Source organism: Drosophila subpulchrella, chromosome 3L, assembly GCF_014743375.2.
Source record: "Drosophila subpulchrella strain 33 F10 #4 breed RU33 chromosome 3L, RU_Dsub_v1.1 Primary Assembly, whole genome shotgun sequence".
NCBI classification, from domain to species: Eukaryota; Metazoa; Arthropoda; class Insecta; order Diptera; family Drosophilidae; genus Drosophila; species Drosophila subpulchrella.
This window is the reverse complement of record NC_050612.1, coordinates 27909768-28198125: the sequence shown is the minus strand read 5'-3', so window position 1 is coordinate 28198125 and position 288358 is coordinate 27909768. Positions and strand designations below refer to the sequence as shown.

The following is a 288358-nucleotide window of genomic DNA, read 5'->3' as shown; positions in this document are numbered from 1 at the left end:
GACGAGGGCAAGGCGTCAGTTCAGCTCAAGTTCCAGCTGCATTATAATGACGTAGGGCCACGAAAGCGGGGGCGCCGCATCGAGACTTTAGTCCGCAAACAAATCGCTGGCAAGACAAACAAACAAACAAACAAACAAGCAAACAAACGAACAAACAGACTGAGGACCCGGGCAGACAGTGATTGAAAGAAGTCTGCACACGTGCGCACAGGTGCCCATCGCCGGTGCTCATTAAAATGCAACTGTGTGCGGTAATGGCCAAAAAGGGAAACGTGCAATAAAAGCAGCCCCAGAAAAAACAGCAGTGGAAATGCTGGAAGAGCGTAGAACATAGCATAGAAATACATTTCGCTTTATGCAAATGCATAAAAAATACCACAGACCAAGTGGAGGCAAATAAACGAGGCGGCAGCAGCGCCAAAAACAAAAAACCGAAAAATAAAAAGAAAACCCAGCCAAATGGAGCAATGCGGGAGTATATCAAAAATCCATGTCGGCATCTATCTGCTCCTGCTTTCAGTGGCGTCTGCCTGGAATGGAAATCGCAGGATCTGCTGCTGATTTTGCTCCTGCTGCGCGTGTTTTTTCAGTAAAAACGCGCCAAATAAATCTAAAAAGTTTTAAAACCAAAATCACAAGGAGAGATATTTGCGTAAAAAGTGGAAGAAACCGTGAATACCTCTTATTTTTCTAAAGAAAACTATTTAAACTTTTCATCTTCCTTTTAAGGAAAATATGTTTTGGCAAAATCAACAAAATCTATATTTAGACTCAAGATGTTAGTTAGTTTTCATTTTATACCCCACTTTCTCTCCTGAGTAAGAAGAGCCTCCCCTAATTATCTAATTAAAAGTTATTCTTACCTTTCCCCACAAATGTCCCCAAAAATATTAATTTAGACAAGGAAACACGCTTTAAAGAACATATATTTAAATAATCATAACTCCCAGACGTTTAGCCTGCAGGTATTGCAAAATACATAATCCAAATACACAACGATAATTATCAATGCCCTTTGATAGACTTAATATGAAGTGCTGAAAAGGGGTTTCCGTTAATCTGAATATCTCAAAGGGCCCCGGGCTAAAATGAGAATATTTTTCGTTGTTTTTCAAATTTTACGCTCGACCGAGGAAGTCCAACGAATTGGAGTCTCAAAAGTGCCAAAGGCACAAATTAAACAAGTATTTCTGGAACAAAGTTGGGGTGAGACTTTCCCCGAACGAAGTTAGTTGTTCAGACTTAAATTGGTTTGAAATTAGAAGCGTGTTCGTTTGCTTAAGTGCCCCTCGTCGTTTCCATTTGCTCGATGAAATGCTGGGCTAATCAGGAGAACAGCTGATGGCCAAGGGGTCGGGCCAAAACGCCTTGGGTCAGACAAACATCAATAAATTAGAAAATGAATAAATAAATAAGCTTCGAGCTGGGCCCCTAACGCATTGCAGTGTGGGGGCGGTAAATAAATCACCACAATAAATCTTTGGCACGCAGTTGGAAGCGTTTTGCGGGTGACCCACCTCGTCTACAAACTTTACATCCCATGGCCATGGCACATTTTTCCGCTTGTAACTATAAATATATTTATGCATGCATGGCATAAGTTTGTCCGGAGTGGATGAGCTGCTCCTCCGGATGCGCCTCCATTGAAATCCTCGCAAGCTGCAGAGTGGCAAACTTTAAGCAACTTTGGGGCAACCGCAGCACCGCACTCAATAGACGACAACTGCCACTGGGACAATGTTGGGGCGGGAAAATCGCATTAATTTCACAAATTTGACTGGCAAAAGTTTGAGCCGGCATCAGGCACTTGAAGTTAAACGCCATTTAAAGACAAAAGGATACACTTCAGAGGCGGAACAGAAGGCTCAATAGTCAACATTTGATACGGGGTGATTTGCCTTTGTCGCCAGTGACGTTAAAAGTTTTAAATGGATCCTTTATACCAGGATTCAGGACTTGGTGTGAAGGGTTTTTGAAAGAAATAGGTTTTTTGCAAGCTCTTAAATACTTTCATCCGAGTCGGGGTTATCCTTCATTATATATGTAGACTCTTTCTTAAGCGAGACATTGGAGTTATTATAAATTCCTTAAAAATACTCTAATAATAAAGAAATAAAAAAAATTAAATGGGCTAATAATAATTTATAATTTTTTTTAATTTCAATACCCAAAGAAAGTTATGTAATCCCCTTACTTAAATATATTTAATTACTTTAAATTTCTGACATTAAATTTCTGTATTTAGTGATTTCGAAGTTCTACAAAATGATGTTTTAATAATTTATTTAAACCCAACCCCACAACATCTTAAACAAGTTTGAAGCCTCTTAAAAAAAATAAGCTGAAGTTAAAAATTCAAAGGCTAGGCTTTAGTTGAGCAGGAATCTTCTCATTCAATTCATGTCCATACTTATATTCTTATACCCATTTACCTCCGCCACACTTTGTACGGACTTTAAAAATAGAAAATGAAAAGAGCTCGCAATTTATGAAATAAATTCCAGTTGGACTTAAGAAATTTGCGGCTGCTATTTTTAAATCTCAAAGCCAAATTAGCTTTCTTGTTGCCTGTCAATAAAAAGCCATGTTCAATTTATTTTGCTAACAATTTATTCATATTTCTAATGGATCTTTCAAGCCTTCTGGCCCCAAGCAAGAGCAAATAAATATACTGCACCGACTTGCTTTTAAATGTTCTTGTAGTTTTTTCTTCTTCTATTTATTTTCTTTTTTCTTATAAATTTACACTTTTGGTACGGATTTTCTTTTCTGTTAAATCATGCTGCTTGAAGAGTTTTTCCTTGGCAACGACAAGGCTTTTTGTTGGCAGCAGTCAAGCCGCAGCCATTAGCTTAATTTGTTTAATTAATGAATTTGCTGAAACTTGTTCCCTGATTTTAGCCTTCCCTTTTTTATCTTTTTTCCCACTCAACGTGTGTGTGTGAGTATTTGCAAAGGCGTTTAAAGGGGAATTCGTCTTCTCAAGTAGGCGCACACATACCCAAAATTAAGGAAATTAATCATACGCACTGTGTGCCCATAGGAGAGCGAGGGAGAGGGAGCCAACTCCCAGTCGACTGCACAGTAAATTTTGTATTTTCCACATTTACTCGTTGAATATGCACTCAATTGGAATTTATGTGATTTGTGTGCTCAAGGACCTGTTTGGGTTATCAACAACACGGCAGGCTGTGCTCCTCCTGCTCTGGAAATCCTTTTGCCTGGTCCATGACTTTGGACTTTTGGCTTATACGCTCATAGATACTATATATATTTAGATATATGTATGTATGCATAAAGTCTGTTCTCGGTCTTTTAATTAGCAGAACTCTGAATGTCTGGGTGTGTGCGCAAAGTTTTGGGGCATTTTAATATTGTCATCATCATCATAATTGAAATAAAGCAACATAGCTCCTCCAGGCATAAAGAGCTCCCTGCTCTGCTTCTTCTAAGGGCGTGACCCAAACTCTTTTCGGTTTCTCGTTTATACATTTTGTGTGCTACTTTTTCACAACTTGTTGGGTGTTTCACCGCTTTTTTTTTGTTTTTGGGTGAGTCGGGGTTTTTGGTTTTTCGTTTTTATTTTTACGCCACTTTGTGTGCTACTTTTTGGCCCAGAAAGTGTGTTGCCCTGCGTTTACCTTTATAAGCGGCTTTTGGCCAATTTACAGGGGTACGAGGACGGCGGTTACAACGTGCGTGGGAGCTTCCCACCCTTTTGGCGGCAATTTTCGGTCGGTTGTCGTCGGTTACGGTTGCCGGTTATCATTTATGGCTTACACATTTGCCTAGACTTTGTTTTGTTATTGCAATTAGTCAGCAGGCATAATGAAGTTGGCTAATTGTAGGGCCGCCGATATGGGCAAGGGGCCCTAATATCTTTTACGGTTAGCCATAAAGCAATTAACCAAAGCGCCTTTAAAACCGGAAAAACAAATGTGCATGTGGAACAATGTATGGCCAAAACGTAATCCGGGTTTTGGGTAGGGGTATTTAAATTATAGAGGTATTAGGGGACAGGTTCCCATTTTGAAAACCATTAAATATTCGAGAAATTTGAACATGAAAATGAAAAAAATGTTGACCCTCTTAAAAAAAATTTTTATTGTAGATTGTTAGAAAATTCAACTACAAATTCATAGAGGTATCCCGCTTTAAAATAAAATATTGCTCTAACTCAAGTTATGGAATCTAAAAGTGCAGTTTTTTGGTTTCCATTGTGAAGACCATTTAAAAATACTGGAAGTTCGAGCATGAAAATGAGCTAAAATCTTGACCCTCTTTAAAAAGGAATATTTGAATGCAGAATATTAGAGAATTCAACCACGAGTTCATAGAGGTATCCCGCTTTAAAATCGAGTTGCTATAACTCAAGTTATGGAATCTAGAAGGGCAGATTTTTGGTTCCCATTCTGAAGGCCACTAAATAAACTGGAAATTGGACATGAAAATGGGCTAAAATTTCGACCCTCTTTAAAAAAGAATATTTGAATGTAGAATATTAGAGAATACAACCACAAACTCATAGAGGTATCCCACTTCGAAATCGGTTTTATATAACTCAAGTTATGGAATCTGGAAGTGCATTTTTGGGGTCCCATTCTGGAAGCCATTGGAATTACGGAAAAATCGCACATGAAAAGGGGCTAAAATTTTGACCCTCTTTTAAAAGGAATATTTAATGGTAGAATGTAAGAGAATTTAACCACAAACTCATAGAGGTATCCCACTTCGAAATCTGACTTATATTACTCAAGATATGAAATCTGGAAGTGCAGTTTTGGGGTCCCATTCTGGAAGCCATTGGAATTACGGAAAAATCGCACATGAAAAGGGGCTAAAACTTGGACCCTCTTTTAAGAGGAATATTTAAGTGTAGAATGTTAGAGAATACAACCACAAACTCATAAAGGTATCCCACTTCGAAATCTGACTTATATTACTCAAGATATGAAATCTGGAAGTGCAGTTTTGGGGTCCCATTCTGGAAGCCATTGGAATTACGGAAAAATCGCACATGAAAAGGGGCTAAAATTTGGACCCTCTTTTAAGACGAATATTTAAATGTAGAATGTTAGAGAATACAACCACAAACTCATAGAGGTATCCCACTTAGAAATCGTTTTTATATAACTCAAGTTATGGAATCTGGAAGTGCAGTTTTGGGGTCTGAAAGCCATTGGAATTACGGAAAAATCGATCATGAAAAGGGGCTAAAATTTTGACCCTATTTTAAAGGAAATATGTTAATGTAGAATGTTAGATAATTCGAACTCAAACTCATAGAGGTATCAAACTTCGAAATCGGGTTGCTATAACTCAAGTTATGGAATCTGGAAGTGCAGTATATGTATATTTTTTTCTGTGTAACGAAACCGGAAGCAAAGTAAGCCATTCCATTGGTTTATTCTAATGAAACATTTCAGTTTCACCAATGACAGACAATTTAAATGCCTGTAGATGTCATTATTTATGCGCTAATGTTTTTGGCCCAGCAAATGCCAAATTCGATTTGACCCGGCGGCGGGAGGAATAACAACAATAATGGCCGGGAATCACTATCAAACCGAGCGGACAAACGTGCGGACCACCAAAAAGTTTTTACGAGCGCTCAACCAAAACAAAACTTGGATTTGCATAATATACAAATATACCCACACAGTGGCAGCGAAACTCAGCGGTCCGAAATAGTATCCCTGTGTATCCTGTGTGTCCTGTGTGTCCTGTGTGAATTTAATGGCTGCAACGACAAGCGACAAAACTCAAACTGCGGTTATTTAGTACGCAAAGCTTTTGATGTACTTTATGCGCAAGCAATGAACTTTTAATGTGAGCATTGCCAAAAGCAACAAGGCCGCCAAAAATGGTAGGAGGAAGTGCCAGTGCCGTTAGTGATATATCAGAGCTAAGCACTCCCGCGAAGCCATTGTACGCCCACAAAACTGGCGAATCGGCAAAGGGAGCAGGAACCATACGAAATTCACTTGCGACGTTCCTTGCCCAAATTTTGCGCTTCCATATTTTTGGGTGCACCTAGATAAATCACTTAAAATTGTGAAATTGATAAAAAGTGTTGTAAAACTGATCAAGACGCAAAATTGTGTTGTAAGCTTGAAAAGCTGATAGAGTGTTGCCAACTTAAATATAAAATATGCCAGAGTTGGAAAATTAGTAAAAGGTTTTTTAGTATATTTATCCCGACATTTCATTCCATGTTTCACAAAAAATGTATTAACCAGTGTTGTAAAATTTAAGAATATCCTAAAAAGATAAGTAAATATGGTATCCAACACATTCCTGTGATAATTTCTCTCAGTGCCAAAAGCGAAATAGGAATAAATAGCAGAAGCTGAAGGTAAGGAGACTCGGCAACTTCCATTCAGCTCATGGCGACATAAATAACATGGAATACCAGCAACGAAACCAAACAACCAACAACCAAAAAGCTTCGCCCAGACATGACTGCTTCACACGACTTACGAGCTTTGTACGCGGTTTCCTTTTCTTCTGGTGGTTATGTTTTTATTCCCCTTTCTTTACCAACTGAATGATCGCTGAGCTTTGGTTTTGGGTGCAGTTAGCTTGTGTAAGCTGGAAAAGAAACGGTTTTTTAAAGGTATTCTCTTAAATGATGTATGAAACAATAGCAACTATTATAAAACCCTATGTCTAATCAATATGTAGCATTTAATCAGCATTTGGTATTTTCACTTGCTTTCATAACATAAAACATATTCTGGCAAAGAAAAAAATTTGACCAAGAAATTGAGATAATTGATTTTGTAAATAAAAATAAATTGCCGTCCTGATCTGCTGCTTCATAACTTTCGCCTGACTTATTCTCGGTTCTTTTTATCTCCCCCGGCAGCCACTTCCATTATCAAAGAGCTCCCTAACCGCAGCTAATAGCATCCATTTATCCTGTACATATCCCAGCCCCGACTAAGTATGAGTTAAAAAGTGGCTGCCATAATCGCAGGGGGTGGTACCACCCACTTCTCAGCCCCACTTCTTTAACCCCCGATTTTCCCGCATTTTCCTCTCGAACGCCACATGTGCACAGTCTCCATTTGCATCTGTGTGTGTGTGGAGGCCGCCTAGTTAATTGCCACCGCGTTGAAAATATTATTTTTAATTGTGTGTTTATGCACAGAGCCAAGCAGAAATAAGGAGAGGTGTTTAAAAACGGAAGCCATCCGGAGTCAGGTTGCTTGGTTGCTAGCCAAAAACCGCTCAGCTGCTGCTCCATTTTTCCACTTTTCCGCTTTTCCGCTGGCAACCAGCCTCCAGAAATACTACATATAAACACAAACAGACACAGGCACACTTAGCCACATGGCTCGAATATTTATGAAAATTATCCTTTCGCTGTGGCTTTTTAAGATGCTCATAATTTATATTTAAGTTGAGTTTAGTATGTCGCCAAGTGAGCAAAAGCAACAACGCGATGTTTTATGGGTTAAGCACCAATACTGGCAAGCATACATTTAGGTCATAAATTATGTGAACAGCAAAGGAATTTTTTTAAATCTAACAATTTTTATTTTGAGAAATATTACTGAAATGTAAGAATTTATATTCGTAACATACCTATATCAAATATTTTCATAGACCATTTAAAATAATTTAAACTTACTATAAACTCTTATTAAAATTAATAATTATTTAAAATTTTAAATGTAAATATACTGAATAAATTGTCATTTTAATAATAAATAATAAAATAAATTATTAAAAAATTCAACCATTTTAATTTGTTAGAAAGCCTTGTCTTTGCCTAACAAATTTACAAGTTCATATTCCTGGAAGTGTAATAATTAAAGTGGTTTCTATAATTTCCGTCGGCACTGTGCCTCGAAGCAGATTTTCCTATATGGAAGTCGTGTTCGTGTTTAATGGCGGAAGCTGTTTAGTGTCACGGCTTGCATCATAAATCTCGGTCTCTGGCCCACTCTGTCTTCCGATCGCCCCTCTCGCTCCCTCCCACTTTACTGCCTGGGTAAAGTGTCAAAGGGTGTTGGGGCAGCAGACTGTGATGCTGCTTTTAATTGGTTATCAAAGGCGGCCAAATAAACCTGGGCGCTCAAATATTTACCCAACGCCCAGCAAGATTTTTGGCAACGAGAGCTGCCAGTTGACCAGGCCAAAGTCAGTCGATGGTTTTTTGGCGGAGGAGTGGTAAATTGGTGGGTTGCTGTGTGGCTGGATGGCAGGGGGTTGTGCAAGGCCATTAAATAAACGCAACGCAGCGCAGCGTTTCGAGTGGTTTTCCCAAAGTAATTTCCACTTTGAGCCAGCCAGAAGAGACGATGGAGGCGTTTGCATCTTTAGTCAGCCACCAGCTGCGCAGGCACTGCAAAAAACTGGTAGCAATAAGTCGCTGAAAGTTGGAAATGATGTAGAAAAGTTAATTTCACACATTTTTAAAATGGTATATTATTTTTATGGCAAAGGGTATTGCTTATTAAAAAGCAATTTTAATTTTCAAGATTTTATTCTGATGATATATGTAGGTGTATTTTTATTGATCCCTTGGTTAAAATTTTATATAGTTTATAATATACTTATAAAATTTAAGTATTTAGGGGTGAAAATATAAAATATTTTAATGCAAATAAAATTGAAAAACAAACACAAATAATTAAATAAAACAATTAAAGACTATTAGAATTAAAATTTTGTTATCAAAAAATGAAAATAAAGGATTAATATAGGTAAATTAATCTTTTGAGTCCTTTTTGAATAGTATTTATATTAAGAAAGGTTTAAAAAAATGTTTTATATGAGGATGTTTAAATATAAATTGTTTTAAATTAAAGAAGATATTCCAAAGGACTCCTACCATTCTGAGTGCACTGAAAGCCAGGGGCTTAACTTGGGTCTGATGAGCAGAGGGACCCGAAGAGGGGGTTACCATAGGTGTGTTTGCGGGTAGGTGAGCTCTTATCGCCTGCACCTCGTCCTGACAGGATATGAGTATTTAAATTTATCGCAGTTGTCGTTCAACGTTTGTGGCAGTTTGTGTACATAAATTAGGGCCAGCACCCATTCGCCCTCTGGTATTTTCCCATATGGCCCCGGTCTAAATCAAAGCCGATGGCAAATCGAAGCCAATAATTGAGTGCCATGTGTGGTTAAAGGCAAATGGCAACTTGAATTGCAGTTAACAAACATTTACTTGGCTGAAACCAAGGTGAATGGGGTGCGGGGGCTTCAGTGGGTTAAAACCCTCGGACACATCAAACAAAATCGAATCCAAATCCTGCGTTATTTTTCTACCTTAAATGAAATTCAAGCAATCAACGCTAATCGGATCAATTCGTGAATAGTTCGAGTGTGTGTACTTCCATTTGAATAGGGGTTTCTTGTTTTTATTGGTGTTTTGTCTGTGCTTCGCTGCGCTTTTTGCTTTTCCTCTTTTGTCTACGGCTTTCCCTTTGTTTTGGTATTGTTCTTTTCCTTTAATTTGCATTTGCGCAAAACTTTTGCCTAATGAAATAAGCAGTGTAATCGATGTGACGCCGTTGTTGTTCTTTTTGTTGTAACTTAAGCTCAGCGGCCACGCCACCTTTTGGCCCCCTCCGCCTCTTTTGTGTGTGTATTTGTTCAAGTGTCGTATCGGTTGCGGCTGTGGCTTGGCTGAATGCCTTCGTATTGGTGAGTGTGAGGCTGTATGGGTGCGAAAGGAAATGGCTGTGTAAATGTGTGTGTGTGTGTATGTGTGTGCGGTTGAAAAACGGCAATTCAATTAATTTCCGCTGCTGCTTAAAGCCGTAATGAGCATTTAAATTGCTTTTGAATGAGGTTTGCGGTGCCAGCAATTGTCCATAAAGGCATCGGCTATATATACCATTCGACTCCTCCGTTTGAGTACGAAGTGCACTAAGCGCAGCCATTAACAAATTAACTTCGCTTTCGGTTTTCCTTGAGATATGACCAGAAGATCAATACCAGTTAACCAGCCGTAAAGTCAATTTCTTGGAATTAAATGGGTTAGTGGACTAGTATCGCTTTCGTTTTAATTTATTTTATCGTTTTATTTAAGAAGGCAGGGAGATTAAATATGTGGAATTGGTCTTAACTGTCGTATTTTGATATAGCAACATAGGTAACCTCCGTGGCTTAGAAATGAATATTAATAAACAAGCCAAGAAGATTTAATCTAAGGTAAAATTTAAAGTATTTCCATCAATTTATTGCAAACATATAAAAATTATTTTTAATTTTTAAAAAGATCTTCATTCTTATTTTAAAACACATTGGGCAATTATTATTACTAAGCAGTATAAGATTTTAATGATCTTCTTTGTGGGAAATATTATTCAAAACATCAAATAAATGAAAAAGTTATATGAAATATATAGTGTTCCATTTTATTTTTAACGGTTTTAATACTTCAAATGTGTTCATAAATGGCATTATACTGGTTCAAACAGTGTTAATGATTTTTGGTATTGATTTCATTTCCAAAGTGTTTAATGTTACCGAACAAAGAGTAAACACCTTATGTTTTCAGGGCTTCTTTGCCGTTTTGCAAAAGGCGATTTCGACCCTCGAGCTGGCCCAGAGCCGATGATAAATGTCCGAGAGGTCCTTGTTGAATTAATCCCTGCCACAAATCAGATGGCGCCGCAACCAGTTGACCAATCGAGCCATAATTGTCAGGGAGGCAAACTGTTGATCAGCATAATCCCGCATCGGGTGACACCTGTCAGCAGGGGAACCGAAAGTTGCCTCGTCCCGAGATTTATGTGCCTCGATGCGGCGTCCATTAACTCAGAGTCCTGGTCCCCACATTTTCGGGATGCGTACATAACCTTTTACCATTTATTGAAGTTTATTGAGGTCCGAAGCGATTTGGTATGCGTGGGATGGGCTCACACCCATTACTCAATGGCCATTCGGTTGTGAATGTGTGTGTTTGTGCCTGAGTGTGCGGATTGTCAACAAATTAATCAATGTTTATTTGCTAAGTAAGTTCGCCCTCGAGGCGGACAACCGGTTATCCTGGCCGGGGGGCCGATGCCATGCCGGTTGTCCTGTCCGCCCAATGTTTTGTTTCCTTTCGCCATTTCCTACTTCCGGCCATGCGTGTCTGTGAGCGAGCGCCGGGCGTGTGTGTGCGTGAGCTCGCCCTTTGTGCCTTTGTATTTGTGTAACTAATCGCGTTAATAGAGTGGATAATGTGCCGCAGGTATGTTGGCCAGCGCAGCGCCTCCGAATGCCAACGGTAAACGGTGAGCGGCGCATTGAAAGTGTTTCGCTTTGAGTCACTTCGAAGGACCCCCTGGATCCCCTTCAACACCGCCCATGTCCTCCCATTTGATTTTGTGTCTCCTTCACAGAGTGTGTGTGCATGTGCGTCTGATTAGGCCCTGTTTAACGCCTTCGCTGTTGTCGCACTTTGCCCATCTTGTTGGGTTTTAAGTGTCGTTTGATTGGTTAACGGGGCGTATGCGTAATATTCAATTTGCCCAAATTACAGGCCCCGAAATCCTCGGATTTTTTCTGCCTATGTGTGTGTTCGCCTGGTATTTAAGCTACTTGATTGCCATCGCTTTGTGGGCGTTGGCTGGAAAAATTACACAGATTGAATCAACGATGCGGAATGAAAAATAGTTAATTTAATAATAAAGTCAAAGGTGAGGTCATTAAACATTTATGGAATTTGGTAATTAGTGTGGATATCTCAAAATGTTAAATAGTTAATGCGGGGATTATATAAAGCTATGTGCAATGCAAAAATAGTTGGTGCTGTTAGGGTTTCAATAAAATATTATTTTTACTTTCAAGTTTTGCTAATGCTTTGAATTGTATGTTGTTTGTACTTGAAATATGCTAAGCATTATAATGGTATTTCTGTTTATACCCATTTTCCCGGCAGCTTCAATTACAATGCCCATTTGCTTGCACAAGTCCTTTGTTTGTTATCCCAGTTGAAAAAGCAAATCTCAGCACGGAATATGCAAAATCCGCAATCCACTTGAGCCAAAGCACACACAAACACCCCCACACATTTTACTGGGGAATCCCAAACCCGAACCGGAACCCAATACCTATCGAATAACGTTGCGTATGTGTGATGTTGCCGTGCTCAAGCGAGCGCAGCAAATGGGCATCAAATGACGCAGCAACATTGTCAAAGCAATCGTAACAAATGAAGTCAACAGTCTGGCTTGGTCGGGCTTTTTGCTGATTTTTTAAAGGCATTCGTTGCATGGTGAGTTGAAATGCAACGCCCACGCAGAGGCCACAGAGGATCCGGGACAACCAGGACAACGAGGACAGCCAGGGCTGCCAGGACACCGCCAACACATTACTAATATGAGTTGGCTACGCCTTGCTGTCATCGCACCAACACGACTCACATGAGCTCCGGTGGCAACCGCGATACCACACTGGGCAAAAATTTTAGCCCTTTAGTGCAAATCTATATCAATTTTCTTAAAAAAATTATATGTTTTAAAAATATTGAGCTGTCGAACCTAAAACCATTGAAAAAACACTAATAAACTAGTCAATAATTATCTGTAAGCATCTTATAAGCATACCATAATTGAAATAATATGTAAGGCTGTCTAAAAGTATGCAGTGTTTTTGAATCATTCAGTATTATAGTTTCTTGTTTTAAGATTTTATGAGATTTAAAAGCATTCTATAAATGAATGTAGTACTTTTAAAGTATGCAGTATTATTTATGCACACATAAAAGTATGCAGTATTTTTTAAGTATGCAGTATTATTGTTGCCTACTTTTAGATACCTTTAAATGGGACAGCATCCATTATAAAATATGCGTTTTGAAATACAATTTCAGCTTCTCCTTATTTTCAAGTGAGGGATTCATTCTAAGTTCAAGCTGGTATTTTCCACACCACATTGAAGTGATTTTCAGATTTTGACATGAACAAGTACTTTTTCTTGACCCATTTCGGCCAGATTTTTTCGCAGTGTAGCCAGGACAACGACAGCGACCACCGACAGCTCTAGTTGCCTTCAAGTGGCAACGCTTGGGATGTGAATTTATGGCAAACACGGAAATGCGAGCCGGATGACGGCGTCAATTGCAGAGGCCATGCACACGCGCTGATTATGAAATGCGTCTCATTAAAAGGAGAGACCTCAGCCAGAGACCAACTTGGATCCGTTGGATCCTGCGGATCCCCTATCCTGGCTGCTCCCCCAGTGCCTGACCTAATTCCACTCCCACACAGGATGGTGTCAGATTCAGAGGCAGCCCCAGAAAGTTTCAAACTCTGGCCATGGACAGCTGTCACAGGAATCCACAAATATTTTGATATGCAACTGGCTGGATGGCTGGCTGTTAGCAAAAACCCCAAGCTCAAATTGACAACACACTTTTGCCACAATATTTTTACAACTGCGCACAGATGCGAACGGATGACACTCCAAATATTTGGTTGGCCCATATAATTGTGGCCATGCGGTTTATGGCTAATTTCGTGGGTTTTTGTGGGGATTTGTGATGACACAGAGGCAGGGGCACAAAGTTTGCAATTAAAATTCATGGGTTCCCAGATTTTCGTATGCGGCTTGTTTTGGTCGACAAATTTTACGCATTCATACATACTTGGAACTGGGCGAAAAAAATGCTGTAAATAAATGTAGTGCCACTAAAGCTCTTTTAAGTTGCCATGTGTACTGAATTAAACTGATTTTTTCTGTGCTCCCTTTATCCTCCACGTTTGGCTGCCCCCAAGACTGCTTTGCATGTTAATCTCTAGCCATGGCTTGTGGGCGCTCGCAGGCAATGACCTAATTCTGTCAACAAAATATCATAGACACCAGTCAAAGATATGAGCTCACTGCTAGCACACGGAAGCACAGAGAAAAAATTAGGGGAGCTAAGGAGAATCAGAAGGTTTTAGAATTCTTAGGGAATATTTGTGAAAATTTAAGGTTTACAATTACACAAAAATTGTTTGAGACAAAAAAGGTATAGCAGGTATAACATAATCATTAATCATCAATTGTGATTAAAGGGCTTAAGACGTATAGAAATTTCTGGTACTGGTATTTCTGATACACATTAAACATTGTTCTTTCAGACTCCTGGCTTTTTCTTATGTATATAAAATAACGTATTTTTTTCTATTTTGGCCCTTCATGCTTGGTTTTTCGTAGACTAGGGGTTTTTTAATCTAGGAAGTCTATCCCTAAGCATATGGCTTAGTTTTCTCTCAGTGCTGGCTTACAAAAAACCCCTGGCAGTGGCAGTGGCAACAGTCGGCAGGCTAAGGGCATAATGCTAGTCACAAGCCATCCCCACATGACTCACTCCCCTGGCAATTTAACACTTTCATATTTCGTCCTCGTCCTCGTCGCAGGTTGTTTACCGCCTCGGGGCCAGACTTTTACTTTGCATATAGTATGGCAGTGGCTGTTGGGGATCGGGAATGGTCTGGCATCCCTGGGAGCCCGCACGTTTATACACTTTTGCCGGGCCGCTGCCATATTTGTGTCTCCCCGGGCGCCCATTCCTCGGGTCGCCCATTCCTTTTTGTTTCGACCCGGCGAACGTGGCCAACAATTTATCAAACAAAATATGCACTTGAAATACACGTAGCTACACAACATCTTGCCTTTTGCTCCTGCACGCCGAGTGCATTTTTATTCAATTTTTTTGAGGATCTGTGCCCCCAGAACGACCCTCTCATCGCCACCGAAAAACATTCCCAGTTTTTGGTGATAAAGTGCGGCAGTGAAATGAATTCGTAAGTGGCAGGGACGGGAATGTTCGCTGGTTCCCATTTGGGCCAAGGAATTTATGGCCAACGATTCCTTGAATGAGGACAGAGAACTATGTTAGTTTTTAAAGTGGTGGGATCAAAAGCCGGGCAGAGGGATGTCCTTAAGCCCAACTCTTTTTGCTCCAACTTGACTTCCAATTTCGGCCCAGACATTTTGCCATATTTACATATAACAAGAACGTGAACTTTCAGCTCCTGGCCAATTAAAAGTTAAATTATTCTATTTTGATTTTGTCAAATGAGCGTTTGACATGCAAGGTGTGCCACGCCCTCCGTCTTTTGCGGCATTTATAGGTTCTTCGCTTTATGGAGTTGTAAGAAGGAAAGTACCTCGATTCCCTTTCAGCAATATTTAAAGTTATGATAGTGACACAGTTGTCAAATATCAAGTTAATAAATTGTTTCTAAAATTAATAAAAACACTATTTGAACTGCATTTTCAATTTAAATTTACTATTTTAGTTGTATTGAAATTTGAACATATTTAAATTGGAAATTAATAATGAAAATATTTAAATTTTAATTTAATAATGAACATATTTAAATTACATTTTAATAATGAAGCATAATTAAAATGCATTTTAATAATGAAACATATTTCAATTGCATTTTGATAATGAAATATATTTAAATTGCATTTAATAATGAAACGAATTTAAATCTAAATATGAACATATTAAGCGTGTCGAATGAGAAAAACACTTATATATTTAATTGCGGCGTGCCAAATGTAAAACATTTAGGAAGTGTATATACATAGTAGATCGTATAATAGATTTTCGTCACAAGAGTTGATATCAGAACTTTTGTTTGTTGATGGTGCGATCTTCACTAGATTTTTACCTCGTTTAGAGGTGTTTTTTATTGATATATTATTTCTTGTCATTTCTTGAAGATAAGATACGATTGCTACAAATATTTTATTGTAAGGTATTTCATAAGGATGTCTTAGGAACTGGTATACCCTTTTCTATTACCGTCACAAGCTTTAATGTCAGACCGTTTGTACCTCAAACTTTCACTTTAAGTCCGGAATCCTTTGGCGGTGCCCCACTTATCCCTCATTGAGCGCTCATTAATCCCCAGCGGTGCTTTATCGATTTCCTTTGCCGCTAATGCAAACAGATAAATCTGCCGAATGAGTCGATTTGTAGGTATATGCCATACAACAGCACTCCCCAAAGGGTGCGCAGGATATGTGGCAGTATTAAAGTGGAGTGGATCGGGGGTCCTGGGAGCCACTCGGCTGCCAAATGGGGCCTAATGTGGAGCACAGACAGCAGTAATGAGCTGTTGCTATGGTTTGTTATTAGTTTTTATGGCTGGTGCTGTTGTTATTGCCCCTGCCTCGGCCCCGCCCACAATTATCCGCCTGTGCCCCCCCTATTTTTTGGGGCCAAATGTAATTTGTCTCCATTTTTATCATTAAAATAACAATTAAAGCTTTTGTGTGCGTGGTGGTGGTGCCGGCACGCTCGGCCCGTAAATGTGTGCAGCATTTGCGGTCTATATATCATTATGAGTGCCGCTGGGTTGTACGGGTAGTTTTATTGCTTGTAAACATTCGTACTTATTGTTACGGCAAATTACATGCCTCCCTGGCCAGCGAACCGTGTAGAAAAACACGATGGACTCTTATGGGTCAATAGTCCGAGTGGCAATAGTCAATCAGTATTAGTTAATATGATTATAGCCGGGCAACTAATGTTAATGAAGTTAATCAAGTCGATGGCAGAAAAAATGTCACAGGATTCATAGAGATGGGAAAAGTGCGTGTCACATAAAATAAATTCTGTGTTATTGTTTCCACTATATAAAACATTTGGGTTGCATAGCATAACGCCCAGTAAAATTATGCCCATAGACGACACAAATGATATTAGGCCCAATATGGGCGTTATTGCACTGGGTGTTATTGCATGCACCTAAACATTTTTAGGAATACAACTGGCATTTTCGAGTAGTCCAAAAGTAAGTTAATACGCAAAATATTGGTAGCCTAATTGGTTGATTGCATTTAAGATCATTTGTTATGCCAATGTGCTCTACATACCCCTTCTTCCCATCTCTAAGCACACATTCCATCACATCCATCAGTTTTACGGCCCTCAAGAGATGGTTTTAATTACGGGCAAATCACCAATCCAAGTTACAACTTGCTTTGCAGCTATTAGCTCGCATGTTCACAATGCATAAGCCAACGGACAGGTGTACGTATGCAGGTACACAGAAAAGAAAGAGACAGGTGGTGTTGGATGAAAGAGATGGAGATAGAGCATGAAGGACAGTGGACAGGCTTTTAGCAACATGAAAATGCTTTATGGCAATTAAAAAGGTAATACATCAAATGCAAAATATACAAGCCAGAGCATGTAGCAAGTTTTCTCTATTTTTTATAACTAGCTGCAGAAAAGGATAGAGACAGATTGATAGAAAAAGATAGAGAGAGACGAGGAGAGATTGAAACAAATTGCAATGACATGAATGCAATTGTCTGATATGTTCCGTAAATCGAAACCTCTGAAATTTTCTCTCAAAAACGCTGGCAACGCTTCATTTATAATTCTACCTTTAAGGCCAAATTGATTTCGGGAACATGGGTTGAAAATATATTGCCAGCCATTTTGTATGTAGCATGAAATGTCAATTTGCAGGTAAAAGCAATTGGAATTAAATGTCAAACACCTGCACACATATTCGTATGTGCCATACGAACAAAATAAAATCCGGGGGAAAGGGGGATGTTCGTTAGGCGGCACTTAAATGCCGTCAAATTTGCAATGTCCGATGGACAAAAGTATTTGTGTAAAACAGACGATAAGCTCACTTATTGATCCACTTGCAAGTGTAGTGGTCGCTGTTTTTGTGTTGCCCCAGCCAAATATTCAGTTTTCCCCCTCCGCCATTTGGACATTTGGCCATTTTGGCCAACTTTCAACGCGACGCCATGTTGGTACATTTTCATAGACGATTGGACACCGTCTAAACAAATGGATTGGGAGTGGTATGTGGTATGGTGTGTCTGTGGGTGTCTGAGCACTAAACAAATACGGAAAATGCAAACACAAGGAAAGGACACTCAGACAGGCTGACAAATCGAATGTAGAGTCTACGCAAACACATACTTAGCATAATTTGGGCAATAATTGGAGCGGAAAAGGAATTCAGAGTTCATTAAGGAATTTTTTATTTAATTTTAGGAAAGCACTAATAATATATATATCTTATATACCTTATTTCGGAAACATATTTAAATGAATTTTCATTTTGAATCTTAACTATCTTTTCCTTTATGTACATATCTCCTTTACTTCACAGTCCAGTAATATTTGCTACAAGGTTTTTGCATAATTTTCATTGCAGATTTCGACAAGACACAGACACACAACAATTTGCGGTAAGTTCTTTTTGTCATTTGGAATATTCATTCGAGTTTGATTGCAATTTGGCAATATCAATATGCATTCCCATAAATCACTTTCAAGTCGAGCCCCTTTGTTGGCCCCCATTTTTCCCATCTATGAATATTCCTTTGTGTGCGTTTTCATGTGGGTACGGGTGTGTTGATGAATATTCTGCCTGCTTGGATTGCAGTTTCAATTGATTTTACAAATTGCAAACAAATTTAGTAAGCAACAAACCCATGCAAAGCGAAATAACCCAGTCAAAGGGGTTTTATAATCATTGTTCTCATTTCGTTTTCATATCGATATTATGTTCTCAGTTGAGTTAGATTTCATATAATTCTTATTTTTATTTGGTCTGTTTAAAAAGCTTCAAGAACCTTATAACTTGTGTTAGCCTTTTCCCTGGCTTATGGAAATTGTGATGCAAGTCGATTTCCCTTTTCAACCCGAAGGCACTTAACCAACTTAAGCCGTTAGCAAAGATTAGAAATGTTTGCTAATTAGTCCACTTGAGATGAGTGTGCCCGAGTAGATATTTTATGCAGGTTGCGACGGGAAAAAAAGAGTACAACTCTTTGTAATGCAAATCGTACGCAAATGATGCCCGGGTAAAATATGAAATGGAGTCGTCCCCGCTCTATTACTTTGAGCAGCCTGTATCCCAATTGGGGACTCGGCGACTGCTCACAAAAAAGGGGTTATGCAAAGTCAAGCAACCTGAAAAAGACACATTTGTGATGCAAATTCGTTGGCTGCTCTTCGCCATGGCGACGTGTAAATCAGGCTAAGTACGTGGTCTTTTGGTCTTTTACCTGCCGCTTCTGCCATTTCTGGGTGGCTTTTCCGTGCCCCAAAAAATATGCAACAATTTCTGCCTGCTCAACGCTGTTTGCCCAACTTTTGCTCCATGGATTTACTACCTTTTACTACCCCAAGCCCAAACCCAAGCCCACGTTTCATTTTTTATATTTTTAATATGGCAGCGACTGAAAAGGGGGCGTGGCAGTGGCGCCCCCGAGTGGGGCTCTCTCAAAGCTTGTTTGCTTGGCCCAAACATTTGCCGTGCGAATCGTTTTGCTTGCTATGAAATAATTACATATGCATGACAGCCCAGTCAAAGTGTGGGCGTTTTCAATCGCTCGCAATATGCACACACTACAGATATATATATATGCATATACCTATAGATATATATGGCTATATACACGTTTATATCTGCATGGAAGTCAGGTTCGCTTTGCCTCTGTGGGTACTATTGAAATTACGCATACGACCTGTGGGCCGGCTGCCCTTTTTCCGCCCCATTCTCCAGGATATCGGGCAATTGTTGTTTTAAATTAATTAATTTCGTTTTCATTAGCAACAGTAGCGTCCGAGAGGCTTTTGTTTTTTAATTTTATGTTTTTATTCGCCATTATTTGTGCGCTATTTGCCAATTTGCGCGAGCTTCGATTCATCGAAAGCGATTTTCGCGCCACTAATTATTATTTAAATTTAAATTTTGATACGCTGCCGCCGCCGCCGCCATGATGGTACAATGCCCAAACAAATGGGATTATTTAAATAAATAAATTCATGGTAAAAATCAAGAAGTTAGCTACGACGCGTATTGCGCATTAAAAAAGGCACAACATACACGTTTCACACCGAATAACCAGCAGCAGAAATTTACATTTCCAAATAGGGATAATATAATTGCATCAGGCAAACAAAAGAGAAGCCCGAATAAATTGCGGAATCAAAATGAAATTTAAAGCAAATATTGTTGACAGATCTTATGGTTAGGCGAAGTTCAAAATATATACATGCATTTGCTGTTATTTATTTTACTTTGTTATTCCTAACGAAGGTAATTTTGATAATTGGCTGGAAAATATTCATTGTAGGTACTTTTTAATTTAATAAAAATATATTTAAGTGGAATAGATACGGTTAGACGAAGTTTAAAATAAATATTTACATTTGCCATGTTATTTTGTCTGAATATTTATAAATGTAATTTGTATAATTGGCTAATTTATATAAAAAATATCAGTTAAATTGAACGTATTTTAGTTAAATAATATTTTCGCTATTAGAACATGGTTAAAATAATAACACCTAAAATATTGAAATATAGAATTCAATGATTAAGAATGTTTGCAATGCATTTAAGAGGCAGTGCCTGGAAAATCTTTGAATGCAAGGGGAGATTTATAGTTCATAGCAATTCCCAATCATAGAGGCTTTCCTTCCGCCCCGGCAATTGCAATTATTTTTTATCTGTGCGGTCTGACTGGGGCTTGTTTATAAACTCATTTCTGCGTTGTAATCCGCCTATTTGGCAAGCGAGTGCATGCGTGCTTACTAAGCGAAATGCCACGCCCCCTTCCCCGGCCGCCCACTTTATGGATCCAGCGCAATGGGCCGGATCGAGCATTACAATGTAATTACAGCAAATGCAACTTTGTCTGGAAAACCGGGGAAAATTGATGTAAAAGCCGGAGTTGCGGGAAACACTCGCTTGCTGTGTTGGCGAAAATGCTGAGCCAACCCACCGCCAACCCGTTTTCCGCCGCGTTTTTGGCATCGACACTCTGGCATGGCAGTTTTTAAAGGCGGCAGGCAACAAAGTGAAATTTTAATGCAAACTAATGCAAAATCTTTCGATACGAAACACGGCAACGCAACGCAGCAGCGACGCGAACAACAGCAGCACAGAAACATCAACAAAATAAATTGAAAAGCAAAATGCAAAGTGAACGGGGCGCAGGACGCAGGACGAGGCATCCTGGCTGCTTCGTCCTTGGCGCAGCAAGACAAATGAGTCTGCATCAATCTTAATTAATTATTTAAACGCAGCGGGCATGGAAATGGCGTCGTCGCCCGGAATTAAAGCGGCAACGAAGGCAACTGACAAATGCACCGAGAGAAACACAACAGATTTGATAAACATAACTAATTAGATAGACTTTTGAATGATGACAAAGTGGCTCTCTTATACAGGAAAATATTTCAGACATCTTTGGAAGAATTTTCGAGGTCTTAAACATGTTTAGTTAAGTAATGTTTCAATGTATGTAATTACTTGGCTTGTTTAAATAGAAGTTAAAAAAATTAAAAATATATTTTAAAATCAGTATTTTTTTCTACAACACTGTTATAAGTGTGTTAAGAAATATTCCAAATAGTATTGGTATACTAAATTAGGAATATATTGTAATGCCTTTACGTAAACTATTTTATAACTTTCATTTTGCAGTTTAAAACATTTAAGAATCTTAAAAGGAATAGTTTTGGCTATCATGTAGGTTTTTAAAGACTGACAATCATTCTCTAAAATCTCCCAAAATAATATCCAAAGATGACAATTTTCGGTGTAAAAAAGGGAGGAAGTATTGGGAGTGGAGCTGGGGTCGAGCCCAAACTACTGAGCACCGACGCTTCCTTTTTGGTTCCGACTTCGCCTCTTGGCTTTTGTCTTGCGCGTAATTAAAACGAAAGCCTTTTGATATTTAAATTATTTTTCATAAATTGCATTGCAGTCAGCAGCAGGAACAGAAACAGAAACAGCAGCCAAGAAGCCAACTTAAAAGGCAGCCAGCTCTTGTGCCACGGGCCATGGGGCTAAGGATTCAATTGGTAGTTTTTCCACACACTCCCGATGGAAAAGGAGTGTATATAGTATATATATATAGCTCATTACAGGGCATGCCACTCACTTGGCTGCCACTTGATGGTGGTGGCAGCCTTATTTTAATGCAAATGCCAGGAGCCGCGACTGGCATTAGGTTAATTTGCTGCGGCTTGTGTTTAAATTAACCCACGCTGCACTCGGGGCAAATAACCGGGCTAAAGGTGGGCTCAAGCCGGCCACAGGGGCTTACACATGGGAAAACCACAGCCAGCTGCTGTCAATCAGTGTCATCAGCATCGTCATAGTCCTTCGTCCTTCGTCCTTCGTCCTTCGTCCTTCGTCCTGGTGGCAGTCACTCTTAGCTCTGACCGCAGCCAAGGCAAACTGCCATAAAAACCAAGTCTCTGCAGCCAAAGCCACTTAATAGCACCCATAGACCGACTCCCATCCACTTCGGTTTGGTTCGTGTCTTGTAATTATGATTAATCTCATTTAAATTAAATGGCTTAATTGTGTAGACGGGCGCGTCTTGTCATTAAATGATTTTTATCAGAGATACAAAATATAATTTGCTGAGAGTCGAGCCACATGCCACCCTAATTTACATACCCCTGCGTACTAATGATTACACGGAGAAAATCTTTGCACTGCTACTTTGGTGCCTACGACTTTATAATTGTTCAAAAAAATTAATAGTAAATAAAATGGTGTAAGACAAAATATTTCATAGCTAATATTTTTATGCCTAAAAAAATAAGGACATGAGAACTAAAAATTTGTATTTCAAAGAATTTTGTTGACAAGGACTGGAATTAATAAATTGCCTCAAAGAGTGTATGAAATCATTATTTATTGATTCCGAAAAATAAAGAAAAATTATACTTTACAAAAGGCTTGTTGATTAGACCTAGGATTAATACATTGTAATCAAACTGATAACCATAATGGTCGAGCTTTTATGTTGCCGTTAAAAATAATTAGTTCCCTTACCCTTGAACCTTTTTTTTCCAAAGTAACCAAGGTAACCGATTTTAATAACAAATTCTGTTAAGATTTACATGCATGCTTTTGTTTTATTAAAGTTATGATTACTACCTTATGGCCATATGGTGGAGTGGAGTCATTTTAGTCCAAGGAGTGTTTAAAAATTTGATAAAAAGCAACAGCTCGCAGCTCATTGTTGGGAATCTCAGCTTAAGGGGCGAAGTAGAAAATGATACGATATATCCATGTGTCTCAGCTCCTTTTCATCTATACGGCATCTGTCCAATCATTGAAGTGTAAACATTTTCTATGGATCCACTTTTAGCAAGTTTCTCGTGGCAGTTTTCCCTGCTATCTCACCTCATCAGCTCGCACAGATTCCATTTCGTTTGCATTTTCCCGAGTGCCACGCCCCGGCCCTCCGACCCGCCCACATTTCACCTGGCAGCTGGAAAAGCGCATGCCATTTATTAAGAGCCAACTATCAGTTTCTCCCTGCAACGGCGACCGTGTAAAATACTTTCCGAAACTTTTCCTAAGCCAACGAAACAGGCGGCGAGGTTGAGAAAAAAGGGGGCCTTCGAAGGGGTCACCCAGTGAGGGTCAGTTGGCGTCTTGTGCTCAACTTTCGCTTGCATGCACTTTGCTCACTTTCCACTTTTCGCTCCGCCGTTTGACGGTCAAAAGTCAACTCGAAGTCGAGTTCACTTCAAGTTGAATTTGTTTGCAGGGGCAAGTGGGGCCAACTGGGCGTCGGGAAGGGGGGTCGGCAATGGGGGTTACGAGCAGCTATACTATATAGCTGGAGTGATTCATTACTTTGATTCTTTGACTTCTATTCACTTAGTTGTCCTAGTTGCGTGCCATTTTGTGTGCTTTCATTTTCAGCCACCAGAGTTTTCCGCTCTGGTTTTCCCATTTCCTGCTTTCCCCAACCAGTTTTAAACTGGCTCAGACAAATAATGACTCAATCTTTTGCTATTTATACCCGTTACTCGTAGAGTAAAAGGGTATACTAGATTCGTCGGAAAGTATGTAACAGGCAGGAGGAAGCGTTTCCGACCCCATAAAGTATATATATTCTTGATCAGGATCACTAGCCGAGTCGATCTAGCCATGTCCGTCTGTCCGTCTGTCCGTCTGTCCGTCTGTCCGTCTGTCCGTCTGTCCGTCTGTCCGTCTGTCCGTCTGTCTGTCCGTCCGGATGAACGCTGAGATCTCGGAAACTATGAGAGCTAGGCTATTGAGATTTGGCGGGCAGATTCCTGAGCTTCTTACGCAGCGCAAGTTTGTTTCAGTAGAGTGCCACGCCCACTCTAACGCCCACAAACCGCCCAAAACTGTGGCTCCTACAGTTTTGATGTTAGATAGAAAATTTTAACTGAAATGTATTAGTCTTGTCCATACCTATCGATTGACCCAAAAAAAATTTTTCTACGCCCACTCTAACGCCCACAAACCTCCCAAGAAAAAAAGCTATGACGTCAGAGCCAGACAGTGCGAAATGTTTTTACGCGTGTATGTGTGTGTATGTAAATAGTTGCCGGCCGAACTTAGCGGCAAAGAGAAAAGCACTGCCGGCGCTCAGAGAGAGCAAAGTGCGCGGCTAACTTATTCTATTGAACAATGAATTTGTCACGCCTACCCTAACGCACACAACGCTTAAATCTGTCTTCCGCCGGTAGGTGGCGCATTTAAATCTCGCTTTGCTGCTTGCATATCTCCATTTCCCTTTGGTCGCTTAAGCTGAGTAACGGGTATCTGATAGTCGAGGTACTCGACTATAGCGTTCTCCCTTGTTTTATGCTCATTTCATACTTGCCAAATTTTAAGCACAACAATTGCTGCCGTCACGCACCACACAAAAATCTGCAAAAATATGTTTTAATATAAAGTTCGCCCCCGTTGTTGGTTGAAAACAAGGAATGCCAAACGACGACAGCGAAAAGTTTTCGGGCCAACTCTAATAAAATTAAGCGTATAGCATAAATATTTAAATTTCATTGTCACTCGCACTGAGGCGTCCCGCATTTTTATGCAAATACTCGGCAGCCAAATTTATTCGCCTTTGTCACGCCAAAAGCTGAAGCCCAAGCCAAAGATACACATGAGTCTGAGTCCCTAGTTGGCAACATGCGGTGGCGAACGGCAGGACACGGCCATCAACTGGGGCCAGTCGGAAATATTACCAGTTGTAATAATATTTGATACCCTCACTGCATTCGGCAATTATCGTAGGAGAAATCTACACGGAAATTTACTTTTTTGTCTGTATACTTTCAAAACCCTACTATTTTATAGTGTTGGTCAACACTGTTGTATGATAACTATTACTGAAAATATTTAAAGATATTTATTAAATTTTTGGGCTTTAAATAACTTTGGATACTAAATAGTTAAGGTGGAAACTATCTGGTTAATATGAGTCAGTGAGTTTAAGAAAATAAAAATAAATATTCTAAGGTACATTAAATTAAAAAAAAAAATCTGTAAAAGTACACTTTTGCAACACTCAACAAATAATAAACTTTGATGGACTTGACACACCAATATGAGCAACAAAGTCCTTATTTAAAAAATGGCTGTATTTGCCAGTCTAAATAAAACTTGAATTTGGTTTGCTTTTGCAACACTCAACACTTTGTACAGTTTTGCAACACTCAACAAATAACATATTCGGATTCTTGGATTTGAATAAGCATTGTACTAGCAAGTTTTAATCAAATTATTTAAATGAAAATAGTATATTGTTCTTGTCCAAGAGAATAAACTACTCGATTTATATTATCATTACTATCTTATCTGTGGTATACCACATTCCTGTGGGTGTGCCAACGACTTAAAAGGGTATTCAACCCAGGACCTGCCTTTTTGGACTCTCGGGGGCATAAAACAAAGGCTTCTGGCTCGGTGGTGGAGTCGAGTTAAGCGGTCGATGGGTGGCGGCCAAATGAAAACATCAAATGGCTTGTTTGCCTTGCCAGGTGGGTCGCAATCGTTGTCGTCTGGCTGATAACTTGGCAACTTCAACTGCTCAACTGTTCAACTGCTCAAATTATGCCGCCAGACGCGGGCCGAGGACGACGACCGCCAAATGACGGGCGGGACAAACAAAGTCCGCACGGATACAGATACAGATTCGGATTGGAACACAGACACAGATACAGACACAGACACGGACAATTGCCGAACGTGAGCGTCGCGACATGCCAAAATCGAAAGTAGGCAACATCAACATCAATAGTGGGCAAAGGAGCCACACCCACACCCACATCACACCCACTTTTCCACAGACCAAATGGCGGCAAAAAGAAATGAACTGAAATAAATTGTACGTTTCCTGAGCAATTTCCATGGCCTGGCTCTTTTTTCGCCCTGGCTGTTGCTGGCAGGGCATTAAATAAAACGTCAGCTCCAACAATGCTAAAAGTGCCGGCAATCAAATAAATTCAAACGTGACCAAAAATATCCACATATTCGTATTATCCACTTTGGTGAGGTTCGTGGACTGCCGACTGGACTGAGGACTTTGTGCGGTTGCATTGTGCAGATTTGCGTCGCGCCATAAATTTCTGAGAATGTCCACATTGACCAGCTTAGTCCAACATCATCAACAACAATCGGGCAGCGTCTAGACCGGCCAGCAACAATTCCACAGAATAGGTAATCATAATGGAGATATTGCTGCCAAAAACAGTAATACTGAATCACAGCTGGAATCGTTTGCTGAAGTGTGGCCACAATATGTGTAAGGGTTCCTTGAGATGCAAGACTGCTTGGAGGTAATTCGATGAGTTACAATGTTCGCTACACAGAAATAAAAATTATTGTCTCCATCAAAAATATGAAGAATATAAAATTTTTATTTTAAATTGAATTGGGAGTAAGATCTTAATTTATTAAAAATGGTTTCTATATTGAACTTTAAATGTTAAAATCTTAAATACAGTTACAGCTTTATCTTACAACCAATCCTACAATAGCCATTTTATGAATGATGCATACATTTTGTTTCACTTTACCAGATAATCCCCTGGTGACTACCATAAAAAGCCTTCATCAGGTTGAGCGCCTACCGATTAAAGTTCTTCTTTCTTTTTCGCCCTTCAAACGTTTTATTATTTAAATCTGAAAATGTAATTAACCATCAATATGCGATTGACAAAATTTATTTGGATTTTTTGCCCTTCAGTAGTGAACTCTATGGGCATTTTTTGTCCATCCGCGTGATGGCAAAATATGTTTTTACCGGGTCGAGAACAAAGCGATTGACATTAAATAAAGAACGACGTGGAAAATGGCAAAAAAGATGTGGTGAAAACGAGTAAAGAGAGCGTTGCACCATGACACATTTAATAGGTTTACTATATGTATATAGGTAAATGGCTTTATTAACACAGCCAGCAGATATTGATATTGTCCGTCGCAAAAGCCCAAAAATTCTGGTCGAAGGTAAAGTGCAAACACGGCGGCTACGTGACATGCAGCTGAATCCGTGCATTTTAATTGAATAAAATAATATTTACCCAGCTAATGGCTTCATTGCACCCGTCTAAAGCAACAGCTCCAGACAATTACCGCTTTTTAGTGGAAAACACTTCAAATCCGACTCATTCGTGCCGGTATTCACTCGACGCGGCTTTATCCGTTGCAATAACAACGGCCGTCGCCCCGGATTCGGATTCGGGCTCGGATCCGGAGCCAACCGCAGAGTACCGGACGAGGGAAAACCGTTGACCAAAAACCAGAAACCAAAACCGGACCCGTTCCGAGGTCCTGTCCCCTACAAGTCCCCTCGCCGCCGCCTAGTTGCCGCTGATAAAACGGATTAAGCGCTGAAAGCAAGGATTTAATCTCTATAAATGTCATTCCACTGGCACACGAAGACACGACTTGAACTGCACACAAAAGCCTTGGGATCCAAAGCTTACACAGTGAAAAAAGGATAGTACACGAGTTTATTCTGTTGCCAGGATCCTTAAACTATTTATTTGATACTTGCTTAACCCATAACATAATATCCAATGCATGCACCTTTAAAAATAGTAGTAAGTAGATTTATTTATATGTAAAATAATATATTAGCCTCAGTCTTAAACTATTTATTTAAAATCTTAAAATTTGAGAAATCCAAATATGTTGAGTTCAACATGTACATTATCTGTTCAATAGCATTTAAGATAATATTATATATATTATATACCTTTGATTTTAAAGACAGCTTGTCAAAGATAGAGAGAAACTTGAGCTTTGTTTAGATGATGATGATGCTGATTAGTATACGTTTTAAAAATGGTTATAGGCCTAAATATTTGTAGCTAGGTTTGCTCAACACTAGTTCAACTTCCAAAAAATTTCAAATCTTATCAGTTGTTTTGGGACTGAACTAATTCTATTCATCACTTCAATCAACTTACCCTTAACCACTTAAAATCGTTTCACTCGATTAAATTGTAAATGTTTCTATAGCCTTAGATAATATTGAAGATCCCAATACATAAATGCAAATGCAAGTCCTTGCACCATTTTATATCGTTTATTTGAGGCTGACAAATTCCAGTGCGTAAATTATAAGGAGTCAGACTTGAAGCCACAATTGGATAACTAATAATCCTTGATTTCCCCTGCAACCACATTTACTGCTGAGTTGTTAATTTAGACCATAATTGCAGCTGATGCTATCAATGTTGCAGCATTCGATGTTCTTGCCCTCTGGTAATTTCTATGCGTAAACCGCACAAATGAACAATATTCAATTAATTTAACAAACAATTATCATCAATTTTCATTAAATTAAATAAAGGCTTTAACAAAAAAAAAACAAAAAAACGCTGACCGGAATGACAAACTTTTTCCACGCATTGCCAGTCGCAATTAGTTGTTAATAAACGGCTTTGGGGAATTGCAGCCACCTTTTGGTTCTATGCCTCATAATTAACAGCGAAATAATAGCTATTAAATGGTTTAAATAACTGCGAATAATTAAAAAGGCAAAATAAATAGACTGAAATGGCTTGGAACAGAGGGGGAATTAAATTTGTACTTTCTGCAACAGCTGAAAAATAAAACGTAAATGTAAAATATGTAAAAGAAAAGGAAAGCTGAAAAACTATGCGAAAACTTTTGAGAGGGCAATGCAGGCTATTCACACTTAAACACAGGCACAAACACATTTCCACACACACCGATGCAGGCCGCAAAAAGTCACTAATACACACAGGCTCAACATAAAAATGCTTTTAAAATGTCAAAGCGGGTAAAGGAAAGGGGGAGTAAGTGAGAGGGGCTGAGGGAGCGAAAGAGAGGGGGGCAGGGGACTAAGGTTAGTCAAAGGATTGATGGCAGCGCTTAAATAAGCCAAGCTGGCAGGGGCAAAAGTTCACGTTGCGTATACGCCGTGTGCCAAAGTCAAAAAACGTAGCGCGCTTCAGAGCGTCGCCTAATCAAAAATGCTTTGCGTGCCGCCTACCCACACAAACACACAGGCTCTCTCTCACACACACACAAGCACATCGGGCTAAGCCCGTATCAAGTATACGCCGCTTTGTCCCCGCATTTACGGATTCAACCGCGCTTTGACAGAGTTTTTATTTGCGTTTTATTAATGCTAAACGATTTTCAGGGCGGCGGTGTGAACCACCGAAACTGATTCGCCCAAGATTGCCCCACCAAATTGCTGATTGACAAAAGAAGGTATTTTGCGAAGGGAAAGTGGGCAGAACAATATCGTTTGCATATTACCATTTTTATTTTCCAATTTACATTTTTGAGGATATTTTACTTTAACATGATGGGCTAAGTTGGCCATTTAATGGTTTCTGATCACATTTAACAACAAATAAAGTTAAAGATATACCTCTTTTCTCATAATAAGATGCATTTCAAGCCCATTTCACAGTCAAAAAAAGAGAATTGCTGGAGAAAAAGAAAGCGGGAACGCGGCTGCTTAACACTTTCCTTCACAATGTGGCGCGCCCTTTTGACGGCCGCTGTCACAAAAGTGCCCAGGAGTAAAAGTTGCGAAAAAAAAATGAAGAAGAAAAGAATAAAATAATTTATGCAACGCTGACGGCCCTGAAGTGGTCTCCCAGTCCAGTCCATGCCATCTCGCATCCCATTTTGCATCCCATCTCCTCGCCAGGACGTCCCTCTCATCATCATCGTCCTCATCGTGAATAATTTGGGTCACTTGGCGGCAGTTAGTCAGCTGCACTGTTGCTGTTTGCTGCTGCGGTCGCGTTTTTCATTGTCGGCATGCGGCAGCCGCATTTTTCAATCCCTTTCCCTGCTTTCCCTGCTTTTCCGCTTTTCCTCACGGCCCGTCTCGCTTTGGGCATCTTAAACGCCTTTAAACTGAAAGACGACATAATTAATTAAGCTCGGCGGCTTGACTGATGTCCTGGATGGCCTCCTGCTTTTGGCCAGACTTGCCAAGCTACTGTTGGCGCACTCATAGCACTGAGACAAATAGATTGATTTCAAGATATGAATCATGAAATTTCTTAAAGAATAAATTATTAAATTGGATGTTTGGATGATATACAAAAATTTTTATAATTTTATACCTCAGGAATCACTTGTTTCTATATTTAGAGACATGTCTAAAAGTATGCAATATAAAAGGAACGTTGTGTTCCGAAATTAAATGGAAATAAATTGTTGCATACTTTTAGCCACCTTTAAAATGGATTTTAAAGTTCTAGTGATTTTTCCATATTTTCTATTGTAGCCTTAAAATTGTAATAAATCTCCACCCTTAAATTTCAAAGAAATCATAATGACTCCTATTTAACGATAATTATTTTCAGTGCACTCCGCATTATAATGCGTGTCGCGAAAGGGCCACAAATTTAGTTGTGGCCTAAAGTGCTCCGACTGACCCCAAACTGGGCGACTGCGGCCGCTTGTGGCTCATTTGCAGTCTCCGGAAACGGAAATTTATGCGACCCAGCAGGCCAAACTAGGAGCAGCTCATAAAGCCTCAACTTTCAGTCTATGAATTTTCCCCAGCCATTCTATGTTCTGTGTGTGTATGTGTGTTCGCGTAATAATTTAATAAAACGCTCTAACAGCAAACGCTTGATGTATATGTAAAAAGTTTTCAAATGTTTGGCTGCAGCCCTCGGAGCGGAAGTGCTTCCAGCCAGCGCAGTGATTGCTCGCCTCTGTGTTGTTATGTGTTAATTTTTAAAAACTGCCCGAAAGCAGCCCGAAAACAAGGAGCACAAGCTTAGCTCAAAACTCCGCAGTCCGCAAATGGAAATAGCAGAAAACCCATTGCTGTGATTACTTTGCAGCTGCCGAGAGAGTGCTACCACAAAAAAGCTGTGATTTTCATATACATAGGTCCCTTTTTTCAACCGTTTTTCGGGGAATAGCCAGCGGTCAAACGGGAATAACTTTACTCGAAACTGTTGCACTTTTAATGCGTTTCGTTTCGGCTGCTTAGGTTCTGGCCGGGCTTTTGGGGCCCAATGAACCCGGCCACTCTGAAAATTTAGATGCGTTTATAAGCTGCTGTTCTAGAGATGGCTTTTTTGGTTACTCTTGTATTGTCCTTTACCTAATATCATTTAAATGGTGCTACACAAATTACATGGTGCCAAAAAGTATGCAACAATATTTTGTAAGCTCTGAAGGCCAACAAAATAGACAGCTTTAATTAAGAATAATTAATAATAATAATTTATAAAAATTTGTATGGCTTTCCATGAAGACTTTATTAAAAAAATCATCAAAATATATTATTGCATACTTTTAGACACCTTTTAAAGTGATTTCAAAACAGTGACTTTTGTAGTGCCCTTAATGGATTTAATGCTTAACAATTTTTAGATCAAGACGAAAGTTACACAGTTTTTGCCTTGGAAAGTTTGAGTGACTCCTGAAATTCCAGAAAATTTAAAAGCACTTTAAGCCTTTGTCTCGCAGGCAATTCATCTTGAAGCCTGCTCCATGATGTTTATTTATGCCACTGCATTATTCTTATTATTGTTGATGTGGCTGCTGTAGTTGCAGTTGCTGTTACTGTCAGCAGCAATATTGTCCCAGTTAATGTCGTTCGACTGGCCGGGTCAATGCGATTACGCTGCTGTTTGCATTGATTGCAGGACACACAGGACACGCAGGACACGCAGGACACAATCGAGTGACAGAGGTTGTCAGTGCAAGTTGATCGCCTTTTTCAACCCTTTCCATTCATTTGCCGGCCATAATAGGCGTTGAAGTAGGAAGGGAGTTGCATTTGACATGGCAGAGTGTAAATTAATTGCATAAATTAAGTGAAAATGCACGCACTGGGCAAAAACTTCGAGTGCAGGGCGCAGGGCCCACGTGGCGAATGCGTAATGTAATCTCCAGGTGATAATTGATTCTGGCAGACGAAGAGACAGGGGCCCTTTTCGATTCCCACCCGAACTGGCAGCCAGTAAGTGCGCAAATAATTATCTAAATAATTGAAAAGGGATTCCAAGAAAGGGACTGTCAACTCCCCTAATTTTTTCCTAGCCCTCACTTTTCATTCCACTTCCGAGCTCAGCAGTTCAGGCGTCAAGGATGCTGCTGTTTCACTTTTAATTATGTAGAACAACAGGTCTGGCAGCTGGACACTCCTTGCTTGTGTTTTCGGTGCTTCACGCCAACTTATTTGATTTTCCTTTGCGCTTTTCCACGCTTTTCCGCGCTTCACCCGGCACTCTTTTCTCCGCTTTCACTTCTGTGTGATCTGTGCGCTGCAGGAAAACTTTGGCCAAGAAGTTTAAAGTGAAGGCGCGCTACCTTTGGCATCAGCATCAGCCCTTTTAATGGCTGCTTTAGGTTGTGTAAGCCAATTAGTTCTTAATTTGCAATTTGTTTTGCTGCAGTCGCCACCGCCTGCTTTTCCAAAAATAGCAGAAAAAAGAAAATAAAGAAACCAACGGGGGGGAGTAAGCGGAGAAGCTGGAAAAACAAAGCGGCCAAAGGAGTTAAAGGCAAAGCCAACCAGCAGACGAGCATATTTAAAAACTTTTGTTTTTCAACTTTGCTACTCTTCCTTTTCAATTTTTTTTTTATTTTCCATTTTTATTGTTCTGCGAGTTTTTCCTCCAACCGATGGCAGCTCTTCCTTTAAAACGCTTCTCCCCTTCTTTTTATTTTGCTTTTAATGCGAAACTTTTAACTGAATTAATTCCTTTTACTGCGCTGCTCGCGCTCCTGCTACTTATCTATGGCTGAAAATGCTCAGCCAGGCGTTTAGTTTAATCTTTTAATTTTCCTTTATTTTTCGGGTGGTCCCCCGTTGCTGTAGCTCCAGTTTCGATGTTGATTAAAGACAATGGCAGCTTTTTGGCCATATGCTAAATTGAATTCCCGGGGGGGAAGCGAACCACCAACCCTTTAACCTCCTGTTGCACATTTCTTGCGAGCTCGAGATGGCCATAAATCAAGCGTGTACCAGCCATAAAAAAGGGAGTCGCGAAAGGGAGAAATTAATATTTTAGTTGGGCACAGAAAATGGAAAAACAGAAAGGCGGAAAAACAGCACACACGCACCAAACAGCTGTCATAAAGGTAAATGTCATAAAGGGATGTGGGATGTGGGACGTTCGAGGAATGCTGATCCCCTTCCTGCGGAGATGGCTGATTTGGGTGGTGACTGCGTGACTGGCGTCGGCTCGGCTGAGAACCACCCACCGCCTTCGTTTCGGGCCAAGTTTATCAGCCTCGCTGGCGGATGTCAGAGTAAGTGAAATATTTCCAAACAAATAAAATGAAATGTGCCGCAAAAACGCGCTTTCTGAGCAGACAAACAATACCAGAGTGAAATAAGGCGGGCAAACCAAGAAAAGAGTGGAGAAACAAGGAGCCAACGAAATGGTAACATGACATAAACATGACATTTGACTTTCGCCTAGTCCCGACTTCTGTCAGCCTCATGAAGGGATTTTCCTCTAGGGGTCTTCGGGCACTTTTCGGAAACCCTACGGCACGTGACTCGCCGCGTTTAGCGGCTAAGCAAATCATATGCACCTTTGTTAAGGAATTATGAACCACAAAATGGCACGCGAATCAAAAATGCACGGAAGGCAAATAAAAGGTACACCGGAAATACAAGCTACATCATCTTTCATTTTAAAAGGTATACATTATATCATATTAAAAATAATATTTCTATTTTATAACAAATACAAGTTCTCTGAAAGCTAAAATTGTATTCAAATATTGTCATTCAATTTTAAAGGTATTATGGTTTCTATAAAAGGAAAGCCGCAGAGTAAGCTTCTAAGCTTTCTAGTAAACCCCATTCGGGGTGAGTGTATTCAGGCTTTGCCCTGTCAAACTTTCTCTGGACCCCAAAAACGCCCTCACCGCCTTATTAATTTAAAAGCCTTTAGTCAGAAAAAATAATGCCAGGGCCAATTTGGCAAATTGTTTGGCATCTAAGCTAAATGTTACGACCCAGACATGTGGCCTGAAATTTATTTGCCCGACAATTGGGACCACACGATACCATCCTCCATTCCTCACACCCAGAGTGAAAAGTTTTCAATAAATGCAGTTTGGGCGGGGGGAAAGCCAAAGCCAAAGCCAATCAAGAGTGAAACCCGAGGCTCAAATCAATGGCCATTCAAGTTGAATGCATTTTAGCCAACTTATTTTCGGTGGCAGTGTGACTATGGGGGTCCAGTCAATTGTCAGCTGCCATAATAATTTGCCACATCATTAACGTCTTGGTTGACGACTTGGGGGAGCTGGCCAAGATCAAAGCGCTTAATAGACTCTGACAGGTCATTCGGCAATACCCTCTCACTCTCTCTTAGCCAAAAATTAGAAAGGCGTTTGGGGGCAAAGAAAGCCACAATGCCCAGCAGTGCGCCGCTCAAGACATTAGCATTTTTAATTTCCAATAAAAATTCAAAAAATCGCCGCACAAGTAGGCGATAAAAAATTAATAAAGCTGCGATTATACAGAGACCAAACCGGCAAGACAGCCGCGGCTCAATGTCAGTCAGTCGGAGGAGAAGTGGAAGTGGATGGGAATGGGAAGTGGATGGGAATGGGAAGTGGATGGGAATGGGAAGTGGAAGTGGAGCACCACTAGCCCAGAGAGCTGTGAAAATAATTTGAAATTCAATTTTCGACAATGGCACACAAAGGAATCGCGCCGCATCAGCAGACAGTCCAGGGTGGTTGAGGGGGTGGTTCTGGGTGGGGTGGTGTTTGAGTGGGTGGGTGGGTCACCCGGTGGGGGAGTGGGAAACCCGTGGTCGGGCCGCCTGGCCACGGCTCGTTAGGAGGCAAGCGAGCGTCGGCCGGAGTTCTGTCCTATAACGTACCTGGATATTTTCGTGTACACAGAGAAAAATTCCCAATCCCTTTTAAAACGTGGGTTTTCAATACCAAAACTTAAAAAGATTCTAAGAAAATAAAACCACAATCTCTTAAAGGCACAAGACATAGTAATCCTCTTTTATAAGTTCAATTTATGGGAAAAGAAAAAAATAATATTTAATATAATAATAATAATATAATACCTAACTAAAGATTTAAATCATAAGCTATAGAATATCCGAATTAATTGTTTATAAAATCATTTTTTAAAATAAACAAAAACCAATAAATAGTTGACTAGTCGTAAAAAAAAATTTTTTAGTAACCTTTTTGAATAGACATTAAATAATAAATAATGTATAATACAAAAATCTTAAAATATATTAAAAATATTTTAAGTATTTTAGTAAAGTTTACAAAACTAAACTTGTAGTGCTAGCTGTATACCAAAAATATATATTTGAAAAAAGGAAAAAACCTTCATGCTTTTTTTTTAAATTAATTATAAAATACTTTGATTTCTCATTCTCATTTGTAACAGTTAAAGAACCAACAGATATGTAAATAAGTAATTTCTCCGAGTGCATCTTTTGCAGGTTGTTCGTTGCGCGTTGCGCTTGTTGAATGTCCAGAAATTGCAGGGCCTGAGGGCTCTGGGGTTTGGGGGTTTATCGGGTCGAGGTGCCGGGATCGGGGCATTTCACTTGCAACACGGCGTGGAAAATTTACGATTTTATTACTCAATAAATGCAAAAACTCGCCACTCGTAAAGAAGAACCTATTGCCCGCCCCTCCACCGCTTTTCCTCCTTCGGATGCTGCACTTCCTGCGTCCTCTTTAAGTCTTTCGCAACTGGGTTTAAATTACATCGAGGGCGGGGCACTTTTGGGGGGCGGTTTGGGGTCCTCGCAGACACCCTCCACTCTTTCTGGGTTAATGTTGGCAGGTGGAAATTTTCGAAATCCCCGGCGGTTTGAGCTCCGCTCCGTTTCGCTTCGCTAGCAGGTCATGCATAATTTAAAATTAATTTCGTTCTATGTAAAATTTTCGCCATGGCTTAGATATTCGGGTGGGGCGAAGGTGAAAGGATGACTGTGAAATATTATATTTTGGCATTGTGTATTGTGCTGAATTAATAGGGCAAATTGAAATTTTATAGCCATCAAACATTTATGGCGGATCGTTTGATATTTGATTTGTGTGATTCCGGATTTCTGATTTGCCCGACTGACCCACCTCATGAATAGAAAGTGGGTGCGGTAATCATTCATCAAGTGTCTGGTTTTCGAGTTTGGCAAATAATCACAAAAGAACGGGCGGAAAGTTCGCACTCGAATTGCAATTGCTTGGGCGGTGTAATTGTTCTTTCGCAGCTTTCTCCCCCTCTTGGCAAACAAACCGTAAAAGCCCGGGCATAAATTGGGCAAATTTTCCTTTGGCAGTGTCAAGACTTTTAATTGCAACAAAATAATTATGGCGCCCTGGGGCAAATTGCAAATTGGAAATTGCAACACGAAGCGGCGCCAAAAAATAAAAGGATGCTAAGCAGACTCCAGCTGCACTAACCGAAACACTCGCAAAATTAAAAGCAAATGAAACAAAAGACAAACAATAGTTGTGAACAATAGAAAGTGGCAAGTTGGGATGGAAATAATGCGGATACCTTGGAACCAAATTTTTGGAGGAAAATCTCGAGGTATTGTGAATACAGAAAGAAACATTTCTATTTAAACTGTGTTTACATATTTTTTAAATATTTAAAAAATTAGAAACAATAGTATATTTGAAGGCAATTAGTTCGACTTATTTAATTTTTTTAAATGCTTAAAATACCTTAATACAAAATTGTTAAAAAATATTATTTCAAAAAAATAATTACTTAAACTAGAATTTGTTTGGATAAACTATAAGTTATGTTCTAGTCAAAGCTATTTTTTAAAACCATATTGTTTCCGTAACTATAAAAAATTCAGTGTTTTTTAACCTTTTACCATTTTCTTACTTTTCATAGTTATTTTCCGTGTGTCGAGGAAAGTGCTCTTTTAGTATCAAATAGCCTTAAACATCTTGTCGAAGTCTTAAAGGTCCTGCTGCTAAATAAAATGGCAATGACTGGACTTTACGAGCCAAGTTGCGTGCCCCGAAAAGTGTGCGGCAATTTTTAGAGCGCATTTGGGTAAAAAGTCCGCAGCAAACCATTTAGCAGTTAGTTTTGGGCTTTGGCCATTTGCAGTTGTTGCTCGGCTTGGTTTATGCCAGCCTTTGATACGGATTTTGTTGCCGTTAGAGAAGTCTTTTTATGACTGCACCAAGTGTGCCGAAAGTTTGGCCAGGACCAAGGATCCCCCACATCCGAACCGAAGCCCCCTTTATCCTAAAACAATGGGGCAAGTGCTCGGTTTCGTTTGTACCACCAGTGCGTGACGCATTCCGGCTGCACTTGAAACTTGAGATTTCCCCCCGAATTTTCACCCCTCAGTTTTCCTCTACCCCCCTTTCATTTTCCCTGCGGCAGCCTGTTCTGTATCTGGCCAAGCTGCAAAGTGTTAGATAAAGTTTCGGCGCCACTTTGTTGACTTGCCAGACCAAAATGTGTGCTTAACTCCCAGGCTCCTCATCCTTCGTCCTTGCCGCAGAAAAGTTATCGAAATGAAGATCGGTTGTGCTCGCAGCTGTATCGTGCCGAGTGGAACTTGATTTCGAGTGCATTTGATAAAGTTTATTAAACTCTAAAGTGCTGCGGATGGCCAACCAGTCTTCGGCCGGATAAAGTGCATTAAAGAGCACAACTCTAACTGGTTTAGTGACACAAATTGGTTAAGATAGAGTCATTGTTTTCAGATTTTCTTTTGCGATTTAATTTTTATTGGGAAGAAAAATGCAGGCTTAGTCATGCAACTTTAAAATAATTTATTTCAGGGGACTAGGCAAATGTTAAAAATCATAAATAACTAAGAGTTTCTTATTAAATAAGTAAATGTAATGTTCAAGCATTTGGTAATATAAATCCGTTAATGCCTACATATTATTGTCTTGCACCAAAAGGTTTCTTTCCCCAAAAATTAATTTTCCACTAAGCCATCCTTTCAAATCCATCTTAAAGAACTATGACAAAGCCCCTAATTATTCCAATAGAGCTTTTTCGTTTAATCCTATCCCCTATAACACCATTAATATCGCATGTATTGATCCACTTATTTCCCATATTCCCCATAAAAACAGCACACGAGAAGCGTCTCAAATTAAATAAATTACGTGATCTTATTAAACGCGTCTGGCTAGGCTGAATAGATGTCCTCTGGCCTCGACACAGTCCAAATGTGAGTTTATTTCCAGCCGACTAAACGTAACTAAGATTAACTGTTGCGCGGCAAACTCGAATGCCAAATGCTGCACCTGTGAATTGGAGGCAGGTGGCAAAAAGCTGCACGTGTCCAGGAGTCAGACACTGAATAGAGTTGGGAACTGGGAAATTTGTAGGCACTGGGTAATGGTAGTGGGTCCGGGACCCCATCCCAGATAGTGTAGAAGTAGGAGTCGGGGGCTGGAAAATTAAGTGCCGCACAAGCAGCTGGAAATTTATATCAAAAAGTTAACACAACGCGCAACCGCACCCAAAATCGAGACTAGTCCGAGTCCATTTAAAAGGAAGCCTTCTGTTGCCTGTTATTTCCTGGTACTACACGAAAAGAAAATCTGGCTGAGAGTAGTTAAAAACTTCTCTTGAAAATCGTTACTTTTCTTGTAGCTTTAATGATTAACCTTTGATGAATGTAAGAAGGTGTCTAAAAGTATGCAACAAAATATTTTGAGTGCAACAGTTAATGGACTTTATTGCATACTTTGAGACACCTTTTGAAGTGCTTTATTTGTAATATTTCCATATAATCTGTTCATAAAACTCCTGTAAGTCTTATGTATTTAGTTTTTTTACATATTTTCTGTATTATTTTTTGATACAAATTTTATATTAAAATTCGCATCTGCAGGTGTTTTTCCTTGTGCATAAAACACCCCCCTCCAGGAAGGATCCTTTCTTGGCGCGTGTATAAATCTTGCGCCGGTTTTATTTGGCTTAATGACCAGACGTGCACGGCTCCATAATTTACAGGGGGTGGGTGGCTCGCTTTCATGTAGATGAGCCACCGGCAGACAAAGTAGGCAAAGTCTGGGCTCCGCTTCTTGGCCCGGCCATTTGTATCCTTGTATCCTTGTATCCCGGTATCCCCGTTTCCGGAGCTGTGTCTGTGTGCTACTTGAGGCAACATGTTGCGCTTTTACTGCCCCGGACTTTTTCGCAGGAGGGGAAGTGTCTACGTTGTCTTACTTTGCGCTACTTTGTTGCGGCTTTTAATAGAAATCCTTTGCCCCCGATTCCGAGGCGAAGCTCTCGCTCACCTGAACGCCGCGCTGATTATCTCCATGGCCCCCAATGGTAATTACCCGGGGACAGAAGCGACTGTCCTGGGGAGAAATCATAAGAAATGCCCATTGCCCTGCTTTGAGTAAATCTCATAATTTATTTAATTGTATTTTAGTGTGTGCAATAAATTTATATTAGTGGCGCCCGCATATGGCCAACCGCAAAATAAGAGGAAGTGAAAGTGGATGGGGAAATGGAAGACACAATGAGGACACCAAGCGTAACAATATAATAGAGGCCAACCCCCGAGTCATGTGTGTGTGCGAGTGCGAACAATGACTGACCAAATATTGACATAAATGTCAAACTCAAATTAGAGCTCAGGGTCAAGGGTCGACCCTCCGCCGGCTCAGCCACCAGCAGTCCCTCGAACAAAAGATGCAAGTTGCCAAATCCAGCCGGTTTCGGGTTCGTGGCCGGGCTCTCTGCTCTAATCCTAAACAAACAGGGGAAACGGAACTCAACAGAACAGAACAGACACTTCACCCATTATGCAATAAAACAATATTGAGGGGGAGGGGAGGCATGAGTACACTGAAAGAACTATATTAAAATTGTTTCTTGATTATATTTTTTGTCATAATTTTTGAAGAACCTTTTCCCCTTTGTAAAAATATAACATGATCATCTTACACTTTATAAACATTTAAGTACACTCTGGTAAAAAATACAATTTTTTTTAACAATGATGGGTTTCCTAAGATAATAATGTAAAACATATATAGTTATAATGTCTTTTATGTATTTCGTAAAATATTTTTTCTTGTTGAATTCCATTCAGTAATTAAATAATTTGTATCTTACCACATTTTTGTAATATCCAAGTTTCACAATTTTATTTAATTCATATATATTAAAATGATTTGTTAGTTACAAGTCAAATAAAAAATCGGATCGCTCGTAAAACTGTCAGATATTTGTTTCAGTGCATAGCTCTCAAGAGATAAATTGAAGATTACGGTCCGCAGCATATTGGAATTGTTTGATAAACAAATGCCAGGCCGGGGAGTCATGGCACAGTGCATTGGATTAGCGTTAAGTACTCCTCTGCGGGGGCGACTGGGTGGCGGTCGTAAACTAGCTGACTGGAAATGAGCAAATTGCACGCTAATGCAAGGCATTATGCTTCTGGATCGTACGCAATATCCTTTTCCCCTTCTATTGGGCTTCGGTGGTGGCTTTTGTTCGGTTTTTGGCCCGAAGTCGTTTGGCTGGCGAGCTGCGTTATTTCACCTTTAATCCGCACTTAGTGCATAGCACACAGATGGCGGGGGCAGCACCAACACCGCCCAACCACCGAACCACCACCACCCCCACTTCAACCACCGCTGCAAATGCATTCCATTCATTATGCACCACATCGGAGCCGCTCCCTTTGAATCCGCTGCCACATTGCCATTGATGTGGATGCGAGATGGTGGACTTGTTTATTTCACGGCATGATGCCTCTTGTCCTCCTGCGTTTTTCAGGGGTGGCTAAAAGGTATCGGGTTCAAGGTTCAATACTGCCGCTTGAGCCGAGAACAATGGAATTTATCCCGCAGAAGTGACTGCTGTTCGAGGGGGTGTTCTGCGTATGGGCTTAATGGGATACCAGCTAAATGGGTTACAGAGTCGCTACTTATTTCCATCCCCTGCATCTGTATCACATTAATTGGTTGTACTTGTAGCTAGTATGTGTGATATATAATACTCGTTCTTAATTGATTTGTCTGTTTATGGAAATCTAAAATGTTGGTCATTTTATCTTATAGTTTATATTTGAATTTCTTTTTTTAAAACCTCCTCATATTTCTCTATTTCGTTAACAGTAAAACGGCGTCCGTCTTAAAATACCTAATATGAAATACAATTTCTGAGCTCTAATAAGCTCTGATAGTCCAAGATAAACTTATATTTCTCCCAACGGATGTTGCATTATTTCCATAGAAAAGATGACACTTCTGAAACATTTTGTTATACTTCTGACATAATTTGTGTGTTGATGTACTGATAATTTTACTTTTCACTCAAGTGCATAATGTGGAAGCAAAACAATCGCCCTTCAACTGGAGGTAAATATTTGATCAACGCAATAATTAGCAGAAATTACAGATTAATGAATATATAATCGCAAGTTCAGTAGTCACTGGCCGAAAATGTTGCAAAATAGACTAGAGATAAGCAAAATGGTTTGCGCCATTCAAAACAGAGTGAAAGGAGTTGGATAAAATTGACAGGTTGACTGCATGACTGCGGCCGAAATTCTTCGCCTGAGCTGCATATTTACTTGAAATATAAGCCAGGGCAAATTAATTGAGTTACATTATGCATTAGTGCGTTTCTCTGTGCGTGGACATAACGCAAAACCCCAAAACAGCAGCAACAATACAATGCATCAGTTGGCAAGTGAAGCCGAAATATTTCACAGCCATCCGAGCTGCTTGAATGGTCGAAATGCAATTGGAATTACAACGGTCGCCGCAGAGGGGACACACAGATACACACAGATACACACCCACACTCGGCCACTAACTGACATGCTAAATATTGCATACATCTTGTGCATTGTGTCCATGTGGCAAATAATTATGGCATTAATATTCCTATGCAAATATATGCACAGTGCTTTGTTAGCCGTATCTCGGCATCCGTGAGATGCAATCCGCCTGTTCGGTTTCGACGGTGGGGTTAGCAGGGTGAGCGGGTTGAGCAGGGCATGTGTTCATTAATACAATTATGACCGCAACAGGCGTGGGGCATAAACACACGACCAATCACCAGGCTCAAAGAGGAAGGGCACCGGGAAAATGTGTACTTAAAAAAATGATCTGAAAAATATCTGAAAATATATAAATTTAATATAGAAATACTCAACAAGTATAAAACTAGGTTCCTAGGGCTTCCTTACATTACTCTATATTTAATTTTGCACTTTAAAAGGTTAAAATTTCGGTGGTAAGTGGAAAGGGTGATACTATTGAAATATATGGGGTTTTGAAATCATTTACAAAGGTATCTAAAAGTATGCCACAATTAATTTTAAGTCTATTTTATATTGCCTACTATTATACACATTTATAATTTATTTCAAAACAAGTATATTTTCGGTTTAAAAAATTTAAAGGGAAGCAGTATGTTGCACAAGTTTATCAGTATTTTTTAACATTGGCTCTATCTTTAATGAAGCCTTAAGCATTAAATTTTAATCATTTATATTCATTCATCATTCATTTCTTCATTATTTTTTCTAGGCTATTTTAAATCGCTAGCTTACTTTGTTTTGTTCCTGTGCATGCATTAGATACCAGCTTGTTTCTTTCGCCACGGAAACAGTAAAGTAATCCCCATTAGTGAGTTTTGTTTAATCGCATCAGCCAGCCGAAAATCCAAATCAACGCCAGCTGCAGCTGCCGCCTCCTCCGGGCAGGCCGAACTGTATAATCAAGCAGGTACAGACTGTTAATGGATCTAATACCCCATAACCCCATATCCCGTGTTCCAGATCCCGATCCCCTTACCTTGCCACCCCACCTTGCCCCGTCGCGGCAAAGACCACCCAACTAAGCACAGATTTGGTTCGCTCTAATGAGCTCTGCGTGCAGCTTAAGGGCAACTCCAGCACGGCTGCTTCTATTTGCGGCACTTTGGCAATATGTGGCTAAAATTACTTGCAACTGCCGGCGGCGGGGTGCAGATACATCACCACCAGATGCATTTTAATTGGAATACCGAAGCGGCGAATAATAGCGGACTGCAAAAAATGTAATGGCACAAACAAAAAGGCGGCGACCGCCCAATTAGAAGCCTATTAGTGGTAACCACCACCCAAACACCACCCTCTTCCAATCGAAACTGCTCCATTGTTGCTGCAAATATTGCAACACGAATTGGCGAGCGCCCAAAGCTAGGCAACAAATTATGCCGAATGGCTAATGAATAAATATGTATCTGCAACTGGCACAGCACATCCCTTCGCCAGATAGTTTGGCATCCTTTGAGATGCACTGAAGCAAAATACATTTCGATTTCTTACAAAGGATAACTTTAAAAAAAAAGTTAAAGGGAAGGATTTCAATGATTACACATGTTTCTGAAGTAAAAACATGAGTAGCTTCACTCCTTACAGTTTAAGAATACATTTTTTTACATACACCCTAACAACAATTTTTTAAGTAGTAGTATAATATTATTATATTGTACAATGTAAATAAATATATTATACAATTGACTTATATAAATTTCCACGCATGTTTATGGTTCATAAACAATTTTTTCCCACATACATAGATCTCTCACATTTTCCATAAGCATCAAACTATAATATAATATTTTACATACAGTCTAAAAAGAATTTTTTTATGTGATCGATTAAAGTGAAAAATCGATATACATGTTTTTTGACCATAAGCTTCTTGTTCAAAAATTATGCTTTTCAAGATAGATATTTTATGCGCATACTTTCATAATTCCCTTTTTTAAAGTATTAATTTTTTTTAAATTTACATCGGAGTAAATAATATGGTTCTTTATTTTTTTTTCCTTTCTGCTTTTTAAAAAACATCCGCTTTTTAAAAAACGTATTTATCATTTGTATTTACTGCCGCGTTGTTGGCGTTGAAGCTGCACTTATGAGAGCGCAGCGAAAAGCGCAAACACGGGCAAAAACGCGGCAAATGCAGTTTTGTATCTCTGTATATCTCCGTATATCCGTGTGTACTTTGTGGCATGCCACATAAACTTGACGCCGCTGCGCTGTGTGATATTTTAGCATTGAGCAGCTCTCCATCCCACTCCATCGCCCTGTGGGATATTTAAATCCTTGTTCCTACGCAGGGATACTCGTAGCCGTGGCAAGGACTCGGCGCTGTTGGCTTTTGTATGCGCATTAATGCAACGACTCTCATGTTTATTCACACACAAATTTGCAGCGAATACAACGCACAGAAACAGTGCGGTGATAGCGGGATGCATTTGCACCCGGATCCGCCCCCGGAATCCCAGGATGCCGGGATCCCAGGACTCGGATACACTCGCACTTGGCTGGAGCAATCTGCTGGCAAATGCGCTTTACATTTTGCACACGCTAATACAATTTAATGGTCGCATTAATTTGGCGCATCTGTTGCATTTTAAAACACGCACACACACAGAGCTATCTGCGTGAGCACACCCCCGCACACAGATACACAAGTACAATGATACACAGTCACAGATACAGATACACGCTCGAGGAGCGGCAGGCAACCGCAGGATACTTTGCTCACTTTGTTGTCGGCGGGGGAGGTTAAAGCATTTGCCAACTGCAAATAAAGTTGCGCTCAGCTAAATATTAATTCTAACCAAGTTAGGGGAAACTACTTTAATGGCGGGGGCGTGGCAGCCGCACAACTGCTTAATCCTTAGCTGTAGTCGGAATGAAGATTGAGATACATGCGCTGCTCTGGCGCGGACAAAAAGGTCCTGATATATACCGCCAGCAGGCAATAACAGTTCCACATCTTCTTGTTTTCACCAATGAGCGCTTAAGTAGAGACTTTACAGTGCACTGAAAAGAAATGGTTACTTGTGGAAAATTATATAACAAAAGGTATTGATTTAAATATTGTAATAATTTGAATAACAAATAAGTGAACAATTTGGTTCTGCATTTGGTGAGATTTTATTTGTAAGCTTAAGGAATAACTATACTTTAATTCTAGAAACTATAATTTAGTATCTATCATAAAATACAAAACGCTTAGAAGTACAATAGAAATGAAGTATTATATTTTAAATAAACTAAACTATGTACGTTATGATTTATTAAATTATAACTATAGTAATATCAAAGTATTTATTAAAAATGATTGAGTGCTAACGCAATAAAATATTTTAGGCCTGGGATTTAAATACAAAATAATTCTTTTTTTGAGAAAAATGAAAATTACAATTTAAATTAGCAACTTGGCCGATTCCAAACACGTAATAGAGAATTCCCTCTCCATCGCAGTCGCTAATGCGAGGCAACTTTGTTATTGCTGCCAATTAGGTCGGCATTCTGTTTGTGCCAATGTTTGCATATTATTTCTGCCCAATTTGCATTGATGCAATATTGTCCATGTCCCGCGACACACTTCCCTCTTGTTCATGGCCGCGTCAAATGCAGCAAATGTCAAAATTTAAATATTGAAAGTGACGTTGGGGCAGCCGGGAAAACCCGGAAAAACCCCTCGCGTTGCGGGCGTGGCACTAAGCGGATAAGCGCTTGTTAAATTTTTAATGCGTTGCATAATTTTTAGTTCGTCGTGGATATTTTGCACAAAATATATACTACATGGTATGTGTTTGCTATATTTTAATTCGAGCGGCGGATGCGAAACGCAGCGTGAGTGCTGCTGGCTGCATTTGAAATGAGCCGCATGTGGCGATGGCCGATTAAGCCTGGCTTAGAAGCGGCACATTCCTCATTTCGCACTCGACAATGATCCATTTATTTGCACTGCCAGCGGGGGAGGTGATGCAAATTTATATTAATTATTATTTTCGCAGCCATGTCTTCTCATCAATTATCTGAGTTTGCCCGCCGGCTCACTTCGCTTTTCTGCTCTGCACTGCTCTACTCGGTACTGTTCTGTGCATTTAAATTTTTCCCCAGCAAAGTCCTTGATAAACATTTTTCAATTAATTTTTATTTGCTGCCGACGACATTTCTTTGTCCACACACGCGCATATATTTATGTATGTTGCTGCCGTGCAGCAACAGCAACAGCAGCAGCAGCAGCAACATCATCGCCTTTATGTGTTCCACGTATTTCTTTAACGGATTTCCACTTGTCTCACTTTTTGAGAAAAACTTGTCGAGATGGCACACGCATTGTCAAGCCCACTCACACACAGGCATGCGGAGATAAGGCGAGACAGGCAGAAACAGAAAGAAAATCCTACACGCCCGGGAATAAAAGAGAATGGGCAGCAGCGACGCGTAAAAAACTCGTCATGGAGAGAAGGAGCACTTGAGATGTGATAGTCGAAATTGCGGGTTTGATAAACGCATCAGATACTCAAAGAAAATTTTAAAATTGTCTTAGGATCCAGTACTTAAGATGCACTTAATGGATGATAACAACTAACTAAAAATTACTTTAAATTTATTTTTAATGTGAAAGTAAAAATAGATTCAAATTTGTTATCAACTTAACCCTGACAAAGCCAGCCCAGAAACTTATTTCATTATTATAATAGTATCGAACCAGCTCAGTGAACAAAACACATAAAAATGTTCTCCCGAATCCTGAAACCAAGTCTAGTCTTACGCAGAAGCGTGACCACTTCCGCATCCTTGCGTTACAAGGATCCCATCTACCATGTTTTTCTGGACAAGGTGCGTGAGTACCGGCTGAAGAGTCCCACCGGAAAGCCCATAGATCCTGGTCCGGAATACGAGGCGGAACTGAAGGAGTCCCTCGAGCGCCTGGCTCTTCAATACGGCGGCGGTGAGGGCGTTGATATGCTAGAGTTTCCCAAATTCAAGTTGCCCGATATAGATATTGATCCGATTTCGGTTTTGGAATTGTAAGTTTTATTTTATTTATTATTTAAATTGAAATTAAAATATATTTAATATTTCTGAAGACCTGAAAACCAACCCAAGCCGGAGAAAAAAGATTCCGAAACAGGGGATGACAAAAAGAAAGATCAGGAAGTTAAGGCCAAAGATGATAAGAACGCAAAGACCCGTGATAAAGATAAGAAAGACAAAGATGACAAGAAGGCGAGTGAAACAAAGGGCAAGGATGATAAGGACAAGAAGAAGTAGAGTATAAATAAGGAAATATTTAATGAAAATTATTACTGAAGATGTTTCAAATTTTGGATAGATTTTCATAAAGTTCATAGAGTTACAATTTCTTTTGAGATTTAGGAACTGTTTTCCTAAAAAAATAGATTTTATAATATAATATAATATAATATATTATAAAATATTTTTTTAATAGGAACTCATAAAAGACCTCAATTTCACGGCTATTTATCCCCAAATACCCGCCTTATTTGTGCTACCCATTTGTAACTGTTCCAGGATATAATCAAGAAAGGACGCGCCGAAATATTTATTAAGCACATACATGCATAAGCAGCACTCACACTCATGCACATGCTCTTACCATGTTAAGTAATTCCTTAAACAACACAACAGGTCGCCGCCATTGGCATGGCCTTGTCCCTCCCCTTGGTCCTTCGTCCTTTGCCCCCTCCCTCCTCGAATTTCCTGTAACTGACGCTGAGTGGCAGACACACAGATACTCACATAAGCAAATTGAATTTAATGCCTTCTGCCGTTGCTTTTGATAAAAGAAGAGAGAAAAGGAGGGGTGGCGCGAAAAGGACGAGAGCGGGAGCGAGACAAACAAATCAAGAGACGTCGCGAAGGAAATAAAAGCCAAACGCACAAATAAATACGCACAAGTACATAAATTTAAATTATTTTCGTGGCCTGGCCTCGCTTTCATTTATGCTTTTTTATTTTATTATGCCCTGTGCCGCTCGAAGGATCCAAGGATCCGAGGATCCGGCATTTGACTGCGGACCAGACGTCCTGGCACACTTTCTGAATGCCACAAGAGTACCTCGTACCAGATGTATCTGTATCTGCATCTGTATCTGGTACCGTTTGCTGTTAATCTGTATCTGTGTGACTGTGGCAGCGCATCTTCAGCTGTCTCTTAGCGAACTATGCGGCCGCATCGGGCAAACAACTACGCACAAACACGGCCAAGACGTCCTTGGTCCCTGTGTAAGGCATGTTAACTGGGATTTGACAGCTCGTAAATAATATTTCGCCTGTTTGTTGGCTCGGCACAACGAGAGCAACGTCTTGCAGAAGGCCGGAACAAAGACAGTGGGCTGAGATGGGGAACATCATTTTAAAGATTTTTATCTTGATGTTTTGCTGAACAATGTATGACTTCTAAACAATAAAAGATGTATTCATACCACCTATCGATATTTAAAAAAAAAGAATTTGTGTCTGGGATACTGAAGAAATCATAAAGAACTTTAAATATACCAACAACTTAAAATATGCTTTTTTAATGACTTAAGATCTATAAATCCAATAAAATATTTTGAAACTTTACATACAGTATTTTATATGCTGAATAACAACCAGTGAAATTTTTTGTTTTAAGTTTTAGGGATAATATCTTCTTTTAGTTGTAGATATTTTTTTAATTTGTAGAAAAAATCGCCATCGACTCATAATTTGTTCATAGCGAATACTTTTTGAGTGTGCTTTTTGAAACGTACAATAATTATAGTCAGAATATAGCTGTACTCCCCAAATTTCCTCCGCCAAAAATTAATTAGATTTCCAGCTTTTTCGCCCACTGTGACTCATTCGATGGCAGCCATGTGAAAACGAGAAACGCATTTAATTTTTAAGCTCTCTCCTCCTTGGCTCTGCTTGTTAAACAATCTTTTTACATGACATATGTGGGCGGGCGGTGGTTGGTTCATCCGAGGAGTCAGATGCGGATGAGATGCGGTGGCTGTCCCGGCATGTCCCGATTTTGGGGCCCAAGCTGCCACCGCCACACTCATTATGCGCACTCTCCTCGCTGCCGGCTTATTAAATTTTCATAGGGCACAGGGGCTCGTAAAAATAAGACTTGGCCGCTCTGAAGCGCAAGTGGATTAAATTTAAAGCGACTTCGAGGAGTGCCACTTCAAAGGCCGTCGCCATAATTAAAGCCATGAAAACTGTCCACAATTCGATTGCCAAAAACTGAATTAAGCCGGGAACTCGACCATCCAAGAAATAAGAGAAGTTGTGAAACCAGAAAGTTGCGAAGGTGGGTGGACGGGAAACCACAGTAGGGGCTTGGGGACTTCAGATGGAGGAGGATCCGCTCAACTGGAAGAAGATGATGGCGATGACGAGGCGGTGAGAGATAGCTAAGGTCGCTTTTCCGCTTTTCCGACCCACATACAGCTCTACATGTCTGTGGCTTAGATATTGGGATATATATATATCTTTATACCAGGCATGGCCGCTGGCTGTGCTGAAAGTGAAGCATCTTGTGCAATGTAAACGAAACGTAGCCGATAAAAATAATACGAGAGGCAATTTCGATTTATTGACAGGTGCTCGACTTTATTGAAACGTTTAACTGGAAAACCGATTCGAGTGCCGGCGGAGTGCGCTCACTCCATTCTAAATATATATGTAGAGATATATATATACTGCACATCACATGCAAAATTGTGCAAAACGATAAAAATTATGTGAATTTCGTTTTGATTTATCGCTGTGAGCCTGGGCGGTGCCTGGATTTTATGGGCCCAGATTTATGACTCCTTCGCACAGGAGCACAGGATGTGCTGCCGAGTTTTGGACAAATTTAATTACAGTTTTACCTTGTGTCTTGTGTGGATCAGCCACGCACTATTTGTCATTTGGCCGGGTCCCCCATAAATTCCGATGTGCATTTAATTTTGTCGAGCCGCACGTACGCATCAATGCCTGGGCATTATTTAATAATGAAAATTGAATAGTCCTAATTCAAGCCGATGACAAAGTGGGTCCAGGTGGATATGTGTATACATATAGTGTGTGTGTGTGTGCAGGACACGTGCCACTCAAAAACACACCCACACACGCATAGGACGCCCTCGAATTGTGGTTTTCCTTTTGTCGCTTCCGTTTCCGCATAATTTTTGCAAGCGGAAAACTCGAGGGCGGCGCGCTAACAAAACATTTGTTAAAACGGAAGCAGGCAAACGCAGACAAAGGCGACGGTTTACCGGCAAGATAGAGGCACTAAGACCCCCTTTAAGCTTACGTAATTTGGTGTCCCGAGCTGAGGTCCAAAATGCGGGCACGTACGAGACCGGTAGGGCGCCCAAAAAATGCCCCAAGTTCCACTTCATTTTCTCCGGAGGAGGCAAGTGGCAAGGGGGTCCGCAAAGGTTGCATGTGATTTGTGTCAGCGGCGGAGTCGCGCTCCAGGATATGTCCCAGACTATATATTATGCCGCCGGGCGACAGTTACAACAATAAAACATTTCGGATGCCTTCTTGTCTTGTCGCTCGTCTTCAGGCCCCCCATTCCCCCGGCCAGCTCTTGTTATCCTTCTGCTGGTCTCGTCCTGCCACATCCACATCTACATCTACAGCTACAGCCACATCCACGTCCACATCCACGCACCTGGCCAAAAGGGCTGAGCCTGAGCCCGGGCTCGTAATGAACGATGCCAGGCATTTTCTTGTTATTTTTTCATGCCGCAGCCGGCGGGCGGACGACGGGCGACATTATCCTTGTAGTTAATGTGGGCGAATGGCTTTTCCAGGCTGTGCACGCACTACCACCCCCTGCAGGCGGCACAGTGGAGCAAAGGTATTTGAAGGAAGGTTCAGGGTAAAATTAGCTCACTAATACCAGTTAAATATGGGGTGTTTTGGATTATAAATCGTAAAAATCATTTATGAAATTAATATGGTTAGGATATTAATTAATCATTCTATGGTTTTCCATAAACTCTTTTAAATGTTTAGGTTTATTTTCAAAGGATTCTGAAAATATAAATATTTGACTAGTTTTTTTGAAACTGTGGTACCCAAGTAAAATATTTTCGTACATTTAATAAGTACATAGTATTTTATTATTATTTTTTATAGATTTCCTTCAAAAGGAAATTTATATGCATATGTAGAAAAGGAAATATTTTTTTTACCGCATGTTAAAATAATTGTAGGTTTTGAGTAGGTTTCTAGTCTTTTAGTTTGACATGCTGACAAGAAAAGAGCCCTAAATTACACTATAAATTTTACCCATCTTTTATTAAACTAGCAACCCAATAAAGTGCTCTTTTAGACCAAGAATAATCTGCATTATGGTTTAATTTACTCTGTCTTGTTCCACTGTGCCATTCTCCTGCAGGCTGATATGGCAGTATGCCTCGTGGCAGAGATAATGGCGCCGCAGTGTCCTTTATCCTTCATCAGCCTCGTCTGGCCCCGCCTTGCCACGCCCTTTCCCGCCCTGCCACGCCCACCGACTTGGCTTCGTGGTTGACTTGCAAATAACGCATCACGCATACGCACCGTGCATTGTGGACTGCAGGTGCAGCCTCCTGCGTGCGGAAGTGACAATGAGAACGCATTTAAAATTCATTAATTGAACGCATTTCCTGCTGAACGAAGTCGATCTTCCAGCCTGCTGGCGCCTTATTACTCCATCCATTTGTATGCTGTAATTGAGGGCATTTGGGCATTCCTTTCCCTCGGGCGGCCCTTGAATGCAATTTTTAAGGCTTCTTCGAGCCGAAAACTTTGCTTCACACTGCATAAATTAATTGAGTCTTCAAACAACGGACTGTGTCTGCGGTTTGGCTTCTCTCCCGGAGCGAAAGTGTGTGCCATTTTCCCTGTGTGGGGGGGGGGATACCCACTGTCTCCGTGGGCAACCGCACCATCAAAAACTTTGGCTGCCGGCTCCTCGAGTCCTGGCTGCAGGACGAGCGTCTAATGCATTTTTCATGCCCAGTTTGAATGGCAGCCTCAGCGTCTGCTCTGATGCAATCGAATTAAAATTTATGACAAAACCATTAACAAAGTTGCCCCTTTCGGTATCCGTATCCCCGCGCTGCTTGAACGGGGTCACATGCAAAAACTTTCCCGACTTTTTATGCAGTGTCTTCAGATTTAAGAGACTCATTCGGTCTCGACGGCGGTTAAACTTTCCCAAATTAATCGATGACTGCAACGATTTAAGTGTTGAAAGCCATTAGTTGAAGAGTACTGAAAAGGTAATAAGTTATATTGGTATGGTAGATGGTTAGAGAAAAATACAGTTAGCCCCTGCTTACAGTTGCGCGTAAAAATCTTTTTGTGATAAATTCTTTAAGTTAGGTGTTAAAATATTTTACCACTTAAGGAACCAATGCACTGTAAAATATTTTGGGTTAAACCGAAGTTCATACATACAAGTTCACATACAATTTTCTCTTATCCAAGATAATAAACAGTATATTCAAGAAGCCTTTCATTATAAACTCTCCAAGTAAAGTGCTGAATGATTAAAAAGGCATAGCGAAATATGAGTTATAAAAAATGTAAATGAATTCAGATACAATTTCCATTTAGCCATTGCAGCAATTGGAACGCGTAGGTATTTGACTTGTTACATTTATTTGCAGACAATGAAATAACCAACGGCAGTGCCTCCTCCGCGTGGCCATAAATGTTTAATGGCTTTCGAGCCGGGCCCCGTTTTATGCCATGTTCTATTTGCGCATACCACAAATGTCTGGCCAAGTGGCCGACAATGGCCCCCGAGGTCCGAGTTCGAGTTGGAGTCCTAGTCCCGGTTCCAGTTCCCAGCTCCCAGCTCCCAACTCCCCATTTCCCAGTTCAAAGTCCAAAGCAAACGGCTCGAGTGTGTCGGCATCTCAGACATCTCACGATCTCAAGACGGCGGTGCTGCGTGGGCCTCTGTCCTTCGACTGCCGGCCTGTTATCCTTGCCATCCTGCGAGTCTGGACGGGACGATAAAACGCTTCAATGTTCACTTATTGGCTGGGCGTGAGGAATTTTTATATTAATTTATTGGTCTGACTCTGGCGAAAGTCAGTGGGTCGGCAATCGGCTGGCTTTTAAATTATGAATCGAATCGGAATCGGAACTGAAAGAAAACCTGTCCAACCAGCGACTTCCACGGTGCCAGATTTCTCTTTTGGCGTAAATTTTATTCAGCTTTTTATTTTATTTGTTTTTTTTTCTTTCAATTTTTCTCCCGCCGGATTCGGTTTTAATGGCTTTTTAAATGCCAACTGATAAATGGCCAGGCTGCATGACAAATGAGATTTCCGCTCCGGCTTGGGCGCAAAGTGTTCCTGTTAGTATTGGGGGAGCTCTTTGCATTTTTGTGCCCTGTGGATTATTAACTTATATGGCAAGAAGCTCATTAATAATTCGCTTATAAAGTGAGAGGGCAAAGGGCAGCACCCTCAATGTGCCAAAGATTAAACAAAGGTCTTTACCGACAAGCTTGTTTCGCCGTTGTGTTAAAATATTGCGCATACGCCACTTGGTCCCCCGAGGTCGTTGAAATTAAATGCAAAATAACAACAAGTTACACAGTCATCTTTCGCAGGCACTTAGCCTTTGCTGCTAAAGTTTTCTTGCGGGTTTTTCTTTCTTGTTTCCTTTTTTATTTTATTTTTTGGGTGGCATACAGAACACAGAACACAGGACAAGGACAGTTGGCAGGACACAAGCAGTCTGAAGTTTTCGCGTAATTTCACGTATTTTGTGCAAATACGCTCAAATATGCCACACAACAAGCGGGCAAGCAAACAAACAAAACTGTTTTCCTTCTCCCTGGCCTGCCAAGTTTCTGCACTTTCCCCCGTCGTATTTCCGCCCGAATTTATCCCCATTTCTGTCTGGGGACTGTTGTCAGTTTTTACGTAAAATTAAATTTTATTTATTCATACATTATTGTATTAATGCCTCTGTCAGCCGATTGGGAAATGCAATATCCTTCCAATGAACTATGAAATAAAATACCAGACGCAAATAAACCGAGTTCAATGCTATGTGACATTTCTACCATTCAATATGCGGAATTGATCTTATTATTTCGGTGAGTGCTTGTGAAGTTTTTCGAATGAAATGCGCACACGTATGGCTTATTATAGAAATTCCCCCGCTTATGGCAATACACTTAAAATCAACTAATTGGAATCACTCAATCACTTTTCTTTCCTCGACTTGTTTATCTTTTGCTTTGGCAAATACGAACGAAAAGTGCAACATCACTTCTGTTTCTATTTGTTTTTTGAGCACTGCTTGGGGGGCAAACAATGAGGCTGCATTTTCAATAAGTCGGATGGAGAAAGAGAGAAAGGATCTTAAATGGATTAAAAACCAATGGAAATTAAATTGAATTTACCCAGGCGGAAGTAGTTTTTCCCTCCTGCGTTGGCTTAGCATTTTACTATTCAGTTTGCGACTCCTTAAAGGCAATCAACAACATTGTCTTGGTCATTCGCTTTAAGCTCCAATTGTTTTTAAACGATGCCCATATGCTTTCATAGAAAAGTTGAAGCTAAAAAGTGATTTGGCGTAACGTTTTGTGGCTCTCGATTTAGTCGTAAAAATGTTGCCAGCCCCCCAAAAAAAAGCACACAAAATAGAAAAACACTGTGAAAGGCAACAAAAGGACTGTGGCATAAATCGAGGCGCTGTCGCAGGACTAAACTGATTTTTATGCCAGCGAAGCGAAGGGAAAGTCTAGGAAAAGCAAGACATCGTTCCGAGAATACAAAACAATAGTGCGTAAGGATGGGCAAATTGTCTATTTAGAAAAAAAGGAGGGAGAAAAAAGGGCTACAAGGTCAGCCATTGCTCCGTGGATCCTTGTTATGGCCAGCGGGTCAACGGAATGATGTCCTGTTTAGTGCCGGCTCAACGAAGCTCAACATTTTATAGACTATAGACAAACTCTGAATAATTTATGCGCCATAAAAATGAAATCGAATTGCGACTCCCGGGCCCTTTTCAAAGGAGTCATCAAGCGGCAATTTATGGCGTTTCGGACTCGGATCCTGTTGCTTTATAAGCAGGCTCCTCTCGCTCCTCCATTTGGCACATATGTGTCAGGTGGTTGGAGCCAAAACACTTGACGTTCGCTTTATGCAAATTAGTTTCGAATAACAAGGACACCAGCGGCAATGGCAGTGGCAGCCAGAAAGTTGTTACATAAATTACCCGAACTGCTGAAAAATAAATTAAATTAAATGAAGTTGAAAACTGCGACAAAGCGATGCGATGCATTGCTCTGCGTATCGTCCATGACCGACAAAATATTTGTTTATGGCGGGGAAAATTTATGTAAAAGAGCTTAAAATGATACGCGACAAGCGCAAAAATGCAATGAAAATATTTTCCTGCTCATCGCCCAGCATGGCGAAGCATGGCAATTTTGAAAATCAAATTAAGGTGGAAAACTCTCGGTTCTGCAATATTTTAGCAGTTATTATTGCCAAAGTTTGGGGCTGCAGGAGTGGGGGAAATTAGTTTTTTTGGTGCCGAATCGTGCCAGAATCCGCGATCGAAATGGAACTAGAACCGCAGAAGTAGAGGAATCCTGTGGAATTTAATTGAAAGATAGTTCCTCGATAGCAAGCCATAGGAAATTGCAAGAAATCTCGCACGGTCCCCAGACGTGATCTCGTTTCGGGATGCGTTCCCCTGCTGTCATTGTCTTGGCCCCGAGTCGCGGAGTTGGCTAGGTGACGTGACTTGGCCGGGACGTGCTCCACATTAGCGGTGCCGCAACGTAAACATAATCATCCCCTCCACCACCCAAAGGCACCACCCCTTACCAACCCAAAGCCACCCCCCACATACATCGTTGTCGCATGAAAAGTGGAAAATCGGGTTAACAGTGCCCAAAACGCAGACAATGGCAACGTTGACTGCGGTTCGCGATAAATCAGCAACAATACATTCCCAAACTCTCAGCTCCACCGCCATTCAGGTCGCTTTTCTGTGTGCGTCTGTGTGTGGGGGTGGCAAAATAGATTTAAAATTTATAAATTATGAGCATTTGTTGCAGCAAATTGAAATGTTACGCTTGCAGCGCGTGGAAAGATTCGCGCGATGGATGGCTGCAAATGGCGCACTTTAAAATGCGTCACATTCAATTTGGTGAACAAATAAATATTTGAAAATAACCGCGTATATATTTCATGCGATTAGGCTTAATTGCTGGGAATAAAGTATGATTTAGAAACGGGCTGAAAGGATAATCTAATTGGATTAGAAAATTAAGCCATAAGTTGTCCAATTTATTTTCGTTTTCCAAAATATAAACCAATGCTAATAAATATTTATGGTTATAAAATATTGAATAATACTAGAGTGTATCTTTTAAAGTTTGACTCTTGTTATTTAATGTTTAAAAACTACACAAAGTATATCTTTTGTATCTTAACCAAAATAACTTTCCAGCCATTTCATAACAGCATTCACATAACTTTTCTCAAAATTAAACACCCACTGAATTGGATGGTCTCAATAACTCACTCTCACTGAATAGAATATTTATCCGCACTTATTATGACCATCTTGTTTACGCCATTTAAAACCGCACTCTATTTAAAATTTCAGCTAATTGAGTAATCAAAATGAAGGCAAATATTTGCGCTGCTTTGCCATCTTAAAAAGTATTGACAATTTCATTTCGGCATAGAAAATTTGTTTGCTCGCCCGCTGCAAACTATAAATCATTGGCTTAGTTTATTTCAAGTTTTCGGCCCACCAACCGACCCACCGAAAATACTCGCACCATATTCAGATATTCAGCCGCCGCACTCATCCATTTGGGATGATTTTATGGCAACCATTTTCATATTCATGCTCGTATATCAAAAACCATTTCAAAATGGCTGTGCGTCGCTTTTGCGGTGGCAAAAGCATAATAAAATGCAGATAACGGCAATCAAATTTACTGGGCATGACGAGGAGGGGTTTTTTTGGAGGGGCTGGGGGGTTTTTGTTGTAGACAAGGGGTTTCAGAGAGAAATGGAGGACCACTCGGATGGAGGGAAAATATCGAATAAAAATATTTCAATAATTCCCAGGCAAACAACGAGGCAATTAATTAACCAAATATTTATATCTCTCTAACATCTCATATTTCTTTCGCTGTCCCCATGCCACTATTTCGATTCGGTTGATGGAATTTCCTGGAGTTTGGGACTCCTTCACGATGTTCCTCACCCACGTAATTAATTTTGCCAAACATTTAAAGGGACGAAATGTTCCCTTTTTCGGCGAGCATCCACTCATATTTATGCTAATCAAACACAATCCTGACCTCGGGCAGAAATCAGCAAGACAAACAAATCCGGGACGCAGTTAAGAAGAACTTCGACCACCGCAGAGTTTTCGGGTTGCTTTAAATTTTCGAGGACAAGGGCAAGGCTGCGCCACGCCCCTCGGGGCCAACTGGGCCCGCCTGCTTGTTTATAAAAATAATTAAGAAATATTTTCATGTTTTATAACTTTTGTGCAGCTCGAAACTTTTTAAATAGACAAACTTTTGTTGCCGCCGCTGCTTGTTTACTTACAAAATGTTCGTTCTGCCTGCCCCGCGTTCCGATGAGCGGCCCCGTATCTGATGGATACATTTGAAAATCTCGAAACAGCTAACAACATACTTCATTATAATATTTTCACTTTCAACTTGCCAGGCAGTGTCCGTCCCGGGCCTTGATAAGACTCTTTCACACCGGGGAAAATTATAGTTTAGTTTATAAATAGTAATTTCCAAAAAGTTGCTTAATATTTCTTTGATTAATAATGTATTACTATATATAATATATATACATTTTTGGGTAATTAGAGTTATTCTAGTAGAATATTACATTATCAAAATAGTTTTTAGTTAATAGAACAGAATGGAATAGAATTCAACCACTTATCATATAGTATTATAAATATAATTCAATTCTATAGGGTGTTGATTAACTTAATATATATTAAAGATTTTTTGAACTTAAAGATATATTTTTGAACATATAGTGGCTTCTTAAAATTATAATTCCTTTTTTTTGACATACCATTTCATCTACATTTTAAAACTTGAATAAGTATAATACCTAAAATGGAATCCCTAGGGAAATGACATCTACATATTTTATTTATACATTTTACTGTAAATGGCAGGCGAAACTTTTCCGAACAATGTATAATTTAATTTCTTCTTCCTAACCCACTTTTCTCAGAGTGCCGATTCCTGGCGGCTCTTCTGGGTTATTGTTCCTGGTATTGTTGTCCCCGCTTTTGGCCCGAGGGCGAAACATTCACCGTCTCTGCTCAAGAACGAGTGTTCCCTTGACAAAATGTCTAATTTCCGTGCAGGAAAGCAAGAAATTACTTTATGGTTTGTTAATAGCGGGCGGCCTCTTCAAAAGGCAGCCGCGATCCTTGGGCTTTGTGTCTGCCGACTTGGCCCAAATGTTGTGACATATTTTTTGGCTCGCATCCTGGCCAGCTTCCCGGCCGGCGGCCAACTGAGAGCCATTTGCCTAGGCCGAGTTTGGTTTAATGGGAATTTAAACGGTAACAATTACAGCTTCTGAGGAGGAGATGGGCATGGGGCAAATACCCACCTGTCAAGTCAATGAAACTTTCGCTGCGCTATTGAAATTTTTGGCGTGTGCGGCCATAACGACACCTGGTTTTGCCCCTGTCTCTGTTCTGTTGGCCAAAACTTTCCAGAAGCTAACGACTTGGGCAGCGGAAATGGCCAGGACACCCACGACATCCCTGGAATTTCATCATCTTGTTGAACTTGTTCCTTTTGTTGCCTCTTCGATGACTCCACGTGGGCTTTTATTGCGGGTTTTTTTGGGGTTCCAGTTTGGTTTCTGCTGTATTTATATTTATGCAAGTAAAAGCTATGATAACAGAGGCTAGACTCAGAAAAAACAAGGTTTTTCGACCATGGATTGATTTTCTATGGAATACAAGTAACTAAAATAGAAATTAGTGGAGATTCTCATTTTTTAGGAATACTTAAATCATTTTTTTGGCTCACTAACTTATATGTTTTGTGCTTTTGTAAACTACTACTAAACTTTTATACATTTAAGATAGGTAGATTTAAAAAATATTTCAATTTAACATTATATACGGGTTATTCTAAGCCTTTATATTTTAAATATTTTATTCGTAACGGTTAAGTAAGAAAAGTCGAGTTCTAAATATATCTCAGCTATCATAGATTAATAAGTTCAACATGGATCCTAGCATCACAAACATATTTCATGATATACAAAATTCCAAGTTCAGGGAAGTTGAAAACTATAAATCTTAGATAAGCTCCAAACAAACCACTGATATACAAATTGTATTTATAAACTTGGAAAGTTTTGCTGAAAGTATAAGTCTTTAAAATAAGAAAATGTTCTGTGACTCGATTAAATAGCTGTCGGGGCCACAAAAATCCAAATTATCTGTGGAGTGCCGTATCCCCCCTGCAGGAACTTACCCCCCGATCCTGTTGGCACCCACTTTGTGGGCTGTTCTCTGCGTTTGTCTGCGGCCTGCATTTTTCGCCCTTTGCGACGATACAAGTTTTTGCATTGGCAACATTTTTTTGTGTGTTTGTCACCGCTTTTCCCATTTCCCAGCGCCCCTCGGCCGTTGAGGAATTTTCCGCCCTTTGTTTTTGCGCCAGTGAAAAGCTCCTGTGGCCTAAGTCCGCTTGTATTTGCCAATTTTGTGTGCTGCCCACAACAAGGACATCAGTGGCAGCAGCAGCAGCGGCAGCAGCTAGGGAAACAGAAACAAACAGGAGGAGCAGAACTGCAAGGACCTCGGGGCTAGAGGGCAGGACGAAGGGAAACTAATTTCTTCCCGGGATTTGGGCTTCTTTTGTATCGCCTGGGTATTTCGGTTGTGTTTGTGTGTGCGTGGCTCGCGGCTGAGTTAAGTTTTTCCCATTGTTGTGAGGGCTTTACTCCAGTTTTTCCTTGTTTGCCATCGCTGTTGGCTAGCTTGTTAGCCAGCCAGTTGCCCAAATGCCTTTTCCTGCCGCCACCGCCCCTGTCCGCAGGGCAAAATATTTAAATTATTATTTTCGACTCTGCCGAAGAAAGGCAAATTTGATTAGGAAAATAAATGCTACCCGGGGGGACTTAACATGCCATTCCAATTTGAGCCAATTTACCCGTACATGTTTCCAACAGACACACTTTCACCTGAGCTGTGAGAAAATCGGAAATCGTTAGGGCCAAGAAATAATAAAAATGGATAAAAAACGATTTCGGGGATGTTGAGCTGCAGATGATGCATTTTCTTGTTAATTAGTTGCAGTCTGTTTATGCTGCGTAATTTATGGCTTCTGCTTTCGGGTCCACTACAAGCACTGAGAAAAAAGGAGCACATTTATTACAAAACCAACAAATTTATAATTTTTGTAAGCAGAACACTTAAGAAAATATATTTAATATATTAACATTTAATTAATATCAATAATTTGCAAAAATAAATTTTATTTTAACACGCAATCTTTGATATAAAGGACATAAAACAATTAAGACAACCAATTTTATAATTTTTCTATTGTCGTAATAATTTAAAAAAATTAACAAAAATGGTAAGGAATGGTTAAAAATTTTATTTAATAATAAAAATATAGTATTCCAAAAAATGTGATTTGTTGTATACATTTTTTGCTTAAACCTATTTTGCTTTCCCTCTTTGGCGAATTTATATATAGCTTTATGATTTATTTTGAGTTTTGACATAAGTAGTATTTAAATATTTTATACCAATAATTACTTCTAAGCAGGAATAAATACAATAATATATGTGATGTAGTTACAGTTTTAACATTTTTTCTCATGGTGCACTTAATTATCCACATTTTGTGTAAGGTTCAGAGAGGCGTGAGGTCAACGTCTCACTGTCTTGTGTCTGGATATCCGATATAATTCACATTCAATTTACATTTCCAATCTGCGGTCGCGGCACCCGAGGCACATGTGTGTGGGTCGCATCCCAGAACTCCAGATGCCGTCAGATGCAGTTGCCCCCGCCCCCACCTTCTCATCCTCCTCGCCCAATCAACCCCTTGTAAGGGAAGATACTATGTGGTATGGTATGCTGTGTTGCCCCTGTAAACAAAACATTCATCAAAATTTTATACATTCAACATGTGCCACGCCTGACTGCAGTTCAGTTCCCCCTCGATTTTCGCCGCGGGCTGACATTATTGTTTGTGTTTTCGGCTGCCCGCTTCGATTTTGACTGTTCTTTGAAAAATCACAACTAATTAACTTTGCCCATAGCTCCAAATTACGTGGGAGTTGGGGGGTTTTTCGGGGAGGTGCTATATGCCCTTTGGCATCGGGAAGCGTTTTTTTTTTTGGGTGGGCTGCCCTGCTCCTGGCGGCCAGATGTGGGCTGCGATGGTCTGGGAGCTGACTCCAAAAAGCGGTCTAAAAATAGAAAAAAACGTGTTCAGGCTGAGGTAGTTCGCCCCACATCCGGTGACTTGATAAGAAATCTGCGCTAAATGAGGCCCATCAGCGACAGAGGTGAGTTGCACCGAGATTTACTGATATGATTGGGGGAGCGCTGTGGTTCCCATAAAATGTTGAACTTTATCTGGAAGTTCAGCAGGCTGTGAAAGGGAAACTCGAAGGGAGATGATCTTGGCTCACATCGTTTTAAATATATCTGTGAATTTCACGGGAATGATTTAAAAATACCTTTAATTGGCATGCACTTGTTTTATAGATCATTTAAACGTTACAATTTTTAATAACATATGTTGGAAAGAATTTTAATTTTCAAGCTGTTAATGGTTCATCGAGAAACTCTATGGAATTAAAGGAACATTTTTGGTTGTTCCTTAAAAGATAACACCATTATTTTGTTTTTGAATAAATAAATGATGAATAATAAATATTAAATATAATTTAAGAAGAATGGTTTATTAAATTCCTTATAAATGCCTTGATGATGGTTTGATATAATGCAAAGTGGAAGCACCTTTCCAGGTAGAGACCATAAAAAGATGAAGAAATCATCTGCCAGTGAAAGCCACCGCAAACTGCAGTGCTATTGTCTACACACTCTTTTTTCAGCCACCACAATTCGCAGTTTGGTATCTTCTTTCACCACTTTCATTCCATCTTCTCAGCTTATTTCGAGAAGCAAACTTTGGTTAATTGCAACAATCGTGGCCGGGCTGTGAAAAAGTTCATAAAAATGAGTAATTTCGAGCAGCTCTCGTTTGCATTCGGCGTCTGTGATTGAGGCTGCTGGCAGAGCTGATTGTTTCCTGGCGACTGCCTCCATTGTGCGGCAACTTCTGGGCAACTGTCGATGAGCGGGTAAATTGTTGGCAACTTCGGATGCCCCGGAAAACCCCATCCAGCCAAGCTATCCCACCAGCCAACCAGCCAGCCAGCCAACCATCCAACCAGCAGGTGGCGGAGACAATGCAAAATGGAGGTATTTATTAAAACAAACTTGGGTCGAATGCGGCAGCCCCATTCTCATTTGGCCTTGGGCGAAAGTTTAGCGCAGTTTCCCAGCTGGGGGAGTTTTCCAGGATGCAAGTTGGCAGGCGCATAAATGTCACTTACGCGCTTCTTGACGCCACCAAGCCGGCATCATTGTGCTGTGCTCCAGTCAACTATTGGGGGAATTGCGAAAGTGACAATTTCGACAGGCGCCGGAGGGAGCGAGTCCTGCGGGATGGCAGGTCCTGAATGAGTCCTGATGCCCGAACCGAGGCGTCTGGCCAAAGTGTAAGTGCAAATTCAGTTTGGTTTAATTTCGACGGGCTGCGGTCGCGGTGCACTCCTTCATTCTCCATTGACCAAAAGCTGTCACCATCGTCCTGCCAATCCCCCCCCCCCCCCCCCTCCCATTCCCTAGAGTCCTTCGGCAGGACGAGGATCTTTATTAAGTTTTTCGCTTACTTCTCGCCAAGTGCAATGGAAAGTTTCTGCAGCGGCAAGTTTTCACTGTTTTTCCACATTTCGGCTTTTGTTTTCTGGTGCAGATTTCATCTAGCCATCCTTCGGCAAAACTTTCCCTCTGTCAAGTGTCCTCTGCAAATTTGTTGTCTATCGCCTGGCTTACAAAAAAAAAATAGGAAAAAAATTAAATAAATCGCCAGAAGTTTGCATTGGCAGCAAATTAATATTTTCCAAATATTTGACAAACTTTTCCTCCCTTTTAAAATGCCAAGTTAAAAAAATTATTTGCGGATTGCATTGATTTGGTGTTAGTCCTCTCTGCTGTGTTTTATGCCAGGGAAATTGAAAAAACTTTCTGTTGACAGTGCCTTAAAGTTTATGCAAAATTTTTGAGGTCACTGACAAATACGAGAGAGCTGTGTTCATTTGCGTAAGCCTAAAAATATACCAATTTATGGGAATTCTGAAAATATATGTTCGAGAATCTGCTCATTTGGCTGAAACTCTTGGTTTATTTGTACTCAACTGCAGCAGGAATGCTCGATTGCATTTGAGTTATTGCTCGGAAGCAGATGACAGGACCCGACCTCTGCACTCTGCTCCTTTTTCAAACACCTCCCGAATATTTGCTCCATGTCCTTGTGCATTCCCTCACATCCCATTGGTACATATTCAATATTTTGGTATTTATCTTGTCGGACAATAAAATAAAGCAGAATTCACATGTCGTTCCTGGGGGGGAGATTGGGAGCTGGGAGCAGGAGAGGTTGTGGGTCCAAGTGGGTCACTAAGGTCCTCCAGTTGCTGCTCCAGTTCCTCGGTAAATGCCACAGGAATTTACATGTTCGAATTCTCTTTAAGCATTTTGTAAGCCGCTCGGGTCTTGGCCATTGGAGAACAACGTAAGCCGCTTGGATCCCTATTTTTCTCAACTCAACTCCTTTGTAGCGGGATACTTGTGCACTCAAATAAACTTTTAAAGGGTCAATATAATATATTATGGACATCAACAATGTATTTTATAATTTTTATTTAAGAGATAAGATAATGCTTGACCAAACATATCAACTTGAATATTATGTATACTATATTATTGACAGTTCCATTTTTCTTTAAGTGTAACTATCAAATCTCAGCTGTCGTTTGTACATAACAACATATATATATTTTTCTACAATATTAAAGGGTAAGGAAATGCAGGAGGACCTGCGCCAGGAAGTCATAGCCCGCAATGTGCCGCAGTTGGTGGAAATGCTGTTGGGCTCCTCCGTCGAAGGCGGGTCAAGGGGCGATGGCAAGGTGGACCCCGCCACCTTTGAGAGTTGCCACAGGTATGCCATGAATCACTTGATGTTTCCTTATCAAGAGGAGTCCTCCCCGGAGGCCGTGTGGATCGACATGAACCACTTCTTGGAACGCTATCGCAGCGAAAAGCTGGTAGAATTCGGGGAAGCCTTTAGGCAGCTGGCCAGTGTGGTGCTACATCATCCGATCTATGCAAATCACAGGGTGAAAAACCTTCAGTGGCGACTAATGGACTTTTTGCTCTGTGTAAACTACAGAGCTTTTCGTACGGTCCATCACAATTTGGAGGAAATGGAGAAGAATCGAAAGGATATCCTGGACGCCCTCACTCAGGCCACCAATGATTCGAAGGGGGTTCGAGAGGACCAGGATTCAGAAACTATATCTGACACATCTAAGGCTGAAGACATTCTGTCTTCCCATAAAGAAAAGAAATCCAATACAGAGAGCCATAGTCCCAGTTCCAAGGAACATATTAGCTCAGATAGTGCTGATGGTCCTCCAACAAATAAATCACCGGATCCGAAACCCTTTGAATCGTTGAACACCTCGAAGTACAGGCGCATCCCCAGTCACAAACAAAAATATGTGCGCTTTGCTATAGAACAAGATAGGAAAGAAAAGGAGAAAGAAAAGGAGAAAGAAAAGGAGAAAGAAAAGGAGAAAGAAAATGAGAAAGAAAAGGGGAAAGAAAAGGAGAAAGAAATGGAGAAAGAAAAGGAGAAAGAAAAGGAGAAAGAAAAAACATCACCCGACCAGAAACCCATTGAATTTTTGGAAACCGTGGAGCACAGCTACATTACCGATGATAAACCCCAAGCTAACCAGATCTTTGTTAAGGAAAAGTTCGCCATGAAAGAGGCCAAAATGAAACTGAAATTGAATCTGACTCTGGATGAATCAACGGCGGAAAGACCCAAAATCGTAAAGTACTTCAAAGAATCGAATGACCTGTTCTCCAGAATTCAGACACCCTGGTGGCACGTGGATGTGCATGTCTTCCATCCGCTGCAAATCTTGGCCAGCAATTTTACCAGGGGTTACGGAGACTATTTGACCTATCGCCTCAGGGTAAATCGTCATTCGGGGCGAAAGATAAGCGAGGAGCACCAGTTGTTGACCGAACTGGTTGTCCTATTCTTCAAATCCATAAAGGGTGCAGACCTCCAGATGTTGGATGATAAGATGGAGTTGCGGACGGAGGAGCCAATCACTTTTGCGCTCAAACATGTACTAGAAGGTCCTCACTTGGGTCAGATTATCAGCTCCCTGAAGCAGATGCGCCACCTCTGGAAGTTTGTAGAGAGCCATGTTATGAAAATGATATCTAGTGTGGGCTTGGATACCCTGCATTTTTTCAGTGTAGCTCTGCGGCGACTGCTCCGACCTGTGATCGAGTTTCTGGTTTATTTTGAGAAGCGTTTGAACAGTGGCATTGAAATCCCTACCCTGCATCACTTTATAGATACTTCAAGATGTCATTTAGAAAGGATCCAGTTGTTGTATGATCTTTCGAAGGATACTATTGACGAACATGCATCCTTGAGAGCCCTAAGAGTTATAAGCACCCTATTCACACATAGTTCGAAGACTACTCAACCCAAGATGCTGCGGTCCTTGAGTGCATCCTTACTTCTCCACTCCTTGGAGGCCTACTGTCATTTTCTAGATAGCTGGTGGTCTACAGGGGATTTCGAGGACTGGCATGATGAGTTTCCCTACGAAAGAATCCTGATCGAAGGACGAACGGAGTACACATTGAGAAAGTTATGGGTGCCAATTGAAGAACTTCTAAGTAGCGGTTTGTTTAATATCATCCAGCGGCATATTTTTGGATCCAGTGAAGCAGTTGCCATACTATTTGATAGCCGGAAGATAAGTGACTTCAACTCTTTGCATCGAATCACTTCGCAGACATCCCTGCACGATTCACTAATATCTGGAGTTCTAGGGGAACTAGCTCCGTATCAGATAGAGAAAATAGAGGAGTTGAACTATGCCCCGGATATCCTAAAGCAGTTAGAGTCCTGTGAGCTGGATGCAGTACGTCGGTTGTTCTACTCCTTTCATATGGAAACGAGACCGGATCCAAAAAAACCCGTCTCATTTTCGATTGATGAGCTGCTGAGAAACTTCCAGGCCTGTGTTCATTATACTCCCATTTCGGATATAATTTCCCAGGAGTTGCAAAGACTACTGCATCGCAGATGTCTGTTGGCCAACTCTTATATTTCTGATGTGGTGAAGTATTTACAGATGGAGAACATTGTAAGACACGTTAGAACAGTTTATCTCCTCATAAACTATGATCTCATTCGGAGTGAGCTAGAGTTGTTTTTTGAGTTTCTCGGAAAAAATCAATTGATAGAGGCCTCTAATAAACTAAAAGATATAGTGGTTTCCCAGGATCCCCGGATGGGTTATCTGTTTCAAGTCTCTTTATCCAAACTACAACCTGAATTAATCTCTCTCATGGTCAGCCTTGATCCCTTACTTAATCGAGTGATCAGCCAGGAGCAATTCGAGCAGATGAACATCTGCTTTCTACTAAAGATGAACCTGCAATTGGCACTATATCAGCTAAAAAAGTTGCCTACCTTTAATAACTCCAAGCCAGAGCGATTGGTCAAGATTCTTCGATCACTCCAAAATTCCTTAGCTTCGGCACTTGAAGAGCATCTGTCTCATTTTGATAAAATTAACCAGCTTTTAAAGGAATTTTATGTCATTGAACCCGAAATGAATGAATCTTCGTTTTTAATTGAGCTGAGAATAAACCAAGAAATGTTTATGGTCCGTTTGAAGGAAAGAATGGGTGAAGAATTTGGGGGATTCCCATATAATAACAGCTTGCATGAGGTCCTTAGTCTAACCGGAGTTTTCAGGTATCAATGGCTAAGAGTTTCGGCCCTCATAAACGACTATCGTAGGCAGAAGGCCAGAAACATCTTTGAGATGAAGTACGATTGGTTGCGGAACAACTACCTGCAGTCCACTCTCAAAAAATGCAAGGCAATTGGTTGCGTCCTCAACCAAAAATGATATTATTGGTGAAATTTTATTATATTTATATTTTATTGTTATAAATTACTGTTATATTTTTTATTAAAAAAATTGACAGTGGAGATCTAATAACGAACTGCGCACAGCAAAATGGTTGTTATGTATATTAATATTTGTTTTTTTTTCGTATTACTCACTTATAAGTAGGCAATTAAGTATAGTATTTGTTGGCGTATAAATATTTGATATAATTATTTTGATATTTATTCATCGATTATTTTTTTAGCAATTCCAATAGTTTGAAAATATTTCAGTAAAATAATTTGAATGCCTTTGTTTAAGCTCAGGTCGTATCTTAAATATATGCTCTGTTGTGACAGCATTTATCTCTGATTTGTTGCTTAATCGTTTGTTTGTTGTCCACCTTTTTTTATCGGCAGCCCGTCCGCAAATAAGTTTTATCAATTTTCAATGGAAAATCGAGTGTGCGTCGTCTGTGACAGAAACCGCAAATTAAATCGTTTGGGTGCCGGGCAAAATTTATTTCTAGCGCGTGGCAAAAGCCGCAAGCTCCACACGCACTGCACACATGCTAGGATGCTTTTTTGCAAAAATAAAAATGGCCAAAAAAAGCGTGGAAAATTAGAGCAGGCTATATGGCCAGGCCAAATCCAAAGCCAAATCACAGCCAGCAACCGAAATTATTCTGTGGATTTTGCGGCCTCGGCGGTGGGACAGTGTGGATGGGTGGTGCAGCCGGGTGGTGCGGACACTCGTTCACACTCCGGGCCATAAATTGCACCGACGCCTTGTTGGCCAATAAATACTAGAGTCTTGATATGCAGCGGATCCGGCGCCAAGTGCCATAAACTTCCGTGTCCTGCGGCTAATTAAAGTTTGTGCCGCATTTTCAAATTAAAAATTGGTAATTTGTGTACAGTTTCCACCTTCAGTCCCCCAGTTTTTTATGTTTTTTATTGCGTGGGCGGTGATCTGGCAGGTTTATGCCCCTGACATCATCGGATGGGGCGAGTTCGAGAGAGGTCGTAAAATCTGCGCCATAGAGGGACAGGTTTATGTGCGGAACTAGACGTTTTACGGCCTGGCATTTATTTTTTCTCATTATCTCGTTTGGTCAGGCGAAAATCACGCCTAAAATTTGTTATTTCAAGTGCGGCACTTGAAGGGGATTTCCGTCACTCGACTGACTTATGCTATTTAGCATATTTAATAAATAATGCAAAACAATAGCTCTACTTTTTAATCTCCTCTGGAAGTCATATAGACAAACCGAGAGTGCGGGCGAACATTTTTCATTTCGCTGAAATATTTTCATTTACTTTGCCGGCCACACATTGAAACCACTGCAACCGCATTTGAAAAACATTTTAAATACCTTTTACATTTTTACCATTTGTTTTTATTTGACCATTTCCCATTTCCCAGTTCACATTTTCCATTTCTGGCAGCGGAAATGCTTGTGTGATTTTTGTGCGAATCCAACTTAGCAGAGCTTTATTTCATTTCGATTCCAATTTCACAGAGTCTCTGTTTCTGTTTCTGTGTCGGCTTGATTTCAAATTTTTCAATTTAGTGGCATTTCGCTCTTTGGTGGCATTTTATTTAATAACAGAAATTCTAATTAAATTTTTTATTATTTACCCTTTGAGTTAGTTTTTCCGCCCGATCGCACGCTATATTGATTTCGCTGTTTGTGTTTGCTTTTGGGCATGGAAAAGTGCTCTTCCCAGTCGGTTCTGATTTAATGATTTTCTCACAGCCATGCTAGAGTAAATAGTAAATATTTACCTATTCGCTATTGGCACCCCTCTCTGTCGATAAAAAAAAAACAGAAATCCCTTCGCCTCGTGCCACTTTTCAATAAAACAATCAGCTGTCAAAAAAATATATAAACAGAGTGGGAATTTTCTGGCGTAATTGGAGCGGGTATTTGTCGCAGGACCACCAAAGTTGATTTGCATGTCATTAACACAAATCGAATGGTGCTGCAGGCGGCTAAAAATAAATGAGGGTCGGGGTTCAACGGCTGCAACCCTGTAAACAAGCCGCCACTAACAATATCACATGTCATCCAAGGATGAGACGGAACCGGAGGCAACTAATTAGTGTCTGCCGAAGAAAATCCCACAATATTCTATTCTGTAGTATGTGGGCGAAACGCAGTCAATATTGATGTGGCAGCCCGAGGAAAATTACCAGACTCAGACAGCAGATATTTTCCCATGGAAATGCTCTGAAATATTGGAACCACATGGGAATTTATGTGGAGGAAACATTTGCACACTGGCAGGCCGAACTTCTTTAGTTCGCCAGTAAAATCAAAGTCCGACAACAGGTGCAAAACAGACCAAATTTTTGAAGCCTGTGCATTTTGCTGTCCTCTTTTTTTGGGTTTGCAAGGGAAGTGTAAACAAAACTGGATGGGTTGTAGGTATATTTTGTGGGGGGAATATGTGTAAGTAAGCTTTAATGGCCATGGTAACAGTTCGTATTCCGATCTGCCAGCTGCATCCAGCAAGTTGTTGCGGTCCCTTGAATGCCAAAAGTACAGAGGGCGGGGGTGGTGAGCCCACAGTCGGCATCGGATGTAGTTCAAATCCCAACAAAATTATTAATATGACTTTAGAGAGCGGGAACTGCTGCTGGGCTGCAGTGGTAGTACTATAGCCGAATACACCCCCTGCGGTTTCCAAGACAGCCGACGATGTATCTGCAGGATGCGTTTTCACTCCTGTCTGGGTCCAAATTATGCCTAAGCCCTGCCAACTGCTAGACGAAAAATTATCCCAAATGCAGAGAGAAACATTTCTTATTTATCAGTTAACTAGGAGGATTTTATATAATCCCTTTAGAATGGGTACTTTAAAATATTGAACAAAAACTATTCGCTTTTAAAAGACAAACAGGTTTTTGTAAGCCAAAAACTTTTTAATTAGGATCTCAAAAAATATTATAAAAATCCTGTTTTGATATTTTTGTGAAAGAATAGTGTCTTACAATTTTGTTTTGCTTTAAAAAGGTTTTTTAAATTTAAGACTAAAGAAGTAACAATTTGTTGAATCAAAATTGCATCTAGACAAAGTTTGCTTAGGTTCAAATGATTCTACTTATGAAATTCTTGCTTATACGAACATATATCTCTAATTATCGTTTTTTTAATAAAAATCTGGTTTTTAAAAAAAGAAAGGGTAATATTTTTAACAGTGCATATGTGTGTTTGAGATACTCGCACTGGGCTCTAAATTTGCTGCACATTATTTAGTTGTTTGAGGCGAGCGGCGTCTTTGTCTCCTCGCCCGACGATTCTGTTATCTGTTTGTGGTTACGGGATTACGGCTGCAAAGCCCACATCCAGGTGCATACTATATCTCTATAGCATAAGTACATATACAGAGCGGTGGTCTTGAGCACTGCCACGCCCACAACTCGGTAAACGAAACTGCCTCAGCCTTTCAGCTGTGTTTGAACTTCTGCCGAGAGTTCGGACCCTGACTCTGTGCTGAACTTCAAGGTGAGTTGGGGCTTTAGTTTAGTTTCAGATTCAGATTCAGCTGCATCTGCATCTGGAACATCGCCCAGCATTATCCCCACCTTGTTTACGCATTTGTGCTGCGATTTTTTACCGCTCCTGATGTTGTTCCCGGTGCTCCTCGCCCTCAACAAGTTTATCGCAGCAACTCGCTCCGACTCTAATTTACATAACCACGCAAATTAGTTTTGCGTCTGCTGCAGTTTTTATCTGCTCCCAACTTTGTCACAACCCTCGCAGTATGCCACGCCCCCTTGCTGAGACCGCCCACCGACAACGCAACTTAAATTTAGTTGCCAAAGTTATTTAAACTTTTCATACCCTTCTCGTTGGGGCTGTGCAATTATGAGCCGGAGTTTGCCAGGAAGGAAGTTAAGGTGAAATCTTCAGGTGTTAAATGTGAAAGCTTCAGTTTGGAATCTCCGCCTTGAAACTTCCTTTTTGAAGCTTTTAACTTTAATGACGAACTAAAAATAAAAAGATGAACTTCCAAAAAAGATATAAAGAAGAATATATTGCCATTAAATATATTAAAATTCAAATGTTGTTTAAAAATAGTCCTGCCTTGTTCCTAAATTCCTAAGTACTGAACTCTTTAACAATGTGATATATAGATACATAGAAATATAGATATACTTGTATATAGATATATGGAAATTCTACAATAAATGGCTTAAAAAAAAGGATAATGTTTTAATTTGAAATATTTTTCTTAGATATCCCCAACCACCATATTCTTGTATGGTATACTCTATGGATTCTATATTCTTTAAATAGAGTATAATCCTTCTAGCTAGAACTACCTTGTTTTTCTCCTTTTTTTCACTCTTTAGTAGATCCACAATTTTTATTTTATTTTTTTTTTACTTTTCGAAAACTGAATTTCATGAAACTTTTTTGGCTGCTGCACCGCGCCCGCAATTTTAATAGACACAGACCCCTTCACCTGTCGGCTGGGCTGCCAAGGGGGAGGGGGTCTTGTCTCGTAGTTAAGACAACAATTCATTTAACATAGAAGCAGACTTCCAGCCTCAAACTCCCCCGCCAAAACTTCACGGCCCCTGCTAACTCGCTCTTTTTTCGGAAAAGTTTGCTAATGGCCCCCTGGCAGGAGGCACAGTGGTTGGAAAAGCGTTTGCGAAGAGTGCTTATGGTAGATAAAAATGGCACTTGGTGGCTAAGCTCTGTCATTGTACTGCCTTGCAGAAGGAGTTGATTGCGGGCTGGCTTCACTGTACCGGTTGGCCATTGTGCCACAAGTTTTATATGGGTTTATTGTGGGCCTTCCAAAACAACTGATTGGCAGCCCAGCCAAGGAAAGTTTATATTATTAATGTGCTCCTGAGTTGGGGGCTGAAAAGGGGGGCTGTTCTGAAACGCGGGCTGCCTTCAGTCAGGCTTCAAATGATGCCTGTTTTCGACAGCCCAGCTAATTGCATTTTTCGCAAATTATAAACAAATAGATTTAGCAACCCAGATATGGAGACTGACGAGATATGATATTCTGCACAGGAAAATCAACAAGAATTTTATTTATTTTGGAAAATTGCTTTATTAAATTGATCAACAGACAGATAAAATTTCAAAATAATATTTCTGACATTTTAGGTAAGAGATTTGATATTTAAAAAAAATATTTTAAAATAGTAGTAGAGAATTTATCCCAAAAATGTACTTCTTTATCAAAATTTGAAATGTTTTTTAAGAATAAAACAAAGAAAGTTTTATTGTACATGATAAATTTAATATTATTTTAAATATTTTACGATTTAGTAGGTATTAAAATAATACAGAAGTAGTCATTAGGTTTTTTCTCTGTGTCGTGGCACATTTGCGGTCAGGGGATGCCATTAGCGGATCCAAAACCACTTTTGGGGGCGAAAGGGACTCGAATCGGGTGCAGACTTTAAATAGAAATGTTTCCTGCAATTTGGCAAAGGCGGATCCAAATCAGGTTGCAGGTTGCAGCGACGACGACCAGGCTGGCGGAAGTTATTTTTGGAACGTGCAACAGAAAATGTTGCAAATTGAAAGAAAAGTCAGAGGCGACCCCGCCCCCTCTGGCCTGACCCCCATTTTCCGTGGCCCAGTGCCCCGTTTTCCCCCCGATCCACACCCCCTGCTTCCCCCACAACCATATGCTTTTGTGTATTTCCTTCTCGTATTTGGCTGCTATTGCTAACATTTTTTTTCGGGCTCTGCGTTTTAAGCGATTTTCAGCGATTTTCTTTGCAAGTTTTTCCGAGAGTATGTATCCATGCGTGTACTTAAAGTTGTCTATTTGCTAGTTGTTGTTACTACTGTTAATGTTGTCTGGCTGTGTGTTTTGTGTGCCAAGAGCTGCATTGAAAATGAAAATGTTCGCACAGTTTTCCGCACAGTTGCATTTTCACTATGCAGCCGCTTGGCGCGGCTCAGTTACTTGATATGGGTTCTCCCACCCCCTGCCCCCTGGAAAATCCTGATTTTTTTCGCTGCCTGGAATTTTCTTTTGATTTTTTTCGCCGCCCCTTTCCTTTGTTTGTGTTGTGTGTGTGTGTCGCCCTCTGTTTTTCCTGCTGCTGCACCCATCTTTAGTATCTTGTTGTTTCTATGCTTATCTACTCAGTCGTGCGCTTTGTGCTCCTCAGGATTTTTCCCCCGATTTTCCCCCTGATTTTCCTTCTGATTTTCCCATTTTAAATGCGCTATCTGATTTTTTGTTCGGCTCATGCAGCATTCAAAAGCTTGTGACGGAGTTAAAAGTTGAGATTCGAAATGGGGCAGGTCGCACATGTGACTGGTTGTGTGGGGGGGGGGGATGCGAGTTGGTTTCTAAAAGGAGCCGGATGAATACTGAAGGACATCAATTTTTAATGCTCTCCATAGAGGCCAAAGGAAGATATATATATAGAGATTGCTGGCTGGCCGGGTGGGCGAAACATTTGGCAAATGAATCTTCCTAGTTGCTGGATAATTATGACAAATAACCAAGTAAACGGCATAAGTAAGTAATGCGATAAGAATTTCTGATAAGCTCTCGACTTTGCCCCCGCTGTGGCAATTAGCACACAAACATGAATCACCCGAGTACATGCATATATATAGAGTTGCATGGGTTCAGGACTCGCAGGACCTGCAGCTCCAGCTGCTCCTGCCACGCCCCCTTAATCCGTCCAGCACCATTCATGCAACTAATTTGATTTTTTTCCTCCTCTTAGCCTGAAAAGCAAGCTTACTCGAATGGCGGAGGGCAGCAGAAAAATATTTTCATTAGACATTTTGTAAATATGAGCAGCTTTCGTCGGGGATTTCAACTTAAAGCAATGGGAAATGGGAAATCATTTCGCATAGGAGCAGCTCCTCCGAATTCAACCCGTATAAAGCCAGCTGGAATGGGGCAAATAGATGGTGCATCTGCTGCCAGAAACGACGACGATGATTCGACGCTTTCCCGCGGCAGCAACAATTTCATCCAATTATGGCAAAGTCCAAATGCGCTTGTAGGAAAATCAGAAATTTAAACATATTTGCTTGGGGAACCAGACGACAAGAAGGAATGGAGATTTATTTCATAAGACAACATTAAACCAAATTAATGGAAGTTCCTTTTTAAGGAAATATTTGTCTTTTAAATATTTATGAAATATTATTAAATAATTGTGATCCCTTGCATTTATAATTTAATATTTATTGTCAATATTATTGTCAAAGTGGAAATATTTTCTTATATCTAATCTTATTTCGAAGCAGGAACTTAATAAGAATTAGAAACTTATTCGTAATATAATATTTGATAAAGGTTCTTAAAACTCGATTCTAAAATATCTGGTTTCAAAGCGGAAACTTATTTTATTACCACTCTTCTTGACCAATTTAATCATAAATCCAGTGGCGCAAATCGACTCTTGCCTTAGAAACTAACCCCTGCAAGACTCCAGCTGAAGCACCATAGACTCCAGCCCAACTACACTCCACTTGAAGCCGGCAATCTAATTTAAGTAAATGCTTTTCCACACTTCTCATTGCAGCTCCTCTAACGAGTCCCCGGCGATTGTCTCGTCCTCCGCACCAGCACACTCCGCATTTCCCAGCCGGTTTTCCAGCTCTGCCGCTTTGCCAGAGGCTTTCGGGTAAGTCCCCAGCTGAAAGATACATTTTTGATTACCCCCGAGCTGCAATTGTTCGTCGGCATCGACGGGATACAGATACACACCTTTTCCTTTCGCTTTTAATTACTGGGGCGAGGCGGTGGCGGTGGCAAGGTGCTCGCCCTGTTTTCCATCCCCAGTTCGAGGACTTTAACAGTTCATAATTAAATGAAAATTCTGCCGTATTATTTCGAGCGTAAATTTGAAGAGTGTGTGTGGGAAATTTTTCGAGATTTCGCACATGTTCGGCACTTGCCACTGGACGAGTCGTGGACTCGTAAATATTCATTACAGCTCCGTATGTTCCACGAATCGCAACTTTCTCGGCTATTTGCATAAAGTTGCCGAAAGTGAATTTGTTTTCCCTCTTTTTCCTCGGCTGCATTCTTAATTAGGCAGCATAGCCGCTGACCTTGGGGTGGGTTTTCCTCCCCAGTGGGTGGCTGGGCATTTGGCTTTCGTTTTTATGGAACCGCTGCAGCTGTTCCCAGGCCAAAACTACAGACAACACAAATCTGGGCTCAGCTCTTCCTTTGAGTGGCAGCGGAAATCGCATAAAAATGGTGGTATTATTAGGATAGGATGTGAGTCGGGGCGGGGCGGGGCGTGGCAAGGCTCATCAATGATATTAAGCGTCCTTAATCCTTTTACTCGCCGCGCTTCACTTCATTTGCCAAGGCGACGCAGACATCGAGTACGCCCTCTGGATAAAGGACATGGGCCCTGCACTTGTTGGAGCCCGTTAGAACTCTTTGTGGCGCCTCCAGTGGAGGCCGGATAAGCTGCACCCACTCTTCACATAGGAATAGCAGCCTTTGTCCGCCTTTCGGTGGGGGCACTGGGAGAAAATTCTGTATTTTGTAGGGCTTATTAAATAGAAATTGATAACGAGTTGGTTAAATAGTAAAATATGATTGTTTTTTTTTAATTATAAACCATTTTAATTAAATAATGTAATGTGACAAGTTAGCTTAAGACTTTATTATTACAATAGGTAGTTTAGATTGCTAAAGTAAAATGCTTATTTGTATACTCCCATTTTTGTATAATTTAAGTTAAATAATGTTTAAGATATTTTTAACTTGTAAGTAATAAATATTTGTATTTTAATAGTATTATATTTGATAAATTAGATTAATCCTTTGTTTATACAAATTGTATTATACAGGTTTTTTAACAATATTATTCATATTTTTAAAAAATATTACAATTATTCAAAATGTGTGTGTTTTATAGTATTTGTCTTAAAAAACTTGTACAACACCTTAAATATTTTTAATATTTGTAGGAACACGAAAAGAGCTGTCTTTATTTATACGGAAAGCTGATAAATCTGTTTATATACACTCCCATTATAATATAATCCCCAAGCTGTACATCATTTAATTATTTTGTAATTTTCGGATAGGCCAGTGATTGTGTTACTGTTTTCCTAGTGTGCCTGGGGAGGCACAGCTACAGGCACTCATAACTTTGGCGGCGCCTTTGGTGACGCGAATGCGTTTAGAAAAACTTTCTACAACTTTAAGCCGCTTAGCAGCTTTGTGCTCTCAGCACGCGCCCCTGACTTCGTCCTGCGATCCTTGCTCCGCATTTTCCTCCCAGGACTCAGCTCCATTTCCACTTCCACTCCCATCCAAAGCTCCGGGCTGCCCAGTTGCATCGGTCAGCGGCGTCGGCGGCGGTGGTGTAAAATTCCGACACTTTCCTGGACGAAAGTAAGGCCATTAATTTTATTAAACTGGGTGGAAAACTTTGTTTACTTGTTTTCCCATGCACGTGGCAGAAAAATGCAACATAAGTAAGAGTGTGTAAAACCAATTATGAACATGTTTTCCACAGACTAACAAAAAATCTCTTGATGAAATCCAAAGCTACCGAAAATTAAATAAACGAGTTATTTTCCAGAATGAAGTCACAAGTTTTGATGGCTGCACTTTGCGAGAATGACTAATGAATCGTTGTTGTCGAAAGTGAGAGTGCAGGTATTTACTTGGAATTTATATTTTATTTTAAAATATATTTTGACAGGGAAAAGATCTTAGAAATTTGAGTAACATTTCACAAAAAAATAGTTAAGGATAAATACTTTAAAATAATTTATTTATAATATATAGGGATGATATTCTCTCAAATAAGGCTGCCTATTTAATTTTCCCCAATAAGATTAAATTCCAAAGAAGTTGCTAACCGAAGGAGTATTTATTGCATTTCCGAAAAGCCTTTCGGATATCAAATTAAAGTTGTGAATTCCTGATGAATTCAGGAAGTTGAGAACTTAATTGCTCAAAAGTTAGACACCAGCCACCCGAACTCCACACCCCTCCCAAAAGTGTGCCTAACAAATACAACACTGAGGCACAACAAATAACAAACAACAAACAAGGAACAACATACACAAAACACACATCTGATGGGTATCCTTTTTGGTATATGAGGCAGAATTCTACAGATGCCGCGCATTGTTCGGGGGCAACCTTTTTTCGGGCCCTTTGATTTATTGGCATCCCCGGGCCAACGCCTTAAATATTTCGCCCTCATTCCCCCTCGCCAAATCACCGAGGGTTGGCTGAATGCTTTGACCAGTTGCTCGGATGATTCCATTCCTTGGCCCCATTCGATGCGGTTCTTCTGCCGTTTGGCTATCCAAATCACGCTTATTGAATTTCATTTTTATCCCGGCCTGCACCTTTTTTGTTGCGTTATTAATGGGCCGCCAACCCCACTCGTCGATTAAAGCAAAAAACTTTGGGTGAGCTGTCAAAAGAAATATTTTAAATCACTTGCGTACCCAGAAAATCCCATCGTGGCCCATATATAATAATTTTGCCACTCGAGGGGCAGATGTGTTTTATTAAACATTTTCCGATACGAAGGCTGCACACTGCAAAAGCAGCGATTTATTTTATGTCTTCTGGGTGATTTTCCTTTTAGGCCTTACTTTGATGTTTGCCGATCTGTGAAATATGAGTGGACCGCAGTTAAGCTTAAGCTTTCACCCATTTTGGAATGTATTTTTGTATTTTTGGTTGAATATGCATGTGTTCAACTTGTTTTGCAATTAAACGCGGTGCAAAACGGCGGCTGCAACAGGTGCATGGCACGCATCACGTATACGCCCCGTGGGCTGCGTGCGTGTTTTATTTATGGGGAATCCCCTTTAAACCCCCTCCCCCCTTAAATGCAATAAGCAAATGAGCGAACAACGAACGAGCCAAGCGGCAGCAGCCAAAAAAGCCTCAAGAAAATGACGTTGCACGCACACGACGTTGAAAAGTCATTAAGTACAAATGACGTTGCTCACTGCAAAAAGCCTTTTTCAAGGGGGGCGTGGCACTGGGCGGGAAAATTCGGAGGGGGGGGGGGGGGGGGGGGGTAGTGTGGTGCTCAGGTTGGAGCCGTAATTGCAGCACGTTTGAGCACAGCTAACTGCATATTGAGTAATGCCCGCGAGCAAACGACAACGATGGCAGCACCAGCAGCAGCGGCAGGATTGGTAGTAAAGGCGAAAAAGGGTTGAGAAATGGGTCCTCGAATTGGGTGGGGATTGGATTGCCGGGTGTCCTGGGCGAAGAGAAGGCTGTTGCAACGTTTGCCTTGCATTATTTATGACAAAGCGGGCACCAAATTAAGACCCACTGGAAACCAGGCAAGTCGAGCAGAAGTGCTCGATTCGGAAAATGGGCTCGCGACGGCGGTATACTCGTATCATTAATTTAAAGCTTGATTTATACATTTTTAGGGCAGTCTCTAATAAGGGTTTAGGCCTTTAAAAGGGCACTCTTCTATTGGAGTGTTATAAAAAAGGTAAAATATTATTGTAGGCTTGTAGTCCCTCTGTGGTAATAATGTATATATATTTTTTAAGGCTCTGCATGAATATATGTATATATTTTATATTACAAACAATTATCCCCAGTTTTATTTTCTAACAATTTATATAATACCTTTAAAAAGGGCACTTAGTTTTTTATCAATGAATAAAATATTTTTTAAGTTTATGGGGTCTTCTAAATTGGTTTTAACTTATTTTTATATATTAAGACATTTTTTTTGTGTATTGTCAAGGAACCCGTTAAGGACCTTTCATCTCCAGTTACCTTTTGTGCAGCCCTGAAATCGTAGCTGTGCCTATGCCGTCGACATCTCAGGATACCAGGATGCGAGGAGCCATGGGCCCTTGAGTGTGCGGTTGACTCCAGGTACGGAACCTGTGTGTTCGAGTGCCGGCTCTTATTTACTTCGCGTAATTTAATATTATGCCATGGCAACGATGACGACCATGTCGTGCATCCACTGAAGGCATAAATAATCTGTTGCACGGGGAAATGTCGTGAGTGGGTATCAGGACGTGGCTCCATTTGCTTTTTGATAGGCCCCGCTTAATTAATTCCAGCTTTAAGCAACACGGCCGCCAATCGCTTTTGGCCAAACGTCAACTGGCGAATTGGGCAGTTGACACTTGTCGATAAACCCGTCCATCCGTCCATTCCCCCCATTGTCCAAATCAATTAGGAACCTTTCACGTTAATCGCGCCATATATCAGGCTCGCTATCTCTCTCTATCCACCTCTGGCCATCCCGCTCTAATCCCAATCCCTCGAGGGCTGTAAACGATACCCAGATCTTGACAAAAGGGCCCGAAAAGGTCGATGACAGGCGGCGGAAGTCGGCAGGGGAAAAAAAGGACAAATCAGCACGCGACATTTTTCGCGCGTTGTTGCTGGTCCTGGATTTTTTTCCTTTTTTTTGTATTCCTGGGCTAATGAAGGACCCAAAAGGAGCAGAACAAAAGGCGTGAAAGTCAACGAAACCGAAGCCAAAGTGTTAAAGTACGATAAAAAGATTAAAGTGCACAAACAAACACACGCCACACACTGGAAGAAAAAAGTTAATGTAACATCCGCAGGCAAATTGAGATAACAAGCAGGAATGCCCCGAACAAAGACAAATAAGTATAAAAAGAGGGACATTTTCGGGGAGGAAATCTCAGCAGGACTAGGCAATTGCTAATAGAAAATCGGATCAGATTAGATTTAATGCGGCGACGGCTAATTTCTGGGTGATTTCTCATCGAAACGGGGAAGTGCCAGGACTAAGGACTCGGGACTCAACCCCCTTTTCGAATCTTTGGCGCCATCGCTCCAAAGCAACGGAGAGCTGTCAGCGGCAATACGCCGGCAATGACAGCTAAACAAATGACACAAATGCGGTGGATGTCAGTATGGGGTAGGGTTTTTGGGGCAGAAGGCTGGGGGTTGGGGTTGCTAGGCTGACAGAACCACACACACAGATGGATATATGAGAGCTGCCGAGTATCCGTTATCCACCAGCAAACTGCGAGCGCTGAACGGCGAGCGTCATCAACATTTCCGCTTCCGGCTGTTTATGCTAAAAGTATGGCGACGACAACGCCACTGATGGGTGGGTGGAGATGGGGTGCAGATCCGGGTGGAGATGGAAATGCCCTCCCGCTGAGCTGTCAGACGCCTTGGCTGCCACCGGATTTTCTGCTTTTTTGTTGCCTTCTAGATGAGCAGGCATCTATCATGTTGGGCCAACTTTCGCCCAGAGTTCGGCAGCTCCCTAGTGCTAAATAAGGCAGCCAAACTACAGGAAACTATTGATTAGGCGGCAATCTGGCAGAGCAGTCGCTGTGATTCTCGCCCTCGAATTATCCATCGGAACTGCTTTTTAAGATTTTATAACTTGAGTTATTGATACCACTATTAGTTTGTGTTCGACTTCTCTTATTTTCTGCATTCAATTATTTCTTTTGAGAGGGTGGCAAATTTTCAATCCATTTCCATCATCGATTTTTCCGTAGTTCCAATGGCTTTCAGAATGGAACCCAAAACTGCACTTCTAGATTCCAGAACTTTAATTATTTAAGGCCGATTTCGAAGTGGGCTACCTCTATGAGTTTGGGATTGATTTCTCTTACATTTTGCGTTCAAATATTCCTTTTAAAGGAGGGTCAAAATTTTAGCCCCTTTCATGTTCGATTTTTCCGTAATTCCAATGGCTTTTAGAATGGGACCCCAAAACTGCACTTCCAAATTTTATAACTTGAGTTATATAAGCCCGATTTCGAAGTGGGATACCTCTATGAATTTGTGGTTGAATTCCCTAACATTCTTCATTCAAATATTCCTTTTAAAAGAGGGTCAACATTTTAGGCCATTTTCATGTTCGATTTTTCCGTAATTCCAATGGCTTCCAGAATGGGACCCCAAAACTGCACTTCCAGATTCCATAACTTGAGTTATATAAAACCGATTTCGAAGTGGGATACCTCTATGAGTTTGTGGTTGTATTCTCTAACATTCTACATTCAAATATTCCTTTTAAGGGAGGTTCCAAATTTTAGCCTTTTTTCATGTGCGATTTTTCCGTAATTCCAATGGCTTCCAGAATGGGACCCCAAAACTGCACTTCCAGATTCCATAACTTGAGTTATATAAAACCGATTTCGAAGTGGGATACCTCTATGAGTTTGTGGTTGTATTCTCTAACATTCTACATTCAAATATTCCTTTTAAGGGAGGTTCCAAATTTTAGCCCTTTTTCATGTGCGATTTTTCCGTAATTCCAATGGCTTCCAGAATGGGACCCCAAAACTGCACTTCCAGATTTCATAACTTGAGTTATATAAAACCGATTTCGAAGTGGGATACCTCGATGAGTTTGTGGTTATATTCTCTAACATTCTACATTTAAATATTCCTCTTAAAAGAGGGTCCAAATTTTAGCCCCTTTTCATGTGCGATTTTTCCGTAATTCCAATGGCTTCCAGAAGGGGACCCCAAAACTGCACTTCCAGATTCCATATCTTGAGTAATATAAGTCAGATTTCGAAGTGGGATACCTCTATGAGTTTGTGTTTATATTCTCTAACATTCTACATTTAAATATTCCTCTTAAAAGAGGGTCCAAATTTTAGCCCCTTTTCATGTGCGATTTTTCCGTAATTCCAATGGCTTCCAGAATGGGACCCCAAAACTGCACTTCCAGATTTCATAACTTGAGTTATATAAAACCGATTTCGAAGTGGGATACCTCGATGAGTTTGTGGTCGAATTCTCAATTATCCTACATTAAAATATTCCCTTGAAAAGAGGGTCAAAATTTTGGTCCCTTTTCAAGTTCTATTTTTCCGTAATTCCAAGGGCTTTTAAAATGGGAACCCAAAACTGCACTTATAGATTCCATAACTGGAGTTCTTAGATATCGATTTAGACAAGGAATACCTCTAAGAATTTGTGATTGAGCTCTCTAATATTCTGTATTCAAATTTTTCTTTTTAACGAAGGTCCAATTTAAGACTCACCTTAATGTTTGATCTACTTGTTTTGGGCCTTGCCATATTTTTATTACCTTATCTCAATGGTTCAGTAACTAGATTCTAAATATAACGAACCTAAAAAGAGTCAAAAAATAAGACAAAACAGTCAAGCATCCATTAAAACAATCTTAATTAAATGCGAAACAAATAAATCAAGGAGGCACTTCAAAGCCATTGGTGGCAGGAACCTCGGTTCCGCTTTGGCTTTTGAAGCTGTAACCAAACGGCAAAGGACACGGCCTAGGAAGTCGCAGCTATCAATCACACTGTGCTCACACAGATACACTCACTCACTCACACACAGAGACAAACAGGGGGAAATGAAATAATTATGCTTAGCTGGCAATCCCGTTGCCATAGAGGTCCTTTCGGGGGTCCCGGGTCCTTGGAGCGTCCTTTGGCGCTCTGGTTTCATTTACATGATGATGACATCTCTGCTTATAAATAATTACACACACGCACTGCGATGCTGTCGCATACATTTTGATATTTAATTTTTATGTTTTTGTTATCTGCCAGGCAAAAGGTAAATATTCCTAGCTGGTTCCTTTGGTTCCTTTGGATTGCTGGCGGATTTTTACATATTTATGAGTGGCACAGACGACTGTTTCCCCGGGGGAATAAATGCAGGGGAGCGAGGGGTAGCGCTGCTGGCTTTTCCAACTAATTGAAAACTAAAATGTCAATGGCAATCTCATCATCCGCCAGCCAGGATCATTCTGTTCGACCAGACACGCCACTCACTCGCCGCCCGGGGTTATGAAATCTGCGCTTTAAATATGACAGGCAAAGAAAAAAGGAAATACTGGATAAAGGGCAGGCAAACAGCCCGATTTTTGCAACTCCAACGCGGCTAAGCACATAAAACGGCTTTTCATTTCGAGGGCCGGGAATTGTATCGCCATCGCTTCGGGCTCTAGTCTCCGAAACTCTATAAAGCTTCGACCATATAGCCTTAACTCCATCTCCCAGGCTCTGGGTTTTCGACCACGTTTGATCCTAATGTGCTGCTGTCAGGGCCTGTCGACGTCAGCCGGACTCTCGCCAGCTATTTCGGGGATTAATGTCAATGTGAAAGGATTTTTCCTATGCATTGGAACTCAACTAGCACCCTTCTCGCCCTGCTTTTAAGTAGCATTTCCATTCACATTCACTCAGAGAAAGCACTGGGGATTTTGGACATGAATTAAGAATACTATTTGGAGGAAGTAGGGGGACTCATTTCTTTGAGCAACTTTTTTTTAAATTGATATAGGTATGTAAAAAATTCAACTTATATTAAGTTTACCTTACTATGCTAAAATATAATTTATATTTTGAATTAATAATTTTATTAGGTCGAAGAGGGAATATTTTTTAAAACTAGGTAGTGTTCTTTGAATGGGAAAATTGCCTTAAGTTGTTTAAATTTAAATTATAACAAATAGATCTGTCTTGTACTAACTGAAAGCTCATTAGTGTAACAATATTTAAAAGGTACCACAAAGTAAAAATTATATAAATGAAATTTTTCCGAGTGCTTCCCCTTTCGGCACCCTAGTAGTCCCGTCCAAAAACGTTAACAAAATCCAGCAGAAAACTTCCACACCCGCAGACACAAGTACCTACACTCGCTAACACAGAACGGGAATATAAACCGGGGACCATGGCCAAAAAGGAGGAGCCCCTTATGGACGGGCCCAAGCGGATGAACCGCGAGTTGGCCCTGATGCTGGAGGACAAGCAGAACCTGCAGTTCCGCAACTTGTGGGTGGAGCCGAATAACATCTACAAGTGGTCAGGGCTGCTGATGCCGGTGGCTCCGCCTTATGACAAGGGCGCCTACAAAATGGAGATCGACTTTCCGCTGGACTATCCATTCAAGCCACCTCGCATCCACATAAACACGAAGATGTACCACCTGAATGTAAACGAACGTGGACAGATTTGTGTGCCTATTCTGGAGATCGAGCACTGGATCCCGACCACTCGGATCGACCAAGTCCTGCAGGTTCTGCTGGCCACCATCAACGATCCGCAGCCGGAAAATGCCTGGCATATGGAAATGGCCGGCGAGTATCGGAATGATCCGGTGAGGTTCTTCAAGATGGCAGATGCCTGGGTCCAGAAATACAGTGAACGACGGCCCACAGAGGAGGAAATAGCTAAGTTCGCCCGTAAACGCAAAAAGGCGATGTCGAAAGATTAGAGACTTAACGTCCGTAAGTTGTAGATGATGAAAATTGAATGGGTAAACTTACTATGCCAGACAGTAAATTAAGACGTACGAAAAAATAAATTATAATATATGAAGAGATGTGAAAACGAGCTTTTAGAATACTATTTTTAAGGACATATCATGTGATTACACTGAGCACACTGTTCGTGTGGGGGTAGTGAATAGGAAAAACTTTTTGACATAATCGCAGCCAAAAAGTATCAGACCGCTTCTCTGAAAATATGTCAAGGTATATTTTTTTACAGAATTTGTATTTTTTTATATGGGTGTTGTTTAAAAGCTTTTTTTTTTAAAGGAATTTTTAATTTTTAAGTGGATTAAGGGCTTTTGGTTTTATGAGAAATGTTAGTAATTGTAATTACATAAATCAAAAGGGTTCTGCGTATGCCTTATTCTGTAATCAATATTATAAACTTCCTAAGCACTCATTCCTCTGATAATGGACTCACTAAATGTTTATTCCCCAACATGAAATAATATACTTTATCGACTGTATTGAATGTAGAGGCTTAGCGCCTTTTATGCTCCATTCCCCGAACTCTATTAAAATCACATTTGAATCTGGTGTATTGCCCCAATCAACGCCCATTTATCGATATATTATATCCGCCGCCAATTGCTGGAAATGGAGTTGAGGGACTTTCTCGATTGAGTCTCCCATGGAGCTGCGTCTTAAATTGCCGGCGAAGCTTTGTTTTCCCCCGTTTGAGGCATCGTGCGTATGGTCATATGACCATCTAATTGGAAGCGTACAGTGAGCCCCCAGCGGAAGGCCGGCAGGACACTTCTGTGGCAGCCAGCTGCGAGATAAATCATCCGCCTCGGCGGCAAACAAGGATGCCCCACGCGGCGTCGCCCAGCGAGCGGGCGGCATTAGCTGCCAGTGTCATTGCCATTGTCAGCGGCATATCATCGTCGTCGTCATCGTCATCGTCCTCATCCGCATTCGTATTCGCATTCCCATCCAGATCCACATCATCCGCATCCGTGTTCCTATTCCTATCCGCATTTGGATCCGCATCAGCGTCAAAGTCCTGCTGCTGAACCGCTGAAAATCCGTGCTGCGTCCGGGGCATATAAATTTCAGCAATGAATGAATCAACTTTACGAACACCGAGGACACATGTGACTTGCTTTACGGCCCCCATCGCCATCCTTCACACTTCTGGCACTGAAAAAAAATGTATCCTGATTATAAAGAAAATATTAAAATGTGTGCAAGGGACTTAAAGTTACAGTTTGAAACGTTAAAATACAGTTTTGAGATTTTAGTAAAATGTATTTTAAAATATTTTATATATTTAGTTATTTTTAAAGTTTTTACTGGAACTACAAATGGAATATTAACCATTTCTTTGAAAAGGTTTTTAATAATGCTTAAGACTTTTGACTAGAAAATTAAACTAGTTCATCATCTTAAATTATATAAAGCTGGGTAGAAATAGGATCTTAAAAGTACAACATGTTAAGTAATCGTTATAATCTTTGTAAGACATTATATTATAAAAATTCATAAAAGTATTCAGGACTTCTGAGTAAAAATTGGTAAGGGGAATGACCTTGAGTCTATAATTTTCTAAATAATAATAAATTGCTAAAATAAAGTAGCTACAGAAAGTTATCTATGTTTTGTATAAGTACATCCCAAACATATTTATTTATTTTCAGTATTATTTTTAGGGAAATATCCTTAAGTCCCCACATTTTTTTCCCTGTGTAAATCCCTGTGTGTATGCGTTTAATGTGCCTGTGTGTTTTGGGCAGTTCACTTGATATGCTCACTCACTCCCTATCTGCGACCAAACTTGGACTTGTCAATGGCAGAAGGGGGAGTTGGGAGCTGGCTGCTCGGATCTGGGATCTGGAATATGGATCCAGGGAGCCGGGAGATGGGCGATGGGAATAAGCTGCCACTATAATTACAGCAAAGGCCAAAGGCACACACAGCCCGGCTAAAGATATTTGTATCTAGTTTCTTTACTGCTGGATTTACTGCCCAAACAGATAGAGGCTGGTGGAAGGGGAAGTGCTTCAAGGGAGTGGGGATGGGATGGGGATGGGGATGGGTCCAGATAACTGGTGTCCGGAGCAACCATTGTGAAGATGGATTACCATGGCGGCAGCGTCAACAGTTTTTCTATGTGCGAGCATGTTTGAGTGGGCGGGGAGGGGCGGTGAGGGGCGGGGAGGGGCTGTGAGGGGCGGGGCGGTCGAGGCGTGTGTCTTGTTAAAACTGCCAACTGATTATTATCACCTTCCAACTGGCAGGCCAGTCATTGACACCCATTGCTGCCGTCGTCCTTCAGCTCGGACATCGAGGATTCGCGATTGTACACTCAAAGAAACATAGTGAAATTAATTTTATATTAATTTTAATTGGATTTTTCTGTTAAACGAAATTCCCCCTCTTATTTTAAGCATTTTAAGCATTTCAATCTTTGAAAGGATATTTTTTCTTACTCCCCAAGTTGTAATAACCATAACAGCTCTTCTGTTCTTAAAAAAATTATAATTTTATATATTATTTGTTATATACATATTATAAATTTATTAAAATATATATATTATATTGGTTATACATATTAAGCTTTTTAGTTTAATGAGTTAGTCAGCTTGTGAACTGGGTTCCCTTACCTTACATTCAATTGCTTTTAATTTAATAATTTTGAAATAATATTACAGTCTGTTTGGGTATTTAAAAAAATTGTTATTTCAAATATTCCTTCAAAAATATTAAATTTAATTGCTTATTTTTTGAAAATAAATTTGTGGCACTTTTTTTTTCGGTATAGTCCCTGATGCTGGAGCTAAAACTTCTCGGACTCGAACTCGGCCACGCCCACCGCCCAAGTGGCGCCCTCTAGTGTCTGTCACTGGCAGAAGTCGTTTGCTGTTTGCTTTATTTCTCTTTCTCTTCCCCTTTCTCCATCTCAATCTCCATCCCCCTTCCCACTTTCTCCGCCCACTTCATCTTGCTCTGCGGCAATGAATCGCAGTTTTTGATTAGCTACAGACAGCCGAAAGGACGAAGGACGAATTATATAACCGTGGCAACCGCTCCGAAGTTTTTCTTTTGTTTTTTACATAATTCCAACGTTACTTAATTACTGTTGGCCAGAACGAAATTAAGATCCACAAAAACAGCAAAATTTGGGAATGAAATTGGTTTCTAATCCTAAAACCCAAAACAAATGTGTTTAAAATTCCATATCAGCTTTCACATTTTTGGCCTTCAATTAAACAATTTTAAAAGCACTATCAATTCGTATAGTTTAAAGTTAATTTGCTTAATTTGTGCAACAAAAATTGATTTAAGCCAAATGTAATAAAGCTGCATAAATGGTCGATCGATTTTGCATTCATTACCAAAAGACGGCGGGTGGGCGCTGTTTTATAACAATTTACGACCTGCGACCCATAAAATATGCGGCTTATAAACTGCATAATTTACCCAGGACCTCACACACACACACACACACGCAGATGGACAAACAAAGTCAGATTGAGATATGAAGCATTGTTAATTCATATATGAACTCGGTGGGTTGCTGGGCCAAAAGTGCTTACAAGTAAATAAATGGTAGATATAGTTCTCGCATTATACGGATATGGGGTGGAATGCCGGTGCAGTTACAGGTGCAGATGCAGATACTCAGATACTCGGATACTCGGATTCTCGGATAGCAACTGCTGCAAAAGAGAGCTTAAGCTGGCTGCGGGGATTTCTGCCTTTGTTTTCACTGCAGCGGTTTTCTGTCGTGCGCTCTGCTTGTAAAACCAATAAAATCAATTAAAAGGCACTCAACATGCAAACAATTATATGCAAATTTATTTATACACACACAGCCAACTAGAAGCACGCAATGCCAATGCAGTGAGAAAAGAAAGCAGTGTGCAGGTGGAGTGAAAGTCAAGCTAAAACGGTTTTATACCTGTCAAGTGCTCGCTAGTTGGGTATATTGCGCTCGGAAAAAGGCTGGAGATATCTAAGTCCTTAAAGAATAATTCTTGCAGAGGAAGTTCGGGTTTACTGTGTATACTTCTTGCAGAAAAAAAGTAAATGATATATGATATATAACATATGATATATGATAGAACAACTTTCCGAAGTTCCTTTTTGAATTTACAAATTTTACATTCTTATTTATGGTATGGTTCCAAAAACTACAGTAGTAGTTTTATGTAAAGTTAAATAAAGTTAAAGGTATTAATACATGGATTTATTCCATGAATAAATAAATATATGTGCACATATATGATAAATAAAAAGATAATAAACAATAGTAATAACTTCTAAAATAATACAAATTATACTTTCCATGATTAAAATAATATAACAAATAAAATACAAAAATAAGTATTTTTATTAGAATGTGCTATCTCTCATCCTTAAAAAATGCTTAAATTCAATAGTAAAATTATACAAAATTTAAAACATCTAGTCATCTTTATAAAATATTAAAAATCATTAATGAAACTGTACAAAATTTAAAGCGTCATATATTACAAAGTATCAAAAACTCGGAACACTTAAAAGTCAAAAATCCCCTAGTATTTGCATATGCCGTAGAAAAAGCCCGCAAATAAATATAAATATACAAGGACTTCTGGGCAGCAGGAAAAATAAAGCAAAATGGCAACAAGGAAAACAACAACAAAGCAGCTCAAAGCAAAGGCAATGAAAACACAGGAGGCGGGGAAAAGGGGGCGGGGCCAAAGGGACGAGACCTGTTGCGCACAACAACAACAATCCGCACGAAACAAACAACAAAGGCAGCAACAACAACAATGCCAGGAGAAAGGTCCTGTGAAAACTCACTGCTTTCGAAAGCAGGAACGGAATGGCATGGAAATGGAACAAAATCAGGGAGCAAGCAAGCAAAGAGAGCGGTTGAACAGACGATTGAAAGGCTGGTTGAAAGAAAGAGCGAGCGTAAAGAGCGCAACGATGAGCTGCGCCTGCGCTGAGCGAAAGTAGAGCAGCCAGCCAAGGAAACTGAAAGGGAAACGAGTGGAAGAGAGGGGAACGCCTGGGCAGCGGAACAGTTGATAGCTCAATTGGCGCTGCTCGCAAAAGGGAGAAATCGAGGGGTGGGGAAAGTGGGAAAATGGGAAATTGGGAAAAGAGAGCAAGCAGCCTCGTTAGCAGCGCGTTCCACTTGCCACTCCGTTCCCGTTTACCGTTGTCAGCCGTCGCGTGTGCGTGAAAATCATTATTCTTCGTTAGGCGGTCTTTGTGTCAACAACGTGTTGCCTCTTGCCTCCCAGTGAAAAATCGAAATCGCAATCCCACAATCGCCCCTCGCGATTTTCCGCTCGCGTTTTCCACAAGGACTGCCAAAGTGTTTGTGTGTTTTTCCGGGCTACCCCTATAAACGAGTGTGCGTGCCAAAGTGCAACAAGTCTTAGCCGTAATTTAATTGCAACAATTTCTGCGCTCTGCACTTTTCTCGATTTCCCTATTTTCCGACTTGAAGAAGTGAAAAACACGACTCGATCGTATCGGCCAAGAAGATATATCAGTGTCGCTGTGTTCGTGCAAAGTGGAGCATTCATCTCCCAAAAAAGAAAACCAGAAAACCAAGTAAGTTCCGTTTTTGGCGCAAGTAAAACAGAAGGAAAAGCAAAAGGACTATGAAAAGGATGAAAAGTCCTTATTTGTGCAGCTTGCATTTTGACGCAGTGCAATAAAAAAAATATGCTGGAAAATTGGACTAACGAAAAAATACTCAATGCGACTGAACAAGTTTTTTAATCATTATGTTGTATAAATTCTTTTTGTTAAGTTCTTATGATCATAAAATTCTTTAATAACATAACATAATTATTTAGTGATAACCAGAAAACTTAATACTTGTTTTAAAAATACTTTAATCAAATGTGTTGTTCAGAAAATGAAATAATTAATTTATAACAATTGAAAAAAAATTGTTCGATGATTGAAAAATAAAATAAATATATATTTTTTAATCTAAGTATTTTAATGTCTTTTAAGCCAGAAAATTCTTGTGAGATACAAATATCTAATATATCGTTTTAAGACTCGTTATTTCTTGAAGTCATAAGAAATATCAAAACTTTTTATTTTAGAAGTGGGAATACAAGACAATTCTAAGATTCTAAGAAGTGTTTTTTAAAACGAGTTAACCAAATAATTATTTACAACATAGCTAAAAACCCGAATGAACAACCCGAATGATTTTGTATTAAATTAAAAAGCAAATCGTTTTCTTCAAAAGTCTTATCAAAGAAAATTTCCATTATTTCGGGGCTTTGGCAACTTAAAGCGGATTTTCCCCCAAGATTGTAATGGCAGGTTTTTAGGACGAAACTCTTGACATTTTCCTCTGTGTTTGTGCCGACTTCCGAGGTGCTTTTTGTGGGTCAATGGTCGCTCAAACACTCGGAGGACTTGGAGAAGGGCTGCCGGCGAGGGAAAACTCACAATAAAAAGGAAAGAAACCATGTTTCTATGATGCATACTTATGCGTATTTATACATATTGCCCTGCTAAGTGGGCTAAACAAAGTCAGCGGATTCCTCGCAGTTGGAAAACTTTTGCCAGACAAACAGGCAAACAAACAAACAAACAAAACAGCAAACAAAGGCAAACAAATCCCTGGGACATTTCCCGGAATTTAATTCAATAAAACGAATTCCAGATCTCGGGCACCCGGGGTGTCCTTTTCCACTCTTGCTTTCAAAGTTGTTCTTCATTTTTTCTTATTCTCGGCTAAATGTCTGCAAATTAACTTTGCGAAAAGCAAAGAAAAACGCACTGCGAACGAGATTCCATTTGACAAATCGCAAACGTAAATAGATCCCCCAAAAAGTGTCTCCAAGTCGGGATTTTTAAATGCAATTTAAGTTTTGCGGAACTCTGACTTGGCCACTTCTGTCCCGACTGCTTTCCCCACTGATAAATGGCGAGGGCCAAAAGTTGCGAAATTTAACATTAACCTTGGGGTTGGTTGCAGCTCTTTCCAGCTCTTTGGGCCCACAAAAACCTCGTGTAATAGACTCACAGCCAAAAACTAAATCACTGTCATTGTGGTCGGAGATTCACAACCCGAAAAACGAACACATGCAGTGGGAAATTCACACAAGGGGTCGCAAAAATAGCAGCTATTTGCATATAAAACATTGTATTAAGCCATTGTTAAGATCGTTTATTTTTGGTATTTTTTATTCAACCAAGGGATGTACATTTAAATATTTGTTGATATTGATAGTGAATCTTGTGTAATATTACAATATGTTATTATATATACCATTTTATTATTATTTTTTTTCAAATATATGGTAACACTACCATAGGTTTTCCGGTTCTCTTAAAACTATTTTTTCCACCGCATTTGTTAATACACAGAGAAGAACCGAAGAGATAAAGTGAAGTGGGTTGGAATCAGACTAAAACGAGGCAGAGGCAACTATTGTTAGGCAATGATTTGCAATTTGTTTGAAAAATGCATTCGCAGCCACAAAAGACAAACAATCTGAGGGGGAGTTAAGCCGAGCACAAATAAAACCATAAACAAACGCACCGAGCCAAAGCCCAGATACAGATACAGCTGCAGTTGCAGATGCAGATACAAATAGCCGGTTGCACAGATGCGGATGCGGATGCGGCTGCAGTTTGCATTTTGCAGTTTGCGGACTGCTGGATTGCTTTGGCTTTCAGCTGGAAAAGCGAAAGCTGACAGGGAAATGGAAATCGAGGACCGCAGAGAAGCGGGAAATATATAAAATTGCAGCCACAACCGTCAATTGCTGGGCAACCAAGTGTCCACCCATTCGAAATCCCACCCAAAGTTCCCATCGGAAGTCCCGCATTCAGCCTCATCAGCAATCCGCGACAATTCTTGGCAAACTACTTCTCCGAACGCTCCACTTTCTACTCGAGCACTCCATCAACGGCTTAGGGGAAAAGCGGGAAAGCGGGAAAGCGGGAAAGTGGGGGAGGCAATTTCATATGCGGAACCCAACTGCATACAATTACAAGCAAGATGCAAAGTGTGCACCCAAGTATCTGCCAGATACTTAATAGCAGCACTGCAGCAGCAGCACGAAATGGCTCGGAATGCCAAACGAATTCATATTTGATGTATGAGCCAGCAGCTAGGATGTTCAAAGGAAATGCCAAATGAGATGTTTAAGCATATTTTGCGCAAAGAATTCTGGCAGCACAGTAAACTCCGTGTGAAAGCTGATTTGCAAAGAAGCAGGGAAAAGCCCGGAAAAGTTACGAAATTAAGAAGTGTTCAGCAAGAGGATAAAGGAAATGTGGAAAGATGTATTTTCTATTGATTACATTGGGGATTATTTGGGAAAATGGTATAAGGAAATAAGGGCGTATGTGCAAATTGAATACAAAGTGATTTGAAAATCACTGACAAGGTTCAAATAGGGGAAAACAATATAATATATATATACCATTCCCAAAAATATCTTAAGATAAAATATTGTACATTTAGAAACTAAGGCTTTCAGACATATTTAATGTTAAATATAATTTTTCCTGTGAACTCATAATGTTCATACAAATATAGGAATTACACTTAGAGTTCTCTTATAATTATGAACAACTTTCACTTGAGTTAACACCCCGCTTTTCCGACCTGAAACAGTTTTCCCGCGATGATTGCTCGCCTGCCTGCCAATTAACATGTCAAGTCAAGTGTCGGAAGTTGTTGGTTTTCGGCTCGCGAAAGGCTTTTCCTCTCCGGCCAGCAGCTTTTCCAACTTTTCCACGCGATTGGCCGCAACATTCCCCGACACGTGTTCCCCGGGCCAACTTTGTTTTAAATCAATTAAAGAGGCAAAGTTGCAGTGACCAATCCCGAGCAATTTGCGGCACATATCCTGGGAATCCCGGGCGGCGACTCAAATGAAATGTCACGCAAGCAAATGAAATGCGAGACAGGATCCGGACTCAGATGCCCAGATCCAGATCCTGGGTAGCCTCAGGAAGCTATTAAATCTACATAAAATTGTAGAAATGTGTGGCATGTTGAGCAATTACAACTCCGAGTTGGGGGAAAAGGCGAGGGCGGACGCACCTTTCGGCTGACATGCTCATCTGAATGCAAAGCCCGGCCATGTTTCAGTGGTTTTCCCCTATTTTCCCACCACCCCCTCATGTATAGTTTTATTCTCGTTGTTGTGCAGCTTAAGAGCCGTTAGGAAATTGCACTTGCCATTCCCGCCCAGCTTTTCCAGCCCCTTTTCGCCCCGCGAAGTGGGCGTGTGAAAAAAGAATTAAAGTCAAGTGAGCGCACTGAGACTGAATACATAAAACGGGGCAGGAAAATGGGAAAGCGGGGGCTGGGAAAACTCGGAGGCAGTGAAAGGGCATTCAGTGGGCGTGGCTGCATGCACAACAACAGAAGAAACCCACCAAACAGCCACCAACATCAACGTCAACGCCAAAGAAAAGCCGGAAAAATGCCTGGCCAACAACAAAAACCGGAGGAGATGGTGGAAAATATGGTACTCTGCATGGCTATTTGGCCATTTTTTTAGGTGGCTTTCCCGGGTGAGAAAGGTATAATTTTCGGCGCGACATTTGACGCGACCGGGGGCCAAAATGAAATGTACAAAAGTTTGCCCATTTTTGTTCCACCTGCACTTCGCTTTTCCAGGCCGAAAAGCTGAAGGCCAAGATCCTAATCGCGACTTAGCCTGAACGGGCAATTATTTGGGCATTTATCAAAGATTTTCTTTTGGAGACGGGTGACCTCAGGGGGAAAATCAGAAAAGGTGACAGCTTGCATGGGATTTATTCAAAATGGTACTGCAGGACTTACAAAATCATGCTTAACACAAAATTGTATTGTAAATTTAAATATTCTTTTGTGATATTAATATTTTAACTGTAGAACCAAAGCGACTGTGAGGAATCGAATATAAGTATGGTATACTAAAAAACATGTAAAGTCTGTATGTAAACATATACCATAAAAATCTTGATTTATTTTTAAATCTTCAATTCAATCATTTCCCCTTTTGGAACCCAAACCCAAACCCAAACCCATTACCATTCCAAGTCCCCAGTCAATTTCCCCACATAGAATTCTTTTCCAACATTTTATCTGTGAAAAATTAATTAGCATAAAATACACACCAAAATCAGTTTCGCAGCGAAAGGAAAAGTAAAAATGGCAAAGGAAAATTATGGGAAAGGGAAATAGAGAATGCGGGATAATGGGGAAGGGTCACGACACTGGGCAAGGGTCAGGATGGAAAATGGCAACAGACATTGATAAGAAATCTGATGATTCAACTTGTTAACCAAGGGCGTTGGAGGACCAGCAAAAAACCAGAAATTGATTGGTGCTAAGGGAGAGGAGGGACATTTTTCAGATGGAAATCTATATGAATGGAAAATTTTTTCGGTATAAAAAGATGGAAATCCCTGCTTTGGACCCTTATTTTTGTAAAAGAGATAGGAGGCATTTTGTATTTAAAACCTTAAAGTGAATTCCATTAGACACTTATAGTTTTCCTCCAACAGTTCAGAGTTATTCATAATTAATATATCGTATATAGCGTTGGATTGGTGCTAAAGGAAAGAAAAGACATTTTTCAGATGTAAATCATTTTCATGTAAAAAAATGGGAATCCTTTCTCTGGGCCTTAAATTTTTAAAAAGATACGAGCCATTTTGTGTTTAAATTCTTAAAGTGAATTCCTTTAGACACTTATAGTTTTCCTTCAAACAGTTCAGAGTTATTCATAATTCATATATCGATTTCCTCGAGACGCAGGCTTATTTTAAACTGTTTGCTGGACCGCAAAAGCCTTCGAATAATTTTAATAAACAACCGAAATTTCCCCGCACAAACACGGGCAACCCAAGCCTTTGCCAATTGAGAGATCATGCTGATTAAACTTTCAATTGGCAGTGTCAAGGCAACGCTTTTCCATTTCCCCGCCCACATGCACCGCAAGCCAGCCCACTGATCTAGTGGGTGGATGTCATACCCACTGCTCTGCCGGGGGGCTCGAAAAATCCTTTCAATTTCCGCTGCTCCACGAAAACCCACAGACATGCGAAACGGTTCCGGGCGGAAAAACCTTTGCCTGTGCGAGGACTCCCTAACCGTTAGTTTAATTTGTTAGATTAGTAAACAAATGAAAATTAATTGAAGCAAACGAAAAACTTGGCCCCGAGCGAAACGGTTGAGAGGTTTTCCAGGGGGGGACTGGGGGAAATGAGGAAAAACTTTTTCCTCGCCTGCCGTAGATAAAACGCCCGGCGAAAGGACCTCTCTCTGCGTGTGTGTGTGTGTATGGGAGAGGACTCACTACAACAAAGGTAGCTGCAAATTGTTTCTGCTCTTTAAGGACTTTGCAAAAAGGGTGGAGGTGGTCGCCTTGGTGAAAGTTTTGCTTTCACCCCGGCATAATGTCTTGATTTTCGTTTCATTGTGCGGATTTGATTAACTTAATTGTTCGGCCGTAATCTTCGATTTGCGGGTCGTCCTTTGGCGGCGGTAAACAATGATTAACGCCAGCTCAACCGGCAGGACGAGGGATCGCGCTAAGCCGCTTTTAATGGCATTCTAGCCGGCACTAAACAACAAAAAACTAGGAAGAAACAAAGGGGCCAAAGGGACGCGTGTCCTGGATTTGGCTGGCGTTTTTAGTTCCTGTCTGCGAGCAACAAAAGCGCAATGTCAGCGGGAAAAGCGGAAAAGCGGGTGGCAAAAAGGACACGTAAGGATGGGCGGGAAAATGGATTGCACGAGCACAAGGCACCAAAGCAAAACAATCGAAAATTATAAAATAACAAAGGCGAGAAAGGCGAAAGGGAATCGATTGGACGAAATCGTTTTATGCCGCCAAGGATCTGTGTCCTTTTTTATGCTGTGTTTTTATTTTGGTTGCTGTTTCTGCTGTACGCGTCACGTATTGTCAATAAAAAAATAATAATAAGATACAATAAATTTTTACCTTTAACGAGGGGCTGAGGGCTAAAGAGTGGGGGGAGCGGGTTAGAGCGGGACATGCGTGCTCTCGCTTTTCCCGCATTTTCCTCGCTTTTCCCGCCTTTGTGCGTATCGCGCGCCACGCACAAAATATATAAAAAGAAAATAAACACAAGAGGTCCTGCCAAAAAGGGGGGGGGGGGGGGCTGGGTATTGAGGGTCCTGCAAAAAGCAAACAAAGGCAATGACACGAAACGATGACGACGGTCCTAACAGCAACAACAACAGCAACAAACATCAGCAGAACAGCAGAAAGCAAACAAATAAAAGGCGCAACAATTGCAAAGAGGGAATGTGGAACTTTCACCCCAGACCACCCACTTTTCCCCTACGACCACCACCCACTTTCCTTTGGCTTTCGCCAAGTGCGTGTGTAATTGAAACTAGGCGCCTCAGCTGGCTATGCGTACATGTTTATGGGGCAGGATAACCAGGATACGAGTATATATCCCCGGGGAGGTGGAAAGGTGGAAAGGCCACTGAACTAATGCGGGGATTTCCTGGACTGGAACTATAACTAAAGCCATTCACGGCAGGTGAGTGGGGATAAGCCCCCGATGATGGAAACTATCGGTTTAAAATGCCAAAGGTGGGCCAACAAAGGGCAGGAAAATGGGAATAAGCTTTCAGTTCCCTGCTAAAGATACCATTTAGGCTGGGACTTATTAAAGACCCTCAGCGGATCACCTTTTCAGGCATTTATTATCCCACGAGAACCCTTTTTGTTCAAGGAAATTCTACTTTTTAATATAATAACTTACTATTAATATGTTAAGATCATAATATTAAAAATTCTGCTGACTTGAAAGATACATGCTGGGTCATATATTTTTAGAATCAATAAAATAACTAACAAAAATCTCCATAAAAAATGTTGTAAATGGATTCACATCAAATCCATTATTCTATATTTATATCATACTATATTCTCATTTTTAAGTAAATACACAAAACAAACTTTTTAAAATATATATTTTGAATTTAAATGTATCTTAATGGATTGGTTTTTAAGCAATGTTAATTTATGTGTCCGTTTTGGTAGTATCAAAAATGATGTCGAATAAATTATAGGCTTTCCATATTTTTAAAATTGTATAAATTATTATGCTGAGTAAATTATAGGCTCTCCACTTTTGTTCAAATTAATATTTTCCCAATTGCTTGGCCCCCGCTGCTCAGCGAAATATCTCCATCGCAATGCAATAAAGTACGCAAATGTCGATTGCACAGGTCAGTGGACTAAGCAGGGGTTCAAAATGCTTACTTAACCTGCTGTCCCTGGCCACGCCCCCTGCGAGCACCGCCCCCTTAACCCCAGCCCAAAGTTGGATGCATTTTTAGACGGCTATTTGACTGTGGGCCCTGCCCGATTGCAATTCCATTCCTCGGTGTCTAGACTCGAGCGCTACTTTTCAGCGAGTTTGTCTTTTCGCCGGGCAGTGGACAGCGGGAAAGCGGACAGGCGGAAAAGCGGAAAAGCGGAGTGGATGAGGCTAAGTCGGAGGATTTTGGGGGGATTTCCCGCAGAGGATCAGCAGTCCGCAACAACAACTTTCGGACGGCTGCAGCAGAAAGCGGCGGAAAAATATGCAAAAAGCTTGAGAGCTCAGAGGGGCAGGGGTCATTCAGCGAGGCGGAAGAGTGCGGCAAAAAATTCGCAATATTTGTAAAAAGGACTACAGACAATTTGCCTTTAAATAGAGCGTGGCACTTCAAACAAGTGAAGCCCTTCCCGTTTTCCCTGGGCAGGGGGCTTTTCCCACCCACCTTTATGCAGCAAACAAAACATGAAAGACGAAGGAAACAAAAATGAAAGAAAAACAGGTTGAATCTGCAGGAAGAAGCGGCGAAATATAAAAAAAAATGGGAATCAAGAAAATGAAAAGAAAATAATATAACGAGCGCATATTAAAGTGGCTTTATTTATTTTGCCCTCGACGCTGTTGCCACTTTGGCCAAAGGTACGGGACACGCAGCGGGGAAAATGCGGGGGAAATGCGCTGGAAATGGGCGGAAAATGGGGCCCTTGGAGTATCGGGATGAGCGGTTGTTCCCTTTGTAACTGTGTGTTTGCTGTCGTGTTTATTAAAAAATAATTTCCATGCTCAACTTGGCAATGCCGCCTAAGCCGTCAGGAAAACACCCACCCAACCACCACCCCCTGCTTGCGAGTGTGTGTGTGTGCTATCAACAGTTTGCATTCTCAAGTGTCCCAAGGAAAACATTTGAAACAATAAGCTCGCAGGACCTTCCACCCCCTGGATAACCACCCACCCTCCGCCGCCCACTCATGCAAATTCAATAATGCGACATCGACAACAACAACGACGACACTAAATTATTCAAGCCGGAAAACGAAGGAGAAAAAATGTAAATCTGTGATTTTAATGCGTTTGCCAACTGTAAACATAAACCGAAAATATTACAAAACTTGTGCAAACAGGCGAGGCAATAAAAAGTGAAGAAATGCCAAGGGAAAGTGGGGCGTCCTAAGAGAAGGAAAAGGGAAATGAATACGATTACGAATCCGAATGTGCGTATGTCAATTTAATGGGCGGAAACTGCTGGGAGTGGGCGTGGCACATGCCGAAGTGCTTTGGCAGCCACCACCGAAGGAAATATGAAATATTTATATGAACATTTTCATTTATTGAGCGTAACAAATGTGCACAAAACAAGGTGAAGTCCTGCGAGTAAAAAGGGGGGGGGGGGGTGATTCACGGCGAAAGGTGAAGGACGCAGGACGAGCAACCCAGAGAAGAGCTCACCTGTGCGGGTTTTTGTGCGTGCAGGATTGCCATCATCATAATCATTGGCAGATGGCCCTGTCCTTCACCCAGGCAACCCACTTTCACCACCCACTCTTCAGAGAGAGAGACAATCTGGCCCCACTTTCTCCCCGACCCACTCGAAACTTTCGTCATAAATATTGTGTCTACTGTTATGATACTCTAGCGCAGGAAATGCAGGGTATGCCAATGTTTTTAGTGGTATATGAGACACAAAAACAAGGAATACGATATAATTTTAGTCAGTTCTTAAAACTTAGATTTTCATAGATCTTAAAATTATAAGTTTCCTATTTTTGTTTATTTTTTTTCTCATCAATATCTATATGTTGTGATATAATCAAAATATTCTATTATCAAATATGTATTGGTATAATAGTTTCTAAAGTGCTCTTTAAGGTTATTTTCAAAATATACAAATATTTTACAAGTCTTTTTTGGATTATCCACATTTGCTGAAAAATAATTAAAAAATTCTGGACATTTTGAAAGCCAATACTTAGATCTTAAAAATAGTTAATATATAATATAGATAATAGATTTATTAATATATTGTAAAAAAAGTTCTACCCTAAAAATAATTTTTAAAAGAGAGGTTATTTGAAAAATCTTTTTAAATTTCTTAAAGTTTTCAAGCCAATCCTTGGTTCATGAAAGTAGTTTTATGTATGTTATAGATCATATGTTTTTTTTATTTTATAAAAATATTAACTGTACCTTACAAATAATTTTGCAAGTAAGGATATTGTATAGCTATAATAGTTTTGAAAACTAAAATATTTTAAGATATATGTTGATATATTAAGGACTTTATAGGGAATACAATGGATCTGTTTTCCACCCAAAGTTTCCCCCATTTTTTGTGTTTTTGTGTGCCTGCTCTGCTTTCCTTTGTTTTCGCTTTCGCTGCCTTGTGCTCTTGCTTTCACTGGGCCTCGTTCTTTTGTTTGTTTATTTGCTTGTTGCGGTATTCGGGGAAATTATTATATTTTAATTACACATGCGTTGGCTGCGCAGTCGCAGCGCTGCCGGCATCGGGGCAGAGCAAACAGCCGAGAATGGCCCAAAAAATATAACCGCAAAAATGTAAATGAAAATGGCGTGAAAAATCAGTTTCATGGTTTTTATATCCCTGTTTATTTGTTGTAAATGAGCACATTTCGTTGCCGATGTGGGCGGTGGGGGCGGAGGGGGCGTGGCCGTGGGTGCGGACATAACGGAAGTTGATTATGACCATTTAGCATGGCCATGGCCACGTCGAACGAGCCTCAAAACGTGGCCGAAATGTATGTGTTATTCGTCCTGTTGCCAACGCTTTCGCTGTTGTGTCGGCCTAATTAATTTTTGTCACTAATGTTTATATAGTTGGTAACGGTAACGCTAACGGTAATGGGACAGGTGCTGCTCAACACTCGGCCAAGCAGCTTTATTACCCAATTACATTAGCGGGAGTGGGTGTTGTTTTTTGTTCAGGGGTGTTGGGGGTGCTATAAGGAGGGGTTCGGTACAAGGTGAAGATTTTGGAATTTTCTACAAAAAATAATATTCAAGATGTACCGAAGAAAATATCATCTGAAAGGTTTAAGAATGTAAGAAAAAGCAGGGATCGAAAATAATGATTAATCTTGACTTTAAAAAAATCTGTCACTCATAATAGTCGGAAAAATAGAAAGTATTCCTTTTGATTATTATTTAGATAACCATGTCAAATCAGCAATGATCACTAATTTTTAAATCTTTTTATATCTTTGGTAAAACTCATTATTATTTTTGAGTTTTATAAATAATAATTTTAAATAATAAAAACAATTGTAAGCTTAAATACAAATTTATTTGAAGTTATGGTTAATGTACATTTATGTTTAATCAAAAAATGTTTACAATAATATAAAACCTATAGATATTTTAAAAAATACTTTATTGTGCATATGACTAAATCTTTTTTCTCTTGGTGTACTGAAAACCCCAACGACTGATGTTTTTGGATGGGAAAATGCCTGGCGCCCTCCAGCAACTGCTGTTTTTCCACTTGCCGCTCCCTATCATGCCGCCTATCATCCGCAGCTCTCAATATTAAGAAATAACAACTTGCCAAGGGCAAATGAGGACTCGAGGACCTCAAGGAGGAGGTGCCCCAGAAGAAGGGGCTCCAGGGGAGGGGCCCCAGGATCGGGAGTCGTGTGGCAACTTTGCTTTTGGGGTCTGGGATGTAAACAAGCGAGACAAATATTTAACTCGCAGGCACTCACAGCGGTGTCTCCTTCGTGTCCTTCGTGTGTGTGTGTGTGTTGTGCAAGTGTGTGTGTGGAGGCTGCCACAACACACACACACTCAGATATCCTTTGGCGCTCGCAAACTTTTCTGCTGCGAGGAGCTTGCGGCTCCGCTGTCGCTTATTTGTCGCAGCAGTTGAGCTCAAAGCTTTGGCTTGTTACACTTTATGAAATCAGCTGCAGTCCTGCCACGCCCCCTGACCCCTGACCCCAGCGCCCTTTGAAGCACAAGTGTTTATGTTTGTCTTGGCGAAGCGGCGGCTCATAAAGTCCCAGGCAAGCGAGCTGCCAGGACCTCAGCATCTCGCATCTCGGCATCTCAGCCCCTCCGCTGTCAAAAGTCACGTCGTGTCCTGCGTCCTGCGAATGTGATTCGCCTGCTTTCGTACCCTCCCCCGAGGAAAACCCCCATCCTTCTGGCATGTCTCTGCCATAAACTTCAACTGGAAATTGTGCGTAATTATATTAAATTTTTATTGCCTCACACATGAAATGGAAACGCTGCAGCAATTTTCGAAAGCGACTCGCCAAGATTATCCACATGCAAATTGTTCACATGGCATGGGGGTGTATAAAGAACTGGGAGTTTAAGTGAAGCAACGATTTGGTAAATTGATTTTAATCAAATCAGTAGAATGTTCTTGTTTTAGCTGGTATATGAAGCTGTCTGAAAAAGGGTTTTATTTAAATTACAGTGAAAAGTTACTTCACTTTACAAGCTTAACAAACAAATTAGTATACCACTGTGAATTTATGATTCACCATTTAATATTCTTTGAAAACTAAATTCAACTGTGCAGTTCAGAGTAAAACTGTAATAGGAATAAATACGAAAACTTTGGCAATATGAGCGCAAAACCCCCGAGGACCCTTAACGATCTAAGCAAATTGGATCGCTTTTTATGTTCCTGTATCGCATTACCGCCTAAACATGCTTGGGCACCTTGCTCACCTGCCCCGAAAAACCCCCCAATTGAACAATCAATGTCATTGGATCCAATTTTCCATATGTTTTTCCCCTCCCCGGGGACTTGGCATTTTCCTGATTTTTCCCGCCATTTGAACAACTGCTTTCTGGGGTTTCATTTGGTTGGTCGGTTGCCACTGGCAGCCGCCGTTTGAACTTGTTTGACATTCCGCCGACAATCAAATTTAGATGCCCCGATATGCCACGCCCCCACCTCCCGCCCCCGTCGAACTTAGGTGCCCCAGACAATTGTTCGGTTCGCCACAAAAGCACTTCCCCCGCCGCCTTTTTTTGGTGGATTCCGCCTGCGACTGCAATTATTCAATGCTTAATCATCAGAAGGCATCAGCGGCATGAATGGCATAAATCTTATTAAATATTCAAATAACACAAAAAGTGTATGGCGAACCAGAAATGCGGGCATAATTAACGGCAATGAGTAAAAAACAAGGGAAAATGACGATGAAAAACCACAAATGGTCAACGAACGTTTGGGGGAAGCGATTATGATTGCAGTAAACACGGGGCACCGGGGGAAAGCGGGTAAATTGGGGGGGCATGTTCTTCTTTAGGCGTAGCCAATGCAATTATTTCATTTCCATTTTCATACACACATGTGGGCGTGACGCCGCCCACGATGGGGAATTGCCTTGGGCTGTCGTCATCGTCGTTATCGTCTCCGCAGCGCCGGGCGGCCGAAACTATTTCAATAACGCGCCATCCACGCCCACGACCTGTGAGCCTCTGACCCCTGACCCCTGAACCTTCCACGCATCCCGCACACACATGTGCACCACCCAAGGACCCCACCCATGCTGTCCCCTTCGTGTTAATAGTTTTCCCTTTGTCCCAGGACTTTTTCTGCTGTTTACGTTATCGCATGTCCTGGCTGGAAGTGAACTTAGACGGACCACAATTACTGGAAAATTAACGCAATTAGATTTGCCCGGGCCAAGCCTTTGATCTTTGAAGCCTATAAAGTTGTATAAAAAGCAAGCATTGCAAGGGCCATAAAAAATATACATGGATAACGCTGAAAAGGTGGAGTCAGTAGAGCCCTTTGATAGAGCTAATTTTAGGAGCATGCAATACAGAAAACTATTTTCTAAAAATGTATGTATTCTGTAAAGCTAAATTAATTACAGAACAGAGATACGATTATTATAAGAAGTCATAAAATACAAAAAAACATTTTCTAATTCTAAATACATACTATATAGTCAAATATACTACAGAACTGGAATATCCTGATAAAGGATTACTTAGATATAGAGCCCCTATATAAGAAGTCCTTATACAAGACCTAAGATTTATAATATCCAAATAAATATACCTAAAAAGGGGAAGGTACAATTACTCCTTATAATTAGAGCTATGTAGAAAATGTTAGAGTACCTTCAATATCCCTACATTATTTCAATTGCTACTAGATTACAGTGCTTATTTCCCGATTCATATAATATTCTCGCTCTTATTTATTTAATACGTAATTTCCATTAGCATTTGAGGCCCTCCCAGGGGCTTATGAATAAAGTATATAGCAATTCCAGCAGCGCTATAATTTTGTGGCTGAAAAATAATGTCTGTAACGAGACCGAAACATGACAATATAATAAGTAATATCAAACTAATTCGTTTTCCCACTCTCTATATATTTGCAGAGACATTGCATTAGTCAGCAGATCGAGGACTACCGGTGTACGTGACTTGTCCTTTTCCAGCACTCAATCGAAAGGTAAGAAGGCCTTCTCAGGTCCTGAAATATATATATATAAGTGCGGTACATATGCAGGGGATACGACTTCTCCAGCGCCAGGAATCCCAACTAATTAAGTTGAGACCCCTATGAAACTCGCTTTAAAAGCGCTGAAACCAGGTGGATATAAAGCTATAAAAGGGGGTTGTCAGCTGGCTGGAATCTTGAAAATGTTTTATTCAAAAATTGCTAAAATATTTGGAGTGAGTTAAAAGTTTCCTCAGACGAGTCTGTCTCTGCTAAGTCTGTATTTATGTTTGTGTTTGTCTTTGTGGAGCATTTTTGCCTAACTGAGGGAATTTATTATATAATCTGGATTGGGGGAAGGGGAGAAGCTCAACGAGCATGACAAATTTTCACTTTGCGTCAGGGAAAAGTTGCAACAAACTTGCAACAGCGAAAATAATTTCGCTCCTCGTTGAAAGTCAAAACACACAGCCAGAAAAAAATGCTGTTAGGAAGAATAAGGGAAGGAAAAGAAAAGAAAAGCGGAGGGAAAAGCCCAGGACGACTACTTATCTGCCAGGACAGTCAGCCAACACTTTTGGCCAGGTGCTGCCAATTTGGGCGTTAAGCAGTTGCCAGGACTCTCCAAAGTCCTGGGATCCTTCGAGGCGGGGCGAGAACAACTTAAAGTAAAGCCCGAAAAGAGGCCACCAAAAAAATCGGGGACTGACGGCCAAAGTAATGTGGCAGCCAGCTCAAGTGCAGTGGGGCGTTGTCTGTCTGAATGCCGCAGGGGGCGTGGCAGGCATATGCATATAGCCCGGCTTTTTGCTTTCTGCATTTTGCCTTTCGCCTCTTGCCCAGAAATATGTGTCAACAGAGAGGCGAAGGCGAAAGTTTGCTCTGGCAACTAGTTTCCATTTTATTTAGCTGACAGGTATGCTAAAAGCTAAAAAACGACCGAGAATCGGAGACCAAGTTGAAAGTAGTCAAAAGTGCGAGAATGAGTCCTGCTGCATGAATACTTTTTGGCAATAAGGAATGGGAAAGTGGAAAGTGGTTGGGGAAGTTAGGAGGTGCCTCCTCCCAAGGACAATATGTGTGACAGCTGGCATTGACTGCCTCGCATGATAACAGAAATAACAATAACCGGGCCAAGAAACAAAAAAATATGAAATAGCAACAGCGGCAGCTGAAAGGGTTAACAAATGGCAGTCGAAACTTTGGCGCGACTGTCAAAATAAATGCGAAGCAATTTATGAAATATTTATGAAGTGTGACATGGCTGACAATAAATATATATGGGGCTAGGAGCCGCCCCTTAGCCACCCAAAAAAACCCCCAGATTTGATCGAAACAGACTCCAACTGGCGCTGACAAGTGACGCGAGCCAAGGACAAATCCGGATATTTGTGCGCCTTAATAAAAATGCGAATAAAACGTGCGGACGTCATAACTTGGCCAACTGATTGATGGCTGTGTTTCGTCTGCCGCTTTGCTCCTGCGTCATTTGTCAGACACGAAAAGGGGGTCTGGGGAGTTCATGGGTCAGGGAACTTGGAAGGAAAAAGATAGAAGATAGAAGACAGCAGACAGCCAACCTAAACCTAAGCCAAAACCAAAGACAGGAACTGCAGTTTGTCCAACTGACCAAGTTTTTGTAGCTGTCGCTTTATTTGCAGCTCAGCTAAATGGAAAGCGACTAACCCTTAGTGGCTCCATTCCTGGCCAGTCGACTCCAATCCCTTCCCACCTCGCCAGTCAGTCAGTCAGAGCCAGTCAGTCAAAGTCAAGCACGTCCGAGCTGCGTTCATGTCACAGCTTAAAGTTATATTCGCATGATATAGGAACTGAACAGGACTCGCACGTATATCTACCGTTTACCGCAAATATTACACAGGAGGAAAAAGAGCGGAAGCAATAGCTACTACTACTTCATGGGTGTAATGTTATATTTCGAAGAACATATTATCTGATAAATTTCCTGAATCAATTATTTAGAAAATGTTTTCTTATGGTCCTTTGACACTTAATGTATTTTAAACTAGCTAACATAGAGAAATAATATATTAAACATTTAAGAATTAAATTAAAGCATACATGCTTAGGTTGTCTTGACTTAAAAAAAAATCCAGTCAGGTACTCGGAGATGAGCAAGGGTCATAATACCCTAAAGCCTTAAAATGTCCACTAACTTACTGGATTTATTTACAGGAAAAATTTGAATTTATATAATAAATGAGAACATACATGATATGATATATGTACTTTGTTTTGATTTTTTTAAATATAGCCAGTGACATAAGGCTATAATAATTATATTGATTAAATGAGGTATATTAAAGTATATTTCCAAAATTTCCTTTGGTTTTATAATATTTGAAACAAACGATGAATTTAGGGTGATATTTTTGTGCATTTTGGAAATACAACCTTATGTTAATCGAAACATTGCGCTTAAAATAATAATCAGCAGATTTATCATGAATAAATCATCCAAAAGTAAGGTTCCCAAATTGAAATGTCTATATATGAACCACTAAGATATCCCTTTTTCCGCCGTGCACACAAACCCGCTGTGGGGCTGCTGATGATGATGATGATGCGGCTGGGCCCGAGGATGCTGCATCTGATGGGGGACTGCCATAAACAACTACGAGTCTTCCGGCATAAAAACTTATTGTTGACAAAACCTCATGACACACAGGCGTGGGCCGAGGGCTGGAAGGCTGAAAAGGGGGGCCTGGGGTATATGTACATATTGTTAAAGTCCTGGCCCGGCTGGTGATGATGCTGGTGTCCTGGCTGCCACAGCGGAAGTGTCACCATTTGTCAAATAACGAAAATTGAAAACAATTTCCACATAGCAGAGTTCCGACTCTGGGCTTTTGTCTTGATCAACCTCAGACAGACGGGGGGTTTCTCCCTGTGTGGGTGTATCTATGTGCTTGTCTTAAGTTTACCGATACGGCAAACAAGGCCATAACGAGGCGAGTTTCTTTTTAAAGCTAAGAATTTCCATTGCTGGAAAATATTATCTGGCTCCCTGGGAAATTGCTTGCGTGGCTGTCAGCTTAGCTGCGGCTTTGCTCCAATTTCCCACTGGGTCGCCGTCATCATTGTTGTTGCTGCGGTTGCTGGTGTTGCTGTTGCTGTTGTTGCTGTTGCTGCTGCCTCGCTCTTTGTCGACACTTCTGTCACACTTTCACACGCCTTTTCCCTCCGGCGAAAGGACTCGCCCCTCCCCCCCTTGGGCACAGCCCATTGTTTGCACGCACACCAGCACACCGAGCCGAGTTTCCCCGAGCAGCAACACACACAAACATATGCGTTTCTCGCTTCGAAAGTTTAATCGAAATTATAAACAACAAGACAAATTGCTTCTTGTTGCAATTTTCCCCCAACGAAACATTACTGAGAACCCGTATCCTGGCAGGCCATTGTTGCTGTTGCTCCTGTTGCTGTTGTCCTGAATGTTGCTGGTCATGTTATTATTGCAGTTGCTGCCCGGGCCCTCCTTTAAGTTGATGTTGCTGATTTTCCAGCAACTATTACTGTTGCTGAGGTTACTTGTAATGCTCGAAAGTTTTAACGTTGTTGCTCCGGTGTGCTAATGGCATTAGTTGCTGCTGCCGCGGTTCATGTTGCTGCTTTTATCTGAGCAACTGAGCTTAAGTTGGTCTAATGTTACCTCAGCAATTAATGTTGCACTGTTGTTTTTATTGAAGATGTTGCTCTTGTTCAAGTTGCACACACTGCCAATGTTGCTGGTTGTTATGGTGTTCCTTCTTTCCCTAAAGTTGCCGCTGCTGCTGCTCTTGCTTTCATTGATGTTGCTGTTGTTCATGTTACTTTTTCTGCTCTATGTTGCTACTGTTACCGAAACAGTATATGTTGCTGCTGTTACTGGGATGGCAAATATTGCTGCTGCCCCGCATTTTGATCATGTTGCTGCTAATGGTTGCCGTTGTCAATTCGGCTGATGTTGCTCCTGCAACAGCAACATTGGCCCAACTCCTTGTTATTGCTGCTGTCCAGGTTGCTCCTTGATGTTGCTGCTGGTGTCCTGATTGTCCCCGTTAAAGTTTCTGTCTTTAATTTAGCGATGAGTGTGCTGCAGACCCATTATCCCTGCTGTTTCTGCTGCCAACAATATTATAGTTGCTGCTGTTTTGCGTGTGTAGTGTTGCTAGATGCTGCTGCTGCTGCTGTTGCTCCCATTTTCCCTGGGGGAATAATTTCCTTGGTAATTGTTTGTCGTCAAGGTTTGCCGTAGCTGGTGTTTGCTTACTCTCCGAGATGAAGAACTTAAGCCAGGGAGATCAATTTGTACGCAGCTTGCATTTAATCTTGTGCCAAGATGCTCTATCTGCGTGTATATTCAAAGATTTGAAAGCTACTCGGTCTAGACGGTGTTATACATATATAATATTTAGTTCATCCCAAGATGAATGAAACATCTCGCCTGTTTTTACACTCCACTGAGGCTTTTTTGCCCCCATTGCCACTTCGATTTGCGATTCGCTTCGTCGCTCTCTGTTTTTGTGATTCTGACATGAAGGCAGAAAGGAGAAGTTTGCTCGTTTGATAAATGACTCATGAATGCTGAGTGAGGAGTCGCATAAATCTTATGATTTATGCATAATCAACAAATTGATTTTTCATTTGCTTGTAACGCTCTCTTTCAGCTTTTTTCCCACGCCACGCCCCAGTTTTCCCATTTGGCCTCCATTCAGGCCTTTTGAGTAATTGGCTGTCAGCGAGGCGTTGCATGTGTGAACAGAAAAAATGTGGGTTTATACTATACCTACATGGGAAAGCTTTAAAGATGTCGATTAAAGATATATTTTGTATAATGGAAAATTATAAAAAATGCTTTAAAACATTATGCGACTTTAACCTTTCATTTGTTAGTATAAAACGGATTCATTGTTTTTTTTTCTCTGTTAAAGAGCGTCGTTCAATTTTCCTCCTCTTGTGTAAAAATCTAATTACGCACATGTGCAGTGTATTTTTTGATTTGCTGCTTGACGACACACTTAAAAATTCCCAGAACATGTGAAATATCTCCCCAGACATCGTCACATATATTCAACCATATATATCCTGTGGTTTGCTTCTCTCAAGTGTGTTGTATGTGTTTTTCAGGACATTTTAGTTTCGACTTTGCTTTGATATTTAAATTGAAGCCATCAAGTCATCTTCAGCTGCCTTCGTCTGGCTGCGCCAAAGTTTTCATGTATATTTTGAGTACTTAATCCTGCGGTGTGAGCCACTTCTAATGCTCCTTGAGCCCTGAACTTTGGCCAGAACGATGAGATGGAGATGGGATGGAGATTGCGATTGAGATTGAGATGGTGATGGTAATGGGGGAAGAGACAGCTAAGCCGGCATAAGCATCGCATCATGCCACGCAGCACTTATCATCGTTTTATTTAAAATTTATAATCGAAATCAATGTAATGAAGCATGCCCGAGTCAATAACTCAAGTGACTTTCGGCTTTCCATCCGTCTAATCCCCCCGGTTTACCAACCCTCTTTCTCTCTGTTATTGCGACAATATTTTATGCAAATCACTGGGCTGGCTGTCGATAGCGACGATAACTCACTTGACAACTGACAATAACTTATTTACACTTCATTATGCCAGTCAAGCCGGCAGTCAGGAGCCAAAAAGCCAGCCCAAAATCCGAAATATGCCCAGTGCCAGTGTGACTTATTAATTTATTAAAAAATACGAGCATAATTAGAGAGCACTTTGGCCAATGACACTTGAAATGCAAAATTAAGGGGAGGCCAGCAAAAAGTGAAGCCGTTGCCGTTGAGCGAACAATCAGCGACAGTGTTGCAGTTATTTATGAGCTCGATAAATTTGTTTATGGGGGTAAAATGGAAAACCCAAGGGCCATGGCCAGGGAAAAGCCAAGTGACAAAGCAACCGAGCGTCAAATGAAGCCAGCAGGAGGCTTCGCAACGGGCCAATTCAATTTCCAGGGGGCCAAAAGGGGCAATAAAGTGGTGGGGTTCGGGATGAATCCACCGCGGAATCTCGTGAATTGGGCCAAATGAAATATGAGCAGAAGTGAGAAAGTTAACAACATTAATTAGCATTTTTATGGAGCACTTTCCACCAGCCCCGGGAACAATAAAGCCAACGAGTGGGCAAATAAACTTGAATGGGTTGGTTATCAACTTTGATTCCAGTTTCAATTTTTCGCCACCTCAAATAAGGCGGAGTTTATGACAGGGCCACAAAAAATCAAATCCATTTGTTGGGAACGGGTATATTTCGGGATATTTTGAAACACAAAATCAAGACCATGAAAATCGAATTTTTTCTGCGAGTCATTTCCAACCGGGCCTCTCTTTTACGATTACACTTTAATAAAGAGTTATACATAAGTTAAAAAAAAATAGGATCAATAGATTGGTGGGGAAAATAAAAAACATGTTACTAAGTTGTTAAATCATTTTAATATTTTGTTTATTACTTGAAATCCTTTTGGGGTTCAAATAAATATAAAGGTAGCTTTATATATGATGAATTCATCCTCCTAATGATAAAAAGACACCAAAAAATGATTTGAAACAATTTTGTAAAAATATTATATTGTTAATTCCAAACATATGTTTAATCTTACAGTTCGAATTAGTTAAATCATTTAATTTTATAGAATGATACATTTAATTTCCCTGAGTTTCTTTAAGTGCTGAATAAGATAAGCCAATTTTATTGACCACGTCATTCTGTTTTGTTCCGTATTTTGCAGAATCCGCTCTGCCGAGCGATAGGAATAAGCTCGCCATGTTGCCGCATCATCAGCGCCATAAAATGGCGGCTTCGGCGGACAGCGCCATCTGCATCCTGCTCCTGTCGCTCCTGCTAATTGGGGGGTGCCTGGTGGCGCCCACCGAAGGACGCGCCAAGGAGGACCGTCGCACCAGGGGGCGTGGCAGCAGCAGCGGCTCCCTGTCCTCCTCCTCCTCCTCCTCCTCCAGCAACAATGCCTATAACTATGGTGGCTCCTCCTCCACAGCAGGCTCCTCCTCCGGCGGCTATGTCTTCACCAGCAGTAGTGCCGTGAACTCCGGCAGCACTGGCTACAGTGGACCCATGGACAGCACTGGATTCTGCACAAGACGGCGGGACATGAAGTTGATGTGCTACTGTACCCCGGATGAGAACCATGTGCCGGTGCAGAAGGCCGAATGCTGGGTTTTCTCGGAGGGATTGCATCAGAACGACACCACCTGGACGCGATTCTACCAGCAGAAGCGTTTGAGGGAGCTCAAGTTTGTGATCCAAAACAATGCCCGATTGGACTATATACCCACCATGATCATTGAACCTTTGAAGAACCTGAGCAGCATTGTCATTGAGTACTCGCAGGTGGAGATTGTCAAGAGCTATGCCTTCGCCAATCTGCCCTTCCTCGAGAAGATCATCCTGAATAACAACCACATTATGGCTTTGGATCAGGATGCCTTTGCCAATCACATCAGGCTGAGGGACTTGAACTTGGAGCACAACCAGATCTTCGAAATGGATCGCTATGCATTCCGTAATCTCCCGCTTTGCGAAAGGCTTCATTTGAATAACAATAACATCAGCACTCTTCACGAGGGTCTTTTCGCCGATATGGCCAGGCTGACCTCCCTTAACTTGGCCAACAACCAGATAAATGTGCTGACCAGCGAGATTTTCCGGGGATTAGGGAATCTGAATGTGCTTAAATTGACCCGGAACAATCTGAACTTCATCGGGGATACTGTCTTTGCGGAATTGTGGAGTCTGAGTGAACTGGAACTGGATGATAATCGTATTGAGGTGAGTTCATCTTAAATTGAAGTAGCCATATAAGATATATTACAGAAAATATCAGATGGGTAAAATCAATAAACATCAAAGAACTTTGAGTAACTTCGGAAAAACAATCATATGTGTCCTCATAAATGACCCTAGGTAACTGAATCTCTTGTAGTTTCCCCCACAAAAAACCCATTTAAGATAAAACATTAATTTCCAGATTGATTGGGTTTTTCAAGTGCGCATTTATAGCATTCGGAATAGTTGTTTGAGTGCTCTTATTTATGGCACCTCTATACAGCAATGCAATCTGCGAGCACCGAAACTTCTCAATCAACTCTAATGCAAGTGGATTAAAAAGATTTGTCTGCCTGGGCCACTTGGTCAACTTGGAGGAGCTGACTTAAGAGGCCATAAATTGCCGAGTGGCCATAAGAAACAGAAGGGACGAGGGCAGGCCACCATAAATGGCACATCCTTGGGGCAGGGACACACGGACATGCAGACAACTTTTTGCTGGTGTCATAAATTCAATTCGAATGTCTATTCTTGTGGTGATTTAAGTGGTCACTCAGCATCGCTGGACCCGTGGCCATTGGGGGTGCAAATATGATAAATAGATGGCTAAATTATGTTTTCGTGTGGACAAGGTCCGTCGTCCTGGCTCGTCCTGGCTTAATTCGCACATTTACCCACTGGACAGTCGCCTTTCGGCGCTCTGGGGCAAACAAATGTGAGCCGCAAGTTAATCTACTTACAAAATATTGAATAACAAATCATGGGAATAATGGATTTATGGCGCTCCCTTCCTCGGCCATCTGATACGGGCACCAGGACCCTTCTGCGTCCTGGCGGCCATAAAAATGGCCAGCGTGTGTGGGTAAATAGAAAAATGTCGCCTAACACTCACGGAAGCGAAGTTATGCCAGGCAGCCGTATGAGCGTAAATCCTGAATATCCATATCCTGGGCCAACACTGTTCCTTCCTGCCGCTCCTCCTTAGTTTTTCCCATTTTACAAAGTGCTCGCATATCATGTCACACTCAGACGACTCGCATATGTGTCAGGCCACTAGGACAGGACTTTAGCAAAGGACACTGGGCCACTCGAGAGCAGCCGCTCAAGTGGGGTCCTGTTCGGCTCGGCCTGGCTTGGCTCGTCTCGGATCCTTTGCCGCATTGTCATAGCCATAATGATTGGGCTTGTTATCGCCCACGTTGCGCTTTGTTTCGAGACCCGGATTCCAGATTCCAGATTCCGGGATTTGCCTGCTCCCAAAAAATTCCCTTTCTAAGCGAAAGCGACTTTGTTAGGTGTCCGTGTCGTTGTCGCCTTCGATAAAAGCAAATTGTGTTGCATGTTTGGCTGGGGCTTCCCCGTCAGCTTTTCCTTTCCCTTTTTTTTTTTGCTCACTTCATAAATCATTTGCCGTTGAAAGGTTCAGGTCCCACACAACATAAAACGCTGCATGTGCGGGCGGTCCAGGGATGAAGATAAACAGATAATCGGGTTAAGGGGCTAAGGGGCTAACCGAGTGCATTAAGGTGAAAGTGTGTGGGAGAAATTAACAGCTTTAAGCAGCTTTCGCTCTGCTTTGTAGATTAGAATAGTTGACAAAGCCATTACTGCACTAAGAAGCTAAGAATGTGGAAAAGCGACCACAGAGTAGGTGAAAAGTATGTCTCTTAGAAAAAGATAGTGGCTTAATTTTCCTATAAAATATACATTTTGGCCTTTGGTATTGAAATATATATAAATATATGAAAAAAAAGAAAGAGATTTTTAAATACCACACACTTTACTGGTTTTTGAATTACCTTTTAAAATTAAAGTTCGGTGTCTAAAAGAATGCAATGAATAAATTCAATGTTTTTCTGAGCTTAAAATATATTGCTGCATACTTTTAGACACCTAAAAGTACACCCCAATTATATTTACTCCATTTTTATTTGTAAATTCCATCGAATCCCTGCCCACCCATTAATTCCGTTGTCATAACTTTGTTTACCCAATCCGCACATAAATCGCTCGTAAATTATATTTGTTCGCCGTTGCCAGGCTAATAAATTGGACGCGTAGGCATCGAAGGATCGCCCATCAAACTAACAAAATATCGCAATAAAATATGAGCACATTCTTTTATATGTCAATCATCTGGGCAAATAAACAAACATGAGCCGAGATTGCTGGGTTATTTTTCAATGCCACATCACCGGGGCAGGGAACTTTGGCACATGCTCCTCCGCCTTGGCGGCCAACATTTAATATGCATAATTTTTCCATTTCCCCAGACAAAGCATATTGAATATTAAATAATGGCTGAATACGCCGCCTTCACTTTCGTTGTTCGGCCGAACAAAACAGAAACCAGAAATGAAATAATATAAAGGAAAACACACTTTTTTCCGTATAATAAAATTCAAGACAAACGAATTGGGACATACAAGTTAAAAAACAAAAAAACCAGAGCACATGTATATGCATACGTATGTAGGTGTGATTGCGCTTGTATGTGTGGCATATACATACACATAAATAAATTCGCAAACAAACAATGAAGACAATGACAACAACAATGGCACACGAAAAGCGAAACTCTGTGAAAAACAATGAAAATAATACGCAGAAATGCGGAAAAATGGCAGCACGAAAATATTTTTCGTGTTTTTCTATGCTATAGACGTGTGTGGTCGTTGTGTGAGAATAACATTTTTGCACCCGCAAACAACAAAAAATTTATGTTTAATCAAATTGCCGAACAAACTAGGAACTAATCTTTTTAACCCCATTTTCCAGCGAATTTCCGAGCGAGCTCTGGACGGTCTGAATACACTGAAAACCCTGAATCTGCGCAACAATCTGCTGAAGAAGATCGACAACGGTCTGCTGCGGGGAACCCCCGCCCTGCTGTCCATCAATGTGCAGGCCAACAAATTGGAAACGCTGACGTTCTACACATTCCAGCCAATTATGGACAATTTGGTCAACAGCACCAGTGAGCTGCTGGTGTCAGGTGAGTGTCCCGGCCAAAAAACTAAGATACCGAACGGAAACTACCAACTTTGACAGCCCATCGAGCGACGGGGGAGACGTGACAAAAAGCTGACAAGTGCACAAAATGGAGCACTGTCAAAAGTCCGAACTTGTTATAATTACACATACGCCCCGTTGGCCCCGTTTGGCCCATATGTGTGTGTGTGTGTGCATGTGCAGCCAAATGAGCCGGAGGGCCATCAACTTTTATGCCCCTCGCCTTCATTAAGGAAATGTCGTATCGCCATTGCTCAAGTGTGCACTTCCCACTTCCGCCGGCACTCACGTCCTGCCACCGAACGTCCTTTATGTCCTGTTCTCGTGTGTGTGTGTGTGTGTGTGTGAGTCCTTGTGTGTTGTGCACAGTGTGTGTGTCTAAATTAGTCATTAAAGTGCAATTTTGAAGTGCTTTGCGGCGCGAACGCATAACAATAAAATATCTGCCTGTCCTGTCGCAACCACTTTAGTTCGGTTTGCCCCGGCGGCTAATAGCGAGTGCAATTAGCGGGCTGATTAGCCCAATTAAAGGTAAATGAAAATGAAATAGCAAGTCGCTGCTCTGCGGCCTGTCATTTTCGGTTGATTTTTACCACTTGTGCAGCTGAGAAATACCACGAAACTAATTTTACCAAGTAAAGTTCGAATAGTTACATTTATTTTGGTGCTTAGAGCTTGGGCATCTTATTTGTATCCACTGATAGTAAAGTAAATCAATTCTGGAACCAATATAAAAAATATACAAAAGTGTAAAGAAGTATGCAACATTATATTTTTAACATAGGAGACCTATGCTTAAATTTCTTTTTCACTGCCTACCTTTGGGCGGTTTTAAATGTGTTCTTAAAAACAATATTTTGTATATTTAATGAATAACGTCTTTATTTTTTCCCTGCATGATTTTAGTATTGTCTTTTAACAAACCTTACAAAAGTGTTTAAAAGTAGGCAACGTTATATATATAATCAAAAAGTTGTCTGGGCTCATTCCTTTTTCACTGCCTACTTTTGAGCTCTTTTACAAGGGATATGAAAACACCAGTAATTTCTCTGCCCATCACCCCATAACTTTTTGCAATCAATAGTGGTAAATAATAGAAATCAAGGACTTTCAAGGCCCCAGGCAAACGTTTAACCCACTGGGTGGCCACCTTGAAAGAATCCCTCTCTTTGTAAGCAATTTAAGTAATTTTATTTTGGGCTTAGGTTGCAATTAGACTTTGGCGTTAGCGCAAATGCTGCTGCTGCCAACAAAGGGAATGGCTTTCGCCCATGGAATACATTTAAATATTTAACAACAGCCTTCAAAATCACATTTCCCTCCGAAGCACCAACTCACACATGCACACAACTTAATTATCACCCTCACCCATACAGAGGCATTTTTGCTAATGGTTTGCCATTAGCATGACTCATTTGCAGTTGCAGAAAAAAAAGCAGGAATAAAGCTGGCACGGGAAAAAAGGACGAGTGACGATGAAACGTCGGAATGGCTGAGCGCATTGCCAAACAAATGTGTGTGTTTGAGTGAGCCACTGTAATTGCATTGGCAGACACACAAATTGGCTACAAATGACTTCAAATTGCTTTAAACTACAAAATATTTTCACATTCGCCCCCCGTTTACCCCGAAAACTTTTTAATTCATATGCAGTGATTATCGCCGCACTCTGCCACATTTTCCGGCCTTTAACATTGGGGCTGAATGCTTCATTAGAGTCGAAAGCCGAAAGCCTAAAGTTCAAATATTTACATACGATTTCCTGATTAAATTTGCACAACTTTTTGCGTTCAAGTTAGTAGCTCCTAATGAGGCTAAATGCTTTCTGTCAGTCAGTCACTTCACTTCAAACGGAATCCCAGAGAAATGTGAATTTTTTTCCCCAGATTGAATTGAGGATTTCGAGGGTTCCGAGGGAGAAACGCTGCTCAATTTAGCGAGCGAGGGAATTTATCCAAGTGGCAAGGCAGTGTAAGATGGCCGAGTGTCGAAGGTGGGCGGTTGGCAGGGGGGCTGTGCCAACTCGAGTGCATAAAAGCACATAAAAATTGCAACAAAATGGCCAAGGACATGGGAGCCAGGACACGAAGGGACTCGCAACAGACGTTGACGCTGTCGGCCAAAGATAAACTCGCACTGGCAGCCATAAAACGTGACATGTGGGGGTGGTAAGGTGGTAGTATGGGGGCCCCATCGCCATACTGGCCACATCACACATTCCACTGACAGGCGGCATTCCCCGGGTGAAAGTATTTGCCTCGCCGGCAACGACTAATCGATCAGCTGATGGAATTCCTTGGCAGCCCGTTTCCAGGGATTCGCCATCCAGGTGAGCACTGGCAGTCGGCAAAACTATTTGCCAAAATGCTCGTCACACGTCTGGGCTCCGGGGATTTTCCCGGGCAGCTCCTCCGGTTGCCAGGACAAATGATCAGCATGTCCTCGCCCCCAAATTGCAGCACATGCATCAAGCTCTAACTGCCTGGCAGCCTGAGGTCGATAGTTGACTCTTCATTTCGCGCCGTGATTTGTGCAGCCACTTGAACTCTGAGCCCGGACGTAATTGCCATTGACAGGCGGCATCTAAGCAGCTTGGCCAAGAAGATTCAGGCAGCAGTGGTGCAGGTAAGGAAATAAAGTCTTGCCAGTTTGTGGATGGGTACATTGAAAATATTTTAAGCCAGGTTTTCTTAAGGCTAGGCCTTAGGAAGCTATGGGATGTTACAAAAAATGACTATGGTTTTGCTCTGACACCTAAAAGTATGCAGGGAAAATATAATATTAGTCTTTGTGAATAGTTTGATAGTACTTCCTAGCTTAAAATACTTTGTTGCATACTTTTAGTCACCTTAAATGACAATTATATTGGATTTCAGAAGCCTAGTTGTAACTTAGGAATTTCTATGGATTGTGTAGCTTTTTAAATAATAACCCTGTAATGCAAATGGATTTTTAACATAAGATTTTATTTTAAAATTGTCAAGAAAATATTTTATTATTTTTTGTACACTGTATCGCAATGCTTCGAAATATATTTTTTAGTGCCTTTCGTGTGAGACTTTTTTTCGAGTGTGTGATTGAGGAGTGACATCAACCGCCGGCCAAGCCTGCTTTGCATTCAAATGTTGTCCGTGTGCGGGCAGTTGAGCACCGGCCCCTAAACAATGTCCCAGTTGGCCATTTCACGGACCTTTTGAGCCCCGGACCGCACCCACTCATGCTGGTGGGGGAGCACCACCCGCTGATCCACCACCCACTGAAACACCCACTGCAGTTGCAGTTGCATTTCCAGTTGCACCTATGGCCAATGTATTTGGTGAAAAATTTATAGGCACGCCCTGCACTGTGGCATTTGTTTCAATTCCGAGGCCCCAAAGGGTCATGTGTGCTCGTGTGGGAGGAGGTCTCCACCTCCGCATCCTTTTGTATCCTTGAAGCCTTGTTTATTTGTATGCGAATCACGTTTTGTTTGTGTCGTCGCGCCTGTGGTGTCCTGTTGGTCTCGTCTACCGCCCATGTCCTGTTGCCCATCGCAAATGCTTCCGCTTTAAAGGGCCGGCTGGGTGTACATTTTTGCACAGAAGGCGAAGCTATAGCAATTGCTAATAAATGCCACGCCCTTTAAATAGCCCACCGCCCCCAAGGGGTCGTGGCCAGCTCAATTGGTTCGTTATGCTCGCCGGTGGCCAACACAGCGACCCAGTCGTTAGATGGAATTGAATGGTTATTGTTTCGAAATATAAATAGGATTTCTAAACGATTTTTTCCCAGCTCTGTTTTTGCCGGTCTGCCGGCTGAAAAACCGAAAAATACCCAGAAAACATGAATGTGAAAACTGGTGGACTGTGAGTATGACAGCTGGAAACTGCAATTTGATTATTTGGTCCACCCTATTCGACTGGCTGTTTCTGTTGGCTCGGCAGCACTTAATAGAGTATTGTAAAATGCCAGAGTTCATAAATTTTCATGAGGTCAAATAATATTTGTTTTTACCGAGGTTAAAATGGTTCAGCTTACATATCGATTTTCAAATATCAAAACACATGGAGGGGTGAAATTAAAACATAGCCTGCATTTCCCAAAACGATGCTTTACATGCCATAATAATTACTTATGATAATTGCCCGTAGGACAAAGGTTCTCCTAAGGGTGTCCTAAACATGTTTACCTCCTTATAAATTTCAATAATTAGTCACCTGATTAATTTGCCAGCACCTAAGAGGGGTGACTATTACTGGAAAACACGCCTCTGAAAAGCACTTACTGGGAACTCCCCTGACTTGAGCTGACCCCCGGCAGTTAAATTGCCCTGCTAGGCAGCAAATTAAACTTTCAACTTTGAAACGGAGGCAACTCATTTGTAATGCAGCATCAGCAGCCTGGTAAACACAGTGTTCACGAAAACTGCAACAATAAACAGGTATTAGGGATCTGGAGGGGCAAACAGGATATATGGAGGAGGGGGGATTTTTCGATGCCGGAAGCGAGAATTTATTGGAACGCATAAAAGGCGTTTGCGCCTCATTGGCAAAAATGCCAAAACAAATGATGTTGGCCATAAACTGGACAAATGAGCGTGTGGCACGCACCCGAAATTGACTTTCAATAGTCAATGTCGGGATAGCAGTTGCTCCATGTCCAGCATGTCCTGCGTGTCCTGCTCCTGCTGCAAATCCCGATGATTGCCGGCCATAAATCTATGGCTCAGCATTGTGTAACATGTGTCCAGCCAGACTAATAAGTGCGACTCCGATTTGATGGGACTAGACCAGCTCTCTATATGTATATATTTGGTGTATCGGATATATGTGTGTTTTTGCGGCCAACATGCATGCATAAGTAGTAATTCATTCCGTTTCGATTCGTTTCATTGCGTTTCATTTGCTGAGCACTGCATAAATCACTCCTCGACCGCCGAAAGTAGGCCATAAATATTTTAGAATTCAATTTCCGCACTTCCTTGGCTGCTCATCCTTTGGAGCTCGAAATTCACGCATCATAAATTAAAATCTCCGCCGCCTGTCCACGTAATTAAACGCAAGCGCTCATCTTTTGTTCGACAGTGCGCGGCATGCATTTAATTGTCTTTCGCCGGGCACCGTTTTAATTACGCACCTTTTTTTCAATAGCCGCAGGCAACAATTCGATTGAATGAAAGCTGAAAACTATGCGCTCACCGCCTGGCATACTTTTAAAACAAACAATGAGTGACTGTGCCAGGGGAAATTGCGGAAAATTCCGGTAGTAGAGGCGGCGGCTAATGGACATATTCCAGCAATTTCCCCCGCACCATTTTTCCCATTAAGTAGTTCAATTATAACTTAAATGCATATTATTAATGAGTTTTTATTGTATAATGTTGGGCAACTTTTTGCGCCTTGGGGGCAGCCACACCCTCACATGTGCTCCCTTTCCCCACCAGCTGCATGTGTTTTATAGTGTTTTTTCGAGGGAAAACTTTAAACGAAGGAAAAGCTCTTGGCTGGGTGGTAAGTGGAAAAGTCTTTCGTTGACTGGCACTTAGCCACCCGGCTATTATACTACCCAAAACTTAATCCAATCTGGCTCAGCTGACAATAGAGCCGGAAACTCTTAGCCTCTGTCCGTGTCATTTGGCCCAGGCGGCAATTAGAGCCTTTGCATATGCCAAGAATGTATCTGCAGCTATAGAGAGTCCGTATTAGAGATACACAGATATAGATACAGCTTAGTGCCCCTGCTGATGGCTGATCATTAACGCGCTTTATTAACTGAATTTATTATAATTGCCAGCGCGTAAGTCGCATAGTTTGCGAGTCCCAGAGTGCCTTAAAGTTTGACGACGACATTTCGAACATTTCAGCGGTGGGATAATGAAGCTTGTTTATAATTTATGCGCACTTCAAGGTGCCCGGGCATTAGGCGTGTTAATTTCCCGCATAAAGCCGCCTGGATTCCAAAGGATCCTGGCTTCAGCTCTGCTTTTAATGCGAATTCGGGGCTGTCATTGGAGCACTTATGCGCCGACATGTGTGTGAGTGAGGTAATCTATCTTAATATATGCACGCCCCCCGGATTTTAACCCCCACTTACCCTCGGGGGTGATGTTTTGCCTGCGGTTTTTCGTCAGTAGTTGATGTACTGGAATGTTGTGCTTTGCCTAATTTGCCGGTTTGTGTATGGTTGTATGGTTAGTACGGTGTCCCACCTGCGATGGATGAATCACCGAGGCATGCCATGTCCTCCCTTTCGCAGGATGTGTGCTCTGAGCAAACACCTTCATCAATACTCGTTTCGGCTTTGACAGTAAACAGCTAAGCCCCGGAAAGGCACCATTAAAAATGAAATATACATGGGAGGGCAGTTAAATTGAACCGAGTATTTACCAGTGAACTGTAAGAAAATACTCATTTCTTTAATTAAACAAATATAAATATGACTGGTTTAAACCAGCAATTATGCACTGTAATCCTTACGACCGTTGATTTAAACATATCTACTTCAAATAAATTCAAGTACAACAAATCGATTTACCAACTATTTTCCATTTAAAACTAATTAATAGCCAATAAATCACTGTGGACGTTTTTATTTTCCGTGTACCTGCACCAGAGAAACTGTCTGCTGGCATGCACAACTCCAGGTTTATTTATTTGCCCAGTTCCTGCTACCGATATTAACAGGGCCGAAACTCATTAGGCCAGCACTGGGCAAACATAAATTGTATACGACTAGCATTTAATTGAATATTTTGGCCAACTTATGCCGCATTCGATAAAATATATGGAGTGTCGCATAACTCTGGGCCATCCCGGCCATCGATTAGCAGTGCAGCCGGGCCATAAATAAACAGATGGAGTTTCTTGCCAGAGTTTACACTGTGTAATAATTTCAATTTGCAATATATATGCGTTTGTCGGAGAGTGTCCAGTGAGACGATATATCGGGGATGACAGGCGATGCGGACATGAGGGTGTTGGCATTGATGGATGGCCCACTGCACGGTGCACCGGGCTGTAGTGGTTATAGTACCCCAGGCCCCCAATCCCCCACTTTTACCCCCAATCCCTCGATCATGCGGACAATTTATGTCAGTTTGATACTTGATATATGGCCAGTGTCTCCATACAGTGTACATCTCCCAACCGATAATAGACTGCTTAAAAAACAAGAAGACCAGGGTGAGCCATATCCACTTGACTTGGCAAATCACAGAGCAATAACAAAGGATTCATTACTTATTTATACAATTCCTACCCCTCAGGGCCACCCTTGCGAATATATTCTATTAAATACAATTCAATTTCTGGAGTGGAATGATGCTGGGGCTATTTTGGCAACATTAGGCCGGCAATCGCCAGTGGATCAGGGGTAACAAGTTGTTATTGTTATGGCCATATATAACTACCCCCGATAACTGTCTGTATTTTTTATGCGATTCACCATATAACAAACACATTACTCGCGTACCCTCTTCCGGTATAGACACTCAGCGAAAATCCACCCCACTCATCCCCTCAGCTGTGCAAATATTTTGGCAAAGATGCTCGAGGGCTAATGTTTAAGTCCCGGCGCGGTTGAGTGGTCATATTTGATCGCCTCCCCTGATTTTCGCTTTTTCCTCCCCCTTGGAAAGTGATTTTCCTTCTTTTTTTTTCTGCGTCTGTGATTCGTCTTTGATTTGTTTATGCGATTTCATAAAATATTTATCCCCGGGCATAGTTGTTAAATCGCCTGCAATGACTTTCCCTTTTGCCAGCCGCCCGTTTGATCTTGCCGACTGTTTATTTGACTTCACGCTCGATTGCCGAAAATAATTTGATATGAAAGAAGTAAAGTTTAATTTTTTCCTGATTCCGTTTTCGACGGCTGATTGGAAAACCCTGCGCTTTCAGCGGGAAAAAAGCCCCCGAATGTTATTAAAATTACAAACTACAAAACACTGGGCAAAATTCAACACACCCGTTTTTATACATTTTTACGGCCTTTCACACAGCAAAAATGAAAGGGCAGGACTTCCAGTTTAGCTTACTTCCTGTACCGGCCCGCATTCATTTGGCCTAATAAAAAACATTCAATGAGCGGAGCATTCACTTGGCCAAATAAAGAAAATTGGCGAGAAAAGCGACGGCCATTCAAATGGCTTTCAATGGCTGCTGCGCTCCTTCCTTCCGCCTTTTTTCTGACCCCAACTTAGTGGAACCCCATTTGATTTTGAATGAACTTGGTGAAAATTGCCGGGGAACCCCCGTCCATTCCAAAAGGGACGAACAAAATTAAATACACGCAATGCGAATGAGCCGGCAAAATCACACACAGCCCATAACAAGCCAGAAAACAAGCAGCAGAAAAAAAATATAAAACGAGCCAAGGAAAAACTCTGGGAATGAAGCTCATTAAAAAAAAGGCGGCACGAAGAAGGTCCACAAATTTGAAGGCTCCCCCTCGGATGGACAAATAAAGGAACTTGCCGAAAAGTTGGAGGGAACTCGAGGGGCGATAGAAAGTATCACAACGAATAACTTGGACCCTGAGATGGATAAACTTCAAATTAGAATGTTATGGGAAAGTTGGGAGGGGAAAACTGCCCAAATAAAATGTTGCTAATTAACACAGTTTACAGGGGTGGAGATTTAGGGATTAACAGGGATCAATGATTACATTTATTATATATGTTCCTTAAAAATGGGCTTGAATATTTTAATACAGCAGGAGATAACAAGTTGAAATGATTTAAATATGTTAGAAAAGGTTATCTACACATGGCTTTGTACATTTTAGTTTTCTCTTGATGGCATATAGTAAAAGATTATCCTAACCACTGAAATCATACTTGGAAAAATACAAACATTTATAAATATTTATTTCTGTCTTATTAAGATTGTTAAAAATCTATAAATTCACTTCTTAATAGTTAAATGTCCGTCCTATTTGCCTTTCATAATTATATCATTGCTGGTTTTCTATTATTGGTTTTTTAGCAATGTTTTTTACACTGATAAAAGTGTACGCCCCATAAATTTCCCTCAAAAATGTAACGTTCCCCTTTTCTGGTCTGCATCAATAACTTTCCCTTCGAGCTGTATGTGCATACATCATCTGAACAATAGAGTATCCAGAGCCAATGAGTGGAATCGCTCCCCATTCACGCCTTCCCAAACAAGCTTGCCTTTATCACCAGCTCCACAACTCCAGAACTCCAGAACTCCACCACTCATCCCGGCAACAAAGGCAACTAGCAACTATACAAAGCGAAACTTTCGACTTCATTTGCATACATAGCGCTCTCGAGAAATGTAATAAAAAATGATAAAATCCTCCGGAGAGCAGGGTCCACCCCACACATAGCGAATGGCGAAGGACAACGCTGCCACGCCCCCGTGACCCCAGTACCGCCACCGCCCCCTCGCAACTTGGTAGCCGGCAACTGTGCGTGCTGTCCCCTGGTGGCAGCCAAAGGCGGACCAAAAGCCCGGGCACCGCAAACGAAGCCAGCTCCCAGTTACCAACGACCAGCTACCAACTACCAGTTTTCCCAGTTGGCCAAAAGCCCCGTGTTGGCCAGTTGGCCAGGCCGCCAAAAATGAGCTGATTTCAAACAAAGCTGCGCGGCATTCATGGATTCCTGGTGACCCCGACGGTGAGCTAGGGTCCGGGTTACGTGGGGATTGAAAAGAGTTTGGGGTTCCGAAAACCGTAGTCCGGTGTAAAACAAAGGCCATAAAACTAGGCCAGCAGCTGTGCTGAAACTTTGGGCGTTTGTGTTGATATTTCCACCCCTTAACCAGAAAAAAAGAGGCGAAAAACCCGCCAGCAGGCAGCGATTTCTTTGCGCTTTTCAATATATGCAGGGATGTAGCGAGCGGGAGGGGCCAGCATGGGTTAATGTGGCGGGCAGCTCCTAAAACCAACCAATTAAAGCAAATTTTCGGCCCTTCTCTTTGAAACTTTTTTTTTTGTTCTAGAGTATTAAATTTAAAATAAATGTTAATGAAAGCCCATTTAGAGGGACCACACAGAAAAAGGCAACAGAGGCTGTCAGGAGTCATGATGAAGGATTGCTGTTGCTTTAGCCAGTGTAAAATAATACCCTTTAAAGAGATAGCAAACATCTTGGCCAAACAAAGCCAATCAAAGGAGTCCACATTCCGGTCTTCAACCGCCCGAACTGACGACTAATTATGAATATGTTTCAACACATGAAATGCCTCACAGACACACTGGCATTAAAACTGACCAAACAAAGTTCCACTGGAGTCTAATTTGGCTGCACCACACACACACTCGCACACAGAACTGAACTTATGCAAATAGAGCTGACCGAAAAGTTATGGGCGGGAAAATGGGGAGGTCCGGGTCCGAGTCCGACCGACGACGCCATGAAAATGACAATAATAAAATTTAATGTACACACAGACGCATGTGCATGTGGAGCAGGTCCTCGCACTGTGTCAGTGTGTGTGTAAATGTCCTTTGCTAACCGTAAAAACGTTTCCGACAGTTTCCTGTCCCCTTACCAAATTTCCACCCGAAATGAAAGAAAAGCTAGAGCGCATGGTGCACTTGAAGAAATTGTGAAAGGGTTTTAATTGATATGTTTGGGTAAAAATATTCGATTAATTCTCTTTAAATACTGAAAAAAACTAAAGATTTTATTAAAATCCACTTAAAACGTATATCTCTTAGGGAAGACATCTCAATGTCCTGTTAACGTTCATCCTTGAGTTAAATTTCCTTTTTTTGATTGATTCAGTGCCTTAATATAATGTTGATGTTCATCTGAAGGAAAACGCCTAACTAGAAGAAACGTTTTCTATAAAGACTTCATAAAGACTTGCCATTCGTAAATTAAGATCCCATTGAGAAAGCGAATTTGTCTTTCCAAAAAATTTTAGTTCAAGTTAACTCTCTTAATGATGTTACAAAATATGAGTGATTCTTTGTGAAACGTATCGAGATTTTCACTATGGTCTCAAAACGGTTTCATATTTTTATCACGATATTATACCATTTATAAAGGATTTTAAAAATATTAAAAAAATGTATCCATTTGACAGAAGCAAAGATATGCTTGGAAACTGTTATCGCCATATCTTTGCTTCTGTCAAATGGATACATTTTTTTAATATTTTTAAAATCCTGTATAAATGGTATAATACCGTGATAAAAATATGAAACCGTTTTGAGACCATAATGAAAATCTCGATACGTTTCACAAAGAATCACTCATATGTAAAGTTTAGTTTCAGTTCAATATAAATATTATTAAACAGAACCTTAAACTTAAAATTTGATATAAATACTATTAAACAGAACCTTCCACTCTTCTTCTTATTTTCTTTTTTGTATGGTATATATATTTCCCACAGTGTATTGTAAAAGGGATGAGGATGAAGAGCAGGAGCTGTTAAAGTTGAAAGTCATCTAGTTGACTAACAGCCGCAGTTCTGGCCATACATATATGTATATATCTAGCAATAAGGGGGCGTGGCAGTCGGTGGTGTAGGGAGTTCATTGCATGTTGAAACCCCCCCCCCCCCCTGTCTTTAGGGTGTGAGGAGGGGAGTGTGTGTGTGTGCCGGAGTGTGTGCAGCAGACCAAAACACTTCCTACCGCTTTGGCCAAGTATCATTAAAAATATAAAAGTATTTTATGCCACACAAAGTACGACAGTCTAGTGTCCTCGCCACCGCTCCCCGCCCCCCTCATTTTATATTTTTTGTAATTTCTATTTTTTTAAGCACTTTTATGGAACGTTGTCCGGGGGCAAGTCATTGTCATTTGGTCAGCTGCGAACAGCTGGCAGCTGCAACAGCCCCACCCACCCACTCACATTCACTTCCCGGCATTTTCCTAGGATTTTCCGCCACCACCCAGCTGGGTCACTTCATTATCATGTTAATTTTGTTGTAATTTGCTTGCTAAATGTTGCCAAGTCGTTGGCCATTTTTCCAGCATTTTTCCGGACCGGCTGTGTAGTCTCCTCCTTCGGCTCTCTGCATATTTAACTTTATTTATGGTTTTTGCATGCTTTCATATGGAAAATTAGAATTTTTGACTGGCTCTGCTTGGCTTTTCTCCCCCTTTTCCCTACCTCCTGCACTAATTTGCCAACTATTTTGCAAAGCAAAGTTTCCTTTTGTCGTTTCGGGGCAGCAAGTTTTTGGCCGGACTACAAAAATATGCCTCGGATTATTATTGTCACTTGGGCGGGGGAAAAGGGGAGCAAGGAAAGGGACTCCTTTTTGGCCCGGCCAACTCATATGCCAGCCCAATTGGCCGACTGACTTGCCTCGTTTCCTCGATAATGATGTCGCTCGGCAGTGTCTGCGTGTTTGCCAGTTAGTCAATATTTTTCGTAACGCTTATGCTAATTATGCGACATGTTGACAGGGCAAACTGTGTCACAGTGTTTGGGCCTAATTATACCCACGAGGGTGGCTCATTTTCCCTGCTTTTCAGGACCGAGCTTCCTTCGGGAAACCCATTGAAACGTAATTTGATTTATTCATTAGACCATTGTCGGCGATTAGATCCACTCTGGCACTTGTTTATCCGCTCAATTTGGAACCCAGTGAGCCTAGGACCGTGTCCTCTAACCAAATGGCAAATTGAAAGGGGTTCCCAAGGCTGGGGCAGCAGATTAGGGCCACGCATGGCCAGGCGGACTACAAAATAATTGACAACAGTTCGAGGATGGGAAAGGGGATAAGCTTGGAGTTGGATGGGGAGCAGCAGGAGGAGCTGGAGATGTGGCTGTCCAACTGACAGACAGACGCTGGCCAACAGACGGGCTGGGTCACAACCCCGGCTGCAATCGCTCCCGAATGAGAGGAGGCTGCTGTCTAAATTGGAAATGTCATTGAGGCGTTTAACGTGAGGAGCAGCCCCAATGACAACGACATCGACATCCGACTCCTGCTCCAGCTCCTCCTCATGTTCCTGTTCCAACTCCGTCTGCAACTTCGATTCCGGACTCGAACGTGGGCAAAATCATTTAAAGCGGCTGCCAGGATTCAGCCAAGCTGAAGTTGGAGTTCGGAGCCGTGCACTGGGAAAAATTAGGGAAATTGGTTTTCTAAGAAAAATACAATTGATAGGAAAATAAGGATAAGGATATCATGATTCTTTAATATTCGGATTCCGCAATACGTTTAAGAGTTATAGATTTTTTAGACTACCTGCTTCATTGCTGAATATTCAAAACATTAAAATACCTTCTTCGTAAAATAAAATTTACATTTAAATTAAGCGCTAATAATAAGTGTCACATTTCCGAACCCTTGTCGAACATTCGAAAAAACTTTTCTCTTCCACCCTAAGAGTTCTTATTAGAAAGGGTTAAGGGTTAATAATTATAAAAACAATTGTATTGGGTCTATAAACCATAAATAATGATTGCTCATCTGGCAGCTATAATTGATTGTGGAACTTTCTATAAGAAGTTAATAGCAATCTATTACTTTTTCTTAAAAACACAAAAATATCTTATATAAATTTTTTAAGGGGTAGTATATTTTATTTTAAATTTCAAGCTTATTCATACTTTCCAAGTACTTACATATGAAAAACATTTTATATTTTATATTTATATTTCTTTTTCTAACTGGCCTGTGGAATTTTTCTCTGTGCCCCTGAAGCTGTAGTGGCAATCGGCCATCAAATGACAGCCAATTGTTGCAGTCGGCCACTTAGCAGCTGGGGGGAAATCATTCGCTCACCTGGGCGGACACTCGGACATTCAGACAGTTGGGCATTCAGACGTTCGACAATCGGTTTGGGGCGACGATTTGACAAAAGCAATTTCAGGGATAACCCGCCAGCCTGAAAGTTATATGAACTTAACCCCGATTCTCCCCCTCTTTCCACCTGTCTTCCGCAGACAACAAATTCATTTGCGACTGTCGTCTGCAGTGGATCTTCGAATTGAAAAATCGCACACGTCACCTGCAGCTGCGTGACTCGCTGGAGGACTTGCACTGCACGCTGCAGGAGCCGAAACTGTCGCACTTTGTGGACCCGGTGCCCTCCGCCATCCTGGACGAGCTGAATGTGGGCGGATTCACGGCGATTGGCAGCAATAGCGCCAGCATGGGCGGAGTGGGCAACAGCGTGGTGGGCAGCAGCTACAGTGGACTGAGCAGTCTGGACGACTCCAGGAAGCACTCGGCAGGGAGATCCCGACAGGCGCTCCGGGGACAGAGGCAGTTCGCCTCGAATGCGGAGAACGGGGTGGAGTCGAAGAGGCGGAAGCGACAGGAGGATCTCAAGAAGGACCTGGCTGCAGTGGCTCCGACCCACAAGCGATACGACTACTATGATGACAACAACGGAGGCATGTCCTTGGGCCATGGCCTGGACCTGGACGATAATCTGAACCTGCACAAGCAGGGCTTCTATGGAGCCGGTTTGCCAGCCGTCGTCGGGGGTCACAACGATGTGGATGTGCTGATGACCTCGCACTCGGCGGCGGGCGATGACCTCGACATACTGACCAACAAGAAGTCGATCAACATCAAGCTGTTCCTGCTCAAGCCGGAGATGCTGCCCTGCCACGATGAACTGAGCGATCCCACCGAGCTGCCCCTCTCCCGCGATCTCATGGATGTGCGCAGCAATGTGGGCCAGGACATGTCCACGGCAGGAGGAGATCGGTTGATCCAAGGACCCATAGCCATCATTATAGCCCTCCTCACACTCACTTTCAGACGGGGTTGAATCCTCTAGGAGAGTCCTCCCCCACCCGCCTGAATGGTGACCCCAACGTTTGGTTCTACATTGTACATACTGTCTTGGAGATGTGGTGCCCTTGGGAAACGAGCTTCAACACGATACAAACACGAAAGATACCAGCTACAGTCCTGTAAATATGTAAAAAGGGGTAACGAAATTCGATAAATTTACTACTATAAACCTAGCTGATAGCTGTAATGATAGACTCGACTTTTCACCAACAACTTCGGCAGCAGATTCACACTCAGATTCAGATGCAATTTCAGATTGAGATACATAGAAACCTAATGCAAAACCGAACCCAAAAAGAGAACCTCCGAGCAAACTGGCGTTTCATTTAAAGAAAGAGATACTCAACTTACCGCAGGATGACGACTACCACTACACTCTACTACATAGCATTAGTTTAAACGGTTAGCCATAGTGACACATTTGGTTTACTTGAGCAAGGTACATACTACAGTAAAACTTGGAAAGCGCTAAACGTCTTAGGTGGACAGACAGAGCTGGCCAGAAAAACCACTGAAATGAGGCATGCCTGTAAGATAAACGCAAACGCAGAACATGATGACACAATCGCTGAAAGTTGCAACGATAGCCGTTAGTCGATAGGCAAATAGACGATAGACGATAGCAGATAGTCGATAATTGATAAATGATAAATGTAATAGGTAAACGTAATATTCCCGGCCACCCCGAAGTTCTCTCTAGAGTTTAAGTCTGCTTTTTAGTTGTAAGACTTTTTGCTACCCTAAAACTGTCGCCTGAATTTCCCACACACACACAGAACCCCGCCCCTCCGGAAAAACAGAGTTTTCCGCCCGGGAAAACACTCTTCTGCTTTTCTCCTACTTTCGCCGCACCAGCAGAAATGTAAACGAAAAACAAGAAAAAAAAATGAATACATTGCGAATTTATATAACTTATTTGAATAGATTCAAATTATAGCAAACAAGGCATAAAGTGGATAAAAATAATAAAAACAAAACAGAAATATGCATAACGATTTTTGTAGCTTAAGACTGAATATATAAAGGTAAATTATGCTAATATATACAAAATATTTATATGGAAAATACTGTATGTTTAATTGTATTGTAATGAATGCAAGCTGGGGGAAAGGGTAATGTCACTTTTAGAGAAACCAAAAAAGCCGAATATTCGTGCGGATGCATATTACACTTTATTTGGCAATTTATTACGTATTTAATTATGCACAAAACTATGATTTACCATACGAAAAAGAGAAAAAACTACAAAAAAAAACTGTTTGATTAATGTGTTTAATAATTCATATACAAAAAGAAGTTAAAGTAAGCAAAAACCAAATGCAAATTTATTGTGTAAAAACGGGGCAAAAGCTTACATAGAGAAATCCCCGGAAAAATAGGGAGCAGCCGAAAGGGAAAGCCAGAAAAGTAGAACGCCGAGCATAAGGAGAAAGCATAGTTTTAGTGGACAATCAGCAGATAAGTGAAGTGAAAGCAAACAGCAGGAAAATCGGGGGAAAATCCCGAGGAGCTGGGAAAGCGGAAACGCGGAAAAGCGGCAAGGCGAACTCAAAGCACTTGAGACAAGCAAAATAATGAAATAGACGTGAGCAAAGCAGAAAACACAAAACTATTTTAAGTAAATGGATATAAGCTAAATGTATTTAGTGTTTTGATTACCCACTAAGAACCTAAACACAACCAAGAAAACCCAAAAAAAATATAAATGTGAAAATGAAAACGAAAACGAAGAAAAACCAGTGAAATCTAAGAGAACTTCTATCTAAGCAGGGCACTAATTTCATTACTGTTGATACTCAGCCACTTTACACTCATTTCATTTGATTGTCACGAAGTTACTATGCTAGAGATTGTGAATGGATTTTCAGTTGCCTCAAGGAGTCGGGCGAAATTCGATTGATTTAGCCACTCTGTCTAATGCATTAAATGCTTGTAATAAATTAATAACTACACGAACACTTATTTAATATTTAGCCTTAAGAATTGAGAAATTTTAACCAAAGATTTTGCGTTCCTCTTGTTGCCTAAGATAGTTCGTTTGGTTGTTTTGATTTTTGTGTGCCACTTCTTTCAAATCATTTGAATCTCCTCTATTTTGTAATGGCTAAGCAGCGCATGGAAGTAGGCAGCGAGTAAAGTAATTTTTAAATATTAACAACTAAATGTAGCTTACTTAATTATTTTAACTTAAATGTACACAGAGCGAACGGAAAGCAGCAAATAATATAACCGAAATATAAATGTACTTGATGTAAGAAGTTTGCTAAATTGAAACCGAAACCGAAATGTCAACCCCAGCCCACAAAAGACCATGAATGCAAGGACCTTTGGGGCGTGGTTGGGTCCTCAGAGGGGGCGTGGCACTACCAAAAATGAAAATATGGCCGAAACCAGAACACATTCCAACTGCAATATTTTGTTTAACTTTTACTTTCACTGGAGCGCCCCCTCTTAAAGCCCCCGAACGCCATTGAGGTCGCTTTTATGGAAACCGGAAAACAATTTTGACAGAAAAACCATCTAAATATATTTAATGTAAAAAAAATAAACCAAAAACAGTGTTTCTCTTGATTTTATTTTATTGTCTTGCTGTTGCTTCAGCTCTTGCTTGTGCTGTGCGAGCACAAAGCACAAAGCATCTTGTGCTTGTGCTGCCTCGAGTGAAACTTGAAATATTAAAATGCTTCCTGGACCGGAGCCGCCTGTTTATCACTTCCGCAATTTAAGCGCGCACAAAACATTTCGGCACATGGCTCGATGGCGCCGTAAAATATGCAAAGCTCCCCGCCCATCCAAAAAATTCAGAAATTCTTCACCGCCGCAGGACTCGCGATTCTTTTGTGCGCTCGGATATTTTGCTAAATTTCATTATTGACTGAGGCAGCCGGGGCATACGTTTCACCGCCATTCAGGTGGGCATAAGAAATTGCCAGCCCATTAAGGGCGCAGTCCCCGTCCTCCATACACCACATCACTCATACGCCGTGTGGCCCTAATAATAAACTTGTATGCACATCGATTCGCGGATAAGCCCTGGCCGCATGTCTGTGGGCGTGGCACTGCACGGGAAAAGTGGAAAGTGGTAAGTGGAAAGTGGAAAGCGGAAAAGCCCCTCCTCTCCTACGCCGCTGCAAAGTGATAAATTGGATCCAAACGGTGGAGCAGATTTATTGATTTCATTGGGCTGCTGCTGAGCAACCGAGCGGCACGTCAAATTGAATAGACGCCACCGGCGACAAAAATCAAAAACAGATATGCAAATAAAGCACACACACATTCACAGGGGGAAAATGGCGCTGGAAAAATGGCGACGGGTGTTGGAAAAACGCGCTTTTTGCCCGTTTACTCCGGGTGTGTCAAATTTTTGCAACTGATTATGCCAAAGGCGACAACGCTGGAGTTCACAATGCATGCACGAGTGGGTGGTCCTTGGGGTGGCTAGTGGGTGGCAGTGGGTGGCGGTGGGTGGTGGTGGCTCCTGGGTCCTGGAAAAGTGCCGGGCTTACGTCACACGGGTTGCCAGACACGTTGCTAGACGATGTTATCAAACAAAACGACGGCGACAACGGCAACGGCAGCTAAGTGCGGCCTGCCAAGTGCCCGCGGCCCCATCTGAAGTGGGTTGGATGGGTTGGGTGGGTTCGAAGTGGTGCCATGGGTGGTTCGATGGTTCCATGGTTCCATGGCGGTGCATCGGGTGGCTATTATTCCGCGATATGCCAGGGAGAAAAAATCAATCAAGCGCCCCGATCGGAAATGCAAAATGGCCAGGAGGAACCTCCTCTGCTGTTTGCTTTGAGCTTTGAGCAGTTCCTTTTCCATTACCAGAATGCGCTTTGAGATCAACCTTAGCCACGTTGAGTGAACTCTTCCCCACAGTTTAGCCGGCTTACCCGAACCCCTTTTGGTTATGTATTTTTTTCTATATTTTCATTTTTTTTTCTTTTATTGCCAACGAGCCTGCGAAAGGCAACTGCAGCCGGGGCACGTGATTGACATCTGTCTGCGGACTGGGGCCAATATGGCGTGCGATTTACGTGGCTTTATTATTACCTTCGCTACATATGTTTTTTTTATGCCCGCCACTCGAGGAGTGGGTAATAAATGGAAGAATGCAGTCCTTAGTCATAAATAATACATGTGAGGCATTAGTCAGAGTGTCGATTTGGCAGGGTAATTGCCTCCATTTCGAAGTGCTAAAGGTAGACTTAAATTAATTAAGTCCCAAAAACGTAAACCCTTTTTATTAATCCTAAAATCAAACCTACAAGTTATTTCTTTAAAGTTTTTATAGGCTGCTAAACTGTTCACTAACAGTTTTTTCATAAAATAATTTGAACTGAGATAAGAATTTTTAAAAAGATTCAAAATTAAAAGTACTTGTATATCCTCCAAAAAAATAATATTTGATTCAAAATAAAGCAAATAGTTGCCATAATATACCTCGTTGAACATGTAAAAAAAATATCAACAAATTAACACTTGAATGTGGGTTTGCTTTTATTTCCATTGCTCAACTAAAATCTTGGTAATAAGAAATAACTCTTAACGATTTAAAATCAGGATGAATAGTTCATATGTCCGATATAGTCAGTTTTTCTGATGATATGTTGATATAGTAGTTGCGATGATGTTCTTCTATCTTATATCATTAAAACGTTTTCTAAAATGTATCATAGAAAAAACTTTGTTATACTTTTTTATTGATTCAAAATGAAAAACAAAGCAATTTTATTTCATTTTTTGGACTCAATAAAACCGAAACCCGCTTATGACAGTCCATGCTGTCTATGTGCTGCCAACTTCATTATAATTTTTACGATTCCACATGCGCTGGCTGCCGGCAAATTGCATTTCACGGCAGCTAAAAGAAACTTGCCGATCCAAGCCGGCGCTCGGCTAATGAAATACAGCAGGCTGGCGTATCAATAACGCAAATGAAGCACTCTCCGAGGGGGCTCGGAATCGGGATGTCCTGGATGCAGGAACCGGGATCCAGGAGCAGGAGCCGTGCACACTAATAAAGTTAACATGGCAAACAACTCGGCAATGATGTGAACTTTATGCGCAAGCTAAATGTCGTTTGATGCAGCGACACGATGAGGACGTCGCCACGCTCCGTCGGATGCGATGCGTCCAGCTAAAAGCTTTTGGCAAAAAAGCAAAAAACAAAAAGAGCAAAAAGGCAGCTCACGAATAGCGGAATAGATGCGCAGGTAGAGGCAGAGCTATTGGTAAAAGGTTTCCAGCCAAGTGAACCGTGCACTTAAACGGAAAAAAGAAGAGGTGACGACTCTGGGATGGAATCGACCCCGAGGTACCGGCTAGTAAATGGGAGTCTTGAAGAACTTATCATAGATTTCGATTCCAAAAAATCTTAGTTATTGAGAACTCTACAGCTTACCAAGACCTATAACTTTGTTACCAATCAAAACCCCTCCCACAACCCATTATACCTCCATAACTTTTTGAGTACTGGGTAAGATTGCATCAGCGTGCATCAAAATGCCAGCTTGAAATTTAGTTTCGGTAGTGCAACGTTTATTATTCAATTATGACAGCGGAGATGGCCACCGTTTTTTATAGACAATCCTCTTCGGGTAATAAAGATAGCTGGTATATAAGGTTCGATTTAGGATGGAGAAAACATCTTGAATTTAATAGAAAAAAAAATATAAATATCATTGCAACATTAACATTATAATAACTATTTTTTAATGTTACCGTTAAGTATTCAAATGGACTTTAAATGTTGAATAAAATTAATTTGCCCAACTTATTATATTTAGCACATGCATTAAAGTGATAAAAGTATTTTTTTCTTTTGTGGGACAAGGTACAATGTCTTGTATTTTAACTAGAAATATCATATCAATGGTCACATAAAAATAAATATTGTTAATGCTTTTGCTAACTATTCAGATGGACTAAAAGTATATTTATATATTTTCTATATTTTTTTGGCAGTCAAATACCTAAAATTCATATGCCCAACTAATAACATTCATCACATGCATTAAAGTGATAAAAGGATTTGTTTTTTGTCGGCCAACTTTGCTGAGCCAACTTTGTCCGCCGGCTTTTTCCACTTTCCTCACCTGTTCTCAATGCGACTGATGTTTACTGCCATCGGCCATTGTCACAAAGTTTGCTCATCGGTCTTATGACTTAGAGCAGGCCATAAACCGATTTGTGAATGCGTTTTTTATCCAGAATTCCTAGTATTTTTCGTCTGAACTGAAACCACAAACTGTTTGGCAACAGACGAGTTCGTGTTTACCCAATAAAGGACAGGAGGTTAAAGGTGAATTCTGAGAAACGACAACTTGACCACAATTCCAGTTCGAAATGTGGCCAGCTGAGAGCCGCAGTCCTGGCCGAAGGATCAGCCTCTAGCCCATGGTATTCCTTTTTTATTGGCCGATCAAAGAACCATTCCATTCTGAAAAGGGTAAGGAGGCCAAAATCGAAGTAGCGGCATTATTAATAACCTTTTCGGGGCCGACCAATCGAAGCCGGCGTCTTAATTAGCCCACAGCAAGTGACAGGACAGCTGTCCTGCGACCACATCTGCACATCCCGGCACAGCCGAACATGAAATGTGTCTAATGAAGTTCTCCGGTGATTTATGGCCCCAGCACTTCCGCCATCTCCGACTCCATTCCAATCTACGGCTCCTGCAGGACCTCCAACGATTAATAGATGTCACTCAGTGCGGACGAGAGAGCGGGCGCCAATTTCCGAAAACTAGCAGTCTCGATGAGGAGTGTCCCTCGAACTCCTTGGAAGTTTAATGGCCTCACTGGATGGAAGGGACCTGAGCCTATTTTATTACTTTAAAATCGCTTAATGCCCCTGCTGCGGGGTGTGTAAGTTGCCAGCTCATAAAGGAGCTTCAGAAGGTCGTAAATATAAATTGAAGCTGCGTTGACAACGCGCCAAATGAGGAATAAAATCAGAAAGCTCTATCAGTCCTAGATGGTCCAGGCTTTCCATTAATTTAACTAAATTAAATAGAGGTACGTACTGTTCAAGCCTCTTATACACCTGCAACTGCACTAAATAATCTTTTGCCGGCGTGAACCCGCCAACACCTTAAGAATATGCCAGAGCGTCAATCCTATTCTAAGAGATCACACTTTGAAAAATTATGTGAAATAAAAAAGCGCCTTTAAGAAATATTAAAAAAATGTAATAGTTCCCTTTGTATGTTATAAATTGTTTAATAATAATATTTTAGGGTAATGATAAGTTCACCAATTTTAGTTATTACCTGACACCTTTTCATTGAATCACCAAAGGCATTCGTTTTATATATTTTACTAATATATTATTTATTATTGTGCTGAAATCTTGAATGCTGTAATTTTGTCCAAAATATTATACCTTTTATATATTCCTTATATATTATATATATATTCCTTTTAACAACGTTAATATTTTTCAGTGATCCTGTGATACCTATGCCTAGAAAAATACTTATTAAGGGTCGCTTTTTAAACCGAAATATCTTTAGAAATAATATTTATAAATGTTAAAAAAAAAAAAATTAAATATTCCTGCTCTTCAAATCTTTGTCTTTTTGTTCATGAATACTTAAGCACCTTTCAACTAAATGTTCTTAATTTTTTCCAGTGAACCGGAGACCATTAAAAGGCAGACATTCCTGCCCAGGGTCGTTGCCTTCTCTTGGCCAACTCTTTAAGCCGCCTTTCACGCAATTTCTTTTATTATGTCGTGGACTCTGGCATTGCAGTTTGATTTTATTTTTAGCAAATAAGCCGAGGCAAATAACAACAGCGCCTGGCGTTGGAAGGCTTTGTGGCCCCACCGCCTCCATTCCCGAAACCCCCGCTCCCATTTTCCTTTGGCTCCCACGCTTTTCACTCAACGAATGACCCTTGTTGTTGGCGCTCCCGAGTTGCCTGGTTACGCAACCGGCTGTAGGGGCACCCAACTCCCAACTCCCCCATTGGCAATCATTTCTACGGTCATTTGGCGTTCGCCGTGCGCGCTACTCAGCCTTAAAATTGGAAAAATGTGCTGGCCAGGATGCGAGATGGAGCTGGAGCTCTGGGCTTGGAGCTCTGAGCTTGGAGCTTGGAGCTGAGGAAGAGGCTGAGGCTGTAGTTCCGGCTAGATGCTCGTCGGATTTTATGACTGGCGCTAAAAATGTGCAGCGCCCGGCGGCTCGAGTGCAATAAAAGTAAAACACATTGCCAAAGCAACTTACTGCAATATTTGCGCAATATGGCAGCAGAGCTCCATGGAGATCGGGGGTGGGGGCGAAAAATGGAGGGCAGGGGGTCATCCGTGGGTGCTAGACCGTATTGGCAAGGTCTGGCCGGACTGGGCTTCTGCCACTGCTGCGTTCATTATTTATTTTATTTTATTAGAAATTATTTAGTGCTGCTGCAGAGAGAATGGACCGAGAGGAGGCACTGCCGGATTCCATTTATTGTTATCTCAGTCATTCAACATTTGCGCTGCAGCTGCAGGATGGAGTGGCAAGGAGGCTGCCGGGATGCAAGGACAACGGCAGTGCATTAAAGTTGATTAATTTTATTAGTCCTGCGACACAGGAGGAAGTCGCCCGGATTTAAGGAGTTCCACGAACGCGAATTGTTTCTTTATCAGCCGGCTTTCGGCTTACGGCAGCTGCAAATTGCAAATTGCGTACATTGTCGAATGCCTTTGGCGCATATTTAAAATGCCTCTCCGGACGGAGGCAATGCGATTTCCGTGCGATTTTCACTTTGCGTCCGCAAATCAGACACCGCATCATAAAAATGCATCAAGAAGAGCAGCCAATGTGTCTGCCCAGGATGCATTGTTGGTGCACTGCGCTAAATGATTATGGGTTATATGGGTTTATTACTAACTATTAAACAACCCAACAAAAGAATGTCAACTAATTCGATTTTGGGGAAATAATGTAATGTTAAGAAGGCAGAAACCTCAATTGGAATTATTAAGTCCCTATGACACAGGCTTGGATTTTGACTAAATGACTGGATTTTATTTTAACATTTATGGCAACCATAGTGCTAAGGTTGCCTAGATATATAACTACCCTAGATATATAAATATATACATAAGTTCATGAAATATTTTTAGTTTGTACCATCTACCTTTTTCAACTTTTATAATAAATCCAGTCATTTAGTCAAAAATCAAGTAAGTGTTAGGCCTGAACCATTTATATTGAGAGCTTGAATATTAAAAGTTGGTTAATAATTATAGAATTCTACTGATACGAGCTTACATTTGCATTGTAAGCATTGAATAAATAATTCTAATGATATGATATTTTATTGTTAATTTTTTTTAGTTTCATTCCTATTGAGATCTTTTTTTCTCAGTACTTGTTGGTGGCTGTGCATTTGGCAGGCCAATTGTCGATTGTCATCGATATGGATACGGATGTGCATTATGCCGGACGGCGGACGAGAACGGGATGCGTTTCCATTCGACGGTGTAGCCAATGAGCCGCCGGAAGCGCCAATTGCCAATTGCCAATTGGGCGCCATTTTGCCGTCCCGCCGACAACAACGGTTATTGTAATGGCCAGAGAAGTCGCCGAAAAACCTCATCATTTGTTTTAATTCGGGGATTTCGATGGGGTGGAAGGTTGGCGGTCAGAGGTCACAGATCGGAGTTTCCCCGTTTATGCGCTTGTTTGCGCGCATTTTCACCGCTCTTTAGGCGGCCTCCCATTTTTGGTATTTACCCCCCCAGAAAAGTATGCAACAGTCATTCGGGCTTTGTTATTTCGCTGCTATTCGTTTGACGATTGCAACGCGCAATGTGGAACTGCAGTTGCAATGACCAGACGACCGTGTCTGTGTGCACCTGGAAATGACCATAATTAATTGCATGTACCTGCGGCCAGGCGACCGGGTCATCCTCCTGCTGAATCCTGCTGAATCCTCCCGAAGCCACCTGGAACATCCTGAACCATCCCGTCAATTAGAGTCCTCTCGGCTCTTTTGCCGCATTCCACATTGATTGATGCAACGGGCACAAAGAGCGGGCTAACCATCACTGGACCCGGCCAACTAGGCATCCCCATTTCCCCTCCCCCTCGGCGGTATCTCTTTGTTTTACAAGTTAATAACACTTGATGGCGACGCACTTCATTTGGCGCCCATTTTCATTTAGCAAGTGGAACTTTTCCGACCCACCGCCACTCCATCGGCAATCCACTCCACTCCACTCCACTCCACTCCACTTGGCACTCGGACGTCGCTCACCCCGCCGCGGAAGGGGGCTCTTATCCGCCACTGGACCTCACTTGAGCATTGTTGGCCATTATAATCGACGGCGGCAAATCGGTTTCGCATGAAACGCAATTGTCTATAATTACATTATCCAAACTATCAATTAAACCAAATTGTCTGACGGCCGCGCCGGGCCGAGTCCGGAACTCTGCCAGACACACGCATGCCGGGCACACATACAGGACCATGCACTGAGAGAAAATCATTGGGATTTTGTATACTCAATCCTGGAACAATATTCAAAATATTTATAGAGGTGAATGGTTATGTTTTAGAGAATGTTGTAGCTTACAAATTGAACATTTGAAAACATATTGGACTATGTCATTTTCTGCTGATTTAGGAATTGGTGACCCCGATTTGTAAAATTATTTTAACCCACAAATATATTTTCTACCCTATTATAAGACAAAAAACCCATGATATAATAAAACAAACATTTTTTTCTTCATCTCTAACTAATGGTGTATTTTGTATGGCAGTGTAAAACTAAGTAGTTGGTGACCCCAATTCTTTAAATTATACTTGGAGGAAACTATATTTACGTCACATTTTAATTCAAGTTTATGGACTTACATATGACAGCCATAATAAGCGAAAATCGATGATGAAATAATAATTTTTTCTTTATCCCCTATTAGCAGTGTCCTTTATCTCTCAGTGTATACGTTCTACTGGCACCTCCCTGAAACTCTGACGGCAGCATAATGGGATCTCTTGTATGTTTTTGTGATTGTTTAACAAGGCTCCTGAGTGGGTGGAAGTGTGGGTGTGTGGATGCCGGTGAGTGTGCGAGTGGGTGCGTGTGTGTTTATCCCTCCGCCCACCCAATCACCCAATCTCACAGTTCCCAATCCCAAATCCCCACTGTGCACTCGTAATCCCCGAACAGCCAAGCATTTAAATAATTTCGCTGGCACTGTCGACGCTGATAGCGGAGTATTTTTCAAGTAATTGTTATTATAACAAACGCAGGAACAACAACAAGCCGCGGCAGTGGAAATTACATGCCAGCACACATTCAGACGCAGTGAAATATGGAATTCACAATTACATTTAGGCACACGAGTACTCTGCAAATAAGTCCCAGTTTTGGGTTTACGCGTGCGAGGATAACAGGATTACCGACTTTTGTTATTCAAAGACAGTGGATCAACGTTATTTCAGGCGAAAGCTGAGCGGAAAAATAGTAATGGTTAGTTAACTTTGAGCTTTACACTCTGAATACTGTTAAATATCGATAAAATCAATTTTCAGTTTAATTATTAAATTGATTGAAAGCATTAAGGTATTTTTACAGGCTGCATGATATTAGGTCCATTTCATTAATTTTTTATAATTAATATACCATTTTGTGAATATAATTACCATTGATGTAGTGTTCAATAAACTTGTTTTAAGACAAGGGTAAATTAAAAAAAAAAAATATTTTATGTGAAATTGATATTACTGTTTACCCTTCTGAATATACATTTAATATTAAAAAGTCACGATATCTCGATGTGTTAACTACAGATACCGGTATGAACTTTCGGACAGAGTGCGAGTAAAGTTAAAATTTGTTTTGCTTTCACATTTAATTGAAATTTACGCCGCTTTGTCGGCGACTCGCTGTCGCGACAAGCGGCGACTTTTATCATTTTAAAAGCCGCCCGGTCCGCCCAACCACCCATTTCCAGTCCCAACCCCTTAACCACCCAACCACCCAACCAGGAGGCCGCCCGCTGGTAAGGCCGCTTGTGATGACGGTGCCGAGGCGACTGGAGCCAGGCGAAGGTCCTGGGCCTCCTCCTTTTCGTCCTGGGCCACTTTGCTGCAAATTAAATGCATTTTGCAGCGCTCGCACGAAAGTTATTTATGTGTGTTTGTCATTTAATTTTAAAAAGTTTTCCCTGCACGAGATTTCCAGCGCCCGAAGGGAGGCGGGGAAAATGCCCACTTTCATTTCATTTAATTGAGAAGTTGGCAAAATGACTCGGGTCCTTGGGACGCCGCCCGTTGCAGGTGAGAGCAATGGAAATTCGCAATCAATAAGAAATTTGTTTACCCCAAGCCGAGGATTAATTCAAGGAACTGCCAGCGGCAGAGTGGCATATTGCCACAGCAATATGTTGTATTTGGTTACAAGGAGAATCTGTTGTGGTCAGGTGATCCGGAGATCCGAAGGTGGTTATGATTGCAGCCAGGATGCGGTGCATCTCCAAGTCACAGCCAAAGAGTCAAGTCGACCACAAGTGCCTCGAAGCATGAAGCAAAAGTATTATGTCAGCTGCACACCCGCACGGATTTGGCCAAGATGGGTGTGGGATTTCAAGGGCTAAAAGGGCCCCGGCGACCAAAGACGACAAACAAAAATGCAACAAAAGAAAAGTGCAATGTTTGTGGTCAAACACAAAGAGACAGAAAGTCCGGGGCAAACACACTCTCAGCCCCATCATACATTCAAAGCACAAAATCAAACTGGCACTGGGAGAAAGGGGAAAATAAAATATTTAATAAAAGTAAATGTGGTTTGGGAAATAAAAAGGAGTGGTAGAAAAAGTACGACTATTATAAAAGCATTGAATAAAATTCAAAATGCAATCTGTTCCCTAAAATGCCCATTAAATTGTAACTTAAACTTAGACTTAAATGTATTCCCAAAATTTTATTTAAAATTAAATTCATCTGTTATTTTTGACCTAATTTATGGCAAGAAAGTATTTCTCCCAGTGCCTTTTAGCAAAAAGGCCCCGGCTCAGTTTGTTTGGTCAATTGCCATGCGACGATCGGGGCCCTCTGGCCACATTTTACGCATTTTGCACGGAAATTTATGAAATTTCAAAGAAGCAGCGAGCCCAATCACTGGCCAGTCCCAGTCCAGGTCCTCATCCATGGCCAGATCCATGGCCAATTCCAGCTCCAGTTCCAGCAAGGGTAGCCCAAACAAAAGGGCTGAATGCGAGCTGGACTGAGCCGAACAAAAATGCCATTTATTTGTTAATTTACGCACACAACATCAAATATGTGGACTCAACAAAGGCATCCCTTCTTTTGGTTTGGTTTTTGGCCCAGGTGTGTAACTCCTGCCAAAGGGAGTGGGGATCAGGAGCTGGGAATCTAGGACGGGAATGGCAATGGGTACGGAGGCCAGGAACGGGAACCTGAAATCCATGGAAACTCCGGGGCCGGGTTTTTAAGCTGCTTGTTTGTCGGTTTGTGTAATCCGCTGCGGATGACTGCCCGTATTGGATGGTAGGATGGTGGCCACGGACTTATTTGCCTCTGCCAAAGGACCGTTCGGGACCGAATGCTCAGTTTATTAGTCCACAGACAGGCGGCTAATGATGCCTGGCCAAGGATGGCATGCACTCAAAAAATTAAAAAACAGAAGAGTGAGAGTTTATTTGATTTAAATGCTCGGACCAGAGCAGTCATGAATTGATAATGAAATGCCCGTCACTCCAAGCTTAAAATGAAATAAATTGTAAAAGGTAAAAACGATTAAAGCTGTTGGTAAAGTATTTATATATAAACAAAACCATTTTGTAATAATTCGTTCTTTAAAATAAGATTTACTCCTAGAGAATAGCCTAATCAAAAATGGAAAAGACAATAAGTTAAATAAATCAAATGATAGTTGTTGTATTGTAAATGTAACAGTCTTATGGTAAAATATTTTTAATATAATTAGTTGAAGATAAATTTAAGAACATCAGTATTGTTATATTAACATAAATACACATACTCTGAAAGAAAAGCATGTTAACTTGAGTTTTAGTGAATAATTTTAAATGACTGTGGTATAAAAAAAGTAACATGTTGTATCAAGAAAAAGGAACATCTTTATAGTATAGTATAAAATTATTAAGTCTTTTATTTCAGCACGATAATGATTTTAGCTCACTTTAAAAATACTGAAACGAGATTATACAGTACCGTACTTAATGATTATCTTTCTGGTTAAAGTTTTTAGTTTACTATTTCCCATTTTCCCCAGTGTAAATCGCTGTTCGTTTGATATCAGGTCTGCCTGTATTAGCTTCATCCTCTGGTTAACGCTCCAGTGGATCTCTCCAGCCAAGTCTACGTAATAATTTGCATTTGCATACGGCAACCGAAAGTCATTTTGGTTAATGAAAATACCGTATTTGGATTTGGACTTCAACTGGAAATATTTCGGGGCGTTCTAATGTATTCGGTGTTCATCTCTGTTTCGCTGTTTTCCTGTTTTCCTGTTGGCAACGCAACCGAGTTATTGTTTTCGCGGGGCTGGCTGTATTGTGTAGTCAACTTGTTGCCCGCTGTCTGCTTTTTAATTTACATTGGCATTGTGTAAATATTTAGACAGCGCGAAGAGCAGCTGCTGTTTACCCTCGTGGCCCCCCGCCCCACACTTAACCCCCTTTTTTGCCAGTGATTTATGCGGGGGGGCGGCTCAAAACACCCCCATCTAATGTTGATTTTGCGTCTTTCCTCTGGCCACCGAACCACGAATGCCGCAGCAGAAGGCAAGTTTGGCCAAATGCTTTTTAAACAATTGCATGCCACGCAGAATCCCCAGGGATTAACGTGACTGCGGAGGAAAAGCCACACACGCATTCCTGAGTACGGGGGCACCTTCCAGATAATCCAATTAATATGCACACAAAAACGCAGCTAGACAACAATAACAAGCCGCCCACCTGACGCCATGTTTAATTTTCGCCAGGCCGGAAGCGAAAAGCAGGCGGGAAAAGACGGGAAAAGCCGGAAAACGCCGCAGCCGCAGCTCGGGCTCTTCAAACATTCATGAGCTGGGCAGCGGTTTAGGTGGAGCGGCGGTTCCAGGACGCAGGACTCTAACTGGAGATCCAACTGAAGCCAGTTGGTGGCACGGGTTATTGGCTGCACAAACAACTGGCTGAGCCAACTCGGAGTAGCAGTTAATATCCTTGGGGGCGAAGGCAGGCAGACACCGGTGCGAGCCCAGGACGAAATGGGGACAGGACTGCACTGAAAGGAATCTGAGTCCTGCCACTAGCTTGTTTATTCTTGACAGAGTTTGTTCATTAAGGAAGGGCCACTTTCAGTCTCCAAGTTTCAGTTAACAAAGTACACTTTCAAGATATATTTAACTATTTCTATATCGCCAATTTTGTAGTAAGCCATTTAAAATTATTCCTATGTATCATTTATAGAAAAGTAAAAATACTTTTGTTAAGATTCTTCAGTACATTTACTTAATAAATATAAAGATGTATGTGGCGGCAAAGAACGAGCAGGGCTAATCGCTATACCCGCTTAATGGGGAATTGTGTTATAAATAAAACTAAGATTTAAAAAATACAGTCAGAGCAAATAAATATTTGCTAGATATTTGATTTATAAATATATTTTTTCAAAATGGCAATGAAAACATACCATTTATTTTTCCCAGTGGAGCACCTAAGCCGCGGCATTGCATAAAACTAATTTGCGGCTTGGCAATTATGAATCTGGGTGTGGGTGTTGGCCATTTTCCATTTTCCAGGAACCAGGGCAGCCCTGGCCACCTGCTAATGTCTTCATTTATCCATATGAAGTTGTGCCAACGGCGAACAGGTGGCCAGGAGTACATGCTCCAGCAAATATTGAAAATAGTTAATGGTAGACCAGCGTTTGCCATGCAGGTAAAATAAATGGAATATTTCCTTTTGCCCATCCACCACTGTTCAGAACATTCATTTCCCTGGGGGAATGGGAGTACAAGATTACCGCTGGTGATTCTTACTTCATTAGCCTTGACACCGGACTTGACTCGCACTTAACCCGACTTGATTATCCAAAAAAAGGAGGTGGAGCCGCTCTTCAGTCAGCAGAAAACTTTGCTTATTATAACTATGCGAAAGTGAGGGCGCCATCTCATCTCGTTTTCAGTCGGCGACTCTTTATATTCTAATAGTACGAGGTCTCGATTCCAACCCCCCAAAAAGCCGCACACGTATTGCCGTCGAAACTTTTTATTAGTGTCTAAAATGATGTCTGCTTGAGGAGTTGAGAAGGAGGAAAATTGATGGGTGAAAAGACTGGAAAAGAAATCACAGACACGACTCGGCTGGGACAACGCTGCGTATGATTAATATGCCGCACACGTATCACCGCAAATATTGATTTTTAAATAAGATGACGCCACGAAAGTGGGCCAGCCCACTCCTCCGAATTTTCCCCCGCCCCCACCAAACGGATGTCAAAACTTTCTTTGGCCAAAAATCAACAACGAAATTATATAATTTGCAATGTAATCAGGAAACTTTAAATGTGCGGGGAGGTTTAGTAGGGAGAAAAGTCGGCGTGATTTGAACGTATGAGTAATGCCCGCCTATAAGATTACCCATACGTAAAAGCCACAAAAAGCGGCAGTCATGCTGCCGAGAACTCCAAACTGAGCCGCCAAGCACTTTGACAAATGAAACACGGCGTCGCCCTGCCGAAAGCAAAAAAAAAACACAAAAATCGAGCCGAATAAGGCGGCGAATATCCGCACGGGATTCGGGGGGCGTGGCACCGATACGGAGCACATGATGAGCGCTGTAAAAGGGCTGTGTCGCCAGCGGCAGGGGTTTTAATGCCATTGATGGCTTATTTCAGGTTTACGACTTTATTTTCGCTACCTAGTCAATGTCTGTTTTCCCTGGCATTCACTCACGGCCCGATTTCGTAACTTTTGACTACGCCAAATGGGAGGTTTTCCGATTCAGATTCCCCCCTCCAAGTTCCGAACATCAAGTCCCCACTGCCCAGGCCCCAGTGTATGCTTGAGTGGTTTTTAGGCACGGCTGTTTCTATTTTATTGCACTGGCGAATTCCGCGCTTTTTATTGCAACTCCATTGAAGTCCGCCAGCCATTGAACTGTGAGACTTTTTCCAATGATCTTGCGAGGACAGGATGCCGCTGATTACTCCACTGACTAAACCAGTGGTGTTTGGAACTGAAAGGTTACCTTACTGGCAGGTGGAGAGGGGTTTAAAGTACTGTGATAGCTGGGAAAATAATGGTTTAATTTATCCTAGGGTTTTAGGTTAAAGTACCTACAAGGACTGCCTTTAAAAATAAATTTACCAGCTTTAAAAATAGGGTATCCGTAGGTATATAATACATTCGTTTTAGTTATTTTACAATAAGTTATAATCATTTTAAAATGTTCTTAAATAATATAATACAAAATAATTCGAGTATAATTTAACTACGATTTTATTGGCCATTTATCATATCTTATACATCTTTGATTTTCTTAAGGATAATATATTTGAAGTACTGTAGGTATATGAGGTACCTATTTTACTATGTTAGACAATTAAATTGATACATTTTGAAAGAAATAGAAATGATTTAAGGGATACAATTGTATATAGATGTCAAATACAGAGTCCCAGGGTATCCTTTGTTCGCTTTCCCCTCCCCAAAGCTCCCTCATCCATTTTTTCCTCATATGTAGGTGAACCGTGTGGTGACTTCCGTCTGACCTGCTGGCGGCGGCGTGCAACAGCATGTTGCATGCTGCTGAGCCGCTCAACAAATTTTTATTGTCAGCATATTTTTTATATTTTTATGCCGGCTCAGAGTCCCCATCTAACGTCCCCTGGGCGATGATGAACGTGGCCTGTGCATTGACATTGTCTGTCTGTCTGGATGGCTGGATCGCTGGATGGCATGGGTTGTTTGGGACTGAAACCGGTTCGGGGGTCCTGGAGCCTTTGGTCTGCCCGTCTGTCTGGCTGCTGGCGTTAAATAAAATATCGTGCCATATAAAACACAGAGGCTGCATCGATTAAAGGGGGTTTCGGTGGCAGAAAATCCCCTTCCTGCTGCATCCACAACGCCAGAATGTTTTACATTTCGTTTATTTTCCATATTTTTTCGCATGCCAGGCTACACGTGTTGGTAACATATTTTTGGACATTATTACAATGGTTCCCTTTTTTTCTGCCGAAGCACACTGAAACGAAACGAGCCCCTGCCCCTTCAATATGGATTTTATGGGTCTGCTTTTTTATGAACACTCGAGCGTATTCAAGTTCGCAGCGTGTTTTGAATGTGTTTTGGGGCGGACCGGGGCCACGCCCACTGGCAAGTAAACAAACGACATGGACAAGTGGCAAATGCATTTTATTCGCAACATGTTTTATGCGCAAAAATTTCCGAGCTAAAAGGTGAAGTCAAGTGCAAAGTGAAGCTCTCGACCGTCTTCAAGTGGGTCACCGGATTTTTGTCAGCTAGAAAATGTAAATATATTCAAAGAGGCGAAGGGCTGCAATTTCGGAAAAAGCTCTTCAACTAGTTTTCATTAGGTGTGTGCAGGAAACATAAAATTATGATACTCTCGCCTATGTTTAAAGCCCAAAAATCCCACTGATCTGTTTAACAAAAGGTCAAAACAATACACAGTGGTTAAGCTTTCATATTTTTCGATAAAGGCCTCTGGATATTTAAATTTGTTTTTATTTATTGGCAGCATTTGAAAGCAAGCCACCACCATATTTAAGCCACCTTTCCGCCAGGTGAGCTGGTAGCAAGGAAATGAGCTCGTGTGCCTGAAAAGAGAGCCGCCAATAAAAAAGATTAAAATGCAGCCGTAAAATACACAATTTTATACACATTGCCTTAATGAAAAGCAGCCGGCAAGAAGTGGAAGCCGCATCCCCATGCCACACAACACCAAACCATCCCATCTCCACCGGATAAAACCGAATTTCATGCTTAAGCTCTGTAAAATTAACATTTAATTGAAGCCTACAATTCAGCGCTTTCGACAGTGCCAAAAAAAGGTGGGGGCGTGGGGCAAATGGGGGCTACTGCAGGTCCCAGGATACAGGCAGGATATATGTGTATATACAGTGGTCGGCATAAGTATTTTGACAAAATAAAAGTTAAGTATACTCATAACTTGAATTTACTTCTTGTAAACTATAGGCATCAATGGAAAGGTAATTTCAATGCCGTTTGAATGATACAATACATTTCTTTACCCATTCAGTACTTATTGAAAAGGACGAATTTGTGTAAATCAACTTTGAAATTTAAAAAAAAAACTTTTTTCCTCGTCTTGAAAACTTAAATTTTTTGATGCAAAAAGTTTCTTCAAACAAAAATAATAGTAACTGCAAAAAGAATTTTTCAAATATCATTTTGCTTATATTTTTTATGATTTTTTGAAAGTGACAATGTCGGAAAAAATTTGTATGAAAAAGACAAAAATATGGCTCAAATGCCTGTTTTTAAGCATTTTCAAAAATTCATAAAAAATATAAGCAAAATGATATTTGAAAAATTCTTTTTGCAGTTACTATTATTTTTGTTTGAAGAAACTTTTTGCATCAAAAAATTTAAGTTTTCAAGACGAGGAAAAAAGTTTTTTTTTAAAATTTCAAAGTTGATTTACACAAATTCGTCCTTTTCAATAAGTACTGAATGGGTAAAGAAATGTATTGTATCATTCAAACGGCATTGAAATTACCTTTCCATTGATGCCTATAGTTTACAAGAAGTAAATTCAAGTTATGAGTATACTTAACTTTTATTTTGTCAAAATACTTATGCCGACCACTGTATATACATTTAAGGCAGACAAGTGCAGTGGTCGTGGGCGCCAGGGGAGTGCATGTTTTGATAGCGTAAATTATGTTATAAAATTTATTTAATTTCACTTTTCTGAACGTTTTGTTGCCCTGACACTGGCCCACGGAATGTGCGCCGGGCATGCAAAGGGCAGAAGAACCAACCCGATTTCCTCCCCGATTTCCATCCACCTGACGCACTCAGCAATCCCATATGTACTTGTACCCCCTCCCCGAAAAAACCCACGGCGAAAGCGAGCACAGACATATCCATATCAACTGGCAGCGGAGCGAAAAGTCCCTGGAGTATTGCAAATTGTGCAGGGTCGCCTCCTTCCCCCAAACCCATGGGTCCCCTTTTTTGGGCCCGCCCATACACTTCCCGGCGTTGCGTGCCCAGTGCGCATATTTATGTAAGCAAGCCAAGGAACACGCTCGAAATTTCGGTAGTCAACTGGCCCTGCACTCAGAAAAAATCATTCTTAAGTTTAAAAAACTAAAATATAATTACCTACCTATACCACACAGAAAAAAAAATTGATCATTTTTAGATGTACTGTATTTATGAACAACTTAACTATTTGATTTTAATAAATGTCCCCAAAATTATTTACTTATACACATAGAATATCAAAAATGATATATATAAATGTATATAGTGCGCAGATCTTCAATAATTGATTTCATCTTGATCCTAAAATTATTATTTCTATTAATTTGTACCTTTTCATAAATGGAATAAAGAGTTATTCCTGTAAAAAAAATAATAAATTAACCACTTATGAAGATCGATTAATAATACTATATTATTAATATTAAGAAGTGTATCTTTATCATTTAATTTTAAGAAATATATCCAACACTGCTTATAAATTAGGCAATCTTTTTCCCACGTTTATTTGTGTTATACTTTTTCACTACTAAGTAAATAGATTTTCTTAGAGTGCTCTACTCGCAATGAAATGGAAAGCGCGACCAGGAGGAGCAGCAGGAGTCCAACCGGAGTGATTCCACGACCCCGGCGAGCAAATACAGCCCGCACTTGTGTGCTCGCATCGTGGACTCCTTGGGTCACCTGAAACGCAGTCGATTCCCCGGTTGACAGGCGGCTTAAACGACCCGTGGCTGGTTAAATAATTAAACACCAATGACACTTAAACGTAAATCATGAATTTTGCAAGCGGCCCACAAGGGCACCCGATCCTCGATGAAACATTAACCAAATGGCGACCCTTTCAAATCGGGCCAGGACCAGAACATTTGTCGGGCCATAAAAAGGAGGGGGCAACTGTCAGCGCCGGCGGAAACAACACCCGAAAAATTACTGTTGCAAAATGCTGTACAAGCTTCCGTCTCCGCCTCCGTCGTCGAGTTGGTCTCCGAATCCGAATCCGAGTCCGAGGCTTCCTGCAACAACGAGAACAAGGAGCTCTAGAACTAACACTAACGCCAACAAATCCCCAGCTGCTCAGCTCGTCCAACATTCCGGAGCAAAAGGCAGCTACAATGGAAAGAACTATGGCCAACAATTTGTTGCAGCAAAATGGGGTGGTTAAAAGAGGGGGGCCAAGGCGAAAAGGAAGTACAAAGTCAATGTCGGGATGCCGGCAGAGTTGTCAACGCGCTTAAAGTTGCCTTAATTGCAGTCCTTGTTGTTGTTCCTGCTCCTGGCTCTGCACTTTTTATGGCAGCCGTGTCACTGGCGACAGTCCGCAGTCCTCAGTCCTCAGTCGACAGTTGTCCTTTACGGCGGGCATGCATAAAATATGCTGCATACTTCGTGGCGCAGCAAGGAGCACAAGAGCTCAAAGGCCGCAGCGGGTATTCGGGGGTCGAAAATGAATACGGGACGAAATTGGGACTGACGACATATTTTCCTTTCAGTTTCAGGCTGTTAATTATTATTATAGACGTGTGAGTGTCCGCCCGTCTGGACGGGCAATCGGCAAACGGCACACGGCCATCCAAGGAAGCGAAGACGGGCGGGATACCAGTCAACCACATGCAATAAAACAGCACTTAGACAGGGACACAGGCACAGACGTGCACTGCGAGAAAATCATACAACAAATAAAATGACAGAAAATATATCAAAACCATTTTTAACTTATATTTTACCAACATCATAATGAATCTCTTTTAATGAAGTCCTAATATTTGCATAGTAGTTGGCCCTGGCAGCTGGTACTATATTCGTCTTAGTTTTATAAACATTTTTAGCATCGAAAAGCTAAAAAAATACTTAAACATTTTTTGTATTTTTTTTTTGTATACCACTTTATTTAAATAGTCCTCTAGGATGAAAATATTCATCATGAACAACTTAAAGGTATTACTAAAAATAACTCTTCTTCAAAAACGTTTGTACTAGTTAAAAAATGTTAAGGAAATATACCAAAAGTATTTGAAATGTATTTAAAATGTTATTTTTCTCAGTGCAATAACAAACACAACCGCAAATGGGGAGACAGAGACGTCGGCGCTGGCCGTCCAAAGAGTGGAACTGTGCACCGGGGAATACTTTCCCAAATTGCACAATCTACCCAGTCTCCTGACCCCTGTCCTGTGCCCAACCCCTGACTCCTGTCCGGGTCCTTCTCGTCCAGGTCCTGGCCAGACTGGTCTGGCAGTCCAGTCAGACAGAAGCGACAGCTCCGGCCACTCATTTGACTACTCGGCCTTGTCGTCGTGGAGCCTTAGTCCGCTTAGCCAGGAAAACAGTAGGCTTGAATAGCATTTTTCGGTCATCATGGATCTGCAGGGAAGATACTTTCAGCAGTTCAATGGCAGACCGAAATGTGAAAGCCAATTATGGGGAATTTTATATCGAACAGTTCTCACTGGAAAACGCTTTTAATTGCCGTAGACAACTTTTATTAGCCATCATAAAATCCCATTGATTTTCAGTACACTACAAGCTGATTCTGTTTTCCACATTCACTAAAAAGATTTATTTTGCATGACTAGCTTCCTTAGTTCTGTTTTTATAATTGTTAAAATAATATGTATTTCAATTTTCAGTAACAATTTAAACATTTGTAAAGGATTTATCACTAATGGCGGGATAAAGCAAGTATTTATGAGTCATAAAACGTTTAAAAATAAATAAAATCCGTTTGAGTATTTATGTTATTGAAAGTGAAAAATGCAAAAAAATATAATAGCTGTTATCCACTGACTCAATTGGACCTCATTGGACTGCAAATATATGGGCACAATAAATTATATCAATTTTTTTGTTTAATACTTACATATATGTACAAAAATATATATATTTTTAAGGCGAAATGCAAATACAATATGTTATTTACCCAGAAATTGTTGTATTTGGAACTTGTGAAATTGAAAACGGGAACTTAGCCCTATACCTCTAAAATCTTTATGGCTTATCTTCACTGCTGCAAATGAGTTAAAAGCCCAGAAACGCAAGACATTGGCTGACAATTTTTATTGAAACTTGTTGAACTCTTTGCCGGTAATTGTTTGCCTTTTGGGCTTTGTTTGAGCGTCTGTGGCTGGTGACAAAGCCAACTTAAGTAGTTGGCCGCCAGCTTATCGCCCGGTCGTCCCCGTGGTGGCCCTCCGAGGACCGGGAGTCGTTTGAAAGACATTATTCCGGGTTCGCCTTTGTCCGGCGATTACTGGCCTTCGGCGCCAGGTGGGCTAATCGCCGGCTGAGCTGTCCGTGGAAAGCCGGAAAAGCCAAGAAAGCTGATCGCGAAGGTGACTCGGTGACTTGGTTTCTTGCTTTCTTGGTGTCCTGGCCAAAAGTCGCCTAATTAGCTGGCACTTTGTCCTGGGCCACTTAATTAGCCGGGTCCTAGTGCAGAGCTCCGCGCACATACAAATTGTTGGCGGGGACAATTGCATTCCAGTTGCGCAACAGAAATGGGCGCCAATTAAAGTTGGCGGCAGACTGGGAATTCGAGTTGGCGGCGGCGGCGGCGTCGTCATCCAAAAGTTTGGCTAGCATATTTAAACTTTTTGCGCCAACGTTCGTTGTTGGATTTTATGTGTATGATTTTAATTCCATTAAAAATTGCGCCCGGCATGCGAAATATACAAAGGGTTAAGAGGAGGAGGAGTTGCAGTTGGATGCAGAGTGTCACATTTAAAATATTTTTATTGCTAATACTTTTTTTTGCTTTTACTGTAGTTCAGTGCTCGACGCTAATTAAATGTGTAAATTGTTGGAGTTTTTAATTAAATGCGACAAATGTCTACAAAAATTAAGCGAAGCAGGCGAGGACAACAAAAGGATTGGCCGGACTCCATTGTCCTGGGAGCCCTCTCTTCTCATGGCTGCTGCTGTTTTGGCCTGGCATTATTTGGCTTACAGCAAAAGCTCGTCAACTTTTTCTAGTTCACTGCAAAAAAGGCGGCAAATCAAATCAGCGAAATGCAAATGCAAAGCGAGGCAAACGGAAATGGCAAACAATTTGGCAAACTTTCTCAGCTATTTTTGATGAGGGCAGGCACAATGGCAACGCGTGCATTTCGTACAATAGGGTTATGTAAATAAAATAAAATAATAATAATAAGTAGTCGTAAGTAGTTAGACAAGGCACATTAGAGACGCGTGAGCTGTGATCAATCTGGCAGGCGCCACACTTAACTATTCCTCCTTGTTCTCGCCAGCGGGCACCTCCCAGTAGTGCTCGTCCTGGTGCTGCTCGTCCTTCTTCAGGTTCCGGAAGTTGGTGTACTTCAGCACGGCCCCTGGTTTGGGATTAAAGAGGATGTTAAGACTAAAGCTACATTTTTAATTTAGGAAAAAACTGAAACTTAAGTATTGTACTTTATTTAATAGTTAAGTTTCAGGATATCTTGGTTTATGAAAAGTGTTATCAATTTACTAAAATATTAAATCAAAAATTTCAGACTATCTTAAACTAAGAAAAACTATTTTTGATATATCTTAAATTGGTCTATAAATACTACTATGAAAAACACCCTTTCTAAGTTAGACGTTCGTTGTTTTTCCATTTTGGTTATTTAAAAAAATTCCTAGTTCCTAATTCTTAAAAAAAATACCCATACAAACCTGTCAAAATACCACCGCCAATGGCAATGAGCAGTGTGACAGCAATGCCGAACAGTTGGTAGCCCGCCTGTGAAGTTGCATTCCGGCCAAGACCCTGTGGGATATGGGTCCAAAAAGGATTAACACCCACCGCTGGAACAGCCGGACACGGATACTCACGCCCATGATTTTGGTCTCGGTTCCGTTGGTGCCCACCATGGCTGGGAAAATGTCCTGCAGCTCGGACTGGTACTCGCCCACGGAGGCCATCGAGGCGTAAATGGCCGAGGCAATGGCCGAAATCAGGGCCGGCATGCCGTGCAGGTTGTGCACGCCACAGGTGTCGTGCAGCCTCAGATTGGCGGTCATCCAGGGCTGGAAACCAGTTCAAAGGATCATAAATGGATAGCTTTGCGCAATGAATAACAGAAGTTTTAGAACCTGGGTTTAAAGGGCTAAGAGTTGGTCTTTAAAAAATATATTGCAAAAATTACTAATATTTCTCCATTTTAAGTAATTAGAAGAATTAAGACTTTGAATGGAGGCACATGGTGCTATTTTTCAGGAAATATCACTGGTCCAGAAACAGAATAATATGTATATATTTTATTAAAGGTGAGTTTCTAATCAAATACATTGGTAAACGTTTAACAATAAAATCAAATTTAACATGCTTTCAATTATCCTCTAAGCTATATATAAAAGCAATTCATTATTTTCTAAGTGGCTTTTAAGATTTATTATCAATTACTAAATAAAGAGGTAAATTAAGTTATTGATTTGATTTATTTCTAATAAAGGCATTTAAACGGAAGCAACAAACATTTTATTTAAGGCACTTTAAAGACAGAAAGCAATGAATTTCCCTTAAATTCTCAACAAGTTAGATCGCAAGATGTGCTGTCCGAGTTTGAAATATAGTAATTAATGGCCAGTGCCAGCATTAAATTGAATAAAAGTGAAACATGGCCAGGGAGTCAGTGTGTCATCTGAAAAGTGCAAATTTATTTACTGCTCCAGCGAGCGGAACCGAAAAGGGGTAAACCCCACGGATTTCGGGGCTGCGTGGTCGTAATGCAAATGGAAGTCCGGCGGATTCCGGGATGAAGTCCAGCGGAATACGGGATGCGGCTGACCGGCGGGCAACAAACTTTACTCATTAGCGTCGCATTTTTCCTGGGCGCACTAATTAAAGCGAAGCCACCGCCAGCTAGATATAGTTCTAGTTCCATTCCAGGTTCGCGATTTGAATAGCGGGCTTATGCTTGTATGACGGGGTATTATGGAGGGCTACAGAACGCCCCCTTTGGGTTTTCAATTTCTACTTTTTTCTGGCAGTTTCAGCCTTCCAAACTTACGGTTAAATAGCGATAGCCGAGCACCGAGACCGTGCCGGCGATAATGCCAATTAAGACGGCTCCGTGGGCGCCGAGCAGCAGGTTGCACACCGTGCCCACGGCCACTCCGCCGGCGAGGGTCGAGTTCTGCACGTGCACCATGTCCAATTTATTCTCGTGGCTGACAAGCGCGGATACGACGAAGGTGGTCACTGTGGAGTAGAACAACGGAGTAGGGGGCGTTAGGATGATGTTCCCAGGAACAGGACAGCACAGAACAGGGCTAAAAACACGCAGGAGGGAGGCTGCGGCTCGCATTTATGGTTGGCGGGCGGATTGAATGAAGCCCGGCCAGTGAATTTCGAATGGACTGCCTTAATTACATGATATTAATGCATTTTTGAATGAGTCCCAGGTAGGTTCATTAGGGTGCGCAAAGGTACTGGGGCTTGCTGTTAAAAATGTGGCTTGAGCGGGGAGTTCTTTATGGGGAGTTTGGTTAGACTTATTAGCTGTGCATTTTAAATTGGTATTGCGTTTACAAGGAGTATGTTTTTTAAATTAATTGCTGTTTATCATTGTTTAATTATTGCATATTTGGGAAGATATGTTAACAGTTGGCGGTAAGCTACAAGTATTTTTAACATATAAAATAATAGCAAACGATAGTAGAAAAATGGTATCCATTTTGCTTAAAATGTATATTTTAATATTAATAATAATAATATGTTAGATAAACTCGAAGTTAAAAAATTGATGTTACTAATAACATCAATTTTTTAACTTCGAGTTTATCTAAAATTTCTATCATATTAACAATGCTCTATGTGTCATACATACATACAGTCCTCTGGAAAAGGGTAAGCTATTTAAAAATCTCAATCAATTGCAAACGATACATTAAACAGAATAATCACGTATACGACTTGTTGAACAGCAAAGTCTGCGTTTTCCCTGCTATTTATTCACTGCTGTTTCTCCAGTAAGCAAACTCAGTTGCATGCTAAAATCCTTTGCATTCATAAACCTTCCTTTTAAGGTTCTCTAAGTCCAACGAGCAGCTATCGCTAATCACTCGACCAGCAGGAATGACACACCCAGCACAGCAACAGCAACTGAACCGCACTTTTGCAATAAACACAAAACTAATAAAAATGTAAACACGACAGTGGCAAGATCCCTTTGGATTTCCCTGGGTTTTCCAGCTGGGGGAGGTGCCCCAGCATTATGTCGCCTTTCCGCTGGCCACAGCACAGCAAAATAACAAAACAAGGACGCTTCGGTTTATGACCGGCAGCCAGCATAAATCTCGGCTGAATAACACTAAATACTTAAAAATCTCCATTTTATGGCGGAGCATATGTTGCAGCCATAATAATTTGCATAAATTAGTTGGGGCCAGGCGTCGGTTGGCCACTGCAAATAAGTAAGGCAAATCTCAACCGACGTGTTGGCCAAACAGGGACAGTTCCGGCGGGGGAAAGTCCAACCGCAACAATTTCAAAACAGCTTTTGACGTTGTCCGGGCGACGCAAAACAACGAGAACAGCAAATTCTGGCTTAAAAATCAATTAAACAGCGTTTTTACAGCCGGTCCCCATCCTTGTCGTCCTGCTCGAGGACTAAACCAAAGCCAAGCCAGAGGCATCCGAGATTCAGGATTCAGGACATCAGCTGCTGCTGTTGCTTTTGTTTAGTTGCCTTCTCCTGCTCGAACATTAAACAATTTAAATTAACGCCAATGGTGTCACTTGCGACTGTAAAATGTGTTTTGTGCTTAGCGTTGTTGGCCAATGCGGGCAGCCTCCCCCTTGCGACCCCTAAAAATCCACCCCTCTGACCAGACTGGAGTTCTAAACGGACCCAAACCAAAAAGCACACAGAAGAAAATAAAATAACTCGCCCATCTGTTCAAAGATTAGAAAGTATATATTTCCCATGGCTAACTAATAAAGTAAAATTAGTTAATGCATTTTTAAATTCCTCGTTTTTATATTGCCATTATAATAAATCTTGGTTTGCAAACTATTAGTGTTTTCATTTGAATTATAATATTTGGGTGTTGATTATGATTTGAAATACCTATTTTATTTTATAATTCAAATACAATTAATAACAAGTGTATAGCTAAACCAATAATAAACCAATCAATTAGTTTAGATTAATTAAAATAATGGTAACCTTTCCTGAATACCTGCTCTTAAATATGTTTTTTAAATATATTTTTTCTGTTTAGGGTAACTTGGAATGAAGTCAGTTTTTAGCAAAAACCAACATTATAGTAAGAATATTTGGTAAAAATTTGGACGTTATATATTTACAAGTTTGGGATCTGAATTTATTCTTTAAGTCTTATGTACAGCTTTATAAACATAGATATAAGTTTTTGCTTTAAAAAATTCCTATCATATCATTTTTCCCTGTGCATACCTAGGAGAAGGTCCAGACGACGTTTCGGCTCATTTTGTGCCTGGTGTGAAAACAACAACTGGGGCGTATTTTTGCTGTTGGCGCCGCATTCGGACACCAAATGGCGTCGTCTGACCCGATCCCCTCCTGCTCCCGCTCCTGCTAGTCCTCCTACTCCTGGCCAAAACCAATCCTGCTGGCCAGGCCATGCATGTCCGCCCGCATGGCCGACATGGACCAGCGTGGCCACACCCACCAGACCGCCTCTAATTTCAGCATTGAACTGAACCCCAGCTTTAGTTTAATTAAGGCAACAACCAGTGAGCCAAGCAACCGGCCACCGAATGGACAAGGACACGGCGGGCAGGACATGCGGGAGTGGGTGGGGGCTGTAGGCCACTGCAACGGACGGAGCCGCACGTTGACTCAACTAATCGCACATCCTTCCGCATAAAATGTCCATCCCCATCCCCTCGGCAGCCCCCAACATGGATACTCTAGGATGTCTATCCTTGGGATGGGGTCATCCCAGTCGGCCGCCCAGATTGGAATTCATTGATTAAGTTTCCTCTGGCCAGATATGAATTGCAACTAAATTTGAATATGCACTTTATTGAGACGAGAATTTTTAACTCAAATTAAGATGTACTCGGGCAAAGCTGAGAGTGCTTTTCAAAGAGCAAAGAAATTATGGGCAAAAAAGCAAAATGAAACACTAACAAGTGGTACTCTTGAAAACATACAATATGATTCGTTTATACTTTATGTGTATGGCTCGCATTCCATTCGGGCAATTAAAAATGCGAAAAATCACTGTGAAGTGTTCTTTGTTCAGCATATAAAGTTAATGAACTTTGGCAAAAGAATTTTTAAGTTGGCAAAATATTTAATAACCAATATGGAAATATATACTTGTTTTAATTGCTGGCAATGGGATAAATAATTTAAATCGTTAATTCAAACAAAAGATGTATTTGACTCGGAAATTGGATCACAGGAAGTGGGTTTCATTGTGTGTGTAAAGTGTCTTTGAACTTATTTCATTGTTGGAAAACAAAAATGCAAATACCAATGGGAAATTAATAAAGAGAAAAATGCGTTCGTAACTAACATTGTTAAATATTATATTTAATTAATGATACAAACAATTTATTATTATTTTAAATATTTTGTTATGACAAAATACATTTTCTAGGGTGTTTCTTTCGACGACTAACTCCTCCTAAAATTTTTCCCAGCTCCTGGTAACTCATGTGCCTTTTAAGGTGTTACCTCCGCCACGTAACGTGAGGGCTTTAATACCATGGCCAGAAGAGCCGGAGCAGAAAGCCGGCGAGACTCTGGCCACAGTTAGCCAAGTGTCGCCCCGTCCCGAGTTGGCTTATCTCAGCTGCTGGCCCTACTATTATTACTGGCCCTGTTGTTGCTGCCGGGCGTCCTTTGTATACATTTAATTTGTGTTTTGTTATTTACATTAACCGAGCGAGTCAACCAAGGCAAAGCCCCACCCCGGGCTGCTGCTTTTAGCACATTTTCTGTATGTGCCCGGCCAGGACTGGACCTGAATGGGATTTACCAGTGACTACCGACTGCCGACTACTGACCCACCCATCGCACCAGGCAAATGCCGGACAGGCTGGCTCGTTTTTATGTGCGCTACGTGCTCAAAATAAATTTTCAAATGTGTTAACGAAACTATTTGACATTTAATTAGTTTGTGAGTCGCATGCGAAAGGACCTGAAAAGGGCATTGGGCTGGGGCGAAAAGCTGCCTGCGAGCCTTTTCAATTTCATCGGGAGCCGTGCTAATAGGCCCGCCAACATTATAATTAACAAGGCCTAAGGAGACCATAGGAATGACCCAGCCGGGCGTGAAGATATGTGCGAGTGGGCGAAGATGGCCGGAAGATATGTCCGGAGATGGACGGCGGAATGTCATCCAGCTGCCCTCCACTTGAGCCGGCTAATTGCCGGGGCACGTGACTCACCTGTTGCCGCGGCTAATGACAGGAACGTGTTCAAAGTGGCCCGCTCGCCGCCGGCTCCCTCGGCCAGAACGGAGTTGAAGCTGGGCCAGTACACCCACAGGAAGGTGGTGCCGATCATGGCGAAGATGTCCGAGGTGTAGCTGGCGCCCTCCAGTTTTCCCGCCTCATTTTGGTCGCTGGCGGGCCTCAGCATCAGAGCCACCGCCAGGCCAAAGTAGGCGCCGAAGGCGTGGACGGTGATGGAACCTCCACAGTCGCAGATCTGACAAGGATAAAGCATGTACGATCAATAAATATATTTATAAATATTTATAAATTATTATAAGTACTTATTTAGGACAAGAAAGCAAGCCACTTGATTATACATATGCCTACGTAACGAAAAAAAACCACTTAAGCTATGGCTAGAAATATTGTAATTTACAAAATACTAAAACATACGTCATTAAAAGAACGTTACATAAAATAAGGAATATTTCCAAATTAAGATTTTATAAAATTAAAACAAAAGTTGTTACGTTTAATTCGTAATATAGTATTAAACGTGTCTATCTTTGAACCACTTTTGTTATTGAACAGGTAATATAAATTCAGTAAACCTATGTTTACAAAATATTTCAAATCTTTCTGTAACTTTTGTTAATTAATAGGTAATATAAATTCATTTAACCCATACGCAAAGTATGTTTACAAAATATTTCAAAATTCATGTAATTATAATAAACGAAAATAATGCTTATTCCGCATTCAAATTATGCCATTGAAGGCATTAGCGAAATGTCATGCTTTCTCGTAACATTATGCGCGTTTTATTTTCAATTTTATTACACTGCTTTGATTAAGCTTATGGAAATCATCTGTTTGTTTTTCTAGCAACCCGAACTGCATAAAATTATCACCGAATTTTAGCATGCATTTTAATTCGGTTTGCATATGGTATGACCCATTTGTCACGACCTGTTTAAACCTATTTTCATAAATAAGTATTGGGCAAATAATAAATATTGGTTCGCCATTTGCTGAAATGTTTGGAGGAAATATGCTTTGCTGCTGGGTGTTTTATAATAAATATTTAGCCCCTACTCACACTGAAAACATGCAGGGCCAGGTACTCGTTGGCCGCGAAGAGGGCCACCTCGAAGATGGACATGCACAGGAGCTGGATGGGCGTGGTCCTGCCCAGGAGGGCGCCCATGCTAATCAGGGGCACGGCGGCGGCAATGTCCGCATCAATGATGTTCTCCAGGGAGAGGCTGTGGGCGGAAAAGGAGGGGGATGCGGTGAGCAGGAAGTGCGACAGGTGTCACGCCCTCGGCCGCATAAAAAATGGCTACAACTTCACCCAGAATGGCCGCCAAATGAAATGGAATACATTTTAAAGCATTTCAAGGCGGTTTATATTTCTACACAGGAAAATACAAAGTGAATCAACTTGAAAAACGTGTAAATTTATTATAATTAAGTCTTTTAAAGGACTTTAATATTTTATTTCTTTAATAAATTAAGATATTTCGATTAAAATGAACTGTTAAAATTCTCATTTAAAATTTGTATTCCTTATTATGATTAGTAATATACCTTTTTTTAAGCCAGCAAACAAAATATTTAAAATTTGAATTAATTTAGAAAATTGTTAAGTGTTTAGTCCCTGCCATAAATTATTTATTCCACCTTCTTTCAGTACATTTGACTGTCAGGTTCTTTTTACAGCTGCTTGTCCTTTTGTTTGCCATTTGACTTGGGATTGTTGCCCATTTCACTTAGCATAAGTAGAGGGCTTCACCCGAAGCCCTTGCCCCTGCCCCCTCAGGTTGACTTCTTCATTTAAAGTAATTGCTTGAATTCATTTTCAGCTTCGGGGTATTTTTCTTCATTTGACTTCACAATCTTATTTGCTTGTGGCCTGTCAAATGGGCTCTGGCCTCTAAGTCAAGCAATTAATAAATTGAATACAGGTGGTGGAGCTCACCTGATCTTGCCTTCCTCCATGTGGAGGAATCCCTTCATCAGGACGGCCCACTGGACCGTCAAGGCGGCCATGAACAGGGTGAATCCAGTGGCACTGTAGCCGTATTTACGCAGAAAAGTCATCAGGAAGCCAAAGCCAATGAAGATCATCACCTGGATGTCCTGGAACTCTGTGGGGAAATCAGGAGAGTTTGATTCTGGGTGGAGGAGGTGGGTCCGTCTTGGCCATCTGGGATGCCAATTAATAGAGTCAAGTCGTTTCAATTAACCGCCCAATTGTCTGCTGCCAAAAGTCAATTGCATTGAGATTGATGTCACCAGGGCACCAAGACGCAATGGCAGCTGCCCCACTGTGGGGTGTGGATACCCCACCCCCAACCACCCACTGTTACACCACCCACCAACCCCCACAAAACACCCCCTGTGTGCGTATGTGTGCCCGCGCGGGTGCAATTAGTGTGAAATACGGTTTAATTTATTTATTATGAATTGCAACAAGTTGTTTACAGACGCATTTGCATAAATTGAAATTAATGACTTTAATTATTCATTTGTGCGCGTGTGTGTCGTATGTCCCATTGTTCGGTTTCGGTTCGTTTCAGTTCGGCAAAATGTACTATGTGCCCCGTACAGTGGCTGAAGTAATTAATGGAATTGGTGCCACGGGACCCAAAAGACTGCGGAGACTGTGCGAAAAAGAACTTCATTTATTTATGACCCGCCAACACTTGGCAAACAATGCGGGTCCCGCCCTGCCTTTGGTCCCGACCCCATCTCATTCCCCCGAAATAGAACAGGACTAGAGTTTATATCTATATATCGCTGGTTGGCAGGGGTAATAGCTTTATGTGGGCTTTGATTTAGGGCTTCAACTTGGTGTCCTTTTAATTGTTTTTGACCATTTTGCATCCGTTTTCCCTTTATTCGTATTCTGCCATTTTAATTACTTGGTTATCAATAGGATGTATACATTTCAATTGCTCAATTTTCAAGTAATTAAGTCAATTCTTATAATAGATACGTTTCTATTTTCGGATCTTATCTATTCACTATTAATTCAGAGCCATTGAAACGGCGTAAGATCAAACGTTTTTTCAATGAATTAATAAGTTCTCAATTAATCTTCATTTAATAAAGTTTTTTGCGAGTCATAGAAAAACAAACATGGTATTGGGAATAAAAAATATGCAAAAGATGTTGCCAAGTTCTTCAAGTTTAGTGTCTTCCATTAGCCCTAGGCGGCTAATTAACCAAAAGAAAATATCTTAGAGCAGAGCTATAAATAAAACTTTCACACGTTTTCGGTTTATTTTAAAGGGCACATCTAAAAATAGTTAGATGATATTTATTTATTTCTGTGGAGTCGCTGTGCGATTAATTGAAGAAAAACTATTTCAATGCACTCACTTTCATTGCACAAAAACTACCAAACAAACAAACCAACAATAATATAGAAATAACGTATACAAACACCGAAAATGATATTTTTGCACGTTTGCTATTATTTTAGAGGGGTGAATCTAAATATATAATTTTTTTCCCCACACAAGAGGTGCAATTTTAGGGGTTCCATGTAAATAAATCCCCCAGCGTATAAAACAACTTTTGTATTTGATTTGTCAGTATGAAATGTTTGCACTGTTGCCATGCATATTTAGTTTAAGTGACTTTTATTAGACAAAGCGGGCTAATTAACCAACAGAAAATGTTTTAAAAATACAAACAATAAAATGGTAGCTTGACTAAAGTCGTAAATAAATAATAATTTGATTAGCGCAAGTGTTTGAGCTTTGGCCGAGTAGATTTAAATTTAGTGGATATTAGCTCATGTTGGCTAATTAAACAAAAATAAGGAAAACTTGAAATGCATGGCCTGTAAAAAACAGTTTGGTCAACAGATATTTTCGCACATCTGTGGTTTTTTCAGGGCCAAATTTAGGTATTTAAAAAAATGGGCGTTTCTTAGAAAACTGTTGCTATGATATAAACTCTTTGTAAGCTTAGTCAGACCTATAAAGTTAATTAATTTATGATGTTCTATGAAATAACAATAACTAATTATTTAAAGTGGAAATAAGAAACAATTATTCAAATTATTAAAAACTACAAAAACAATAGTTTTCCAAGCCAAATGTTCTTTTTTATTAAAAATGTATTTAAAATTACCTTAGTATGTCAAATAATTGTATCTAATGCGTCAATTACTTCTTTAAAAATGGTTCCCCAGTGCTTCATCTTAGAGGCTTAAAACAGGACTCTTTTGTTCAAGGATGGCAGAAAGGATGGGGTGAAAATCCCAGCTACTCACGCGGATATTTGGAAACGTGTTCGTTTGCTGATCCAGCGTCTTCGGCGCCGATTGCCCGGGGCAGCGCCGTCTTTTCGTAACGCACGAACAGCCAGAATAGAACCAGGAAGATTATTTGCACAATCATCAGGACGACGTAGCCCGACACTTTGGCAGCCGGCGAGTGCATGGTGGCAGGAGGGATGCTGTTCGAACCGGGGCAAAAAACACTACGAAAACTAGATGGAACGGCTCCTGATTGGAGTTCGAGTAAAAAACGGAGACGGAGACGGGGTTTTTGCTTTTCAGATCCCGGCCGCAGACGATGCAGCACGTGTATGCGAAGTCCAGGAAGTCCTTCTCCCCCTCTTGGGATGTGCAAATATTTGTGTGCTTTTCTGCCCTAGCTCCCAGACCTCGGGATGCACACTATCTCCAAATATATGTGGACAGATATATACACATCCGTTCACATTCACGATCTGCTGCGGCTGAGCACTGGGCGCGTACTGATGCCCGGAGCGATGAGCGCGGCGTGTAAGTAGCTGCGAGTGGGGTCTGCGGTCAACGGGGCGTATGTGCGATATCCACAGCGATTTACTCGCATGATATAACTATTTGATTTAATTTGCAGTCGCCGCTGTTTCGGTACTCTGGCTGAATTATTCACATTGCCCCTCTGGAGACCGAGTCGTTGTGGTTCCATTATATTTAAATTGTTTTTGTTTTAGCTGCATTGCAATTTCAATTCCAATTCCGAATACGAATCCAAATCGTTTTACAAGGCAGCCCAGACCTCCTTTGCGGTCTCTCCACCCAAAAGTCTGGCTTCGTTTCGGTTTGGTTTGTTTGTTTCGTTGGTCAATTGATTGGTAATTCGTTACAAATTTATCCTCAGACTGCATTTTAGAGCTGTTGCAGCCGGACGATTTGCATAAACGCTATTGAATGGCTTGGCCCGGCTTGGAAGGTGAAAGTGGCTTAAACTTTAACGAATTCTCCCCATTCAGAGTGTTGTTATTGACTCTGGGCCAATCGGTTGAACCACTTAGGAGGGGATTTCTTGTTGACTGATAAGCCGCAATCTCTGTGCTGGTCAAGTGGCAATTGTCGTGGGTGTTGAGTGTGGGGATATGTCAACAGAGGCGCTTCGGCTTGGGATCTGTCTACACACCAATTAATCACACATACCCAGTAGTTGCCGCAGAGTAATTAACATGCTAACAGCCGAAATGAAGGGTCGTAAAACCAAATACCGCTCAACTGGAGCAGCTGACTCGATCGCAGATCGCCGCTCATTGATGAGCCCCTTTCATTCGACTATTTTCGGTTTGTTCAAGCAATTTCAGCTGGTTAACAGCCTTTTTTAGTGGTTTAGTGCGAACTTAATGGGCATATAAAGAGCACGACGAGTCGCACTCAAGTGCCAAAAGCTTCCAGTTGCGAATGTTTGAAGTGGCCACAGATCAGATGCCTAAATCACACTACTTGGGGGGGAAATTATTGCAAAATTAATTAAACAGTAAATCGGTTAGAATTCTACATATGTACAAATATATTGATCATTTTAATCATAGTTAATTGGCGTGCCAAATATTTATTTTAAAGTTTGTGCGTTTAGTATGGACCGCTACATTTAAGTCTTATAAATCTAGATGACTTGGGTGAAAGTGTCAAACTGTCTTAAGTAAACAGTGATTCAATAAAAGAAGTCAAATGCGAAACACTCAAAATATCACATTATTTAAATTTATAAAAAAAAAATAAAATGTTTCACATTTTTGATCGGCTAATTTTCTCTAAATGAATCTGCAATTTTATTATATTTTAATACTGACGCCGATGACGCGACCAAATGACGTGGCAACTAATTAGATATCGGCAACATTAGAATAATACGAAAACAAAATTGTTCAACACAAATATGATACATTTTAAATTATTTTGTATTTTTCAAAAATACTAAAATCGCTTTCAAAAAATTTGAACCAAATTTAATTGAAAAAATTCTGTAGCAAAAAATGAACATTGTGGCAATGGTATCATGTAAATAAAGACTTTTAGCTTAAGAACATACGTTCGCAGCTGGAATAGCTCTCAAATTCATCTACTGATATATAGACCGAGTGGAAGTTGAAAACCTGGAGAGCATTCTGCTAATTGCTAAAGCAAATATCCATATCAAATTAAAGAGAACTCATAAAAGCGGTTAGTGGGGGGCCAGAACTCACAGAGGCCACTGGGGCGTATGATTGATATTTATTTTTTCAACAAACACAAGTGCACCTGTGTGAAAATTGAAATTCTCATGGCGCTGGCAACAATAAAAAAAAGGTAAGGCAAAGCAGGCCCCACATAAGAAAATGTGTGAAGTTTGCGCAAAAACCACAAATGTTGCCAGGCACGCGCTCGGATCTTGGAAATCCATACACACACATTTCGGCAAAGGAAGAAAGCACAGTGAAAGCAAAGAAAGCAGGGAAGCGAAAGAAAGGAAAAGCATTCCGGGGTCGAAAGGGAAGGTGAAGGTGAAGGTGGCACATCAGAGCGATTTCGTGCTGCCTACTTGGGAGGGAAATTTGCATCCGCAATCACTTTAAATGTTTCCGTTTGAATACGCAAATAAATCGAAAAGGATTTCCAATGAATGCTTATGAGTGTCCTGGCAAACCCTTGTTAATGTTGTTGTTTACAACAAGTGTACATGTCTAAATCCCAGAAAAGCGGAGCTCCAGAGCGTCAGAAAAAATGCGATAACCCGGCCGAGCGGCTGCCAAACTGTCAGGATTGCGACCAAACTCCGGCCACAAGTGCCCCTCCAAGCGGCCAGTCTGGGTCATGCGGAAGTACGTATTTGGCCCGAGTGCCAGCTGAGCCATAAATAAATATGAGCCACTGTTGTCAGACAACGGCACAACAACGTTGACGATATGTTGATAAACTTTAACACCCCACAAACACTCGCCCGAACCCGGCCAAGTGTCCAGAGCAGTAGTGCAGAGTAGCTGCCAGGATTCCTGCTCGTCGAAGGACCTCTGGCTGCAGCAGTTCCTGCTACAGCTCCTGCCACAGCTCCTGCCACAGCTCCTGCCCCAGCTGACCCACAACAATTGCCCGAGTGCCGCTGCATGGCCATATGCACCGTGTTTGCATTCCCATTCGGGGCGAAAGTCCTTTCGGGAACATAACAGAACTGTTTTGTGTGGCTTTCCTGCGAAAGCCCAAGTATCTGGCGAGGAATCCTAGCTGGCTCAACAGCACTGCAAAAAATAACAATATTGTAATATAATATAAATAATATATTTAATAATATGTATAAAATGATATCAATAATAATAAATGTATTCTAAATAATAAATATGTCCTATTTAAGAACTTTATATGATTCGGCGTAAAAACTTAGGCTACATAAACTACTTTTAAAATAGGTATTATATCGTTTTTTACTACATAACATAAACAAAATATATGTACAATGTACATTGTACATATGTAAAATATACTAGCTTTATATATATATGTTGAAAATATTCATTGGCTACATAAAACTATTTTTAAGTTTCATGTTACCATATTTTATAATAAATACATTAAAAAGCTTTTCTAAAACTTAAAATTAAACAAGTTTTTTTTTATTATTTTTGATCTTCAATCTTAAATAAATCCTTGTGGAATAAATAAAATCAAACAATGATTGGGATAAAATAAAATGAACTGTTGGTTTACTGAAATGGTGTTTTTAATAGTTTTATAAGCTCATAAATTTAAGAAATCTTTAAATTATAAAGATATTTCTCTATGTGCAGCATTCCAGTGTCGCTCCAGTTGCAAAATTTTTGGCTGCCACTGCACTCGTGTCTGAAAGTGGGGATCGGGATGGGATGGTATGGGATGGTGTGGGATGGAAGTTTAGATGGTGGCTCCTCGGTTGCGGGTGGTTGCGCCTAAGCGATTCGCTTTTTGTCTGTTTTGTGTCAATTTTGGAATCCGCTTTGGCTACCGCCCCCTCACCCCCGCCGCCGAGCTGCGGAAAAGCTTTCGGTTGCGCCAATTGTTGGCATTTACAGCTACTTGGCTGCCGGGCCCTTGACTTGGCCGGGATTCCGAATCCCCGGGATCTATCTACACTGTGTTGCAGCTTAGAGAACCAGCTCAAGTGGCGCACTGGGGATTTTTCAATTGCGTTTATAATAAATTTCGATTTGTCAGCGGCAAAACGAGGAAGCGGCATCAAGTGGCCGCCGCATCCCAAGTGGCACCGAAATCAGTCAGCGATATAGCCTCGGATACCAACACACAAAGCGAGGACAGCTCAATTCCCAAATCTGAAGTATAATGATTCGGTCGAGAGCTGGATAATCAAATGCAATCTTGGCAATCTATTGAAATATTGCAGTAAGGCTACAAAATGGTTTAAAAAATATATTAAGTTAAAAAAGTAAATGGAACACGGATAATACTTAAATATTTAAAAAAAATTATAAGTATTACTAGTGGGTTAAAAATTATATCTAAAGAAAAGACATCTAGCTAGAAAATGGCTTAGATCTTTCTTAACAAATCCCCAAACTTATGCTATATATTTTTTCTTACAACTAACGATCTTTGATCTTCATCCCCAGAGTAGGCTATACCAAGCTCCCTCTATCAAAACCTGTTTAATTTAATTAGAAATAAATTAGTGTTGCGTGTGATGCAGACAATCAGTAGACAAACTGGATCGATTTTGGGCGGATATTGGACCGCATAGCCGGTGCAATAAAATTTTAAAAGCCAGCGAATCGATCGTTTGACGAACGTTTAGCCACACAAATGTGAACTAGTTTGGCGCCACCTAAGTGACAAATGATTTTATTCGAAAATGAAGGCAAACAAAGGGCACATGTGTTCTGTGTGTGTTGATTAAATGGCAATAAAGCTATTTTATGGCTGAATTTAAACTGATTTCAAAGGGGGCTATGAACTTTTGAACTGGACCACTCCTCCTTAAGCGATTGCAGTGGCATGTGTGGGCGTGGGAGTCACATTGGCCGTCTCATGAGTCTGAGCAGGAGTATAGGTGGTGGCTGCCGTCTCATGGCTCTGGGCGGGGGTATATGTGGGGACCGTCGTTTGTCCCTGGGCGGGAGTGTAGGAGGTGGCCGTCTCGTCGGGCTCCTTGTCCAGGATCACCTTCTTCAGGATGATGTAGAGGGCTCCGCCAATGAGCAGCTCACCCAGGGCCACACACACGATCAGAGCCCAACCGGGGATGGCAAGGCCAGCTGCGGGAAACGAGGCGGATTAGCAATATTTCAGAATCGATCACGTATACGCCACCACTTACCGAAGTATCTGCGGGTGAGGGTGCGACGACCGCGGTTCACACGTCGCGTGGCCTCCGATTCCTGCAAGAAGCAAGCCAGCAGAACTGCGAATAAAAACCAAAATAAAATATTTTAGAGATGGGGGCACTCGAGCATGATTTCTGGGAGTGATTTCTACAACTTCTTAACAAACCGACGCGTGTGGTCGAAGGTGGCCCGCTGCTATTGCGGCATTGGCTTTGAAGCATCCATCAACCCCAAGCCATAAAGCGAGCCAAACGGAACTCATTGAAATAACCATAAAGACCATTCATCATATAGATCTTCAGCTGTGCAAAGACTTGTTAAGATATTAACAATTAATTATTGAGAAAATGTTAAGCCACAGAGCCAAGCCAAAATCAACAAAAAAAAACGATGATTCCGATTGAGCCAAAATCGCGCGCGCGCCAACTTCGGTGATAAATGTGAGCTTGGTCTTTTTTTCTTCCCCATTGTTTCCCCATTGCGGATGTCAGACTCGATTTCACGTAAAATTATCAAAATGTATTTTTAATTAATAATATTTTATATCTGTTTGTTTTGGTTCAGCTCATTCGGCATATTTTGCGCATGAAATATTAAATGGATTTAGTTGTCGATACGGAACGCATAGTATTGATTTCCCCCCGCGATTCGATTAGGCGGTGATTCATTGAGAGATGGGCCTGCGACAAAAACCAATCCGCCAAATGGATGTGGCTTAGAGTGCGACCGAGTTTCGTTGGCCAGCCGCTAACCGAAATTAATTGTTTTCATCCATTTTTTGTTTAACATATTTCCATAATTTATATGCGAAATAATTACCGAGATTTGGCCACTTCCGGTTTCAGGGCATTGTACTTTTGGCCTAATGAAAATTGCATGAAATGGAATCATTCGGGATTTATTTAATGACAACTAAATCATTTGTAAAATTTTGTTGCTGAGGATTTTCTTTGATTCACTGATTCACCACGCCCTGAAACAAACACCCAATGGATGGGGCAACAATGAGTAAACAGTGCTTATCTAAACCGCACTGATAAGCACACATTTTTGTAGAGTTTTCTTGTGGGCGATTGTGTGACGCACACTTGGCCCAGTTACTCATCGTTAAAGTCTCCAATTGCTGAAGTTGGGTCATTAAAGCCCCACACCTCCGACATCCTTTGGCTGCACCAGCGCATTATAATGCAGCTTAGTCTCACGGAAACACAATCTTCAGTCCACACACACTCACAAAAAGTACATATCTGGCAGATACGCACTTAAAACCCAACAGATTCAAACGAGTATGCAGAACTTTACCCAGGCATATCACCAAGTAAGTGGAGCACTTCTTAGCCAACTTCATTTCCGTCGTCTTCGTTGGTTCGTCGTTCGAAAAACTTCTGTTCGCTTTCAGCTGTTAGCCAAGTTTGTAACGCGCACGTCTTCAACTCCAAAGTGGAACTAAAAACCTGTGCGTGATTGCATTCGGCGACAGGTGCTCGTATCTTATCGCAGCGCACCTTATCTGCTGGCGATAAGATTAGAGGCTCTCTTTTTCTATCGATACGTATAACATCTGAGGTCAGCAACACTACGAGAAAATATACATTTTTAGGAGGATTGTCAGATCTATAATAATAAATAATAATATTTAAAATAAAGACATTTCTTTAAACGTTGCATAACTTAAACGTTAAACTTACAATACAAGATTATACTACTAAACTATTCTTTAGATTTACATAAAATGAATAATCTTAACTAACCCTCTAACCAAAGACCATAGAATATTGTATTATTCTATGGTCTTTGCTCTAACCCTTATCGAAAAAAATAATACAAGTCCCCTTACTATTTATCAGAACAAAAGTGAAGAGTTTTTGTCATGAAATAGTTTTGTATGTTTATTTTATTTATTTATTTTTTTTTTATTTATTATCTTAATAAAAATACTGGTTTCTTTTATCTATAGCCAGTTCTAAGCAAAGAGTTTTAATGAATTCTTTTCTCAAAGAAAACTAGACTCGTTTGTTCTAAATGGTTTCGGCTGTATAATGCCAGTTCTTGACTTCGTTGTTGCTAATGGATGTATTTTATATTCGAAATCATGTTCTTGACTTCAAACAGGTATTCTCAAATTGAAACCTATAATGCAATGGGTTAATCATATGCTAATATTTTATATGAACTATTTAATATAGATTTTTCTTTTGATAAAGGAAAAGAGTGGAAAAGTTTTTGTTTTAAAAATGTTTATTATTGTTAATTCGGGTTTGTACTCGGGATGTTCATAACGGATTCAAATTGACTAATACGCTCGACTTATGGTTAGTTTCATCGTGAGACCCTCAAAAGCAGGACTTCTTCTGGAAAAGCATCCTCGACAATCTCAAATGCTGCGGTGGGAGTTGGCACGATCGGCTTCTTAGTGGCGACGGAGCTTCAGACGACGGACGGTCTTGTAGCGGTAGCCATCGGCAGCCAGGACGGTCTGCTCGGCGGGCACATCGATGATGGCGGAGGCGGCGGCCTCCTCCGAGGGCGGCAGGTACTCGGCGGAGGGCAGCTCGTTCACATCACGACGGCGACGGATCACACGACGGACGGTCTTGTAGCGGTATCCATCATCGGCCAGGGGAGTCTCCACGGCAACAGCCTCGGAAGCGGCGTCCTCAACGGGGGGCAGGTATTCGGGGGACAGCTCGCTGACATCACGACGACGACGGATCACCCGGCGGACGGTCTTGTAGCGGTATCCATCGGCAGCCAGGGGAGTCTCCACAGCAACGGCTTCGGAGGCGGCATCCTCCACAGGGGGCAGGTATTCACCGGAGGGCAGCTCGTTCACATCACGACGGCGACGGATCACACGACGGACGGTCTTGTAGCGGTAGCCATCATCGGCCAGGGGAGTTTCGAGGGCAACAGCCTCGGAAGCGGCCTCAACTGGAGGCAGGTACTCAGCAGAGGGAAGCTCGTTCACATCACGACGACGACGGATCACTCGGCGCACGGTCTTGTAGCGGTAGCCATCATCGGCCAGGGGAGTTTCGACGGCAACAGCCTCCGAAGCGGCCTCAACTGGAGGCAGGTACTCAGCAGAGGGAAGCTCGTTCACATCACGACGACGACGGATCACTCGGCGCACGGTCTTGTAACGGTAGCCATCATCAGCCAGGGGAGTCTCAACGCCAACAGCCTCGGAGGCGGCTCCCTCAACAGGGGGCAGGTATTCTCCAGAGGGCAACTCATTAACATCACGACGACGACGGATCACACGGCGGACGGTCTTGTAGCGGTAGCCATCATCAGCCAGGGGAGTCTCCACAGCAATAGCTTCGGAGGCGGCGGCATCCTCAACGGGGGGCAGGTACTCAGCGGAAAGCTCGTTCACATCACGACGGCGACGGATCACTCGGCGCACGGTCTTGTAGCGGTATCCATCATCGGCCAGGGGAGTTTCGACGGCAACAGCCTCAGAAGCGGCCTCAACGGGGGGCAGGTACTCGGCGGAGGGCAGCTCGTTGACGTCACGACGGTGGCGCAGCTTCAGGCGGCGCACGGTCTTGTAGCGGTAACCATCATCGGCCAGAACTCCCTGCTCGGCGGGCAGCTCCACAATTTCGGAGGCGGCTTCCAGGTTGTTGTCCACCGGCGGCAGGTAATCCGTGGCAATGGAGGCCGCCGAGGCAGCTGCGATCACAGCAAAGGCAATGACAAAGAATTTCTGAAAATGGGCAAGGAGCAATGGGTATGGGTTAGTCCTGGTTGCAGGATGATCCGACTGCCGGGGAACTAACCATTTTTCCAGAAGATCCAAGACGACTGCTAGATGTCTGCTAGATTAATCCAAAGTTGATTCTGTTTCCAAACCAGACCCAACGACACTATTTATACACAAACTGCGCGAAAAGTTCTCGGCTGGCCGATGTCCATTCACTTTGCGATCAGATGAGTTGAGATGAGCTACGATGATCGCTGGGGAAACCGGTTGGGAAGCGACGGACTACCGCATCGATCGATGGCTTCTTCTTCTGGGTCTCCAAGCGTAGATTGTCTAGTTGCTATTGTCAAAAAGTGTCTCAAGCACCAATTGAACTCCAGCTGGCCATAAAAGATGATTAGCGCGGCCAGCTGCCAGAAGACAAAACGAAAGTAAACAAAGAAGAGCCGGCGTATTCGTAGATTTGTAGATTCGTAGTCTTGGAGATTCGTAGATTTGTAGATTCGTAGGCAGAATGAACAATGGTCGAGGGCTCTTCGATTGTCTCCATTATTTGCATCGGTTTGTGTCTGCTATATGGTTTATGGTATTCAATAGATCGGATACATTTGTGACAATCCATTACCATTGGTAATTGCAAGCGGAAGTCGCCGCTCTTCATTGGAGCCGATTTATTTTTGGAGGCTCTCGATCGAACGCTTAAGGCCAAGATCGCCCGAAAGTCAATACGCCATCTCGTTTGATGGACTCGAGACTTGAGATTTGAGATCTGAGACTCGAGTGTTGCTATTTTCGGTTTTCGCTCGCCACGCTCCATTATGGCATTTGGCTATTAATAGAGGCATGATTTAAGAGATCGCAACGACTTTTCCATTTTTCAGTTTATAATTCAAGTTTAAATGGCGTAGATGCTCCAATTGAGCGACGGGCAGGCCATAAATCTCGCGGATAAGCCCAAATGGCTTAGCAATCTCCCACTCACAGCGGTCGATGGCATAGGAATCCATTCTGACGATGAGAATGGATGATGGAGCACCTCTTGAGTGGTCTGTCTGTTTAAAAGCGTTTCATATGTAGATGGGCTATAAGTTATAAGAATAGAATGGAATGTGCTTTTTATACTTGGCCATAGTGTTCAATAACCCAATCGTGTATTACATCCTGTTGAGCAGGTTGTGTGTAACTGAGCGTATCGAAACGTTCTTGTAATTCAGATTTAAACTGCGCACGAAACACCGAAATCTTTCTTTCATTAACTTTATTTCCTGGTCAGCTCCACTCCGGCAAAAAACGGGGGCTCAGTTTCAAATATATTCACACAGCATTGGGGGCTTTATTCTTTCGTTTATTCATTTGTAAATGGCGCACATAAAAAATATATATATCCAGCCAGGCTGTATAGTACTGTGCATATTTAATTTATATCTGGCAATCAGCATCATCATCATCGTGCCCCCGCCACCTTGCCACATTGCCCCCGGTGAATGCGGCAAACGGGGGCCAACGAAACAAACACGACAGTTCGCTTTTGGGGCTTCCTGGGATGCGGAATCAAACGGAACAAAATCAAAATGTATATCTGCATATAGATGGCCCTTTGTGCCGACGAGAAAAAAACAACGTAAATAGGCACAGTTTCAGGATCTGGACCTGGACCTGGACCACCTGGCCCATGGCCACTCCCAATCCCAATCCCAATCAGTCGTCCAGTTGGCACAGGCAGGCCGTGCCCCGGTTAATCCAATGCATGGGCTTCCGGGAGCACCTCAGTTGCAGGTACATCACGAAATTGGTCGAATGGCCGGTGGTGGACAGGACGCCCCTCCGCTCGCTGGTCTTGTAAACAGGACAATCGTAGGTGGTCTCCGGCTCACCGCCGCCGGTGGATCGGGGCAGATCCTCTAGGGCTTTCAGCACGGGTCGCAGGTAAATAACCGGCAGCGTGTCGAACAGGATCTTCGAAAAGGACTCGTCCACCTCCTTGGTTTTGCGATTCCAGCGAGCACCCTCAATGAAAATGCCCTAGATAAAAACTTAGTATTAGTTGGAGAAATACTATGAAATATTGAAAAAGTATATAAATATTTCTATCTCAAAAAAGGTGGTCGTGATTAATGGAACAAAATAGTTTTAGAAAACATTTTACTCTAGAATAAAATAAATTGTTAAAATAATTATGTCAATTTATAAGAGAACTAAATTATAGTGTAATATTAAATTCACTGATTTTTCTAATAGAAACGCTTTTAAAAAACCCAAAAAAAATACAAGAGCACAACCACTGACAAACTAGATTATATTTTAGCAAGAATAAATTATTTATAGCTACTCTCCAATTAGCAGGCAGTGCAGGAAATTGGTGATTCAAAAATAGTCTTACTTGGATAAACTTGGTCTCATCGTTGACCTCTTTTTGTTCCTGTTGCGTGTGTGGGAATGTTTTAAATTATAAACTCGTTTCGGTAGAGTTATATTTGTATTTTCAGAACTGCATAATAAGTTGGCTAGTAAACTCACCCGGATATAGGCCCCCACCTCGGGAGTACCAGGGACCTGGGACTCGAACTTGGTCACCGCGAACTCAATCAGGATCATATCGATCTGGAAGCGATTCTTTCGCGAGTAATTCTGCAGGACACCGGTGATGAAGGACTGGGTGAAGTAGAAGCCAGATATCCAATAAACCATCGGCTCGCCGTTGTCTATCCAATCCTGGAAGAAGGCCAGCCTGCGAATGGCGACGAGTTATCTTATTTTTCAATTTATTAATAAATATTAAACATGCGACAACAATGGGAACGGGCAAGGGAATGGGAATGCGAATGCGAATGCACACAAAGCATTTGGCAGCAAGGGCAGGAGCAGGAGCACACAAACAGCATCGTCCTTTGATGTCAAAAGCAAATAAGATTTTTGCCATGAATGGCACTGGCAGTGGCAGTGGCAACCACAGGAGGAAGAGCATCGGATGTGTGTGCCGTATACATTTATTATATTTGCACAATTGAGGCAAAGAAACGAAAGGAGCGAAAGGAACTCGGAGCAGGGCGCACGCGGCCTTACTGGCAACTCAGCTCGATACACAATGCCATTGATGGCTGTCCGAATGTCTAGGAATACTACTAGGGCACTTGAAAAAAATTAGAACTAGTGTGTAGAAAATGTTAAATAATATTTGGAAATGATATGGGTTTTTGATGGTAGAAAAAGAAAAGGAAACAATACTCTACAACATATATATACTGTTCAAATATCTAGGATATTGGTAGTGCCCTTGAACAAATTTTAACTTGCCTGTAAAAAATGTAAAATAATTCTTGGGATTATGAATTATTAGAACAAGGAACAAAAATATTTATATAAAATAATTATAATGTCATTAATGGCTGTTCGAATGTCCAGGATTCCAACGAGAGCACTTTAAATGATATACCAAGTCTAAGCATAGGGGTACTAAGTATTACTTTAAGAAACATAAATATTTCAGAAAGGAAGGTAAAGTTAGTAAAATAATATAGTGCTAAAAATATTACGAAAGGAAACCTAAATAGCTAATGAATTCCAAAAACTAAGGTAAAACAATAAAAAGAAAGGAGCTATAAAAAAGGAACATCATAAGTTCTCAGAAATATTTATAAATTCTTTCGAATTCTTTCAGTGCACCCAAGATGACTGCAACAAAGGGCCGGGAAGCTAGGCAACCTGGGAACAGACCGACTCACCGGGCCAAAAGGTCGCTCACGTAGCTGCCCAATGGCTTAAGCGACGGATAGCTTTTCTTTAGCCAGTCCGCCGGCAGCTTGCCAATGACCATCGAGGCGTGTGTCCGCTCCAGTTCGGGTATCATGGCAATCTGGCCCACCACCGCCTTGCCCACGTTGACCAGGCTCTTCCGGATGTACGAGAGCAGCCGGTTGAAGCGAATCAGCTCCTGGCGGAGCACGGTGTTCATCGAGTTGGTGTAGATCACGGGATACGACTTGGAGACCTCGTCGATGTCGAATTCATCGGGCAGCTGGCTCAGCACCTGCTTGCAGATGGCTATGGCCGGATCTTCCTTGGCTCCGCCCGTGGAACTGGCCTTCACCGAGGCCATCAGATCCGTCTGGGTCAGCAGAACGCCACTAATGAGCTGAAAGATAAATATACCCTTAGTGAATTATTAAATTTAGTTTTCTAAGGACCCACAGCATTGGTTTCCTTGACATTGCGATTGATGTCCGCATTTTCATGTAGCCCATAGACCTCGGGATGGGGACTCAAGGGGAAACTGGACACATACTCAATGGAGTTCAAGCGAGTGGGACTCAAGGGAACCAGATAGTTTCCGGATTGAGACAGGGCATAGCTGGGGAAATAAGCAGGTTAGCAGTGTTAAGTAAGCTTAGAACTGGACTCACTTATCCTCTTCTATGGTATTGGGATTGTATATCATATTTAACAGGGACAGAATCAAACGACGATCCTTGTCGTCAGTGACTCGACCTCCATAGTTGCACTCTCCGGTCAAATAAACATGTCCTCGGAAGGGAATACTTTGGCTTTGTGTGATGAACATCTTTAGTTGCAACAGGGAAATTCTGCAAAGAAGAATATAATGTTATAAGAAACTATAATTAAATAACAGTGTCTAAAGAACCAGTTTCATATGGCAAGACTCTCTTATTTAGTATTCAGTTTACATTATACCGAATGATGTTTGTGTCAAGAAATCAAAATGAACCGTAAAACCGAACAATAAAACGTAAACTCTGGTTTTAAGTAGGGGCAATAAATGTTAGAGGTATACCTTAGGCTAAGAAACGTTAAAAATCAATTAAAATTAGTTCGATTTCAAATCATAATCCTAACAGGTTTTTGTGGTAATATAGGCTTACTTCAAATCCGATTCGTTGAACTCGTAGGGGATGTTCCATCCCAGGGGTCCGAACTCCCTCCTCTCCTGGACGACGGCGTGGAAGAAGACCAGGGCGAAGACGCCCCTCAGCCAGCACTTGTTGGCGCTGTCCGAGAAGAGGAACGCGTTGGTGAAGAACTTGTCCCGCATCAGGGGATCCGAGGTGAAGGAGCGGTGCATGTTGGCCCTCAGCCCCTTGGGCGGTTCGTTCGTCATCTTCACGGAGTTCTGGAGCACGGAGACGGGGAAGACGGCACTGGGATACGAGGTGCACCACAGCCGGTAGTCGTGGTTGGCCCCATCCGTCAGGGTGGTGTCGTTGCAAATCCGCTCCAGGTCGCCCATCCAGCTGATGGCCACGTGACAGTTCTGCAGCACCACCCACTGGCCATGTCGCGCCGCCTCCACAATCATCTTCTCCGCCCGCGGACCCTGGCCCTGACCCAGCGAGATGGTTTTCAATCTGTTCGGGACGAGATGTGCTTAGCATAAATTTCTTTAAGGACGGGGAATACTGCTGAGGGTGGGGATACTTGCTGGGGCGGTAAGGGGGTGGAGGACACATATCGACAAGGCGCACATGTCGCGCTTAATCGAAAACAAGCCACCTTCACCACCTCCATTACCACCACCACCACCAGCACCACCGGCAGCATCACCCATGGACACGGACACGGGAAATATGAGCCACTCTCGTTAATTAACTTACTTGTCGTACATGTTGCGTTGTTTGGCGAACATGAAGAGACTGGCCATGGGATCCGATCCGGCCGAGAGCAGGAACACCAGCGGAATTTTCGGCGAGCTATCCGCGAACGAGGCCGCCAAATCGAAGGGTGGCGGCTCCACAAACGAGCGGTCCAGGTTGCGCGTAATGAAGGCCTGACAAAACCGGGCGATATTAAATGTGCACTCCGCCCATGGGGCTTCAGGGGGGGTTGGACTTTAACTCACCCGCACGGCGGGCACCAACTTGTCCGGACGGAGAGCCTTGATGACGATCAGGAAGTACATGTCGTTCACCGTGTTGTGCGGAGCCGGCAGCAGCAGCTGGTCGGGATTGCTCGCATCGTAGAAGTCGTGCCAGGCATCCGCATGGACCTCCATCATCTGGGGCAGGTTCTTGAGGCTATCCGAAAAAAGAGGGGAGGAAATTAAAAAAGATTTATCAATCTGCACCGAGGAAAACTCTCTGAAATGATAAGAAGTTGTATGTACAAATTCACCCTTAAGTTGACGAAGTTTTTAATTATTATATTTAAATTTAAAAAATAGATATATCTCCTGGTAGTCAATATTTTATGATTATTTTATGACCTTAAAAAGAGCACTTTTGTTCCCTAGCCAAAAATGTTTCCATATTCTTTTCATTGTTTGAAGTATTGCTTAAATATAAATATTAACACCAGCTTTTCAGAGCATTAATGTTTCCATCTTACCCTTCCAGGTCCGCAGCCCTGCATATAACCGTCCAGGATTTATCGGGCAGCCAGGAAGCCAAAGGATTCGCCGGAATTTTCTTGTAGCCAATGCCTCCTGTGAGGAAGAAGAGCAGGGCGGCCTTCTCCACTCGACCCTGTGAAACCAGGATGCCCAGGCACATGACCAGGGAGATGACCAGCTTGTCCTTCTCAAACAGAGAGCGACACACATTCGTATAGATGGACTTGGTGAAGTAGTCATTGAGGTTCTTCAAACGTTCGCCCAGTTGATCCGATTTCGGTGCCTTCAAGATAGTGTTGACAAAGAGATTGAGGAACCAGGACAAGGAGTACTGGTACATGGGATCCACATTCGCCAGTTCGCTGATGCAGAAAAACAGGATGGCCGAGTGCTTGGACACCGGAATATATTGCTGCCGGGCGGCGTCTATCTCGATTTCAGTGGCCACTGCAATCACCTGCTTTTCCTGAATGTCCTCCGATAGAATTTTACTGGACGAAAGGATGTTGATGGCGTTTTCATCCTCTAGGACGTTACCTTCTGAGGTGGACAGAACCTGGGGAAAGTTGATACATATGAGAAAAATGGAAAATCTATAGAGAGGAATGGGAAAAAAGAAGAAATGACAAAGCTAATTGGCATAAAATGTTGTTAGTGATTGGTCATTCATCAGTAAGAAACAGTTCTCAATCTGAATATTAAAATCAAAAACAAAATCAAGACTTCTTCTCCTCTATTTTAAGATCGCTTTGTCGCAAATACAAACTAGAGAGTATTTTCGTTTTGAATTTAAAACCGTTTCTTCCTAAATAAGTACTACGAAATCTTAAATTAAGAACACTTGATCATGGCTTTTCTGCGCTCTCATTTATTACTTTTAAAATTATGTTTTAAAGCTTTATATTATCAGATTGTATTTCCTGGTAGGAGAAGAATTATATATATCATTTGCATAATTTTTTAACACAAGAAAAATTATCCTCTTTTTATTATGAATATTGCTTAGAAAATTTATTAAGTAATGATCTATTTCTTTCCGCATAAAAGTGCGCTACAGTTGCGATTTAAGCGTCCTGCTTCCAGTTAATTGAATTGTCATTGGCCAGGCACAAAAGCATAAATTGCTGGCCGGGCTCTAATTGAATCTGCGGAGCATGGCCAACGGATTGGAATGGCAACTGCCGGAGTGCTCAAAGAGCATGCGAGGGAATAAAAACATTTATTATGCCAACAGCAGCAGAAGGAGCAGAATCAGCAGGACTAGCAGGACTAGCAGGAATATCAGGACGACCAGGAGCAGCCAAAGAGCCTTACCTCTAATATCTTCGATTCGATGGTGTACAATGCATCACGATTCCTTGCGGACTCAATAATCAATTGTTCCTTCTTCTCTTGCAAATCGGGACGCTCGTGAGCCACCACAATCGCCAGCAATTGTTCGCGTAATCCCTGCTCCGTTATCATGAAATTTAATACTGTTACCTAAACAGAGGAGAAAAAATGGAGAAGGCAGGACAGGATCAGTGGTGGTGGCATGGGTGGCAGAGTGGTTCCACCACCGAGAGTGGCACGTAAATGGAAGGAAAACTCAAAATAAACACACAATGTGCCACAAAAAGAGAAAAATTGTGTGGGAGTTGGGCTGGCTAAAATAGAGATGGTTAAAGGGAAAACTGCTGACAACAGTTGCAGCATAAAAAGCGATGGCAAACGGCAGCAGGAGCGAAAAGCTGGAAAAATTTTATAAACACGTCGAGGAGGAGCAGGATGAGCAGGCGAGCATTGGGATAGATGTCCTCGATGTCGGGGCTTTGGCTGCTAGTTATGCAGCCACCTCGCACGTACATCACCATTCCACAGCCCCATCCACAGCCACATCCACATCATCGTCAATGCCAACGAAAATTTGCATATTCCCAGCGCCTGCTGCGCTGCATCGCATCCTCCAAATATCAATTTAAGTTGGTCGTTTTATTACACAACTAACGTCATCATTGCCGCAGACTGAAGACTCCAGACTGGAGCTCTCCCTTTATTATACACTTTTTTTTTTTTGGACAACTTACCATAACCATCACTTCCGGCGGATAACGCGGATTGCGGAGACAGGTCGTTATGTAAAGACGAAAGTTGGGATTGTATTCTATCATTTGGTCGCCGCTCTTGATAAACACACCGCCCTTGTGTTTGATGATGTTCTTCTCCAGAATGGGCGTCAGATTCGAGTCGAGCTTTTCACCTTGGGAGTGGGGGAAAAAGAATAAAGTTCATGCATCGCAGATGTCCCCACCGGAACTCACCCACATTCTCTATAAGCACGGGTTGACCAAAGGTTATGGCCAACTCCAAAACCTGCATGTAGTTGGCATCGCTCTGCTTGATCACCTTCAGGCCGTTGTTCTTCTCCATATTCTTGATCCATTTGTTGGCTTGCACTGCAAGGGATTACGATCTTAATGATAATATATGACACATAATGTGATATGATATGATATGATATGATATGATATGATATGATATGATATGATATGATATGATATGATATGATATGATATGATATGATATATGATAACATATGACATGATAACATACACCAAATCATATCATATCATATGATATATGTATACATGCATAGTGTGATTTAATAACTTACCCTGTGGATCGATGAGCAGCGAGTAACGACTGGAGTTGGTCACTATGATGCCATTCTCCACCGAAAAATTATCTGCCGGCAGACCAGCCAAGGACCAGGCTCTAATTGTCATCGGATGACCCAAAGTGGTGGCCAGGGAGAAGGTTTCGCTGCTGGGAATGTGTTTGCGCAGGCACAGGGCATTCCAGTCGTCCAGAATGTTAACACGGTACTAGAAACAAAGTGCAGAGATTTCAGCTAAATATGGTAAAATATCTAAAGAGCCAGGAAAATGTCCTGTCAGCTGTCTAAAAGCGGGAAAATTGAAAAAGACCGTGGCACAAAAGGAGTAGGGAAAAAACCATGGAGAGAAAAATCAATGTCACGTGCTCATGCATATTAAAAACCTTTATGTTGGAGCTTCGCGAGAAACGAGGACCATTAGCCGTCATCGCTGGACAAGGACATGTGTATGGACAAACCAAAAATGCTGGTTAACTCACCTCCGTGGTAAAATAGCCCAGGTAAGCGGTGCAACCACCGGCGAGCAGGACATCGCCCACAATGTTGCTAATGGATTCGTGAAGATTCTTGGCTGCCTCTGACCAGCGGGTCTTCTCGCCTCCAAGGCCACCCAGCAGCTTTTCAGCTCTGCGAATGGAAAATTCATTATTAAAAGTTGAAGTGTTTCATATTAAACCGAAGTGTATTGCTCTAAGTATGGAATAGCTTTTTGAAGACCCAATCTCTTATCATTGGGATTTAAAACGAGCTTATATTTAAGGAGGACGACTTTACCTGTTCAACTTCTTCTCGCAGTTGTCGATTTCATCCTCCAGTCGCTTCTTTTCCCTTGACTTTTCCGCAAAGAAGTCGTTGAGCTTCTGCAGCTTGTCTAGGATAACCTGGAGCTCCGCCCTCTTGGCATTCAGCTTCTCCATTTGCTGGGAAAGCTCTCCCTCGGCCTCGGCCAGAGCCGCCTTCTTGGGCATCACAATCCTGGCCACCTTGTCGTAAACATCCATGGCCCTCACCCAGCGGCAAATGCCCTCGCAAGCCATTGAAGCCGCCTTGATCTTCTCGGGCACAAAGTCCCGATCCGCAATGTACTTCTCCCGAATCCTTTTAATAATCGCCGGAGGTATATTGTCCTTGTCGAAGGTTTTCAGTGAGTCCAAGAACTTCATGTCGCTGAGCATGCGCATCGAGGGTCCCCAGTAGTCCTCCACCATATGCCCACTGGGATCCGGCTTTCGATCGGGTTTGATGCCTCTGATTACGCAAACCGCCTCCATGGTCAACTTGACACCATATGGAGGGTTCTTCATGGACTTCACAATGAATATATCAGCTGGTTTTAGGGTATTTAGAGCCTCCAAAGCTGCCTCCATGGCGGGAATCGCCTCGGCAAGATCGGTTTCACAATCATCCTTGATTGCCTGAGCTGCAGCAGCAGCTTCATTGGCCGCCGCCTCATCCGCACCCACCACTTCCTTCTTCTTCTCCGCCTCCGCCGTCTCCCGCTCTATGTTCACCATGATGCGATCCGTTTCCTCGGAAAGGACCTTCAGCTTGGGCTGCAAATCATACAGATTCGTCTGCATTTCACCCACCTGACCGGCGGCAAAGTCGAGTTTCTCCAGACCAGTGGTATAGCGATCCCTCAGCCGGGTAATCTCGTCCAGCTTCCTGGTGTAGAAAGTCCGGAACGCCTTTAGCAACTCCAAATAGGCAGAGGGTGTCACATAATTGCGGCGATTCAACTCCAAGTAGCACTTCTCACTGGCATCCACCACCGACTGATGGAAGTACATGACGCAGTCGACCAGGTCAGCCTCCAATTGGGTCAGCTCCCGATCCCCGTCAACCGTTTCGCGACGCACCACCTCCTCCTGGTCGGGATCGGCGGGGTCCTTGACCTGGACCTGCTCCTGTTGCTCTTCGCCGTGCGGACGGTTCAGGTGCATCGAGGTGACGAAGTAGACGCCCACGCGGGACAACGCCTCCTCCGGCCAGGGCATGTACCAGTCGATGGTGCAGCAGTTGATCAGCGAGGGATACACGCGGATGCGCTCCTTGAAGGAGTCGCCGATGGGCGAGAAGGCCAGGGCGATGTGGAGCTGCTCCCGGATGCGATCGATGTAGTAGGCGTACACCTCGCTGGGCAGCGTGTCCAGAATCTTGCCCTGCGGTAATACATCTGGGGTTAGTTAACACTCATATTGGGTTGTGGATGGGATTTGGCCAAGGGAGTTGCATTCTGATTTTTGCCAAAAGTTCTTTTACCTTTACCTTGTGCTCAGTGCTGACAGAACTGAACTTTTAATAACCAAATATTACTTTCAAGTCACCTTAAAAAAATTGTATTAATAATGAATAATTTTTTAAGATTTTTAAACAAATTTATATGGAATTTTATACTTTCAAACGGCTTAAATTAGTACCCGTTTATTAATATATTCTAAAAATATTTTTTACATTTACAACTGATAACATTGTTCTAATGTTATTAAACATTTAATAAAATAATGCAAAAATATTTCTAACAATACTTTAAAAATATTTTAAGGTCATTAAATGTTTAACAACAATATTATGATGATTGTTATGATTTTATGTCATAGAAATATGACGCCTTTAACCACATTTAATGCTCCATTTGGCTACTTTTTTCCCTTGGCCTGACAACACTCACTCTCCCTGTTCGCACTCACCAATTGTTTGGCTACATTTGCCATATTCTCCATGATGGTTGCCTTGTCCTCCAGCTGATAGAGATTGGGCAAATCACCGGTATTAAGTATGCCATTGATATCCTCCACGTAGCCCTCATCCGTTGCCTTCAATCGACCACAGGGAGAAACAGAAACAGAAACGGAGAATTCAGAGCTGTGCAATGCAAATCGGAGTGCAGTTCGAGTTGCAGTTGAAGTGGAAGTTGGCATGGCAGTTTGAAAGGGAGTAGGAAGCAGTGTGTAGAGCTGAAGTTGAGCTATGCTGCTGGCCAAATGCATTTTTATGTAGCCGGAGAAGGGCTCCTCCGCCCCGAGATCCTGGGACATGCATTTTGCATTCGCCTAAGTGGCCTTGTCCCAGGATTGAGGGCCCAGGACTCAGGATACTGGCCATGCAGGTAGCTCTAAACCGGAGGAGCCAACTCCCCGTTGGTCATTTCGGTGTAATTGTTAATTAATATCTGCATGGGGCTTTGTTGGCACAGACAGCCGACCAAGGGAGCAGATAAATCATTGATTGGACGGCCCAAGGATTCCGAAAACATTCTAATGCATCGAAAGTTTTCATCGAAGGAAAGGGGGGTTGTGGACTCCAATCCGATTGGGTTTTCGAATCATTGCCGAGCTTCGGCAAACAGAATTAAAGCAGTTTTAATCCGGTCAAATGGCTTCTTATGGATTTCTACTTTTGGTCACGCTTCATGGTCAAATGGATACGGTGGACAAAGGGCGCATTAGCCGAACTCGGAGCATTATTGTTATGTTTGGCAACAATGTGTAAACACCTGCATATTGTTCGGCATACATGTCGCATCGATTGGCATTTGGCCATGCTAATTTATTGACCAACATTTATTGTGGACTGAGAGGTGCGACACCACACGCCGCCTTTGTTTCGTTGGCAATTTTCTGAAGCCCACTCATGTGCTCTTGATTTGCCATAATTTGAGCCGCTGCCTATGCAAATTACTGAGCAATAATCAAGTTAGTTCAACAATTAACCTAATTATAAATGCAAATTCTGGCAAAACAATGAGTGCTGCTGAGCTTCCGTATTGAAACATGATTGGAGTCAAATTTAATTGTCCCGTCGCTCGTGCGACACAATTTTGGCCAGTCAACGGATCCCTAAACTCGACTTTATATCCAAGAGTATTCAAATTAATATCAATTTAATTTATCAATTTACATACTCAGATTACCGAGAAGTGAGAGAGTCGGAGTGGGGTCTTTATGGGTTTATTGTTCCCAGCACGGGCTGAGTTTTGATGTCGAGCCGATTTACCACCTTATTAAAACGCCGTTCTGATGGATCAGCATATCTGTCTTTTTACGACCATCGCTTTCCAGCTAACTCACCTGTGCGTCGGAGAAGAGGAACACGGTGTGGTTGAGGTTGAAGCTGGCCGCCATCAGAATCTTCTTCAGGTCGTCCCGCCAGTCCGCGATGGTGTAGCTCTTGGACACCTGCACCGTCATCAGCCGGCAGTCGGCTATGTAGGCGGCCAGGCGGGCGGAGCTGCGGCGTCCCGATCCGCCCATGCCCACCATCAGGATGTTGCCCCGCGGCATCTGCAGCACCCGGGAAACTCTGGAAGGAGGAAAAGTCAAGTGGGTAACTCATTATAAAGACTTGGTGCTTTTAATCAGTTTTATAAAAATGTTAGACCGTAGTGTTCAGAATGGGAACCCAAATCTGCACATATAGATTCCATAACTTTAGCTATTGGAACCCGATTTCAATGTGTGATACCTCTATGAACTTGTGGTTGAATTCTCTAACATTATACATTGAAATATTTCTCTTAAAAGAGGGTCAAAATTTTAGCCCATTTTCATGTTCAATTTTTCCGTAATTCCAATGGCTTCCAGAATGGGGACCCAAAACTGCACTTCCAGATTCCATAACTTGAGTTATTGGAACCCGATTTTGAAGTGGTATACGTCTATGAATTTGTGGTTAAATTTTCTAACATTATACATTGAAATATTTCCCTTAAAAGAGGGTCAAAATTTGAGTCCATTTTCATGTTCGATTTTCCAATGGTTTTCAGAGTGGGGACCAAAAACTGCACTTCTAGATTCCATAACTTCAGCTATTGTAACCCGGTTTTGAAGTGGTATACCTCTATGAATTTGTGGTTGAATATTCTAACATTCTGCATTCAAATCTTCCCTTTAACAGAAAGTCAAAATTTTAGCCCATTTTTATGTTCGATTTTTCCGTATTTCCAAGGGCTTTCAGAATGGGGACCAAAAATTGCACTCCCAGATTCCATAACTAGAGTTATATAAACCCGATTTTGAAGTGGGATACCTCTATGAATTTGTGTTTGAATTATCTAACACTCTACATTAAAATATTCCCTTTAAAAGAGGGTAAAAATTTTAGCCCATTTTCATGTTCGATTTTTCCGTATTTCTAACGCCGTTCAGAATGGGGGCCAAAAACTGCACTTCTAGATTCTATAACTTGAGCTATTGGAACCCGATTCCGAAGTTTGATACCTCTTTGAATTTGTGGTTGAATTCTCTAACGTTATACATTAAAAATTTTTTTTTAAAGGAGGGTCAAAGTTTCAGCCCATTTTCATGTTCGATTTTCCCATATTTCCAATGACTTTCAGAATGGGGACCAAAAACTGCACTTCTAGATTCCATAACTTCAGTTATTGAAACGCGATTAAAATATGTAATACCTCTATGAGTTTGTGGTTGAATTCTCTAACATTCTACACTCAAATATTTCTTGTTGAAGACGGTCAAAATTTTAGCCCATTTTCTTGTTTGATGTAATAATTGTAACTTCTTTAAGTACATTTTTTTTTCTTATAAAAAATCATATGTTAAATTCTGAGGAAGAACCTAATCCAAAATAAGATTTCTCCGCTTACCTGCTCACATGTTCGATGGCAAATCGGAACATGACCAGATCCATGGGTGAGCTGGAGAATGAGTTGTACTCCCTGAGATAGTACTTCATCAGTTTCTCCAACTTTTCGTAGGTTTCGCCCTCATCGTAATACTTGGGCTCGGCATCCGGTTCCATGTAGTTCCCATAGAAGAGGTTGCGGAGATCGTTGTCGGTCAGTTTTTCGCCCGGTTCGATGCGTTCGCCAAAGGCCTGCTCCAGGGGGAATCTCAGATTCGACTTGCAGGCATCCACGGCCATCAGGAGCAGACGATCTCGATCCTTCTGGTCCACCAAACTGGAAACAGGAGTTATTGATATTATCGTATTATCAGCTGTCTGGTCAGGACATTAACCCACCGGTCGTAAAACACGCGATAGGTTTCGTGGGCCCACAGGCGACCCAGCTTCTCGGGGTCGGGCATCCGCTTGGGTGGCACCATCACGATGCCCTGGAAGACGCGGGTGATGTCCCGCAGGGAGAAGGAGTAGTGCGACTTGGCCGGCGTGGGCAGGAAGCTGCGAATCGCCTCGCGGTACACACTGACCATGGCCTCCGATAAGCCCTGCGAGGGGATACCCAATTTATCACATAAAGGTACAATAAAAACCCCAAAACACAAACAGTTAAAGGAGAGCGAGACAGTCGAAGTTTTCGGGGAAATGAAGCTATAAAATACGCCATTTTAATTTTATTATGTACCCAACGCTTGGATGCGAGCCAAGCACGGCAGACGACACACGGATGGACCATTGACTCCGCTGACCAGACAATCATCCTCCGGTCGCGTTCTGCGTGCGGTTTTTACACCAACACAAATTGGCCAGGAATATGCTTTTTTATGGAAAAATATTTTAATTATTAAATTTATAGATAAATGTTTCCAAGAAACTTTTTGTTGCAGGCAATTTATTGTCTTTACGAATTGCATAATGTAGTATTAAATTTTTTATATTTTTTTACCATATATTAACTTAGTTAAGTGACAAAAAAAATAAATGAATTTAACTTCTACAAGTTTTAACTATCAATTAATTTTTTTTTAGAAATCGTTTTTGGTATTGAATATATTTATTTACTCTAACTCGTCAAAAATAACCATTTTAAAAATCAAAACTGTTTCCCTCTCTGCACACTGTTGTTATGGGCTACTCGAAAAAGATACGTACGCGGGACAGCAGAGCCACCTTTTCCGGATAACCCTTGGAAAAATGCCAATCACCAATCGTTGTGAATATTCGAACGATGGTGGAGTCCTCAAAGGAATCGACTGCCACCACGAACATGTGGCGATAGAGACGCGGGAAAATGAAGTTACTGCCACCCAAAGTGCCCATGGCGCAGATGAGCGTCTGTCCAACGATTCCGGGTTCACATGGACGGAGTGGGAAGACAAGAGGGCAAAGATGAAAACTTTACAGATAACTTATGGCCAGTTTATGGACGGAATAAGTTGTCAACTGGCAAACTTCACCTACCATGTCCACCAGTTCGATTTTGGTGGTATCGACAAGGTCCGACCAATAACCATGATCCAGCCAAGTGCGGAGCAGCTCCAGAGGAGCCTGAGAGCCATAGGTGTCCTTCGAGGGCATGGCCACATCATCGCAGAAGACAGTGCACTATCATTATGGATGTTAGTAAATATTATATTTAATGTTCAGATTTTGTTACGAACCTTTTTACCCAGTGATGGTCCAAATACTCCCTTTCGCCTCCTATCCAACTTGCTCATGATGGTATCCTGAACCATTTGAGCCGAGGTTCGAGCTGAAAAATTGATGACATTGACCAGGTTGGCGAACTTGGGCATGGCCAGCAGATTGCTGGTGAGGATGGCACTCTTTCCCGTTCCCGTGGGACCCACGACCAACATGGCGTATGATTTCGAGATGCAAAAGTCCTGCCAGTAGGATATATAGCCCGTTTCCTTGGTGGGCACGATAAGCTCGCTAATCTGGGCATTCTCCGGGAAGTTGGCTGTGGCTCCCGAGCTATCGTCGCTCTTCTGCCAGGTCCACCAGTTCTCGGCCTCATCGAATCTGTAGTCCAGGAAGACCAACTTCTCGGGGAACATCTGACCGCGATTCAGCGAAAAGTACTTGGGCTTGGGGTAGGTCTCATTGGAACCGTAGATCACCTTGCGCAGCAGGGTGTCAAAGGTCTTCTGACCCTGACCCGTGAGCGCCGAGCAGTAGGCCCAGGCGAAGCAGAAGAGGAACATCTGCTGGAACCAGGCCTGGTTGAACATCTTGTGCTTCTCGAGGAAGTGCAAAAAGAATCTGGAAAAGGTTTGATACTGATAGATGGGCGACAGCTCCAGCATTTGCTTGCACTGGGGCAGGAAGTCCAGGGCAGCCGGCACCAGCCACTCGGTCATGTCCTCGAACAGGGTCATGTAGATCTCACTGAGACCCACCTTGTTGACCAGAACATTGGTGAAGCTCTTGTGGAGAGCCCGCCATCCCAGCTGCGATGGCTCCATGTAGATCATTCCGCAACGCGACACGGTGGCTGGTGATGCCTGCTCCAAGTCCGCCGGCTCGAACATCATGTTCATCAGCTTGGTCATCTGCATTATCTCGCCGGACATCAGGCAGAGCTTCTTGTTGTCGTCCAGCACGGTGTTCAGATTCTCGATCCACACCGCATCCACGGGCCCGTCGAACATCACCCAGGCCCTCTCGCCCTTGGGTCCTTGGACCTGCTCCCGAAAGGTCTTGGCCAGCACTCCATCGTACCACTCATGGGAAACCGGATCGAAGCGCCCGTAAAGCTGGCCCATGGTGATGGCCTTCGGATTGATGATGCGGAACGTGACCGGGAACTCCTTCAGCGTCGCCTCCTCATCGTTGGCAACATTGCGCAATGTCTGGGCCAAAACCTGAGGTAAAAATAAGAACCACACGGAAAGAAAACAATGAATCAAATAATGATATTCTTATCTTTTAAAGTTATACATTTAACATTAAGTTTATTATACTGTTTTTAGTAGGAACCTGTAATCAGCATAAGTTACCTATATAATATTTATATTTTAATTGTTAGAATATCCCCAAAAATAATAATTTATATCAGAAATAATGATTATATCAGAAATAATAATATTGTAATATAATACTAAGCACAAAATTATTTCTATAACACATTTGAAAAATCAAACATTGTTAAAATCTTGGTAGAAATTGTTAGTTTATTCTAAGAGGATAACTGGTTTTAATTACTTTTCTCTGTATGCTAAACCTAAGTGTTTGATTTTATGTAATAAAAAACAGGCAGACAGTGATTTTATGCAGTAATTTCTTGGATATGCATAAAAAGTTAATAATCTGTTATTAATTTTTCCTTGTGCAGATTAAGTCGTTTGTTAACTCATTAATTCCAGCCCATTTAATTGGCTGGCCGGCAAAAGTAATAAGCGCTGTGGAGGGAACTTTTTTCTGAAGTTCAGACTCTCACCTGGTAGGCAGTGGTCTTGCCGCCCATCGAGCCACCCACTATCATCAGGCCGTGCCGCACGAGCAGCATCTCGTATATCTGCAGAATTTTCTCCAAATACCAGGGCGTCGCCTGCAGATTCCGATCCGCCAGGTTGATGTGCAGCCACTTGAGTATGTCGCCACGTTGCGGCTATCCGGCGTAAATAAAATATGAAAAGTGGGAAATGGTATGCAGGCAGTTAATAAATGTTGCATATGCACGCTTTAAATGGCTGTAGTTTGGGATCAAAGCGAAAATCCTCTACGAAAGGAGTTGGTAAATAAAATATATGTATTATCATAGTTTTTAATAGATAACTAATTATTTGGGTTGTTAAAGTGTAATTTAAATAACCCCTCCCCACTGCATATACCATTTTTTATTTATTTATCATTAAACCATTATCGACTTAATTGGCGGCGCTTGCAGGTCATTACACCTGAAGAATGTTAAATGATTTAAACCGATGACGGATAATATTGCTCACCATGGGCAACTCGACGCCGGGGAAGAGATCCATGTAGATGCCGATGAAGAGGGAGATGTCCTGCTCCAGGAATTTTGGCAAATTGACATCCACAATGGCACGCAGCACAATCTCCGGCTCCGGCAGGTCAGTATAAAGCCGTCGCAGCGATGCGGAGGCCAGCAGAACGGACTTTACGGCGCGCATTCCTGTTAAATAAAAGTACAGTCTTACTTCAGTAAGTATAACGTGTAAAAAATTAAGACAACCCAAATTCAAAAACAAATATTTAATACTAAATAACCACTAGGTTGCTTAAAATAAAGATAATATTTTCGTTTGATACAGAACATTATTAAAGATCATTAGACAATGGATGATCCTATTTTCCATCAATGAACTATCCGATCATAATAGATCACGTTATTTTTATATTATCGAGGTATGTAAGAGAAACCTGTATTTTCCTGAGGCTAGGAGATCTGTGGAAGTTCGGGAGCGTGGGAAGTTGGAGGTTTTGGGGCATTAGCTCGACAGTTATGCGAGCGCATAACTCAACGTGGAGTCAGCAGGTTCAGGTATTTGGCGATGGCGATGGCCCATGGCCCATGGCGTCGACGAGACGGGGTGTCGTAATACCTGGAGTTGTGCTCCCTTCGATACCCATCCCTGTCTTCATTATGGAGCCAGGGAAATGCTAAACTTTCGCAACGTTGCAAAAACAGCTGGACAGGAGTTGCAGGGTGCTAGTGGGCGGGCAGCTAAATGTACAAATAGTTTTTATTATTACTTGGCAGAGCGGCAAATACAATGTGTGTGTCTATGTGCCATATGTCTCTCACACACGCAACACAAAAGCGCAGCGAAACTTGCAAAAAAGTTTTTCAATTTAAACTCAAAATAAGATACTGATCAAATGTACTTTGCACATAAACTTGCGCACAGCTGCCTTCCTGCAATTGCAGCCAGCGGCCGGACAAAGATGCACACGCACACCACCCATGGAACCCCGAAGACGGAAAGACTGAGGGTCTGGAAGCTGGAAAGCCCGAACCAGAACCAGAACCCGGACGGAGTGGCAAACACAGACATGTTGTAATGTCATATGACATGTTACGTCGTAAAAGGAGCAATATCTTTGCCTTGAAACAAGCAGAAGGATGCGAGAGAAGCGAGAGAAGAAGACACGCACGCAGGACATGAGACATCCGGAAAGTTGTATCCCCAGCTCCCGAGCCGGAAAGCCCCCTTCAAACCCCTTTGAAAACCGTACCGAACTCCCCCAAAGTTCTGCTGCACAGCTGGAGAAAAAAACACGTGTTGTTGACTACTTTTGCGCCTTATTAGCCAGGTGGAGCAGGAGCAGGTCACCCTTGGCCCCTGACCAGGTCATGTCTAATACCAGCTTTATGCTGCGTACTTTTTTATGCTTCACTGCAGCGGGTTTTCCGGAAGCGGTGGAAATAAAGTGGTCATTGATGGGCTGTCAGTCAGTAGTACGAATATTTCCCTTTCAATTAGGATCAATTAAAATAGTGATATTATTGAACTTCAGGTCGTTTTTTATTTAGGAGAATATCGTAGTAACTTACCTTATCTCTTTTTTAACTGAACTTTTTTTTAAATGATGATACAAATATAACCCAAACACACTATAGAAATTTAATTGACTTCCTTGCAAAAAAGTTTCAAAAGTAATAATCAATTTTTCTTAAAACATTAAAAAATAAGTTTTAAGACTAACTTGTCTTTAGGAAAATTAACTATTATAACAAACAATATATATATTTACCTTATTGAATGAAAATGCCTGTTTCAAAATAATACACGAAGTCATGAAAATATTTACTCCATTCTTATCCCCATGGACGAATATTAAAGAAGTATTCCACTTTATAATATATAGTATAAAAAACTGTAATATTAATTGAATTATTTTTTATACCGGCTTATTTTTAAATTCAATTCCTATGTTTCTTGCACTTTTGGAACTTTAAATGTAAATAAACTTGACTATATACCCCATCAGTAATAATAGAGATTTTTAAGGACTCTCAACTCACCGTAATCGTAGTGGGACTGCGAGGACAGCTGCTCGGAGCACAGCTTGTAGGCCTGTACAATCTTCTGGGAGAGATTCCTGGCCATGTCGAATCCGTTTGAGTACAGGGTGATCTCGCCAATCATGGCGTAGTCCGGCACCATCATGGCCACCGTGCGGAACAGGACCTTCAGATTGTCCGGCAGCTCCGTTCGGCCGGCGTAGCTGTGGGGAAGTCACCGGGATTAGAGCCCGTTGGGCAATCAAATTCATCAAAGTGCAAGTGCTAATGGCATAAATACTAAACACAGGCTCTCCTCACAGTTCTGCCATTTTGCCATTTTGCATTCCCATTCCCAGGCCCGATGGCCAATAACCAATATGAGTGACTGCTCTTAAGAACGTCTGGTTGCGTGACAAATTGGCAGGCAGGCAGGAAAAAGCAGAGCGGAGTAGGGCTAAAAAAAGCATGCTTCTAGCCGGCAGGAATGGCAAAGCCAAAGCAAAAGCGACGTCCAATCGAAATTAAGACCTTCGCTGAATGGCGCAATCAGTTACGGCCGGAGAGGTCCACAACCAGAACCAGGAGCAGGAGCAGGAGCTGGAGGACTCCCAGAGCCGGGCTAATATGCATGTTTGTCGCAGCTGTTCCACATGCATGCCAAAGCAATAAATATCCCGATGGGAAAATCTCCAATAACGCAATAACTACCAATATCGGAACGCAGTGCGTCCACCTCCGGGTGGGTGTGTCGCCCACATCAGCCCTATCTGCCGTATGGAAGGCTTACAAAGTAACTAAATGTATTTTCAAATGCCCGGGCCCACAGGAAAGAAAAAAAAAAGGCGGAGAACAGGAAGTGCGGAAAAAATGCGATGCGTGAAACCGCAGCTGCTGTTCCCAGTAACCCGGCATCCCAGAATCCCAGCATTCAGGCATCCCAGCCCGAAAAACCCCGCCACTCACCCGGGATTCATGGTTATGAATATGGAACAAGTCGGATCCAGTTTGAGCATTGTATCCTCGAAAAAGAATTTCACAACCTTGCGTCCAATGGCCCGCTGGATGGTCAGGATCTGTTGCGCCACCACGGAGAGCACCTCCAGCTCGATGCGATTGAACTCGTCGAAGCAGGCCCAGGCGCCCGATTGTGCCAAGCCCTGCAAGGAATCCGGAGAAATGGGTGAGTGTGGATGAGTGGATGTGGCTGAGGCTGTGGATGGGAAAGCAGTCAAAACACACACACAGTCGGGGGAACAATCCCGAATAGGGCTGCAAAAAAAATAGCACACAAATAGAAACAGAAATTCCTGGACACGAGAGTGCAAGGGAAATGTCCAAACACCAGCAGAGTTCGATGGGCAGGAGTGGAAAAAGCAAACAGCAGCATAAACATTATTTTCTCTTTCTCATGGCTCGGTTTCTGTTTTCAGGTTTTCTGATTCCTGGGGGGCAGGGGAGGTGGCACTGCGACTACGGCTACGACTACGACTACGACCCTTTGATATGCTTCCTTTTGCATGTTGCAATAAATATGCTGTTTTATCCCAGCTGGAGACCGGCACATCCCACATACCCAGTCCCCCATCCACTTTCCACTTTCCACTTTCCACCAGCACGAATAGAACGCCAAAGCAGCGAGCTGACCCGACTGCAAGTGCCATACCATACCATACCAAACCGTACCATACCATACTATCCATATGCCGGAATCGATGCCGGAGTGGGCGTGGCAGGTCGGGCGGATTCTATCAGTGATATGTCCCTATGAGCTGCCCGCTGGCCGTGCACCAGAGTTTCCATAGTTGGCCGAAGAAAAGGTTCGAGTTTCCCCTAATTAGGGAAATCCTTTGTGCAGAACTGCTGCAGCACATATGAGGAACGAAACTCTAACGAACTGATTTCTTCTTTTGGTGTTCCTTACGCTTTCAACTATTGGAAAAGCCATGAATGAATTAGATGCATGATATAAACTTCTTTCGGCTGATATATCAAAAAAAGAGAATAATAACAAGATGAGAAGAAAGCAATTTCCTCAAAATTGTATTTCTTCATTGGCCAAGATTTATGTACCAAATTGAATTTAATTACCTAGAGCTCAATATTATAGTCGGAACCATGTGCCATAAAAACAATCAAGTTTAAAAGAACTGAGAGATATAGCATTAAATGTAGATAGATGTTTCATTACTTTCTATGCCCATTAAAACTAGTTTTGTTAATAAAGACTCCCCCAAAAACCTGTCAAAGCCTCATCTAAAACCACATATAAAGATATAGACAACTAAACTACTTACTATTGAACTCCTATTCAAAATAACGCTATCAATGGAGGAACCTTTGGACAGCTGTTGCTCTTGACCGGTCGTGGGGCATCCACTTGACCACCTCAGAGGTGCCTGTATGGCAAGTGGCTTCTGTTGGTCCTGCAACAAGGACTTGCCCCCTTTTCCGCCACCCCTGCACTCTACACTCCAGCCAAAGAGTTTACATTCTGTTGCGCGTTCGCACGCTTTTTGCAGGCACTGTTGTCCGCCGTTTCGCTTGGCCTGCCCATTGTACAATTAGCGCCCTGTGCCACCAGTGGTGCAGGATGAGCTGCAGGACGAGGTGGAGCAGGAGGTCCTGGAGGTGGAGCTGTTGTGTTAGGACCTTGTTTGGCCAGAGCAACGCAACTCAATGGAACTCGCAAAAAGGTAGCCGTTGCACACTTTGAACTCCATTGAGAGTGGTTCGGCGCCGATGGCAACAGTGATGGGAGGTATCTAGATAGGTATATTTAGATACAACCGCGAGAATAGTATCTAAGTACTTTAAAAAAATTTAAGAAACATTTTTTCATTATCTGAAGCACTTTAAAGTAAAAAACTTAGGAAATAAATACTTAGTTTAAGCATATTTAAAGGAAAGCCTAGAAAAGGAAAGCTAAAATGTTAATTAAATCTATGAGTTTACTAGTATCTTTAAAAAAATATTAAAATTGTATTGTCATGTAGCTAGCCAACAATAAAAAGCAACACCCCTTTCACCTTAACTGGCAACCCAGAAATGAAGCCATCCTGCTGCGATAACTTTTTAGCATCCATTGGATGCGTCTTTTGTTCGGTGCGACATCCATTGTTGTGGCCATTTTATTTGCATTTAATTTATTTACGATTACTCTCTGGCTGGTGCAGCAATTGCTCTGGCATATTTCGCATACTTTGTCAGTTGCAAATTATTTTATTGTCGCAACATTGTTTCCCAGGCAGACATTCCCAGCCCGGCAACTAGAAATCAAAAACCGCACCGCCAAATCGACGGAGTGGTGGGCGAGCATCGTGTGCTGGAGATTTACGACTTCCTAGAGATTATTAGAACAAATGCCAATCCAGTTGGTGACAAAGCGCAGAACGACTTTCTAAAGCCCGACTCTACTACTCCGAAAACCAGACGCCGAGACCCAAATTAAGCAATAAAAAGAATAAACAAATGTCCGAATTCAAGTGGATACCAATCGCATAAATTCATTAATTTAAATTGAGCAGAGCGCGATGGCAATTTATGGGCTCTCCAATCGACGCAACTAAACTAAAGTTGCCAGGTCGGGTCGTTATTAATACAAATCCTATGCAAATGAACAAGAGCGCTGGGTGATCACTTTAGCCCCCACGATACAACTCCTGCCCCCTCTAACCCATCATATCATCGAATGGCTCCCGTGTTTATGGCCTCACTCTGTTTCAGGGGCTTAGGAACTATTATGCAATTAGCCGTGTGAGCGTATTAAGCGATTAGAGCCTATGGCAGCATAAATTTTACTACAAGATTTCAGCACCCACTTAAGATGTGCGTGTGTTTTCGGGGCTTCGGGAATGGGTTTTCGGGATGGATGTCCAGGAGGCCACGGTTAACGACCTGCAAATAAAAATTTGCATAAACTTAGGTGGAGGCGCACGAAAGTCGAAGGGACGGGTGCCCAGGTGGTTGGCCATTACTTTCGCAAACTGGCTAATTAGTCAACAACGGCAAAATCCAGGGGAAAATTATCCCCGAAGAGCTGCATAAATTTCAATAAACATATGGCCGGAGAAAGGGGAATGGGAAAGTCGGCTCCAGTGTGTCTGACATGAGTCCAATTAACTATGCTCGTGCGGTATTGAAAGTCACGATTGTTGCGTGTGCCGCCGCATCAAGACGAGTTCTTTGCCAGATTAATGGGCTCCACTCGACTCGGTTTTTTGGGGGCCATCAATTAGAAAGCAGTCGGGCAGCAAAGCGCAGACAGCGCGACGCTTAGAGTCTCTCGTTATCTCTATCTACATAAGAATATATCCCCTATTTAATATGGAAGTCTCACCTTGAAGAACTTGCCCAGCGCCTTGTAGTCCAGTCCATCGGAACAGTTGAAGACGACGCACTTCTTTGCCACCGCCTTGGCCAGATCCTTGCAGGTCTCCGTCTTTCCCGTTCCGGCAGGTCCTTCAGGTGCTCCACCCAGGCAGAGCTTCAGGGCGCCCATCAAAGTCCTGCATTCGGATCGGATCCGATCGGGAATTAGAGAAAAAATGGGTTGTTTTTAATACAGAGTGGCTGCAAAGAGTTGATGGATGGGCGAGCAAATGGAATGGGCACGCTTTTAATATCTATTTTGTATTTATTCCCATTTCTCACGGCAGCAGCTTAAAAAATGGTCATTTCAGGTTGTATTTTCTGACCCAAATATAAGTTTTTTTAAGGTATTGGGTATATAGACTAGGGTAAAAGCTAGGGGATTTCACAGGAAGGAGATCAATATAAACAATTTATAATATTCGGTATATTTACTATATTAGTTAGTATTATGTATATATTATTTTTATTTAAATGGAGGAGTTAGAAATAATAATGTTTATAAATATTTAAGCATTTCAACAATAAAAATAAAAGTACCTAATTTGGAATACTTTTTATCAGACTAACTCTTAAGATCCATTTACTTATTTAAAAAAAAATAATTATTAAGTTTTTTTTTCAATCTCTCCGCCCAAGAATGGATACTTTTCCATTCGACTAACTAACATTTCTTACATTCCTCGTTTTTTGCCGCTTGTTTTGCAAGTTCATATTTTTATCATATTGGCAGTGTCCCCACTTTGGTTGCTTGTGCATATATTTTTTAGCCTTTCCGGCAAAACCATACAAATATCTATATACACTCGGTTTCATTTTTTGTTTGACTGTTTGTCCCTCCTTTTTTAACTATCCAAGCATGGGTGTGAGTGTTAGTGTGTCGTGTGTGTGTGTGAAAAACTGTCCAACATTGATTTATTTGTTTAATATAAAAGTTTTATCGGAAACCCCATTAAAATGTCCTTTCTGCCGGCTTGCCAACGACGGCCTGCCTGCCAGCCTGCTGCCAGTTTGTGTGTCCTTCCTCCTTCGGATCCTGGAAATAACCCCTTGTTGCTGTTGTTATTGTGTGTTTGTCGTAGGCAGCTTAAACATCAAAAAGGTTTTCAGCTCTTTTTGCGTATTTTGTTTGAAAAATGAAAATAAATTTAAAATGCACCGAAATAAAATAAATATTTTCCCAATAAACGTGGCTGGCTCCTCGTCTGACTTTTAGATGCACACAGTGTGTGGAAAGGAGGGGCTTTTGCAACGGTTTGTCAATTAATATTTTCGATATTCACATGCACAGGTGCGGAGTGTGCGGAGGGGTTGTAGGATTTGTGTAAGATATATAGGGATGGCATAGTACCCACCGGTAGCAGCGATCGGTGAGGGGAGTCACCACCAAGCGGGGCAGGTTGCCCAGGTATTCCATGCCATATTCGACATCTGTGACCACCATACTGACGCACACCCAATCCTCGTTTTCTGGGGAATATTCGAGGATTTATGGTTGTGGTCTATTGGTATAAAACAGTTGAGCCCCCAAGTAAACTCACTCTCGTTGACCTTCCAGTAGTAGCGCAGCTGGGAGATCCAATCAAAGTCCTGTATGTTGGAGACCTTGCAATCTGTCAGGTACTTAACCACATCGCGGTCTGAATATTAGGAATACGAAGTTAATGAAACATATGATTAGTATTACCTAAATACTATATGTTCTTGACCTTATTTAGGTTCTATTCTTTGAAGAAAGACTTAAATACGACATATTTAGACGTTAAAACTTGGAAAACACCTTCCCACATAGTAAAAACATGAGAATTTTAATAAATTTTCTTACCGAATAGAATTTACCTTGAAATTTCAAGTGCTATTTAACGAAAACCTGAATAATTTGAAACTTTAATAAAATAAAAGTTAATAAAAAATGTAAAAGCTCTAACCGAATCTCTTGCGGTTTTGTTTTTGGTTTGTACATTATTTAATTATGCAAACGTGTTCGGTTTGTGGTTAGGTTAAAGAGCGTTAAAATACGGTCAAGTTGGTACGGCTTTGAAGCATGGTCGGTCCGCATTTAAAATTCTACTTATTGTTCCTGGCTACCAACTCACTACTCCTCCAGTCCCCCACTCACCGTGAACATCCAGGACAATCAGTGCCTCGACGGCAATCCGGACTCCGGCCTGCAGATCCGTGCGCACCAATTGCACCAGGTCGGCAATCTGCAGATTGGACTTCTCCAAATAAGCCGGCAGCTCCTTCGTCTCGATGGCCTCCTCCACCTGGCGGAGGTAAAAAAAGAAAGGTGCCAAGGAAAAGCATAAAGTGTCTGAGAAACTGCAGCGAGGCGAAAGCAAATAAAGAGCGAAATATGGTTTTCAATTTCGCTGCTTTGGCGAACGCGGAAAACTTCTTCTCCCTCCAAGTCAAAGTCAAAGCCCAAAAGGGAAGCGCTCACAAAAAGGAGGACCCCGGGGTCAGGGGTCCTGAACTCCGACTAATCTCACTGTCAGCGGCACAGAGAGCTCTCCTCTGACAACCGACTGATGGACATTTGTTGTGCCAGGAACGACGTCCTTGTGGTTATCGCGGTTTCGTAGCCAAACTCACCTCGTAGGTCCAGGCCATGCAGGAGATGCCCTGCACCACCTGGCCGGGCCAACTGACCACCCAGGAGACGCGCTCCACCATGGCGTAGTCCTCCCACGCCTCCCGCATCTGCTCCTTCACGCTGTCCAGCATCACCATCTCCACCTCCTTGAGCCACATCTCCACCAGTCCCTATTAGACAAAGGTGATTCGTTTAGGGGATTGCAATGCGACTTCAAGGGGACTGTCTTACATTGGCCAACTGCGGATTTATCTTGCGCACCAGGGCCACACGCTCCTCCTCATCGCTGACCATCTCGATGATCTCCATGTTGTCGTCAAAGGTGAGGCTGCCAATCTGTGAAAAAATCACTATTACTATTGGAAAATATCTATATGAAATGTTTTTTTTTTAAATAACTACGAATCATCTTATTTTCTTATTAAGATACAAGAAGCCAAACTCACTCCCTCGAAACACTTCCTCAAATGCGGCTGAACCCGCATGGGATCCTTGGTCTCCGAGAGAATCTCCAACAACTCGTCATTGGACAAAAAGAAGAAGCGCGCAAAGAACAGACGCTTCTGCTCCAGATATGTATTCAAGCCCTTGGTGACCGTTTCCAGATCCTCGATGGCCTTGGTGAAGACCTCCAGCATATCCGGAAACTCTGTGGCCGCCATCACATGGCGATCCTTTAAAGTGTGCTTCATAATCTTCCGCCACAACTTGTCCACCGCCTTAAAGTTCCTGCCCTCCAGCGGCATCTGTCGCATGATATCCTCGCTGCTGAAGATCGGCTCCAGGTACATCCAGGTGATCTGCACCTGGGTCCAGGCATCAATGATGTTCTGGATGAGAAGCAGCCGCGCCTCCCAGTCATCCGCCTTCGAGCCCAGGGCCGTGATGAAAGGCGACCTCTTCATGGCCTGCGTTCGCATTATGTGATCGTCCAGGAGCGTCTGAATATCATCCAGGCTGGCCAGGATGTGCGTGTCCGAGTCGCGATACTGCAGCACCTCGAACATCACGTCCTTCCAGTCCGCCTGCATGATCCTCAGTCCATTGTTCAGGTCGTACTCCTTGCCAGCGGCATTCGCAATCTCCTCCAGCTGCGGCAGGATGCTCATGATGTCCACATCGATCATGTCCTTGAGGGTGGGATACAGCTTCGGGTTGACCTTGCGACCCAGTATCTTGGAGATCTGGTCCCAGTGCCGCTTCTCCAATCCATGACGACAAATCGAGTCCAAGACGGGCAGATAGACACGGAACTTCTCGATCTTCATGCGCATCTGCTCGGCGGCTCGTTTGGCCACTGGATTGTAGGCCAATTGGCGGGACAGCTTGTACATTATCTGGGGGAAAAAGAAAATTGGGTATGCAGTGGGTTAAAAGCAATGCCCAGTTCCATTCAAAAAACTGCCTAGCTACCAGGCAATTATCACAAACTCAGTTAATTAGGTCGACCTGGTTTGATACCTCTTCCTAAATACAATTAACAAAAGTGTCATTTTTATTTCGTCTTACTTTCTACAGATAGAACTTTCTGAAATAGTGACAATATTGTTTTTCAATATTAAAACAATTAAATATTGAGGATGTCTTATTACAGATGAATTTCTTTCATGACTGGCAAGGATTCCTTACAATCATTCATCATTAATTGTACAGCGACAACACTATTTAAATAAATTCAACTTTAAAGAAGAAAGTTGCCAGTTAAAATCAATGAAAGAAACTGTGGCCCAGTAAAAAAGCTTAAAATAATTCGATTTCACTAGGGTATTCGAGGCTTCGTTGGTGGATTGTTTCTCTTATTTTTTTTGGATCCCACTTTGCCGCTTCAGTTGTGCCGAAAAATTCAATTCAACTGACTTTCCTTTTGCGCCTTTGTGCAGCTTTTTTGCGTGGCTCCGAACGGCTTCCCAGCTGACCCCGTAGGGGTCACATCCCCATCCCCATCCTGGGGCATCTCCTCCTCCAACTACTCATCTTATGCCAGCCGGCCGCCAAATATGTTGGGCATTTTTTCCATGCATACTTTTCGGCTGCCAAGTGGAACTTTCTTTTTGCAGCCAGTTTGGGTTTGTCCCTTGCCGACTGGATGGATGGCTACTACTATTGCTGCCCTAGGTGGCTTGAGGTTTTTAGTTGCATTTTAGTTGCTACATTGGCTTACAGACAGACACAGGGATGGTACACAAAGGGAGGGGCCACAGGACGAAGGACGAAGGACTCTGAACCTAGGACTAAGGACGGAACCCATGCATGGGCAGTTGAGCAGGAGAAATCCGACAACAGCTCAAACTTTGTCGGTCGTTGCTCGTTTTTATTTCCGCCAGCTACTGGAGCTACTGAAGCCAGTGGAGCCCCCTGGAATGACAACTTCCGACTTTGCAACTACTTACCTTGTGCATATTCTCCACTTGCTCCCGCACGCCATCCGCATTAAGGCATTCGAAGCGCTCGAACATCCTGAAAGCACCAGAAGAGATGTAAATAGAAATACACGAAAAAAGGAGGAGGACCAGTGGTGGTGTGTCCCCATCATAAGCGGCAGCTATCTGCTGGAATTCGGCCCCGGGTTGAGGGAATTGAGTGGGGGCCACCACGATTGGTATTGGGATTTGCGTGCAGCAATGTCAATGGAAATGACTGCCGGACTGGGGCCATTTCAATTCGGAATATTACGGGCCCCCAGGAAGTGTGACACTGGGCCCGCCGGCTGACAGAAGTATAATTGCAATGGGCTTAAACGATGTCCCTGCTTACCAAATGAGATAATCCTTCTCGAATTCGTACGAGGTCTTCCACAGCTTCTCGATGGGCTCCATTTTCTCGATGATCTCGGCGAGGAGCGGGAAGGCGGAGACATCAATTTGGAGTAGGGTCTCCTCTGTGTTAATCGCCTTGGCCTCACGACTGAGGTTCTATAGGGTAATAATAAAAAATATATTTACAACATTAATTTTAAAATAAAATAACAAGAAAGGTGTGCAAAAGTATGCTACTAAAGATGTAGTCCTATTTTGTATAGCATTCTTGTAGACACCTATTTAAAGTGTTTTCAAAACACTCAAGATCTTAATCACTAAACTGCGACTGTTAAATTTGACACAATCAAGCTTCCACCACATCGAATCAAGCCAATCTACTAAATAAATACCAGCAAAGTTGAGCTAATCCCTCACCTCAATGGTGGTGAAGAGCAAATCGACCGTATCCACCCGCTCCTTGAGCTCCTCCAGCGTGAGCACATCCCGTATTTCCCGGATGCGAAAGCCGTCCATCGTTCGCTTCTCCTGGGCGAGCAGCTTCTCGAACTCCATGCGCCGCTCCCTGCAAGGATGTCGGCTTAGCATCTGTATCTGTATCTGGTCTGGGATCTGTTCGGGATCAGGGCCCTAATCGGCATTTCACTCACCGCAAGGCCAGCTCCAGATTATCACGCACCACCGCCAATCGGGCGGCACTCAAATCCAGGACCTCCTCCAGTTCGCCGGGCAGGATGAATGTGCGCGAGTTGAGATGGAGTTCATCGCCTGCGGATGTGGATGGCAAGGGGATTGGCTGTGAGACTGATAGTGATGCCAGAAGATACCAGACCAGCAAAGACTACCCGATGACTCTCGATTGTACTCGCTGCTAATTAACTGCGCTTAACTCTTAATTAATTGGCTGCGCGAGTCTTTCTTTTTCGGGGGACACGCTAATTAATTATTCGAGTAGGTACGAGTATCTTTGGCCCTGACAAGCTGTATCCGTGAGTATTTGGTGTGACGAAGCCACACATTCGGACTGAGGCAAACAGGCAAACAGACAAACAGACAGACAGACGGATGGAGCCGCAAATGCAGAGGGACTAAAGAACAATATTGTAGCTATCCGAAAGATACACACGACACTTCACGATAACTGGCAATTGTCTGCGTGGATTTCTGTGGATGCGGATGTGAATGTGGATTTGGATGTGCGTGTGAGACCGTCTGCATTTGCCGGTTGTCAAAGCAACTTTCACACATTCATGAATTTGTTAAGCTCATTAAGTTGCATTTTCGGGGTTTTAGCGGAGCTCAATGTTTGGTGTCTCACCGCAAGTAATTATAAAACCAATTAGTAGACTCAGCTTGTTAGTTGAGGTTAATTATGTTAAGCGAAGCTGCACTTCCTGCCTTTCCTATCAGCCCATTCCCTTCCGCATCACCTCTGCTCCGAAAAGCCAAACACAGCGCAAAGCAAACACACTAGCTGCACTGGGGAAAATGGGGTATACAATCAGGATATTCGATTCTAAGAGATTATAGAAAACTGGCAAGGGAACTTGATGAGTATCAAACACCTCTGGTAAGTACAATACCAAGTGTATCGGTATTTACTTTATAAGTTATTGGTATGTACTGTTTATAATATATTACATAACTATACGAAATATTTTAATAATGACTTTAGTATGTGTCATAATTATTCAAAAGAAGAATAAGAGAAGTACAAATTTAATCTCCAGTTTTTATAGTCTAATATTTCCGAATTTCTGTCTTTGTTTTAAAATGTATATGTTAAACCCTTAATGATGCTGACTGAATTTCCCGTTTTCAAGGTGACTCTAAGCCTAAGTGTGTCCTCTGAGAGTTAGAAATACCCATGATTCCAGATTAATATATCTGATTTTGTATCACATTTTTCCCCCAGTGCCTGGGTTTTGGCCAGGATTGAGGGAGCAAGACCTCGGCTGGGCAGCTGCAGCTGCACAAACAGCGGAGGGGAGGATAGGAAAGTCCTGACCGGGAAGTCCTGGCCAAACCAAACCAATTGCATCACTCACTGGACAGGTAGGTGTGTGTCAGCAGGAAGACGACGCGCTTCAACACGTTCTTGATTTCATCCTTGATGGCAAATATGCGCATCTCCCGGCACTCGTTGATGTAGTTCTGCAGGGCCACCACCTCGGGCGTCTCCTCCGGCCGCTCGCCGGCCTTCATCGACATCTCCTCCAGCTCCTCGCAGATGCTGAAGTGGCAGAAAAAGAGTCCGGTAAAAAATCAGCCATATATGTGGATATACTGCGAGTGCATGTACGGTGCAAAGTTATCTATTAAGTGGCATTGGGGGGCAGTCAGCATAAAAGTTAAGTGAAAGAGCACTCGCACTTCATTTGGCTGATGCTGATGCTGATGCAATCCGTTCCCGCTACCTGGCTACTTACGCCCGATTCTCGTTCCAATTGAGGGCTTTGTAAAAATCAATTATGAAATCGTAGATTTCGCGCACATACATCCGCAGCGATAGCTTCACGTGCCGATTATCCAGCATGAACAGGTTGAGCGGAATGAAATCGCGCAGATAATAGGTCGTATCGCTCACCGCCTGCAGTTTTTTCAGCAGCTCCTGGACGGGCTGAAAGACAGAGGTGTCACATGGAAGGGGTGCTTATTAAACTCAATGTTGCCGAATTTAAATGTTCCTTAAATTCTAATGGAGGTATCGCCATAACACAAACAGGTTTAATGAGCTCGTTTGATGTGATGCCCATTTTGCATATTTTGAATTTTTGAAATACACCTACAATTTCGTATAATTTCCCATTTCAATTTAAATATGCTTTGTGTCATGAACCCTTTTAATTTCAACTGTCATTTGGGAAATAATTATATTGGAAGTATTCAATTAAATAAACGAACTAAATGAGAAATTTCATTGAATTCCTTTAAAATGGTAAAAGATAAAATGTATATCTTATTTCATTTTAGGTATGTTGGAAAATGTTTGTATAGTTATGGCAAATTATACTAACACTAATGACCATTTACTCGTTTGTCATAGGAAACTGTAATGATATTCCTGTGTGATTCGATTGAAAAATGTTGCAATTTAAAGCTGAAACCCCCTCCCAACCTCACAACCCCACCACCACTGATCCCCCCGTGGGGCAACCATGGTGGTGCGGACCGAGATGCACTCGCATTTCATGCATCGACAGGCAGCAGGCAGCATACGCAGTCGGAAGTAATTTTTATTTTATATAAATTGCGCAAAAAATCCAAACCGAACCAAACGAATCGAGAGCAGAGGAAATTGCTGGTCGTTTCATAAAACTTAATGAATGCGAACTGCAATCGGAATGGTTGTTGGTTGTGGGATGGGAGGATTGGGGAAGTAAATTGAGCATATAATATACGTTCGGTAATTCTGGGGACTGCCTAAGTATAACGACATGCCAAACTTTGTTAAATCAACAGGCTGGCGAAGCCAAACAGCGACTAATTAAACATTGCACATAGCTAACAAACTGTCGGGAGTCAACAAGAGACAGAGGAGGCGTTATAATCCGGATTCCGGATTCGGGATTCCGGCGAGGTGGAACTTGTCAAATTACACAAAGTGCCAGCCACTTCCCAACTTTCCATATCCCGCCTCCTGTCAGCCAACTTGTCTGTCTGTCAGCAGTCTATTAATATTCCGTAATGAAATTTTATGTTAATTCTACGCATCATTGCGTGTAATCAAATCGAAATAAATAATTAAATCCATTTCAAGACGAGCCCCGGGCTCAGTCCGCTGATTGCCACCAGGAGCGCTAAACTCACCCCAAGTTCCGGCAGTATGTTCTCGGTCCAGACCCTCTGAACCATGGGCATTATCAGCTTCTGGAAGAGCCCGAAATAGTATTTGTAGATGGGCTTCAGGTACACATGCACGCCGCGCCAGTTGACCTTCACGATCTGCTCGACTTTCTCACAGAGTTCCAGGAAATCCACATGTTCCTCGTCTATGTAGTGGAGATAGCCCTGCGTTTCGGGTTCTGTAAAGGATAGTATATTAAATATAAATTTGATAACTATATAAAAGTCATCAATTACCTCCTCCCGACATCACAAATTCTAACCGGGGAATATCATACCCCACTGCCAAAATACTCTTAAAATGCTCTGTGAAAATTCGAGGCAGTTCCTGCATATAGGGGTATATATAAAGCTTGTTCGAATGATCCATTTCAAACTGCGCCACATCATCTATGTCAGGGAACTGCGATAGAAAGATTTTATATATAGTGGTTTCTTAAATAATCCTTAGATATTTACATTTTCTACAAACTGGGTGCCCTGTGGCTGCTGGAAAGGATCGGCATCGTCCTCGTCATAGACATATATATTCGAGGAGGGCCTGACGCCAGGACCCATGTCAATGGGTTCGTGATCGAAGTGGGCACCGACCACAGAGGCAATCAGGGTCATCAGCGGAATCCTCTTCAGCTTGGCATCGTACATGGAGTACTTGTCGATGCGGTTGCCGTCCTTAAAGGCGCACAGCACCTTGAAAAGGTAGTTGATGCTCTTGCTAATGAGGCTGTTCAGGTGACGGGACATCGCGGAGTGGATGCACCGGAAGAGTATGGCCGCCCGACCACCGTACTTTCCCGACATGGGCACCATATCCTTCCAAGTGCCTCGCATTTCGTTCATCAAATCCGCACAGCGAGGTAGCCAATCATTAATCAGTAGCTGAAATATAATTAAAGACTACTAATCAGAGCTCATGATATATTATGATATTTACTTACATCCCGAACCTCGGCGCAGCTCTTCTCAATGAAAACCTGGACAGTATCCGCATCCAGGGGCCGTTGGGCCAGGAGTAGCTGAGCCAGGTCAACCACCACCAAATCATCGTACAGATCATGCCACAACCTATTCACAGCCTGAACCGTGGGATGTGTGGTCATGAGAACCTCGCCTATACGGGCCTTGGCCCTCAAGAGATTGGAACGCCAGGGGACCGGCGGATAGATGGTGAAATTGGGAAAGTCCGGGGGTTCCCGCTCCAGCTGCAGACGCCGTCTCTCCATATTGGATCTGTGTGCTCAAGATATATCAAATCTAGATAATAAAGTAAACAAGAATGACCCACGATAGGAGGTAGTTCAGGAAGCTGCGTTTGACATGGTGGCGGAAATCCTCCTGCAGATCGATGAGGCACACGATAATAAGGATGGCCAAGTCCTGTCGCACTCCGCGGTCGCCCACGAACAGATAATCCATTAATATAACTTCTGGCGGCAGTTTGGGCCAATCTTTCTGTAATGAGTTGATTAGACACGGGGTTGAGAAGGGGACGACAGGTGGCCTAAACTTTTGCAGGCGCTCGGGGGCGATTTTGGAACTACTTTGTTTTGGGTTAAGGGGGATTGTGTACATCTTCAGCTGCTCATTAAGCCGCCTTTGCCGGCACTGATTCGCCGGTGTTGATGGCAAGTGCTTGGCTTAAGTCCCTGCCAAAGTTTGTTTGGCGCTCACGTCAAAACATCAACACGCGCCCCGTCACTTGTCATCCCAGTTGCCCCCATATCTCCCATCTTCCAGCCCCCATCATTTCCCATCCAATCCTGGGAGCATGTTTAATATGCTCGCACTGCCGGCAAACTTTTTCGGCGAAAACTTCCGCCAAATTCTGAGCCAGTTAAGTTTACTAATAATGTCTACGGTATACTGAGTCTGGAACTCATTTCGTATATTAATCTGCGTTGCCCATATGGCTGTTTTACTAGTTGATTTAGTTGAAGAAATTTAAACCAAAACCACGAATATATTTAATTTTGTTTGCTTAAGAATAATAATTGACACACAGATTGATAAGGATAGTTGTGGTTGATTGAAATAAAGGCAAATGTGGTTTAAGAAAATAATTGCCTAGAAAGTGTGTGCCACTTTATTTACTGAATGGTAAATAACTTTATTGACATCTAATTTTAAAATCAACAGTTAATTATAAGATAATTATAGGTGAGTTAAGCATAGATTTATGGTTTATTTCAATATTTACTTGAGCCAAACTAAAAGTTCTCCTGGTTCAGCTACTTTATTTATTAGTGAGGGACCCCAATTTATCTTAGCAAACTATCTTACACCTATACTAATGGAATGATAATATATTTTAATGGTGTCCTTTAAGTGGGTTGCACTGTCTGTTGACTCTTGAATTCGAGTGGATAGCTTTATAGCTATATATAGATAGAGAACTCTTTAAAATAGACTTGCACTCACCTCCTCTTTGAGTATAAATCGGTAGGCATCCTGAAGAACGGCGCTCCTCGGATCGATGCGTCTGAAGGCCTTTCTTATAAGGTGTGAAGGATACGTTGCCAGTTGCACTATGGACATCTGCATGGATAAGGATAAAGATAAGGATGCGAGGAGGTGGATCCATTAAATCGGGTGTGATTCACGCCAACACACAAGCGGTTTCTCTTTTTAACAACTAATCACGTTATTCATAACTCTGACCACGCCCCCCCGACCATAATATTTACGAGGTATGAATTATATAATTTTTATAAGCACGTTCCCCGAAGCCAACGCAGCTTAATTTACTCGCACGCTCACGCACACATGTTTACTTTGTATGGAGTTTATTATTATCATTTTTTATGGACAGAGACGCAGAGATACGGACAGAGATACGGACACGGACATGGATATGGATGTGGACACGTCGGAGGAGTGGGATACGAACACGGAGCACAAGTCGGAGTCAACGATAAAATTTATTTACGCCCGACGCTGGTGCTCACTTTTGATGGGTTTTTTATGGGCTCGGTCAGGGAGTCATTGCGGCCGGGTATTTGGCTTTCATTTTTCATGCTGAACTGTCTTTTTTCTGCATTTAGCATATGTTTGGTCAGTTGCATAATTCAGAATTACGCAGAGACACGTGGAGCAAACAACTAAACCCCATCGAAACTCACACTCTTCAGGAGGCACTGGAATCGCTTTTGCATCTTGAGGGGGAAAATCTTCTCGGCTTTTGCCCGCTCCAACTGGTATTTTGCCAGCATCTGCCTCTTCTGCTCATCAGGATCCACCGGTTGCAGGGGTTGCATGTACGGAAAGTGGCTGTATTCAGAAATACATATCTTAGATATATTTAAATATTTAATATGTATACTCACGTGGCTTCCATTTTCTTGAGACAGCGCAGGAACTCCTCATTTGTGGAGAAATCCTTACGATGTATACGACTCTTTCCCACACAGCAAGTCTTTTTCTTAACCTAAATAAAGGAAATCTTTTTTTACAAAACTAAGACAAGTTAAGTGTTTAATAAGCACGCACCGCAAGGAGACCTACGGACTTCAGCACTGTCAGCGTTTTACTTTTATCCTTACAGGTGGGTGGATCGGGGTACTTGGTGAGGCCGTGACCTATTTTGTGCTCGGCTGCCTTCAGCACGGGCTCGATAAGCTCGTCAATTATCTTGCCAACCCTCATTAGCTCGTTGCGACATTCTATTATTATGAAATATATTGTGAAATTTAAAAAGAAACATAATTGTTTCATAATTCGTGAGATAGACAAATAATTAACTTTATCAATAAATCTTGTAGAAGTACCAGTACAGTTATATAGTTAAAAGATATAAATTCAATAAAAGATTACAGTCGGTAATGGAAGCTGAACATACTTTTAAGCTCCATCTTATTTAGAAAATATTTTAAAATGGAATGTGTAAGGAACGGATTGGTTATATCCGAAATATATTTATATATCCTAAAGGACAATCCCTTACCCTGTGGAGTTCGGAATGCATAATGATCCCCGGCAGTGAACTTCTCCTTCCTTGGAGGTCCTTTCAGGTTGTTTACTCTCATGTGGCGAGCGGAGGGTGTTCGATAGGCCCCAATCAGTTCCGAAGGAGATCCGTGCTGTCGCCTCAGCTGATTGGTCCACAAGGAGGAGCTGGTTCCACAGCCCGGGTAGAAAATCCTTACTCTCCGATTGCAGTAGATTTCCAAAAGCTGGCTGGTCATTTCATAGATTTCCTGCTCACTGGGCCGCACTGACAGGGGAGGGTGTCAAATTTTTAATAATGCACACTGAATAAATATGAACGCTTATTTATTACCGCCAGTCATCCATTTGTCAATCCAGGGAAATTGATTACAAGCTGCAAGCGAAAAAACGAAACAAACCAATGGTAAAAAATAATGCGAAAAAATGAAATTGAAAATCGCATTTAATATTTGCCCACGAATATGACATGGGTCTGTCTGCACTTTTCAAATTTGATTTTTCCCCTTTTTTCGTGACTTTTACCGCGCCTGAAAGGCAGGTCAAACAGGTTTGTTTGTGCAACATGAAATTGTTTTAAATAAAAGTCACGGCGCCAGAGTTCGATTTTTAACTGATTAAACTGGAATTAATTTCCATGCCGGGCCTTTACAAACGGAATTCCCCCGGGCCGAGTGGACATCTCTGGCTATCTGTGGCCACCGTACATATACATTTGCATGCTAATGTCTATTGGCAACACGCTTTTATGCTATTGTGTAACCGGATCCCTTATTAGACCTCGCCATCCATTCCGGCATTAAATATTAAAAAACTAGACACAAAAATGAAACATTTTTATTACAAACTGGCGACAAAGGTCGAGAGTGAAGAGAGATAGTAATATTTGTGGGGAATATCTGATATCTGGGTTCCCTAATATTACCAAGAGATCATAATATTATATTTAAAGCATATTTCGTTATGTAAAATGTTTAACTTTAAAATACCTTAAAATAAAAAAATTTAAAAAAAAATAGATAAATAAGCAAAGTCAGCCAAAACTAAAGTTTTAATCATAGTTTCTACATTACAAGTAATTTAATTCTTAACCTTATTAAGTTAAGCATTAAGAATGGTTTAATATAGTCGAATAGGAATACTTATTACATATTCATAGATAAAATACTTCTTCAAAGCATCCCTATTTCCTAAAGAGTATACCACGGAAAAAACGCAAACATAAAAATGTTCCATGTAAATGCTAAATAAAACACTATGATAAACATGTTGTAGAGTCTCTCGACCCGTCCTTCGTCCTTTCCCTGCACCACCCCCAAGTCCAACCACCCCCTCCCACTTTCCGCCCCTGAGTGCCCTGCTCTCCCAAAGGATATTCAAATAAATGTCATACGCATTTGTTTTTTGGTTTTACCTTTTTTTCCTCATTTCGGTTATAAAATTTTATGTTAAAAGGATAATGTTTGGAATTTTTATGTTTACAGGTGAACAATTTTCCAGCGAGCTGCGCTGTGGGAGCCAGGAAAATTGGGCAAAGCGGGAAAATGGGGAGCAGCCAAGAAGGAATTGGGAGTTGGGCGAGGGAGCCGCTTCAGTCGGGGCATGTTTTCGCATTTAATAAAGTATTAAGTGTTATGTTTTTGCGGTAAAGTTCGCACTCATTGAATAACACAAAATGTGTGGCAATTTGTTTGGGGCTGCTCCCCATTCCCGCCACCTGGGATAATGCGCAAATGTTGTTCCACTTAATTGTCATCACTGGCTGTGGTTTTTCCCTAACTCTCACTTACCCGTAGAGTCAAAGTTGTACGTATGATCCTTGGCATCGCGCAGCATCTCGAACTGCTCGGGCATTATGATGTCCTCCAGTTGCAGTTCCTGAAGACTGTCATCATCGCACTCGTCATACTCCTCCTTTACGTTATCCAAATCGTATCGGTGGAAATCGAACTCCCGATTGCAGCGTCCCACAATTTTGTCGGTTTGCATGTGGGCTATCATGGGTAATGTGTAGATTAAATATCGGATACTATATTATGAAAACAAAGGAACCCTTACATATCTTCTCCTGCAGAAACTCCTTGACAGGATCCAGGGGCAGCTGGTCGAAGCCATATTTGAGATTGAAGAAGGGGCAGTCGTTCAGCTGGCGCTTTTCGCCCTTCTTCTGAGCCTGCGAAACCCGCGGAAGATGCAGAGTTCGCTTTCTCCTCAGCTTATCGTCCTGCAGCCGAGGATCACAGTAAGGGCGTCGCTCGGGCGCTACCTTCTTTTGCATTCTAAGGACATGGATTCCGGATGGTGTGTGTGCGTGATCCCTCCGTCAATGTCGGCTTGTTAACGAATCGTATTCAAAGCCTACAACACAACGAAACACGATTTTCTAGTCTGTTTTCATTTGTTTCACTCTGTGCGGGGCATACTTTTCTCTGCTCTCCCTTCGAGAAAAGTGGAAAAACGAAAAACCTAGAGTTCGGATGGCAAAAGTTTGCACAGCAGCAGCAGCAGCAGCGAAATATTTGCGGGCCAGCGATGAACGTGAAATGTTTACAAACAAAGTCGAGGCCCAGGCAATGGGCATGGCATGGCCATGGCAACGGAGGACCCGGGGCCTCCTGGCCCAGGAACCAGGGAACCCGGGAACCGGGGGCGTACGTGTAACCCCGGCAACCAGGACCGGCTGCAAAAGCCGCTACCGGAGCTGGAGCTGGAGATTCCCCGACTACCCGACACTCCCCGTCAATGCTCGCCTTTCAACGTGCTCCGCTCTGCTCGATAATATTTGATATTTGTGTCTGGCGAAGGGAAGGCTTCCCACTGCTACAACTGCATTCGCAGTCACACGGAGAAAAAAAGGGTAAGTCAGTGAAATTCAAAATAAAGTCGTAAAAAGATCACGAAACTATTCATATCTATCTAGGTATTTAATAAACTTAAGAATAACTACAGAAAATATAACAAAAGATAATATAATAGCTTAGCTTTCAAATTAAATACGTAGATTGAGCAGCCGTAGTAAAAATCTCTTTTTGATAATATATGTTGAAAATCGTTGCATACCAAAATCAATGGATTTTAAATTATTTTAATGAATTTCATGCTACTATTTAGCTTTCGTTATAACTAGACGAATATACAGGATTATACTGTAATTAATATATTCTGAACATGCTACATTTCGTTTGATAACAATGATGCGGCCTGTTTAAACACAATTTTATTATAAACTCCATAAAGCTCTTTAAGGTTGTTCACAAGGATAATAACAAATCTCCAATTAATGAATCTCGAATATTTTTTTGATTAGATATTTTACTTGGGGCCTGAATTAGTTCAGCCACTTTCAGTATTCGTTTAATATTTTCTCCAAGGCAGTCATTAAGGTTGTTCACACGAATAATACAAAATTTCTCAATTTATGAAACTCGAATACTTTTTAGCTAAGAGATTTTATTTAGGGCCTTAAATTGTTCACCTAACCTTAATATTTTTTTAAGTGCACCCCAAAGCACACGGAGCAGGCAGGTAACGCGGCAGCTTTTCTCGAAATGTGCACACATTTTTCAATAAAGCGCTGCAACTGCAGAAAAGCTGGTCGTAGTGCTGCCGCCGCTGCTCCCGGCATTCTGTGTATTTATTATCCCATCTGTCTGGCGAAAGGAGCAGCACAGTGCTCGTCATTGAACCTGATGATATGTTGACAATGATGGAAAATAATAATACTGGTTCGCAGGGGCTGGAGCTCCCTAATAGGGTTGCGGCTCAATGGGAATCCCATCCATAATGCTCCGAGGCGAGGCAACATAATCATGAGCCGATTTCGCAAGGAGATCCCGATACCACTGCATGTTGGTCCACTGGCGGTATTGGCTTTAACAAAGACGTCTTTTGCTGGTTTATGGCACTGGTGTTTTGGGCTTCTGAGTCTGCAATTAGCGCAACAATTAATTGTGGCCAACTAATTGGAAATTTGATTAATGGGCGTATGCGGTTGCCTTACCTTTGTGGTCCTTCCTTACCGGCGAAGGCAGTCAACTTTGACCAACTTTGAGGGCGCAGTAAATGCGGTTGCCACAAATGCGAGATAGAGTTATCGAGTGTGTGTGTTTGTGTTGGAGGTGACAGGTCGTGGGAATAGTTGGGCATGCGAAACCATCATCGGAGGCCGGCAAAACCGGGATTCAGGACTCAGGACTCAGGATCCAGGTCATCTGACTGTCACGTGCCTAAGCCACGCCTGGCCAACGCAATGCAGGTGCCACCGACAGGTCCTTCGGGGAATAGAAAACCCAGAGAGCGGGCTTGCTGCACTGCATCCCATCCAAAGCCGGGCGTGACAAATATTTATTAACTGCCACAGAACAGCGGGCATCAACTTAGGGCCTTGATCCGAGCATTAGAGAGCTAATAAAAAATTGATTCCGACTTCGTCAATTGTCACAAATAATGATTACCACGCATTTTCGGATACCCATCCTGGGGGCATGACACGCATCAAATTGCATTTAGTTTGTCATTGGCCTTTTGGGTGGGTTGACTTTTCCTGGGGGTTTCGGGCTTGGGCTTTGGCAAACAAAGGGCCGTAATGCGACGGCTGTCAGTCACGTGACCTCATTGCTGAAAATACACACAAAGGGGTGGGCCAACATCATTATTAACAAAGTCAACGAGCAGCAACAAAAGGAGGAGCATCATCGTTTCCAGCCTGCGAGTATGCAACACTTTTCACCAGAACGGAAATAAGTCGAATCCAATCATACCCTAAGAAGCTTAACTCCCCAGTGGATGTGGATGAGGATGTGGTGCGCCGGTTTTCGGGAGTGAGGAAGTATGAAATTGGATATGCGCTTGCTTCGAACACAAAAGAAGGAATAAATCTTGGTTCGAAAGCAGGAAATAAATCATTGATAGTATAGGAAAATATGAAAACTTTGCATCGGAACTTCAAGAGTAAAAAGCAAAGGCTTAGTATAAGGCTTTATATGCACCTTAAGGGGATTACTTATTAAAACTTGATGATTGGTTTTTCATGAATATTTTAGAAGAGGAAAACCGATTTTTAAAGGGATTACAAATGATGGGCATATAACTAGTACGGTAGAAACATTGTTTGGAAACTATATGAACTGATTCTTTAGTTTTTATAAATTATTCAAATGCTTGGTAGACCGTTAAGCTAATGTATTTTCATTTTATAATATTTGAGTAGGCTAGCTGTTTTCCTGAAATTATGATGCATATGGAAAGAAAACCCTCAAAATTATAAGCAATAGTATTTAAGGTTTCTGAAATTATAATGTATAAGAATGAGTCAGAAATCAAGGTTGGTTTTAAAAATATTGTAAAATATTTATATTTTAATAAATATTATAAGAAAAGTGTTTAAGATTCCGCAGATTCTTTTGAGATAGGGTATAATTAAAGAACTGCCTCGTCAAGGCATCGTTTTCTCTTTTTTCTGCCCATTCCCCTTTGTTTATTTGCCTCGATTCTGTATTTTTTCCCCGTTTGCTGCCATGGCGAATCGCATTTTGTCCACGTGATTAATGGCCAGTGCTGGAAGACGTCGCGACTTGAAAAATTACATTCAAAATAAACGACAGAGGCGTCGTGGTCGGCGTTTTAAAACGGCCCGTCACACGTGAGGGGGCTGCAAAGGGGGGCACGGGGAGGTAAAAGCGGGTCAAAGGGCGTGAGGTAGCAGGAGAACGAAGGATAAGGCGGCCAGTGTCGCATATCAGGCAGCAAAACCCATCCTGACGCACGTAAAAGATGCAACAGGAGCGAGAGCAAACACCGTGTGATTTACACGCAGCCCACGGGGGGTGGGGATTGGGTTGGCTAAAGGCTGGCAGGGGTTTCGAAAGGGGGATGGGGTCATAGTGCAAATTAGGGGTTGACGCTGCCGTGCAGGCGACGCACTCGCTTGTCAATTGAAAACGTGCCAACAATTTGCAACGACGATTAATCGTGCGACCAAACTGGGAGTTACAATTGCCAGTGGTCCGGTCCTTTGGCAGCCTCTGCTCCTCCACCTCCTCATCCTCCTCCTCCTCCTCCTGGCCAGGATTCGACTCCGACTGTCTGCAATCGTCCTTTCACCGGCGGAACCGTGCATGTCGCGGCGCATTTGCAGCTCTGTTTACGACCAAGTTTGCCCTGCGTTTGACTAATTTGTGTGGACTCTATTATGCCTGGCTGGGAAATGGGAATGGAAATGGAAATGGGTTGGTGGCAAAGGTTAAAGGTGGCCTGCCCACCTAAGCCTGCACAGACGTCTGATGATAAGCACTTAATTCCCAGTCGCTAATTGGCTCCAAGATGACGGTTCCAAGAAGGACACGCACCACTGGGATGATCAAGCTCGCAAGTCAAGCGGTTTGCGGCACGTGAAATGATATATCTGCTGAGGTTAAAGCCAGCTTAAATCACGGCTATATTTATGGCTGGTTAATTATCGGCATTCGCTTAAATTTTAATCAATTTTTATCGCTAATATTTCTTCTCCTCTGGCTTCATGTTATCATTAATAATGAGTATAATTATGGAATGTCAAAGTGGGTAGAATGCAAAACGAACAAGGAGAAAAAACCCAAGCGGGTGAAATACAATCGCTTTATACGGATGCAGATACAGATAGAGAGATACTGCGACCGGGCCATCATTAAAGGCTTTTGTATGCAATTACATGCCGCATTGAGCAATCATAAATTAGCTTTGCAAAAGTGCGATAAAAAAAATGTAGCGAAATTCAATTAAATTATAAAATGTGCAAAAATTTAATGCCCATAATGAAAAGTCGGCCCATCTCATGTTCGCATTAATCATAACAATTTGCAACTCATTTCTGCCCACCTCCGGAGCATCTCTCATTTCACATGGCTAAAATAAAAAATAAAAACAACAATTGGCTACTGAAATCTGCCCACTGTATATTCATATTTGTTTTAAATGTCAACAATCATCAATGCAAATTCCCTGCAAATATAGCCAGTCATTCCTGATTTATCCTCGAAACGTCGCATCAATTGCGATCGAGTGGCTTCTGATGGAGGGAAAACATGTGAATCGAAGTGGAAACCGCAATGGTGTCAAAGATAGAGATATATATGGACACCTGATGGCCTTAACTATTCCGCTGACCTTACTGCAATTGGAATAGCACAGCAGTAGTTAGATATTATTCGAGTTTGAGCTACAAAATTAGCTTTAATATAGTACATAACTAATGAAAATATTGTTCTCATTTTGAAAGCAGAATGGGAAATGTAATTAACTTAACATTATTTATATAACATATTTAAAAACACTGTAATAAAATGATTTTAGGATTCATGTTAACATTGTTCCCTTTTTGGTAGCCGAGTGTCAATTTTATTTAACTAAAACCTCAAAATTGAGTTAAAAATTCATTGGCATATGCATAATTCCCGTTCGATCCCACTTTGATGAGAATAGATGGCGAAACTTAGTTTTAAAATTAAATTATCGGTCGAGCAACTTTAAGGGCAGCGGCTGCAGGAATAACAATTCGCTTAGCTAAGCATTTTCGGCGCTCTCCTATAAAATTTCCAACCCGGGTAAATATTTGTGCGAATTTCTGCCGGAAAATCATGAAGCTCAACTATGTGTGTCCATGTGCTGGTGATTTTCTGTGTGTGGGGGTCTGTGAATAAATTCTGAAATGCGTAGCTCAAAATTTCCAACACTAAATTGTTATGGTTTTTAGTCTTAAAGATAAACGTACTTAGCCAGGAGCCAGTGGACTCGGTCGTTTTGGTGTCGGTTCATTGTAAACTTTTGCATATGCCCGAAAATATTTACCCGTGCGGAGGTGGAGATTGTTTAGTTAAACCGTAAAAAGACTGGCATGTCCGGGTTTTCGGACTCAGTTCCCAGCTCTGTCGCTGCCAGAGACAATGCAACATTTAAGAAAATTTAAGCCGCAGGCGACTTAAAAACGAGACGAGTCTCAGAGTCCCTTTTTGTCAGTGGTCCTTTTTTCAGCCGAGTCGGGCCATATGATTTAGCCATTCTGTTGTTGCTGCCATTGTTGGGGATTTGGCCTGCCTTTGCCTTTGCCTTTGGATTTTTTACTCATTGTCTTCGGAAAGCCCGAAAACAGCGAGGCCAAAGTGGATGGCCAACTAGGACCAAAGCCGGGGATAGATGGATGGACAGGCAAACAATTGTTGTTTGTATCCTGGTTAGCTTTGGCCCAGGATCTGCTGATGCCTCCTCATCCCGAGCTGCGGCTGCTTTGGCTGCTGTACAAATTAGTTTCTAATACCTTCAAGTCAAACAGTGGACCCGGAGACCTTTGCCGGCAGGGCAAACAGACAGCCGGCCGGGCAAACACTGGATCTGTGGATCAAATCGGGCCTGGTCAAAGTCTTGCCTTTGGTCCTGCCCCCGCCCAGAAGTTTGCCGAATCACTTGAGCGTGTTTATGAAATAACGTTGACTCGACTGGGGTCTATATAGTTGGTATATTTGGCACACTTGGGGGCGTTTTCGTTTGCCTTCGCACTCCCTGAGCCGCCTAATTACAAAACTCACCCGTTGTCGATTGATTCCACAGCAAATGGTATTTTAAATAGTTTCGCTTAGTTTCATTTAGCCCCATTTAAAGTCCACTTCAAAGCATTCCCCACCCCCAAAAACCCCTTCAAAGATTGCGTAATGATGCAGACGCTGCTCCTCCGACCGAAAGTTGGCCCGAAAACAGAACCACAAGACCAAGACCATGTGGCGGGTTTAATGAGCTAGCTGATTCTCTCGATTCCTCGCTCACCGTCATCCTCCGTTTATCTTTGGCCAAAAGTTTTAAAATTAATTTTTAATTGTTTATGCAGCAAAAGTTCAGCTTCCAGTTAAAGGAGGAAGGCAGCGGGAAAAATAAAAACAATTCTTGCAGCACTAAGGAATAATAAAGATACTTTTGTTCCCTGTTTGTATTGTGTTGCCTTCTCGAGGGACCTTCTGCTACAAAATAACCAATTTTCATTAAGCCAATTAGCAGGTTTAAGATAATGCACTTAGTAGATGTCGCGGCTTATTAAAAGTATTTTCCTGGTATATATAATTTTAAGTTTTTTAAAATAATAATGCCAGAAAAACAATTTAACATAAATCTCTATATTATGAGTAGTACTTCGCCATTACATTTTCTCCATACTCTACCATAGAATTACCAGTTAGTCAGAGCAAAAATTTGAATAAAGACTGAAGACTACATTTATTTATAGAGCTGATTGTCTTCAAAATACAAGTTATAGATATTTAAAACAGATTTTAGGTGTAACTCTGATTTCCTGATATTCTCCGATCTTTGAGAATTTCCTGACCCTGTACTAGAACCATACACGACAGCTGCTTTTAGCCAACTAACCCAGAGATCTGAGACCTTGCCTTGGGCAGAGTTAAGAGCAGATGTGAATGCAAATTTCGAACGGTGGGTATTATATTCAGACAATAATCGGGACAACAAAATGCCCATTGATAACGATCGTGTACAACCGTAAAGTGGGGTGGCGAACGTCTGAACCCATGGGTATTACGACCGGGCCCATTTGCATAACACTGGCCCAAAAGAGTTGACGGCGCGGTGTCAGCACTAAAAGCAGAAAAACCAGCGGAAAACAGAGGCAATGCTTTATAAAAGAAAATTATGCAAATTGCTAATAAATTATAGTGAGCCAGCGAACGACATGTAAAATAATAACAAGCGGACGGAGATGGAGCTGGCGATGGTAGAATGCGGATGGTAGATGGTGGGGAGCTTTTTCGGAGGAGGAGGAGCGGTCGCGAATTGAATTACAAATGTAAACACAATGCCACAGGACAGCGCAGGAGGACGAGAGGCGTTCCAGGACATGCCGGAGAGTGCTGACAGGATGGGGGGACGGGCAGGAGCACTGGCACTGCGAAATCATTAAAATAATAAAGCGCTGTGTTCGCTTTCAAGACGACAACAACGCGATGACGACGCTGACAACGGCGACAAGGACATTAACTGGCGAGCGGATAATGGCGAAACTTTTTGACATTTATTGTGTTTGTGTCGAATGTTTATTTATGATTGCACGCGGCCGGGAAGTTCGGCCCGTATTTACATTACAATGATCAGAAGAGCATAACTAAGGGCCGCCGATTCGCAACCTCATACCATCCTCACACCATCCCCAATCCTCGGTTCTCGAATGCCCAGCCATATCATCGGCTTGTTTGCGTATGCGAATGCGTATTAAATTAATGATACTTTCTAGTTCATAAAATTCGTTATGCCAAAAGCTCTGATTCTCATTCTGGTTCCGAATCTGTTCTGTGTGCCAGTATAAACGTCAACACACAAATCAAATAATCACATAAATGAGAGCACAACACAAACGCTCGCACATGCGGCGGGTGTGTCTATTGGATTGAAACAAATTGATTGTCATAAAACATCGTTTATACATATTATAATGTGTCATAGGATGTTCATGCTTCACTTCATACTTTTGGTACGAAGCCCAACCGCCAAAAAATATACAGTTGAGCTCACACAGCTCAAACCAACATCTGCCACATTTTAAATTTCAGTTGTGGAAAGTATAAGTATCGGATATAATGTTAACAGGAGAAAGAAGATTTGTAGGTTGGTTTAAAGAAATAATAAAAATCATATATTGAAGAATAAGATTCATTGTACTTAAACTTATAATATTATAAACAACCGAAGTCTGTATTATCTTTTTAATTTTGCTTTATAATACTATTATTATTTAGATCTAGTTGAATGAATGCCTGTATTTATTTACATATATCATTCTTTTATGATTATATAAATTTTCTTACTAGATGATATATTATACATTTCTTACTTTGGATTAAACTAAAGCCTTGTTATTTTATGGAAGCTCCACTGTACTTGCATCCTCATCTCAGCGGTCCGCCACGTTTTCACAAGTGGCGATGTGAGTGATTGCGATAAGGACGCCGCTGTCCGGGGATCGGGAGTGTTTCATATATATTTTTGGCCCCTTTATGAGGGCGATAGTTCCCCTAGCAACTCCATCCGAAGTCGCAAAACCAAGGCAGGCAAAATTTATGGTTGTTTACAGCAGATTGCACACCCCATTTGCTTTGTTTTGCACTCGCTGCCACTTGACACACATTTTGGGGCAAAAACTCAAGATGGCTATATGACGATGACTCTTGAAAAACCGAAAAACTTACGCAGTTTTGTCTCTTTAATTAGTCCAAGGCCGCGGGGCGGGGGGAAATGTTCGTAAGACCCACGGGAGCGCCAAAGTGAAAGTGCCCCAACATCATATGCATGATTTGTGAAAAGTTTCCTCCTTCTCCTGGAAAGATACTCCTTCTCCTTCTCGTCCTTTTGCCGCCGCCAGCAAGCTTGTTTTGCCAAGTTTATGAATTTCATAGCCAAAGTTTTTCGGCAGCGCATAACATGCTACCAACTTGTAAGCTGCTCCCTGTTTTCTCGACTTCGTCCTTTTCGCGTGCAGCATATTTTCGGCGAAATCTTTGATATCCCCGTCGCAAGGAGCTGTTAACGGGATGCGGGCCACAGTTTATTACAACAACTCCACGGGCCGTAAAATTCCCCATCGCACAATTAGCCGATTACGCCGCCAGGATGGTTTATCGATGGGTAAACTGACATCAATGGTGACAAGCCACCGACTATAATAATCGTTAACAATTTTAATTGAAATTTCAATATCTGATATCTGGTTTAAATTTACTTTATTTAATCTGAAAAATTGGAAGCAATCTATATATATATTAATGTATTTAAAAGATTTAAAGCTCAACAAGTATTTTACTTAATGTTCTTTTTAGATTAGCAGTTCCAGGAGGTGACTTCACATTTTTATAATATATTTAAACGATTATTGCTTGACATGAACATTACAAACGTCGTAATATTCGTATATTATAACTTTTAGGTTATTCTCCTTTTTATTTTTCTGTCTTTTAGTTTTAATTGATAATTTAATTGGTAATGGAAAATATTTTATAAGTTAAAAAAAAAACCAAGTTATAATTTAAGCATTAGCATATTGAAAGCATTTATACGAACTCATACATACATGTAAATATAGAAAAATATAAATATTAATCGGAAACAGTTATTTGAAAAAAATCAATACAAGAAAATCTTATATTAAAAATCCTTTACGTATCACAAAACGGAACAAATTAAAACAAACTCGATAACTTATTAGCGAAACCCATTAAACAAATACGTCGTGCTGCCCGTGCGACCTTTCGCCAACCATCAATCTTGAGCGGTTCGTTGAACTCCGAACCGAGTAGTACGCAAATTACCGATAGCCACTTGAGAAATTAACGTTCGAAACTATTAATAAATGTCCGTGCTGGGCGAGCAAAAGCAAACGTACGCTGCCATTAAAATGCTCGATACCATTGTGTTTTTGCATTAAATCTTGTTAAGAGGTCCGATGCTCGCTCTTGACCGTGAAGCTGTATCTTAAGGTATAGAAATAGCAGTCGAATCCGATCGGAGCAGCGAACCACAAACGAAAGCGAAACGTAGACCATTTAGTTCCGCACTGGGCAATCTTCGGGCTACTCCACCTATGCACTATGGGATATACATCCAAATTTTGACTAAATAATATGTCTACTGCTTGGAATGAACAATTTTCTAATAACAATTTTCCAATAACTTAATAATATAAGATCAATGGAAATAAAAATAATGGAAATTGGGTTAAATAATTACTTTTGCTGCTTAAAAAAATCAATTTTCTAAAAATTTGATGGTATAAGACACATACTAAAAAAAAGAAGAGCATTTTATTTTGATAAAAAATTACATTTTAATGTCTAACTATTACCGAACCGAAAGCTTTTTTAGATGTATCTGTTGTATCGTGGTGGTACAAAATATATAGATGTGAAAAAGTGTAACATATACATCTTTTATTTTGGCTAAAGAAGGATGGTATTAATATGACGATTGAAAATATATATTTTATATTTCTAATTCAAAACTCTTTTTGATCCTATATCCAGAATTTTTATTAATTAGTAACGACTTTGCCTGAGCTTTACCCTTTTTGATTCTATAAAAGGAATATAATATCAATAGGATTAGTATTTAGTGTTTCATATTCTCATTTGTCTTTAAGTTGAATTATGATGGCATAAGCTTTTTCTATATTTTTAGCTATTTTACCCACTGTGCTCTGGCCCAAACCGGCTTCCAGCTGGGCCTAATCTCCACGTGAAGATGAGGCTGGGAGACGCCAAGAGTGGCGGGGGCACTTGAGGGCTCGAGTGGCGCATGTTGGGGCTTTGGCCAGATTCATTGCTTTGTTACCGATTCGGAATCGGTTTCGATTTCGGTTTCCGCCGCTGTTTGCCGGCAAACAGAGCGCTGGTCATTGTTTGGCTTGAAGCTGGCAAACATTGGAGCGTATAAATATGCGGACAAATTGCGACGATTAATCATTCGACCCATAGATTCCATCGTTAAAGCAATTAGCTTGGAGATCTATAGCAAAATGGTGAATATCCCCTCAGCAGGACGCCCTAGCCACAGGATTACTTATACTTAATATTATGTATCCATCCACATTGCAGAAACTTTTCTTAGCGTGCATCTTTATTGCCGCCGCGACGGCTGCAGTGATTCCTGTCGAACAAGCCAGGCACCGTCGAGACGTCTCCGAGATCGTGAACGAGTACATCCCGCCGGCGGAGGAAGTTGGCGCCGAGCTGGCCCAAGACCCCGCCGCCCTGGGAGAAGATGGATACCGCTACAAGACCGTGCGCCGCCTGAAGCTCCGTCATCGTCGTGATGTTTCCGAGATCGCCAACGAGTACCTGCCCCCCACTGAGGATGCTGCCACTGAAGCCCCCATTGAGGAAGCCCCAGTTGAGGAAGCTTCTCAGGATTCCGCTGTTCTTGCTGCCGATGGATACCAGTACAAGACCGTGCGTCGCCTGAAGTACCGTCAACGCCGTGACGTTTCCGAAGTCGCAAACGAATACCTTCCCCCTACCGAAGAGGTGGTTGCTGATGCCCCAGTCGAAGAGGTTCCCATTGAGGAAGCTAGCCAGGATTCCGCTGTTCTTTCTGCCGATGGATACAAGTACAAGACCGTCCGCCGCCTGAAGTACCGCCAACGTCGTGATGTTTCCGAGATCGCCGACGAGTACCTGCCCCCCACTGAGGAGGTTGTTGCCGATGCCCCAATTGAGGAAGCCCCAGTCGAGGCCGCTTCTCAGGATTCCGCTGTTCTTTCTGCCGATGGATACAAGTACAAGACCGTGCGCCGCCTGAAGCTCCGTCATCGTCGTGATGTTTCCGAGATCGCCAACGAGTACCTGCCCCCCACTGAGGATGTTGCCACTGAAGCCCCCATTGAGGAAGCCCCAGTTGAGGAAGCTTCTCAGGATTCCGCTGTTCTTGCTGCCGATGGATACCAGTACAAAACCGTGCGTCGTCTTAAGTACCGCCAACGTCGTGACGTTTCTGAGGTTGCCAACGAATATCTGCCTCCTACCGAAGAGGTTGTTGCTGATGCCCCAGTTGAAGAGGTTCCCATTGAGGAAGCTAGCCAGGATTCCGCTGTTCTATCCGCTGATGGATACAAGTACAAGACTGTCCGCCGCTTAAAGTACCGCCAGCGTCGCGATGTTTCCGAGATCGCCAACGAGTACCTGCCCCCCACTGAAGATGTTGCTACCGAAGCCCCCATTGAGGAAGCCAAAGTCGAGGCCGCTTCTCAGGATTCCGCTGTTCTTGCTGCCGATGGATACCAGTACAAGACCGTGCGTCGTCTTAAGTACCGCCAGCGCCGGGATGTTTCCGAGATTGCCAACGAATACCTGCCCCCTTCCGAGGAGGTCGTCACCGAGGCTCCTCTGGAGGAGGCTCCTGTTGAGGAAGCTTCTCAGGATTCCGCTGTCCTTGCTGCCGATGGATACCAGTACAAAACCGTGCGTCGCCTGAAGTATCGTCAACGTCGTGACGTTTCCGAGATTGCCAATGAATACCTGCCCCCTTCCGAGGAGGTCGTCACCGAGGCTCCTCTGGAGGAGGCTCCTGTTGAGGAAGCTTCTCAGGATTCCGCTGTCCTTGCTGCCGATGGATACCAGTACAAAACCGTGCGTCGCCTGAAGTATCGTCAACGTCGTGATGTTTCCGAAATCGCCAACGAATACCTGCCCCCTACTGAGGATGTTGCTACCGAAGCCCCCATTGAGGAAGCTCCAGTCGAGGCTGCTTCTCAGGACTCCGCTGTCCTGGCCGCTGATGGATACCAGTACAAGACCGTCCGTCGTCTTAAGTACCGCCAACGTCGCGATGTCTCCGAGATTGCCAACGAATACCTGCCCCCCACTGAGGAGGTTGTTGCCGATGCCCCAGTTGAGGAGGTTCCCATTGAGGAAGCTAGCCAGGACTCTGCTGTCCTTTCCGCTGATGGATACAAGTACAAGACCGTTCGTCGCCTGAAATACCGTCAACGTCGTGATGTTTCCGAGATCGCCAACGAATATCTGCCTCCTACTGAGGATGTGGCTACCGAAGCCCCCATTGAGGAAGCTCCAGTCGAGGCTGCTTCTCAGGACTCCGCTGTCCTGGCCGCCGATGGTTACCAGTACAAGACCGTGCGTCGTCTTAAGTACCGCCAGCGCCGGGATGTTTCCGAGATTGCCAACGAATACCTGCCTCCTTCCGAGGAGGTCGTCACCGAGGCTCCTCTGGAGGAGGCTCCTGTTGAGGAAGCTTCTCAGGACTCCGCCGTCCTGGCTGCCGATGGCTACCAGTACAAGACCGTGCGACGCCTGAAGTACCGCCAGCGCCGCGACGTCTCCGAGATTGCCGGCGACTACCTGCCCCCCGCCGAGGAGGAGGTGGTGGCTGATGCGCCCGTCGAGGAAGTGTCCCAGGACTCGGCTGTCCTCGGGGACGAGGGCTACCGCTACAAGACCGTGCGCCGCCTGAAGCTGCGTCATCGCCGTGCCCTGTAAGAATGGACAAGCGCGAATTTACCTATACCTGTACCTGAACAGCTCGTTCACGACTCGAACCACTCACCCCCACCAACCACTATTAGGCAGTAAGTTTTGCTATTATTTAACGATTGAAATCAACGAATAAATCCAACAAAAATTGTTATACCATAACACGCCTGTATTTGTGTTTATCCGACTCCGGGGAGCCTACGGCGAGGACCGGGCACCTGTTGGGAATGGGACTTGGACTCGATTCCATAAATTGTGTACCTTTTCGCTTAGTTATGACAGCAACAGTTAAGCTCATGGCTCAGCGCACAAGAACGCAATTATCCAAAATCGAGGTGGGTGAGGGAGACGGGTCAGCGGGCTGGTCAGGACTCGACCCGGGTCCTGTATTTCGTCCCGAGTCCTGGCACCTTACTCGCTGCCAGGCACAACTTCGGCGAACTCTAACAAATACTTTAAGCTATGCTTTTGAAGATGTTAATCTCATGTCAAGTCCACTTTACACACAACGTTAAGGGTTTGCCCTGGCCTGCCATGTCCTTCTCAGCCCCTTTATCCCTGCACTGAGAGAAATTTAACAGTAATTATTATTTTTAATAATTCTAAAAGTATTCCCACATATTATGATGATTCCGTACTATTTTTGATGTGATTATTTTAAAACTGAAGGAGCAGATTATAAAAAATACTAAACTTTTCTATTCTATTTAAATATCTACCTAAATATTTTTTAAATATTTTCTCTCAGTGCCTCCACCCGCCAGGAACAAAGTCACCCATTGATTTGCGAGCGTGGGTGTGCGGGTGTGGGTCGTTGTTTGGTGTTGGCAGGAGCAGAAAAAAAAGTTGTTAAGTTAAAAGGCATTTGAACCGCAGCGAGCCAAGGATTTCGGTCAGCGCTCCTTTCTGGGATCTAACAACTTCCTTTGCACGCGCCTCCAACAAGGAGGTTGGCCCAAAGAGGAAGGACTCGGCCCGGGGACCGTTGGACAGACGAACTAATAATAATTTATCGATCCCCTAGCCCAAGTAGTCACATACGTGGGTCGCCCTATGATTTATGGCAGCCAGGGACTTGAGTGGGCGGGTCCAGAACGGGGATCCTGGGACGGGCCGAAGGAGGCGGAGCTGGCAGGACCTGCTGGCACAATCCAAGGTGCCAGACTGGCGGCCAGCGCAGTGCCAAATTGGTTTAATGTGTGGTTAGACAACTTATTTAACGTTTTCAAGTGGTTAGCGCCCACACAATCTCGCCCTGCCAGATATGTGGAGCAGGGACAGTCACTCAGGTGGCCCGGCTCTCATTGCCCAGGGGCAGGTGTGAGTACTACACTATAAATATTTATTTTACCGCCGGTCTATCAGTTTTGATTCGGATTAATATATTTACCAGGGAGTTAAGGGGCTTAATAGTTATATTTACGTTTTTTTAAAAACCTAAGACATTATCAAAATTCAGAAAAACGGACTTTTAAATTCATAAAAAATATGAAAGTTTTAATAAATAATTTAAATTGTGCCGCAATCATGCTACATCAGAAATAAATAGATTTTTATAAATGAGATTTTTTCGAAAGAATATTTTTATAAGCAAAGTAAAATATTTTTAAAAGATTAATTCCACAAATATATAACTTATATGATATTAGATGCAACCCTTTTTGAACCCTTCTTTTTTTCCACTGCAGGTATATCGTTTTGTTGCGCTTTGTTTGACCACATAAATCATGCAATGCCGTTATTTACTCTTTTGTCGAGCGGCAAACTGGTTACGTATGCCACTATCTGCGGTATCTACAAGTGCACAAGCCCCCGGGCTGACGCCCCCACTCTGGGAATCCGGTACTCCGGGGGGTACGGGTATGGGCACTCGAATCGCAATGGAGCATAAATCAGTTGAAGCCATTTTGTAAGCACGCCATCAAGGCGAAATTATGACATCATTAAAACAATTATCTGCGCTAAATTATACGATCTGATAAGTCGCGACAAGACACCCACCCACCCCAGGATATAGTTTCTTTTTTCGGGGGAGAAATCACATAAAAATGTTATGAATTATTTCAAATATTTTCAATTACCAAGGGTTCAAGCTTGCGGAGGACCGCATAAATAGATTTATGCTCCACTCGGGCATGGCACATTAACAGGACATTCCAAGGAGCAGCGAGAGTAATGAAAGTGAAATTATGGCTTTCGACCCTGACCCGATGGCAACTGCCTCAAATTTTAGCTTGATTAAAATTCAAAAGTTCCCGGTCACATGCTTGAGGCCACTTAATGGCCTCTCATTATTGAAGTGGGTTTAATTTGTTGATCCAACAGTCGTTCTCCAAAATCAATTCCTGTCGCTGATTAGCTTGATTCCCCTCTTTGGTCACATGCAAATAGAACTATTCCTGGGATCAAGATAAGATGTCAAGATACCAGGGTCCAACCATTATGACATCAGCTACACTGAGAACATAACCCAAAGGGAGTTCATTTGAAATTTGGAGAATAAAGAAATCTCTGATCATTAAAAATCAGTTGGTAAAGTGTTTTAATCTATGTCAATTTAATTTTTTTAAATTGTGTAAAACACTTATGACATGAAGAATAAAGAAATCTAAATCAGTTTCTAAAGTCTACGTTATAAAAGATATATCAAGTAACTTTTCTGAATGTAGTAACACTTTATATTTTTATTTTTAACCACTTTTTATGTTTTTTAAAAGCCCAGGTCTAGAATGAATGGTATGATTTTTGGATCCTTAAACCCTCCATTTCTTTCTGTGCAACGACGTGGACATGAACATGGACATGGCCATATCTATCTGTGTGGTAAACATGGTGCAGCAACTTTATGACCACAATATAATTTATTCAATGCCATTTGGAGGACCAAGGATGAGGGGGAGTATGACGCCGGGGAGGGCAAGACAAGCAATTGACATTTTTGTGACTTTTGAAAACTATAAAATGTGCAGCTCGGAACATGGCACATGGAGCATGGAACATGGCAACTGGCAAATAGCAAACGGCGAAGCCAAGGCAAGGGCATAATGATGACGGGCATAAAGACCGCACAACAGACAGCTATATGGCTGTGCCATACATATAGGGACCGGCTGAGCCGGGCATAAAAATAACCCCGGCACCGAGCGTAGTTGTTGGACAAAATAATAAAGTTGCGCTTGATTATGTGTTGGCCTCGGACACAAAGAAGTAAATACAAATACGCCGGCAACTAGACTAAAATTGTCAGGACTTACAGGACATTACACGTCCGCCCACGAGGATCTGATGGCCACAGGACCCTGGCCATTTGTCCAGCTCGTCAACGGCAACACAGGCGCAGGCCACCAGCAGCAACAACAACCTCAACAACACGGAAGGAGCCCAAGGAGCGTATGCCGGATATCCTTTTTGACATGTCATTAAATTTTATACACACAATAATTTTTCACAATTTGCTTTATGGCCATTTTAAGAGTCTGCCCTGAGTTGAAAATTCTCCACACGCCCATGTGAGCATCGACACCCTCGACAAAAGGTTGAGACAATGATATAGACACATATCAAACACTGGCCAGATCCTTCAAGTTTCCTCGGGCTGGCCGGTGAAAATGATGGATGGACAGGGGCCAACTGCTTGGGGTCAACAAAATAAGATGGAATTGATATAAAATTGGTGTAGAATATTCAATTATTCTGGGTGAGCTTATGTTTCGACTCAAGAGCTCTCCTTAGATGTTGGCCAAATTGAAAACTGTTTGTACATGCTTAATGAATTGATGTAGCGTTTTGCATAAATAATAGGGCAAAGACCTTTGTTTAACAATCCTTTAAAGGTTCATTGTTTAGGGTGTCGGTTAAAACTAATCAAGATTATTGCTTTTCAGCTGGGGCCTACCAGATTTAAGGTAATACCTACACTTAGCAAAAAATGTAAAACTGATATTTTCATAAATTAAATAAAATGTAAGTCACTGAATGAATAATTTCTTACCATTATATAATACAGAAGCCACTGAATAGATAAGTTTATTAAGTCACAATTTTCGTTAAATACTATTTTGAATTTTCAATTGGCTTATGTGCATAGTCTTTGGGTCTTCTCTTATCCAAGCAACCCAAGATTTATGTTATGGGTCTTCATTTAACATTTAACTTAAACCAAAGCACCTAACTGTCCTACTTCAATGATACGCACTGTATGATTATTTGTAATCATCTTTCGGGAGGCAAACATCAAACCGCAGAACGATTGTGGAGGCAACTCTCTACGGTCATAAGCCCCAAATGGGGGGCCACAAGAGCAGCAGGATCCGCATCCAAAGGACACTTGGCTGTACCGTATAATTTTACGGCCATTAAGTATTATTTCAAAATCGAACCAAGTCACACTAAGCCTTTGTTTGTTTGTGTCCGGTGTTTCTAGATTGCTGAAATTATAGCTTTTATTATGATACACTGATGGCCGGGTCAAGTGCCGGTGTTGTTAAATTGGCTTAAGGTGGAATTATATAGCACCGAAACGATTTCAACTGAATCGATATTGGGGCCAATCACAAGGGGGAAAAGCATTGAACTCAAACAGACAGATATTCCGCACACAAAATGCAAAGCGAACTTGAAAAGTCTCGTTTGAGGGAAGTTTGGGGGAACTGCAGTACAGGACTTATAGCCCCCCTTGCCAACCAGCTAGTTAGCCATATGTGGTTGTCAAGCAAAGCCAAGTCACTCTCTGGCAATAAAGGAAATCTTCTTACAAAACATTCGCTTAAGTTTATTCAAACAAACTTAGATAACACTCGAAGAATAAGAAGACCGAGCTCCGGACTCGGAGAAGAATGGAGATGGGGCCACACAGGCAGGGACATCCGGAGCAGGGAGCAGGGAGCAGAGACAAAGGAGCCACCAATCAGTCAGGCGGAATAAGCATCACCGCACGAGCCCTCGAACTTTTCCTCGTCCCTGTGCCCATTCCAATATCCTCCAATTACAATGTCTTTTGTTTTATATATGTGACTGGGCACACTGGAAAAACTGGAAAAGTAGGATTCAAGAAGTATTTATACAAGCTTGAAGGTTTGAATTCCATTTAGAGGGATTACAATATGAAGATATAGTAGGTTTAAACTATTGTAAATCAGCATTTGTATATGTTCTTCCTAGGCAAATGCCATCAAGCTCCTAGGAATTTTTGTAATCCCATTTATCATAGTATACTTTTAGACACCTTTATTGATAATTTAAAATATTTTAAGCATTCTATTATTATTCAAGTGTCTATAAACTGGGATCTAACTTTGTTTAAATAATTATCACTACTTAACCTTTTCCCTATATAAAAAATGTTATATCTATCGTTTAGATTTCGTAAACTTTTATGTATTTGAGGAATCAATAGCAAATTCCTCCGAGTGTAGGAAAACCGGTAGGAGAGGCAAGCTAAACGCTTACTTTCTCTCTCACTTCGTTGGCCGTTTTTGGCCATTTTGTGTCTGCTACGTTGGCTCGGATTAAATGTATGACCGAGGAGCAGTTCAAAACCATGATTACACTTCAATCTATTTTTTCCTCCGGTCGACTGTCTCCATTTTGTTTTATGTCTCCGTGTGTGAGTGGGTGTGTTTTGTGTGTGGCTATGTGTGTGTTAGCCAGAAGAGCAACACAAAAATGGGATTCAGCCGAGAAAAATGCGTTTCAAAGACATATAAAATGTTCGGGGGATATTGGATATAAACCATTGAATTTAATCAAAAAGGATTTAGGTTAGGATGCGCGTGGGCCGTCTTCTGCAGCCACAATGGGTTACATCGGCTTGACCTTGCGACTTGAAAAATCGCGCACTCTGCCACGTGCCACCCCCTTCAAACACACCCACTTAAAGCCACCCAAACCCCCGCGATTCCCGAGCGAAAGTGGTCATAAACCTAGTGGAGTAGTAAAAGTAAGTTGTAGATGCCAGGACATCATGTCCTGATAGCGAAAAGGTTGCTCAATTGCTGCCCGAAATAGTTCGTGTTATTATTATTCAAATTGGGGGAAAGCGGGTTTAAGCATTTGAGTACCCGGACAATTTGGAGAAACTACCCCAGTCTGAGGTAAAAACATTTTATGCTGCTGTATTCTCCGGAGATATAAAAACAATAACTTGGATGTCGGAATCTTTGGTTTGAAATATTTTACAGGGTAAACATTTTTTAAGATTTTACCTCTGACCAGACCAATTTTATTATTGCAATAAAACATTTTATATTATTTATGAGGATAAACTATTTATGAACTACAAGTTTAGAGCCTTTCCAGATTTCAGAAACACAGTGCCACATTATGCAGCCATTACTAAATATTTAACCCCATAGTTTTTCACAATTAAGCCATTGTTTTAAAAGCTCTAGAGATTTTAGAAACATACCGAGAAAACTTGTTCACCTTGACTTCTGCCCCCAATTCGCAGTGAGCTTGGGCCTGGGTTTTAAGTGGAAAGCCGCCGCCAGACGGATGACCCATGTGACCCCCATCCCGTCCACAACCTGCCCAGTTTCTCCTTCCGGGGACGCAGACGCCATTTTAAATGCTGCACACAAAAAAAGCGCTTAGAGCACTTTGCTGGCAAATGCATAATTAAGTTATTAGGACAACAACGAAAACACTGCAAGCTAACGGAATTATCTAAGCAGGGGCCGGGGGAAAGCGGATGCGGCTGCCTGCAGGGGATGAAGGAGCGGGGTGGGAAGGTCCCAGGGGCAGGGGATGGCAGGACCAACCAGGGGCAAGGTTGCCAGCCCGGGCATCCTGTCTGGCCAACCACCAGCAGGCACACGGCGGACCAGGACGAAGGACGGAGCGGAATCTGGCGAGCGGTGCGTGCAACAAATTCGTTAACCGTTTGCCAGCCACCGCCCCACCCCAAAGATCAGAACGCAGCCGGCGGCATCATCGAGATGCACTTGAAAAAGTTATTGGGAATATAGACATTGGAGATTAGACATACCACATAAAAATATATTTGAAATTAGGATCCTCCGTCATATAATTATAGTAAAGATCTATTTTTAAGTAGTTATCATTTTGTGAGAAATTTTTAAAACCTAAACAGGTCATAATTTTATCAATTATATGTAATTTTAGAAACACAATCTCAATTTAATGTATTAGTTCTTAGGATAATCCTTTTTTATCATATGTTTAACACTTGGAGTATAGTGTTATTTACATAATAAGGGATTTTAAAAGGAATATTATAGAATATCAATACAAAGATGTGATAAAATTATTTTTTTTTGTACCCAAAAGTATGCAATAAAATATATAATGATAAATAGCAAAGCAATAATAAATATATTTTTAAAAATTATTTTTTTGAAACCAAGCCATTGACTTTATTTTACTAACCCTTACCTTTTTTCACAGCAACTCCGATATCCTTTCCCCCAGTATGGCTGGCAAAAGTTGAGGAGTTATATTTCCTATGGGCGGTAACCGGGACCGCCCCTTTATGCACACACACAGTCGCAGATCTAACGGCGATTGCTCAGACGTTATAATTTGTAATCATGCTGAGTGCAGCGGCGGCCAAAAACCAGGAGGGGATGTTGGATGTGCTCGACCAGGACGAGATGGAGGACCAGGACGAGGACGAAAACGCAGGACGCAGGATGCGGATGTGGATGGGATGGGCATCCAGCAAGTGGTTGTTGACTGCCGGATGCTTAGCAAGGTCTTAGCTGTTATTACGCTCATGTGTCACTTTTGCAGGACCAAATGCGTGTGTCTGCATCCTCTTGCCGTCCCGCTCTATCCTTTTCCCTCTGTGATTGTGTGTGTGTTTGCTCATATTTTATTCAGCATCTGGTGGTTATCCAACTACTGCCCTCTCGCTCGCTCTTGCCGGCCATTCCTGGTTTTTTTGACGTCTGCAGACATTTTGCCAAGTTAATCTCCGGTTTGTTTTCCTGATAATGGGTTTGTCAACGGTACTTTGTGATGCCCTCTCTTTCTGTCTGTCTGTCCCTGACAGTGTGTGTGTGTGTGCGAGTATATCTATATTAATATTTGCATAAATGCAGTTGTAGTCGTGAGTGAGCTTTCTCCTTTTTTCACTGTCTGCCAGATGAACTCTTCGCCGTTGGTCCTTGTTTTTCGGGTTCGTATTTACCCTGTCAAGCGGTAAAACAAGTGAGAGTGATACAAAAAAGTTGATGGTGAGATTACAACTTATAAGTACCCTGGTTTTAAGAGTTTGGAGGGTTATAATATATGGTTTAAAAATATATGATATATCACAAAATTGTTGACAATATCAAATTTAAAGAGTTTTATTCCTCTAAAAATCAAGCAGTAAAGCAAGTGAGAGTGATACAAAAAAGTTGATGGTGAGATTACAACTTATAAGTACCCTGGTTTAAGGGTGAGATATTATAATATATGGTTTATAAATATATGATGCAAACATAATTGTTGGGAATATCATATATGCCAGTGGCGGATCCACGGGGGGGGGAAATTAGGGAAATTTCCCCCCCCTTGGAACCACAGAACTTAAAAATTTTATATGTTTGCTAGAAAAATATATATAAAATATATAACCACTTTGTTTACCTAAAAATTGGGATGGATCATTTTTGTTTTATAATTTGTACTGTATTTCTCTCGCAATAATAAGTTTGAACCCCAAATCGAAGAATAAGTTCAATTTCCCCCCCCCCCAAGAATCGTCTCTGGATCCGCCACTGTATATGCAAAGTTTTGATACCAAAAATATATTATTTTACTGTATATCTTTGAGTTCTTGAGACCTTGATCCCAAAAATGCTGTAAAATTGTTCTATATCTCAAATTATATTTATATTTATTATATTATTTAGCTAACCCTATACACCCCTCATCACGCAATGGAAATATCAAAGAGGCAATGCTTCGATCCCAAAAATATTTTATTTCACTATATATCTTTAGGTTCTTGAGACCTTGATCCCAAAAAAATTGTAAAATTTTTCTATATCTCAAATATAATATTTTTAGCTAGCCCAATACACCCCTCTATCACTCGACACCCTCTACACACCCATCATATCGGGGCCATAAAATGGTGTTGCGTTGCAGCCACGCCCACAAATTTTATCTTGTGCCCGCCCCCAAATTAATCAAGCGGCTGTTGCAATTTTCTCACAATTCCAACGGGGGATGTGTGTGCCTGATGTGTGGGCGACTCCTCATGCGGTTCAATCTGCTGCAATCTGCTTCACCGGGATCAGCTTCGGGATTGGACACCACCCATGCCAACGACCACCACCTGCTGGTGACAAGGACCGAATCCGCATCCGAGTCCTGGCCGGAACACCTGCGCCGCCTGCAAGTTGAATCCTTCACAGGTGTCCTGGCCAAAAATTCGCCCACCTTGCTGGCTGATTTTGACAAGCTCAATTAGGGCAGCAGAGCACTCTAACCGGATTGCAATCCGGATTGCGATGGGGTGGCGATCCGAACCACTGTTTTCGGCAATAATGGGGGAAAAAAAATAGAGGGAAACCGTTTAAATTAATTGCAGTTTTAAGCAGATTGAAACTTGTTAAACAGCGAGCCAACGAGCTTACAATCCGCAGCTGGCGGCGAAGTTTTTCCCACCCGCCGCACGCACAGTGCACCGCCCACACACACTGCACTTAAGATGATAATCATGTTTACGTGGCGCAAGTTAAATTGCTAACGTAATGGACTAACAGCAGGTGAGGACGACCCCGCGCTAGAAGGATTCAAGGAGCAGGAGCTGGATCTGGAAGCTCAGAGTGCACGGAAGGAAATTATTATAACTTTGAAATGCTAAGATTATAAAATGTTAAGAAAATGCATTAGGTTTCAAATTTCATATGATGGTGCTCAAAAGTATGCAAAGTATAGCTTAAATTCTAAGACAGACGGAGTCGTTTCGAAAGACAGGGTTTCATATTTCACAGCATACTTTTTAACACCTTTTGAAGTGATTTCAATCTTTTCAAATATTTTTCAATTACAACATTCAAAAATGCCACCAAAATTCGTAGGGCCTAGTAAGGTTTTATAAAGTTGCCTAAAAGTATGCAATATTATATTTAATTTTCGTAAGTCCAACCGATTTGTTCCAACAGATGACGTTCTATATTTCACTGCATACTTTTAGGCATGCTTATAAGTAATTTAAGTGTTTTCAACAAGTTTAGACCAATTTCTTTAATGTTTCAAGGTCGTTAGACTAATGACAGATTTTGTTAAAGTTCCCCAATCCATATTTTCTCGCAGTGAGCAAGCTGTTCATGCAGCTCATGCGTGCGCTGCTGTCAGCGGCACATTTTGGCTGCTTTCAAGTGGCCAACAACCTGGATGGCTCAGAAAAAGACCGTTTGCTTGGACGTGCCACCGGCTGGGGCAGGGAGCTTCCCGGGATTGAATTGGAAGCTGGCAAGGAGGGTGGATCGCAGCGCTGCTGTGTGGTGTGCGCTTCATTGGACAACTGAATATGCAAATTGAATTGAGCGTATTATCGACAAGGAGGAGGCGGCGGCAAGGAGGGCGTGGCCCTGCAGGTAAGCAGAACCGGCTTGGCCATCAACATAATCGCTCAAGCCAAGGGCTTTGGACGGGATTGCTATGGCGATGGCGATGGCAATGGCAATGGCCATGGCGTTGGCGAGATGGGATCGGTGCCCAGTGGGCCAAGATGGTGGCAAATGGTGCACAAAATTAAAATTTTAATGGCTAGCAGCTGATGCTTGTTTGGCTTTCAGCGGAATGGGTTGAGGATGGGGAACTAGGTTGAGAATGGAGATGTGGATGCGGATGAGGATAAGGCTGAGTTGAGCCAAAGAAAAGCACGATTAAAGCCAAGTCAACGAGCAGTTCTAAAATCATTGCGGCTTGCATATGAATACGGAAAACAGCTGCATACTTCTGGGCTGTTATGGGAAGGCAGAGAGTGTTGCATACTTCCAGGCTGTGAGTAGGGGAAATTTGGTCCCTCAAATATGTTGGAAATTGCATTGCCTGCTTTTAGGATGCCACAGAAATCAAAAAAATTCCATGTCTTCTTTTTAACTCTTCCGATTTTTATAAGATTTTACAATCATACACATTAACATTTATGTGTAACGTTTTACATTAAGAAAATATTATATATTAAGAAAAATAATCAAATTTGAAATCTATTATTAAGACTTAAGTCTTCCTTAAATCCCTGAAGAGTTTACAATACTAAATCCTTTTTAATTATTTAATAAACTTTGTTGTATCTGTTTAAAATTTTTATAAAATGTAAGTCGAAATTTTTTGTTTCAAAATAACTTTATGTCATTAGTTAATGGCTAAAATGAAAAAGCTATTTTTTTAAGAAGATTTTTTAAGTAAAAACTATGTTAACAAAAGATGATATTGAAAATGCATTTACATAAAAATCAAAAATGAATGAATGTTGTTTAAAAGAAGTAAAAAATCTTACTTTGTAAACACCATTGCAGGGTATTGAAAAAAGTTGTTTACAAAATGATAAAAAAATTTGATAAAAAACGTGTTTTATATTTTGGTTGTCCCCTGAAAATTGCAGTGATAAAGAGCTCTCCGCGGCGACTAATGTTCTCATTTGGTTCTTTGTTCTCTGCCATGTGAGTGTGTGTGTGTGAGTACGTCAGTGTGCGATACACACACTCACACACTCAAGTGCCCGGTTGATTGACGCACGTAAACAATTTTTTCATTGAAAGAAGAGGCCTCAGTCAACGGCGAGCGCTGTTCGCGAGCGGAATTCCAGCTGCCGCGGAAATATATAGAACCCTACAAAAAGCGGGCAAATAAATATAATATATAAAAAAAATCGGAAACCAAACACAAATTAGCGCTATGTAAGAGTCCGAAAACGAACCGAAAATTGGACAAGTGTCGCCGTCGGTCGAATAGAATAAAATAAATTATTCGGGGCATCACAGATGCCGATGTCGCGATGACGGAGCCAATTAGTGCGGCGGTGCAGCGCAGGAGGCAGCTGCTCCACAGCGTCGAAAGTTTGCGCGGTCGTGTCCGCCAAGTGCTAAAATGTGTTATTAATCTGCATATTGAGTTTTTGGTAATTGGACGGACAAATGCCCCCGCAAAACCACCTCTCCCTATCAATTCCTGTCCCTTAAATTGTTTTTACCATGCAAGCGTAATCCACTTGGCCACAAAGTGACACATGTTTGCATTTGTTGTGGGTCAGGAGTGCTAAACACTCATCGACAGGCGGTTATATCTGCTATATCTTTTATATACGCAACCTTCTCCATCGATGTATACACATTCTCCTTCTTATCTGGTCGTTGTGCCACTTTGGTTATCTCTCCATCACTTACAAAACCTTATCACTCACTTTCTGTAAATGCTGGCTTTCACTCTAAAAATAGTCGTTCCTATTATTGGGGTTTTATAAAAAAGACTTTTTTTTAAATATATTTTTCTAAAATTAAAAATCATTTTTTACATAATTCAAAATCATGATGTTTTATATGCTTTACTGACTTAGTAAATTTTTAAAAAATACCCAAATATCCAATAAACATAAAGTATTGCCATTGAAATCTTAGGAAACCCAATTTAAAATGTACCACTGATAGCAGTAATAATCAGCCAACTAGTCGAATACGCAATTTTTAAGGTTGTTAATCCGTTAAAATATTAAATATTAAAAAATCTATTTATTTTCCTAGCATAAAACAGAACAAGTAGACAACTTATGTACCTTTAACTGACAATAACAATTATTTTCACTTGTATTATTTTATATTATTTTCAACCTCTTAACGAAAGATACAGATAGTTAAGTAAGTGATTCATTAAAACTTTTTTGCCCTCACAAAGTCAACAGATATATCCATTAACCCTTTTGGCCTTCACGAATCTTATCGCCATTTCTATTCCCATTCCACCTGTTGTTTAACAGCCTGCCCGGCAGCTCTGTTAACATCTGCGACTGCGATTTGGAACATGTTAATGCAATTATAGCCAGTTATTGGGAACAAAATGTTAGAATGTTGCGCTGGTCAAGGGGTTGAGGGTAGAGGGGAGGGAGGGGGTGGGGGAAAGGGGGGTTATTGGGGGTTGCAGTGATTACTGGCACCACTAATTAGACAATGTCGGTTCGGTCATAGGCGAACAAACGGGTTTGCAATGTATAACACAGTGATGGTTCGACAAATAGGTTCTGGTTAAATTTATATAAATAAATTGTGTCATTTATGTATATATATTATTATACATTTTTATAAATCGTTATATATATAGAACCTACAATTATATGTTCAGAGAAAGTATTACAAAATTTTAAAATCATGTTGTATTTTTACCCACTTTACTAACTTTAAGATATTCAATATTCATAAATAATATACTGTGATATATTATTTCCCTATAAGATATTTTAGCCCATCTGAATACCTGATTTTTTCTTTTGAACCTATACTTCCGCTAGTTGGTGTCTGGGGTAGACCCCACCCTTTCGAAACATGCACCCAACATGAGCTTAGTTGGTTGGGTTCCGAGGCTTTGCTAATTGGGCGCTAATAGAGACGCTAGTGACGAGGCCTGTTGGAAGATATAGTAGCTGAAATCCGAGCCGAACATCGCCGAATGAATGGCGTGAATGGGAGGGGATGGGCTGGCTGGGCGATGGATAACTCAGGCAGGGGGAAAGTAAGGCTATCAATGACCGTAACGCCGTCACTGTCATTGTGTCATCGGATACCGCAATGCAAATCGAGCAAAATAAGCGATTTCCAGCTAATCCAATTTCCACGCTCATCTCCATCACAGGTGCTCGAATCCGATGTGGCCGCTCTGCTGGATGAGGTGCGGGAATTCAACGACGACCACGAGGAGATGCGGCGTCTGGACAGGATGATCGAGGCTCTGAGGGACTACAGTGGACCCACGATATGCCACGAGTGGCCCTATCCCCTCATCTTCAAAGGCACAATCGACGAGGCGCACGTCGCACAAATACTCAATGCCAGTGAGTTGGACAAGGATCTGGAGGAGGGGCTGGTGAAGGTGTCCAACGGTAGGAACTGCCTCCAGCTGGAAACCGATTTGGTCACAACTCAAAGGCGCTCCAAAATCCTGTGGTTCTCCAGGAGGAGCAGCAGAAAACGAGCTGAGCGTTCAAAGGAACTTCATCCGATTGTATAAACGACTTCCTGAGAATATAACTAGTCCGAAATAAATGTGAACAAAACAATATACTGTAATCTGCCAATCAACGTGTGTATAAAGCCAAAGTATATAAAAAAAACTATAGGTTATAGTCCTCTTTTAATTGAAAGACCTAAAACAACTTAAAAATCAAAACCAACATTTTTATACGCCTTATAATTTACTATGGAATTATTTTACCTTGAAATTTGTGTAAGGAAAGTAAGAAAATTTTAAAATCCGATCTATACTTATAAATATTTTCATGACACATTTAAAAAAGAGAATACATTAAAGCTAAGAAAAACCAACATGTATAGGAAAGACTGCGTTAATATGTGCATTAACCTTGTATTAATTAGTTAATCATTATTGATTAAACAATAGTAGTTTCTTTTTAATATTTCACAATTAATTGTATACAAGATTTAAACAATTCCTTAATGAAAACTAACAAATTATAAAATCCGTCTTGCCTTAAAAAATATTTTACCACATTGTCTATTTAAAAAAACGATATATAATAAATGCTGATGTTACAAAATTAAATGTATCTTTTATAAAGTAGTTTTTTATTGGGATGCAATATAAGGAATTTTTCCTTTAAAAAATTATTTTAAATAGTTTTTTCTTAAAATGGTTACTCATATCGGTGAGCTGATGAAAAGCAATTCTATTGTGTAGATTTACATTTCTGGCTGGTTCATTCACTGCGGTCGCTTGTAACGACTACATTTCGATATTGGGCTCCACCGCAGTCATCTTGCATTCATGATATTTGCGGTGGAGCTATGCATTGATTTTGACAGAGAGCACAGCGTGCCGTGGAAATTCCAACTGGATGTGACACTCGGGGGATTCCCCGCTCCAAAATTACATTTTCGAATGGTCAGCCGCAACAAGTTACCGCACCTAATTAAAACGATTTCACACGCAGCTCCTTAAAGGCTCGAAAGCAAAAGTGTAAACAACAAGTGCCTTTATTTGATGTTTTTGCACTCTTTGCTGGCGTTGCTTTATTAATTATAAATAAAACCAGAAAAGACAGCTCCAGAAACAATAATAAAACGCGTTTCGCCTGCCTTGGACAAATGTGTGCGTATGTGGGTAAATTATTCATAACGGTATTATCAGCTTTTCTGCGCTCTGCAGGCTGATTAAATTGCTCGACCATCGCTGGGAAAAGTCCAAGGATGCGAGGTCGGTGGGTGGTGGGCCGTGGGTGGTGAAGGTTTTGGGATGGATGAAAGTGGCGGCCAGTTGCCGAGCTTATCGTGAGACCCTGGGATCCACAGTGGAGGTGAGAATACTAGAATTAGTCCCAAAAATACCTAAGGTTTTGATAATACCTCTTGCTTGCAAAGAAAAAAATATTCTATTACAATACCTCCTTAAAAGCATAAATTAATGTTGTTTCTAACGTAAAAATAATGTAAAAACATCAGAACCTTTTTTAAGTATCCAAAGAAAAACTTTCTTTAATTCCCATTAAGTTTTTTAATCTAAGATTCACAAATATTTAAACTTAATAAAAGAAATTTACAATTATTTTACGAATAAATAGAAGTATTTTATAATAGTTTTTCAATTCCGAGGAATAGTCCCATTTCTTATGCATGTAATTTATATTTTTCTTAATGATACAAGAGTGATTAAAGCAAGCCCTAGTTGTTTTTATAAAAAATTCTGTAATGCTTGAAAGCTTACAAGAATGATACTTAAACCGAAATCTATAGGATCAAGGTTCTGAATAAATTGAGTGGTTTTTAAAAAATAGTTCTGAGGTAGGTATATGTTATTTGAGTACTACAGTATAGATATTATTTGTATGTCCCCGATTGTACCTAATAAGCGAGGTGTCCGTTTCTGTGTGGGTGTCCGTAAGCTGGCGTTCTTTGTCTCTGTGTTGTGCGCGCAATTTATCAACTCGCCCGACTATCTGTCCCGCCGCGACCTTTCCCGTCCCTGTCCCAGGTCCTTCGTCTGACCCATTCAGCCTGTGGTCAGGGACAATTGCAGCAGAGCACTGTAATTATTAAAAAGTAAATAACAACAGCCACCGCACAGCGACAGCAGCAACAATCGCGATAATGAGCGCAAGTGCAACAATGCACTAAAAAGAAAGCAATCCGAAATAATTGCCAGTAAATACATTTTTAATAGCTCGCAAATTGAAGCCGAATGAAGTTATTAAAGTAATCTTGATTAACTAAATAGTGTTTTGATGCCAATTAATTTTGATCAACAAGAATAACTAATTAGAACATAATGATCTGAATTAAACAAATTAAAATGATATATCTAATCCTTATATTTTAAATCATTCTTCTTTTAAACTTCATTCTTTTTTAATAGAATTTAATCTGAAACCCTAATTGACTTGGATTTTTCTCAGTGCTGCCCAGTGAAAACAAGAGTGAAAATGTTGCAGAAGACTGACGCAGAGACAAAGGGAAGGCCAAAGGTTGAACTCTACGCTATCGAGCGCTGCGCCCCGTCCGATTCCCACTGCACTCCTTATCTAGAACAGCAAGGGGACAGTGAGCGCGGACATTTTCCATTTACGCCACGCGAAAGCCTGCAAAATTAATGGCCAACAAGGATGTCAATGGCAGCTGAAGCGGGCCAAAAGCTGGAGCAGCCACCGCAGCGTCGGTAAATAGCGCTCGGGCTAACAGTCAGCGCAGCGGGACGGACGGGACATCAATGTAAACAAAGCCCCCAGTGCAACAGGAATCGGAAATCGCAGCATGCAACAGCTTTGATAAAACTTACAAAAGGCTGAATTTTTCGAATTTTTCATGAAATTTCGAGCGATCATAATAACAGCTTGTTAAACGCTGCTTAAACCTTACTTTTATGGCGGGGATAATGGACTGGTTAAATACATTTTCAATCTTAATTTAAATCCAGACCTGTACGCTTCAAATCTTTTCAGAATCTTAAAATTATTTTGGACCTCATGCCGTATGAGTAATCTAGTTGGTAGGCTTTCAGAACTTATGGCAACACGTCGTATGATTAATTTTGCGACAGATGGTAAAAGTGGGTAATTTATTTATTAAGTCCAAAGAAAATTTTGGATTTATATATAAATGTATAGTTTATAGTTTAAGTACTTCATGTATATTCTTAAAGGACCTCCCACACTTTCCGCGGAAAGTTCACCCCCACTTGTTGCCTCCTGCGAAAAAGTTCAATGCCCGGCGACGAGACTAATAACTGGAATCAAGTGTGCTGGCAGGTGAAAATCGGGGGAGCAGGTAAAAGGAGCTCTTGCACCTGGCTCCAGTGCCAATCAACGGCTCAGTTATTGTCCGTTCGCCAGGTGGCAGAAGGAGCCTTTCTTTCCGGCGAAGCTCAGCTCATAAATGCCAACGCACGCACACTCTCCGCTTTTCGTTGCCGCCGCCGACTGGCATCAATTAAATTCGAATTGTTGCAGTGTCTTCGATTGAGTAGTCCGTCTCTTTCGCACTCACTGTACAACCGCCCTGACAGGGGGCAATTTGCCAGGCGACGAATATCCCTCTTTGCGTCTCTCTCTTTTCCTCCTTAATTGCTTAGGTGTGTGTGCACTCAGAAAAAATTTATCAATTGAAAAAAAAATGTAATTGCAGTTATCTGTTATTTTATAATTATTACTACTCAGAATTAAAAATATTCTTACAAAAATCTATCACATATTTACAGTGAACACATATAACATCAAAATATTTAAAACTTTAAGGTCTTTTTAATTTAAGATCGCTTTAATCTAGGATACTTTCCTTAAGGGATTCATTCGATCAATGCTAATCCCATTGATTAATAATTTTATAATATTAAAAATACTATGTTTTCCAGATAACTATTTGTACATAAATGTTAATAATATATTTGTTTAAAATACTTTTTGCTTTGAAAGCATCTGAATAATAATTTTAATAATAATAATAAAAATGCTTAATGTTTTTTGACTAAAAAGTCAGTCCCCTTTTGTTTTAGTGTAACCTGTCTGTGTCTCTCCTGCGGTTGGCGCTTAACTTTTGCATATTTCACAACAACATTACGGCAAGAACAACGAGAGCAGCTCAGCAGGCACGTGAATCCATTACGATGGCAGGCAATTATGTGCGTGTTTCTTCCGCTCCGCCCCACTGTCTCTTTGGGCCCGACCCACTGTCTTTGCCTGATAGTTGGGGCCATACCATACGCAAATCAAAACAGTTTCCACCAGCAACAACACAGCCAGCCAGCCATCCAGCCACTGCAATAACACCAACAGCAGCTATGAAAAGCCACGAAATGGGTTTTTAATGCAAACGACTTTCCCTCCAATTGCACACGGCCAAGGTGAATGCTGAGGGCGCTAGCCGATGAAAGCCGGGAAAAGTGTGGCCCAGACCACGAAAGGAAATTACAAGGCTTATGGGCAATCTTTGGGTCAGAGCTGCAAACGATTTTTCAGAGGAATGATCAGCTTTTAAGAAGATAGGATTCCTTTCGTTTATCAAACAGAAAAAGTGATAATTAAAATCTTTAAGGTCCTTATAAGATCCATAAATCCTGTTACTTCGATATTAAGGTTAAGGTTTTCACATTCATTTAGGTAATTCTCCAAAGATAATACTAGAAAATAGTATCATACCCTTTAAGGTATTATATTTAACTGAATCTATATAATCGTTCTCAGAAGTGTGTAATACCAAATGATTCTAGAATACTTATCACTTTAATACTTTAATTCTACTCATATTCATGTATTTTTTGACATCATGGCTTTAAATGGCAATCTTTATAAAAATCCATTAGTAAAGGATTTAAATTCTGAAAATTAGAGTTCTATACCCATATTTATAATTCTGAAAATTAGAGTTTGGTAACCTTATTTATAAGGCCTGAAACCATCCAGGTGACTATAAAATGTTTACTTTCTTTAGTAAACAGATAACAGACCCTAAATAACACATGGTTAATACAGAAAATCGTATAACTTATGAGTTCTGAGATCCCAGTCCCCATGGACTCCTCGGGGTGCGGTGTACCGCCATTTTGCGCAGATATCCAATGTTTTGGTATGTTTAGAAGCGCAGGCCGTGGCAGCAACAAGCCGAATGTTCTGCAGGTTGTCTGCCCGCCTGTCGCTCCACCTTTCCGACTGTCAGTCAGTTGGCCAGGTGGGTCGACAGTCGGCGGCCTGGCTGTTTGGGCCTCGAATTGCCCCAAAAGAGCTTTAAATAAACAAACTAATAACGCAAATCACGAGGGTGCGAGCGAGGCAGAGAGAGAGAGAAAGAGAGAGAGCGGAATAGGGACAGCAACTGTCTTCCAAATGCACCGCATATATTCTATGGCAACCGCGCCAAGCCAAAATCGTGAATGTATAACCCGAATAAACAAACTAATAAAACGGGCCCACATGCCCGAGCCATCGAGTCCACGAATCCTGGCTCAGAGCTGCCACGGAGGCGACCAACAGCACTCGAGGAGCACACAAATAGCACACTTGTATCTACATATCTATATATCTATACCTACTATACCCCGAAAGACTGAACACCAAACAATCGACAAAAAAAATCACCAAAAATCGACGAGAACTGAAGGGAAAAGCAGCTCAAGTGGAGCAGTCGCTCCCAATTCCATTCGCCGCACACCCACTGTATCTATTTGTGTGTCCCCAAAAAAGAACCAAACTAATCCATAATCCGACCGACCAGAGAGCTGAATGCAATTGCAAATTAGATAACCAGGACTGGTTACTCGTACTTTCGGGGATTTATCATAAAACTGGGTGAGCAAGTTTCAATTACTGCAGTTGTAATTATAAAGTGTAGTTCTTATTTGACTTGAAGTTGAATGCATGTTATGGGATTACTTGAGGAAATAATGGTTTACTCTCTTGTTGTACTGAGGTGATAAAGAAAAACCGTCATTTTATCAGTACAGTGTATCATAAACTTGAAAATCCAGAAAATGTAATACCACTTAGATTTCTTTTTTGGATTTTAAATTGAAATATTTATATGTGACCATGAGTTAATATCTTTTCCACTTCCTTAATATAAGTTTAAGTGAAGATATACCCTTTAAGAAAGGAGTATTTGTAAATCATTAAACTTAAATCATCATTAACTTGTGGTAGTTAGATTAGTCTTTGTTTAACTATGGTTGTTCATTTACCCATTAACTAATATTCAATATTCAATTCTTTCAGGACCTGCATATTATGCAACGGAAATAGAGGACTCCCCAGCGAACATCCCAGATCCCCCTAACCATGTCCGAAGCTCTCCAGGAGTCGCTCGCCCGCATCGAACTATTATGAAACTCGAAGGTGGAAGGTGCCACACGCACGGCAACGGGCCTGGGCCAGGTGCAGGGTCAGGGGCAGGTTCAGGTGCCAGTTCAGGCGGCGGTTCAGGTGCCAGTCCAGGTGCAAGGACAAGGACAAGTGCCACCAAGGGCGACACCGGCGACGGCGGCGGCAACCCATGCCAGGCGCCGCCAGCTGATTTCCATGGCCAAGTGCCGCAGTCGCTCCATACTCAACGATGAAGCCCCCACGCCGGAGGCATCCTGCCCTGCTCCTGCTCCTGCTCCAGCTCCTGCGAATCCCTCGCCGCAACCCCAACTGCAACAACAACAACAACAACAGAACTACTTACCTCAAACATCTTTGCTGAAAATCGAACCGTTCGTTCCTAGTTTTAATCAAAGACTACGCCGGCGTCCTATTGGTCGCTCCCATAGCACCTTAAGCCACAACGTCATCCCAAAGCGACCAGTGCAGCAGCAGCAGCAACAGCAAATCCAGCAGCAATCGGAGCTCCAAGTTGGCCAGCAGCAACATTTAAAGCGGAGCTATGCTGCAGCAGCCCAAATCCGTCAGCAGCAGCAGCAACAGCAGCGGAATCTTCCACGAGGCGTGGGCATCCAGCGCCAGCGCTCCAAGTCGACCTCCTCCTCGGCGGCCTCCAACAGCTGTCGACCTGCCACGGCGGCTGTTACCCCAAATACTCTGGTGGGCAGCTCGGGCGGAACTCTGGTGAGCGGAGCCATCGTCACGCCGCAGCCAAATGGCATCTGCCGCATCCAGAGGCTGCCCAAGGAGCGCGAGGAGTTGCCCGATCGCATCAACTACGACAAGAGGGGGCTCACGGCCATACCCATCTTCGAGCAGGAGCCCAATCTTCGACTGCTGTCGCTGCAGCACAACCTGATCAATACCTTCCACATACCCAAGGAGCTGCCACCGCCGCCGCCACCAGTGCCTCCTCCACCCATCGCCACTCCGCGGGAGAGCAACAACAATAAGCTGGGTGGTTTGTATCCTGGAATCATAACATTAAGATTTCAGTCGAGGGATAACCTTCTTTTCTCACCTAGAATACAGTAACGGTAATGGAACCAAGGAAGGAGGACGCTCTGGCCTGCGTGGCCATCATCCAGGCAGACTCACCCGTGCCATGACCAATGCAGGCGGTAATTCCCATCGCCTGTCGCCCAAATCCGGTGGGAGTCCGGGATCCGGCAGTCCACTGACCACCCAGGCACTGGCCATCAACGGAGGAACCGCCGCCGGACGCTCCAAGTTGGCCAAAAGGGGCTACAACTACGGACAGGCACAGCTGACGCCTCCACCTGCGCTGCGCATGCGCTATGGACTGGAGAAGTCCAAGAGCTTTGTGAGCAGCAGCCTGCAGGCCATGAAGCATCAACAGCAGCTCATCCAAAGGCGGGCCTTTCTCAAGGCCACCCGAGGCGGAGGAGTGGGCTTGGCGGCGGGCAGCAATCTTCTCCAGAGTTGCGATGAGGGCAGTGCCCTGCACAGCAGCAATCTCTCTCTGTGCGGCGGATGTGGGGAAGAGGAGGATTCGCCCAGTGTGATGACCTCCATTTCCGCCCTGGAGCAGCTGAGCATCAAGAACAAGCAGTTGAGTCTAAGTGCCAGCTATGGGAACATCTTCCAGCAGCTCGTTTTCCTGGATCTCTATGACAACCAGATCGAGAGGATAGCCAATCTGGATGGACTACCATCGCTTTCGGTGCTGCTGCTGGGCAAGAACAGGATTACGGACATTGGTGGACTGTCCTCGCTGAAGGATTCCCTCAGAGTGCTGGATCTTCATGGCAACAAACTCACCAGTCTGGGCAATCGCATCAACTGCCTGCAGCAACTAAAGTCTCTCAATCTGGCGGGGAATCAAATACGTCAGATAAACCAGCAGGATTTCCTGGGACTGCGATGTCTCAGGGAGCTGAACCTGAAGCGGAACAAACTCCGGCGAATCAATGGCTTCCAGCACTTGGTGGCTCTGGAGAGGCTCTGGTTGTGCCACAACGATCTGCACAGAGTGGACGACATGGCCAGTATAGCGAGGGCCACTCGCCTCCTGGAGGTTACAATCGAGAATAATCCCGTATCCCTGGCCGGCGACTGTGTTTCCTTCCTGGTCTCATACCTCCCGCTGCTACAGACGCTCAGCCAGATGCCCATCACGGAGCAGGTGCGTCGGGCGGCTCTGGCTTGGCGACAGCACAAGGAACAGGCCCAAGCTGCTCCGGGAAGCTCCGAAGCTTATCATAGCATCCGGCGAGAAGAGGTGATATCCAATGCCAGGACCAACTGGGAACTGCTGCGATCCCAACAAACGGTGGTGGGTCGTCCCAAGAGCCGGCTCACCAGCGAGTTGGCCAAGATCAATGAGTCCAACGAAGGTCCAACAGCCGAGGAGGCGGAAACCGAGTCCGAGGAGTCGCATCAGCCCAAGGAATTGATAGACGAACTGCAGGCACTGATTAAACTGCCGCCAATAGCCAAGAATTTAAGGAATCCGCAGGAGGAGGATTGCGCCTCCTCGGAGGCCTCTAGCCTGGGACCCAATGTGGACTCCTGCTCCAGTTGTTATAGCTCGGACAATGAGGATGGTGGCTCCAAAATTAAACCACAGACGCCGCAGATTGATGAAAACTGCAATAAAGTGGGTTTGGCGGATAGGGCACCACCATCACCACTTCCAGCTGCAAGTCAATCTCCTGAAGTGATGAAAGTAGCACCTCCAACTCCAGTGGCTTCTTCACCTTCGCCACCTGCCTTGACCTTGACTCCGCCGGCTGCTCCTGGAACTCCAGTGCCTGGGGGCACGACTACACCTCCTCCAGCTGCCATAACTGCTACCTTGCCTGTGCCCACTACTGCATCCTCAAATACAAGTCGCCCGACGAGCAGCAAACAGCGTTCCCGTCATGCGCCCATCACTCAACTGGGTTTGCAGATCAACCAGAGAGCAGGTGCATCCTCCAAGCGGTACATGGCGGGTAGTCTGGTGCGGGCACAAACCGTGAGCAGCAGCACCAGTAACAGCAGCAGCTCCAATAGCATTGGTCGCGGTAAGGCCACCAACAATGGATTAACTTTGGTGGCCACTCAAACGAAGGCGGCAACGAACAATACTTCCGGTCAATCTTCAGCAGGAGCGGGAGGAGGCACAGGTGTAGCCACAACTGGAGCAGCAGCTGCAGGGACAACAGCCACTCCCAATGCCGCCATCACAGTGTCCAAGCCAAGCGCCGCTGAACGGGAGAGAGAGCAAGGTGGCGATTACCTGATTGAGATTTGTGGAAGGTACCTTAACATCTATGGCCAGGGAGCTCTCCGTTTCATCGACAAGCAGTGGAACCCGGCCAAGGCCAATGATGTCCACACGCTGAACTTCAGCTACATAAACTTCAACAGCATCGTCTGTGTGCTGGGCAGGATCAAGGTGCGATTTCCACACGCCGAGCACTATGTTTTCCGGGAAACAAACATCTCCTGCTTAGGTCAACTCAATGGACTGGCCGAGCTCCAGGGCCTGAGCAGTTTACTCATCGATGCCGAGGGCAATGGCATCACCCTGAAGGAATCCTGGCGAGCGTACGCCATCTACAGGCTGTCTCACTGGGGATTGAAGCAGCTGAATGGCCAGGAGGTAACCGAGGCTGAAGTGGAAGCTGCCAATGCCATGTACGTTGGACTTTCGGACCTGGTGCTGTGGTCTATGCCGGAGGTGATGCTGCAGCCGCTTTTGGCCAGACTGCGACTGGATGAGACCTGCACGGCCAGCAAGTTGTCTCCCAAAGAGTGGCTCCTGCGGCCGGACAACAAATCCCTGCGACTCGTGGTGGGAAAAGAGGCGCTCCAGTGGAAGAAGAATGCTGGAGGAGCCGGGAATGGAGCAGGAACTGCCACCTCCATGAATCTGAATCCAGCGACGGAAGCGGGAAGCACTGCCATGGCGCCCAGTGCCCGAGATCGAGGTCGTCAGCACTTTGCCCTGCTGCTGGAAAACACCTGCAACGCCGTGGAGAAACTGCACAAACTGGAAACGCTGTGGCCCAGCATGCTCCTCGACATCGTCCGGAATACGCTGCTGGATTACGCCCAGTTGGATGTGTACCTGCGGAATCTCATGTGCGAGCTGATGAAGTGAGGTGCCGATCCAGCGAGAGAATGACAAACGAGAACTTATTAGTCGAACTGGCTTTTAGATAGAGGCGCACAGATAGAGCAACCATTATATTCCTATGATCCTAGGCATTTACCAATCCTGTAAAGCAGCTGCTTACAACTAGTCCAATTTTTATAAATATTTAACATTAAACATGATTAAAAGGTACCAATCTAGGATGACGTCTTTCTGGCCAACACGGGAAATGCATTTGGGCGGGTTGAACCCGCTCTCCTCCGTATTCCGTTCGGCTTAAGCACTATGATCAGAGTGGGTCCATTGACACAGTTTTGGTCTGGTATTACTTCTAATGCTGCATTCTTAAGTATGAATCCTACGCCCGGGGCTGAGCCTCCGCATCATCGCTGCTCGCCGGCTTTTGTGTCTTTTGCGCCTTATCCACATAGATGTTTAGGATAGCCTCAATGCCGGGGTAGAGCACAAAGTTGGTGTTTCGTATTTTCTTGTCGATGAGGTATGATGTCACCGATTCCGTGTTGAAGGCAATGTCCAGGGCATCGCTGTGCGTCACCTTATCCAAGTGCGTGCGCTGGACTTTGATCACACAATTCTCAAATCCATTTACTTTGATGCTAAGATCCAGATTGTAGGCAGCATCGATGTCCGGCCAGCGTTGGGCCAACACATCCTCGCTCCACTGCAGCTCATGACTGGCGGGATTCAATCTGCCAGGTATGGCCACGAACTTCGACCACAGTTCGGAGGCGAAGTGCGGAGCCATGGGTGCGAGCATGATGATCTGGGCGGCCAGAGCCCGCTCAAATTGCTTTCCATGTCGCAGGACATGCTTTGGTGTGCGCTGTAAGATATTAAGGTTAGCAAGGATCGGAAAAGGAGTTTAGTTTAAGGACTCACCCTCAAAGAATTCGTCAGACCCTGCATCTTGGAGATAGCCACACTGAGTTGATGTGCATGGCGGTAGTTAAAGGTGGCTCCTTTCACATAGAAGTTTCGGGCATCGAACAGCTTGGCATCTTCTGCCAGGAACTCTTCGCTGGTGGCCACAACCTCTGAGGGAGTTTGATCCTCGCGAGCCTCTTGGAAATCCTGCAGGGTCAGCCAAAGACGCTTCTGCCAGTTTAGGATGCCGGGAAATGCTGTCAAATATATTATAATATCAAATAAGTTCAATTATATACCAGTTAATGCTCACTTGCGCTGGACCAGTTGCGATGCGAGGTGGGCGCCACGTCGGCCAGGATGATCAGTCTCGTTGTGTCCGTTCCGTATTCATTGAACATATCACTGGGCTCCACGCCATTCAGCTTTGACTTGGACATCTTTTCCCAGGTCATGACCACGGGCTCTTTGGTTTCCTTAAGCACCGCCTGGTTCTTCTTGGCGTTCACAATCTCCACTTCCGATTCGGGTACATAACGTCCGCTGCCCTTCACCCGGAAGGAGCGTCCCATGACCATGCCCTGAACCAGCAGGCGGGAGAAGGGTTCACTGGTGGGCGAGAGACCGCAGCTGTGCAGGAAGTGGTTCATGAAACGGGCATAATAGAGATGCAGCACGGCGTGCTCCTTTCCCCCGATGTACAGATCCACGGGCATAAACTTGTTGGCCAACATGGGATCAAAAATGTGCTCTGAGTTTTGGGCATCCAAGTAACGCAAATAGTACCAGGAGCTGTCCACAAATGTGTCCATTGTATCCGTCTCCCTTCGCGCATCCTTGTCTCCGCACTTGGGGCATTCACAAAGGAATGCTTCCTTGGGGGAATCCTTAGGCGGCAGAGACACTGGCAGCTGCTCTTCTGGTACTGGCACTGCTCCGCACTTTTGACAGTGCACAATGGGAATGGGAGTGCCCCAGTAGCGCTGGCGTGAGATCAACCAATCCTGCAGCTTCGAGGACACCCGATAGCCGCCCACATTGAGCCGAGTGGCTGCCTGGAGCACCTCCTTTCTCAACAGCTCCCAGTTGGCCGGACTCAAGCTGACCTCCTCCTTGCCAGAGGAAGTAAACGCCAGCCCGTATGACTCCCACAGATCCTTATCCTCGTCGCGGAAGCTGGGCGCTGCCAGGTAAACATCGCACTTCGGCGGGAAGGTCACTTCGTCGCCAAAGACTACGGGCATTGTGGTGCCCGCAAAGGGATTCTCCGCGCTGAGGCTGGATGCATCTTCTAGCTTCGCCAGGTGATGATTATTGCGAAGCACAAGGAAGGCATGGGGATCCTTCAAATGCTCCGGATGAGCAGTCCACACTCGTAACAATCCAGAGGCGGAGGTGAGTAGGTTGAAGGCGTAGCCATCGCATTCACCAATCCAGTGGCGCTGCAGGTTGATGATATCCCTCCAATCCCGCAGCGTGGGATCCTCCAGGCCATCCAGCAACTGCTTGGCATACGCACTCGTCCGTATGAACCACTGCCTGAGGAGTTTCTTCTCCACCTTGGCACCCGACCGCCACGAGCAGCCATTGGCGTCAACCTGCTCGTCGGCGAGTACTGTCTTGTCCACCGGATCCCAGTTGACCAGGGCTTCGTTCTGGTAGGCCAATCCATGGCGATGCAGCATAAGGAACAGGTTCTGCGTCCACTTGTAGTACTGCGGACTGCAGGTGGACAGCTCGTGGTTCCAGTCGAAGGAGCAGCCGAGTCGCTTGAGTTGATCCTTCATCTGTGCGATGTTTTGCTCTGTCCAGGATGCGGGCTCCACTCCCCGCTGATTGGCGGCATTCTCGGCGGGCAGACCAAAGGAATCCCAGCCCATTGGCTGGAACACATTCTTGCCGCACATCCGCTGGAAGCGAGCCACCGAATCGGCGATGGTGTAGACGCGCACATGGCCCATGTGCAGATTGCCCGAGGGGTACGGGAACATGGAGAGCACGTAGTACTTGTCCTGCGATTCCTTGGGGTTGAACTGCCCACCACTGAGCTGCTCCCGCCAGTGAGTCTCAATCCGGTGCTTGACATCGTTAGTTAACTCGGGATTCTGCAATAATTCAATGGTTTTAGTGGAATTTTAAGGCTATTTATGTACCCACCTCATTTCCCGTGCAGCTTTGGGTGAGCAATCGCCTCCAACTGCTCCAATACGCTCCTCTCCAAGGGCGTCTAGTTCTCAGCGCTTGCATTTTCCCGGCTTTAATTGAATAAATTGCACATTTCACAATTATTAAATAACCAATTCGTAAAAACCCACTGCACTCTACAGTCGAACAGCTGATTGGGTGAAAAGCGTTGCCACATCGCTCATTCGGTTATTATTTGCTCTGAGAATTTTTGGCGGGAAGCATTCCCGACGTACTGGCAGCCCCTCGCCCAGTGTTGCATTTTTGATTCTCTCTGAACTATGGCAGCTCCCCACTTTTTGCAGTGGATTTTTGACTAGGTGGCAAGGCCATCGCTGCATTTCGCGAAAAAAAACCACACGTAATTTTTCACAGGGCGAGGCATTGTGAAAAAATCCAATTGCACACATTTTGAGGAGTATTTAGCAACCGAAAACCATCGAGGGACATGGGCGACTCCCTGGAGAACCCCGACACATCGGTGGATCCGGTCGTGAACCTGTCCATTGCGAATTACGATGCATTCGCCAACTACCTTCGCAAGGCGGTGACCATCCTGCTGCCTGAGGAGGATGTGGTTCCCGCATCGCTGAACAACGCTCTGGACGATCCTGTCAACCAGGACACCATCCGGAAGTTCCTCTCTGATCCCCAGGTGCAGGCGCTCTACGTCCAACGCAATTGCATTAAAGGTAAAATCAGAACTTTCGCCCAGTTGGCAAAAAAAAGTGATGGGTGAAAAAAATGACACAAAATGGCGTCTTTTCCGCAGAGATAAAATGGTGGGCCAGCTTTTAAAGTTTTGCTTTTTCATTAAAAGAGTTTAAAATACTAGATTTGTATGGATAAAATGACTCATTATAGCGTTTGCTAGTTGAATACGCAACCAGTTTGTTAAAAATCAATGCGGCAGATGTTTTCTGTTTGAATTCCAATTAGAATGGGCTTTTTGTTTGGTAGTCGAAGGCTGAATACCCTAAAAAAATTGTAGTGCGATGTTCTTTATTTATAAAATGCTAACAATTAATTACAAAATAGTTGCTAGCACTGGAATAGAAGATGCAGGGCTTCAGATTTGTAGTTATATAGTTTTCTGATATAGAAGTTATAAACAAAAAAAACAATACTACTTTCAAATTGCTTCGTTTTTGGCAACACTTTTAAATCGAGTAGTTTTTAGCCAACTCGAGGTCTATTAACTAGGCTAAAAAGTAAATGAGTAAGAAAGACTTTAGATTTATTTAGTTTCAACTAATGATTAAACTTTAAATTGTTCTGATTAAAAAAGATTTGAATGCTAATTTTTAGGAAGAACAATTTAATTGAGAGAATTGTAATTTTACCAGTTTACACATGATAAAATGAATGTTGTTAAAACATAAATTGTTTTCACAAGACATACAATATAATCTGCCCAAAACAGCAAGAACAAACAACATTACAAAATCAACATACCTCATTAAAGGGTATGAAAACAAGTTTCTACGCATGACGTCAGCCCATCTGACTCACACCCCGATAACGATAGGTCGATAGATTCGCCTGCATCGATAACTGCAAACAGCTGTTTTCCGCTTGCCGGCTTCGTTTGTTTACAAACAATTTGCCGGCAAACAAGACAGCTGATGCCCGCCGAGCAACTAGTTTGTTTACGGAAGCGACCTTGGAGGCTGCGCACACCTTCGCCCGATTCGTTGACTTTGGGGCCGACATTGACATTGGCCGAAGGCAATGCCACCCGGCACAGTGGCATTGGCACCGGGGCCAACTGCGTGGGAGCAGTGACTTCCCCAAGGTCCAGCCTCGAGCGCACGAATTTCGAAGGTTTTCCCTTGGCCGCTAAAATCCCGGAGGTCGTCGCCTTGATAATGAAATCATGTCAGTGCCATGGCATTGGGTCCAATGCCAAATGGGTCGTACTGAAAGTGGGTGAGGTGTGATTGCGGGGGAATTTGCTGTCCTTGAGTCAAGCGGTGTTGGAGAATAAACACATTTGAGCGGTTTAACATTACTTATATTGATTTTTGCCACTTTCAGAGGACGACACCGAGCAGCCCGCCGAGGGCGAGGAGGAGAAGGAGCAGGTCACCTACCAGATCAGCAACGATGTCCACTTCACCAACAGCCGCATGGCCTCGCTGGCCTGCATCAAGCGCGGCGTGGTCGTGGAGGCGGACAAGTCGATCCACTCGCAGCTGCGGCTGATCAACTTCTCGGACGGATCGCCCTACGAGACGCTGCACGCGTTCATCAGCAAGTCCCTGGCGCCCTACTTCAAGTCGTATGTCAAGGAGTCGGGACGTGCTGATCGCGATGGCGACAAGATGGCTCCCTCCGTGGAGAAGAAGCTGGCCGAGCTGGAGATGGGACTGTTGCATCTGCAGCAGAACATCGACATACCGGAGATCACGCTGACGGCTCACCAGACCGTCAACAATGTGATTCGGAAGTGCTCGGATGAGAACCGCAAGGCCAAGGTGGCTGACTTTGGCGACAAGGTGGAGGATTCCTCGTTTCTGAATCAGCTGCAGACCGGTGTCAACCGCTGGATCACCGAGATCAAGAAGGTGACCAAGCTAAACCGTGATCCGGGCTCAGGAACTGCTCTCCAGGTGAGAAGAAATAGCCGACTTATACGCTTTCAAACATTAATTATATTGTTCTTACCAGGAAATCTCCTTCTGGCTGAATCTGGAGCGCGCTCTCTATCGCATCCAGGAGAAGCGCGAGTCGCCAGAAGTGGCTCTGACCTTGGACATCCTGAAGCATGGAAAGCGTTTCCATGCCACCGTTTCATTTGACACGGATACCGGGCTTAAACAAGCTCTAGCCACGGTAGCCGACTACAATCCTTTGATGAAGGATTTTCCTATCAATGACTTACTATCCGCTACCGAGCTGGAGAAGATTAGACCTGCCGTGCAGCAGATCTTCTCGCATCTGCGCAAGGTGCGCAACACCAAGTACCCCATCCAGCGGTGCCTCAAGCTCATCGAGGCCATCTCGAGGGATCTGTCGCAGCAGTTGCTTAAGGTGCTGGGCACCCGGCGACTGATGCACATTCCCTTCGATGAATTCGAGCGCGTTATGAACCAGTGCTTCGAAATCTTCAGCTGCTGGGATGATGAGTACGACAAGTTGCAGGGATTGCTCCGCGATATTGTGAAGAAAAAGCGTGATGAGCATCTTAAGATGGTGTGGCGCGTTTCGCCGGCGCACAAGAAGCTGCAGACCCGCATGGAGCACATGCGCAAGTTCCGACGCCAGCACGAGCAGTTGCGCACCGTCATCCTGCGTGTCCTGCGGCCCACCAAGCCGGCCGTTAGCGATGACGGCAACGCCGTGGAAACCAAGCAGCCGTACAGCTTAGACGCTGCCGATGCCAACGCCATCGAGGAGGTGAACCTGGCCTACGAAAACGTCAAGGAGGTGGACTGCCTGGACATCACCAAGGAGGGATCCGAGGCATGGGAGGCCGCTGTTAAGCGATACGAGGAAAAGATTGGTAATTAAGTTCATCCTATTATTTGTTTAGAAAATATTTATAGCATCTTCCTACTCTTAGATCGCGTGGAGACCCGCATTACGGCTCACCTGCGTGACCAACTGGGAACAGCTAAGAATGCTAACGAAATGTTCCGTATTTTCTCGCGCTTCAATGCGCTCTTCGTGCGTCCCCACATCCGTGGCGCCATTAGGGAGTACCAGACCCAGCTGATTCAGCGCGTCAAGGACGACATCGAGGCTCTGCACGAGAAGTTCAAGGTGCAGTACCCGCAGAGCAAGAGCTGCCGTTTGTCTTCGGTGCGAGATCTTCCACCAGTAGCTGGCTCCATCATTTGGGCCCGTCAGATCGACAACCAGCTGACGATGTACTTGAAGCGTGTCGAGGACGTGCTGGGCAAGGGCTGGGAGACCCACATCGAGGGCCAAAAGCTGAAGGCCGACGGTGACAGCTTCCGTGCCAAGCTTTCCATCTCGGATGTGTTCCATGAGTGGGCCCGCAAGGTGCAGGAGCGCAATTTCGGCAGCACTGGCCGTATCTTCACTATCGAGTCAACGCGTTCTCGCATTGGACGTGGAAATGTCCTGCGACTGCGGGTCAACTTTTTACCGGAGATTATCACCCTGGCGAAGGAGGTGCGCAACATCAAGAATCTAGGATTCAGGTATGGTTTATGATCCTTTCTTAAGCTTTGATTTTAATAAAATATTATACACAGAGTTCCGTTGACCATTGTGAACAAGGCGCATCAGGCCAACCAGATTTATCCCTATGCTATATCCCTGATTGAAAGCGTTCGCACCTACGAACGCACTTTGGAGAAGGTAAGATTCGTTTATCGAAGGCTGTAATCAGACGAATTAAAAGAGATTACAATATTTAATAAGGCGCAAATGTAAACAAACCTGTGCCAGAATGTAATCAATGAGAATTTGTCTGATATCAGCCTTACATCTCTTTTGACACCTTTGCCCAGCTCTTACACTTTACAAAATCACACGTGTCACTCCACTCCTCACAAGATGTCACCGTGCTGGAGCATTCGCTCTGTTCTCTTGCATTGCTTTGTTCCTGGCGTGCAGCTTGAATTTTGCTATCCACCACACTTTAAACACTCAACACGCCCATATTTGATCACCCTAGTCTTAGTCACGAGATCCGCTTTTGAACTAAACCAACCGAACAACCAACAACCTTTCTTTCATGCAGCTTAATAATAGGAGTCTAGCACAAAATTCTGTATTCAAGGTAGTGTCGTTTGTCCCCTAAAAGTTTGTTTATTCCGTAATCCGTATCTGCAACCACTATTTGATTTTCTAGTTAAGTTTGTTCAACTCCCGCATGCCAAGAAAGTACCTAGCTGTTATCCTTTTGTAATCCAAAACTAATTGAAGATTGTATCCAATACAGATCGAAGATCGCGCTAGTATTGTACCACTTGTGGCAGGACTGCGAAAGGATGTCCTCAATCTGGTCTCCGAGGGAATTGGGCTCATTTGGGAATCGTACAAGCTAGATCCGTACGTTCTTCGCCTGTCGGAGTGTGTGACCCAGTTCCAGGAGAAGGTAAAAAATAACTAAAATTGTTTTAAAATATTTACTAACGATATTCAATCCCACCAGGTCGACGACTTGCTGGTTGTGGAGGAGCAACTCGATGTGGACGTGCGCTCGCTGGAGACCTGTCCCTACAGCGCCGCCACCTTCGTGGAGATTCTGTCGAAGATTCAGCATGCCGTCGACGATCTCTCGCTGCGTCAGTACTCCAACTTGAGTGTTTGGGTTACCCGACTCGATGAGGAGGTGGAGAAGAAGTTGGCCCACCGTCTGCAGGCGGGTATTCAGGCCTGGACGGAGGCTCTGACTGGCAACAAGAAGGAGGTGGACACCTCCATGGACACCGATGCACCAGTTCAGCCCACTCATAAGCTGGGAGGAGAGCCCCAGATTCAGAATGCTGTGCATGAGATTCGTATCACCAATCAGCAGATGTATCTTTATCCTTCGATCGAGGAAGCCCGCTTCCAGATAATGCAGCAGTTCTTTGCCTGGCAGGCAATCGTCACCTCGCAAGTGCGTCTGCAGAGCACCCGTTACCAGGTTGGCTTGGAGAAGCCAGTCTCTCAGACTTACCGCAACCTGCTGACCAAGTTGCCCGAGGGAAAGATCCTGGAGAGCGCCTATGGAGCCATTGAAAATAAGGTGAGCGAGGTGCGCAACTACGTGGATGAGTGGCTGCGCTACCAGAGTCTATGGGATCTGCAGGCTGACATGTTGTACGGTCGGTTGGGTGAGGATGTGAACTTGTGGATCAAGTGCTTGAATGACATCAAGCAGTCACGCACCACCTTTGATACCTCTGATACTCGCAGAGCCTATGGTCCCATAATCATTGATTACGCCAAGGTGCAAGCCAAGGTCACTTTGAAATACGACTCCTGGCACAAGGAGGCTCTTGGCAAGTTTGGCACCCTGTTGGGCACAGAGATGACCAGCTTCCACGGCAAGGTGTCCAAGTCCCGTACCGATCTGGAGATGCAGAGCATTGAGGCGGCCAGCACATCGGATGCAGTGAGCTTCATCACCTACGTCCAGTCGCTGAAGAAGGACATGATTGCTTGGGACAAGCAGGTGGAGGTGTTCAGGGAGGCACAGCGCATCCTGGAGCGCCAGCGATTCCAGTTCCCCAACAACTGGCTGCATGTGGACAACATCGAGGGTGAGTGGTCTGCCTTCAACGAGATTATCAAGCGCAAGGACACGGCCATCCAGACGCAGGTCGCCAGTCTGCAGGCCAAGATCGTGGCCGAGGACAAGGCTGTGGAGACACGCACTGTGGACTTCCTGAACGATTGGGAGAAGACCAAGCCCACGGGCGGCAAGATCCGGCCAGATGATGCCCTGCAACAGCTGCAAATCTTTGAGAGCAAGTACTCCCGCTTGAAGGAGGAGCGTGACAACGTGGTCAAGGCCAAGGAGGCACTGGAACTGCAGGAATCGGCGGTGCCCAACAACAGCGCCGAGCGCATGAACGTTGCTCTCGAGGAATTGCAGGATCTGCGTGGTGTCTGGAGCGAGTTGTCCAAGGTGTGGACCCAGATCGACGAGACGCGTGAGAAGCCATGGCTTTCGGTGCAGCCACGTAAGTTGCGCCAGCAACTGGAGGCCATGATGGCTCAGCTGAAGGAGCTGCCCGCTCGTCTCCGCATGTACGAGTCATATGAGTACGTGAAGAAACTGATCCAGAGCTACATCAAGGTTAACATGCTAATTGTGGAGCTGAAGTCGGATGCTCTAAAGGAGCGCCACTGGAAGCAGTTGACCAAGCAACTGCGCGTTAACTGGGTCATCTCTGATCTGTCCCTAGGCCAAGTGTGGGATGTTAACCTGCAGAAGAACGAGAATGTCGTTAAGGACATCATCCTGGTGGCCCAGGGCGAGATGGCGCTGGAGGAGTTCCTTAAGCAGGTGCGCGAGTCCTGGCAGAACTACGAACTGGACTTGATAAACTACCAGAACAAGTGCCGCATCATCCGCGGTTGGGACGATCTGTTCAACAAGGTGAAGGAGCACATCAACTCAGTGGCCGCCATGAAGCTGTCTCCATACTACAAGGTCTTCGAGGAGGAGGCTTTGACCTGGGAGGAAAAGCTGAACCGCATTAACGCCCTGTTCGATGTATGGATCGATGTGCAAAGACGTTGGGTTTACTTAGAGGGTATCTTTTCGGGCAGCGCTGACATTAAGACGCTTCTCCCGGTGGAGACCTCGCGTTTCCAGAGCATCAGTTCTGAGTTCCTTGGCTTGATGAAGAAGGTGACCAAATCGCCCAAGGTTATGGATGTGTTGAACATTCCTGCTGTGCAGAGATCCCTGGAACGTTTGGCCGATTTGCTGGGCAAGATCCAGAAGGCTCTGGGCGAGTATCTGGAGCGGGAGAGAACCTCGTTCCCTCGCTTTTACTTTGTGGGAGATGAAGATCTTTTGGAGATTATTGGCAACAGCAAGAACATTGCCCGTCTGCAAAAACACTTCAAGAAAATGTTTGCTGGTGTTGCTGCCATCCTACTGAACGAGGAAAACAACGTGATCCTGGGTATTTCATCTCGCGAGGGCGAGGAGGTGCACTTCATCAACCCAGTATCCACCGTGGATCACCCCAAGATCAACGAGTGGCTGTCCCTGGTGGAGAAGCAGATGCGTTTCACTTTGGCTTCGCTGTTGGCACAGGCTGTGCAGGATATCAAGCAGTTCCGCGACGGAAAGATCGATCCTCAGGTAATGTAAAAATGTTTCAAAAAAAAAGAAATTGATAGTAATTTCATAATTTGTACCACGCAGGCCTACATGGAGTGGTGCGACAAGTACCAAGCCCAGATTGTGGTGCTCGCCGCCCAGATCCTTTGGTCCGAGGATGTGGAGACTGCCCTTCAACAGGCCTCTGAGAACAACCAATCTAAGCCGATGCAGCAGGTCCTGGGAAATGTAGAGAGCACTCTGAACGTACTGGCTGATTCGGTCTTGCAGGAGCAGCCTCCTCTCCGTCGCCGCAAATTGGAGCACCTTATCAACGAGTTTGTGCACAAGCGAACAGTGACTCGCCGACTCCTTAACAACGGAGTTACCTCGCCCAAGTCCTTCCAGTGGCTGTGCGAGATGCGTTTCTACTTCGATCCACGGCAAACTGAGGTGCTGAAACAACTGACTATCCACATGGCCAACGCTCGCTTCTTCTACGGCTTTGAGTATCTGGGTGTCCAGGATCGATTGGTGCAGACTCCGCTGACGGATCGTTGCTATCTGACCATGACACAGGCCCTGGAGTCACGTCTTGGAGGATCTCCATTCGGACCTGCGGGTACAGGAAAAACCGAGTCCGTGAAGGCACTTGGCAACCAACTTGGACGCTTCGTTCTCGTCTTCAATTGCGATGAAACCTTCGATTTCCAGGCCATGGGCCGAATCTTTGTCGGTCTGTGCCAGGTGGGAGCTTGGGGCTGCTTCGATGAGTTCAATCGACTGGAGGAGCGCATGCTCTCCGCCTGCTCGCAGCAGATCCAGACCATTCAGGAGGCATTGAAATACGAGATGGACAGCAACAAGGAAAGCATCACCGTGGAGCTGGTGGGCAAGCAGGTGCGCGTCTCACCAGACATGGCTATTTTCATCACCATGAATCCTGGCTATGCCGGTCGCTCCAATCTGCCAGATAACTTGAAGAAACTCTTCCGCTCGCTGGCCATGACCACGCCAGATCGCCAGCTTATCGCCGAGGTGATGTTGTTCTCGCAAGGTTTTCGCTCTGCCGAGAAACTGGCCTGCAAGATTGTGCCCTTCTTCAAACTGTGCGACGAACAACTGTCCAACCAGAGCCACTACGACTTCGGTCTGCGTGCATTGAAGTCCGTGCTGATCTCTGCCGGAAACGTGAAGCGAGACCGCATCATGAAGATCAAGGAACAGATGAGACAACGCGGCGACGAAAACATCGACGAGGCTTCGGTGGCCGAGAACCTGCCCGAGCAGGAGATCCTTATCCAGTCGGTGTGCGAGACCATGGTGCCCAAACTGGTGGCCGAAGACATTCCGCTGCTCTTCTCGCTTTTGAGCGACGTTTTCCCCAATGTGGGATACACGCGTGCGGAGATGAAGGGTCTGAAGGAGGAAATCCGAAAGGTTTGCCAGGAGGACTACCTGGTCTGCGGCGAGGGTGACGAGCAGGGCGCTGCCTGGATGGAGAAGGTAAGAGGGGCATTCACGATTTTTGAGTGGTTCGATTTATTTGTCAAGAAATCTGAGGAGTTGAAAAGTAATCACTTAACTATAAGCTGAGCAATTTCACCTTAAGTAGCTTCTTTTTAACACGGTGTTAATTTTCCCCAAATAATATTTATATGTGACTGTCTATTTAAATTCAGTATTCAATAATTCGATTACTTTCCGCCCTTATGGTTTTTACATTCGAAATCGATGCACCCAATTGGGCATGGATTTACTTGTAATCCACTTCATAACCATTCGCTTTGAACATGCTTACTAATCGTCAGGGACTCGGCTCCACCTGGGTGGACAAAGTAACTAATCCGAGAGGGTTGATCCGTATTTGTACTGACCCTCAATATTCTTTCACAGGTGCTGCAACTGTACCAGATCTCCAACCTGAACCATGGACTAATGATGGTGGGTCCATCCGGATCCGGCAAGTCCACTGCTTGGAAGACACTTCTGAAGGCTCTGGAGCGCTTCGAGGGCGTTGAGGGCGTGGCCCATGTCATCGACCCGAAGGCCATTTCCAAGGAGGCGCTTTACGGTGTCCTAGACCCCAACACTCGTGAGTGGACCGATGGTTTGTTCACCCACATTCTGCGAAAGATTATCGACAATGTGCGTGGTGAGATCAACAAGAGGCAATGGATCATCTTTGATGGTGATGTGGATCCCGAGTGGGTGGAGAATTTGAATTCCGTGCTGGATGACAACAAGCTCTTGACGTTGCCCAACGGAGAGCGTCTTTCGCTGCCTCCCAACGTGAGGGTGATGTTCGAGGTGCAGGATCTGAAGTTCGCCACTTTGGCCACAGTATCGCGTTGCGGCATGGTCTGGTTCTCGGAGGATGTGCTCTCCACGGAGATGATATTCGAAAACTATCTGTCCCGTTTGCGTAGCATTCCATTGGAGGATGGAGACGAAGACTTCGTGGGCGTCATAAAGCCGGCAAAGGACAAGGAGGAGGAGGTGTCACCCTCACTCCAGGTGCAGCGAGATATTGCTTTGCTCCTGCTGCCCTTCTTTTCGGCCGATGGCATCGTCGTGCGCACCCTGGAGTACGCTATGGACCAGGAGCACATTATGGACTTCACCCGTTTGCGTGCCCTCAGTTCGCTCTTCTCCATGCTCAACCAGGCGGCTCGAAATGTGCTGACCTTCAACGCACAACATCCAGATTTCCCCTGCTCCGCTGATCAGTTGGAGCACTACATACCCAAGGCGTTGGTCTACTCAGTGCTCTGGTCTTTTGCTGGCGACGCCAAGTTAAAGGTTCGCATCGATTTGGGAGACTTTGTGCGCAGTGTTACCACCGTTCCACTGCCGGGAGCTGCCGGTGCTCCAATCATCGACTACGAGGTCAATATGAGCGGTGACTGGGTTCCGTGGAGCAACAAGGTGCCGGTCATTGAGGTGGAAACGCACAAGGTGGCCTCTCCGGACATTGTTGTGCCCACATTGGACACCGTTCGCCACGAGTCGCTGCTGTACACCTGGCTGGCCGAGCACAAACCTTTGGGTGAGTTCATTAATTGACCAAAATCATTACAAATACAAAAATATTTACAACTCTTTCTCTTTTAGTGCTCTGCGGTCCACCCGGTTCTGGCAAGACTATGACCCTGTTCTCGGCTCTCCGAGCTCTGCCCGATATGGAAGTGGTGGGCCTGAATTTCTCCTCGGCCACCACCCCGGAACTGCTGCTTAAGACGTTTGACCACTACTGTGAATACCGCAAGACACCAAACGGAGTGGTCCTCTCACCTGTTCAGATTGGAAAGTGGCTGGTGCTGTTCTGCGATGAAATCAACTTGCCAGATATGGACAGCTATGGAACACAGCGCGTTATCTCTTTCCTGCGCCAGCTGGTGGAGCATAAGGGCTTCTACAGGGCCAGCGATCAGGCTTGGGTTTCACTGGAACGCATTCAGTTTGTGGGTGCTTGTAATCCGCCCACCGATCCCGGTCGCAAGCCGTTGTCGCATCGGTTCTTGAGACATGTCCCCATCATCTATGTGGACTACCCTGGAGAGACATCGCTGAAGCAGATCTACGGCACCTTCTCGCGTGCCATGCTGAGATTGATGCCTGCCCTTCGTGGTTACGCAGAGCCTTTGACCAATGCCATGGTGGAGTTTTACCTGGCCTCACAGGATCGTTTTACGCAGGACATGCAACCGCATTACGTCTATTCGCCTCGTGAGATGACCCGTTGGGTTCGTGGTATTTGCGAGGCCATTCGTCCTTTGGATTCCCTTCCGGTTGAAGGTCTGGTGCGTCTCTGGGCTCACGAAGCTCTGCGACTGTTCCAGGATCGACTGGTTGATGATTCGGAGCGCCGATGGACCAATGAGAACATTGATTTGGTGGGCCAGAAACACTTCCCTGGAATTAACCAAGAGGAGGCTCTACAGCGGCCGATCCTGTACAGCAACTGGCTGAGCAAGGACTACATGCCGGTGAACCGTGAGCAGCTGCGTGATTATGTGCGCGCCCGATTGAAGGTCTTCTACGAGGAGGAGCTTGATGTGCCCCTCGTACTCTTCGACGAAGTTCTCGACCACGTGCTGCGTATCGATCGAATCTTCCGCCAGCCACAGGGTCACTTGCTGCTGATTGGAGTTTCAGGAGCCGGAAAGACTACGCTCTCCCGCTTCGTGGCCTGGATGAATGGCTTGTCCATCTTCCAGATCAAGGTGCACAACAAGTATACCAGCGAGGACTTTGACGAGGATTTGCGTTGTGTGCTGCGCCGCTCTGGATGCAAGGACGAGAAGATTGCCTTTATTTTGGATGAATCCAACGTTCTGGATTCTGGCTTCTTGGAGCGCATGAACACGCTGTTGGCCAACGGAGAGGTGCCCGGATTGTTCGAGGGTGACGAGTACACCACTCTGATGACTCAGTGCAAGGAGGGTGCCCAGCGCGAGGGTCTCATGCTGGACTCCAGCGACGAACTATACAAGTGGTTCACCCAGCAGGTGATGCGCAATCTGCACGTGGTCTTCACCATGAATCCTTCCACCGATGGACTCAAGGATCGCGCCGCCACTTCCCCGGCCCTGTTCAATCGTTGTGTCCTGAATTGGTTTGGCGACTGGTCGGACTCGGCTCTGTTCCAGGTGGGCAAGGAGTTCACCACTCGTGTGGACCTGGAGAAACCCAACTGGCATGCGCCCGACTTCTTCCCCTCCGTCTGCCATCTGGTGCCGGCCAATCCCACTCATCGCGATGCGGTGATCAACTCGTGTGTGTATGTCCACCAGACACTCCACCAGGCCAACGCTCGACTGGCGAAGCGCGGCGGTCGCACCATGGCAGTGACTCCCCGTCACTACCTGGACTTTATCCACCACTTCGTCAAGCTGTACAATGAGAAGCGCAGCGACCTGGAGGAGCAGCAGCTTCATCTTAACGTGGGTCTCAACAAGATCGCCGAAACTGTGGAGCAGGTGGAGGAGATGCAGAAGTCGCTGGCCGTGAAGAAGCAGGAGTTGCAGGCCAAGAACGAGGCTGCCAACGCCAAGCTCAAGCAGATGTTCCAGGATCAGCAGGAGGCGGAGAAAAAGAAGATCCAGTCCCAGGAGATCCAGATCCGTTTGGCCGATCAGACAGTCAAGATCGAGGAGAAGCGCAAATACGTGATGGCCGATTTGGCCCAGGTGGAACCTGCGGTTATTGATGCACAAGCAGGTGAGTCCATCGGGCGAAAGTTGTTGAAAGGGCGGGCACTTAAACTAGTTAATTCTAGAATTAGTTATATTTATTCTTACTTAATGATAATACAAACACCGAAGAAAATTTGCGTTGGAGTTGGGTGATCAAAAAATGTTTAAAACTTATATAAGATATCAAGAAATTGTATATATTGCTCACCCGGACCCGAAATCTTGTTTCCTGGTATCCCATACTTTATATTTAATTACTTGTGTTATTTTTTGACCCAACCAAACAATCCACTCTCCATTCACGTTCGAAATCCGACAGCCGTTAGCTCGATTAAAAAGAAACACCTGGCCGAGGTCCGGTCGATGGCCAATCCGCCGGCCGTGGTTAAACTGGCCCTGGAGTCGGTCTGCGAGCTGCTCAACGAGAGTGCCGCCGACTGGAAGGCCATTAGGGGCATCCTCGTTAAAGACAGCTTCATCTCCTCGATCGTTAACTTGGAGACTGACAAGATCACGTACGCAACTCTTTCTCTCTAGCATCACGATATCATCTAGCACCTCACCCATCGAATCCTAATCAGCAATCAGTCTATTGTCTAAAACATATTTAATCGAATCGATGGATCCTTCGATCCTTATCATTTGAATATAATCTCCATTCGTACCACCCATAACTACAATATACTCTATATACATATACAAGCAAACACCAAAGCATACGCAATGCACTGGCCAACTTACCATAACCCTTACTACCTTATGATATCCCTAATATTCTGATAAGTTATATATGATGTGTAAAAAGTTGTCTCTTCTGTGTGTGTAAAACTGAAGACAGAAATATGAAATTGGAATATGATCAATATAGGTTTAGGTCTGTTCGGTTCGCCGAGTTCTTTGTACTCTTGCAAAGAAAATTTGGTTAATCTACATTGTTATAATATCTTGTAACAGAGATTTAAAACCGTCAATATTCTCATTGTATTATTACTTTAAAAACCGATCTTTCCAACTTTGCAAGAGTACAATTATTTTTAACCAGCAGTCGTAACCCTGATCCAGGTCCAGGTGAAAGGAACCAATTCGGTCCATAGTATTTAACTTTAGATGGTAACCTAGCCTAATTTTATAACAATAGATAAGTGCAACGTTGTGCTCAAACCGTATATTAATTCTGATCCCTCATGTTAACCAACCCACCAATCAATCGATCAACCAATCGACGATGTGCAGCGGTCAAGTCGATCCGCAAGCAACAGCTCGTTGAGGTGCGAACCATGGCTAATCCGCCGTCGGTGGTCAAATTGGCTCTCGAATCGATCTGCCTGCTGCTGGGCGAAAATGCGACCGATTGGAAATCGATCCGCGCCGTGATCATGCGCGAAAATTTCATAAATTCAATTGTATCTAACTTCGGTACCGAGAACATAACGTAAGCATGAAACAAATTTTTACCCACAAACCATTTTGTTATCGACTTTAATTCCTGTTCTTGTTGATGTTTTTGATGTTATGCTATAGTTTCGAGTGTAGAAATTGGTTTTCATTTGAGTTGACTTTGTTATTACTTTTTTTGTAGTTCTAGTTTGAATTGTTCAAGCGAGCTGCCTTATGGTTTGTAAATATTTGAACTCTCTAATGATTTAACTGAATTTTAAACTAATTTTGGTTATTGGCTCTAACTTTTGTTGATTTCTCCTTTGGTTTTGGTCAAATTTATCGCTGTTTCATAGTAATCCGACTGCTTTGCTTGCTTAATTCATTCAAATAACCTAATAAACTGGGGTGTTTTGTCGCTGACTAATGTAAGAATTGTATCAAAACAGCGATGATGTGCGCGAGAAGATGAAGTCCAAGTATCTGAGCAATCCGGATTATAACTTCGAAAAGGTTAATCGTGCCAGTATGGCTTGTGGTCCTATGGTTAAATGGGCCATTGCTCAGGTAAGGATCATATGAAATCTATGCTGCATATTTCTTAAAACCTTATTTATTCCAATCCAGATCGAATACGCTGACATGTTGAAACGTGTGGAGCCCCTGCGCGAGGAGTTGCGCTCTCTGGAGGAGCAAGCCGATGTAAATCTGGCCAGTGCCAAGGAAACCAAGGACCTGGTGGAGCAACTGGAGCGCAGTATTGCTGCCTACAAGGAGGAGTACGCCCAGCTCATTTCCCAGGCCCAGGCCATCAAAACTGATCTGGAGAACGTCCAGGCCAAGGTGGATCGCTCCATTGCTCTACTTAAGAGCTTGAACATTGAACGCGAGCGCTGGGAGTCCACTAGCGAGACTTTCAAGTCCCAGATGTCCACCATTGTGGGTGATGTGCTGCTCTCCGCGGCCTTTATCGCCTACGGTGGCTACTTTGATCAGCACTATCGGTTGAACTTGTTCACCACCTGGTCACAGCATCTGCAGGCGGCCAGCATTCAGTACCGCGCGGATATCGCTCGCACCGAATACCTTTCCAATCCCGACGAGCGACTGCGCTGGCAGGCAAATGCCCTGCCCACGGATGATCTGTGCACGGAGAACGCCATTATGTTGAAGCGCTTCAACCGCTATCCGCTGATCATTGATCCTTCGGGTCAAGCAACCACTTTCCTGCTCAACGAATACGCTGGCAAGAAGATTACAAAGACCTCGTTCTTGGATGACTCGTTCCGCAAAAATCTGGAGTCCGCACTGCGTTTCGGCAATCCCCTGCTCGTCCAGGATGTGGAGAACTACGATCCTATTCTCAACCCGGTGCTGAACCGCGAACTGCGTCGCACTGGCGGTCGTGTGCTTATCACCCTTGGCGACCAGGACATTGATCTGTCGCCGTCCTTCGTCATCTTCCTGTCCACTCGCGATCCCACTGTGGAATTCCCGCCGGATATTTGCTCGAGGGTGACATTCGTGAACTTTACGGTCACGCGCAGCTCTCTGCAGTCGCAGTGCCTCAACCAGGTGCTGAAGGCTGAGCGTCCGGACATCGATGAGAAGCGTTCCGATTTGCTGAAGCTTCAGGGCGAGTTCAGACTGCGTTTGCGCCAGTTGGAGAAGAGTCTGTTGCAGGCACTCAACGACGCCAAGGGCAAGATCCTGGACGACGACTCGGTGATTACCACATTGGAGACCCTTAAGAAGGAGGCCTACGACATCAACCAGAAGGTGGATGAGACCGACAAGGTTATAGCCGAAATCGAAACAGTGTCGCAGCAGTATCTGCCACTCTCGGTGGCCTGCAGCAACATTTACTTCACCATGGACAGCCTTAACCAGGTGCACTTCCTCTACCAGTACTCCCTGAAGATGTTCCTCGATATCTTCTCTACGGTGCTGTATAATAACACCAAGCTGGAGGGCCGGACCGATCACTCCGAGCGTCTTGGCATTGTGACCAGGGATCTGTTCCAGGTGTGCTATGAGCGAGTGGCTCGTGGAATGATCCACAACGACCGCTTGACCTTTGCCCTGCTCATGTGCAAGATCCATCTGAAGGGCACGTCGGAGTCTAACCTGGATGCGGAGTTCAACTTCTTCCTACGCAGCCGAGAGGGACTGCTTGCCAATCCCACTCACGTGGAAGGACTTTCTGGTGAGCAAATCGAGAGTGTCAACCGTCTGGCCACTCGTCTTCCCATCTTCCGCAAACTTCTGGAAAAGGTGCGATCCATTCCCGAGCTGGGTGCCTGGTTGCAGCAGAGCTCGCCGGAACAGGTTGTTCCCCAGCTGTGGGACGAGTCCAAGGCACTCAGTCCAATTGCCAGTTCCGTGCACCAGCTGCTGTTGATTCAGGCCTTCCGACCGGATCGCGTTATAGCCGCCGCTCACAATGTGGTCAACACTGTGCTTGGAGAGGACTTTATGCCCAACGCCGAGCAGGAACTGGACTTCACCGCCGTGGTGGACAAGCAGTTGAACTGCAACACTCCAGCGCTTCTTTGCTCGGTGCCCGGCTTCGATGCCTCCGGACGTGTGGATGACCTGGCTGCGGAGCAGAACAAGCAGATTTCCAGCATTGCCATCGGTTCCGCCGAGGGCTTCAACCAAGCTGAGAGGGCCATTAACATGGCCTGCAAGACTGGTCGCTGGGTGCTCCTAAAGAACGTCCACTTGGCTCCTCAGTGGCTTGTACAGCTGGAGAAAAAGATGCACTCGCTGCAGCCCCATTCCGGTTTCCGTCTCTTCCTCACCATGGAGATTAATCCCAAGGTTCCGGTTAACCTACTGCGAGCTGGCCGCATCTTTGTGTTTGAGCCACCACCAGGCATTCGGGCCAACCTGCTGCGCACCTTCTCCACGGTGCCGGCAGCGCGCATGATGAAGACCCCAAGTGAGCGAGCTCGCCTTTACTTCCTGCTGGCCTGGTTCCACGCCATCGTCCAGGAGCGACTTCGATATGTGCCCCTGGGCTGGGCTAAGAAGTACGAGTTCAACGAATCGGATCTGCGCGTGGCCTGCGACACCTTGGATACCTGGATCGATACCACGGCCATGGGACGCACTAATCTGCCACCAGAGAAGGTGCCATGGGATGCCCTGGTCACCTTGCTCTCGCAATCCATTTACGGAGGAAAGATCGACAACGATTTTGATCAGCGGCTACTAACTTCGTTCCTAAAGAAGCTCTTCACGGCCCGCAGCTTCGAGGCAGACTTTGCCCTGGTGGCTAACGTTGATGGCGCTTCTGGAGGCTTGCGTCACATCACCATGCCTGATGGCACCCGTCGCGATCACTTCTTGAAGTGGATTGAAAACCTAACTGACCGCCAGACTCCTTCATGGCTGGGACTGCCCAACAATGCGGAGAAGGTGCTGCTGACCACCCGAGGAACGGATTTGGTCAGTAAGCTGCTCAAGATGCAGCAGCTGGAGGACGACGATGAGTTAGCCTACAGCGTGGAGGATCAGGAGCAATCTGGAGTGGCCCGCGGCGAGGATGGACGACCATCGTGGATGAAGACACTGCACAATTCGGCTACCGCTTGGTTGGAGCTGCTCCCGAAGAATCTGCAGGTGCTCAAGCGTACGGTGGAGAACATCAAGGATCCCTTGTACCGATACTTCGAGCGCGAGGTGACCAGCGGTTCTCGGCTGCTGCAGACAGTGATCCTGGACCTCCAGGACGTGGTTCTCATCTGCCAAGGCGAGAAGAAGCAGACCAACCACCACCGTTCCATGCTGTCGGAGCTGGTTCGCGGCATTATCCCGAAGGGCTGGAAGCGTTACACCGTTCCTGCAGGATGCACAGTGATCCAGTGGATCACGGACTTTAGTAACCGTGTGCAGCAGCTGCAGAAGGTATCGCAGTTGGTGTCGCAGGCTGGCGCCAAGGAGCTGCAAGGCTTCCCCGTCTGGCTAGGCGGTCTGCTCAATCCGGAGGCCTACATCACGGCCACCAGGCAGTGTGTGGCCCAGGCAAACAGTTGGTCGCTGGAGGAGCTAGCCCTGGAAGTGACCATCACGGATGCTGGTCTGAAGACCGATCAGAAGGATTGTTGCTTCGGAGTCACTGGACTCAAACTGCAGGGCGCCCAGTGCAAGAACAACGAGTTGCTGCTGGCTTCCACCATCATGATGGATCTGCCTGTGACCATTCTCAAGTGGATGAAGTGAGTTTACCTTGTGAAAATCGGATTCTTTCTTTACTAAAGCTTTAATTTTTCTTAGGATCTCCTCGGAGCCGCGCATCAGCAAGCTGACATTGCCGGTTTACTTGAACTCCACGCGCACGGAACTACTTTTCACCGTGGACTTGGCCGTTGCTGCAGGACAGGATTCGCACAGCTTCTACGAGCGAGGTGTAGCCGTTTTGACTTCCACAGCTTTGAACTAAGTGCTCAGCACAAACTATCTTCTTTAGCCTATATATTAATCCTAACAATCCTACAGCGCTTCAGAAAAAAAACGATTTAAAACCCTTACTTTAAGTGTCTAAAAGGTTATGAAATATTTTATATTTTTTTATTTAAAGTCCCCTATGAAAATGTTATAAACTTTAATGTTCAAGAAAATGTTGAGATTAGAAATCCTTTCTTAAAGCTGAAAATATTTTAAACTTTCAACATTGGACCTAACAATTTTAATTACTTCTGTATCTTTTGAAGTCCGTTTTTGTTATAAGAACACATTCGTAAAATTATTTTTACCCAATCCCCTTAAAGTTTCCTAAAATATATATACTCTTAGCAACCCCAGCCAAATCTTTCCATTGGATGAAAACCGGTTACTCACAATGTGGGCGCTCCTTCGGCCAGCTCTGTGGCTTGGAAGTTCCCTTCGCGGCTACCACATGCCAGTGCCCTTTCCGCAGCCCCGGAACGAAACATCCTTGGTGCTGGTGGACGAGGCCCGTCGCTTCATTCAGGATTGCCTGCTGCGGGTTGGAGTTTCCCCCTCCAAGGTGCGCTGCATCAGCGAGTTCCTGGTTGTGGCCGACTATCGAGGGAACTTCGGCAACGGACTGAATCGGCTGGACCATTACCTCAGTGATCTGCAGTGTGGACACGCCCGGCTGGATGCAGAGCCTTCCATAATCAGCGAAACGGTGGCCACTGCCCATGTGAACGGCAACTCTGCCCTGGGCGTCCTAGTGGGAAACTTCTGCATAGATCTGGCTGTGAAGAAGGCGCAGAGTGCGGGTATTGGATTTGTGGTGGCCCAGCAATCTCATCACATTGGAATGGCCAGCTGGTATGCATTTCGAGCTGCTGTCAAGGGGCTAGCCGGGATGGTGATGTCCAATGCGGCTCCCACGATGATGGCTCCCGACTCCAAGTCGGCCAGTATTGGCTCCAATTGCCTGGCCTTCTGTGTAAAGGGTAAGGAGTACCACTTTGTGCTGGACATGGCGACCAGCGTGAGGGATATTGGAGCCGTGGAATGGGCCTGGGCCAACGATGAGTATATACCGCATGGCTGGGCGGCCAATGAGGGAGGCTTCTCCACCTGCTTTCCCAGCCTGGCGCTACGGTCACCATTACTCTTCCCCGCCGGAGGTCACAAGGGATACTGCCTGTCGGCCATGATCGATCTTCTGTGTGGAGTGCTCTCCGGCGCCCAGTATGCCACCCACATTCCCCTGGACCAGAGTCAACCCTCGAACCTGGGTCAAGTATTCATTGCCCTCGATCCCGAATTCTTTTTGCCCAACTTTGTGGAGCGTCTGGATGACTTTTGCGGTCGCATTCAGGATAGCCAGCCGGCGGACGAGTCGGAACCCATCCGGCTGCCTGGCGAACTGGAGCGGATGCACATGAACTACGTGGAGGATTTGCGGGCCCTGCCCTATCCCAACACCCTTTTATCCAAGTACAAGGATGTTGCGGACAGGCTTTGTGTGAGGCCCATCGAACTGGCTTTCGACCGGTGTCAGTCCAGGAAGAGCTTTTAGTCTTATACTCGTTAAATGTTGGGAAAATTTCAATATAACATTATTTTTCGCGGGGGTGGTTGTCGAAATGCGCCATCTATGTGTTGAGTTTAGAAAATTACCCGACTTGTGAGGGTGGGTTTTTTCCAATCTGGGAATAGTGGTAACGGTTTGATTGTAAATGAATGGATATTTTTTCGCTAGATGGCGACATTTTCAGAATAATCTTTTTTGATTAATTAATTATTTGCCAAACATTCTAAGATCACACATTGACAATAGAACACTCGAATGTCTGTCCAATTACGAGTAATACGAGTCAACGTCCTGGGGGGTTTCCCAACCGAGCTCTTAAGCTGATTGTTCCGAAATAGCATATAGACACTAGTTTGATTGTTAGGCGTGCACACACAGACTTTCAGTTTCAATCTGGACTCTGGTTCCCGGTGATTCTGGTGAGGCCTGGGCGACAGCAAGATGCGCTGCAATTCGCCGGCTCCCATGTGGCGCTGTGAGCTACTTAAGCGTAATTGCAGTAAATGCAAATTTTCGCAAATTATTTGAATTACGAATTGAATCGGTCTGAAGTGGACTATAAATGGGACTGCAGATCTGGGCAGACGTCTCAGAACGTCGCTAGAAATCGCCGAAGACATGTCGCTGGGAATCTTTCAACTATTGAGCTTCATCCTGCTAATGGATCCAGGCGAGGTGATCACAGGACCTCCCCAGGCCAAGGATGTGCCTGCCCAGAGTCTGGATGAGTTCCGGCAGAGGTATCTGCTGCCCCTCATCTCCTCGGATACTAGAAACTGCAGTCTCAATGCCTGTGAATCACTGGGGATTGTGTCACAGCTCTTGATGCTCATCAACTCGATGCCAAATGGAACCCACACGACAACAAACGGTCAGAAACCCCCCAAACCCAAGGTCAATGGGCATGGCAATGGCGATGGAAACAGCGGGGAGGTCAATGCCATGTCCCATTTGGCCAACTTCGATCTGGTCAAGCGGGTGCGGCAAATCGAGAGTCGCCTGCGGTCCGTGGAGCAGCCCATTTGGCACCTGGCCACCGGCAGCCAGATCGAGTGGAACCACTGCACCTCGGGCGTGTGTCGCTGCAATCCGGACACCAAGAGCTTCACCTGCTGGAACACCAATCTGAAATCCGTGCCGGTCACTCAGGTGATACCCATGAACATGGTGAACATGTGGGTTAGCTAGCTGCTTTTGTGGGATATCATTTATATGAGCCTTGTGTTCCCCTAGAGATCTTTCCCGCAACATTCTGTCCACCCTGCACAAGGACACCTTTCGCGGACTGACGGTTCTCAAGGAGTTGGATGTATCACACAATGTTCTGGACTTTCTGCCCTTTGATTTGTTCCAGGATCTGGATAGTCTGCTGGTCTTACGCATTCAAAACAATCAACTGGAGGACCTCGATCATCGTACCTTCTGGAAGTTAAGAAATTTGAATATTCTGGATCTGAGCAAAAATGAGATTGGCATGCTGCCCGAATCCATATTTTACCATGCCCAGAGACTCACCGTGATCAATATGTGCGACAATCAGATCCAGAACTTTCCACCTAATCTCCTGAGAGATCAGCTCATGTTGGAGGAGCTGGATATGTCCAGGAATAAAATCACTGAGCTCAGCTCGGGCAGCATTCGATTTTTGACCAAGCTGAAGACCCTGGACTTTGGTTGGAATCAAATAGGTAAGAGGGTTTGATTTTATTAAATAAAATTACTCCCTGATCATTAAACTTAATTCTTTTCTAGCCAAGATAGATGATGACTTTTTTGTGGGTCTAAAGAGTCTGCGAACGCTTTCGCTGCACAACAACCGCATCTCATCGCTGTCGGCCACCATTTTTAGTAACCTGGCCAACTTGGTCACCCTTGATTTGACCACTAATCGGATAAGTCATGTAAAAGAAACTCAGTTTGTTGTTAAATTCCTTTAAATATTTGTCTTTAATAGATGGATGGCAATGCCTTTGTGGAGCTGAATAACCTGCATGAACTATTTTTGGGTCAGAACTCCATGTCCAGCATTCCTGCTGATCTTTTCCTGAATGTCAGTGCCCTCACACGGTTGACACTCTTTTCCAATAATCTAACCACCTTGGAAGCTGAGGATTTCCAGGGATTGAGCAACCTTAAGATATTGCTGCTCAACAATAATATACTTAAAAATTTCGATGCCCGAGCTTTTGAGCCTCTAGCACAACTGGAAAAACTGTGAGTTACGAACAGGGTATATTATAGAATGAATTTAAATATTTATTTCCATTTAATAGCCGCATTGACTCCAATAAGCTGATGTTCCTGCCCCATGGAGCACTTCATGGCATGGAGAAGTTGGTGGCCGTCAAGCTGGACAAGAATCCCTGGCACTGCGACTGCCGAGCCCTTTACTTGGCCAGGTGGATAAGGGAGTTTGTGCTGAAACTCTGGGATGGCCAGCAGCCCATGTGCCGAGGTCCTGGGGATCTGGGAGGTCACGAGGTTGGTCTGCTGCGTTACGATGACCTCTGCGATGGCCAGTGGGCCAGCATGTTGTCCCTGTCCCCGCGGCTGCCAGTGCGAAAGAATCAGATCTCCACGCCGATGAACTATACGGACTACTTTAATCTCTACCTGAAGCACATCTATAATGGAACCACCGACGAGGAGCTCAAGGAGGCAGATATAACCAGCGTGGCCATAAAGAAACAAACATAACCATTAGAGGCTATAACGCTAGATAAAGAAAGCTAAATATAACTGAATATATGTAGACAACTATATGAAGACAACTTAAAATATATATAAAATAAATATATTTTAAGCATTTAGTTAGTAGATTATATGCTTGTCAAAATCACTTATTAAATTTCGATACCTTGCTCTGAAACGATTTTAAAGTTGCTTCCACTTAAGTCAGCCACAAAACTTGCAGTTTCCCCAACCGCCATCAAAGTTGCAAAGTTTACCACTTCTCCTTGTCAAAACAAATTTAAAGTCAATTATGTATTTGCATGGCAGACATTTAGTATTAATTTGCAACCTCATGGGAAATAAACCATTCTTGGGCACCTCTATTTCACTCCGCCTCGGCCTTTTGGGGGAGCAAAAATTACGGCCTCGCGTGCCTCTTTTTACCGGTGTCTGCGTTTGCGACAAGCTTTTTACCTAACCAATTTATTGCTTCCGCCCGGCCCAGCCTAACTTCGTTCTAGGAGCTATCTTGGTCCTACTGGGTTCACTAGCTCCGTTCTTGCCGTTTGGCTGCACCGAAAAAAAAATATAGTTCCTATGTCAGATGCTAGATTTTTATCAGTCAGAGAAAGTTGACTTGAAGTTAAGTAGTTCGAAAGGAATAAATGTAAATATTTTCTTCTTCATTTTCGTTTTATTGACGGACAGACTTAACTGGAACTTTACCTCTGGTTAGGAGTTTTAAAGATAAAAACTAAAACGATATTGTGAAACTAAAAGTTAACATGAGATTAAGAAATAGGACTTTATATACCAACACATTAACTACTTATTCAGTTTTAAGAACTAGTATGATTAATATATTTATAAGGTTAAGTCTAGGATACCAATAAGCCATATCTTAAAAACACTATATTTCCCATATCAAAGAATGTACTATTTATCAGTTTAAGGCTAAGAGGAAATTTTAAGATGGTTTTGTTCAATTTATTAACATTCCATCGATCATAATTAGTGTAAATATTTTATCTCTGTGTAGTTATGTTATGTTCGTTGGCAATATCATTCCAGTTTATAGTTACTGTGGCTGCTGCTATTCGTTTTCCTTTTGGGTTTTCCCCGCTTTCCTTTTTTTTGGCGCTGTCCTTGCAATTTCCATGTGTTGACATTGCCGTGCTCCATTCACTTTCCCACTTTGGCCCGGCGCTGGCTGCTTCCTGTTGCCAGTTTTCCCGTTTCGGGGTTTTGTAGTTTCGGGTGTTGTTGGGCGATAGAGTGGCCTCCACCTCCGCCTCCGCCAGTCATCGGTCTCCGGTTCAGCCGCCCACCAATTTCGAGGGGAATCCCATGGGATGGAGGCTCGGATGGTAGACAACAAATGCATTTTATAGAAAATTTGCAAGGCAAATATTAAAAATTGAATGCCGCCATTGTTGCCCTTGTTGTCGTTTCGGCTGTTGTTGTTGGCCATTTGTTCGAAAGTTTTGTGCACTGAGAAAATGCCTATAATATGTTTAAGGGATACTTTTTTAAACATTAAGATATTTTTATAAGAGGATACCCTTGTAAAATAATATTTTACATGTTTTAAACTTTTCTGAAATCTTAAATGCAATTTAAAAACATTTTAAAAACAGGTAATACCCATTGAATTTATTCTCCGTGTGGATCAAGGAATCGTTGCTGATTGCCTCAGAGTGGCTGGGCTCCGCTTTCTGACATGGCCCCATATGAAATGTCAACCCTTTTCCACTCCTTTACGCCCCAGCCTCTCAAAATACAACAATATGTAATCATATTTTTCTTTATACGCTACGCACGCGTCACCGTTAAATACGGATGGGAAAACTGGTGGCGGAGGGGGCCCAGGATATCAGGGGGGGTGCGGTGGTGCAAATGTGAATCCTGCTATCAGTCGCATCTGTCTTTTGCCGTAGTCGTTGCTGCCTAAAGCGGAAGTAAAAGGATTTGAATTGCCTTTTGCTAACAAAATTACAAAACACCCTTAATGTATGCAAATTCCCCCAAGTTTAAAGTCTCCTGCCAGCTAAGCAAACATCTTAGCGTCTTGTCTCGACAGAAATTCGCATTGGGCCTACTTAAAGGAGCCGCCTTTAAGGATTCCAACGGACGGGAGTTCCTTCCGCCCAGTCAATGACCAACTGCCGCTTAAGTGTTTTCCTCGGATAACAGAAGGTCAATTTGGGCAGCTGGAAAAACTAAAACTTTAAATTGAATTTGGGTAATGCCTTAAGAGGTCGGAAACACTAGTAAAGTCGAAAAGGGGGGTTTATTTTAGGGACCTGTTATTGTTACCCTGCTAAGGATAAAATATTAAGAAAATATTAACATACTTATCGAATTTTTTCAGTAATTTTTATTGTTTTGTTTTTCAAATCAGTTTATTAATATTAGGATTTATAAAGCTGTAGTGTCGTGGGTGGCAGAAAATCAATTATATACCCCGATGTCTCGATGATATATTATAGATTTCTGTTGATTCTGTATCTTTTTGACAGATTGTTATTATTTTCCGATTGTTCTGCAGAGCGCTGCTTCAAGGAGTTGTTAACCAAAACGTATTTGTCAAAGATGTTTAAATGATGTTTATAGTGTATCGGAAAATAAATCTCACAGGTGTACTAGAACTAGTTTGGCCTAGTCTGGATTCTTCTTGCTGCAATCTTTGTCGGTGAACTTCTGAAGAGACTGCGAAGAAGTCGGTAGATCCCAAGCCCCTGAGTTCCGTTCGCGCAGGGTTGTATCCCTGGATCCTCCTGAAGTTCTGCGTCCCCTGGCAAAACGCCTGCCGATAATGTGGAACTCCCGATCTTTGTTTAAATCGGATGCAAAAGCGGCGAAAGGTCGGCCGCTAGAGGGCACCTCGGTATCTTGAGCTTGGTTTTCTTTCTGGCACCGCGATCCTGGCAGTGGGTAAAAAGGGCCCCTGGATCCTCCTGGAGCTCTGCGTCCCCTGGCGAAACGTCTGCCGAGCATGTGAAACTCCCGTTCTTCGTTCAAATCGGATGCAAAAGCGGTATTGTCCGTGGGGACGTAGGCGCTAGAAGCGACGGAATGTAGGCTGCTTGAAGGCATCTCCGAATCTTGGGATGGGATCTCTTTCCGGAACCGCGATCCTGTGGGTGAGTAAAGAGGGTCGCGAGGGGTTATATTCCTGGATCCTTCTGAAGTTCTGCGTCCTCTGGCAAAACGCCTGCCGAGCCCGGGAGACTCCCGTACCTCGCTTAAATCGGATGCATTAGCGGTATGGTCAGTGGGGACGTGGGAGCTAGATGCGATAAAAAGTCGGCTGGTAGAGGGCATCTCGGTATCTTGGGATTGGACCTCTTGCCAGAAAGCCTCAATGGAGAGCGAGTCATCCGGATTGAGTGCGTTGGACAGGGGCTTGTGCTTTCCAGGCTGAAGGGCGATGGCCAGATTGCCGCACATGTAATCGCAGAAGGTATAGGCCCATCTGGTCACCATGCTCTGGGTACAGTACTTGGTGCGGTCGATCTCCTCGTGGTACTGCAAGCAGAACAACAAAATAGTATTATAATAGTTATATTTAATCACGGAATTTTTACCTGGCAAGCGATCTCAGGCGTAAATTCAAATGTGTCCCTTTTAAAAAACATGTCAGTTATGTGTTTATTTATAGCTCCATCGGGTAAACCGGCGACATCCATCACCACCTTCTTAAGCAAGAAGAACAAATATTGCAGGTCAAGGACCTTTATCAGTTCGCCTTCGCATCCCTCGCCCAAGTACTTAAAGCACTTCGTGACCATGGGAATATCTTTTGATGGCGTAAAGACTACGAATCGGTCATCCCACTGGCACTTCTTTAAGTATTCGATAATGTCCCGAAAGACTCTAAGCATATCGTAATCCCCAAGAGCTCTGGGTGGCAATGGAAGCTCGTGGGTCGTTGCTGCGTGGTGTATCGCTTGGCTAGCCTGTCCGAATATGAGCGATTCAGGAGCTATCAGGGTGCTATATATGGAGCGTACACCATCTTTCAAAGAGAACTCACAGGCCGAGAACTCGGCGGGCACATAGACATCGTGGATAAGGTCTTCGGTGAAGACATTGAAAGCGACCAAAACGAACTTGGCGTTCTCCAGATCTGCAACAAAACAATTGCATATTAAATACTTCAAGTTGGGCTGGGTTCGTATACTCAATAAAATAAAATAATTTTGTTTCAGGTCGTCAGGAGTCGTCCCAAAAATGCCGATGATAGGCAATAACGTACGAAGCATATCAAAAGACTTAAGTATGCCAAAGACATAATAATGCGATGGGTACAATTCTCAGCATTTACTTAGGTAGTGATCAAGTAAATCAATTTTAATGTACACTTCAAAAAGTATTAAAAAATGTCGGAGCCAGACCGACTTAAGCGTGTTGGGGGCTCATATGCATTAAAGTGGACGTGGAAAACAAACTTGAGCTGCTTAAAAACATCGTCTAGCTTTTATAGTTACTCAGCATTCATACGGACAGACAGACGGACTCGGATAGTAATTCTGATCCAGAAAACCTCGGAAACGCTTCGTTTAACCTGTTACATCCTTTCCGATAAATGCATTGTACCAACGCCTAAGTCCCTCCAGGAGATTTGACTTACCATGGGAGTTCTTGGCGTACATCACCATGCGTTCGATGGTGCGTTTCTGGAGGTTTTCGCGATCCTCCGCCTGTCGTTTGGCCTGCTCCACGTGGATGATTGGATGGCCGTAGCAGTCGAGGCGTTCCACCCCATTGTTATTCATAACGTTGGCATCCTTGGCTCTCGAGCAGTATGCGCCGCGCTCAAGATTGGTCATTTTCTAAAGAAAATAAACGATTAGCTCTATAGTTCGGATTGAGTGCGGAATCACGCAGAACCCACCTTCCATATCTCGCCGCAGTGGGCCACAGCCTGATCTATGGTCATTTCGAGACCACCGTCGTTAGTTTTCCGCCAATCGGTTACGAATAACATAAACGCGGTAATCTTCTTAGGGGCCATCGTAAGAAAGAGAATAAGAAATTAATTCAAATAGGAAGTAGCTGTGCTGCGAAAATATTTTTGCTTTTTTTTTTTTGCTTTTAGTCTGTCTGACTGTTCAGAATGACTGTCAAAAATTGGTTAGGACGGAGCTACTTAATCACGCAGCAACATTCCGGCGCTTTGCAGCACTTTAAATCCAAGTTAAGGTTGTGTTCTTACAACACTATAAAGTTTGGAGGTAGCTCTTAAATGTAAGCGGATTGAAATTAGATATTTGTATTTTCACTGTTTTGATAGTCCTATGAACGCCTTAGGACTGAAAACCTAAAACTTTTATTTGGTTATTATAAATTTTTCTTAGCTTTTAGCTTATTTTCACCATTTGCGAAGGTCTACAGCTAATTTTTGCTGAAAAGTGTGTTGTTTCCGCCGACAACACTCCCAAAATGTGGCTGTTAATCGAAAACTGGCCACACTAATCGACACAGGTATGTAGAGTAGGTGTAAAAAAGCTTTCCAAAGTTTTACGTTCTGTATGGTGTATTCATGGTGAATTTCTGGGGTAGTTCAGTTTACAATCATCCCCGGGTAATTCGGCCTTTCAGCCGCTGCTAGGAAAATTGGCGTCCTGTGAGTCCTTCCTCAAGAATTCGAGTCCCACTCAAAAGCAGCACTCACTTGCTCTTGAGACCTTTTCAAAACCACTCGATTCACTGCTCAAGCGCGCGCTTTTGTCAGCGGATTTCTCTGTAAATACCGCTCGGCTGGCCGTTAAACTTCGATTGACACACTGAACTCGGCGCCAGTCGGTCACGATGTTCGCCGGCAGCTGCCGTCGGTTGGGATTTGCCAAGAAAAAAAAAAACGCGAAAAATAAGAAGCGGGGATACTGGTCAAATTTTTGATTTATTTGAAATTTTTAATAATCCAAAATTGGGGAATGAAATGGTTTGAATGAGCTCTTGGCCAAGAAAATTAATGCAAATTTCATGCAGCTCTGCCCGGAAAATTTGAGTCCGTTTTCCGTATTCTCGTGGCCCGTAACCCGTATTCCGTAACCCGTATTCCGTAACCCGCAGTTCGCCAGACCTGACCTAAGGCAAGCCGCACAAAATTTGACTATGGCAAATTCACTTAGACGTTGGCCTTTCCACGGCGTGCGCACAAAAACTTTTTGCCACATTTTTCTTTCAGTTTTATTTTTATTTTATTTTATTTTTTTCATACATATTTAGCACATGGTGGTTGGGGAAATTTGGAGGTGGCTGTGGGGGTGTTTTTGTGGGGTGTTTGCTTGCCACTTTGGAGCAGCAACAACGCATAAAGATGCGACTTGGCGTAAAGTGTGTTTACGTGTGTGTGCTTCTGTGTGTGCGGTTGGTTTTTGCGGCTCGGACTCCGGCACTCCAGCACTACGGATCTGCGACTCCGGGTCTTCCTAGGTCCTCCTCCGCCTGGCTGGCTGGCTGCCTGGCAAACGCGGCGTATACTTAATTCGGTTTATGCCCGAACGTGTCGCACATTATTCTTATGTCCTCTCTGTCGACTACGATGTGTGAAATATGCTGAATGTGTGTGCACAGCAATTTTGATTAGACGCACACCCACTAACCCACACACACATCCCTCAACTGACAAGGCCGCCAAACAATTAAAATTTCTTTTGTTCCCGTAGAAACGATTTGTTTGATTTGCTCTAAGCGCGAAATAATGAAAATTATGGAAATGAAATGCCTGCCCATTGACCTCATTGAGCAGCCAGCTGAAGTGGACAGAAAAGGAGGCGGTGGGGTGGTTATATTAGAACAAGTTTACCTTAGACGGATACCAGGGATGCTAGCCAAAGATAAAGACCCCAAACAGGGCATCTCCAAAATGATGATCAGCATAAAAGCTTAATTCATTATTTAAAAAAATTTTAATATTATTCTTGTCAATTTTATTTTATTTTTATGGTACAAAGTGCAAAACAAAATATTTAAAGGTGGCACAGAAATCGCTAGGTTTTTGAAATCACTTTTAAATGTAATTTCAGGTGTCTAAAAGTATGCAGTGATTAAAGAAGTGAATGAATTCTTTGTACTTGGGAGTTTAAAATATATTGTAGCATACTTTTAGACACCTAAAATGTCATTTAAAAGTGAATTAGAATAAAATTAAGAGGTTTGTGTCACTAGCATAAATTAGATAAGATATATAAAGCTGTGTTTTAAGATAATTAGTATTTTATATTTCAAGAGAATCTTTAAGGTTCCACTACTTAAACTGAATATCATCCATTTCATCTTAAATGAAAAACTTAAGAAACATCAAAGAATAAAGTAGTTTAGTTAAGTCAAAAATAATCCAGCTTTCAGCAAAATTAAATTAAATTGCTCTACCCAAAAAGAATAACACTAAAAATTGGGTTTTTTCGAAAGCTTACCGAATAATAGCCTCAAAATAGCCGGCATCTCTGGCAGTTATCGCCTGGCCACTTTCCACCGCGGATTTTCTCATAATTTTTACGACCTATTTCGGGTGAAAACTGTGTCGCCATTCGCGGTGGCCGGCCAAGTGGTCAACTGGAGTGGAACTTTTAATTTCAATTTTTTATTACTTCAAATCTGTTTGCGCACGGTCAAAACAGGAGCACCGAAAAGGAGGAAAGTCTGACCCGGAGTCAGCTTGTCTCACCTGTTTTTCCATTGTGTCCCCATTTTTTGGTCCTGTGGCTTGCAAACTGTGCGGCTTTTTAAATACAGCCATGAAATGGTTTTTTCGGTTAGTTTTTCCGCTCCACGGCTTCTTGGCTTTTGGATATGGTCTACATTTATTGGCCTGGCGACAAATTTTTATTGCCCATTCGTAGTTTTGGCCAAAAGGAGCATATGTCTGCGGGGGTGTTCTCTCCTGCTCGGAAAACTCAAAAAAAGTTTGTGCATTCCGTGTGCCTGGGGTCTAATCACATTGCCAGGCATCAGGCATCGGGAACCGAGAATCGGGAATCAGACGCCAACCTTCCAAAGTACGTGATGCATTTTTTACAAGATGTTCAGTCTCGAACCGACTTGCGGTCCTCGGATAGTTATCCTTCGACTTCAACTTCTCCTTCGACTCGCTCCACTGGCTCACAATTTGACTTTTGATGTGGGTATGTGGATATTGGCACGCCCTCAAGCACCATGGGTGAAATGCAAAAGTTTCGCTGCCAAAATGTTTGGAGTTTCGGCAAGTTTTCCAATAACCCCGCCACTTATGTGGGTTCCATTTTAATTTGATATTGAAAGCAAACTGTGAACGGTACTCTCTTTCAGGCAGGTGCCCCAAAGTTTTAATTATCGAACCAGAAATTATGAAGCAATAATATTGAATTTATGAAAACAGATAATTCAATATATGAGGCCTGGAATGATATCAGCGAAAGTCAGCCGCAGAAAGCTGTTGCATTTCTACCCCAGAAAAGCAATTACACAGGGAAAACATTAAATATTTTTGAACAAACAAGAAGCCAAATGTTTTCTTTAAGACTCAGCGGCATATAATATCCAAACAAAACTTTAAACCTTAAATTTTCGAACATTTTTCTATAGAAAAGGTTGCTTTGTTAGTTTTTTGATAGAGCTGATTTTATAAATGGCACCCAAGAGTAGAATACATTTTTAAACTAGTTTTATACTCCGCATTGTTAGCTCTTTTTGCCGTGTATTGTTCTCCCACGTTGATAATTCAATTGTGTTTTCTTTTTATGATAGCCCCGAGTTATATAGCATCCATCTGATATAATATACTCTAACCGGTTTTGGGGTTTCCGATCCACAGTGCCCAGTTGGCATGTCAGAATTTGTGGATATTCTGTTTAAATACCGTAATGAAGTCTGCTTATACAATATAATGTGCCGTGTTTGTGCTACGTGCCCTGGTTGTGTTATTGCACGCCGATCCGCACTTCCGTTGGCGGTTGGTTCCCCTCGTTTCCGTTCCGCTTGGCAGCCACTTCTGGGCGGGATTGGGGGCTCAGCTCCGGGTCTCAGGCTGTGTTTTTATTTGCGTCGGCAAATCTTAAGCTTGTTTAACTGCTCGTTAGTGTTAGTCGCTAGCTAGTGCCGATGCCGCTGTCCCCCGAATCCTCCCATCCTGACATCCTATTGTTATAACACGTTCTCGACCTAGTCAACATCTCCAGCTGACTTGGGCCGGAGTCCATGGATCCCGGAGTCTCTGACTCCGACTCTGTCTGTGTTTGGCAAGCATCGCAGCTGAACACTGAAAGTAGTGCCATCGGAAGGGCCTGGAGTGTATGTGCCAAGGTGCATGCTAAGTACCGACCTCCAAGACCATTTCCACCTGCCACCAGTCGTTTGTGCTGCACGGAGGAAAAAATAGGATACTTTCCAATTTGAAATTGAGTTATATTACCATACTTAAATTTTTGTGAAACACTAGCGCATTTTAATAAAAGAAAGTTCAGTAGGAGACATTCTCTTAAAATCGCAATGACAATAAAATACATATTTTTTCAGCTGTATCAAATATTTGCTGAAACGCACAGACAAAATAAGATGTAAAATATTTTTGAATATTTTTTTGTTGCATTCTAAAAACCATAAATAGTCTTACCTTTATGTTACGTTACTCGAATAAGGATAGCATATATATATATATTATTTATTTCATTTATTTATTTAGTTAAATGGCAAGTTTGACTAGCTATTTTTTTTAACTTTTGCTACTGTTGGCTTAAGCCTTAAATTCAAGAACTATGCCTTACTTGCACATTTAGGAATCTTTCTGATTTTTTTTAGTTATGTAAAAATATATAATATATATTTTATTAATTTT

General features: G+C 42.7%; 17 protein-coding genes across 26 annotated transcripts in view; 11 read left to right on the top strand and 6 right to left on the bottom strand.

Annotated features, from left to right (window-relative positions):
* Positions 1-132371, top strand: part of LOC119553235 (connectin) — a 149234-nt gene extending 16863 nt beyond the window's left edge. Inside the window, exons 3-8 of one of the 2 annotated variants that reach the window (XM_037863503.1) lie at positions 18135-18168; positions 74851-74952; positions 104214-104287; positions 111026-112083; positions 114859-115075; positions 128954-132371. In XM_037863503.1, coding sequence (XP_037719431.1) covers positions 111061-112083; positions 114859-115075; positions 128954-129789 — 2076 coding nt within the window. In that variant the 5' untranslated portion in view covers positions 18135-18168; positions 74851-74952; positions 104214-104287; positions 111026-111060 and the 3' untranslated portion in view covers positions 129790-132371. Of the gene's footprint in view, positions 1-18134; positions 18169-74850; positions 74953-89765; positions 90118-104213; positions 104288-111025; positions 112084-114858; positions 115076-128953 lie in introns of those variants that run through there. The other variant, XM_037863504.1, reaches the window with a different exon arrangement.
* LOC119553237 (ATP synthase-coupling factor 6, mitochondrial) lies at positions 46722-47325 on the top strand. Its single transcript, XM_037863507.1, has 2 exons — positions 46722-47046; positions 47107-47325. Exons 1-2 carry the CDS (start codon positions 46751-46753, stop codon positions 47288-47290), a joined length of 480 nt encoding a protein of 159 aa, XP_037719435.1. The 5' UTR covers positions 46722-46750; the 3' UTR covers positions 47291-47325.
* On the top strand, positions 54102-67356 carry LOC119553234. The gene is made up of 2 exons (XM_037863502.1): positions 54102-54116; positions 64168-67356. Exon 2 carries the CDS (start codon positions 64177-64179, stop codon positions 67327-67329), a length of 3153 nt encoding a protein of 1050 aa, XP_037719430.1. The 5' UTR covers positions 54102-54116; positions 64168-64176; the 3' UTR covers positions 67330-67356.
* Positions 83856-84611, top strand: LOC119553236 (ubiquitin-conjugating enzyme E2 L5). The gene has a single exon (XM_037863505.1). It carries the CDS (start codon positions 83961-83963, stop codon positions 84501-84503), a length of 543 nt encoding a protein of 180 aa, XP_037719433.1. The 5' UTR covers positions 83856-83960; the 3' UTR covers positions 84504-84611.
* A 20559-nt stretch (positions 132372-152930) lies between the features above and the next one.
* On the bottom strand, positions 152931-165168 carry LOC119554070 (ammonium transporter Rh type B). Of its 2 annotated transcripts, none has more exons than XM_037864814.1 (9): positions 164684-165168; positions 162377-162545; positions 161495-161660; positions 160408-160669; positions 156032-156222; positions 154854-155048; positions 154695-154788; positions 154267-154369; positions 152931-153630 (listed from the first exon to the last, which is right to left on the bottom strand). In XM_037864814.1, exons 1-9 carry the CDS (start codon positions 164850-164852, stop codon positions 153471-153473), a joined length of 1509 nt encoding a protein of 502 aa, XP_037720742.1. In that variant the 5' UTR covers positions 164853-165168; the 3' UTR covers positions 152931-153470. The 2 variants fall into 2 exon arrangements, with proteins under 2 accessions (XP_037720742.1, XP_037720741.1); XM_037864813.1 differs by lacking the exon at positions 152931-153630 and adding an exon at positions 153747-154017 and having other exon boundaries at positions 164684-165167.
* Positions 165169-169579: 4411 nt separating this feature from the next.
* Positions 169580-171436, bottom strand: LOC119553718. The gene is made up of 3 exons (XM_037864302.1): positions 171298-171436; positions 169989-170072; positions 169580-169926 (listed from the first exon to the last, which is right to left on the bottom strand). The coding sequence occupies exons 1-3, from the start codon at positions 171341-171343 to the stop codon at positions 169649-169651; spliced, it is 408 nt and encodes a 135-aa protein (XP_037720230.1). The 5' UTR covers positions 171344-171436; the 3' UTR covers positions 169580-169648.
* Positions 171437-172259: 823 nt separating this feature from the next.
* LOC119553825 lies at positions 172260-174179 on the bottom strand. Its single transcript, XM_037864456.1, has 2 exons — positions 173781-174179; positions 172260-173707 (listed from the first exon to the last, which is right to left on the bottom strand). The coding sequence occupies exons 1-2, from the start codon at positions 173781-173783 to the stop codon at positions 172406-172408; spliced, it is 1305 nt and encodes a 434-aa protein (XP_037720384.1). The 5' UTR covers positions 173784-174179; the 3' UTR covers positions 172260-172405.
* An 824-nt stretch (positions 174180-175003) lies between these two features.
* Positions 175004-214100, bottom strand: LOC119554105 (dynein heavy chain 3, axonemal). The gene is made up of 52 exons (XM_037864855.1): positions 213881-214100; positions 213613-213816; positions 212157-212198; positions 211821-212090; positions 211367-211539; positions 211204-211304; positions 211000-211147; positions 210299-210415; positions 209166-209332; positions 208819-209110; positions 208340-208759; positions 208118-208283; positions 207845-208059; positions 206464-206654; positions 206083-206267; positions 204685-204802; positions 204452-204599; positions 204033-204190; positions 203669-203735; positions 201725-202615; positions 201510-201614; positions 201278-201448; positions 200802-200949; positions 200224-200322; positions 200038-200152; positions 198651-198819; positions 195278-195471; positions 194333-194535; positions 192291-192478; positions 191783-191953; positions 190002-191207; positions 189802-189945; positions 189493-189675; positions 188683-188888; positions 188306-188620; positions 186771-187002; positions 185391-185516; positions 183475-184862; positions 183180-183327; positions 182698-182908; positions 182345-182479; positions 182111-182283; positions 181359-181526; positions 180041-180600; positions 179556-179730; positions 179311-179483; positions 178582-179064; positions 178105-178284; positions 177893-178052; positions 177427-177836; positions 176222-176432; positions 175004-175726 (listed from the first exon to the last, which is right to left on the bottom strand). Exons 1-52 carry the CDS (start codon positions 214098-214100, stop codon positions 175403-175405), a joined length of 13167 nt encoding a protein of 4388 aa, XP_037720783.1. The 3' UTR covers positions 175004-175402.
* A 1866-nt stretch (positions 214101-215966) lies between these two features.
* Positions 215967-216230, top strand: LOC119552546. The gene is given in 3 exon segments (XM_037862165.1): positions 215967-216113; positions 216116-216181; positions 216183-216230. Coding segments are annotated over 3 exon segments (261 nt in total).
* A 9096-nt stretch (positions 216231-225326) lies between these two features.
* Positions 225327-227835, top strand: LOC119552544. The gene is made up of 2 exons (XM_037862164.1): positions 225327-225362; positions 225439-227835. Exons 1-2 carry the CDS (start codon positions 225360-225362, stop codon positions 227833-227835), a joined length of 2400 nt encoding a protein of 799 aa, XP_037718092.1. The 5' UTR covers positions 225327-225359.
* Positions 227836-239574: 11739 nt separating this feature from the next.
* Positions 239575-242533, top strand: LOC119553341. Its single transcript, XM_037863676.1, has 2 exons — positions 239575-239911; positions 241633-242533. Exons 1-2 carry the CDS (start codon positions 239789-239791, stop codon positions 242005-242007), a joined length of 498 nt encoding a protein of 165 aa, XP_037719604.1. The 5' UTR covers positions 239575-239788; the 3' UTR covers positions 242008-242533.
* Positions 242534-248512: 5979 nt separating this feature from the next.
* On the top strand, positions 248513-252544 carry LOC119553342. The gene is made up of 2 exons (XM_037863677.1): positions 248513-249317; positions 249382-252544. The coding sequence occupies exons 1-2, from the start codon at positions 248513-248515 to the stop codon at positions 252465-252467; spliced, it is 3891 nt and encodes a 1296-aa protein (XP_037719605.1). The 3' UTR covers positions 252468-252544.
* Positions 252520-255675, bottom strand: LOC119553340 (probable leucine--tRNA ligase, mitochondrial). Its single transcript, XM_037863675.1, has 4 exons — positions 255504-255675; positions 253660-255451; positions 253362-253603; positions 252520-253305 (listed from the first exon to the last, which is right to left on the bottom strand). The coding sequence occupies exons 1-4, from the start codon at positions 255591-255593 to the stop codon at positions 252820-252822; spliced, it is 2610 nt and encodes an 869-aa protein (XP_037719603.1). The 5' UTR covers positions 255594-255675; the 3' UTR covers positions 252520-252819.
* Positions 255676-255874: 199 nt separating this feature from the next.
* Positions 255875-274654, top strand: LOC119553614 (dynein heavy chain, cytoplasmic). Of its 8 annotated transcripts, none has more exons than XM_037864071.1 (16): positions 255875-256222; positions 257568-258142; positions 258201-259035; positions 259096-259699; positions 259754-259859; positions 260245-260283; positions 260446-260601; positions 260659-263313; positions 263377-264777; positions 265083-265109; positions 265168-266320; positions 266386-268494; positions 269703-269901; positions 270296-270413; positions 270474-274069; positions 274128-274654. In XM_037864071.1, exons 1-16 carry the CDS (start codon positions 255979-255981, stop codon positions 274291-274293), a joined length of 13983 nt encoding a protein of 4660 aa, XP_037719999.1. In that variant the 5' UTR covers positions 255875-255978; the 3' UTR covers positions 274294-274654. The 8 variants fall into 8 exon arrangements, with proteins under 8 accessions (XP_037719999.1, XP_037720000.1, XP_037720004.1 ...); XM_037864072.1 differs by lacking the exon at positions 269703-269901 and adding an exon at positions 268789-268984 and having other exon boundaries at positions 255979-256222; XM_037864076.1 differs by lacking the exon at positions 260245-260283 and having other exon boundaries at positions 255979-256222.
* Positions 274655-274671: 17 nt separating this feature from the next.
* Positions 274672-275929, top strand: LOC119553615 (uncharacterized oxidoreductase YjmC). Its single transcript, XM_037864080.1, has one exon. It carries the CDS (start codon positions 274693-274695, stop codon positions 275848-275850), a length of 1158 nt encoding a protein of 385 aa, XP_037720008.1. The 5' UTR covers positions 274672-274692; the 3' UTR covers positions 275851-275929.
* Positions 275930-276450: 521 nt separating this feature from the next.
* LOC119553441 (leucine-rich repeat-containing protein 15) lies at positions 276451-278682 on the top strand. The gene is made up of 5 exons (XM_037863831.1): positions 276451-277040; positions 277099-277553; positions 277618-277766; positions 277820-278079; positions 278139-278682. Exons 1-5 carry the CDS (start codon positions 276484-276486, stop codon positions 278560-278562), a joined length of 1845 nt encoding a protein of 614 aa, XP_037719759.1. The 5' UTR covers positions 276451-276483; the 3' UTR covers positions 278563-278682.
* Positions 278683-281046: 2364 nt separating this feature from the next.
* On the bottom strand, positions 281047-283555 carry LOC119554122 (protein maelstrom-like). The gene is made up of 4 exons (XM_037864895.1): positions 283436-283555; positions 283172-283373; positions 282126-282667; positions 281047-282066 (listed from the first exon to the last, which is right to left on the bottom strand). The coding sequence occupies exons 1-4, from the start codon at positions 283553-283555 to the stop codon at positions 281197-281199; spliced, it is 1734 nt and encodes a 577-aa protein (XP_037720823.1). The 3' UTR covers positions 281047-281196.
* Positions 283556-288358: the final 4803 nt, after the last annotated feature.

Bases quoted from the DNA above. Each gene is read 5' to 3' on its own strand.
- LOC119553237 (XM_037863507.1), top strand. From the start codon at position 46,751: ATGTTCTCCCGAATCCTGAAACCAAGTCTAGTCTTACGCAGAAGCGTG. The intron at 47,047-47,106 runs GTAAGTTTTATT...ATATTTCTGAAG, and splicing joins CCGATTTCGGTTTTGGAATT to ACCTGAAAACCAACCCAAGC.
- LOC119554122 (XM_037864895.1), bottom strand. From the start codon at position 283,555: ATGGCCCCTAAGAAGATTACCGCGTTTATGTTATTCGTAACCGATTGG. The intron at 282,668-283,171 runs GTAAGTCAAATC...GTTTTGTTGCAG, and splicing joins GTACGCCAAGAACTCCCATG to ATCTGGAGAACGCCAAGTTC. The intron at 282,067-282,125 runs GTAAAAATTCCG...TTCTGCTTGCAG, and splicing joins CGCCTGAGATCGCTTGCCAG to TACCACGAGGAGATCGACCG.
- LOC119553718 (XM_037864302.1), bottom strand. From the start codon at position 171,343: ATGAAGTTGGCTAAGAAGTGCTCCACTTACTTGGTGATATGCCTGG. The intron at 170,073-171,297 runs GTAAAGTTCTGC...TTTTATTCGCAG, and splicing joins TTACTTGGTGATATGCCTGG to TTCTGCTGGCTTGCTTCTTG. The intron at 169,927-169,988 runs GTAAGTGGTGGC...CGTTTCCCGCAG, and splicing joins CCTCACCCGCAGATACTTCG to CTGGCCTTGCCATCCCCGGT.
- LOC119553236 (XM_037863505.1), top strand. From the start codon at position 83,961: ATGGCCAAAAAGGAGGAGCCCCTTATGGACGGGCCCAAGCGGATGAAC.
- LOC119553342 (XM_037863677.1), top strand. From the start codon at position 248,513: ATGGCCAAGTGCCGCAGTCGCTCCATACTCAACGATGAAGCCCCCACG. The intron at 249,318-249,381 runs GTTTGTATCCTG...TTTCTCACCTAG, and splicing joins CAACAACAATAAGCTGGGTG to AATACAGTAACGGTAATGGA.
- LOC119554105 (XM_037864855.1), bottom strand. From the start codon at position 214,100: ATGCAAAAGAAGGTAGCGCCCGAGCGACGCCCTTACTGTGATCCTCGG. The intron at 180,601-181,358 runs GTAAGGCTCTTT...AACTTTCCCCAG, and splicing joins TCGAATCGAAGATATTAGAG to GTTCTGTCCACCTCAGAAGG. The intron at 178,053-178,104 runs GTGAGTCCAGTT...TTATTTCCCCAG, and splicing joins AATACCATAGAAGAGGATAA to CTATGCCCTGTCTCAATCCG.
- LOC119553234 (XM_037863502.1), top strand. From the start codon at position 64,177: ATGCAGGAGGACCTGCGCCAGGAAGTCATAGCCCGCAATGTGCCGCAG.
- LOC119553441 (XM_037863831.1), top strand. From the start codon at position 276,484: ATGTCGCTGGGAATCTTTCAACTATTGAGCTTCATCCTGCTAATGGAT. The intron at 277,041-277,098 runs GTGGGTTAGCTA...GTGTTCCCCTAG, and splicing joins CCCATGAACATGGTGAACAT to AGATCTTTCCCGCAACATTC. The intron at 277,554-277,617 runs GTAAGAGGGTTT...ATTCTTTTCTAG, and splicing joins CTTTGGTTGGAATCAAATAG to CCAAGATAGATGATGACTTT.
- LOC119553341 (XM_037863676.1), top strand. From the start codon at position 239,789: ATGACGGAGCCAATTAGTGCGGCGGTGCAGCGCAGGAGGCAGCTGCTC. The intron at 239,912-241,632 runs GTAATTGGACGG...TCTCCATCACAG, and splicing joins ATCTGCATATTGAGTTTTTG to GTGCTCGAATCCGATGTGGC.
- LOC119553340 (XM_037863675.1), bottom strand. From the start codon at position 255,593: ATGCAAGCGCTGAGAACTAGACGCCCTTGGAGAGGAGCGTATTGGAGC. The intron at 255,452-255,503 runs GTGGGTACATAA...GAATTATTGCAG, and splicing joins AAAGCTGCACGGGAAATGAG to AATCCCGAGTTAACTAACGA. The intron at 253,306-253,361 runs GTGAGTCCTTAA...AATATCTTACAG, and splicing joins GTCTGACGAATTCTTTGAGG to CGCACACCAAAGCATGTCCT.
- LOC119553614 (XM_037864071.1), top strand. From the start codon at position 255,979: ATGGGCGACTCCCTGGAGAACCCCGACACATCGGTGGATCCGGTCGTG. The intron at 258,143-258,200 runs GTGAGAAGAAAT...TGTTCTTACCAG, and splicing joins GCTCAGGAACTGCTCTCCAG to GAAATCTCCTTCTGGCTGAA. The intron at 268,495-269,702 runs GTGAGTCCATCG...GACGATGTGCAG, and splicing joins GGTTATTGATGCACAAGCAG to CGGTCAAGTCGATCCGCAAG.
- LOC119554070 (XM_037864814.1), bottom strand. From the start codon at position 164,852: ATGCACTCGCCGGCTGCCAAAGTGTCGGGCTACGTCGTCCTGATGATT. The intron at 161,661-162,376 runs GTGAGCTCCACC...TTCCGCCCACAG, and splicing joins ATGGAGGAAGGCAAGATCAG to CCTCTCCCTGGAGAACATCA. The intron at 154,370-154,694 runs GTTTGTATGGGT...ATCCCAAACCAG, and splicing joins TGGCGGTGGTATTTTGACAG to GGGCCGTGCTGAAGTACACC.
- LOC119553615 (XM_037864080.1), top strand. From the start codon at position 274,693: ATGTGGGCGCTCCTTCGGCCAGCTCTGTGGCTTGGAAGTTCCCTTCGC.